The 288,358-nt window shown below is 37.2% G+C and overlaps 5 protein-coding genes across 5 annotated transcripts; 4 read left to right on the forward strand and 1 right to left on the reverse strand.

Annotated features, from left to right (window-relative positions):
- Positions 1-123,976: 123,976 nt before the first annotated feature.
- LOC121313767 (neuropilin and tolloid-like protein 1) lies at positions 123,977-131,467 on the forward strand. Its single transcript, XM_041246563.1, has 5 exons — positions 123,977-124,183; positions 125,022-125,075; positions 125,322-125,450; positions 129,039-129,287; positions 131,406-131,467. The coding sequence occupies exons 1-5, from the start codon at positions 124,156-124,158 to the stop codon at positions 131,465-131,467; spliced, it is 522 nt and encodes a 173-aa protein (XP_041102497.1). The 5' UTR covers positions 123,977-124,155.
- An 18,450-nt stretch (positions 131,468-149,917) lies between these two features.
- On the forward strand, positions 149,918-184,527 carry LOC121313768 (neuropilin and tolloid-like protein 1). Its single transcript, XM_041246565.1, has 8 exons — positions 149,918-150,051; positions 167,415-167,433; positions 169,343-169,387; positions 172,681-172,909; positions 175,687-175,800; positions 176,541-177,099; positions 178,175-178,249; positions 183,500-184,527. Exons 1-7 carry the CDS (start codon positions 149,918-149,920, stop codon positions 178,233-178,235), a joined length of 1,161 nt encoding a protein of 386 aa, XP_041102499.1. The 3' UTR covers positions 178,236-178,249; positions 183,500-184,527.
- Positions 184,528-188,141: 3,614 nt separating this feature from the next.
- On the forward strand, positions 188,142-192,546 carry LOC121314191 (mitochondrial import inner membrane translocase subunit Tim21-like). The gene is made up of 6 exons (XM_041247201.1): positions 188,142-188,662; positions 189,091-189,153; positions 189,872-189,969; positions 191,691-191,764; positions 191,851-191,956; positions 192,298-192,546. Exons 1-6 carry the CDS (start codon positions 188,335-188,337, stop codon positions 192,388-192,390), a joined length of 762 nt encoding a protein of 253 aa, XP_041103135.1. The 5' UTR covers positions 188,142-188,334; the 3' UTR covers positions 192,391-192,546.
- Positions 192,547-192,658: 112 nt separating this feature from the next.
- On the reverse strand, positions 192,659-212,399 carry LOC121314190 (lysine--tRNA ligase-like). Its single transcript, XM_041247199.1, has 14 exons — positions 212,302-212,399; positions 203,564-203,615; positions 201,398-201,563; positions 200,694-200,787; positions 200,151-200,337; positions 199,606-199,731; positions 199,224-199,343; positions 198,688-198,850; positions 198,046-198,219; positions 197,459-197,544; positions 196,670-196,755; positions 195,689-195,815; positions 194,005-194,148; positions 192,659-193,039 (listed from the first exon to the last, which is right to left on the reverse strand). The coding sequence occupies exons 1-14, from the start codon at positions 212,337-212,339 to the stop codon at positions 192,950-192,952; spliced, it is 1,653 nt and encodes a 550-aa protein (XP_041103133.1). The 5' UTR covers positions 212,340-212,399; the 3' UTR covers positions 192,659-192,949.
- A 1,417-nt stretch (positions 212,400-213,816) lies between these two features.
- On the forward strand, positions 213,817-235,330 carry LOC121314192 (NFX1-type zinc finger-containing protein 1-like). Its single transcript, XM_041247202.1, has 19 exons — positions 213,817-213,911; positions 215,042-215,142; positions 217,249-217,416; positions 217,629-217,868; positions 218,948-219,127; positions 219,461-221,152; positions 221,266-221,394; positions 221,945-222,093; positions 222,428-222,571; positions 222,840-222,948; positions 223,091-223,201; positions 226,466-226,579; positions 227,354-227,601; positions 227,738-227,877; positions 228,827-228,981; positions 229,567-229,712; positions 230,307-230,417; positions 231,162-231,257; positions 231,668-235,330. Exons 2-19 carry the CDS (start codon positions 215,118-215,120, stop codon positions 233,990-233,992), a joined length of 6,282 nt encoding a protein of 2,093 aa, XP_041103136.1. The 5' UTR covers positions 213,817-213,911; positions 215,042-215,117; the 3' UTR covers positions 233,993-235,330.
- Positions 235,331-288,358: the final 53,028 nt, after the last annotated feature.

Consider the following 288,358-nt stretch of genomic DNA (forward strand, 5'->3'; position numbering starts at 1 on the left):
TTTCGCAGCTTGTGCACTTTTCTACCTGACCGTGTGAGGCACTGTCCTTCCTTCGCTAGGGATTTGGCCCACTTTACAGTCTCAGTGTCCAGTCCCAGACTAACCTATCTTTCTGTTGCAGATTCCTTGTGGGAGCTTTTTCTCCCGGCTTCGGAGGCCTCACCTCACCTCATGTAAGGGCAGCACCAGACCAGTCAAGGAACCCTTTACTATTCTCCTTTCAGCTGTACGATCGGGCTATTCCTATCACCCTGAGAGGTACCTGTGTCAAGCAGAGTAACTTTTATATATTTTCAGATCCTCAGGAAACAAGCAAAACAAGTGAACATTCTACAAGGAGCTTTCCATCTTCTGGTTTCCACCTACCATCAAGTCAGTTCTTCCAGGGGCCAGCGTACCATTATCTTTACACAACACCCTTTCTGATCAGGAGGGAGATTTACAGCATCAGTCCTTTCACTTGGAAGTTGTGGGGTAGGATGTGTTGATAAATGAAAAAAAATATATATATTTTAATGCAATTTAATTCCAGGCTATAAGGCAACAAAAGGTTAAAATTTTGAAAGGGGGTGTAGACTTTCTATAGTATTGTGGCAGAGTGGCTGGTGAAGGGGAGCAGGTGTAGCAGTGATGTGGTGCAGGAGTGACAGGCAGACAACGGTAATCCAGTGAAAAAGTGTTATTTCTTTTCCAGGTCTGGTGACCGTAAAATAATAAATCCCCGGCAATACACAACAATGTGTAAAGCGCAAGGATAACAAAACAGGACACAGTCCCGAACAAAAACAAACACACGGTCACCAGTCCGGGGTGAGTGCAGTCGTGCTGGTGCTCAGTGCAAACACAGGTAGTGTGGTGTGCAGTGATGCTCTGGATAGTGCTGACACTTGGCGACACGTATTCTTTTTATACACTGAGAGCTCCTCTCTCAATCCTTGTCTCTCCAACCGTTTAACCCAAACGAAGAAAAAAATCAGCGTTACTCAGGCCCCTATGTATAATCCTGCATGACATCTAGGTAAACAGTTGCAGCTGCCTTATTACTTGCAGCTGCCCCTCATTTACCTTTCAGGTTAATACGGTCTTACAACAGAGTCTTGCTTCTTTCCAGGATGACCGACTTCCCGGTCCCAGAAACGAACTGTCAGGCCAGCCCTTCCAGATACTTCTCCTCCCGTTCTTTAGCGCCCTCACAGGTCAGGAGGGAGATTTATCACCAGAACGCATTATCTTTCTGTCACAAGTCTATATTATATATTATATATATATATATATATATATATATATATATATATATAATATATATAGGATTATATAATATATATATCGAGTGAAAGGGTAAGTTTTCACCCAGTGTAAGATGTCCAAAGAAGTAGGACCACAGACGTCACAAAAGAATATTTATTAAACCGAAAATAAAGTTTCCAAAACACAATGGCCGGGCCCTAACGTTAGGCTTCCCAGCTTCCAGTCTCAGTAATTAAAGCAACTAAAAGTTCATCCAAATAATAACAATACATGGTAACTGAGACTGTACTTCCCAGATATGCCACTGGGTTAAACCCTGGGATAACCACACAGGTAAGTAATGTTTTTTGGTTCTTTTAATTTCACTGCTTGTATTCTTGTTAAAGATTAACTGGTTTCCTTCTCTTTTCCATGTTCCATGGAATTCCTCCCAGCTGAGGGTGCTCTGTTGGCAGGTAAGTAGACTCCCCTTGTGGAGAGCTGAGGAATGTAGCTTGAGTGCGATGGCGTCCCTCTGTGGTCGACCTGTGCGTCTGATTATATACAAGTGCTGCCCCCTTTTGGTCAGAGGGAAAAGGTCAGGTAGGTCTTTTCCTCGTACCTGTAATTATGCAACCTGCCCTTTTAGTATTTGTAATCCAGTGTTTTCTTTGTTTCAGGTTGCAGCTCTTTCAATGGAGTTTAAAAACCTCCACCCCTACTGAAATGCTGGTTCCGGAACGTGGTGCCTTGTAGAGTGGTCTCACTACACAGTTCAAAATAAAGCACGCTATTTAAAGCACTGTCTGCGTTGTTCCTTTGACTTGGGTATTTTCCTTTTCCACACCACAACCCATTTTCTTATTTATTCCTCGTGTTTGTTTCTCCACTGAGTTTGTTTTATTTTTGGTTGTGGTTAACAGCAGCCTTCTTATTCAACAACCAATGGTTAAATCCCCTTATATTTAACTGAGTGATTGCTATCATTCGTGCCGTTTGTGTCGGTATAAAGCAACACACGTTTCACTCTGTTAATTGTCCAGGTATGAGACAGCCTGAGTCTTTAACAGCAACAAACATTTGTACATCCAATTGCAACCTATTTTCACTTTAGTATCCCTCTGCACATTATCTTTGGGTTTGTTATTTCCACACACATTCCCGTGTGCATGAAGCTTTCTTTCAAAACCTGTCAGCGTATTTACTTTCCAGGCTTTTAAAATGCTACGGTACAACTTCCATTAAACCTGATTGTTTGTACTTGCCCATGTAATAGTGGATAGAAGGTAACGCTGTGTATTTCTTTCGGCGTCCTGTTTATTTTTAGCAGTTGCTACGCGTACGACTCCTTGCTCTGTCTTACTTTCTCCCCCCCAGACTAGCGCCGCTCCATTTTAAAACTTCCCCCTGGCTATCCCAGTTGTCATTTCACCTCTCTCTGTGCTAGTACTTGTGGGAGATGTAGTCTTTTCTCCTATGCTTGAAGCGACGTTCTTGTAACCCTTTAAATGCCAAATACAACTCTATACCTTTGTTTGTTTCTCATTCCATTTCTTATAACTGTGGCAAATTATTTTTATGCTTTTACAGACAGCAACACTAGAAACACCCCACTTTTCTAGTGTTCTTCTCTGTTTACAAACCTATATATATATATATATATATATATATATATCTATATATATATATATATATATATATATATATATATACTGTGGGGTCATATTGTACAAGGGAGATAATAATGCAGGTAAAATCTTGTTTAAAGCCATCCTTTGTTGTCGAGAGTGCTTTATCCACAAAAGACAGTGTTGGTAACCCAGAACCATATTTAGCTCTGACGTGAATGAAGGAATTTGTGGACAGAAGCCACAGTAGCAAACGCTTTAAAACACCATGCCGGATGCTTTGAGAAATAAAAGTGAAATATATCAATGCAACATTTTCAGTTTTGAGCACTAAACAAAAGGCTTTTTCTTAATAACTGTAATAAACAAGTGACAGTGATGCATGCTGCAATAGAACAGGTGGCAAAACCAGCTATTGAGCAACAAATCTGTGCAAATGCCTCTTGTCCCTTATGTATTCTAGAAAGCATATGGGTCAAAATGAAAATGAGACCTAATCATAAACAACACCAATTACAAATGACACTGCTGCTAAATTAAACCCAGTGTATGAGTGTTTCAGTGATCTCCAGTCTGTATGTAAGAGAGTTTGATTACCATACATTTACTAAATATACCTGAGCTATGGCAAAAGTACTAAAACTAAGAGTTTATTCTCCAAACCTGGTAAATGGATTTTCTTACTTCTTTTAACTTGCATTTAAACATAAAGTTGTTTTTCCCCTGTTATTCATTATTCATTATGGTTTTATAAACCCTGTTTAGAACTTATCTTGAACTAACTGTCTTAGGCACTCAGTGATTAGCGCTAATCAGGGCTCTGTGAAACCTGACCAAAATATATTTTTAGAAATGTATTAATTAGGTGTGTGACAAATTTGTCGAACATACAAGTATCCGTTACAAGAATGAATAATAGATGTGTAAAAAATCTGGTTCTTGTTATTTGTATTCAATAAGGGAGAGGGATTTGTAATTCAGAGATGAATTGCACACAAAGTAAAAAAACAAAACTTGAAGTATAAACTTCTTCACATAGTGGAAACATTTTAGAAAGATATAATACTTTAGGTGGATATTTGCACTGAGGCAGACCTGAAAAGGGTAGTTCATAAAGGGTTAAAGACTTTTCCAGTCTTTTCCATTTACTGCCAATGTGTTTTGACACAATCAGTTTCACATGGCAGATACAAGGCAATCTTTCACTTTTTTTTGGTGGGGGGGTGGGGGGGTGTTGCCTTTACAACCAAAATAAATCAAAATCTATACAAAACATATTTTTGGGGTGTTTATTTACTTTGTACATCAACTTAATAGGGTCTGAGCTATTTTTGCCTGTTTAGCTGTTGTTAGATTGGTGGCTATAACTCTTTATATAAAGGTTACATGAAATGAATGTGCACACACTAGGCTTTTATTAAATAAGTGAAATAGTCTGAAACTTACCTTGTTCAATACAGATAGCAAAAAAAGAGATAGATGCTAATATTTTGGCATGGCCAGCTGAAATCTGACAGTGCAAAATAACATGTAGGTAGCATGGATTTTTATCTATCTATCTATCTATCTATCTATCTATCTAAGAAATAATGACCATGTATACAAAAGGGACCAAAAGCAAACAAAAAAATGGATTGATTGAAAATGTGCAAAAGAAAACAAAAACAATAATAAAAAAAAAAAACATTCAAATTATTCGTCCCAGGCAGGGCAGGTTGCCAGAGGGATATTTAGCATTGTGCGGATCCGAAAAGGTTAATAAAAAAAAAAAACTCTAACTTATAAGTTCTCAAGCGAAATGTTCTGTAACTTTAGTTATATTTTTGGCTACCTTCCTACCTTCTGCCTGAACAATGCTTCAAGGCTGGAAGAGAAGAACATTCTGGTCGTAGCACAAAAAAATAAATGCTCAAGGCTTGTTCTGGTTTAGCTGATATTATAGACAATGGGAAATCACATTTAATGAGTTATTTAGTAGACATTTTTTATCCAAAGGGACCGACAGAGACTAGGATATGAACTATGCATCACCACTGCTGCTGAGTCACTTATAATAGGACCTCGGTTTTACGTCTCATACATCTTGTAAAGGACCCATTATTTCTAGGGAGACCAAATGATGGAAGCAGGAACATGATAGTGTGCATACGTTACCACAAAGTCACCTGCTGTGTATTCAAATTCTTGAGACTGGCTTCAGTTTTGCCGTTAATCTTTTTTAAGTAGGCTTAGCTACAACAGGTGTTTAATTTTGATGGGGTGTTTTTATATGAAACCATTTGCTATAAGGCACTACAATAAGGTGTATTGAGTGTTTTTGGGGTCCTGCTGTGGGGACATGTACTGGTCACAGATGGTATACTTGTTGAGTCTACAGCCCTATGTTAAATCATTCAAAACAAAAATGACTGATTTCAAGTCAGTGCTCTCCCATATATAATAAAGTCTGCCAGCTGGCATCCATGCACAAACACCTTGTAAAGCTGCTGAAGTCTGGTCCTTGGGGACTTTTTAATAAAAGAAACACAATGAATACACTTCTGTTGCACAGCTGGTAAAATTCATTATGCTTTGGAAGAGCTGACCTTACTGTGCAGGAAGATCCCCCTGCATTAATTGATGCTAACATAGACTACTGCCCTGGTCATAAGGTGTTGCTGGCAGTGAAATTGAAAACTGAATTTACGACTGTCTCTTAGTCTACTTCTGGGGTTGTCTTCTGTCTTTGCTTCCTGCAGCTTAATATACTATTTAAACAAAATACATCTGTACCAGTAGATGGCCTGAGGGATGTGCATGGGGTGAGGAATAAGCAAACTGTCTAAACAAAACTAACTGTTCAAAAACAGTCCGGCTTTATTAAAATAAACCAGTCTGCCGGTGGGTTGCAGTCCCAAACAAACAAAACAATCAAACACAATTAATCCAGTGGCGTCCTGTTGTGCAAGTCCAAATCAGGTGCTGTCTGTCTGTGAAGGACTAGTGGTGGCTGTGTACAGGGTAGGTGCTCCTGGAGTGTGTGCTGGCTGCACAAGCTTCAGCTTTCGGGTTCGTCCTTAGCTGAAGCACAGTCAAGCCAAACAAAGTAATAACACAGCAGCGTTCTGGCTGCAATCACAAAGTCAGCGTAAGGGGCCGTACTCATGTACCTGCGTCCCCTTTGTGCTGCACAACTCCTCCCTGGAATCAGCGCTGTGCTCTATTCAATCGCTGCCTGCACCACAGCTGATCACAATGGAGTTGTTCTGCAGTCATACAGCTACGCCCTTTCCCCAAGATGACCGACCTCCGGTCCCATCCCACCATCGGGTTGACCCATATGGAGAAGGCGTACCACAAACCTTACCTAATGCCCTTCCTGGTCGGAAGGTAGACTTGCAGATTCCTTCTCTCCCTGCCACAGGGAGTAAATACTATAGTACAAATCCTAGTGGCTTATAGTGTATCACATGACCAAAAATATTCAACAATCATATAACATCCAATAGTCAAAGAACTGTGGCCCTCAGAAGTCAGACACCAGCTGTTGCAACAAGTACTAAAACCTGCCATCTTTTAAAATACCGGTATACAAAAGACTTGGGTCAAAAAATTGTTCATGAACCTGAGACCAAAACGTGAACAGTGCGGACATAGTGGCATCTCGTGCTATTAAGCTCACACCATAAACATTTTTTTAAAGATGTTTATGAGCAAAAAATAGACAATACATTCTAATACACTTACAGGATGTTGGTACCTTTTATTTGACCAACTTTTTTTTTTTTTAAACTATATGTTATACATTTACAGAAAATGCAATGTCTCCCATATCCAGTATGAAATAGCTGGATGTGGGAAGCATGTCAATAATCGAATACTTCTTTTTCCTGTTTTCTGTTCAGTACTGAGTGTGTGTGTGTGTGTTAACTAGTTTTGCAGCAAAATTATTTAGGCCCACTTTTCTGTAGAACATATAAAAATAGGTATCTGGGAAGAATACATGTAATATTGAGTAAAATAAAAACAGCTGTTGAAAAGAAAATGTAGACATTTTAAAGACATACAAGTGTAACCCATAAATATAATATATAACATGTTGTCCAATAAATAGTAACAACATCCTTAAAGGGGTTGCTAGCCCACACCAAACATGAACTAGAACTGCATAAAAATGTTCCTTGCTAATTGACCACCCTCTGTTTTGGGGCTGGAATCACAGGTTAGAACCATGTTGATTGGTTTCTTCTTCAACCAGTGCAGTTCCAAAAAAAGGTTGTCATGTTCCCATAAAACAAAATGACCTTGGTGAATGGCTGACCTGACTTAGTTTGCAAAAATGTAACCAGCTATGAATGAGCAAGTTTTTAAGAATTCCATAATGGAACCAATGATATTTCTCAATAATATTTATAATAAGAATACAGAATAATTACAAGTTGTGACAATTATGTCATTATGTTTTGAGTGCTGTACCTTTAACACATTACAATGTCTTGTGTGAGAGACTAAAGGGAACACAAGATTCTAATGACAGAGAGAGAGTGAGTTCGGTGTTGATGGAAGAGGTGTGTTGTGTACCTCTTTTATGTTGTGTAGAGTTAACATGTCTTGCGCCTATATAAGCTTGTAACAGGAGAAGTAGCTATGTGTGTGGATTGTTAATGAATAAGAATGAGACAGACACAGAGCACTGGGTGTTCACACAACGCACAGGGGCACAGATTTAATTAAACAATACAGGTGCTGCTACTAAGGTACCAGTAATGGTAGCTCTAGTGTCAGATTGAATAAAGAAAACAAAACAATGCTAAAAATAAAAGTTTGCCACACAAGGCGAGCGCTAGTCCCACTAAAAGGAATGCTCCAGGAACGTACTACACTACACAAACCCCCTCTATTCTATTTGGGATCAACATCCTCTAAACTGACTTACTTCTGGTCTTTCAGAGTCCTGGCATCCTCATGGCGACTCCGGTCTCTTCAAACAGCATTTTCAAACGGCCTCGGCTGGGTAATGCCTTCATGAGCACTGTTCATGAGCAGTGGAAAGGTTTTGTGTAGTAGTTCTCCGTGGAGCAGCAAGCTTTCTCTCAGCACAAGTTTGTATAGCTGTGGCTGTGCAGCAGCCTTGAGCTGTGGCGCAGATGCCTTTTGAGCTCAACGCAGCCTCCCTGGGCACGCTCCCGATTAGCTGGGTGAGCCTACCTACTCAATTAGAGCTCTCTCTGTCACACTGCTACAGAAGGAAACCACCTAGAGGATGTTTCCTGCAGGCTGAGGCACACAATTCAAAACCAGCATCTAAAATAATTTTTTCTTGATCACGTCATTGCTCAGAATGGGGTGGCCACTGACCCTGTTAAAACTAACTCTTTAGATTTATCAAAATTTCAAAATGTACCTTGCACAATCTAATTACTGCCACTATTTAAGTATTAAAATGTGAACCAAACCTAGCATTTTACTATTTCGAATGAAATGCAAAGAGACTCACACCCTCTGTATCAGATGCTTGTTTTCACCACCATTTATATAAACTGAATGGATCCCATCTTGTCCTTGCCCCTTGGAATGGAAGTTTCATGTTGCTAATATATTGCCTCTCTGGAAGGGGTTACAAAGCGTTACAAATCATATTGACTCCATGCTACTAAAAGTTAATGAACTCCTGTTCATAAATGATAATATTATACTTAACGGTACCTATACATTCCCATTATGCAAAACTCTGAGCTATATACATCTAAATTGTGCAAAAATATGTTAGAAAAATAACATGCAAACAAAAACCCCTGACATATCGCATAATGTATTTAAACAAACTGGAGAGTCTACAATTGGACATTTTCAATGTGGAGCTCAAGAGCCTGCAGACCGTGTGACAACTTCAGAAATCCCATCAAGCCAATGCAGACTTTGTTTTTTGTGTATATCGCATTGTCACTAAAACTCATTTCCTAGCCAATATATATATAGATATATATTATATATAATTATATATATGGTATATATATATATATATATATATATATATATATATAATAAAAAAAAAAACAAGTGCTTTAATCATTTCAGTTAAGTATCATTAAAGGTTTTATCGAGTACATAGCTGCACTCAGAAATTTCCCTCACCCACATCAAGAAACAGAAGGTCAGATTAAGTTTAATGAATGCTGGTTTGTGAACATTGACAACACCCACACATTCATATAAATACAAAAAAAAAAACCCAGAAAATATTTGTCACTGTTTTTCAAAAAGAAACTTCTGGTATTTTTTACATCTGTTTTTGAGCAGGCATTTACATAGATCCTTGTGCACAAAATTTTAATTGTAAAGGGTGGCAGCTGAGAATACAATCATTGTTTTGCGTTGGCCGCTGGTAAACCTATAGCATGTGGGAGGAGGAATGTGCCAGTCACCTAGGAGTCCAAGTAAGAGACATTCTGCTTCATAAAAAAAGAGAGATATATATATATATATATATATATATATATATATATATATATATATATATATATATATATATATATATCTTCTGGGATCAACAATATGTTAAGAACTCTGTACATTTGTTTTCAGCTTTTTTACTGCCTATAAGTTTTAATTCCTTTGTTACAATTGTTTCAAGATGGCCCTTCTTTACTTGTGAAAGTGATTCACCTGTGTACACCAGTTGATGGTGGCAATGCTGAAAATCATATCTATCAGATTCCACCACTGGGAGTGTTAAATAAAAGCACAGTTATGTTATCTATAATGGTTTTATTTTGTAATGACAGTAACTATCTATATTACTCCCCCTGGCATCTCTCATTCCACTTCTCATATTGTGAAAAAGTTGGGGGGTTTTTGTATTGTTGTATTCTTGCTTAATGTAAGCTTCACAAATAAAAACATAATAAAATTATTAGGAGCGTAGAGCACACAGAAGAGATTATGGGGTGTACATGTGAACCTCTTCAACTGGGAAAAAGGAAAAAAAAAACTGGGGTGAGTTGATTAAATAATACCCTTTCAGGATAAAATGCAGCTTTATTTTTTATTTATGTATTTTACAGCACTGAGAAATCACCCATGATCAACCAGGATTGTGAGAAAGCTAATTCCCAGTATGTGGTTTAATGGTAATTTTTAACAACACTTATGTTAAGGTAACCAGTATGTTAAGGTAAATGCAGCTGTGTAGTGCATCAAACTATTTGAAGGTATTGGTGCCTGTGACAGAGAGCGAGAGGATCTGAGCTGTAAATCTCCCTCCCTCCCCAAGAGGGCGCTAAGCAGAGGTACTTGCACGCCTGTACTGAGACGGGCCTTGGTAAGTTTTTATAAGGGTGCTGATACAGAAAATAAATTAAACAATCTATTTCAAAATGATCATGTTCTTTACTTAATGACTAATTAGCCTAGTGTTATATTCTAATAAGCAGCTATTCACACCAGAAACATGATAAATTATGAACTGACCTCATAGTAAGCACTAATAACGATTCACTCTGGTAAAGATAGTCATTAAAATTAATTATACTCAATAAATTCTTATTGGTGTAAGGAATATGGTAATTACAAATAGATTAGAGAAGTATGAATAATGCTACAAGACTGACTTGCAACCGGAATGTCTATGACTCATATATTCTTAATTATGAACTATTCTAATGGATGATTTCACAGATCCAGATTAGCACTAATCTTGGTTTATCTTACCTAAATTTACATCAGGTAGTCCTGAACTAGTAATCAGGGTCTGTGAGACCAGCCATATGCTTTCACTCTATTGCCATAGCATCACTAATCTGCCATGAAAGTAAGCGCCTACTATTTAAAAAAATATATTGTGAACTACACTTTGACTTTGTTTTAAATCTGAGTAATATCATATCTGCACATTTTTCAAAGTATACAGCAGTTCTCATTTTAAACTTTGATTTAACATTGAAAATATTATTTACACCAAAAATTGTATACTACTACTACGACTACTACTACTACTACTAATAATAATAATAATAATAATAATAATAATAATAATAATAATAATAATAATAAAAACAAGCTTACCTATTTGTATTTTACTTGAACATGTTCATCCATCTCTCAAGATCATTTTTTTTCTTGTTCAGACTGTAGTTTGTAATATTTGATTTTCTAGGGTTGACAGATCAATGGGATTTTAATTATGTAATGCACTGTATACAGTTTCATCTCTCCACAGAATAATATGACCCTAAATACCTTTGAAATCCCTCAGAATCTATTAGGCACACAACGGGGATTAAACAGTAACTGTTATAAGATATTTCTAAAAAAATGTTTTGTATATGATATTGTTTTATAATTTATTGTGTACAATATCTCAACCCTTGAGCATCATGTCAGGGCATCTGGGAGATAGAAACATTGGATAGTATAGCCTGGTAAACCCCCCTGGGGGAGGGGAGGGGGTGTAATGAAGCCATTTCATGGGACAGGAGCAAGGGCTAGGTGAAGGAAGAAACTTGACAGTTGTAATGGAAGAAATGTGCTTGTGACTTAGAAAACAGGACAGGGTCTCTCACAGGCTTCCACAGACACCAGTGCAAAGCAAAATGAATAGAAAAGAAACATAGGTTACATATTTTTTACATTAATCTGATGAGGAATTCAGGACCAATCTCACTGCTCGGTGGAGAGGGAAAAAAAAAACCCTGTGGGAGGAAACCTCTGGTGGAAAGATGGCCTCCAATATGGGCATATTAGCAAAAGATATATCACGGAGAGAGGAATGAATATAAGACTTCACAACAGTGGAAGACTGGACCAGCAAGTTGAGGAGGAGACGATAGAGGGGGCATTAGTATGGAGAGAGAGATCATGGAGGGCAGAAAAGAAGACATCATAGAACATGGATAAGCCATTCCAATGCTGCGGGAGGGGGCTACAGCAAAATGTTGACACAAGAGTTAAGATTTTTACAGTAGAGGAGAGCTTGATGAAACAGGAGAGAAACATCGAACCGTGGGGGATGATCCGGATGACAAAATTGAAGTGACCAAGGAGGGAAGCAAATCCTGTTTAGAGATGGTGCGTCTGATCTGGAATGAGAGGGGACAGGGGACGGGGGGCTCAAAGCAGAGTTTGTCAAGGGAGAAACTGAGAAGTTGGAGAGGGGGGCACCAACTGTTGGGGAGAGAGGGTATGGAGCTGGAGAGAGGGATTCTGCTTGTGGGGGGGTGGGGGGGGGGGGGGGGGTGTGGTGTGTAAGCTTTGGAGAGAAGCAGGAAGGGGAGAAGCAGGAAGGGGATGCGATGGTGGTTGGGCAGGACCCAGCAGAGGGCTTCTGAGAGTCTAAATCTTGAGCTGCTGCGATCCTTGGGGGGAGAAGACATATTGATCCCTCCAGTAAACACCAGAGACAGGCAGTGTAAAGGGTGCACAAGTATACCTTGAATGTGTTGGAGAAGTTTACCTTGTTTAACCAGGACCCTCAGCCAGCAATGATGAAGGAGAAGAAATGAGAAGAGGTCTGGTCTGTGGAGATGAGGTAGTGGATGATCTATTGAGGTGTATGCCCAAGTAGGAGCAACCTTGTATGCGAGTAAAATGCATTGCAGAAGCAATGTAGAGGGGCTGAATTGACTGCTTTAGCTAATAACAAGAGGACACAGTTAGAAAAGACATAGACACATTTTGTGATAGATTTATATCCTGGGCAACTGCAAGAGAGCCAGAGTGAGTGGGAGCAGAATCATACCATAGACAACATGTGTGGGGGGGAGTGCCAGGTGCAAGTACAGGACTTCCAGTGGCTGGTTTCTGCATTGTGCTGGAGGGGGAGGAGGAGAAGACAATGGCACCGATGGAGTGGCAGAGAATAAACAGGATTCAAATCGCTTCCCACTGGATATTGAATGCCAGATTGCTTTCGGGAGATTGAGGTGGACCAGTCTGACAGATGGTAAGTATTGTAGAGGAAAGCAGCTCGGAGAGGAAAAGGCCCAGAGGCTGGTTTAGATAAAGAGTGCCACTGCAAAATTGCGGGAGATTCAAAACCCTGGACAGCTGGGATGATGATGCTGAGCAAACGAGGGGAGTGGTGGACTCAAGCTTTGATGAGTGGAGAGACTGAGACAATAAGGCCTGGAAGTGCAATTCAGTGGTGGTAGGTTAAATTATTATATAGAAGCTTTTACTGGGCAGCTTAGCTGGAAGGATAATATCAGCGTCAAAGATTTAGGATTGGTGTCAGAGTGAGAGGTAGATATACAAATCAGACAAAACCATTGGGCTGTGAGTATTTGCTACTTTAGGTTTACAGACTAAAAATCTCGCTAAAATCGCATTATTTATCTAACAAACTAAACTCTAAGAAAAACATATTAATAAAATATATAAGATCATTGGTTGTACTCATATAGTTAGAATGTCAAAAGCCCTGTCTTTTTGTAATCTTAACATGAAGTTCATACGTCAAATTGCATTTGACCTTGTTTATCTGTGTGACAATATCCTCCATGACCTAATTTGTTAGCCACAGTAGCCTCTGCATATAGGAACACCTCCTAAGAGAAGACTTCGCCTAAGGTAATACCCTTGTGGTGAAACAAATTTTTCCCATTGTAAATACTCCGGCTAAAGGAACAGGAACTCCGCTTGAAAGAACACCGATAGTGATTAGTTCACAACGGATACAGTACTGTTTTGTAACCTGATAACAAGAGAGTGTCTTGAGGCACACTGATTGGTTTATTAAGTCTTTTCAGAACTGTCATCATATCATTGACCAATTTTGTATTTTGATTTCCATGAGTGCACCTCATCATTACAAAGTGGCATGTGAACAAACGGCAAAATGCCCCGCTGTTTCTCTTGCTACACAAAGTTGGAAATTGTTTGAGCTTTTGAAAAAAACCTGAATCAGACACACGTAGCCAAACAGTTTGGTGTTTCCCATTCTGGTGACTTGCTTCACCATTCTGTTAAATAATGTGCATGCCTTGTATATTGCTGCTGTATTTTGTAATGTTTGCAGGGGTGCTGTGTTAATTTAGTTGACGGTTAGTTTATTAATGTTACTTTGTCTGTTACTTTATTATTATAGTTTATCAACATACACTTGCCTATTGCTTTTCTTTTACTTATTAAGTTCATTTCATGTTGATGCACGTGCGTCATGACAAGTAATACATATTTATTAATTTACTGATTGATTCATAAATATTGTTTCTGATGGCTAACTCTGTCTTAGAGAACACTTTGCTTATAAGAACAATTCACTTCTTTCCCAAGGGGTGTTCTCTTAACCAGAGAGTACTGTACAGAGTTTGTATACAGAGTCTCATTTAGTGCAAAAGACATGTGCTATTGGTGTTTTGATTGTGATGCCAAACCAGTGATTTGTTGATTTAAAATACAGTAACACCATTTAAGTATGACTGTGCTGCTGAACAGTCAAAAGCATACATAATAAATACATTACCTTACATTGTAATTACAAACATTGTCTTCAAGAGACATCTTGATATTCTCTGGCAAAATATAATCATCATTGTTCAATAGAATATTTGTTTGGATTCTTAGGAGCAGTGGGAGTGCAATATTATGCGTGCAGTGTTCTTTGAACTACTGTTTTTTACTGTTCATACAATGGGCTATTTCTTAACCTGTTGTTGCTGGGCATTAATCATGTCACGTCTCTAGGTATCACCTTATAAAACAGGCTGATATGTTTGATAATAAGTTGTTTTGATAGCATGTCTGTCTTTTAAAAAAATGTTTAGGGTGATTTTTAGGCTGATAGTTCCTGAAATAAACCTGTTCTATTTCTGTAACCCAACATTCTTCCAAGTTGATGAACAGTGAGTGGTTCTTAAAATTACACGACCCTGTCAGCCAATAAAAAGGCACATAAGCTGATTTGGGATTTAAATCTAACTCAAGATCATTGCAAGGTGGTATGAAATCAAAATATCTTTGAACTACACTAAAAAATTACCATATGCACTTTGAAGGATTACTCCCTCTTCAGACAAGGATGTGCTTGGCATCAAAATAAAGATAATTAATTAATATTTAATCCCATGTAAGGATATATTAAGATCTTCAAAGTGTTATGAGATATGGCCATTTTTGACACGCCACTCACAAAAGGTTTAGATAGTGAGGCTCCCTGTCTTGATTGTAAGTGTTATCTGCATTTAAAGCCTGAGTAACTTTGTTTGCTGTACTTAAATGATCTCACTTACTACCTGTTCTCTAGAATATCATTATCCTAGCTAGCAGTCTAAATTGCACATTTCTTATAATAATTTGATAATGTAATACAAAACAAAGACTATTGTTTTCATTGTAAAACTGACTCCTGACGCTTGCATTATGAATAAGTGTCTAAACTCATGAATAAACTCCCACTTAATTGCCTAATCAAAGATCTTGTGTTGGAAGCCCCAAGGTATTAAAAGTAGTATAAGGTTAAAGGGCACTTTTTTTAAGCTATTAGGAATTATCTTGGTTGATCATGATATTTGCAAATAGACCCAGAGAGTGTAGTCTTTTGTTTGATTGGGTATATAAAAAGTAAAAACAGTTCCAATAACAGGGAAAATGTATTTGTTTCTCCTTTTTTTTATTTTCTCCCTGCATCTGAGGCCCTTTGACTATCAGATTGAATTGTACACAGGATTTTTCTTTGTTTGAGACACTGTGTGCATGCTAGAGGAGCAGATCTATACAGGGTTGTATAGCAGATGAGTCATGCAGATACCTATGCCACACAAAGCATGTAATTTATGTACCAATACCACACACCCTCAATTGAATATGGGAAAAAAAAAAAAAAAAAAAAAAAAAAGTTTTGTAGTACAATAAATCAATGAGAGCTTTAAAAAATATTCTTACAAAATGTTACGGGTCTCGGGCAGAGAGCCCATCAACAGAAGACAAAGTGTTTAATCTGTTAAAATAGGAAAAGTAAAGACAGGACTAAATCAATTGTTGCTTGCAGTCTCTCGGTTTTACTACTGAAAGTTTTAAAACATAAAACAATCCATCACTTCATTGAAGAAGTGCAGAGAAGAACAATAATAATCATGACAATAAAATAATAGCAATAGAACATAACCAATAACAAGCCTTTTGAGATAGTCTTCATATTGGTATTCAACCGCTATCTCAGCTGTAGTATATTCAAATAAAACATGACAATCACAACAAAGAAGCATTCCACAATGGATAGTCTGTGTCATTTCTATAGTTATGCATTCCCCATATACATGTTATATAACTAGCATCACTATTTTAACACATTCAGACTACTTCCATGGCACTGTTGCACTATTATTAATCATCAGTTCAACTACAAATATCATTCAAGTCTAAGCATCCTGAATGCAGTGTTAATAATAGTACATACAACTCACAATAAGGTATAAATTTTAGTAATTCAAAACATGCATTTACATCACGTTATACCATGCCTAAATTCTACCTTTTATTAATTAGCAAAATGAAACACAGAATAACAAACATCACAGAAATATCAGTTTACACTGATTATTGGCATCAGGATAGTATGGGCTTAAATTTATTATCAGAACACCTTCAACCGTAATATTTCACAAGCATTTTATATATCTTTTAAACCAGTTTGTTTCACTTTGAAAACATAATCACCATCTTGTCTTCACTGACTAACACTATCTGTATTATTATCCCCTCGTGGTGATCTCCACTATAATGGCCGATTCTAAATGTGCACTTTTATATATTAAAAATACATATTTAAACCACCAAAATAATGCACCAAACCCACAGAATAATAATCTACGGCATTTATCCTTGTGATTTATGGCGTTTCAATACTATATTGACTCTTACTAACCTGTTAAAATAGGAAAAGTAAAGACAGGACTAAATCAATTGTTGCCTGCAGTCTCTTGGTTTTACTACTGAAAGAAAGCATGATATCACCACTAACTGATAGCGCTGTCCTGCATTTAGGCTGCTCCACCTAGTGGCTGTATCAAATAGTGCAGTTTACTAGGCTTTTCCTTTAGGTTCAAGGAGGACTTGACGTGTTCCTATTTTAAAGGTACAGGTAAGTAAAAAAAATAAAGTGTCCATACTTTTTCATGTATGAATTCTCACTTTTCGTGTGCGTCACCCGCTCCCTGACAAAAATAAATGGCTTCTGACATTACTGAATAATTTCAACTTATTTACAAATCTTATAGCGAAAAAAGAGAAACTGAAAATTGCTGATGCTTTTAGCTTACTTTAGTATACACTAATAGGAAATGGAACTGATACTAGTGTATTGTAGTAGCGTGTTTGGTATGGTACAGTTCCCCAAACAGGTAGAGGTGGAACAGTGTAGTAAGCTAGACCCATGGCATTAACCATGGTTTGTGGCTGAAATGATGGCTGTCCCAATCGATTGTAAGTGAAGACTTGTCTAGGTCTTCTTTCCATAGTGGATCTTCTTACTTGATCAGTTGGACAATTTCCTTGTGGACATGGCACTGGTCTTCCTGTCTTCTGGGGACGTGGGTCTTCCCTCGTGATCATGGTCACTTCCTGCATTTAACAGTTCAAATTGAGCTGGGAAGTTCTCTCTATCAGACTGTCTTTCCTGTTCGGGTTCTGCCTCTTTCATCTCTGCATTGTACCTTTCTTGTAATGATGCTCTCCTCACCAGGTTTTCTCTGGACATGATGCTTCCATGTTCATTCATTTTCTGAGTCCTATTACCTTGCGGTGCTTGATCTCTTCGAAACCTCAGCCAGTACTGAGTGTTCGTGTCTCCCTCATCATCCGATGTGTCAGTACTCGGTGTCAGTTTTCTCGCTTGATTTCCTCTATCTCTTATTTTCCTTCTCCGTTGTTCAGTTAGTGGTTTCTGTATTTGCTGTGATGGTAACTCTACAGGAAGATCATTCACTAGTAATAACAGGTTCCGATGTAAAATCCGGATCCGGGGTTCACCAGACTCTGGCTGGATTTTATACACTGGGCTGTCATTGATCTGTTCTTTTACTTTGTAAATAGTTTTCTCCCAATAGGATCTTAACTTTCCTGGGCCACCTCTCTCACTCAGATTTCGCACAAGCACTCTGTCTCCAGGCTTAAGAACTACTCCCCTCACCTGCCGGTCATAGTATTTCTTGCCCTTTGCATTTGAGTGTCTGCTATTTTCAGAAGCGATCTGATATGCCTCTGTCATTCTTTTAGCCCACTTTTCTGCATAACCTTGTGCCGAATCCTGTTCTTCTCTTGTCCCTAATCCGAACAGCAGATCAATTGGTAGACGGGGGTGTCGACCATACAACAAGTAAAATGGGGAATAACCAGTTGCCTCATGTCTGGTACAGTTATAGGCATGGACAACCTGTGGGAGATGGTCTTTCCACCGGTCCTTCTCTTTCTGCTCAAGCGTCCTCAGCATCTGTAGCAGCGTTCGGTTGAATCTTTCAGCCGGATTGCCTTGTGGGTGATATGGTGTTGTTCTTGAATGTCCCACACCGGAGAGCTGACGTAAAGTTCGGAATAGTTCATTTTCAAACTCACGTCCCTGGTCGTGGTGTAATTTAGATGGATATCCAAAGCGTGGAATAAGGTCACTGAAAATTCTCTCTGCTGCAGTTTTGCCTGACTTATTTTTAGTAGGATAAGCCTGTGCAAATTGCGTAAAGTGATCCACAACTACCAAGATGTATTCAAACCCTCCTTTGCTAGGTTCTAGGTGGAGGTAATCAATCGAAATGAGCTCGAAAGGTGAAGTGGTGGTGATACTTCTCATTGGTGCTTTCACATGGGTGGTAGGTTTTTTCTGTTTAATACAGGAACATCTTCTTGTCACATACTCTTCAATGTCATTCTTCATGTATGGCCAATAGAACCTGTCCCTGGCCAGACTTATGACCGTTTCTGTCCCGACATGACCCATGTCATTATGAAGATGCTTCAAGACCATCTGTTTGAACCTTCCTGGCAAGACTAGTTGTTTTCTCAGGTTGGTCTTTCGATATAAAAGTCTGTCTTCAATGTGGAGCTTTCCCCACTCATGCAAGAGTTTCTTAGTAGTGCTGCTCACCCCACATCTTGCTTCACCCGTCAGAGTCCTGCTCGTCTCTTTGAGCCGGAGTACTTCTCCAATAGCAGTATCTTCTCTCTGGGCAGTTCTCAGTTCACCTGGATTGATGGCTGACAGTGATCCACTGATACAGGGTCCTTCAGGTTGACTTGGGGATGTCATATTAATAATTGCAACCCAGGGGACTTCCTTCCCTTGTGCCATGTGATGCCCTTGCCATGCTGCATGGATGACTTCAGGTGATAGCTCCTCTGTACATCCGGCCACATACCTGTTTATATCAAGAGGACACCGGGACAGTGTGTCCGCATCCACATTGACTTTTCCAGAGCGATATTTGATGTCAAATCTAAAATCAGCTAACTCCCCTACCCAGCGGTGACCAACGGCATTGAGCTTTGTTGTGCTTTGGATGTAGGTTAAGGGGTTATTATCAGTATAGATAGTGAAGTGGGGAGCATAAAATAAGTAGTCCCTGAATTTCTCACAGACCGCCCACTTCAAAGCTAGGAACTCAAGTTTTCCTGAGTGGAGGTGGTAGTTTTTTTCGGCTGATGTTAGCGTCCGAGACCCATAGGCGATGACCCTCAACTTCCCGTTTTTCCGTTGGTATAGCACGGCTCCCAGATCGTCTTTTGATGCATCGGTGTGCAATACGAAAGGCAAGCTGAAGTCTGGATATGCCAAAATAGGAGAGTCGACCAACATATCTACCAGTCTTTCCACCACACTCTGATGTTCTTCAACCCATCCTACAAGGGCCCTTGATGAGAGTTGGCTTCCTTTCTTCTTTCCTTGGAGAGAGTCTCTTACTGGAGTTTCAGGCTTGGTTGTTTTCACTTGAAGTAGTTCATACAGTGGTTTTGCAATTTTGGAGAAGTCTTGAATATAGGTACGGTAGTAACTCAGAAACCCAAGGAGCTGGCGGACTTCACCTACTGTGCTGGGCCTCTTGTCTTTCAAACTAAGAACTGCTTCCATGTCTTTAGGGTCTATCCGTACTCCCTCCGCTGAGACTAACCGTCCTACATATCGAATTTTTCGCTTGAACAGCTCACATTTTGTTGGCCTCAGCTTGACACCATGGCTCATCAGTGATTTCAGCACCCGACGAACTCCAGCCACGTGATCTTCAAAACTTTTAGCATAACACAGGACATCATCCAGGTAGGGTAAGCAACACTCATCCCGTAAAGTGCTGAGCATCTCCTCCATGCCCCTCTGAAATGCCGCTGGAGCATTAGTCAATCCGAAGGGGATCCTTATCCACTCATACAGCCCCCAAGGAGTGATGAATGCGGTCAGGTGTCGAGAGCCCTCCACCATGAATCCCTGGTGGTAGGCTTTGCCCTGGTCTAAGATAGAAAACCAGCTGTAACCGCCTAAGGTATCTGTAAGGTCCTGAATCCGAGGCAGTGGATGGCGATCTGGCACCGTCTTCTGATTTAGCTGCCTGTAATCAATACATAGCCTCAACGTTCCGTCCTTCTTACGTACGCAGACAACTGGAGATGAATAAGAAGATTTGGACTTGACTATCCACCCTCTTGCCAACAGACCCTGTATGTAATCCTTCACTTCTTTATAAAGGGGTTTTGGTATGGATGCATATGTTCGCTGTACAGGGATGTCATCCTTCAAGTTGATCTCCATCTGTAAGCTTGGTATACATCCAATGTCATCTTCATCACGTGCAAAGGCTGCAGATTCCTCATACAGCATTTGGCGGACCATTTCTTTCTGTTCTTCGTCGAGGTGACTTAGATCTACAGGAGGGTTCCATAGAGCCGTTGCTGAAACAGTGTCATCATCCCCAAAATGTGCTTTTGAGTCCATACCAATGGTATTTACATCAGCTTTGCAATCGTTAACCTGGGCACCGGTCTGAGGCAACATAGAGATAGGCTGGATACTCCCAATTACTGTTCGGCGAGGCAATGTTATATCGTGTCTAGTATAGTTGCCAATTGGCACCTCAATATAGGGGGCCTCTACATTGTGGATTTCAACAAGACCATCAACAATGTCTAATTGTTCTAGATGCACACCCTCGTCTTTAGGCTCAAACAACACGGCAGTCTTGTCGGTCTCTGGCTTAAACGGCACTCTGCATTTAACATAGACAACTTGGCCCTGTGGAATCACAGCATTCTGTCTCCCTATCTTTACCAAAGCGCACTCCTCCTCTACAGTGCACCTGTTCTGTACAACATTTACTATAACACTCGCTTCTTCTTCTTGAATTCCCATAGCTCTGCTCAGGAGGTTGCTAGCATTGTCATGGCTTTCTGTGTTCCCCCTGCATGTCTTCTAATCACTTCCTCGATTACATTGAATCCTAACAGTGGTCTTTCTAGCACCATGCGACTCACTAGAAAAGGTACCCGAATTGACGGATTGGAGTGGCCATCTCCTGGCAGGTCCACTTGCACCTCGATCCAACCGTCAAATGGTATTGCTTCCCCGTTCACAGCAACTACATCAAGGCCTCTCTCAGCTCCCATCAGTTCCACCAATGGTCTTACTTTATGGTTAGGCAGGTATCTCTCCCTCCACGCATGATCCAGAATGCTAACTTGGGCCCCTGTATCAAGTAATACACTTACAGCATAGCCATTCATGTAGCATTTTAGCAGACATTTGCCACCAACAAGTTGAGCTATACGGTCGGGACACACCTGTGCTTCTACTGGGAAGACTTCAGCTACAGTATTACCACAGACTTGGTCGTGTGTCCAAGCATAAGCACGTTCACACTGGAAAGAGCAATAAAGCAAAACCTTACACCTGGGGCACACCTTCAGCCTTGGTTGGGACTGACAGAAAACACACTGCTGGGACTTCTCAACTATTCCGGTCACTGACTGTCCCGCCGCAGTGACCGGCTCCCGTTTCCCGATTTGCTTGGTGATTTGAGGCAACCAACCGCTCTGTGTCCCTCTTCTCCACAGGCGAAACAGTGGTTACAATTAGTGGTGCCTTGTTTCACACAATTTGGACAAACTCCACGGCTCTCCTTCTTCAGGATTTGTAAAGTACTAGCATTACACTGACATGAGTGTCCCGATTGTTGTGAATTTTTCAAGGTGTCTATCATACTTGACAAGGCTGCGACCTGAGCACTCAATTCTTCAATAGTTCTACAAGTCCTTTTGGATTCTACAGCTTCCTTCCCTGCCTTCTCAGCATTACCCTCTAATTGAGCACTATGTGCACATGCCATCTTTTTGCGAGGGACTTGGCCAAGACTCCGCTGCCTTTCACTTTCCTCACTTGTAATCTTAACTACATGCCTCAATAGTGCTTCATCAGAAACGGCAACATCAGACAGAAGAGGTTTTAAATCTCTTCGTATATCATTATGTTTTGTACCCAGCCCCTGGTAGACAGTGTGCAAAAACACGCCCTGGACTGTGGTGTTATCATACCTAATGTCTGTGGCAGCTTGCCTGGAAGCGAAAATGATCTTTTGTTTCAACCCAATCATTCTGTACAGAAATTGTTGGGGAGTTTCATGGTCATACTGCTTAGTGCACATTAGCTCCTGGAAAAGCTCAGTGCTATTCTTTTCTCTTAAGTGTGATAGGAGAAAGCTTTTCAGTTCAGTAAGTGTCATGTCATCTTTGTTTATCAGCATGTCTTTAAAGTTTCCTGGTTTGATAATACGAAAGACACTCCTAATGATCTCACTCTCACTGTAATGCTCTTTAATGCCCTCTCCTATTTGTTTACATAAGTTGCTGAAACTAATATCAGAGGTAGTGTCACCTATTTGACCCCCGTGTATCTTAAATTCCCTACGCTGCAGGAATGGGACCTCTTTTGCATACACAGTATTTTCACTCCTAGTATGTTGGTAATGTTCATTGCTGGGACTACTATCCATACCAGTGTGCTCCCTTGTAGTAGGGCGAACTGTTGTGAGTGTTGCTGTAGTAGTTTTGTACTGCTCCAATTTTCTACCTAGTTGTTCGTAACTAGCCAACATTTGTTGGAGCTCAACACCATGAGATATTTCAGTGGCATCGCCAGCTAGATCAATTGATAAGGATCTCTTTAGTAGGTTGGATAATTTCTGTGCTTTTCTCACGGTTTACGATCAAATCATGTATCAAATCTTTTAGAAAAAGCAATTGTGCCACTCCTTGATCCTCTTGGTCTAGCAATGCTTTGCTACATACATGAACATACACATATTCCAAACAACTTTCCTCATTGTTTTTATCTAGCTCATACAGGTTTCTGTCTGGTACCTGACCAATGTTTTCTGCAAGCTGATAGAGTTCATTGGCAGTTAGTCTGTGTAAGTCCTTCCGGATTGTCCACACCAACTCTTTTCTTTCAGGATTAGCCATGTTGCGGTTCTTCAGCAGCTTGGGTCTAGTAGCAGCGCTGCGTCTCTGGAGCCAGGGTCCCCCTTTCACCTCGACGTTCTGCCAGTCAGGTCCTGATTGGTCCCCCTTTCACCGTCTGGATGCACACTGCTGCCTCCCGCGTTGGTCTCGCTGTCTTGGTTTCTTCAAATCACTGAATCAGTTCCGCCAGGCGTTGGAGACTGATCCCGGATGAGCCCCCATGATTCTGTTCTGGGTCTCGGGCAGAGAGCCCATCAACAGAAGATAAAGTGTTTAATCTGTTAAAATAGGAAAAGTAAAGACAGGACTAAATCAATTGTTGCTTGCAGTCTCTCGGTTTTACTACTGAAAGAAAGCATGATATCACCACTAACTGATAGCGCTGTCCTGCATTTAGGCTGCTCCACCTAGTGGCTGTATCAAATAGTGCAGTTTACTAGGCTTTTCCTTTAGGTTCAAGGAGGACTTGACGTGTTCCTATTTTAAAGGTACAGGTAAGTAAAAAAAATAAAGTGTCCATACTTTTTCATGTATGAATTCTCACTTTTCATGTGCGTCACAAAAACATAAACCCAAACAAACAATATATACACCAGTACCCCTACATGCACACATATAGCACTCATTAGGTTATGGAAATATACTTGCAGGTTCTAAACTAAAACATAAATAACACAATTCACTATATTGAAGCAGCTGGTGAATGAATTACTGAAGTACTTAGAAATTTAAGTTTAAGACTTTAATCTGTGTGGGTTTGGATTACCCACAAAAATAATCATGGCTATTTAATCCTGCAAATAACTGATTTCCTTGTACCTGATTTATAAAAAGAAAAATATTTTTCATAACTTTCAATGGATAGGAAGAAGACTTCAGAAATCTTGACTTTTGACTATTCTTGCCTGCTCAAAGATTGAACCCTTGCTAAGGAAATGAACGTTAGTTCACTTTGAACAATTATATCTTGGGCAAAGGGGACTATCTTCTCTTTGGAAAAGTAGACTTCTACAAAGCATATAACATCTTGCTTTCATTCATTGTTTTTTAAGCATTCTTCATTATCAGCATTTTAAAGTAATGCAGATGGAAAATGTTCACATTGAAACTCCAGCTGAAAGAACCCAAGATCACTAATTTATATCAGTTCTCACCGGACCCCATTTCATTCAGGATGATCTTGCATTAAATAACCATATTTATTATAATACAAAATCTTACAGATTTCCAAAAACATTGAACCCAAACAAAAAAAAAAAAATAAGTAGAGTAAAATCCCATTGCAAAACTAAGGTAAACTATGGTAAATGCATAGTACAGTATAAAATGGAAAACACAAGCAACAACTGCAAGATTACCATGTAAAATGACTGTGGTAAACATTTCTAAGAGGCATTGGTTACATCAAGTCCAGTAAGTAAGTTATCATCAAGGCCTTCCGCTCTCTGAATAGTCTTGTGAGTAATATCTTTCTCAATCTCATACTGAGGCAAGAGTTCTTAAAATAAGAACTCATATATGAGAGTAAAGATTTAAATTGGACAGTTCATTAGATTAGGCAAATTAGTGTAAACATTTCATATCTGGTAAAACATGCTGATATTTATTGTTGCTTCCGTAATGTATGCCTCCTGCCTCTCTCCTGGTTGGTACTGATGAAATGAAAGCTATACCTTATTGAGTGGGTCGTAATAATTGCATCTTGACATTTAAATTATTTTCTCACACTTTCCGATTTCATTATATATTACTAGAGCATCCTGGACAACTTTCAGCCGTGCCACAGGTCAATAGTTTATTTGATCAATTAGCTATTTCTACCTTGCGCATTGTCCTCCTTCTTGTGCTTAAATTTTAATATTGCTGAAACAAGACTTGGCCACTCAGAATGATTGCAAACACCATAAAATATTAAGCAGAATGTAAAAAAAGAAAGAAAATGACATTTCAAGCTACTTACTCTTAAATAAAGTACAAATGAAGCAGAGTCATTTTTAGTGTATCAGATAGTTTTCAGTTTAATGTTTTAAGGGCAATGTTTATATAAACTATGCCCACTGTTTAATACTGCCCAGATTAATGTTAGTTTCACACAACCCACAAGTATATTTTGAACTGGTACCTGCACAGCCCTAATTAAATACAGTTTTTGTCTTTTTAACCCTGAGGGAAACTCCAGCAATGAGCCACTGGTTTATGCAGGTTGAGGAGCTGACTAAGCTGGTCCAACAAAACAATAAGTCAATAAAAAAAAATCCTTTACAGTGAAGTTCTGAAATCCACTGTGTGTTGCTTGCAAAAGACCAGTACATTTTTGTTCCAATTCCTTAGCTGGTCACCAGCAGTGAATGCATTCATCTTCAAAAATCTCTTTAAAATACACCTAAGCACTAACTGACAAAATTGACTGTTTTCTGAAACATCAATTGTGTGCAGTCAATAACAGAATCTCTGGCTTGGGAGCCACAAGGTATTTTTATTTGCTACACCGTTAATCCTGACACCTCTGAATTAATATCCCCAGCTACGAAGATTGATGTCATTTTAAAGTTCCCTAAATTCAACAATTAAACAATTATCTTTGCTGATTTTAAAACAAAAACCTTTTTTTTTTTATTATCAGTCAAGCCATTTTCAGAAATCATTGGGGTGTGTACCTCAGTCAAGTGAGTGGGAGAGCATCTGACAGAATATTTAGGATGAAAAAATACTATCATTTTCATAGCTAAATTCAGAACAAAGGCATTGTACCATGGCAAATGACATATCTAGGTCAAACTTCAGAATAAAGGAAGCTAGGTCTGGTTCACAATTTTAGATTTAACCACAGGTGTTTGACTGTTGGAGGGAATGAGCCTATGGCTTGGGAAATGCAAGAAATTTTAATTGGGATCAGATATAATATCCAGTGCTTAGTGGGAACTGAATTTTTTTTAAGGAAAAGGGATACTGGCTTATATTACTCTGCATCTACTAACTTTTTAATTGAGTAACATTTCAAAATGTCACTTCAGAATCTAAATGTAAGATTCTCATATTGACTCTGCATTCTTCTAAACTGGAATATGACACCAAACAATGGATAACAACATATAAAAAGTGTATGTTTTATTGATTTTATTGTACTAGCTTAAATGGCTTTAGTTTAAAAAATAGTTTTAATTGATTCAAATACTAGCGAGATGCTAACAAGGTGGGATGAAGAAACCACAACCATATACAAGAAAACAAGCATCCTGTTAGTGTGTCTATGCTGTACCCAAGACCTTTCTGAGCCCTGTGCATTACATGTGAGAAGCTGACTCTCCACTGAGACGCTTAAATCAACTGCTCGATGATTGTAACCTGAGTACAGATTTGCTGGAGGCTGGCCACCGATGGGATTCTAAAATCAACTGATGGACAATTCAGCAGGATAGTGTTTATGCTAGAGGCTGGTGCCCATGGGGATCTTGATCGATGCCTAGCCTTTCTTGGCAGACTGCATTTTCAAGCTGGTGCATAAACATTGGAAGATGTCCTAGCTGGAGTGCTAGTATTTGATTTGTGTCTTATATTGTAAGCAATGGTTTGTTTTAATGCTGCATCTCAAATTAAATCGTTTTCAGGTCAGATTATTTATTAACTGCAAGGTCACTGGGTCCTGTTTTAAACATGCATCTGGTTTGAAGAAACCGGAAACTTCTTAATAAAAGAAGCATAATACACTGCTCCAAGCTAATAAGTGATATTCAGAGGTGTGTATATATAGATGCCAAAATCTGGTTGTTGGACATTATTTCAATATAGGATTTGGGAAGGTTTATCATCTCAGAACTCGGAATGCTTTAGAATTTGAGAGAAGTAAGAAATTATTGAAACTAATACAAGCCACATTTGTAATCAGTGGGTGATCCAATCTAACTTGCATTGCTACTTCATGTTTCAAAGTTGTCAGGACAGGCTGTATATCTTTGCCTTCAATCTAGAGCACAGCTTATTACTTGGGGTTTTGCATTTTGACTAACAGAGACAAACGTTTCCCTGCAGATGTTCCATGTGCTTTTTACATAAACAAATAACTGATTAAATAGAATTATTGTTTGGCAAATAAATCAGTAAATGGCATTTAATGACAGACATCTATGGTAACACATGCTCACAGAACCAATACATTACTTTTTTTTTACGTACTAGCATTAAATATAACAACAGATACCCATTAATCACATCTAGCTTAAACCCTGGGAGTTCAAAGGGTTCTTAGATAATTTAATTTCAAACATGCATGATTGATTTTGTACCCGTTGCTGCTGACAAAGTGTTGATAGGGTCAATCTGTTAAAATGATTTTTTAAGGCGCGGGGCTGGTGCTTTCCAATTAGATAATACAGAACTGAAGATTTTCTTTTTAGTTATTAAAGGCACTAAATGTTTAATTAAGAGATTTGCAGTGTTATCTGTTATACAGTGAACCCGCTTGAAAGGGTTAATCATTCGGTTACTTAAAGTTCAACCCCAGATTTTTTTTTTTCATTAAGATATACTCCTTCTGTCAATTTTGTTTTGGAGTCAAAGCTTTACTTTAATCCTGGATTCCAAAACCTTCAAAATTGCTTGAGATTATATTTTTTAATTTCCTTCTACAGACCATGATGAATTTCTTATTTTCTGATCAAAGGGCAGTTTTAAATGAAGGGTGTGAAATATGTACTCAGTTTTTTTTTTTTTTTTTTTTTTTTTTTTTTTTTATAGCTATGTATGTATATTTCCTTATGCAAAAACAAGAAAGGCAATCTCTTTATTTAAATTCTACACGCAAGCGTTTGTTCCTGGAGCCCAGTCCAGAGAATTCTGAAGGCTGTAGTTTAACAGATGCGTGCACGCATAGATATAGCAGTTCTTGCATGACAAATGCACACAATCTTGAATGTATGTCATTGAGTGAGTATCAGATTGCAGCAGGATACAAAAAAAATTAATAAAAAAAATTCAATTGTACAGCAAATAAAAAGCTTTTAGAATAGGATGGTTATACAATCAAAGCAGTATATTTGAGTTTTTTTTTTTTTTTTAAACATGAACAATGAAAAAAAAACTAAACCATTGTAACCTATTATTTATATAAAATAGAAAGAACTAACACCAATGTAACAAAAATGTAATGACTTGAAAAACACTGGATATATATGCAAAGCCTCATGTTACTATTCCACCCATAGTGACCTTAAACAAAAGCACACATAGGGGACAATACTCATCTGGTAAAAACTCCTAATGAAGGTCCCTCTTCTCAGTGTTAGATTCCCAATGACACAATAATGGTAATGCAATCTCTGTCACACTTAACCATAAATGTCCAAAGAAATCATTTTGCAATCAATCAAAATGCGTGACATAACCCAGTTCAGCTAATTATGAGAAGAAAATTAGTTTAAGATGTTTATTTAGTGCACACAAAATCAATATTACTTGCTTTAAATTAATTCAATTCATTTAGTTTTCATGTTCTCCCTACTAGCAGGCTGATCAAGCACTACAGTAAGTAGAGTGTTGAGATTAATCCATTCCTCACTTAGAAATGGAAATGATTCTGTGTGCCCAGATTATAACATTAAAGCGATATATCATATGTTAATTGAATTTGGTGGGAGCAGTTAGCTGAGTAATTATCTAGTTCCACTGGAATAACCAAGTTAAAATAGAAAGTGTTCATGTTTCACTGAGACAGTTAAAATGAAAAAAAAGGACATTAGCTGTACAAACCAGTATAACGTTTTATTCATAAATATATTTTATCAACGAGACTATAATAATACAACAAATATCTTACAAACACACACTCCCCGCTATAAATTAAAATTAGCTAGCGGTATGATAAAAAAATTGATGACCATGACATATATCAACAGTATTTATAGAATACTGTAGAACAGGAAATGGAAACAAATAGTTTATTGAAAATTGGACAAGTGGTATTTTAAGACCTAGAAGTCATTAGGTTAAGCAATTGCGGTGTCAGTATCGTGGTAAAGTATTTTTATTTTTAAATTACTGGTTTACTGTATGTGGAATAGCGTCTAGTGTTCTCAAGATTAAAATAAAAAAGTGTTACATACAGGTGGATGGCCAGAGGGACACCTCTGCATAGCCCCACAATCTGACTCTCCCAAAAAGGTATGTTATATCATCTTAATACCAAGCTTCGGCACCATTTAATGCTGATTTAATAATGATTTATTGCTGTTTTACCTGTGCGAAATAATCCTTACACTACCAGTGCACTACAGTGGAACATTTTGAAAAGAGCTTTCAAACAGACTTTAAAGTTAAAAAGTTATAAGTGTAAAATGTTGTCAGGATGTTAACATTGAAAAGAAAAATCACAGCTACGTTATTTAAACAGTTGTAGCAACACGTGGGGACGTGTAACGTTATATTTTTCGGAACCCTGCTTACTCTTTAAAGCAATCAGCTATCCACTCAAACATGAAAATAGCAAAAGTGTAAAAGATAAAACATATCTTTCTATGCTTTGCAAAGGCTCCATTATTATTATTATTATTATTATTATTATTATTATTATTATTATTATTATTATTATTTTCAATTCAGCAGATCTCAGTTGTTCATAAAGAGTTGCTTGGTACGGCTTTTAATTATAGTTAGTTGTGCAAGGTTATGTCATAAATGTGGTTTTCAGTGCTGATATCTCTTGAACTTATGGTACAGCTTTTGAACTTTTTTTTGCACAGCTTTTCAGCATGAGGAGGTTATTTACCAACCCTTTTCAGCATGAGGAGGTTATTTACCAACCCTTTTCAGCATGAGGAGGTGATTTACCAACCCTTTTTAGTTGTACTATGTTTTAGCTGCATACTTCCAATGGCTTGCAGGATGCTGTTGATATGTGCCCACTGCATCACTTTCTCGCCACAATGGAGAGAGATTTTGGAGTTTCTAAACTGGATGTAAACCATGCCATTGTTAGCGGCAGTGGTTGATAACGAATGAGAACTCATGCCAGCTTTCAACACTCAATTTTCAGGTGCCTCTTTCCCTGTGACAGGTATGATTTTTTCTCAATAAGTTTTTTTCTCTTGTTTTGTCTCAGGGGTAGTCAGTTAGACACTGATTGACGCTTTGTTTTCAGTCCATGTATTTCAGGAAATTGGATTTGTGTAATCAAGACACTGAAAGAAAAGCTGTTAAAGCTGGCCTAGTGTGTTATGTTTTTTGGTCTTTTTATAGATTTTTTTTTTCTTTTTCATACCAGGCCCTTTCTAAGTTAAAGTAACAAAAAAGGTGGACTTTATTTTGGTGCTTCTTTGTTACTTGTGTTTGATTCTATGTAACAGATTCAATGATACAGCTTTTAAAGTTTTTGTGTATTGATATGTTAATGTCAGAGACTCATTAGTAACACATTTAGCACAGAAATAGACAGCCTGCAATTATGGAGTCATCATTACACATTTCCATGAATTAACTTTTTGAAAAGTCACAAAATGTGACTCCATATGGAAATACCATGATAAATCATAAACATGATTTATCCAGTGTTTTATTTTTAATAAATCAAGCCTATATTTTCTGATTTGACAACATTTTTTGTTTGAAATTGGATATGATAAACCCATACAACACTACTACTGAAAATGTCTGTCTGGTGATAAAGTTTACTGTTCATTATTCAATTCATTAAAATATATAGCTATGGTTTAGATTTCCATATTGTTTTGTTCAACTGATTACATTTATTTAGTGGAGTCAATATGAACCTTACAAAATGCCCTTACCTTGTCCAACAGCAGAAGCCAGCGTGATATTTCCACACATAAGATTGCTTATGATATACAAATCTATAAATATCTTTCACAGCTCATTTGTCTTTTGGTTTCATTTTACTCATCAGCAACAGAAGAATCACTTGTACTTTGTAGATGTATCATAGGAAACCCCACTCCATTTCATCAGTCTTCCCATCTTAGCCACCTCCAAGCATTAACATCCTTGAGGGTAGAACAAGTGACATTAAAGGTTAGAGAAATGTACCGGTCAGGGTTGCCAGATTTCTATTGTGTTTATACCCAATGTCATTTCAAAACTAGCTCAAAAGTAGCCCTATAAACATATATATTTTCTTTTTACATTCTTACCTTCAATCTCCTCGTCAATCGTTCATCTCTCACTCCTGAGTCCACTCGCATGGTCATGCGCAGTGGTGGGTGTGGTCATGCGCAACGTGTTATTTTATTGGGAAACACAGTTTTAGTTAATTTGTGTGCACTGCAACAAGTAGTGGTCTGTACTATTAGGAGCTAGGAGCCCTGTACAGGAGAAGGGGGCAGGGCAAAGCCCTGCTCCTATAAAGTATATTTGTTTTGTATTATTGTAATTATTGTTATAATTATTGATAGTTTGGGAGGAGGATCAGACACCAATCTTTTTGTCACAAATTGAATCATTCAATTTACACATTAGCTAATTAAGATTGTTAGCACTATAAATACTCTCTTCACTTTCCTCTCAATTGTGTTTTGATTTTATTGTAAAAGCACGCATCACAGTCAATATTCTGGATTATTCCGTTTCATTGGATGATGATCTGTTTGCAGTTTTCCCGGAGCCGAGATCCACTCAACCAGTTCAACCATCCCTTCCCGGGCCAACTCCATGACAACTGTGGTCGGTGGTATTTACCACTCCAAACTTCTCCCCCCAGATGTCTGCTTCTCCAGTCTGCCGTAGCTCCCGTCTGGCTACTTGGTCCTCCGCAACTCCTGACATCAGAGACTGGACGATCCCCAGGCTCCAGCATTATCTTCGTAGCAACAACATCGCTTTTAAATCTACAGCACGTAAGGAGAATTTGTTTACTTTATTTCTCTCTTCCCGTCGCAGGTGCTATGATGTCAGCACAGATCGTTGCTTTACAGCTCGCTCCAGTGTTGCCAAAACAAGTCCAGCCCATGCCAGCATGGGTGTTTCTACAATTTCCAACCCATGACTCTCAAAAAACAAGCCCAATTCTGCTTATTAAGCGGACTTGAAACATCTCGTCCTGCAACGACTGCATCTCCATGAAGTGCGTCTACATCTAGAAAACTCTGAAGACGGGACCACAGCGCCTGTCAATCAAAAGGCTCATTAAGTAGTTACTGATTATTCTGGTTCCAACTTCCCTCCCCTCACTGCAGGTGTCCAGCAGGCCCCTGCAGTGACCTCTCTGGCCACTATAGGCATCCAGCAGGCCCTCATGGTGGTCCCTTCTCCTTCCTCCGCACTGCAGGCATCCAGCAGGCCCCTGCAGTGACCTCTCTGGCCACTATGGGCATCCAGCAGGCCCTCATGGTGGTCCCTTCTCCTTCCTCCGCCCTGCAGGCATCCAGCAGGCCCCTGCAGTGACCTCTCTGGCCAATAGGGGTGTCCAGCAGGCCCCCATGGTTGTCCCTTCTCCTCCAACTATAACCTTTCAGCTTCTCTCCCCTCAGGCCACATAGTGGCCCCTTCTCTGTGAGATGCTTTTTTTTTCTTTCAGCTCATGAGCAGTTTATTCAAAACACTTAGCATTTTTGAGTTAATTCTAGCTCTTAGTCATTTCAGGAACATCATATGCGAGTTCTATCCCGACCGCCGGGACGAGTTGTTTAATTGTATGGCGGTCATTTTAGAGTTAGATTGGGAGGTTCCCATTTTTTTGACTACTACAAAGTATTTTTCTGCCTAAGCCGCTGCCCATCTTCAACAATGGAACCAGAGCAGCTACTGGGGCGCACTGGACCAATACATATTCTCCTGTTTTTCACAGGTCTTCGGCTTCTAGTATGCTCGGCATGTGGTTCAACTGCTCACCTCGCATCCCGTCCCCTCATGTCCCTCCCTCACAATCCTCCTCATCTTTTCATCCCCTCCAGATCAAAGGACGATCAGGGCTGCAATACTGCTGACACTGGAGGAGTCATTTCCCATCACCATAACTCCACCACACCCAGCATCAACAGTTTTAATCCATCTCGAAGATTTCTCCCTGCAATATGCAAAAGTCGACCACCCCGTATATCAAACACATTTTTTAATCATGCCCATTGAGCCTGCCCTCAGGCACATCTTCTGAACACACTGGCTTTTCAAATTTTATTTTTCACATGACGTTCGGCTGCAAAAGCAGCCCATAGTTATCCAATATCTTGTCATAAGTGCTGTGCTGGATCCTCCTTAATAACTACCGCATTCCTTTTGTGCTGAATCTCCTGGATGATTTTCTTCAATTTGATTTTCCCCACGCTTCCCCTGCCCAGAAAATAATGATCCTGAAAATCATTATTTTCAAATCTCCCTAGCATCAGAAAAGACCTTGGGTCCTCTCACTTCCATCAAGTTTCTAGGCTTCACCCTGGATTCACAATCTTTTTCAGCCTCAGGGAGAAATCGTATTGTTTTTATTTCCACTTTTCTGTCCGGTCGCCCTCCTACCAAACGCAATCTTCTGTCTCTCCTAGGCCATTAAACTATGCAATGAGGATAATTCCTCAAGAAAGAGCTGTCATCTACCTTCTCTTGGTCCCTTCTGTTGATTCCCTTAACAATGTCATACTCATGGATCCTTTTTGCCTCAAGGAACTCTGCCTGTGGGAGCTCCTACAAAAAGTCTGGAATGGCGTTACTTTTACGTCGCGTGTCTCCTGCTGCACGAAGACATTCAACTGTTCACAGATGCAACTCCCTCTCCTGACTTTGGAGGATACTACAAGGGCAAATGCTTTTCTGCTCCCATGGCCTGAAGAATTCATCAGCATTCCTATCCCCGATCACTCCTCGTCATTGTACGAAATGTATCCAGTTGCTGTAGCCTCATTCCTTTTAGGGGTCTTCCTGGGCCCAAAAATCAGATAATTCAGCTACAGTGCAAATTAACAAAGAGATTCAGAGCATTCGCTCCTGAAGACGACCTCCTGTCAACTCAGTTTCATCCTTTTTCAGACCTGATATTCATGTGAGCCAGCCACTGCTTTCCTTAATTCTGCAGGCTCAAGAAACAACTCTTCTCAGAATCACTCCTCCCTCACTGCAAATATACTGGTCATCTTGGAATTGCATTCCGTTCCTTTCATTTTCAATTCCTGTAGTATTATCCTATGTTATGTCCCTTAAGAATGGAGTTTCCTCCATCAATATCTCAATTTTCGGAATCCAGTTGTTCTTCAAACTCATTTTCGGCATCCCAGCTCTACAATTGGCAACACACACATTTTTCTAATCCTGAAAGGGCTTCAACGACCAGAATCTCTTTCTCCCCCTGCTTGATTACCTATCACCATCAACGTACTCTCTTGGTACCTCTCATCCACTTTGGCTTATCCTCCCAGTTTAGATAAACCTTAAAGCCCTTTTCGTCTCCTGTGTTCTGATGACCATTTGTTAAAGGTTGGCTAAACCTTCAAGTGAGCTATATTCAATACTAATCGTGACATTGAGACCGGCTTGTTCTTTCTGGGGGGGTCTTCACCTTATCCATTCGGCAAGGCAGCGAGCCCCCAAACCAAGTTAGGTTTGATGCCAAATGAAAGCGTATATACAACATAATTCTATGTAAAATTGCATACTCCACATTCTCCACAATAAATAGTTGTACTAAAACATTTTGTGATTGATTTTTGTCCCCAACTACTGAATTATGATTTATTATGTATTTAAATGATGCCGAAAGACGTGTTATTGTTTATTTGTATTTATTTAAAAATGTATGTGATGGCGTAGCCATATGGTTTTTGTTTTTGTATAGAGTTGCAGCATGGATGGGAAGCCCCATCCTCATAAAAAAAAAAAAAATAATAATCTTGTGCAGAACGTGGCCATTTCCCAGTTTAATTAATTGTTTAATTTACTGCAAATTGGGGGATGGTCACCTACATAAAAGCCTGCCGCTCTCTGCACTCGGGGTGGGTGTTGAGAGGAGAGAACAGAGACACTTAAAAACTAAACAAAAAATGTAACTAAAAATGTAAAGTACACAGGATCAGTGAAAGCTATCTGCCTGACCCATGTGCTTAGTTTTTGTATTCGTGATTCTGTTCTGTTAAAACTTTTGTGTTTTTTTTGTTCAAACCTTTTATTTTATTTTTGTTATTTAAATAAACGGCGCCACAGCGTCTTTTGCCCTGCATTACTGCCTTGTCTGTTATACTACCTGCTTCTGGCCTGATGTCACCACTCAGCCGTTACAGTTCCTTGTCAAATAAATGTTGTTTTGAAGTGCTGAGCATTTTTTTTTCTATTTAAAACAGAATCATGCTATAAACAGTAAATGTCTTTGAAATGCCACAAACACAAATATAAACTACACAAATAAATATTATGTTGTAGTTGGAAATGTAATATTTACAAAATCTATGAAAAAGAAGTCGCTTTGCTTCTTGTATTGCACATTAAAAAGCAGCTTCAGTCTTTTAATGGGAATAAACAGTGCACAAAGAGAACCTGCGTAAATAATACCCCCCCCCCCCCCCCCCAAAAAGGAAAAAAAAGCCAACCCAAGGGGGCACATTTACTCTAAATTATCTGTCTTCTCTCTCAGGCATCAATTCCACAAGTAAACAGAGGCTGTGCATTAGTGGTAGCCTAGTATATGAAAGGCATGTTTTTTGCAACTTACAGAATAAAATCAGATTTTTTCAATAATGTACTGTGGGAGGAATTAAGCAGGGTACTGTAAATAATGCAGGAATCAAACACGGTGCTGGAAGCTTATGTATTATAGACACGCAGACACTCATTCTAAGATAGGAATTTGACTTCACTGGGATAAAAAAAATGAACCTTAGGTCTAAATCAATCATTTTAGAAGTGGTTCATCTCTTTCTATATCTCCCAGACCCCCTGCAACTCTGAGCACTCTATTCTGCAAGTAAACAAGAGCTGCGTGTGGTGGCCTATACAGTATAGACATGCCTATTCTGCTCCCTAAAGACGTGCAGTTGTTGGGTATGTGACCCCGCGTTATGAACTGCATGACAAAGCCAATACATGGATTTAACTGTAGGTCGTAGCAATGGTGACATTATTGTTTTAGGAAGTGAGATGCAACAGCAGCAAAATACTGTGACCATTTTCTAGTCGTAGATGCCCCTGGAGCATCTACTGGTACTCAGCTTACACCAGCCTTTCTTTTTAGAATAATAATGTAAGAGCTCTCAGTGCAATTATGGGACAATAGAGTTGCAGTTGTACAATTTATAAAGCTTGAATATGTATTAATTTGATTATTCATATTTCTGAATCAATTATCTGCATGAATGGTGCTTTTGTAAAATAAATAAATAAAAAGTCCCCTGACAAAACTATATTCTCTAAAGTGGACCCCACCCAAACATTTCTGTTCAACACTGCATATGAAAGTTTTGCCTGTAATGTACATGTTTTTTTTTTTATGACTGATACAAGGAAAGGAACACATTTTTTGCTCAATTGAACTTCAGATACGCTACATTGTAAAGAGGAAGCAGGCTTTCCTTGGCTCATCAAAGATGATTTAAGCAACTTTTGATAACACAAATCCACAAAAATAAACCCAACAAAACCACTCAAAATAAATTCCAAACCCAAAAGCTTTATCGCTTGTAATGACTCTTTATTGTACAAACATAAAATGTGTATAAATAAATAAATCCATAAAACTAAAACCATGTTTATGATCTTTATATGCAAGTGTTTTGTCATAGGGCTACAAAGGTACTGTAGACCTCTTATTTCTTCTTTGTTGCCATCTTTAAAAATGGATTCTTGCAAAGTTGTGAAACAAACATTCATTGGTTATAGGTGAGCGTTTGAAGGACTTGTGGTGAAATAATTGACTTGGTAATCTGTCTCCTTCACAGTTTAAGAATTCTCCATCCAGGTGGGACACCACCACTATATAAAGACTTTAACCAGTCAACAGAAAGTGACAAGCCATCACAAGACTAATTTAAAAATGTAATAAAACCGATATCTCTTCCATATCATTTTAGGTTGGATTTCAAGAACATTGTGTCACACACAGTTGTACCTGTAATTTAGATGTTTGAAAATTGTATGAAATACCTTTTTCTATACCACTGGAAAAAACAATACTGTACACACCAGAAAACGTTCTAGTGGTTAAAAAGATGTACTTAATAATGACAAATATAATTTTTGAAATTATAATTTATAACTAATTGCTTAACTTTTCTGATTTTGTCTATTTGTTTTCTTTGTCAAAATTTTCTGCAATTGAGAAGTTCCCTATATGAAGGAGATGCTGTGATGAAGGTTGTAATGAACACTGTAATGCCTGAATAAAATATACATAATACTTTATTTTATGCTGCAGAAAACATAGCCCTAAAGACTGCAAGTGTGAAAATCCCTGAAGAGTTGATAGTTGACGGTTTCACAGGTATTAGTGACATAAAGACATGTGCTGTGATTATTTTTATATTCAACATCAATACCAGTTTAACTATAGCTGTCATGTTTTTTTTTTTTTTACAGAAAGGTGCTTGTTAAAAAAAATAATCTATTTGCTGATAGTTGCTTGATGTGTCTGTTGAATGCTATGTTTTCTTGGTTTTGGCAGAGATTGACTATTTGTGTAACAGGGATGCTTTGAAATGTTACAAATGTTGCTACATTTTCAGTCAGAGTTAGTCTGGGATGAAGTCATTCCTCCTGTGAGATCTGAAACCTTATCTTAATTTCTTTTGAGCATTGACAAATTACAAAGGATATAAAACTGTGACACTTAAAGGATGGATTTATGCTATAAATATTAAAACCTTGGTGTGGCAGGCTGGCGAGTGGATAGAGGCCCAGAGACAGACTGCAGTTCAAAAAAATAACTATTTTATTATAAATAAACAAAAATAAAGTGCACACGGGCAAAATAACAAATACTCAAACACAAATAAAGCAAAAACAAAACTCACAAAAATAACAGTTTCCAGGCTGGGCAATGCCTTCACTGGATTCAAACTTTCTACACAACCAAAAAAAAAACAACCTGCTTCCTCAGCTCCCTCTCTCCAAATGAGAAGCTGAGGCCTCCTTTTATATCAGGTGGCTGGGCGCTGATTGATCGTTAATCAACCTAATCAACTAATCAACCCCAGCCACCTGAACATAATAAACCCAGGCAGGCAGGGGAAGTTAACCCCATCCCTGCCAATTTAAAAGGGCAGAGCTTTGCTCTGCCACACTTGGGTTAAAAAAAAAAGTCAGTTTTGGAGAAACTAAATAAAAGAATCAGAATCGCCACATTCAATATTAATTGAATATTGGTGTAAGCAACAGCTGAGGATTTAAGAACCTGAAGGTACCTTGTAGGAGAGATGATGGACACCATGGTCTATACACTCCCCTATGGGAAAAGTGCAGGCAAATTGACCCCTCCATAGTAAATGCATTACTCAGGCAATTCGCCCACAGTGGAAAATCAGACTCCAGGTCATGAGATTAAGAGGTCTGAGATTCATACAATCCAACTGCCTGTCATGAAACAATTGATTTGAATTTACAGAGCAACCAGGAGTAAATGTCAGGACATGGTTTGGAAGTGTTGATGGCAAACAAACTGTGACTGTCTTCTGTGTAAAATTAAATGGTTTTGTGCGATCAGCAATGTTACAATCTAGATGACCAAACGAGCCTTACCATGGCAGGCATTTATGTATCCCAAATGCATGTCAAAGTTATCGAGCAGGAATGTCTGTTGTGAATACTATTATAAAGTAGTGTACTTTATAAGGATCATCTTTTCAATGTGTATTAATTGCGTTTTCAAACTAAGTTGAAACGTCCTAGATCAGATACCGTGGTATAATAATACTTGGATAATGTCATCTGGTTGCAGGTTGCAGTGAACAACAGATTAAGTAGAGATTTTATGTAACAATAGTCATTAACTCTTCATTTAGAATGGATCTATAGTTATATATATATATATTATATATATATATATATATATATATATATATATATATATAATATATATATAGTGAGCAGGGAGAGGGTCAATTTCCTCCGTGCTAGGGAAAAGAAAAAAAACAACAACATGTGGGGTGCACATTTGGGTTTATTTAAGGGTTTAATTAACCATATTTGTGTTAATTGTTTTATTGTTAATTATCCCAGGCACCTGGCTATCACTGTAAATTAGAGCCAGGTGCAGGGTATTTAAGAAAGACAGCCAGTGTCTTCAGGGCTGCTGTGGAGAGAGAAGCAGGTAGGTGTGTACCCTGTTTTTGAGCAGTCACAATGGGTAGGACTCTGTGTTTTTGTGTACCGGTAAACCGCTTAGCTGTCTGATGTGTTAGTTAGGGTGATCCTGACTCCAGTGGGAGCTAGGTGTTTATTTTGTGTTTTGTTTGTTTCCTTTTGTGTTCTGTGTTATTAAAAGTCCACGCAAGCACTTAAACTGCAATTCTGTGTGTCTGAGTCTGCTTTTAAAGGGCAAGGAACCGTGGAGAGTTGCAATCGGTTTACAAATATATATATATATATAATATATATATATATATATATATATATATATATATATATATATATATATATATATATATATATATAAATCGTTGTGTATTTGACTGACGTCACATTGGATACCTATACAATTTTCCGTCTATTTAATTATCTAAAAATTATGGTAAATGTGTGTTGAATACCATACACACAACTGTAACAAAACTCTAAGTCGAAGATTCAGCTTGTATTAGGGAAATCCCGTAAATGCCTTGTTTAGAAAGATACAGGGTATTAATGTTTGTGATAAGGTAGCATCGTCCACATGTGTACTCATGTACGTAAGCGCGACGACTGCGTGACAGGCAGGAGATCGAGACGGAGGTTAAAGTTGATGCACCCCACAGGCAAACACGATTTACAGGGCCTATAGTAAGTATTCATCCCCTTGAATGTTTTCAGTTCGTTGTGTTATGACCTGAAATCTGGATGCATTTAAATGGGATTTTTTCTTTGATTTACACAATCTACTCAACACTTTGAAGAGGCAAGAAAATTATTACTGTGAAATAGTTAATGTAAAATAAAAATAAAAAAAGCTGAAATGTCTTGGTTGGATAAGTATTCACTCCCTGAGTCAATACTTGGTAGAACCTCCTTTAGCAGCAATTACAGTTGTGACTTATTTGGGGTAAGTCTCTACCAGGGTTGCACATCTGGATCGTGCAATATTTGTCCATTCTTCCTGGCAAAAACAAGTTGGGTGTGGCTCGTTGGTGGACAGCAATCTTCAATTCTTGCCCCAGATTCTCAATTGGATTTGTCCGGACTTTGACTGGGCCACTCTAGGACATTCAGTTTCTTGTTTTGAAGCCACTCCAGTGTCTCTTTGGCTGTGTGCTTGGGGTCATTGTCTTGCTGAAAGGTGAATCTCAATCCCAATCTTAGGTCTTTTGCAGACTGAAGCAGGTTTTCCTCAAGGATTTGCCTGTATTTAGCTCCATCCATTTTGCCCTGTATCCACAAGCTTCCCAGTCCCTGCCAATAAAGCATCCTCATAGCATGATGGTGTTATCTGGGTGATGTGTTGTGGTGGATTTGCGCAAGACATAATGCTTTGCATTTAGGCCAAATAGTTCAATTTTTGTTTCATCGGAGCCCCCACAGAATCTTTTGCCACATCTTTTTAGATTCTGTCGCATGCCTTTTTGCAAATCCCAAGTGGGATTTTACATGGGCTTTTTTCAGAAATGGCTTCCTTGCCACTCTTCCATACAGGCCAGATTTGTGGAGTACCTCAGCTATTTTTGATACATGGACAGTTTCTCCCATCTCATCTATGGAATGCTGTAGGTCTTTCAGAGTTGTCATTGGCCTCTTGGTGGCCTCTCTGACCAATGTCCTTGTAACACAACAAACGTAAAAACGTCCAAGGGGGGATGAACACTTCTTATAGGTACTGTATTTACAAATCGACACACTGAACAGCTCACGTGACACTACCAGCAATTGTTGCGCACTGAGCACATACAACACTGTGTACGAAAACTGGTAGGCTCTACAATATCTGAACTAATCTTCTCTGTTCAATAATAAACTAACATTGCTGAAGAGATTGATTATGGCATATAAAAGGTTAGGGTGGATATTTGACGGGCAGATACACAATGGATTACTATATTGCCTTTTCAACATTATTTTTATGTTGTATGTTTACTTCTGGGGCGGCACAGTGGCATGCTGGTTAGCACTGCTGCTTCACAGCTCCAGGGTCCTGGGTTCAATTCTGGCCTTATGTCTTTCTGTGTAGATTTTGCACATTCTCCCCATGTTCACATGGGTTTCCTCTGTGCACTGTGGTTTCCTCCCACAGTCCAAAGACATGCTGGCTAGGTAGACTGGCATCTCTAAATTTTCCCTTGGTTGCCTTGCAATGGACTGGCATCCCATCCAGGGTGTAGTCCCACCTTGCACCCTGTGTCTGCTGGGTTAGGCTCCAGCTCATCATGACCCTCTATAGGATTAAGCAGTTACAGATAATGGATGGATGTTTGCTTTTGTTTTTATTCCAGGTGGCTGTGGCATGTCGATATATTTGCATATTAATGTAGTTTTGTTTGTCCTTTTTTGTAAATATTTATTTTTTTATGTAACTGCTGCCTACTATAATTGTGATCTGCTGAATCTCCATTTCTGCCGTAGTCAATTATTCTGCCATCAGGCTATAGGACTCGTTTCCATGCCGACTGCTGTGTTCTATTGCCTCTCGGTTCATATCTTCTGTGCTGTTGCTGTGTAATTTTGGAGACACCCTCAGAACTCACCACCTTTTGTTTTGTGCTGGCATATATTGAGCAGCTTATCTACACCATTGCACCGTTCTCACTGCTTTCTGCTTGGCTGCTGTTGTGCTGCTGTCTGTGTCCCCTGCCTGTGTATGGCTTTCCTGCTGCTGACTACACAAACAGCAGGCATATTTTAAAATGACCTTGCTTGAGGGACTGTTTGGAAGTTGGGATGTACATTTAAAGGTTTGCTTGCTTTTATCAACCTTTTCTTAGCTTCAGTACAGGCTTTGTTGCTTTATGTGTTCTTAAATTTTAGAGAAACATCCATAACTTCAAACCAATATATACAGTCAGACATTCATTATACGACCACCACTTGGGCTTTTAGTAGGTCCTTTTACTTCTCGTGTAAAAGCATCAGATAAGTGATGGGGTTTTTCAAGGAATCAGGAGGTTATTTATTTAACACAAGGTTTGAAGCACACAACAGGTCATAGTGTCAGTAGAGTTCCTACAAGAGAGTAGTCTCATTGGTTAGTTTTATTAGTGTACCTCCTGGCTGCCACTAGATAAATATTTGAAAGCACGAAAAAGAACAGTTTTTATTTTCTTAAATATGTTTTCAACAACAGAGAACAGAGGTGATTAAGTCCACATTAACTTGTAAAGATGACTTTATATGCAATGCATAGTAAAGTTGTGTTTTTCTTCCCTGTAGCTAGTAAAGAAGTATTTATATTTATTTAAATTACCACGTCTTTGTCACACCTGCAAAGTATTAACACTGCATTATTGTTTAGATCACTGTTTCTTTTGTTGTTTTGTTCACTATCTGAGTTTTTGAAATATTACACTTGTTTTATTGTGATGTGCACTTGTTGATGATCCCTGGACTTTGTTTTGTTTGAGCACTTGGCTTTGCAGGTGGATTAAGACATTAACGAGCTACAGCCGAAACAATTGGAAGGAATGAGAAGACTGGCTGGCCATTTAATTAGAGGCTGAGCTAATGATTATAGCAAAGATATTCCTCAGTCGTCCAGGCAGCAATGACTGTTGGAACTGTACTATCTGAAATGGCTGGGAAAGGTTACATGTAACAAAACACGTGACTGACAGAAATAGTTATGTTTACTGTTACTAGCTGACACATTTGTATTGTCTGCTACTGATGTTAGGTTGCTATGAAGTTTTGACGTAAGAAGAGAAGAGTGATGAAAAGACGCAGATACGGGCGCTTGTAATAAAATCCATTGTGTTGTACTCGAGCTTAGTGTTCCAATAAATGTCCATCTTCTGCCTGATGACATCCAGAAGACATTCATGTTTCCAAAGTGTAACCTCAAAAAAATAATGTTCACAACTCATAGGAACATGAACTTTACATGTGTTATAAATAAATATTACTTACACTGACTCACAATGTGCTTGTCCAAAATATTTTACTCGACTACCCCTTATGAAGTATGTTAAGTACTACATGTACACATAAGATGCACAATTTTTAATGAGTCTGTTATGGGTCTCAAACAGAAACCATGAAACAAAATAGATAGTGTCTGGAAAACAGGAGAATAAATCACAGTACAAAATTATCTATCGTCCGCATTCTTCCTGCATTTACTTCTGTCATAAAAGTACAAAATAATACATTTCTTCATCAGTGAAGTACAAAATATATCAATCAAATCCAAAATTATGTATAATTAGCTATTTTGAGTTACATTGTTAGCTACATATTCGCAATCAGTGGTTTTTATACGGGGAAATAGGCCTTGCATTTTACAGGGTTTGAAATTAGCACCCGCCCCCCCTCCAAATGCGGGTTCATTTGGGCTGTGGCAGGTAAATTTCACATACTTACATGGCAGTAGTGGATTGGTTTATTTATTTATTTATTTATTTATTTTGCTTGGCTTGATTTTAAATTATTTTGCGTCCTCAAGCATCAGTCTTATATACATATACTACACTTTACAATCAAGTGATCCGTGTTAAATACTGTCTGTACACATCATGTGGAGACATTCTGAAGGTATCAAACAGATGGACAAACACCAATTAGCTAAAACCAGACAGAAAAAATAAAAGGGTTCGCAAGTTGAATGAAAAGTGGAGAATTGATGACAATGGACAAACTCGGGAATGGCTTGTTTTTGACAATACCAACCACAACATGTACTGCTTGGAATGCAACTTGTATTCACAAGAGAAAAACTAAAAGATCAATCTGTGGCAGGAACAAGTAACTGGAAGTTGGAGAGTGTCAAAGAGCATGTCAAAGTGCCATCAACATTGCATGGCGATTTCTGCAGAGAAGGCAGCACCCATAGCCTTTATACAAGCAAAGAAGGCCTTACCTTTAGCTTCACTCAGCAGCTAATTTTCAAAAGTTTCAAATAAAGTTTAGGACTGTTCATGCAATTTGAAAGAATAGGAGACCTTTCTCAGAGTTTGTCTAGACGTGAATAAATATTGAATTTTTCTAACATTTGTGTTGTATACAGTTTTTAATTCATATTTTGTTATTCGTACTATACCTATCAACATTAAGTTCGCCCACTGAAAAAAAATAATAAATAGCGTCCCTTCTACAAAAAAAGAAATATGGAATTGTATTTTATTACCCAGTGCCCCCCCAAGAAAAGGAAAATAGAATAAGGTACATGCCTGGAGTACGGCAAGCGCACACCTTTCCGCTGTTGCTGTTTAACAATTATATTTGTGAAACTGATAATGCTTTTTTTTATTTCAGCATGTGTAACCGTCACACAAATGAAAGATTGTCATTTGACAATGACAATAATGAAAGTCATTGTTTTATAAACTCTTAAAAGCAAAGACATTTAATTTTGTTGTTTTGTTATGGTCATTTGACAGTCAAGTCCTCCAAAGGTTGAGTTTAATAGGGAGGAAATTACATTTATCTTATTGACCACTAGAGGGAACTAGGACGTTACTAACAAGGATAGTTGATGCGCACTTCTTGACAGAAGTAAAAGCGGAAAGAATGCGAGCCACAGATAACTTTGTAGTCATCTTCTTCTTCTTCTTGGGATTGTAATTATTGATAGTAAACCATCATGCAACCACAGTATATAAAGTAAACTCTTATTTGGTGTTTATGGTGAATTTTGGTGAATGTTGGAATTTACTATGGCTGGAATCAAATTTATCTTGAACTGACACTTGTTTTAAAGCTTGAAAAAAAAAACAGTTAATGGTTAGCAGATCCTTAGTCAGACAGGGTGGCAATATAAAACAGCAGATCAGTGTGATGGAGCAGTGTCTCTCACTGAAAAACCTCTCTATGCGATATGGACTTTTAAAACAAACTGTCTAATAAATATAAATGCTGAACAAATGCACTGTAATAATGAAACCAACTTACCTTTTGTCTGTAAGGGGGATCCATTTCATCGGGTATAAGGGGTAAACAAAAGTTAATGCTGCTATATAATGTGTTGGTCAGAGTACTATCATCAAAGAAAGGTCACATTTCTTGGGTGATGCACAGATGACGATCACTTAATATTGATTGTACAGTAACAAACACACACAAAACCAAAACTAATAGTGGTGATTCAGGGTCAGTCATGCTTATAGGAAAGTACCATTGTAGGCTGAGTAACAGGGGGGGTTCTATAAGTTTGACTAATGGTGTTACTTGCTGTAAGGTAAACTAAAAATGTAAAGTATCTTTAGAATGTTCATACATATATAGATGCCTTGGTGATATGAAGAATGTAAATATAATTATTGAATTATAAGCACAGTTTAAAAATGCTTGGATTTAGAAAAATTCACCCATCATCTTGGGCTAGTTGGGAGGCAGGGTTACTTGTTGGGTATAAATACGGCACTTTCATTCCGAGTCTGGGGTGGTTACTGTGACTGTAAGATATCATTAATGCCCTGTGTGAGCCTGCAAAAAAGAAACAGACAATTACAGACCTGCATTTAAGATGTTTGTTTATTTGGTTTTTGTTTGTTTGATTTATTTATGTTTCCTGTACATAGTGTGTTCCAGGGTGTGTAGAGTTCCTGTTCACTCGGAACTGTAAACCTCAATCCTCCTGCCTTTGCCTGCTTTTCTGCCGGAACAACATTGCAGACCACTTGACCGCTCTCACACTCAGAGAGTGTGACAATATAAAGTAGCAAATCTTTTAAAAATTATTTTCATTATTTTGGAATGAATTTGATTCTCTCTATAGGGTTGATGAACGCTAAACCTAGGAATTACTTACAAGAATGACAAACAAGCAAGCAAGTATGTATACACTATATTGTTTCCTTGCAAGTAAAGCAGTCGCAGTACTGCACTGGATTTCCGCCTTTTTTTTTGGTGAACACTTGAATTTAAATGCCTGTCAACAGACAAGTTTCAGCAGTGATCTACAGTAATGTTGCAGGACATACAGAAGAGCTTACCTCCATTGCTGTGTACACTCCTGCTGGATACTGCTTTACCTGATGTGCTGCAGACACATTTTGGAGGCATCCATTTCCTTTTTACAGTGTGTATTATTTAAACTTCCCGCCTAGATTGTATGGTGACATGACAATCACTGCACAGAACTGTACATGGCGAATATTACACACAGGCGCACAGGAGAGCTGTACAGTCGCGTTAATGCAATTTTTTTTTTATGACATTTTTTATTTCCTATGAATATTGTGAAAATCGTGGTATTGGGCTAATTTCACGATTTTCGCACAGCTCCTGAAATTGCGATTTTCACAGGGCCTTACACTTACCATCTAATGTAATAGTTTATGAGGTATTTACTAACGGGTTTATTTGTCGCGCAAAGGGTTTATTTGTCACGTTTCTAACCTGGAAAATCTGAGAAAAAAATACAGTACACACAGTACAAAGTTATCTGTGGCTCGCTTTCTTTCCGCTTTTACTTCTGTCAAGAAGTGCGCATCAACTACCCTTGTTAGTAACGTCCTAGTTCCCTCTAGTGGTCAATAAGATAAATGTAATTTCCTCCCTATTAAACTCAACCTTTGGAGGACTTGACTGTCAAATGACCATAACAAAACAACAAAATCAAATGTCTTTGCTTTTAAGAGTTTATAAAACAATGACTTCACACAAATCTTTCATTTGTGTGACGATTACACATGCTGAAATAAAAAAAAAAAGCATTATCAGTTTCACAAATATAATTGTTAAACCACAACAGCGGAAAGGTGTGCGCTTGCCGTACTCCAGGCATGTACCTTATTCTATTTTCCTTTTCTTGTGTCAGATTGGGACATGCAAAGCATAAAAATAAATGTCACGGGGCATATTTTCTCATGCTACACCGGTACAGATTTCTCTTTAAGGATGAAAACTAAAATAATCCAAACCTACCTCTAATTTATATTAACACATTGGCTGTCGTTGTCAAAACCCTCGTAGGATGTTGCTTATTCATCACCCTGCTGGCGTGCAACACTTAGTACATTTTACTATGACACACAGCAGAGCTTTGGCTGCTGGATAGGGAAAGATGATCCTAATATACTCAGACAGTGTCCCCATGCTGTGCCTCAGTCCCTGCACGTTTATTACTGCTACTATTGCCTATTTAAATTGACCATATCATGGCATTGGCAGAAAAGACTAAGCAGCCCCCAAAGGAAACGGTAAGCTGGTTTGTTAACATTTGCTTTATTATATGTGTTTCATTTGTTGTTGGTTTTTTAGTTATTCTTCTCCTTTTAGACTTTTGTTTCTTTGATACTTTGATAATGTTTTTAGATATTTTATTTACTGTTTGTTAACTTAGTAATGAAATATATTTTAACCTATCATGCATGTGCTGTTTGACCCTGGGTAGGTTGCTCTCTGGTCTGACTCCTACTGGTCACATACAAATTGAACATTCTTCTGTTCAAGTTGTAGATCAAGTAGGTATATTGGGTTCTAGTGCCCCATAGTTAGTCATTAGGTGGTGTAGCGGCAGCATCTACAAGTGTGACAATTTAATGTAAAGTTTATTCCTATAAAAAAAAAATAGTACTTGTAAAATTAAACTTAACTGACTAAATCTGTTACTCAACTCCTGTTTATATACATTATTATCCAAAACTATACACAACATCCTAAGATAGTTTGCAAAAAAATAAACAAATAAATAAGTCCCAAGACCTCCATTTACCTTAGCTCAGCATTTTATAAAATGCAGTTCCCGACAAGACTGTCAGATAGGCCAGCAAAACCGGATTTACAGTCGTCAACCCATGAGGTAATAAAGCATTCATTTAAATCTCAAAGGTCTATCTGAGTGAGGAACATCCTCTGTCAAACAATGTTAAACATTTTAAAAATGTGATTTAATGATGATTACCAGGCATGTGTTTACCTAAAATCTGCAAACTTGCTTTCTAGTTAATACAAATTTATTTCAATGACTTTTTTATTAATATCTCCCCCAGCCCATTTACTCCTACACACCAACACAGTCACATATAATAATAATAATAATAATAATAATAATAATAGTAATAATAATCTTTATTTTTATATAGCACCTTTCATAGTGGACCACCATCACAAAAAGCATTACAGAGGTAGGGTGTAAACTGTGCATTATATGCAGAGTCACTTACAATAGGACATTGATTTAACATCTCATCCGCAGGATGGAGCACAAGGAGGTTAAGTGACTTGCTCAGGGTCACACAGTGAATCAGTTAGTAGCAGAGGTGGGATTTGAACCGGTGACCTTCTGGTTACAATCCCTGGACTTTATATTATTTTACATGAGTTAGGGACTGTTACTGTTAGTGTGCTCATAGAACTAATTGCACACATTTGATTATAATTTGTATGGCGCCTTAATATCTCAACCATTCGCTATTATCTCATTACCTCGTGTTAAATAAAACAAAAAGTAGATAGATAAACGGGTAGATTGCATATTTTGTAACACACTTATTTTTGGCATTGTTGAACATTACCATATGCAATTTGAATATGTAATATATCAACAAACTGTACCATTAGCTTTACAGATGTATATTGGTTTTCAGTTATCACTGGCAATACAGAACAGCAAGTGACAACAGAACTTATTTGCATTTAGCTCAGTAGATGCAATGATAAGAGAATGTGGTCCAATGCCACTTGCAGTTTGCTGTGCTGAAACTAGTTTAGCAATGACCGCAGAGAGCTGAACACACACTAAGAAGAGCTTAATTTGGCTGCCTTTCAGTTTTCTGATTGGCAGTAGATCAACAAAACATGTAAATCACTAATAATGACATGAGCAATTTGTTTTCTCCACTAAATCAGTGAGGGGGAAAAATTTGGAGACTCTATCATTAGACCACAGTGCCAAGGCCACTTGCATGGGAAAAGGATAAATGTACAGACTAGCCAATATTGCAATATCAAGGTGGCCACACACAAATACGTTGAATATAACACTGAATACTCAGTTAAATATTATTGAGGGTCTTGAGACAAAAAGTCCAACAAATTGTCTGATACATAAAGCTCTCATAAAATGTGTCTCCTTTTATGTAGATTATAAACAAAGTACAATTAAGAAGGCCTTGTAGGCGCCACAATAAAACAATAAGACCGCATCAGTGTAGTCCGATTAAGCCACTTCTGATTTAAAGGTGGAAGACCAAATTTTAGAATTTCCCACAAGTTATTTGATAGGATCTACCATATTCCTTCAAATTTAAGACATAGCCCAAATTTTCCACTGTCAACTTGAGGAAAACAGAAAAAATCAAATAAAGATGCATTAACAAAGATGCATTTATTCATATAAGAATATGACACAGCCGTCTGCTGTCACACAGAGCATTATAGTTATGCGCTGCTTCTTATTTCCAGCTGTGATTACTTGCACATGTTTTTCTTGGTTTTTGTGAACTGGGGTATTGCTTGGCAAGTAGAAAAATATGGGGTTCTGATTAGAACTGAGCCTAATAATGAAAAGCTGAAATTGTAAAAGCTTCTCTTCGAATTCCTCAGGAAGCTAATGACGCTTTTTGACAGGGAAGACCCTGTTGCTGGTTCGGCTGCAGTGCTGCTGTGGTAAAAAGGAAGGCTTGAGCTGAGCTGACCATGAGGTCCTGATTGGCTGGGGGCGTGCCCAGGGACTCAACGCTTTTTTAAGAACACAGCAGCACCAGTTCGAGGCTACTGCACCATAGCCACAACTACACAGGCGGGCGCTAAGCGAAAGCTTGCTTTGTTTACATTGAGATGGAGTGTCTGCTCCGCAGGATAACTACTACGATACCCTTCAACTGCCAGTCAGTCACATTGCTGTTTGTGTAGTCGGGCAGTCACATCTTTTGTTGGCAATTTTAATACATGCACTACACTATACTGTGCTCAAATTTAAGATGCAGGCAGTTTTTTGGGAAGAAAAAATTGGTTTAAAAAGTGCATCATAAATTCTAAGGAATACTATAACTGTGTCGTTGCTTAAATTCCCCAGAATGCACCAGGCGGGAGACACAAAAATGCATTCATATACAATTTACATACTGGTAATATCCACTCCTTCTAAAATCTACAACCACTATTCAAGTAAAAGCACAATTTAGACAGTTTTCAATAGAGCTTCAAAGGTTCAGTAGAGCTACAAAGGTTCCCAAATACTCCTAACAGTAAAGCATTTACAGGTTACACTATTGTACATCAGTGTGCATTTAAAATGTAACAATCTGTCATAAGTCTATAACAATAAGATAACCCCTATTTAAAATCAAAGAAACAATTCTGGCAGGAGGATCTATAGTAAAAAAGACATCACAAGAAAAAGTGAGCATGCAGGCGACTTCAGTATAGTACCAGTTATCCAAACTGATGTGTGGCAATTACACTGACAAGCTTAGACACTCATACCTCAAAAACCAAGAAGACGCAACAATTTTCCATAAAGTCTCCAAGATCAGAGCTGCAAAACCACCATTCCAGAACAGAAAATAAACACAGCCGCTGCGCCCCCTTGTGCTGTACTGTAAGATCCTCTCTGCCTTCCATGAGTGAGGATGTGTAAGCTTATGTATGCGTGGTACTGGAGTTTGAAACAAAAGGAGATGTAAGACATAATGAGGAACCGATGTTATTCCTTTAGGTTTCCATTATTATCTTGGAAAGGCAGAGGATGCAGCTTTGCTATAACTAAAGGAAATGTGCAAAGAACTCATAAGCGATAATGAATTTAACAAAAGGAAATACAAGTGCACAAATAATAATCAAGGGACATTAAAACTAAATAGTAAAGGAAGTGTGCTCATAAGTAAAATAATAAAGAAAAAAAGGCGTAGGTCCTACTCGTTCCAGAAGTGCTGTACAATAATACAGTATCTTCCGACCAACATCAGTAGCCCCACAGATACCTTCAACCCCTGTGGTATAAGGAACAACTCCATCTCTCAGAATTGTTCTTTTTAAAGGTATTACAATATAGTTGTGGCAGCCTTTGTTTGGCATTGTAAATCTTGTTATAGACTCATTTTGCCTCAAGACATCTATGCAGATTACACACAGGAAACGCCATGCATTGGCAGCTATCTTACATATAAAGCTCCACAAAATCGACATTTTACATGAACAATGCATCTCCAGGATCTGTTCCTGCTACTGTGTATTTACAACCTGTTTAATTTAATTAAAAAACTCCGGCGAAGTGCAAGCAGATTTACTATATCTCGAGCCTTTACCTGGATTGACTGCAGATTTTTTCAATACTTGAATACATTCCCACAGATCAATACAGAAAAGCAGCATCCAGATAAATAAATTTAAATGAAATTAGTTTCCTCTTGGATTTTTTTTTAATCTTTTCTGTTCCATAATGCCAGTGTTTCATTTTAATTTAACTCATGGATTAGTTTAAACAAAGATAAATGTCAAGGATTCATTTTAATGGCTAGTTATGCAGAATTCAAAAACGTTTAACAAACTGTCATAAGAAAAGATAATCTGAGCTGTACATTTGAATTCATGTTTTATTTTTGAGAAGGGTAAAAATGTTTGAATGTTGAAAAATAATGTGTGAAATCCAGTCCAAAAATCTGATGTAAAAAGCACTATGCTGCAATGAAAGCATTTCAAATCCTTTAAGCATAAGGCCCATTTATCCAATATCCCTGTACATGGATTAATTGAAGATGAAGTACCTGCCTTTAACAGAGTTATATAGTATTGATCATGTGGTAACCTTTTAAATTAGAATTCCCAGATCTCTCACCATATTCCCCCTGGTAGTAAATATATGGAACCTACCCTTAACTTAAATTGGGGCACATGTTGATTTAATCCAATGAATTATTGTCAAGGGACAGTATTGGATAAGAATGGTATACCAGCAGTAAATAATTTTCCTGTAAGAATGATTTCCCCCAGGGCTCCTGAGTGACGCATCCAGTAAAGGCGCTCTGCGTGCAGGATGCGCCCTATAGCCTGGATGTCACTGGTTCAAGTCTGGGCTATTCCACAGCCGACCGTGGACGGGAGTTCCCAGGAGGTGCCGTTCAATTGGCTGAGGGGCGGAGGGTCTAGGTAGGCCAGGGTTTCCTTGGCTCGCCGTGCACCAGCGACCCCTGTAGTCTGGACGGTTGCCTGTGGGCTTGCCTGTTAGCTGCCCGGGAGCTGCGTTGTCCTCCTGCACTGTAGCTCCTGGGTGGCTGGATGATGAATCTGCAGTGTGTAAAGAAGCGGGCGGCTGACGGCACACACTTCGGAGGACAGTGTGTGTTCATCTTTGCCGCTCCCGAGTCAGCGCAGGGGTGGTAGTGGTGAGCTGAGCCTAAATAACAACTGGGCATTTAAAATTGGGAAAAAAAAAAAAAAAAAATTGGCCAACTAAATTTAAAAAAAAAAAGATTTCCCAGCAAGCAGTTAAAATCGTCTCCCTTGAGTGGAGGAGTGTGACAGGATGATGTCACAGCCCAGGCTGGTGAAAATCAGGAAGTAGGCCCAGAGACAGTAGTCGCAAGTTTGAATATGCTAATGTGCCTAAGCAGATAAACAAAAACAAAGGGTACAAACACTAACAAAAACACACTGGTCAAAATAAAAGGCACAAGGGCCAAAACAGAAGGTTTGCCCAAAACTCATGAAAATAAACAAACAGACAGCACAGTATGGAACATGGAACAGTAACCTTCACCATGACACCGACATTAATTCTCAAAACTAACCATTTCACCACCCGTGGTCACCTTATTTATACACCTGCGGCTGGAGGCTTAATTAATCATTTAAACATGTATTCAATTCACGGCTCCAGCCACATTCCCACATTCCCTATCACCCAATACACCCCTACACACACATACCTGTACACTGGCAGCGCTTACGCTCTGCCACACTGCCACAAGAAGTAATAGCTGTATATACAGAACTATTAACAGTTTTATATTTCAGAAAAATACACTTATTTTCCATCAGGTATAGTTACTTTCTCAATGCCTTCTCGACAGAAAACAATTCTTTTTGATTAATATGAAGAAAATGGAACCACTTTACTGTACTATAGTGTAGTATAACAAGGCCCTCAATGTATATCTCTATCTTCACAGGCAGTTATACATTTAGCAACATTTGAAGTTATTCAAATGATATGTAGTAGTTGTAAAATAAACTTTGTAAAATTATTTCTCAGTTTCATCAAATGTTTCAAAAGTACATTTTAATGCTGCACAATTTTTTAGGCTTGAAATGTTTCATCTTGGGGCTCCTGAGTGGCACAGCTTGCGAGCGGTGAGCTGAGGATACAGACAATAATTTGGGATACAAAATTAGGGAGAAAAAAATGAGGTAAAAAATTGGCGACTACTACATTTGAAAAAAAATACAAATTCTTACATTTTTTCACCCCCATACCATAGACCACATGGCAAAATCAATCAATCAATCTTTATTTTATATAGCACCATTCATATTGGACCGCCATCACAAAGCACTTTTCAAGATGCAGTAACAAGAAAATCCATAATACATGATACAGTAAAAAAAAAAAAAAAAAAAGCACAATACATTAAATACAGTAGACAGTGCATATTGGTAATACATGATAGTAACATAATATGTGAAATAGTAACATTAATACATCAGCTAATAGCAGATATCATGCTTAAAGAGCATGGAAAGCAAAAGAGAATAGGTGGGTCTTGAGAGTTGATTTAAAGCGAGCGACGGTGGGAGCATCATGCACCAGAGCTGGGAAAGAGTTCAAATATCCTGCTGATCAGGCAAATAGATGATCTTCTTTTCTTTCAGATGTAGCAAGGTTCAGAAAGAGGAGCAACAGCTCCTACGCTTGGCAATGTTAATTGAATTCCCTGTATTATTTCTAGGTCAAGTCTTCCTTCTTGTTTGGCTTTCATTGTTCCTCTACATACCCTCTGCTACCACTGCAATGATGTTTTCACTTTGGGGGCTAGTGACTCTTTACACCAGAGAGCCAGCCCTCCACTGAGACTGTGCCCCAGGCCAAACAACAAAATGCATTTTCTGACCTCAAGCAGACATTGCTCTAGTAAGCATTCATGAAGTTACTAGTTAAGGGCACAGGATAATGTACTCTGTAAAACTGTAAATCAGGATTTAACTCTGCAGTGTAAAAATCAAACCAATTGCCACACGTTTCTACAATGTTTTGCTTTTAACTTTAAGATAGTAGCTGGCCTAAGAAAAGCTGATGGTTAAATCTGTTCTGCCTTTTATTTACTGTATCTACTATCATCTTGTTTTCATATTTAGTAAAATACTAAATACATTTTTTTTTCAGATGAGTACAATCTACATTAAAAATTACATAAGCTTAATAAAATGTTATAAAAATACATGTTGAAATTGACCTCACTTATATTGATGCTTATTTACTTATACTTTTAATGATGAAATTTGTGATGGTAAATTACATTTATCTGCCAAGTGGCAAAAATAGAACTAAGTGATGTCTGTACGATGATATCTTAATTCTGGTGCACAAGGTAAATCTAAAACTCTAATGTAATCATGTGACAGGGTCTTCCTCGGGTCACACGTGTGGGTAGCCGCTGTTCAAGCATACAGAGAGACAGAGGTTGGTGTTGAAACGCCGGCACAGGCGCGCAGGATTTATTAAAAAAACAGAAAACGAAAGTAAAATAAAGGTGGTCATGTGACGTTACCAGCGATGGTAACGCACAGAGGACAAATACAGTAAACCGTACAAAAAGTGCAAAATAAAACACAATACCCCAAACTATAACTCAAAAGGATGCCGTGAAAACGGCAGGCCTTGCAGCAGCCCCGATCACAGCGATCGCCATGCTTTTATATTGACGCTCTGTTGAGACACGCCCACCTGCCTGCTGGAACAGCTGATTGCTTTCAGCTGCTGCTCCACGCAGACGGGTAATCGTCCCCAGCGGAGCGCCACAGCAGCTAAACAATTAAATCAATTGTAACAATTAACACAAAAACATACAATAAACTACATATTTCATTGTGCAAGGCTTACGCTTTGCCACAAATCACTACTTGCTTAAATAGTTATTGTGGACTATGATTTGATTCTGTGTTTTTTTTTTTTTTTTTTTTTTTTTTATCACCATGTGTAATTGAACAGAAAATTATAGTTATTACCTGTTTATTATGGAAACTTAATGTCAAATTGCAAAGGTCATAAACCTGGGCGACTACGACTACAAAATAAAATGACTGCAAATTCAAAATACAAGTGCAGCGCTTTTGTATCATAACCGGTACTGCAGTTTCTCATTCTTGGCTGTATTACTTAAGTCTTGAAAAGCATGGAAAGCAAAAGAGAATAGGTGGGTCTTGAGAGTTGATTTAAAGCGAGCGACGGTGGGAGCATCATGCACCAGAGCTGGGAGAGAGTTCAAACGACTCTGAGCCACGAAGCTAAACGAGCATTTTCCAAGTGTGGTGCACTTTTGCTTGGGAATAATAAGCAGGCCAGAGTCAGAGGACCTCAGCTTGCAGACAGGGACATAGAGGGTCAGCAGGTTGAGGAGGTACTCGGGACCTATGTGATGAAGGACAAGTGATGACTTAACATAGTATTGCATTGGCTTTATCATTTTTTATATTTACTCATATAACTTTTGTATCAAAATCTGTGTTTATAATTCAAGTAAGTTATTACTTCAATCGTGGCCCTCCTAATTCTTCTTTGTTCTTGGCATATTCAGTTCTTTCAGCCTGTCTTCATAGTTCATTCCTTTAAGCCCTGGGATTAGTCTGGTTGCTCTTCGTGGGACTCTCTCCATTGTGTAAGTGGAATTTACCATACGTGAAGGAATGTCTCAATTGAGCAAAGCGGTGTTCAGACAGGGAACTCACTTTTTAAGATAGATTAAAATCGAAAACATTAAGAATATTAGGCACCCCCATTTTCAGGACATCGTCACTTAAATGGCTAGTATTTCTTTCGTCAATCGATAAACATCACATCCAATGATCAGCTAGAAAGGGCTTTATAGCTTACTTAGAACCATTCGTTCCCTGCTGTAGGTCAGAGTTCGCCTCCTCCTCTACAGCCTACACCTACATCCTCCACTATCAGCAAACTAAATTATGGGCAGGAGTACCTCGAAGGGCGAGGCATCGTGTTTTGGCCGCACACTTCCTATTGTGTCAGTGGTATGCAGTATGTGCATTTACAAGGATACAGAAAAATGAAATAAAATATACTATATACATGTCATTCAAAAGTTTGAATGGTTGTTTTGTTAACAGAAGTAATGAAACAACTGCTGTTGTACAGACAATAATATAGTGTGTCATTTAATAAAAAGATACCTTCGCTTAAGTACCGTTCAGAAACATAACATGTTCCTATTTGCACCAATGTCTAAGCTGTTCAAGTAGAAAAAACTAAGAATGCTATCATTCACACAGTTTTGAGAATACAAACCAACCAAACTGCTTGAATGCAAGACAGAGACTTGCAATTATGCTTTTTAAAGTAAACACATTTGAAAAGCCTGTGAAAAGCTGGCAAAGACACTTTTGTGTTCACTAGTCCATAAAGCTTGTACTGTCTATAGAAGAAAATCCAGGCTGATGTGTGTCCATATAGACAACCCTCCTGAAAAGAGATGAATTACAAATTTAAAAATCACAGTCAAATCCAGTGTTATTCTATGTGACATGACGAGACAGCAAACTGTGGCCACCTGATCCCAGTGGGTGAGTAAAAATGTCACCAATGTTACAACAATGCATTTTGATAGTGGAGGAGAGGTTCTTTCTTGATGAGCACAATTCTTTTCCTCAGTGATTTAAAAGCTGTGTACTGGAAGTTTGCCCCACATACTAGTTGCAGAAGTAGAAGATATCAATAATGCTAAAATGACAATCCAAAAACTGAACAAACATACTCCTGATAATACTTCCAGAAAGTAACCAGAGTGGACATCAGATGATGATGAGAAAAGTGGTGAAGATATTGAAATTCTGCTAACAGTAGAAAAAGTGTGGTCAGATCTGATCCTAAAAAGTTGCATTGGATTTTTACCTAAACTTCTAGCAATACTGTGAAAAGTTCAACAAGCCAACCAGCTTAAACAAGGCAATCTTTACTGATAATTGCTTGTCAATCATTCAATCGGGCCCTGGCACATTCTACATGTGAACTGATTTGGCAGGGAAGGCAGTTAATCATTTGCTGCCGACCTATAACACCCATGCACACATACATTTTAAACAATAATAATCCAACACAAAACACACAATATGAGGAAAGCTATAGATGATTATGCAAACTAATTCGCAGATTTTACTGTACAAACTGTGAGACAAAATGGAACTTATTTGTAAAAGTTGGCAACTCTATCTGGATATTAGAGAGAAATCCTCAGAGAGATCAAAACAACACTTGAGACAATGTTTCATGTCCTGTTACAAAGTTGACTGATATTTGGGAATTTCTCCATGGCAACCAGTATCCCTTTAGAGTGACCACTCAGTGACACCATTACCAAAGTGGACCCTCTGCAGTTGGATTTGTTTGAATAATATGTATTGTATCAATTTAGTTTGTGTTATCTAATTTAGAAATACTAAAATAAACTAAAGAAATGTAATTTTCTAATGTCTCATGACATCCTCACTTGATGAAATGAGGAATTAAAAAAAAAAAAAAAACTAAAAGTACTGGCAATAAAACAGAAATTTGAACTATTGAACTGTTGTAAACGTCAAAAAAAAGGTGTAAGGGAAAAAATACATCATTTTTAAATTGTAAACATTAAACACAACACGTATTGTTGGTAATCCTTACACCCGTGATCCAGAAAAGAGACTTACAGTAAATAGTTTTACTAAGCTGTAACTCATATCTTGTAGTATAGCTGCCTTTAAGACAACAAACTACTCATAGCCCTGATCCAATAACATGTTATAATGTTATGATAAAATGAGTAAAAACAGAACAGTATTCATTCCCCAAGGAGCTTTACCTTGGCAACCATCTGGCTGACCTGCACTTTCATGACCATTTATTTCACTGTGGGCATTCAGGGAGCCAATTAATGCTTAAGTAGTAGATGTATTATGATATCGCTATGACCCTCAGCCCCCACAGCTAAAGCTTTGACTTCTCTTTACAAACTCTATTATAACAACTTCTAAACACATTATCTCCCTCATATGTTAGTTTTTTATTTACATTGAAATATATACCACAGAAATTATACTTTTATCCTGGACAAATTTCTATATCCACATGCTATCTGTTGGCCAAACAGTATGCGTCCAAAGATTTGTGCGCTTCTAAACTATTGTAAGATTGTACTAATTGTGACCATTTTACAATTCTCTTGCTATAGCAGGGGGAAATAATAAATCATTAATGATCTCTCTCCCTGTAATCTCAAGATCAGGATGATATGGTTCTTTTGTAGTTCAAAAGAACCCTTTTGATCTCTGGCAGGATGACCCTTGTTTACAACATGTTATTTCCACTGTAAGAACAGAAGGAAGATGGGGTCAGCTTTTATCATGTATATTAACTCGGTAGACTTGTATGTCTGTACTCTTTATCAAACCTCACTGATAGAGAGCCTGTAGGATACTTACAGTATTGGTTTGTTTCAGGATTTGTACGCGCTGTTTGCATGTTGGTTACGTTCTGTACTGTTTGCGTTCTTTTTTTGTTCTAGAATTAAAATGTTTTTATTGAAAATCACCTGCAAGACTGAATTTATTATTTTCGAGAAATAAACAGACCTTACACTATATTACAATACATTCTCAGACGGTAAATCTCACAGTCCTCAGCTGGTGCATTGAAAAAGTGCAATTTAGATAATAACATTTAACAAGGTTGGCCATTGACGCTTCCTAGGAAAATGAAATTGCTCAATCTTTCTTTTTTTACAGGGACACTTTTAGAGCAGTGTTCGTGTACAGCCCTGGCAGCCTGGGTTTAGATCTAGGTGTGAGGGACTTCATTACAAGCCTTACTGGATTGGAGCATCTCAGAGTAAGCCTAGGTATGTAAGCCTAGGTATGTATGTAGGGTGACAATGTGATTTTTTTCTTAGGTACGCATGTACTTTCTGGTGATGGGGTATAAGAAGGAGCCTGTCTCTTTTAGAGAAACAGAAGCACGTTCAGTCCAGGTCCCTGATAGTCTGGGTTGGGTCCATCCTCAGACTCCATGTTGCTGCTTCTGGGCTTCTTTTGAAGTTTTGCCAATTTGTTTCCTCTTACTTATATCTACCGCTTGACCTTCTGATTATTGTTCTTCACAGACTGGTGGGAATTCACTATACTGTGCTTTAACATGTTTGCCAGTGAACCAACACACCTTGTTTAGACTTTTCTTTCAGGCTTGACAACATATTGACCAAAGGGCAACCTTGTCTGTGAATTTGTTGCTCAATCTGAAGCCCTTCAAAGCAGTATGTGGTAGATGCATGTCAATAATACAGGTCAATAAAAAAAAAGTGTGAGAATAGATAGTAAAACAAATAATATCCTGCTGATCAGGCAAATAGATGATCTTCTTTTCTTTCAGATGTAGCAAGGTTCAGAAAGAGGAGCAACAGCTCCTACGCTTGGCAATGTTAATTGAATTCCCTGTATTATTTCTAGGTCAAGTCTTCCTTCTTGTCTGGCTTTCATTGCTCCTCTACATACCCTCTGCTACCACTGCAATGGTGTTTTCACTTTGGGGGCTAGTGACTCTTTACACCAGAGAGCCAGCCCTCCACTGAGACTGTGCCCCAGGCCAAACAACAAAATGCATTTTCTGACCTCAAGCAGACATTGCTCTAGTAAGCATTCATGAAGTTACTAGTTAAGGGCACAGGATAATGTACTCTGTAAAACTGTAAATCAGGATTTAAGTCTGCAATGTTAAAATCAAACCAATTGCCACACGTTTCTATAATGTTTTGCTTTTAACTTTAGGATAGTAGCTGGCCTAAGAAAAGCTGATGGTTAAATCTGTTCTGCCTTTTATTTACTGTATCTACTATCATCTTGTTTTCATATTTAGTAAAATACTAAATACATTTTTTTTTCAGATGAGTACATTCTACATTAAAAATTACATAAGCTTAATGAAATGTTATAAAAATACATGTTGAAATTGACCTCGCTTATATTGATGCTTATTTACTTATACTTTTAATGATGAAATTCGTGATGGTAAATTACATTTATCTGCCAAGTGGCAAAAATAGAACTAAGTGATGTCTGTACGATGATATTTTAATTCTGGTGCCCAAGGTAAATCTAAAACTCTAATGTAATCACTACTTGCTTAAATAGTTATAGTGGACTATGATTTGATTCTGTGTTTTTTTTATTTTTTTATCACCATGTGTAATTGAACAGACCATTACAGTTATTACCTGTTTATTATGGAAACTTGATGTCAGATTGCAAAGGTCATAAACCTGGGCAACTACGACTACAAAATAAAATGAATGCAAATTCAAAATACAAGTGCAGCGCTTTTGTATCATGACCGGTACTGCAGTTTCTCATTCTTGCCTGTATTACTTAAGTCTTGAAAATAAAGGTATCTGAATGAAAGTGATTGCTCCTTTCAAAATGAATCTGAAGCCCTAGATTACTGTTCATTCTATCACTGAATTCTTCATCAACATTAAAGACTGCTCAGATGTGTCTCTAACTGCTCTAATCTGCATCAAAAGAATCAGATAACATCCACTATTGATGTGAACTACTGGGATTACAGAGCCAGCCTTTTGCAGGAATGGTACTCACCCAGGTGGTTTCCTGATACATTCTAGGAAGTGTCCCAGGAGACAAACATTCCAAGCGCTCATGATCCTGAAGATCCCAAAAAATACCAGACCCTCTATGCCTGACGAACTCTTTTCTATGTTATTTAATTTGTGCTAAGATTATTAGTTGCTTGCTACCAATTAAGTAAATCCATAAGAACTTAGAAGAACATAAGAGTTTACAAACGACTATTATAATCCGCGCAATAATGGATGGAGTCCACATGGGGGCTATATTCAAATCCGGTTTTTGAGCCACTGACTCGTTGTGCGACCCCAAGCAAGTCACTTAACCAAGGAACACGAGACAGACCCACTGTGACAAGAACATTCATTGAGCTGTCGACTAAAGATCAAACTGTGTGGCTGATCAGGAGTTCATAGAATACATTCCTATCTTATAAAGCGATTTGTGATTGTGGTCCACTATGAAAGGCGCTATATAAAAATTAAGATTTTTATTATTATGACTGGGTTTTTTTCTTAGTGTGTTTAACCTACATTTTGTTCTTTAAGCATTGAACACAAGTTTTATAATAATGATGGAATAGATGATTATGATGATTACTATTTTGAGGGTGGAAGCAAAGTTATTTAATCTGGGTATGTCGTATAGTGTGTTTATGTAAGGGGTGTGTTATTATTATTATTATTATTATTATTATTATTATTATTATTATTATTATGATGATGATATTGTGTGGTTAATGTTTTATTGGATTATGATTTTTTTTTCGTTTGAATTATTTATTATTTGATTTCCCTTGATGCTTGCGGTGTGAAGTTCACTTGCGTGTATAGTGTTAAGATGGATTTATTTATTTCTCACTTGTCCTTTAAATTGGCCTGCAGCGCTGTGTGAGTCTCCATGGAGACTGTTTAGCTGAATCTCCCAATTAGGACAGATGTATAAAAGGTGCCTATTTTAATTAAATGAGAGCTACCTGTTTCTGGAATTGTGAGCTGAGAGCACATATTCTGGGGAACTGCTGTTTGGATAAGACTGATTTTGTCTGTTTTTCTTGAATATACTTGCTGTGCTGGGAATTGGCTGGGAGTACATGTTTGGAAATGTTAAAGAGTCGCTATTTCTACGAAATAGTCTTTCCCGCTCTGTATTAGAGTGGCTTGGCAATAATTCCCCATGCTCTCAGATTGTGGTAGCAGTTTAAGTGTGAGTGTGTGTGCGAGTGAGACAAAACCATAATCAGGGTTGGATACCGAAGAACGAATAAGCAAGTTGAAACCACCAAGAGGAGGACTAGTAGCCAGAGTTCTTTATTATTGAACAGAAAAGATTAGTTCAGAAACCGTAGATCCCACCAAAGTTTTCATACACTGTGTTGTATGTACTCTGTGCTCTACTTGTAGTGTCAGGTGAACTGTTCTGTGTGTTGATATGTAAATATATCCTGTTCGCCTGCGGGGTGTATCAACTTCAACCTCTGTCTGGATCTCCTGCCTGTCACTCAGCAGTGAGTGCACACACCCACACGGCAGACGGTTACTCTGTCACAAGCATTAATACTCTGTATATTTCTAGACAAGGGATTTAGGGGGGCTCCCTTATAAAAGCTAAATCTCAAAATAATAGCTGTGTGACTCTAGTAATTGTTACAGCTGTGTATAATGGCATTTAAAACAGGATTCGTTTATTTGACTTTTTACATATCCACCCTTACTCTGGTCCCAGCTCAGTCGGATACGCGACGAACTACTGTATATAGTTTATTAATTGCTGCTACATAGTACTATACTGATGTACGTTTAAACCGTTACTATACTTGAAGTCTTTGCTATTTATAGTGGGATTTTGTGAATACCAATTAACGTACTGGACTAAAAGTGTTAAATGTATACTGCCCTTTAAACTATAGGGGGTCATTTTACTGGATGATTTATGTGCTTAATGATTTAAACACCTGTTTTTACTCTTAATTGGTCAAGATAAAATAAATTGTTACTTTTTATTACAAGTTGTTACTGTCTCCTTTATCTCACTTGAACCTGTATTAAATTATTTGGAGTACAACTTACTTCAAATTGGCTTAGTCATTAAATCTACTTAATTGATAAAGTAATTATTTAATTAAATATTACTGAGATTGCTCCCTTAACTGGTTAAAGTTCAGGGTGCTACATTTATACTGGGGAAGAAAATGTTCAAAGATCATGACTGAAATACGATCAATTTCTGGTGTATCATAATGTAAATTGCTACCCATAATCAAGTAAGAAAAATGGATGGTGACAGTGATGTGTCCACTTGACCATATTGAATTGATACTACCATTACTGGTAATGTTTGTTTATTTATGGTTGTTTACCCAGAACAATTTGAGCCTGCTTGTATTAAGCTGTCAGAAAGGCTATGAAAAACCCTGTCAGACGCACAATTAGGTTGTTTACCCTCTTCCGGGTGCCTGTATGTAAGGCTACCATCCGTATACGTGTATTTTAGATATAACAGACAAAGAAGGATTGACTCAGCGAACCATGCTGAGATATGCAAAGCCCAGAGTTTGCTTTACAGCTTTTATTTATTCAGTACCCTCTACCATGGTCCTTTCAAATCTTATCCATGTACTCAACTAACTTTATTATTAAAACACTTATCAAAAAGACACACAATCATGTAAAATTGAGAACGTCATTTATTTCCATGGTTGTCTTTTCTTCATAATTATTAAAGCAATCCACAGGCAGGGAAAACTGCACTTTTTTGCCCTATTAATAACATAGGCAAGTGGTAAGGGTCCAGTTTCACAAAGAACGCATGCGTGAAGCAACCAGTTTAGAGATGCTCAGATTTGTATTTTCAGTGCATTATGCTGCATGTTTTAAAGGAAATAAATGAAGCGCTAAATCAAAAGTGTTTTCACATTCATTTCCATGATTTCACTGACTTTTTTTCAAATTCACAATTTTCACGATTTCCGTGACCCCTGTGGCCCCTGTGACAAAATCGTAGCCTTAATAATGGGTATTCTTATTGAAAGAAAGGGCACACTCATGCTGAGGAGGTACATGCTGAAGAGAACATTTAGCTAACTGCAGTAAAGTAATTAAAAGACCATTAACAATTCAATAAATATCTATGATTGGTAAGCCTTATTTTTGTCGTCACACACCTTCCAAACTCCTCCAACTAAACAAAGGATTTGGCTTCCCTGCATACTATGTGGCTGGAACTTGATTGATTATAAATTATTCAATCAAGACCCAGCCACATTCCATACAAAGATGTGGCGGGGATGGAATTAACCCCATCCCTGCCAAACTTAAATTCAAAATAATCATCCTTTATTTAAACACAAACTCACTATTTAAACACACAACACATCCCAGAGGATACCTCCCACTTGTGTACACAGTTAGACTTCCTGTATAGGGCAGTTTGACTGCAGTAGTCTCCAACTAGTTATTTTGGTTGATTGGTTTTAGCATATGGCAGTCAGTAAGGGAGCACACCAAGACACTGTTTTTTGGAGGGACTGTTGCAAATTTAAGTCTTTATTTTCTGTTATTGTATTGCTTTGAGATGCATCAGTTCAGTGTGTCCATGGGAGTACTGTGTTTTGCAGCAGAGCAAGCTCACAGCCTGTCAGTCTATGGGCGTGGTGCAATAGTGTGCAGAAATGTGTGGCAGCATAGTGGGACAGGGAGAGCATGCATGTCTACAACAGAAGAGTGTAACAGGGTGAGTGTTTTTGGAAAGTATGTCAATAACTAATTCAGTTCTTGACAGTGATATATCTAAAGGAGTTAATTGAAGGAGTACTAAATCATAGTGTTGTTACAGAAGGCAGTCAATATCATGTTTCTTATCTATGGTTAATGATGCAGCAAGGTCTTTTAGTGTATATGGTTTAGTAACATGTTTTTTAAACCTAATTGCATTGCTTTTCATGTCATTGACATTCCATCAAATGTTGAAATGAATTAATTAATCAAATATCTATGAAGTGGCATATCCCAAACAATAACATGTGCTGTGATAGTAAACTGGTTTTATCAGATTAGTTAACTATGAGCAATGTTTCTTTGTCAGAGTAGTATAGGTGCAAACAGTGGAGGAGGAATGTGATTTTTATGTTGGCTTTCTTTTTATTTTGGAATCATTACATTATGTATTCTTTCAACTTATTCCTAATTTTTTTTTCTCCACTGTGCATTGGAATTGTGCTTTCAGCTTGGCGAGCATGTTATCAACCTTTTACATATAATTTAATGATAAACTCAGAACAGATGACTCAACCAGCCTTAAAATAAGATATGATTTGCACCAGTGACGAGTAGAATCTCTGACTGTGCTGGATCTAAAATGTGAAAAGGAATAAAAGGATTTCATTAGTCTAAAATTGCTTCTTGTTAGTTTCATGCAATTAACAAAAATGCTTTGTTGTTTCACACCTAGCACTTGTTGCTAAAGACTCACTTTTCCAACAAGCAGAGACGAATACCAACTGAAAGTAAAAAATCTTTGTATGATCATAGAATACAGTTCATTAGGCCTTCTTTCTTCTTCTTCTTCAGCAACAACATGGACTCACAATCAAATCTCAAAATAAGTAGCAATAATCATTATAAGCACAAATCAATACAGTTGATTGATTTACATTCAACAGTGCAACAGTATAATTTATTTTTAAAGCCTCGTACAGATGATCCCTCTGGGTTGAATTACATTTTAATTGGTATACATTTTGTGAATAATGGAAAGGATTTGAATGTATCTTATGTTGAGTGAGAATTTATAATATAAACATGTGAATGTGAGACAAGGTCCAAATCTCCTAATTCAGTCATGGGAGTTGAGGTGTTTAAATAACGTCTCTGGTTTAAGAGTCTAATTTAATAATGTAATAAGAATTCTGCTCTGACTGTATTTGGGATGATAACAAGGAGATACACCTTCCTCTAGAAAACTTTGGGCAGGATTAATATAAAGTTTAAAGTTAGTATTTAGATATGTTAAACCACTCTTTTGTCATTATTGTAAATGTCTAGTTTAACCAATGCAAGCCTTTTAGGTCAATAAGTAAACTTCAGCCTTGACCTGCAAAGAATTGATCTGTTCAGAGAATTGATATAATTCATATTTGTTTCTTATCTGAACATACGGACAAGCTGTTTTAGAATTATATAGAAATGTTACACGTTGGGGAACAGAATAAACAATTCTCATGGAAGTTTTATTTATGAGCTGAATTAAATAATGGAGTATTAAAAAGCATTTGTCTTGTATTTTTCCTCAAAAGTTCTTGTTTATTATTTATTAGTGATACTCAGGCTGTGACTAATAATAAAAGAAAGTCCAAAGTACACTGTTTTACCTGTGTGCTGTAGCCAACTAAGTGCAGTCTCTGGTTCCTTTTTTGGTTCTCTTAGTCCTGCTGCTCTCTGGATCTATATTGCTGTTTTTTTCTCCAATTCTCTCTCTGTTCTTCTTCCTCTTTTGTCTCACACCACACAGTTCGTCTCAGTAGGCACTACGCATCCCCCATGACAAGAATGTTGCTACCAGGTCCCTCTTGCCTGGCAAGCTGACCTTCTGATTGGTGCCAATTCTCCTGTCTCTGACATCCCTGAGCACTAGGTGCAGTTGAACCTTTGACTCTAAGTCACAGAACCTTCCAGAACACAGTTAGAGCAGACTCAGGGTTGTTACAATGCTTTTAAAGGAATTGCATTTTCAAAAGATAAAAATTGTACAAAGAAATGACATTGACACGTGACTAAACTCATTTAGGTTTGAGAAACCTGGTCAATAGGTGAAATCTATTACCAAAAAAAAAAAAAAAAGTTAAAAATAGTTCTAGTTTCAACTTGAGGCCACAAATGTCAGGAAATTAAATTAACTTCAATGGTGTAACTTGAAACCACAAAAGACAGTAAAAGCCACACCACCCTTAACTCAGCTGCAGTTCGGCTTTTGAGACCACTAGCTCGGCACAGAGTACTGTAGCTATTACAGGCTATTTCTCCTGTAAACATTATAATTCTCATTGTACATGAGATATTTTATCTTTTAACCAATAAAGATTTAAAGAGACAATGTCAGAGTGTTTGCTCCAAAGACATCAGTCTAACCCCCTGCCACTGATAATATATTCATTGTGGAAAACGGTGTAGTTTAACATAGAAACAAAGGGGTGAAAATGCACAAACGCACATTTTCCCAAAAACATTGTATCACTGCTGAAAAAAAACATGTGGCCATTAAACAACACACACAACTTGTGGGAAAAAAAAAAAAAACAACGCATAGAACTCATGTAAAATATTTTTGCCATGGAAATATCTCTTTTTAAAAGCTAATGCAAAACAGACTAACTTGTGTGTGCAAAGCAAATTAAAAGGCAGAGTTATTTACTAATTTACAGGCACCTGTACCACTACTACTAGGACAAAAGTAAATTGTGCACCTAATCTCAAATAGAATAACAAGGAAAATGAAAAAAATGCCAAGTTACCCAAATCTCTGGACATTTCACACAGGGAGTGACTTCATGCAGATTCCTTTTCTTCAATGTTATAGCCCTGTGAGACAAACAGACATGATCCTACTTTTACATTTAGCAACACTGATTGAATTTTTCACATTAAAACGTTGGTTTATATTTATAAGCAATGGGTTGTACATTATATTTTGTAGCATTTTGGCAGTGCAAACCGTTAGGTCCTGTTTTAGGCATGTGAAGTGCTTTATTTAAGGTGTCTCACAAAAAAGGGACGATCAAGACAAGCTTAACACTGGCTCTATGGAGGCAGTGCCCCATGCCAAGGAACTGGCGATGATGGCTGTTAATTAATGGAAAACAGAAATCTCCTCACACAACTCCCACCTTCAACCCAGAGGAGGACCTGATTAGCTCACTGATCAAACCATGCACACACCACCCTGCACTCCTGAGCCCCCCAAACCCCTGCTCATAATGTTTTCTTCCACTCCACCACTGTCCCTGTGGCAGCCAACCAGCATTCCTCCCAATTTTTTTTATGTTGATCACATCTTCAATCTGTAATACATTTAAAAAAAATCTACAACACAGATATGCACGGTGCATTTCACCCACCTTCTGCATTATAGAATACAAACTGCTATGCCATATCAATCTTCAAGTATGATACAGAGAAACCGTATTCATTACATCAGTTGTACCATATTGAGTTTCTACTGTGCTTTATATTTATAGATCAGTATGATTAACGTAACTTGCTTTTAATAATACGGTATGTATATATATACACAAAAAATATTGTTGGATTTAGTGAACAGCCTTACTCTGTTCACTTATAATCCTGTCAAATTTCCCTCATGATCACACATTCTTCATCCTATAACCCTATACTATACACTAATTGTTCAGAATGCAACCTATTATCTCCACAATGAATGTATTAATTGATTAATTGACAGAAATATGGAATACATATAACACATTGCACAGCATATTACATTACAAATAGGGATACCTTCAGTGCAATCTGTAGATTATGATGGAATGAGTATATAGAAAATAACAGAACCAGTGGGTAGGATCTCCCCCAACCTTCTTAAGATAAAATTGGATCCTAGATTTATTAGGGGCAACTGGATGACAACTATTTTTACTATATAACATTTGCCTCTATTTTGAACTACAGAAGTTCTGTTATAGTGAATGTCAGTTCAGCGATGAACGCACTAGACTTTTCATGAGTTTTATAATAATCATCACAAAATGAAATTCAATTTTTTTCTTCTGCATTAACAATCAGCGCAGGCTGTCTGCTATTGTCCATAATGCAGATTTGCTCTGTTTGATTTCTAACTGATGTTCAGTGGACTAGTTTAGTTTTGAATTACTGCACACTGTGTAAAAGTCACTCCGGTGCATTCCATGCACTTTTTGTTATTCCTGTAATAAATTTGTTGTATTACACGTCCCCCAGTGGTGGGGAAACCTGGAATTTTGCCCCAGGCAAATTATTATTATTTTTTTATTTACAGCAGAGAAGAAAAATGTATGCCAGTGGGGTGGAGGCTCTCCTGACTTAAAAATGTGTCCCGGGCCATGACAATTGTGTGGCAATCCAATGGATAACATGTACTGTTTCAGCAGCCCCTGCATCAGTTCTTAACACTACATTCCTCTGTATACTTAATATAAATACAAGCAGTATAGCCTACAGGGCTACTAACTCTACCTACGAGTGTGTTACTTTTTATGCAAAAAACAGCACAAAAAAGAATGAAAATAAAATTGTTATGAGTAATTAGAGGTCGAGTATTCAGGTATTCGAAACTTTTATTCTTGGTATACTTGGATATCTTATTATTCGAAATTCCCATCCATAATGCATGCAGAAACATAACAGCGCTGTTAAACAAAGTCTGTTTACAGAAAATGCTTTGTCTGATTTTTTTTTTTTTTTTTTTTTTAGCATATTACTGTAGCAATACAGAAAACCTTTGAAAATAAATAAAAAAAAAAAAAACCCAGAAAGCATTGACTACCACAGTATAATAACACTGATATCCATTCGAGAATTATGAAGACTAATCTTCTACCAGGACTATCATTGGATAGACTAAAGCATTTCTGCCTAGATATGCATAGAATATTATGTTAATGTTCAATTTCCTGTAGCTATCAATTTAATGATAATTCAATTACATAATTACGGTATAGATTAAAAAATAATAATAATAACAATTGCTGGTTCAACAATTGCTGGACAGCACAGTAACACATTCCAAGATGAGAAGTACTCATTTTGCTTTGCCTCGTGCATCACAGTGCACCCAGGGCATGTGGTAAATATTAAATATTAAACTCACTGTGTTTGTTTAATCTTCCTAGCGACAAACTCCTGGCACAGTACAGCTTGCTACCAACACTACAGAGACAATAATATTTTAATATTTTCACAAGCCATTCTGCTATTACAATAGAATAAACCAACACATGCTGTTAATTCATTCAATTAATTAAACTGGTGATTATTTGTGGTGTGAAAACACTTCTCACCTCAAACAATACCCCTTTCAAGAATTTGGCAACATGAAAATATTAAGCATATGTTTTTTTTTTTTTAAGTTATTTAAAATTAAAGAGCATTTAGGATAATTGATGTTATTTTAATTTCACTCAAACGGTTATCCACAGAAATTCTAGCCATGCAAGACGCATTACAAATCTGAGAGCGACTAAAAACGGACTAGATAGCAAACACATTGCATTATCATAAAACTGAGAATGAATGTCTGCCATGAGTTATTATCAGCTGTAACCATTTTGTTAATTTAGACACTACAGATCTTGTTTTATTGTAATTTATTGTTTTGTCAAACACCACTCACGATCAACTTCTCTGACAATCGTATTTCTTAATCACATTGTAGCTATAGGCTCATAAAATGTAAAACCTCCTCATGGGAAAATGAATATCTGATCTAGGAAACTGAAAACTAATGATATTTCCATCTGGAATGTAAAATATTGATTAGAAATGTGTACATTAATAAAGTATAAAACTGCCTTGGAAAAAAAGACTACATGGCTACAAGCTGTAAAGACTACATGACCAGCAAATTGACATTAGATCAGAATCTTTATCTAAATGAATGCTGTACACTTATGAGGTGATGTGCTAATTAGCAAAAATATTCCACTTATATCTAATCAGCAGGATGATCTTGCAGCACTGCAAGGGGTAAGAGGAGCAGCCTGAAGTTATTCCTGACAGTGCTGAATAGCGCTTGCTCAAAATTCATCATGAGAATGGAAGCTTTTTAAATGATCTCATATCACAGGTGGCCGCAAAACTGTTTTATCCTTTTTTTTTTTTTTTTTTTTTTTTTTAACTTTTCAGAGCACTTAAAGTCTTTATAATTAATGAATTTATAATGCACCGGTATTACAGCCTTTTTTGATATGCTATTTTTGTTCAGAGAGCCTGTTATCCTTGCAGAAAAAAAAAAAATTATTATTGATCAGGGCATAAAAACTTCAAGGCTCTATAGCTTCCATTATCTCAGGTCACATATGAACAACTTTAAATCCATTTGAAATTTACAACAGCAAAACAAGTAGTTTGTTCCCTTACAGTGACAATGTCAGTGTGTGGGGTTGACTGTTTATTTCCAGCCACAGCTATAATGAAATTGCTTATTTCCCAGATGCCTTGCCTTTTTATTTCTACATATCTCTATACATGGTTTTGAAGTGTATTACCAGAAACCTCTTCCAAGGGCATTTGTCCCATTTCCACTTCTGCACACGAATAGTCAGTTTCTTTAACGCTGGCTGTGTCCCAGAACTATCTTCAGTTTAACACTGAAATGTGATCCCTGGGGTATTTAAGATTGTTTCAGGCTTTCTCCCTGTTTGAACCTTTCTGGCCACTCTGTCAGTGAATTAAACAGCCGTCCTCCTGCGACTATTCACACAAGCAGTGGGGGTATGAGTGCCATGTAATCTTTCTTTTAGCTCATGGGAACAAAACTAAAATGGAAACAAATCGACAGCACTATATAAAAACTGTGTTACGGGCATGAGAAACAAATCCGCTGGTTTCCTCAAGTCCATAGAAATACCTCATAAAACACAAGGGAACACTTTTCATCCCAACTGAAATATATTGTATTTAAAAACAATGTATGTATTTTTTTTATATTGTTTTCTAGATATAACATTAAAGCAGTATAATGTTAGGTTACTTACCGTAATCCTGGTTCCCTGAAAGAGAAGACGACCACCAAACATTCTTATGGGAAAGTATACCACAGCAGTTGCAAGGGAGAAGGAACAGCAGCAGAAGAGGGACGCATTAGAACCACATAACCCAAGGTTAGTTCTGCGAGCATGCAAACCCCAAGGACCCTCATGCTTACTGAAGGCAAGGAAGGATCTACCACATTAAGGCGATAGAACCTGGAGAGTATGCGGCATAGCCCATCTCGTCGCAGTACAGATATCAGACAGCGAGGTCCCTCTGGTAGAATGCGCGGCTACCCTACCGAGGAGGGGGTAAGCCAGCACTATCATACGCAGTCGAGACTGTGTCCACAATCCAATGCGACAGTCGCTGCTTCGAGGAGGGCTGTCCTAGGGTCCATATACCATGACAGACAAAGAGCTGGTCAGTATGACGTGGAGCTCTTGTCCTATCCATGTAACACCTCAATGTCCACACCGGGCAGAGGAAGTTCAATCTCCTATCCTCCACTGAAGAAAACAGAGGTGGATGGAAAGACTCAATTTCCACAGACTGGTTCATGTGGAAGGTTGTGATCACCTAAGGGAGGAATGCAGAGTTTTTACGTAGTGACACCCTGCTGCCATCGTCTCAAATACGCATACAGGAGCTGTGCACCGACAGCACCTGTTGCTCACTGACCCGCTTTGCAGAGGTGATAGCCAAGAGGAAGGTTGTCTTCACAGATAGATACTTCAACTCTATGGAGTGTATGGGCTCAAACGGGGCCTTTGTGAGAGCCACCAGTACAATAGCAAGGCTCCATTCGGGGAGAACAACCCTCCATGGTGAGTGTAATCTCTGAGCACTCTTGAGAAACCGGGTTGCCAAGAAATGTGCACCCAGATATACAGAATCAACAGGGCCAATGGCACACAGAAATGGTCGCCAAGTACACCTTCAGTGTAGAAGGTGACCTACCGGCATCAAGCAGTTCTTGCAGAACCTGCAAGATAACTGGCATAGGGCAAGAGACTGGGTCATGACCCTTAGTCAGACACCAGTTCTGAAAATATCTCCATTTGTAGGCATATAATGACCTAATGGAGCCTGCCCTAGTGTTTTGCAACGTACCCACTACTGCATCAGATAGCCCTAGGGTTGAACAGCAGTCCCGTTCAGGGGCCAGACCTATAAACAGAATTGTAAACAGCCTCCAACTCCAGCATGTTTGTGTGCAGGAATATCCAACGGCCCGACCAGGTGCCTTTTTATTGTTTCCACTGTGTAGAAGGCACTGGAAATAGGCCAAGTGATGAAAGTTCTCTAAAAATGTGCCAAATATTTGTAGTGTGATGGAACTGAAACACTGAAAATTAGGATTTGGGTCACAGTCCTGCAAAGTGTTCTATCCATGAGTAATATATAGTAACATAGTAAAAGCATGGTAAAGTAAGCATTATTATTATTATTATTATTATTATTATTATTATTATTATTATTATTATTATTATTATTATTATTATTATTAGTGTTTATTGCTTAGCATACACCCTTACAGTGGAATGAGTGAGTGGAACAGTTGAGTAGTTACTATGGTAAACTATTGTAAGGGATATCCCAACCTGAACTTGGTTTAGGTTCCTTGACGGTGTTCTTCCTGGCTGAATATGAATTCTAGTGTTACCCTTTTTTCATTTGTATTAATGTTTGAATTTACTGTATGTAATATGTAGGTATAGTCCCTAAAATTAATCTTATTTAATCTGTTATAAGAACCAGACTGCAGTAACTTTTTATTCATCTTATCAGACAATGTAAAGGAGAGGTTCGTTTAATTTTGCTAGCTGAATTTGTTCCTGGAGTGATATGGTAATAGACTGTAATGGTAATAGAATGGTAATAGACTCATAGTCAGCTTGCAGAATTGTTTTCCATAGCAACTACATTAGCATAACAAGCTTTCCACCCTCATGAACACTATGGTTATATTACTGTATATCAACATAACTCTAACTAATAATAGCAAATAATATTTCTATCTGTAAAATTATGACATTTCAAAACAAACTTGCATAAATGAAATCATTCAAGCTCAGAAAAATACTCATTATATAAAAACTTTTTTTTTCTTCAAAATAACTAAATATTCACAGTTTATTGGAATTAATGAGGAATTGGAAGGACAGCTGTATTGATTTTTGTCAAATACGTGTTGCATGCAAATACATGTTGCAAAGGTTGAATCAAGAATCCTCAGTTTTGCATCACACACCATTTGTACATCAATGGTGGTAAAGCTTCCTATTACAAAATATGTTCTACATCCTGGGGTGGTGACAGTGCTACATGGGTGCAATCAGCAGCCCCCAATACATTTGGAAAACCAGACACTTCGTGAAAGGATACTTTTATATCCATGGAGAGCATCTGTCTCTCTGGGATAATAGATATAATCCCTGGTGCGTTTCAACAGATGAACTAGATCATATATTAAACAATGATACCAATATATTTTCATTAGCGTTGTGTTTGTTGGATGCTCCATGGATAAAAGTACAGTAATTAACAACTTTTGTCAATTATATTCTGTTGCTTTTTTGGGGGGTGGGGGTTTAATCCCATTTAAACGCAACAGCAATTTTGTACAGTATTATTTTACAGACATGTAATGATGCACAAATTTGCATGCATTAAATCGGGCACACTTTTTAATAAGTGACTGCTTACAGAAACACCAAGAAATTGACTTATTTACTGAAAATGAATTTAACATATAAAGAGCTGAACATCTCAAAATCTCAGAAGAAAATACTGATTAACATGTCCATTAAACCCAGAAGCAGATACATGAGATCTTAAAATAATGTTGACAACAAGAAATAAATCATCAATGAAGGTTCAGGGTAGTTCAATTCTAAGAATACATACTACCCTGATCATTAACAAGCAAATCAACAGACCGGTTTGTTCCCCGTAGACTGTACCATGGATTAGACTTAGCTTTCCAGTTTGCAGTTTCTCTTATGCAGCATGAAATCAAACAATTCCAGAAATGGAAGGCTGTGCAAAACAGGAGGAGAGATATTTGTAGTGTATATCAAAACCTGTCTAATCCAGCATTGCATTAGAAGAGTGTGCCGGATAATATAGCGTGCTTTTTTTGTAGATGTAGCTACTGTAACATCTAATACTGTACCTAGGAAAAAGGTATACATGACAGACTATTACAATATATACAGTAGGAATACAATACAGTTATGCTCTGTAATTCAAGGTCCATATTCCGAGAAAGAAGTATTATGGAAAAAGTAAATGTGAACACACACACAACACACACAACATACACAACACACACACACACACACACACACACACACACACACACACACAGGAAAAAGCCGTTAATTACAAATCAATCTTTGCTTTTACCTTCATATTTTGCCTAAGCTTAATTCTGGTCCCTTTAATTTTATTTCAAACAGAGCTGACAGATGATGTGAATTGTTCATCCTTGATCCTACTTTTAACTCATTTCATTTGGAAATCAAATTAGTTTTTCCATTGAATAGGCACTATGAACAACAAAAAACAGGGTCTGATTCCCTACATACCAGTTTTGATAGTACAGAGTGTATTTTAGTCAAGAGTCACACACAACATTGTGTGATTCAATCCGTGTGATGCAATGAAAATAACATATTAGGGACTTTTATTACAAACTACAGAACTACTTTAAGATGGTTAACAATGTTTTTAGAAAAAATGCAGACGAAAAAAGCAGCAATATGACTTTGGCCATAAACACAGGTTTAAAGCTGCTTTATATATATATATATATATATATATATATATATATATATATATATATATATATATATATATATATATATATATATATACAGCAGAGACCTGGGGTTTGGAATGAACGACTGACCTTGCTTTTAAGATTTAATACATTACAAAAGCATAAATAAGTGCTACACATTTGGTTGAAATTGAAAAAAAAAATAACACTGGTAAGTAATGTTATAAGCTATTTATTTATTGTCTTTTTTTCTCACTACTTACAATACCATAACCGTTTTTTGGGGGGGTGGGGGAGGGGGGGTTGTTTTTTATTTTTTTATTTTTTTTTGATCTGGCTTAGGTCTAGGGGGAAAAAAGGGATATTCAGAATGTATTGTACAATTAGATTGTCCAGAACTGTCGGCAGATAGTCCTTAAAAATAAATGGAAAAAACAATTTAAAGATGCTGCCTGAACTCCAGTTGAGCTGACAGGCTGTGATTGGCTGACTCGGCAGTTGCAGGTAAAGGATTTGTTGCTTTCTTCAGTGCAAAGTATTGATTGGCTGCTTTGGGTGGATAATAAAATAAATGTGGACCAATTGTGTTTAGTATTTGCTGTCCAATAGATGTGAACTAAGCTTTCAATACAGCAAGTCAAAATGAAAAAGACTGTACTTGCACGGATTGATTTTAAATTTGATGTGATGCTGTGATGTAGCAGCAGTATTGTCGTTTATAGATGGAAGCTGATTGGCTGATGATACTGAATCGATTTCTAATGTAATATGTTCAGAATGAAATTCAAATTACATGTAGGCCTAATTCATTGTTTCAAACCAATATGGGAAGTGAAATCCTATTACTATTTTATTGATGCCTGCAGGCCTTGGTACTAAAGTAACTGACTCATCACAGGTTCATGAAAATGACAACTTGAGTATTTGCAGGTCACTGCATTCAATTATACTCCTCAGGAAATAATACCCTTTTCTACCCAAGAGCCACTTCTCAAAGTATTTTAGTCATGATGTATAGCAATACACTGTCCATGTGTTATTGATCTGTAGGTGATAATACATCTCAGTGTCTACATTTTTTTTTTTTTTTTATTTCCTTGAGCCTTCAATGGTATATGTAACATTCTGAATGATATTATTGTTTTCTCAGCTTTTTAAACTATTGTGTCTACAATGAGCGGTTTCTTGTGTTGGCACACAAAGAGAGTCAGTCATCAAATAACCTCAAAAAACACCACCGTGGGAGGACTACGTGCCGCTCCCACCTCCACCAGCAGAGGGAGAATGCCTGCTGGTTTCCCTACTGCCGCCAGAAAGGGAGGAGCCCCGGCCACCTTCGCTGCCAGAGGGAGCTGCCTCTGTCTCCACCACCACCTGTAGCAGAGCAGCAGGAGCTGCCTCTGTCTTCATCACCTGGAGAAGAGCAGCAGGAGCTGCCTCTGTCTCCAACCCCGCTAGAGGGAAAGAAGCAGGAGCTGCTTCTCCCTTCAGCATTGACGGGACCAGGGCAGGATGCTGCCCGACCTCAGCAGCCCCTACATAGGTTGCTAAGGGGGGCATGGGGGAAAAACACCCAGCCACAGTGGCTGCGAAGAGGGCCAATCCCCACACCACAGCTAGGCCTGGCTCTCCTCCAGTCGTCGCCTCCCGAGGGTCCACCACGTAGGGATGCCTGCCTCGCACTGCCCAGGGATGCCTGCCTCGCAACATTCAAGGATGCTAAGTCTGCGTCGCCTGGGGCTGCCTGTTGCTCCGCATCGCCTGGGGCTGCTTGTGTCTCTTTTTTATTCCCTGGGGTTGCCGAGGGTCCTGCTTTGCCTGGGGTTGCCTGTCTCTCCTCAGCTTCGCCTGGGGCCGCTGCTGCCTCTGCTTCACTTGGGTCCGCTGCCTGGTTTGTGCCGCCTGGAGTCTGTACGTCCTGCAGGACCGCAGGAAGCACCGGGGCCGGTGCCTCGGAAAAGGGGGTGGCCTGCTACAAAGAAGGGCGTGTGGGGGGGGGGGGGGGGGTCAGGAGAAGCCCCATCCACATTAAAAACCTGTGCAGGAGGTGGCCATCTCCCGAATTTTTTTTATATATATTTGTTATTTCAAATCTTTTTCAAAGACCTTTCTAAAACATATGATCTCATTCTCTTTGTAAACTTGAGTGTTTTCACTTGGCTCTTACTAAGCAAATTAGTTGCTAACCCACTTGGCATTAACGTATGATTGCAGACACTCAAGGTTAATGGTGATATCTTGCACTGAAGAGCACTCCAATGGATATTGCTTACTGACACAGAAAAATTGCAGCTGACACAATTTTTCTGACCTTTCAAATCTTGGCTACCATGTTAGTGAGGTAATTAAAATTTCTACACACAAAATCTTAAAAAAATGGATAAGAACAGATATTTGATAGAGAATATTAAAAATTTTGGACAAACTCAATAGAAATGAACTACTTAAGTATAATAAAAGAAAAAAGAAGGTTGAAAGAGTACCATTAATAATTACATATTCTAAATTATAAAACAATTGAGTGTGAAGAGCCAATCAGCTTCCAGATCTAGCGGGATTCTATTTTGCATAGATGCCCACTGGAACATTGAACTGTTCGAACACTGATTGGCTGCTGAGGGGTTTTAAACCTTGCATAAATACAGCTAAATGCACGGATGAACTTTTTTTTTGTCTAATTACAGTTCAATTAACAAATTATCAATACACCACATATTAAACTTGCCAAAAGTATTTGTACATTTTTTTTAATAAATTTAGTTGTCGCCAATTATTATTTTCTCCCCAATTTAGTCATGTCCAATTATTTTTAGGCTCAGCTCACCGCTACCACCCCTGTGCTGACTTGGGAGCAGCAAACATGAACACACGCTGTTCTCTGAAGTGTGTGCTGTCAGCCAACTGCTTCTTTACACATTGCAGACTAACCATGCAGCCACCTCAGATCTACAGTGTTGGAGGACAACTCAGCCCTGGGCAGCTTTCATGCAAGCCTGCAGGTGCCTGGCCAGACCATAGGGGTTGCTGGTGCGTGGTGAGCAGAGGACACCCTGGTTGACCTAGCTGCCCACCCAGGTGATGCTCGGCCAATTGAGGGCTGCCCCCTAGGAACTTGCGTTCACGGTCGGCAGTGACATAGCCTGGATGCGAACTTGCGATCTCCAGGCTATAGGGCACATCCACGAGGAGTGCTTTTACTTGATGCACCACTCGGGAGCCCTTTATGAAAGGTCTTTTAAAGCTTTTAAATATGCGTGAGATTCCTTTCATCACATTTGATCTTTTCAGAGGCATGTCAGACAAGTGGCTAGAATTTGAAGAAAAACCTGTGTTGGAAAAAAAAAAAAAAGAGACACAAAGAACTAACAAGTCAACATCTTAAAGAAATTGAAGAAAACAAAAGTGAAACCAACACAAAATAAAAACAACTGCTTGGGCTGCTGGTGTTTTTATTGATTGGATGAAACCAAAAGAAATGGTAATCAACTTAAAAACAGTTTCTTTTGAAATTTTAAACAGTCAGTTCAAAGAATTCTGTGCTTCAGTGTGTAATTCATCTGGTTAAGAAGACTCAGTTTCCAGCTTTATTAGCCTCCATGCTGGTCTCAACAGCTATGTTAACAGCACTGACATAAACAGCTATAATGTATTTTTGTCAATAATAAAAAGATACAGAAAAGCAGACAAAGACACTGCAGTTCACCATCCATGCATTACTACTGCTGACCTGGACCATCTACAAAACTCTGCTGCTCTTTCTAGCAACACACCCTCTGGTCTGGTGCATAAAGTCTGGCTGGATACTCAGTTACACATGGCCAGGCGTGACAGAGAAGGGCAGCGTCTTTTTAAACCTGACAGCTTGGTTGTCACTACAGATGAAAATGGATTGGAATTTGTAATCTTAAACTACAACGAAAAGACAAAAAATCACAAAGCTTTTAATGAAATAAATAAAGAGGGCCATCGTGGGTGTATGTATGCCATACCTGGTAATCCCCTTTGCCCCATTTTTGAGTTTTAAAAAATATATCACTAAAATTCCTCCTGATGCTGGCAGTTTTTTCCTTCACCCTCGCCAAATTATTTTATGCCACTTAAAAGATGAAGCTATCTGGTATACTCTAAAACCAATGGGAGTAAATCATCCTGCTTCATTGATGCCTTGCTCATCACTGGAAGCAGCACTGTTTCCTCGTTATACAAACCACAGCATAAGAAGCACTGCTCTGCACTTGCTTAGCGACGCTAGCATGGAGGTGAGAGCAATAATGTCAGTTACTGGTCACAGAGAAGAATCCAGTTTAAGAAACTATTGGACTGCTTCGGCTGAAAACCTTAGCAGTGGAGTTCAGTTCTTTCCACACCTGATCACCACCGTCTTCATCTGCAGCTCCTCCCACAGAACATAAGGATAAAAAGGAGAAGACAATTTCTACAGCCCTTCCTAGCAGATGTTTAATTAATTCGTCACGTTTTCCTTTTTTAATGGAACATTTTACAATAAATGGAAATGTTGAAAACATCCAGTTTAATGTTTCTTGACTATATTTTTCTCAAAAGCGGAAGAACATATATTCAAATTGTTCATTAAAAAAAAAAGCTTTTCTACGTTTTATTGTGTCCATTTTATAAGCTCCGTGCCTCCAACCCAACCTCAGCCGTATGTTGATGCAACACAATCCCCGCCTTGTCATGTGTTATCCTTTACTTAACCAATAGTTCAACCGAAAAAAATGAACATACAAATTGCAATTTTAGAAGAAATACAATTGGATAATGTACAATACAATAATAGGAAAATAAATGGATAGATAATACCATGGTGCCTGAATATTTGAATAGAAAGGAATAATATGCTAACTAATGTATCACTTCACTGTTTCCGTTAATGATTTTTGTATTTGTTAGATATTGATGGTAAGTGCGACTGTAATTTATGCACACATTTGAGAAAAGTTCTTCATAGGAATATTTATAAACCAGCTAATTTTGAATTATTAATATGTGCAGTAATATGTTAATACTTTCATTACAAAATGGTTAGTTTGGCGATTTCAGGATCAGTAGTCAAAACTTTTATGCAAAAATTAGATGATGTTAAGCATTTTTCAAATCAATGTAATCTCATGCGTACACATCCTGTTAGGTGCTAAATCTACAGGACTGGAAAATAATAAAAAGGTGTATTTCTGATCATGGCATACAACAGTAAGAGACAAATGAACCATGGAAAGTAGTTAATGTCACACAGCAAGTGATGCTCCTTGATTACAGCCTACATTAAAGGAATACAGTTGATCAGGGCTAAGGAGCCACATCTATTATAATTAACCTGAGGTACATTGGCTGAGAAAGCAAGGTCATATTGTTGGACTGCTGCCATAAAATCATTATACCTATAAAAGCAATTACACAAAAGGTTAATAGTTAGTGTCACATAGTGACTGTAGTGAAATCTCCATCACACTTGAGAGTGGGGTCATTGAAGATAACAGGCCAGTTAAGGAGATAGATAGAACTGTGTAGAGTCACAGTGGGTCATAATATCATTCTGTGTATGAAATTAACAGAATTTAAATATATGGGGGGGGGGGTTTGTCCTACGTCATTCTATGTTTCTACTTGGTTTCTGTTCACAAACTCCCCCACTAACAAAGAATGTGAATTACAACGAAAAACAGGTATTGAAAATACAATTGCAAAGTAGACACTTTGTGTAATAAGTATATTAACCATGTATGCTAATGATGTTATGGTCGTTGTAATCGTTTGACTATCATAAAATCAGTGAACTGTATACTATTCATGCATATCTCAAACCAATAGTCTTTCCTTTCTGTAATATTAGATTAGTCGTCCACTCCTTTTTATTTTTAAATTAACTATTGTCTTATATTTCTGACACGTTGTGTGAATGTGGTTATTGTCAAGGGGAATCCGAGTTCTACATGATCCAGAACTTAAATATGGCATGTCTCATTTCTTACATTTTGATGTCCTGAGAGGGCAACTAGAGACTAATTTATATTTAAATAAAGTGTATACCTAATTCCCTACAACGGTTAGTGGATTAATAACATCTGAAGCACCTTTCTTACTTTTATTTGAGCATACAGGCTCCTGTTAGAATAATACATTATATTATATCACTCTTCCCTCACCTGTTGGAAAGGGTGCCCACTTCCAGCGCTCTCTTCTCACTTTACCAGGTGCTCACTGCCAGATTGCATGCAGTCATTCAAAAGGAGCTGAGATGAAATACATAAACATTTTGCATATTTATATTACATATATCAGTACCATATAATACTGTTCATTTTCTATTGTCCCAACTATTTTTCAGTGTACTGCATGTATGGTTGAAACTCACTGGTAACGGTTTTATAATATTTGCTATTTGTGATCATAGTATCAGAGATTCACGTAATTATAACTTCATTATTAAATCACACCTGCAGAATATTCTGTCTTGTTATCAATTCTTGGTACTCAAGTGAAGACAAAGTCATTGTTATTTTGCTTTGCAATAACATATTTTGAAAGGTTTGTTTCTGTTATAATTATTACTTTCATTGTACCTATTTAGCTGGTTAGAATCCTAAGCAAAGTATTTATTTTTTCAGTTTTGCTACTCATAGATTTATTAATTTTTTGTGAGCCAATAAATTATTCAGCATTTGTGACTTATAGGGCCCTATTTAGCAAATATGTGCGCAGCCGCTATCGCTAGGGCAAAAATGACAGCATTAGCGAAGTGCTGTGATAGCGCACAAAAACGTGATTTAGAAGTCGGGTCTCATTCGTGGTCTAACGCACATCAAATAGCAAATCATGCACCCAGCCAATCAAAGCACAGTGGGCGGAGTAAGGTTACAACCAATAAGGATTCAACATTCCCTTTAAGAGCACTGTCTACAATAGCGAATGGAAGATATTTTGAAACCAAAGAAAAAGGAAGAAGACATAAACGCAATTTGTTTTTAAATGTCCAGCAGCCGAAGTGAGGAGGATGACCAAGAACCTTGAGCAAGGCTACCATTTTTTTAGCAGCCTGGAGGGGGAAATTGAATACTTATGAAATAAAAAAGGTAATCTATAAGCAAAATGAAGTTTACATAAATATTTCTTTCAGTTTCACTTGCTGAGCGAGTGAATGAGCGAGGGACGAAGGGGGAGGCAAAACATTTAGAATCAGGAGTTTCTTAAGTTAGGCATGTATAGCTCACCTAGGAACCATGAGCACTGTCGCTGCCTTTATTGTAAATGCTTTCCTATTAAAAAATATACTGATGATACGTATTTGCGTCTTATACAACAATAACTAAGTCCTCATTTTTTAATTTTTTTAATTGGTCCACATGCGTATGTGAACCCCTGTTTATAAGGCTTTGTCTGACCTGCTTGGCAATAGCAGCATCTGCAATCTCCAACCCTGGGGCTTCAAGTTCGGCATCTGCTTCTCTCAAACTCTGTCATCTTTCCTCTAAGTTCAACATCCATTACGGAAAGCTATGTTGTATAAAACACAAGAAGCCAGGATGGTATTGCTATCCTTCTGAGTAGTGTACTGTAGTGTTCCCCCAGAGACATCCAAACATCGGGATCACATTTTGAGGATTCCAAATGTTTGCTTAATTACAGTACTAGCACATTTAAAGGTATGATTATACCTTCGGCAGGGGGTTGAGCAGCACTGTCAGTAGCCATCGCTTCAGTGGATACCCGTTGTCCCCTATCAACCATCCTCTCAGACTGTCGTCCCACTGAAACGCAGCTGCCACCTGCAAATTAGTGAGGATAAACAAGTCATGAGCATAGCAACGATAGTTTGCATACACATTTCCGATGTAGTTGTTGGCGTCACAGATCACACACTACTTGTACGTTCACAGAATAGGTCCCCTTACGATTTATGTAGACGTGCCTATTCTGTGTTGGTGCTACAGGCAAACAGTGTGCACTCCACATGTTTCCTTCCAGGTCAGCCTGAAGCAGTTATTATTATTATTATTATTATTATTATTATTATTATTATTATTATTATTATTATTATTATTATTTATTAGCAGACGCCCTTATCCAGGGTTACTTAAAATTGTTACAAAATCACAGTACAAAGTATCACATTACAAAGTATCAAATTATAAAATACCACATTAATCTTTTTTTCTCTCTCTTTTCTTTGCCTGCTTCGCTGTTAGTTTCATCAGTATTTATAGTCGACTATGTAATTTACACGCAGTTTGGACCTGGTTTTCACATGTCAACTGAAACGCACATGCTAACACTGTTGATGGTTTGCTAAACCGCTACATTTGTATGTCAATGAGAAAAATCTCCCTAAAGTTCAGCCCATGTCAAGCGCTAACGCTGACTTGCCGAGTGGGCACTAAAACGCGGTTGCTATATCACGTAGGTGGGCAGAGTTTGTTTGCCCACGTGCGCCTGATTCTGGTTTGCGATTGCCTTAGGGGTTTGCGAACATTGCTAAATAGGGCCTATGATGTTCAAACACGACTCTTGCCAGCTGTTTACAGTTACGTATCTAAAAACAGTTGTTATTTATATTGGAATATGGCAAAGTGGTAAGTGATTACAGATGTGTGCAGTGCAGAGTGGGTACAAAACAGACAGACAGTGATTTCCAAATGCAAAGTTGTTTGTGGCGTGTATCACTCTGTATTTGTAAATCCCTGGGTTTGACCCATAACCCAAAAGTCCAGTTTTTACACCCAACACTAAACACAAACACAGTCCCTAGTGACATTGAATAAGTGCTAGTGGTGTATTACAGTTCTTCATGAAATGCAGGGGTGAAAGTGATGTCCAGGTTTATGCTGGCTTTCGGATCATGCTACTGGTAGTCTATTAACAAACAGACAACATTTAACAAAACATTAACACACACAAGACAAAACTCACGGTTTCACAATACGCCAACACAGACTCCTTGTAGGTTAAAACACTAACCATTTACCAAGGAAAAGATTACTTACACTGCACCCTCTATTTATACCCTTTGCTCATGACCCCTAGGTTAACAAGTGCATCTGCTCCTCCAATCCTCAGATGCAATGTCGTCTCCCATTGGAGTAATTGAGCTTGGGTGCTGTAGCTCGGCCCCCTTCCTAAATGCCTGACTTCCACCTACCCTAAGGAATAAATTGTCATGTCATTTAGTTAAGGGTACTCTGTTCCTTTTACACAGTGCCCTCACAGGTCGGGAGGGAGGTCTAACATCAAGAATCATTCGATCTCTGTCACATTGAACCATTTATAATTACCCAGAGGAGACGCCAGTGTTCCACAAAATAACTATACATACATTGTATGTCCTATTCCACAGCCATTTTAGCAAGGGCTTGGAAGGTATGAGTGGAAAGGTCAGTAGATGTCTGATCCGTAGATTAATCTCCAACTACATGGGTCAAATAATGCACCCAGCCAGTGATCTGAAATATTTCAGTGTCACCTTGTTTGTCTGCTAATAGGAATTTAGTTGTCACTTGCTTTTTTTCTATCCAGCATATAAATGGAAGGTGACAGGGAGTTTTATAGTTATTAAGACAAGGAAAGGATATATAAAAGGCATTTTCATTGAAGCTGTCAAGATGGGGATCAGGAAAAGTGTTCTAAAACAAGGCATTCATCTTTTTTTCTGTGTTCAGTGAAGTACATTGTCTAAATACCAATTACGTAAAGCTATTATTTAGGCTAGATAGCACAATATTAAAGTTAATTACTGTGAAGCACAATCAACCTAAATGAGGTGGCATTAAAGGATGTTCCATCATGCTTTAGGCTTTTGACTCTTTTTTTCAACCAGAAAGCTCATTGTATCAGCAAGCACTAGTCAGGGTTACCTGGGCTAATCATTGGAAGGCTGACTTATCACTTAATTTTCCCAAAAATTATCCCCCAATGACAGGTCCAATCAATTCCAGCAGAGGTTGGGCAAAAAAGTTTGAGTGTCGAATGAACAGTAGGGCCATGTGTGCGGAGCAGTTGTAGAGCAAAGAACTATAACAAAGTTCTACTGTAGAAAAAAAAAAATGTCATCAACACCTGGAAATTAAAACACTTGTTTTTTTTTATATTTTACTATTTTCAATAGATAAGCCAACTTTTAAAAGCCCAGTTTTAATAACATGAACATGAACACATATCTCCCTGAATGGATCATTAGTTAATTTGCATACCAAAGTTAGAAAAAAACAACTTCTCTAATAATGTTTGTAGGTTTCTAGATAGGTTACACTGTAAAGGTATGATTAGCATAGAAAAGTTTAACATAGTAAAAAAGTAGTAAGCCATAGGAAAAGATAGATAAACAGCATAAAGTCCTGATGAGACGTAAAACTGAGGTCCGATATTGTAAGTGAATCAGCAGCAGTTGTTGATGCACAGTTCACCTCCTAAGTCACTCTGGATAAAAGCGTCTGCTAAATGTTTAATTAATAATGATAGTATATTTAAAAACTATGGTAAATTCATAGTATAACCATGGTAAAAGTATGGTGAAACGACTTAATTACTGTGCCAATTTACAATGGTAAACGTTTATTAGGGCTAGGATGGACCTGAAGCATGTTGGATGGACGTTCTGTTTTTGATAGTACTTTAAAGTCTCTGTAAACCGTCTGTGGAGATTACTGATATTTTTTATACTGGTAAAATATCTTCCATTTTCATCCACTGGAAAGCTGCTGTTTCATTGTTTTATAATTGTCAATTGTAAATTTGATGGTTGTGGCAGTACCTGAACTGAACAGATGTCAATTTTTTCCCATATATTCAAGTAGAGATGCGTACCTGAAACTTGCTCAGAGCCTTCTTTAGCATAAGACTTTACATGTATCATAATCTGGGGTTATAGAGCAGGGGCGCCTTTTCAGTGTGCTGTGAAACTCCTAACAATATACTTTTGACAATGGAGGCAACTTCTCTTGTAGTAAACCTTACTTTCATTGAGATTTGTATCTAGGACTATGCATAATCAGCAATGGCAGTTTTCTGATTATAAAGCCGTTTTCAGTATGAAATGGTGGAAATCACTGATTGTCTCCCCCTTTTTCTATTTTTCAATTTGCAGCAGGTTTAGACTATACTGAGATTCTGCAGTGTAACTGTTTCTATGGTTACAGCGTCTACTGAAGCAGACTGTTGCTCTTGTTTCTGAGCTAATTTGTTTAGTCTGATGATATCAGTGCTTCTTTGCCTTTTACGGTTTAATTTTGCTGTGTTTTTGTTTACTTTAAAAAGGTGCACAAGATTGAAAACACAAATCAATACTGACCAAGGAGACAGTGGCACTGGAACCATTTGTAAAGTGGGGATGCTGGAAGCCATTGAACAAAACTGTAACCTCTGTATATGATGGAAGCCATGCAAAGCCAGGAGCTGCTGCCACACCTGCAGCACCCATGCAAGGAGACTGTGCACATCCACCGGAAAAACAAGCACACCACTGACTTTCAAAATTAGACTAAAGAATGTCCTTAGACAGCTTATTCATAACAATTTTAATTATTATTTTTTGTAATAAAATAATATGTCTATTGATAACAGAGAGATATCTCTATAACAGGGGTAGGGGGGGGGGGGGTTCGGATGTTTGGTGCAAGCCTACAAACCACTTCTAGCTGACCAGGGATGATTACTTTATGGACCAGGCTAAAAAAAATAGGGACTACCCTGATGACTGCTACACAAGGCACACACACACACACACACACACACACACACACACACACACACACACACACATATATATATATATATATATATATATATATATATATATATATATATATATATATATATATATATATTTCAGGCCTGGGAAAGCAAATCCATCACTTCATATAGGACTTGTTGCCACAGAGATGCCATTCATGCAACCCCCGGCCCCAGAAATCAAATATCCAATGAAATGAACGTTACTTTGGTCATACAACCAATAGCAAGACACTGACATACCAACAGATGACTGCAAAAATCTGATACATTCACTTAGGCCATGGCGTATTGGTGTCTTTTTGGCTCAAATCCTTCACCAACCTGTGTAAGTTAATACCTGATTTTACAACATTTTAACTCCGGAAGCCCTACCAGTGATGCAACAAAAATCACAAAAGGCTTCTCTTGTTATTTTCATCTTTTCACCAGGCACCAATTCAGGCCATCTCTATTCTCTCCTCAGTTCTTTAGTTATTTCATATATTTCTTAAGCCTTTGTTACAACTAACTTTGATTCTGGCGCCATAGTCACCCATTGTATAATCTTATTTCCTTTACTCCCTTTATCTTTTGATTGTGCCACTAGTTTCATCTCACTTTACTCTTAACTCTATGAAAGTGTATGGCATGGCGGAAGCCTGGCACATGCAAATAGTGTGGTTTTTGAGTTGTATAAATGAATTTTAATTATTTTTAATTTAAGTTTGGCAGGGATGGGTTAATTCCAACCCTGCTAAATCTATGTGGAGAATGTGGCTTGATTGATAATTGATCATCAATCAAGTCCCAGCCACATGGTATAAAACAGAGGACAAATCCTTTGCTTAGCTGGGTTAGTTAAGGAATGGAACGGGAACAGCAGGTTGTGTGCCCTATGCAACACTGTGATAGTGCTTCTTTGGTTGAACCTTTGTTCCAGTGTTTGGTTTTTTTTGTTTCATGTTAATAAATGTGTGCAAACAGCACTTTAAACTGCAGCTTTCTTCTTCTATGAATAACCAGGGATATGCTAATTCCAATGAGAGAGTTATATTTTTTTAAGTTTTGGAAATACCACAGGAAGGAACAGAATAAACAAAGATGAACCCACAGATTGCATTCCTGTATGTGTGCCATAGTTGTAAATACATTTTATGAGTATTAGTAGCTAGATGGGGTAATATTATCCTATGAGTTGAATAGAGGCTTGTTTAATTCAACATCAATTTGGAAAGGTCTCAGAAGAAGTAAAGAATTAATTACAAGTCCAGAAACTGAGGAAAGTATGAAACTCAGGGGCATGTTAATTCTAAAACTGAAGCTAAAGCTTTGAGAATTGTGAGGCATTCCAGTTTGCTATTTCTTAGAAAACTGCAAAATGGGAGATTTACCACTGGTGTATTTTACTGTTTTGGAGGAAGTGAAGTTACAGTTTTAATCAAAGACCCACTTTAAGTAAATACTGAAAAGAAGCTAGCCTAGTCATAACCACAGCAGAATAATTCTGTCCTTGCCACCCAAGCAAGGCTATCCATTGTGTTTTCTTACAAGCAACCCAGACCTGTCAGTAGCAAAGACTCCAGATATCACTAATGGCAAATCTCCACTTTGTGTTTTTACTTTACTCAACCATAATGCAGTGATTTGGGAAATAAATTGATTAAAAATGGTCTAAAGATGCCCAAGTCATAGGCACCACAACATGCCTTAAATAGGACATTATGACATAAATTTCAGAATTAGGACAACATAATGATAATTGCTTCTGATCATAACTGTCCCTAAAGTTTTCAGAATATCATTTAGATAAGGACACAATAACTAGACATTCCACACCATAATTAGAGCATCAATGCAAAATGGTGTGTCTGTGTGTTCTAATTAGCCTGGAGAGACACACTTGAGGTTTCCTCCTAATTTTTCCTCAGTGCTTTGTGAAAATAATGCATGCTCAATGATAGGTTCTTGTTTAGGTTCGATGAACATCACCTAAACTAGGTGGTTTTGTGTGGGTTTTAAGACAGTTTTAATACCATATACAAAAGAAAATATCTTTAAAAACATTTTTTATTGATAGCACTGAGTTATACATATGTGTTTGTGTGTATAAACATAAGTTAAGGGCAAAACCTAATGGTCTGGTGAGTCTAGTTTTGCCCGGGTGAATCTAGATCGGCCCAGAACTAAGCGAAAAGCGAAACCCGTTTTCACTGAATTTCGGGGCTAGCCCGTGCGAATCTAGTTTCATCCAACGCTTCAACATTCATGCAGGGTGAATGCCATTTATTTTGGCAAGTCTAGTTTTGTTAAAAACATTAAAACATCGATGCTGGTGATTGTTGGTCCTATAAAATAACGCTCTGCTGTTTCCTCAGGTCTGCCCACTTAGACTCACCAAGAGTGCGGAAGCTTTGATTCAGGACCGGGAATCAGCCAGGAGAAAAGAAAGATTCATAGCGAGAAAGAGAGAGTGGGGAACCCTTGGGCAGACCTCGGCATATTGTAAAAGAGCAGGCTAGATAGCCGACAGAATAGGACGGTGATCCGGGTCGTGCGGGTAGCGGCGACCGGGATAACGCTGCCGAGTGCAGCACCTTTTATTTGTAGTTTTATTACTGTTTTATTTTCCCTTGTTCTTTTCGCCTTCTGTTTTCATTATTATTTCTTTGAGCACCTGCGAGTGCATTTGCTGTTCGTGTACCAGCTGTGGTATTTCCGTGGTGCTGTCTATCATCGTTGATAGGCAGCCCACGGTCAACAGTGCCCTCTGCCGGAGAAAAATAAGAACCGGTCTAAAATAAAACTGGGCACCTGTGTGGTGTTTCCAAGTACACCTGTCTGTCTCCTGGTCAGTGAATTACCCACACCCCTTCCACAACCTGATAAAAAATAAATAAAAAATAAAAAATCCATTGACAACAAACTTCTAAGTGCATGCCAGTGGGTGTTATTTATAGCAGTTAAGGAGGAGATATACTAATGTTTCAGAAAGCAGCATCATAAGAATGTACCAATAATTATTAAACCTGCATTGCATTAATATGGTGTTTACAATAACTTTGTAAGATTTCAGAATGATATTACAGAGACGTTCCAATTTTACTTACCTAATCATGGCTATCCAGGTTTACTATAGATGCAACTGGAGCATTCTACTGCTCATCTCTGTTTTTTTATATCTCCATGGGTAGTTTCTATTCAGATTTCCTTATAGCACAAAAGGGATTAAAGTGCTATGCTAAAGTTGTGTCAACTTGCTACAACTACTACTAATTAAATTAAGTTTTTTTTTTTTATAATTTTACATGTGCTTTGTTTTTAGGTTACTCAGCATTGCGACTATTACAATTGCTACACTGTAACATGAACTTCATTAAAATATGTCTGGTAAAAGATGTAAAATTTTTAACTTTAAATCAGTTCATTTTTCAAAGACAGTACTTATAATTATGAGGAGTATTTTGTATTCAAATATTTTTTTCAACAGCAGGATTCAAGTCTTGATCTTATGGACAATAAACTATGGATCTCAGCCACAGTTAGGTATGTATGTCAACTTGTATATTGCATTTATGGTTTATATTTATAATGATGTTACAGTATAAACAGATTGACCTGTTTTGAGATTAGTCAGTGAAATCTGTTGTGAAATTACTAAATGTACTTTTGACTACCGTTGGGAAGCTCTGATGTAGCTCTGTGATCCTTGGCTGACTGGCTTTTTTATTCATTTGTATACACAGTTTTGTTAGTCCTTGCGTTACTTGTTCTGAAGTTGTGTGACAGGCATTTCTTAACACGAGATTTGCAACTGAATTACAGGCGATAAAGAAGTGAATTTTTTTTCTCAGAAACAATTCTTCAATCTGTCCCCTTTAATTTGACCCATTTTGACACAGGGAATGATGTTAATCGTACCAAACTGGCACTGGCCTGCCCCCTTCAGGCGTTCCACACTTGGAACGCATAGTTCCAAAATCTAGAAAAACTAGATGAAATAACATTTCATTCTGGGTGCCAAATGTTGTAAAAGTAGCCAATGATGTCAACACAAAAACAGTCATAGAACATTTTACTTTTTCTGGTGAATTAACTGGAAGTCAGTTTATACAGCATGCGTCTACTAGTCTCTTGCTGGCTTTTACAGGAAAGATTATGAAATGGAATCAAAGCTCTTAACCCTGTCACCCAAGGAGATAAATCATGTTACACAGTGTTTAAATGGTTTACATGCCACCACCAGGATCATTAACACAACGGGCTGTGTTACTAGTAGAGGTTTATAGCATTTGCAATAAATGTCAGTAGCCAAGCTCTAATAACATAGATTCTCACAGACAATGTGTGTTGGTCCATTTAGAGCTACGAGTGTGCTATGGGTAGAACATCCCTCACATTAAAGGCCATATGTTGTGTGACCCCATTAATAAGTGGAAATAAAGAAGACAGAGTGTTGTCCAGGTACAAGAATGGCGTTACATTATAAAAGGCAAAGCTTTCAACTGGTATATTCTGGAGAGAATCCAACAAAGAATAAACATTACAGGAGAAAACAAAACAAAACCAAATAAAGGTTATCACAACTTACATAAAATACAATTTAAGTTTTATTTGTATTGCTTTCAAATCATTCTTGTAAGATAAGAAAATAACAGCTCATGAAATAAAACCAAATCCAAAAACAATTAGAAAACATGCCTCTTAAATTATATAAGTGCTCAGGTATGTTATGTATTTTGTTAGATTTATTGGCCCAGAAACTAGGCAGTGTAAAATCACTTACAAAAACGGGATTGTCACTGTGATACTGCTTATATATTGATTGAACAATCTTCCTGATTTTGTAAAACTGCAATGCAATGCCCATTTATGGCAAAGATCTGTCCAAGGGTAATTCTATGGTCAAATGTCTTTTCCACCTTTCAAACTGGTTTATGTAAATAGAAAATATGTAGCACACATTGTAACTGCATTTAGACAACCATACTGTACATTGTACTCTTGCTAATCCAAACCCTGATGGTTTCAATTTTTTCCATATCGTTATAATGAAATGTAAGTTGAACAAGTTGTAGAAACCAGAGCTTGCTTGTCTGTGACAAAGCGGGGGATTGCTTACCCACTTTCAGGACCTTTATCACTGTCTTCTAGTTTAAATGAAGTACTATACTTCCAGACTACAGCAGTTGTAGTTCAAACAGGACGCTGCCTGTATATTTATTTATATAAGTCATAAGTTTTAACTAACAATCGGACACCAATTTAACAAACAAATTACAAAAGTATCGAATACCTTTTACTGTACATTTCGCAGGTCTGTACACACAAGCTTCCCGACAGACCACTCATGTAGACCTGTTTATATAGATTACAGGAAGGTGTCCTTCATTCTAGCTCCAATTCCACTAGGCTCTCAAGGCCTTCTGAAAAATGTAGTCTGTGACTGTGACTTCTTTTTCCACTCTCTTGTGGGTGGGTACACATTCTAGCAACTTCACTGAGGGATTGAGGACCGGCCACTGGGGACCCAAACAGAGTGGCAGGGGAGACTGGACTGCAAGTCTGTGACCCAGTGGCTGTAGCTGTAGGCAGAGGTGTGACACCTGCAGCCGGCACAGGGATGTCCAGCAACACAAGGTCTAGACCCAACGGCAGGGTATCTAGGAGCGCAGGACAAGGGACCTGACCTACCACCACCAGATTGGTGTGTAAGGGTGGTAATCAGGGCTGTGGTGGAGGTGGTCTCATCACCTCCTCCCCCTTCTCTGTAGCTGGTGGTTCTTCCTTCTCTGGTTCCCATGACAACAGCGGCTCTTCCCCCTCTGATTCTGTGGCTCCTCCTCTGGCTCTGGAGGCAGCAATGTTTCTTCCACTTGCTCTGGAAACAATGGTGCTTCTCCCTCTGGCTCTGGAGACAGTGGTGCTTCTTCCTCGGGCTCTGGAGGCAGCAGTGCTTCTTCCTCTGGCTCTGGAGACAGTGGTGCTTCTTCCTCTGGCTCTGGGAACAGCGATGCTTTTCCATTTGGCTTTGGGAGCAGCGATTCTTCTTCATCTGGCTCTGGGAACAACGATGCTTCTCTATCTGGTTAGTTCTGGCAGCAGGGACTCTGGTTTCAGCAGCAGCCCTTCTTCCCTCAGTCGCTGATTGCTCTCTCTTTGTGCCGCAGTGGCCTGTATCAATGCTCTTAACATTTCTTCCATGGAGTGGTATTTTGACTATAATGATTGAAAAATCTGGAAAAAAGCTGTACTTTAACAAGGAACTGGAGGCTAATTAAAGAACATCTAAACAGAATCCCCATACCTAAAATTTGTTATATCTGTAAATTTTTTATTAATTTAGCAGACATGTGGTTACCTTGGGATTCATGATGGAAGGAGGACCTTGCAGAGTAATGAAAAAAAAAATCTCCAAATGATTCAGTTTAAATGTATTTAATATGAAAAAACAATATGCAGGCATTTTAAGACAAAACTAAGCTGAAGCAATTAAAATAAAGTAGACCATTTTCACAAAATAAGTAATAATACATGAAGTCTGACCTGAAAAACTGCCAGAGAATCAATACATTTTGGGAGTTATAAATTAGGACTTCCTTCTAGAAAAATATCTTAAGACTGATTTACTAATCTTTGCTTAAGTGCATCTGTCCCCTTATTATAATTTGTCATCATTGTTTGGCTGTCTGAAACATCGTGATAAGAATGCATAGTGCTTTACTTAGAAAGAAACTGGTTAGAAATACACTCTTTTGAATCTTGGACTCACAGCTTGGATATATCTCATGGGAATTGACCTTTTTGACCTCAAAGCTTCTTACCCTGGTTTCAAAGGTCTCATATATTGATATTACAACTGGAATGATGAAATAACGTATTGCCTGCATGTCTCAGTTCTACCTTTCTTTGACATTATGGTTATGATGCCTATTTAGCTGAGCTATCAAACATTATGGTCAGATTTGTCGCACCAGAACCAAGCATTTTGATCTTGTTACCACTTTGGAACATTGAGCAGGATATTATGCTCTACCTTTATTAATGCAGGTTCTGTGTGGTAAATGCACATATTGTCATTATCTGTTCACCTCTCTTATTTTGGTGTGGTTTTCCCCTGTGACTGGTTAGTATGTCCGCATGCCGTGCTCGTGCGGGTGTCTCAGGTAACATTGCATAGCCAATGATAACCGAGTACAGTGTAATCACATGATAATAAATGTCATGCTACTGTGGAAATAAAGCTCTTCACTGTGCCTGGTCCCTGCTTCATGCATCAAACATATGCTTTTATTTTCATATTGATTATAGCCTATGATACATTACATTTTTATTTAATTGTCTTATGTATTATATTCATATGAAAAAGTTGGCTTGTATTTTCTTTTCAAGCATCCATTGACTGCAATGTTTGATTAAAACTTTTAAACATATTTAGTTTATATTTAAACCATTGCTGGAGTTTTCATTCAATGTACATTTAAGTCTACTGAGATATATTTGTTTACATATATATTGTATATGTTAAAACAACTATAGTAATAAAGTAACAGACAAACTAATGTTATAGTTATAATGTTATGTTATTATATAAATATATATATATACACACACACACACACACACACACACACACACAGTGGCTCTCAAAAGTATTCACCCCCCTTGGACTTTTCCACATTTTATTGTGTTACAACATGGAATCAAAATTGATTTAATTAGGAGTTTTTGCCACTGATAATATCACATAATGTCAAAGTAAAAAATAAAATCTACACATTGTTCTAAATTAATTACAAATATAAAACAGAAAATAATTGATTGCATAAGTATTCACCCCTTTTGCTATGACACACCTAAATAAGCTCTGGTTCAAAGCAACCCTCAGGAAGCAAACAAAGTGTTTTCTAAGATGGAGTTAGCCACCAGAAGCAATATCAATCAATCAATCAATAAATAATTAAATAAATAAACATGTATTACTTGTCATGACACACATGCATCAACATATAAATGAACTGAATAAGTAAAAGCAAAACAATAGGAAAACATGTTAATAAAACAATAATAATAAAGTAACAGACAAACTAATGTTAATAAAAATGAAGCAAAACAACACGATCACAAAGCTTAAATCGCTATGTACTATGAAATTAGCTGCTAGGTGTATTTCGGGCTATCACAATGGCAGAGGAAAAAATTATGGGCATTACTTAGGGCTAACTTAACGTTAATAAACTAGTTGTCAAACTAAATTAACACAAATTTTTCGGAAAACGCAAGATATTTTCACATGCAAAGTAGTACTGTTGTAGCCTAAGTACGATTTGAACAGACCGCAACAGAACGGAGACAATCCAGTAACTCATGCTTTATCGAAGTGTCAGGTCTTAAATTCAAAGATTACTATACAATATCTATATTCCCCACAATGTGCAATCAGCCTTTCCAACAGCTCATCCTGTTCTATTTTACCAGTTTCTTTTGCAGACATTATTTTAAATGATCATGTCATTTTAAAACTGGAAAACATTTGCTGCTTCACTATGGGCTATTAACAAATACAATACAGAGTTTAACAAATGTGTTACTTTATCCCTAACTAGATGAATGGAAGCATGCAGACTGACTGCAGATTATTATTATTTTCTGTTTTCTAATACCACGCGCAGGAGAAAAGGGTCAAAGTGTATACAAGAGCAGTATGCTATTTCAATAAGTTTTCCGAAAAGTGTGTTTACATGATATACATTTTGTTCGTTTTCAGAATTTAATCGTAAATTTCTTGGTGCTGTTTTCCGAAAACTGACTTTCAGAATATTTCAAACTGCGTTTACATGACATGCGTTCTTATGCTAATGATATGACGGTGGTTCTGGAAAGATTTAATAAAAAACAATCAGTGTTCCTCAAGACACTCTCATAAAAAAGTCACTTTTTTGCGAAACAGTACTGTATGCATTGTGAAAATATCTCTATTGGTGCCAAGAAGGTGTCCTTTTAAGTGAAGTTCCTGTTCCTTTAGCCAGACCATTTACAATGGGAGATGTCCCGGGTTTGCGCCGGCCCTCCGCCTGTATGTGGATTTCCTCACCCTGTGTGATGCAACTGCCTGCGGGAACCAAGATCGCTACATTGGTGCTAGTAGTGGGATGCAGATACCCCAGCACGCATTCGACGGACTGTAGCCTGGTGAGTAAGTCCAGGGAGGACTTGAGGCTGGCAACGGAGACTGTAGCATGCACGGGGGAAGGCAGCAGCAGGGCTGGTAGGTGACGTGACGTAATCACATACAAAGACATAAGCCTGATATATGCTCCTTGCAAAGGAGCCGGCTCTTTTGTACAGCGGTATCGGCGCTATGCTTCAGTGTGAGAGGTCCCAGGTTTGTGCTTGCCCCCCGCCTGTCTGTGTGGATTGCATCGCCCTGTGTGATGCGCCTGTCTGTGGGAACAGAGATCGCTACTATATATATATATATATATATATATATATATATATATATATATATATATATATATATATATATATATAGTGGTTTGCAGAAGTATACACCCTCTACCAATACACATTTTGTTGAATTACAAATAATGTATGCACGGTTTTTCAAACAAACTGTTTTTATTCAAAGCTCTAGTGGTTAAACTGAACACTGTTATATGAAGAGGAGGTTAAATGTCAGCAAAACTTGCAAAGAAAATATACAAAATGAAATGTACTGGTTGCATAAGTATTCAGCCCCTTAAGTCAGTACTTGGTAGAAGCACATTTTGCAGCAATTACTGCTATGAGTCTTTTTGGATAGGTCGCTTTGCACATTCTTCACAGGAAAATTACTCCAGTTCTGATAAGTTTGTTGGGGATCATCAATGGACTGCAATCTTCAAGTCTCGCCATAGATTTAAAATTTGATTCAAGTCAGGGCTTTGACTGGGCCACTCAACAACATTAATTCTCTTCTTGTTCATTCACTTTAGTGTGGCTTTGGCTTTGTGCTTCGGGTTATTGTCCTGCTGAAATGTGAATTTCCTTCCCAGTTTTAGTCTTGGCTGATTCAAGGTTTCAGGATTCGCCTGTACTTTGTACCATCCATTCTCCCCTCTATCCTGACCAGCTTCCCAGTCCCTGCTGAAAAGAAGCATCCCCATAACATGATTCTGCCACCACCATACTTGACAGTTGGGATGGTGTTTAGTGGGTGATGTGCAGTGTTGGGCTTACGCCAATCGTAACACTTGGAATTTAGACAGAAAAGTTCGATTTTTTCCTCATCTGACCACAAAACCTTTTTTCACATGGCTGCAGTATCATCTACACGTTTTTTCGCAAACTCAATACATGCTTTAAGACAAGCCTTTTTGAGTAATGGCTTCTTTCTTCCCACCCGTCCATACAGGCCAGCTTTGTGTAGGGACCGGCTTATTGTTGATGTGTCAACACTGACTCCCATCTCAGACACAGAACTTTGCAGATATCTCAAGGTCATTGCTAGCTTCAGAGTGACATCCTGAACCAGTTTCCTGCTTGCCCGGCTGCTCAGTTTGGGAGGGTGACCTGATTTGGGTAGTGTCTGGGTGGTATGATGCATCTTCCACTTCTTAATGATGGACTTCACTGTGCTGAGAGGGATAATCAGCGCCTTTGAAATTTTCTTGTACCCTTCTCCTGCTCTGTGCCTCTCTACCACTTTATCCCTGACTTGTTTCGAAAGTTCCTTGGTCTTCATGGTTGCTTTGTTGGATCACTATGTGAGTTGCAGCTTGAAAGTATTTATATACCTGAGGGAAATTATTTACAAGTTAAACCACTTTGAGTACACACAGGCTGAAACCATTTCACTATTTTTTTTTTTTTTTTTGATTTCAAACAAATCATTTGCATCTGAGCTGATTTAGAGCTGCAGTAGCAAAAGGTTTGAATTCTTATGCAACTGAAATTAATCTGTGTGATAAGTCAAAGGGGTTTCGGTCTGCAATTCAGCCTACAGTAGAAGGCATCAAACCAACTCGGGACTTCCCTTACCAAGGTCTTGTGACCATGACAAAAGTCATCTTTTTGAGGGGCGGCACCTTGGTGAGGGGCGGAAGTACGAGTATGTAAATTCCAGCCACTGGAGTCAAGTGAAGTTAAGGATATCTGTCAGTCTGGGATTTGTGATCCACTGACTACCGGGGCGGGGTTTGCATACTAAAGGGAACGTGCTACTGTGTTCAGGGTTGGTCCTGAGGAATAGAGGCGGGGAAAAAAAGGCTGGAGGGAAGTACATGCGGGGTGGACTGTGTTATTTACTTTTACTTACGGACAGAGGCCTTACTAACTTAGCTCTTCTCTATTTTTATTACTTTTTGTTTCATTTTGGATTGAGCAGATCACGAAGAGGATTAAGAGGCTTCCGTTCCTTTATTTTTTATTACTCCAGCACTCCCTCCCTCACATCCTTCTTTATTGTTTTTTTTTTTTCTTTTCCGTGTAATATTAAATAAAATTTGTATTTTTTTTACACGTAAATCGCTGTCTGGAAAATCCATTTTTACTCACACGCCTCACAATCTGTTTTTCTCTGTATATCTTACTTATTTATATTTTATATGCATTTTTTAACTTTATCAATGTGGAGTAGTTTGTCTAGATTCTACATGTAAAGCCTGACTTGAAAGCGTAGTGGAGTACGCTCAGGTGCCAACAAAATGTGAAAACTTCGCAGGGGAGTGAATATTTATGCAAACCACTTTGTGTGTGTGTGTGTATATATATATATATATATATATATATATATATATATATATATATATATATATATATATATATATATAATATACGATATGATGTGTAGGAAACAGATGAAAGACAACAAAGTTCACGATCCAAACAGGTTTTATTTTGAAATGGTCCTGATCTGGTGACCACAAAGAATAATCCCAGGCAATACACAGCAATACACACAAAACAACGGGTTGCAGTCCTGAAATAATAATACACAGTTTGAAATGAATAAACACAGTAGGACACACAGGTTGACAAGTCCAGAGTGAGTCCTATAGTGCTCGTGGTGAAACACAATTTATTTGTGTACAATGATGCAGTGTTGTCTGGATTTAATGCTGGCCTGAAGCAACAGCTCTGGATCATGTTAGCCGTCTAATAATAACAAACATGTAGATTTTTAGATACGAGAAAACAAACAAAACACTCACGGTAATTTCACAGTACTCCTTTCCAGTTTCAGCTTAACCATAACAAAGAAACAGATCACTGGGCTACATCACCTTATGTACCGTCAGTCAAGTCCCCTTGGTTAACGAGTGCAACTGTTTCTCCTCCGATCTGAGGTTGCCACATTGCTTCCCTTCTGGGTCGATGACTTGGTATACCATAGTTCCACCCCCTTTTTAGATGGCCGAATTCCACCTAAACCTTTACACAGCGCCCTCACAGGTCGGGAGGGAGATTTATAACCAAGATTCATTCTTTCTCTGTCACAGTGCCATTATAAACCAAACAAATGTTTTTGTGTAGGAAGACACCTAGAAACAAATGTTTTCACTGGATCAGTAGGCTGCTGCTAATTAATGTTGCCATATAAGTTAAAAGTCTAAAATCCTGTTAGCTTCATAGGGCACCGACTTGTAAGATAATGATTGCTGATTGCTGTACTATTTGGCTGTGGAGATACAAGAGGTTTACTTGATTTCAAACTTATTATTTTTACTTTATTGTACTGTATTATCATGTTTATAATATTGTACATACTGTATATACTGGCCATCAAGAAATGTACATCTAAACATGTTGGCCACAAGAATAAGGTTTCTAATCATCCTGATGTTTTAACTTGTTTGTGAATTTTTGTTTAGAGGATTCTGTCGCCATTTCCCTACTATCTTGACAGGTATCTGTTAATAAATGCCCCAGGATAAGACAGCAGTAGTTGTAAGTCATTAATTATACTAGATTAAAATAAAGATGCATTCAGGCAAATACGTATAATCAAACTGCACAAAAGATTAATTCTCAAACTGAACGCAGTTGGGATTCAAGGAAACACATGTACATGGATTAGGGAGTGGTTAACATGTAGAAAACAGAAAGTACTGATTAGAGGAAAAACCTCAGAATGGAGTGTGGTAACCAGCGGTGTACCACAGGGATCAGTATTAGGTCCTCTGCTATTCCTAATCTACATTAATGATTTAGATTCTGGTATAGTAAGCAAACTTGTTAAATTTGCAGACGACACAAAAGTAGGAGGAGTGGCAAACACTGTTGCAGCAGCAAAGGTCATTCAAAATGATCTAGACAAGATTCAGAACTGGGCAGACACATGGCAAATGACATTTAATAGAGAAAAGTGTAAGGTACTGCACGCAGGAAATAAAAATGTACATTATAAATATCATATGGGAGATATTGAAATTGGAGAAGGAATCTATGAAAAAGACCTAGGAGTTTTTGTTGACTCAGAAATGTCTTCATCTAGGCAATGTGGGGAAGCTATAAAAAAGGCTAACAAGATGCTCGGATACATTGTGAAAAGTGTTGAATTTAAATCAAGGGAAGTAATGTTAAAACTGTACAATGCACTAGTAAGACCTCATCTTGAATATTGTGTGCAGTTCTGGTCACCTCGCTATAAAAAAGATATTGCTGCTCTAGAAAGAGTGCAAAGAAGAGCGACCAGAATTATTCCGGGCTTAAAAGGCATGTCATATGCAGACAGGCTAAAAGAATTGAATCTGTTCAGTCTTGAACAAAGAAGACTACGTGGCGACCTAATTCAAGCATTCAAAATTCTAAAAGGTATTGACAGTGTCGACGCAAGGGACTTTTTCAGCCTGAAAAAAGAAACAAGGACCAGGGGTCACAAATGGAGTTTAGAAAAAGGGGCATTCAGAACAGAAAATAGGAGACACTTTTTTACACAGAGAATTGTGAGGGTCTGGAATCAACTCCCCAGTAATGTTGTTGAAGCTGACACCCTGGGATCCTTCAAGAAGCTGCTTGATGAGATTTTGGGATCAATAAGCTACTAACAACCAAACGAGCAAGATGGGCCGAATGGCCTCCTCTCGTTTGTAAACTTTCTTATGTTCTTATGTTCTTAAATGTGCTAAAATTAGCCAAATTCATACATACACATAATTGATAACATCACCCTTCAATGCAAACAAAGATTAAATCAAATTCATCCCCTAATAATAGTTCAGCAAATATTAATAGTTAAGATCTTGCATGCAGTGACTCCTTTTATAATTAGTCTACAATGTTAGCGCTTTGTGCTTTAGTCAGCTATCATTGCTGGTCTCTAAGCTCTTAAAGCAAATTACAAACTATTAAAACTAATTGTATAGATTTAGAGTAAGAACAAATTAAGTTAAATTAACATTTAAAGGTGGCCTTTCAAAAAATGCCGCATGAGTGATCAGTTGACTTAATTTGATCTCAGATAAGTACCAGTAGTATTAAAACTCATTACGGAAGACAACCCATACAAGATCTCTCTCTCTCTCTCTCTCTCTCTCTCTCTCTCTCTCTCTCTCTCTCTCTCTCTCTATATATATATATATATATATATATATATATATATATATATATATATATATATATATATATACAGTCTATATATCTAATATCAGTTAATCTTTACCCTTTTAAAAAAAGCATGGTAATATCGTATACTGTATGATGGGCAAAACATCTACTGTAATAGCAGATCATACAATATGCAATTTTCTTCCATCACTAAACACTCCATATAATGTATTCTGTCATGTAGTGTGAAGCAGTTTCAGTAAGACTGTAATTAAAAATGTCTTGTTTCTAATATTAGTAATACAAATTTATAATTTGATAGAATTTTTCAGTCCATACATCTTCTTTTAGTTTCTCATATGACAACAAGAAGTATGAGTTATAAACTGGAGATGAGGTGGTGAATATAAAAACATTGTACACAATGAGTCTTTTGTGCGTGTGTGTATACTGACAATGTTCTGATGCCAAACTACAACCCTTTATCACAGCAACCCCATGATTGCTTGATGCCGGTTTGTCATTGCGTTGTCATTTAAATGTCAACAGTGACTAAAAAAATTCTAAAATCATATCTATATTTCAACCCAAACATTATGTCAGTGCCAAAAGATCTGTTACTGCCACTGAAGTTACTTCAAGCTCTCTTGATGAAACTAGTAAAATTCTGTTTACTAACACAAACACAGGTCTAAATATGCCTGTCGATTTTTACTTATGCAATACAGTACATAATCCAATAGGAAATGATGTAACTAGTACAGATGAAATGCTTCATTGAAAAGCAAAGCCATGTGAGGATTTTTTGAGAATGAGAGTAATACGAATCTTATAACTGACATAGAGCTAATGCTGTTCTGGTTTCTGGTAGCTGATTGATCCCAGGACTTTGTCTAGTTGGACATTAAATGTTTTCAATAATAATAATCTTTAGGTTTTATATAGCGCCTTTCATAGTGGCCCACCATCACAAAGCACTTTACAAGATACAAGACTGGGGTGTGGGAACTATATATCAGCTGCAGAGACACTTACAACAACGTCTCACACGAAAGACGGAGTACAAGGAGGTTAAGTGACTTGCTCAGGGTCACACAGTGAGTCAGTGGCTGAGCTGGGATTTGAACTGGAGACCTCCTGGTTACTGGTTACAAGCCTGTTTCTTTAACCAGTGGTTAAAGAAATGACTCAGCAGCAAAAATGTGGCTTTGTAACTCAACTGTAAATAAAATGTCACCACCTAATTTCCAACCGTGCCCTGGTCTTTGTGCAATGCTTTAGTAGTGACTTAAAAAATGTACTGGATCAATTTATCTCCTAACTCTCCCCAAACCCTTTTGATCTTGGCTAAATCAATTAAATTCCCCTCAATTTTATCTACGTAAATCATACATTTTTAGAGGTGGGTTTATCTTGTTGCTCTTTTTTAAAAATGTTAAAATGTAAAACAGTATAAGTGCAGTCTCACCAGTGCATTATACAGCCTCATCATAACCTCAACTTATTTGTAATAGCTTTTGACTGTACAGCAAGTCTTTTTTAATTGCCTCCCTACACTGCTGTAGGACCATAAGAGTATTTAACTGGTTAAACTTTGCTATAATGGTCGAGCACCTGGAAATAAAAAAGGGAGTTGAGAAATGTGTAGCATCATAGTTTGGAAAGAAATAGGCCCCTGGTCGCAATGGCAATTTGAGGTTATAAATAATGAAATGGTTTGGCCACGTGGTAAAACCCATTAAGTTTTGGGGGAGACAACTCTCACGAATTCCTAAGCTTGGAAGGCCCCTTTCATAAAAGACATAGCCAAGCCTGGCTGCACTAGGTTATCAAGGTTGAATGTTGCAAAAAGAATACTTTTAATTAAGGGAGAAGCTGTTCCTTTTTCCAGTGAGTTTTACAGAGGGAGCGTGCTATCAAAACCTAACAAGCAGAGTCAGAAGACCAGAGAGCTTCCAAGAATGTTCAACCGCAACACCCCAGAATTAAAATTGTGAGAAACTTTAATAATACAAAAAAGACTTAAAGAGAACTCAACCAGCTGGATTGCCATTGAAGAAAGAGGAAAGGTCAACGAATGTTGAGCCAATAAATTAATGATCTGATTTGGTTTGCTGGCAATGGTCAAATTTACAGCAAGATTTCCTATACACTGAGCGAGACTGGCTTGCCTAACCAGGAGCAATCTTACAACTAGTCAACCTCTGGCTCAAGTGGAGCCACAGATGACTGAATCATACCCTGCATCAACTCTGCAAGACAAACATTGAGTATTCCCAGTACAACTAAAGAGATTTGACAGAATCTACATGGGAGAATGAAATAAATGTATGAGCAGAAAGAGAGAGAGAGTTATAAAGTATAACAGGGTGTGGCCATAAGTCACTGTACAGTATAAACTAGAGGCCAGTGTAATAGCTGGTGGAAACAATTTAACAATTAGACAGTGAAATTAATTGAAGCAATCTACTTAATTGAGTAATTGGTGCCAGACTAAATATAGAATAAATAAGGGCAAATACAATGGGTGTTAATTTTAGGTGCCGTGGATTCTAATTAAGGGATACATAACTAAACAACAGATTGCTAAATAATTGATTATGATTTCATAGTATCCTATTAATTGGAATTTACTGAGTGAATGAAATTGGTTTTATCCAATAAACAAGGGAAACACACTGGAAATGGTTACTCAATTCATGTTGACGACTGCTTTCCCCGTGAATAAATAAATAAATAAATAACCTGCAAAAAAACTTTGTGCAGTGCAGGTCCGCAATGTCCCTCCTTCCTGACGTGTATCTCTCATTGATTCGTTCTAAATATTTTAACCCACCCCAACTACTGAGTGGCAGCAAATTCCTATTTTTTTCCTATTTCTATTGGAGGATTGTAGACGCTCATGGGATTTAAAATAAGATTGCAAGAAATGGAGGACTGTTGTTGCTCGTGAGATTTAAAGCTATATTATAGTTTGATAGGGAATATTTACATGCTCGTGGAATTTTAACCAGAATTGTGGCAAAATGTGGCGAATATGCCTGTGACCATAAGGATTTAGTTGTGGAAAACAGCAAAGGAAAGAAAGTACAATTGAAAAAGTGTGCAAGTATTGTCGAGTTACTATACTTATTGTGACAGAAAAAAACAAAAATAATTTCATACATTATATAAAAACGAAAGAAAAAACATTTACATATAACTTGAAAATAGTTAAAAATGCGCACAGAAAAATGAAATTAATCAAAACAAAAAAAACAGAAACCCTACTATAATTGACATATCACATTTAAGAAGAAGTATTACCTGAATATTATCCATCGCTAAACTTAATGTGCTGATTACAGTGACACTAATTCTTACTTTTGTACCATATTACTAAACTCACTTTGATAAAACTTACAGCCTATGTAATAAGTGTTGTTTTGTTATTGTCCGACTGCATTTCATATTCTGGATCTTCAGCTTGGTTGGAAGTAATTGATAATTAAGAGTGCTAATTAATTAAAACCATTACACATATGAGATAGTTACTGTATTATTGTGTGTCTTATGCACAGGAGAGACTTATGATTAATTAAATAACCTTTATTATTTAGCCATAGTCCATATAACGTGTTTGAATGCCATTGCTACATACAAGCCTCAGCTACTGGTGTCACTCTACTTCCATGTTCTTGTAGTGCACCCTTAACCCTCTTAAGACTTCATACAGGCATTAGCATTCCACAGCTCTAAGTCTGAAGATAGAAAAGGGAGGCAGTGAGGGAATCACTTTTAATTTTAGCAGCACTAGAAAAAATAAAATAAAATACCTGTGTACGCATTTTATTGCATCAGCAAGTTAACCAATTATTCTGTCGTGGGCTTTTGTAGAATTGCTGTGAGACTGTTATAATCAAATAGTGTCATAACTGAGATGGCTATGCCTGTTGCAAAGCCAGTGTATGAAGAGTGATGTTTGAGTCATGGGTATCATTATAAAAAATGAAAAAAAAAAAAAACATCCGTTACCATCTGTAAGGGATGAAATCTGTTGTGAAATAAATGCTCTGTAAGTTCTGAACACCTGTTTAGGTTTATTAGTGATCGTTATGAAAACAGACATTCGGTAAGACGGCAGATGATAACTATAAATTCATAAAGTGAAAAAACATGACATTTAGGTCAGTTATGACGCACACACAGTATTATACCACATTATAGTAACCTAATAAGAGGTTAGAAAAGAGAAACAAGGAAAGGTTATGCTTTAGATTGTGATGCTGCTTTTCAGAAGAAGACTGTTTACTGAGCCACAATTTGGCCATTAATCTGTGTGATTACACTACAGAGGACCTAACCCTTAACCCTTTCAGATTTGGAAAAATAAAATTGAATAGTAATTTAACTATTATAAAAATGTAGCATGGTAAATCTACACATTCTCCCATGCTTTCCCATGGTTATCCTGTGTATTTACCATAGTTTACCGTGGTTTGCCATGTTTTTAAATCTGCATTTCCAGACCTTTCTGGGATTTACAGTGCTAAGAAATGCTTTACCATACCTTTGCTATGCTTTATTATACATCAATACGCTTTTAGTAAACTTCTATAAGGAGGCTAGCCTACATATTAGATAAATTGAACCCTCCTGTCCTACAGAAACATACAGTTGTGAATGAAGCCACCAATAGCCCTCAGATGAGATGAAAATGTTTTGAATGCTGACAGGCTGGACATTTCTGGTACCAATTATATGAACCTACTCTGCACAGTATGCAGTTTGAGTTGTGCAAGATATATCCTACTAAAAACATTTTCCAAACACATGGCCCCCTGACCATGACAAATTGTTTTATGTCACTGAAGTGTGAACTAGTCTGAGGCTGCAGCATGAATCATTCAAGAGATATTCATTATCAATGATATCTTGACAATAACCCGTTAGCTTGTTGGCGAGGGGCATTCATTCTAAAACTAGCATTATACACTTTGCTTTATTGACAATTGCAGACATTCGACTAAATACACTTCAAATTATCAGTTACATTGTGTTACGTAAGAATGATGCCTGGTTAAATTTATATTCAGTATGCAGGGATGGCAGAGCAAGCAAGGGCAGTGCTACCACACACTGGGCATGTGATTTACTGTAAATTGTTAATATGTGTATTTTGAAATGTAAGTTACACCCAGAAGTAACAGCAAAGCATATATAAATTAGAACACAAAGAAATATATCTAACACTTGAAAAGGCTGAACAAAAACATGTTACTGTGCTACAAGACATTATGCTGTCCTAATTTGCAATACCGTAAGTCACAATATCCAAGGAACTAACAGACAACTCAATTTTCTTTGTGAGTTCTTGGTGTAATGAGGATGTTGAAAGTGCTGGATCTGAATAATGAGACTGTTTTCCCACATTCACATTTTCCATATTGAAGCAAATCCTGAACAACAGATGTGGCATTAGCAGTTCTAATCCCCCAAGTTGCTATTAAAAAGGAACAGTACAAACTTTAAGCTGCTTGAGAATCACTGCCTGTGTCAGAATTTACGACAAGCCATTTCCAAGCCATTGTAGTGTGTAGTCAGTGCAGGGGATAGGACATGACAAAAAGACCCAATGTATCTCAATAAAGTGTGTCATGAAGGGTGGGAAGGACAACAAGGATGGTTTTAACATTTAGAAGCGCTGGACAAATAACTTGCAGTGTACATTAGAAACCTCGGTACTGTCATCCAGCATTCACACAGTAACACATAGTAGATTAATGTAATTGAAGCTAAGAAAATGAGTTCAGTAAATGTTATCTACTATTTATGGCCATTATTTTGTAGGTCTCATATTTTCCTATATGAAACACACACACACACACACACACACACACACACACACACACACACACACACACACACACACACACACACACATTATGTGTGGCCTCCTCTCGTTTGTAAACTTTCTTATGTTCTTATGTTCTTATGATAAAGGTGAGACAGATTTTTAAATGACCCCCAGAAGTCAGATATTTAAAACCTGTTACTTGGATCCTTCAGCACAAATTGGATTGAGTTCTGAAATGAACAAGTCTGGTTTCAAACAGGTCAGTATCAGTGACACAAATATATGTGCCATGATGTGTTCTGAAACATCTTTGGTTTCTACATTGTATGCAGCATGTTAGCAGTTGTAGAGCAATATTGTTAGTTAATATCTGAAGTATTTATTTAAATATTGAACTGTAAACTGAATAATAAGTAAACAATATTATGACACTGTGTTTTCTACACTTGAAATCAATTACTATTTCACATATAAACACAAGCTGCATCTCAGAACAACCTTGTGCTCTTCTGGGTATTCTCTTGTTTTCATATGGCACACGTATGTATTGTATAAACATGTAATAAATGTGAATTCCAGGCTAAGAACCCCATGGGATTACGATGACATACACTCACTTCTAAACAAGTCTTACTTATCCACATGTATTTTCACAAGAATGCTGTTTAGGTGAGTTCAAACTGGTTTTCAGTCATCCTGACTTCTTTTTTTTTATTTTCAAACAATAATTGTGTGTTTTGTCAATGTACTTCTTCAAAGGTATTTATCAAGAAAATGCACTTCCCCATATGTATGAGTTTAGGCTGGGACTTGGAGCTGTTACTTGCAGGGTGTTGTTATACTCAGTCAACCTGTTGAATGGCTTTCTGCTGATTAACTACAACACACAGAACAAGCCAAAACATTAGGTTTTTGCATAATGCTCAAAAGTGATGCTTCTATGCATTAATTAAATTCAAACCTTAACGCAGCATCTGGTGAATTCCTTTAGGGAATGCCTGTTAGGCATGTTCATTTTAGACAGCTCTATAGTTGATAATACAATTCTTTGGGACTAGCTAGCATTTGGAAACTGATTGCAGGTGCAACACATGCTCTCTGCTGCGTTGTACATATTCCTGCAACAAAATATCTATATAATATATATATATATATATATATATATATATATATATATATATATATATATATATATATATATATATATATATATATTTTTTCAACATTGTTGCGATTATTTCATATTTTTGGTCCTAAAGCAGTTACATCTTGATTGGTATAGTATTTTAAGAGGTATAGTGACATAAAAAAATGTATTTAAACCATGTTTTTTGGTGTTGAGTGTGGGGCATGTGTTTGCATAAAGCTAACTGTCCCATCTTTAAAATATGCAAACTATTTAATAGGTTTGAAGCTTAATACAAATGGTTATGTTTTATTCAACCCTATCCCTGTTTTAAATATACTGCGCAGTGATGTCTTTAATTGTATTATTACAATGTTAATATAGTTTGGAGAAGGGGCATACTCAAGACAGTTATCATGCTCCCCAATTAGAGTGTGACGGATAGACAGGTGGACATGATCAGTGCATCTCTTGAATGAGAACTGTAAAGAGGGTGCATGAGTGGCGACAACTGCAAGTGCTTTTTTTTAAGGAGAACATGCTAGGTATTTTCAGGAATCTTAGCGGTTGATTTGATCAATCTACCATATACCCTGCCAAGATAAGCCACAAGTGGATTTTACATTTCTAATCTTGTGTGGGTGGTGACTGTTTAATCTAGTGGTCAGATGTTGCTTGTCTCAGGAGGTATACTGGTACACAATCAAGTCCAATTTCATCAGTCGAGGGAATGTATCCTCAATTGCTTTTAAATATACAGCTAAACAGCTATATATTTAGGGGGTTGATACTTTTCGTTTCTTTGGAATACTTCCAGTATACACTAACTGCATTATTTTTAACTGACATCAAATATTGGATCAAAAAGTACTTTCGAGTGGAGTTCTGCATCGGGTCAGGTTCGGGTTGCAATGTAAACTTTTTCAGGTTTCGGGTGTGGGTCAAAAAAATGTAAATTCGGGTCTGAATTAGAATTTGAAACATTAGGTTACTTACCGTGAGTTGGGTATGCCTGCCTTAGGTAGGTATTTGTTGAGCATTTTACGTCAGAGCTGCCGAAAGGCCCCTCCATGGAGTGATGTCCTCGGTCCCTCTTGTTGAGGGAATAAATAGTCACTCCGCAGAGCCCACTTCATCTTTTGCAACGAACCCGCGAACACAAGTGATTTTGGTGGTCGTCTTCTCTTTCAGGGAACCAGGGTTATGGTAAGTAACCTAACGTTCCCTTTCAATTCAAAGACGACCACCAACCAATACTTAGTATACCAAAGCCATAGCGAGGGAGTGTGAGCGAACAGCATACGAGGGATGCCTCGTTACCGTCAACTAGTCTTAGCGGTGTGCGCGTTCAACCTCGAGGACCCTTGCACCTAATGAAGGTGTAGAGGGATCTACCACACATTGATTCGGTAGAACCTGGTAAAAGTATGCAGAGTAGCCCAGCTAGCCACGATACAGATGGCAGTCAATGATGCACCTCTAAAGAGTGCCCATGACGTGGCCACACCTCTGGTAGAGTGCGCAGCCACTCTCCCAGGTAGGGGTAGGCTGGCATTATATAGAAAATACTCCAGTCCCCCAGTTAAAGTGTAGCTATTACAATCAGTCCATGCATCTTACCTGCCATATACTTTGATTCACTGTTTCGATCTTAAATGTGCACTTTTGAAAGAAACACAGCAAACACCTACAGTGTTACCCCATTATAACCCAGTTGTCAGTGTCCATAATTGGAGACACCGTTATTTGTGTTTCGCCTTATAATGAATACCAGTACTGGCATCTGTGTTCCCAAAATGATTTACAACCTCCAAATTAATATTGTATCGTACTGTGGAAAATGAAAGGAGGAGACACACAATTTGCAGGTACTCGAATCCATGGTTTATTGGGATGATTATTCCTGGCCACACCAAAAACAACAAACAGTCTTGCACATTCACACAGCAGCTTGTCTGACTCAGCTGTCAGCTCGGTCCACGTTGATGTGGGCTTTCATGTCCCCGCCTACCCGGACGTCAATCAGCTGAGGCAAGCTTACCGCTTCTCTGCTTACACACACTCACACACACACACACACACACAGGGTCCGCAGACCAGTCGTGTAACAGTATAAATCCTGGGTCATTACAATATAGAAACTGCTATTCCACCAGTTTAAAGCTTACACCACACTTATTTAAATTGTGTATTTTTATAATAAATATTGTAAACTGTAAATAGATTACACAGAATCCAAGGACATTTACACACATTAATTGTATTATGGGGGAAGTGGGAGTCACAACCTTACTGTGTTATAACTGATTCCGCACTGTACTGTATTTTAATTATAAGCATAGGCTGAGATTTGGGGGGAGAACGCCCCTCCTCTGAGCCTATTTAAACCTCAGAGAAACGCATCTAGCTGTTCCTCCACATAGTCCAGCATGCCAACCTGGCCTTGTCAGATCAGTTTTTTCTTCAGAGGGCGGCGGCTTCTTTTGTCCCTTGAGACGAGGGAGCAGCAGCCAAAACTGTAAGCACTGACATCACCCATACCAAAACAAGCAGCCATGATCCTGACATTGGTACCACACCAGATTAAATAAAGTTTTCGGTTTGCCATTTAGGATGTCCAGGAAGTCTGTCACTGCTTTACTTCCTTGGTTATGTTACGCATACAAATCATGTTAGTTATTAAAAGCAAGCAACTGTTTGGTAACTGACAGGAATGAAGGTCCTGGATTTTCACTCTGCAGTATTCTGTGACTTTGACTTTGAGTCAAATATTTTGTAGGAATGTGTGACATTGGCTTCCATGACCAGTTCAGTTTGCGGGATATCCAGTGTAAAGGGCAGAAATGCATGATGTTAATATACCGGTCGTGCTTTGTATGACTACAGATAACAATGCAGTGTAAGATATTTCTTTCCAGTGACATCAAAATCTTTAAAGCTTCGTGTTTCTCCTGCTTTGTTCCGGTTGGTTGTTTTTTATTGTATTCATTTTAGTTTGGTTGAAACTGAATGGTTTATGATTTTTGTGTTACATACCGTATACTGCAGTTTTTTTGTTGTCCAAAAGCACCATTCCTTGTTAATGGTTTAGCAAGATAAATGCCCTTACTGATTTGAAGCTGACTCATCCATCGCATATAGGTGTGCATTGTTGTAAGGCAATTATCTACCACTTGTTATAGGCAAAGACTGGAATAGAGACAGCCGCACAGAGAAGCACATCGATGCAATGTTAGTTGGATTATGTAACACGTTAGTGCCCAATAATGGGAAAAAAATAGGAAAACAAGCTATTTTGTTACCATCTTTGTAGGGAATACCAGAGAAAAAAGATTTCATGATGGCCAGCGATTCTTACAAATAAGCCTCTTCTCACTTATTTAATTGGATGCTGACCGGGGTCTGTTCAACTGATCTTAAAACAATACGTTTGGATCCTTTGTGTATCAATGTTCTGAAAAACAACAACTTCAAAAGTACAGCAGAGTCCCTTTGTGTATTTTTGTTTTTCTGTAATTGCACTAACAGACAAAAATAAAATTGAAAACATATGTGCTAAAAAAAAGTCTGATTGTGAAAGGCATTGGACCTTCAGATGCTTATTTTTGTATACAGTGGATCTTTGAATTTTTTGATGCATATGTAGTTCACCAACAACTACAAAAAAAAAAAAAAAACATTCAGCTGCTGGCATGCACGAAATAATTGGACCTGCATGCTGTATCAGTCAGTTGCACATACCAACAGCCAATTATATAAGTGCTATTGTGTCACCTTAAAAACAACACATTTAGAAATACCAGTGGTTGTAACCTGACAAACAGGGCATGGTGTTATCTTTGACTTCAAGTTCAGACTGCCCACTGCTTAGCCTGTTAATTGTGTTACACAGGGATACAGTGTTAGTCTTGACTCTACAGATCATGTGCAAGAGGGGAATGTTAACCATATAGACACAAAATCCTACCTCTTCAAACATTTAAACTACATAATACTGTGCAAGGCTTTTGCCAGCTCCTGATAATGTTTCTTACAGAAATATTAGTGTCAAGCAGCAGTACTGGCTTTTTTGCGGCATACAGCAGCTTCCTTGCCTTAAATATGTTTTCCTGCTTAAAGTATTATTAACCTGCACTGAAAAACAAAACAAACAACAAAAAAAAAACAACAACTTTGTTAAACTGCTAAAATGACGACCCTTTACCATCTTTCAATAATTGTGTTTTATCTCTATAAGTGGAAATGGCTTAATAATTCAGTTCACTTCTTTGTTTATCACACAGGAACAGTATTTTTTTATTTTGTTGTTTGCTGTGCAATTTGGATCGCTATAGCTGCGTTTTGTTCCTAAACAATTAATTTATTGATTTGGTTTATTCTTGCATTCTTAGCGTCATTGCTCACCCTGTATACAGTCAGTTGTACAGACAGTTTTGTAGAAAATCACTAATTTTCTGGCAATGTGGTTTGGCAGACCAATTGAATAATGTATGTATGCAGCAAAGTTATTTGTGTAATGAAAATGACTATATATAACTCAATGCCAATACATTCGTAAAGAAAAGGACCAATAGGTCCATCCAAGATCAGCTTTTGCACTAGATGTATCTATATCAGTGAACCCTAGCAGTCTTATTATGTCTGTTCACCTTTGAACCTTTGACAGCATTATGGTGTACATGTATAAGTAGGTGGGTTTTTTTTAAAAAAAAAAGGCAATTGCCTATTTTCAATTGCCAAACCTAAGCAATGGATCTTATCAAGCTACTGAACCCCTTGAGGTGGGGCGCAGGCCAGCAAATGTCAGTGTGGATGCTGGACACCTTACCCTGCATGCACATAGGTCATTGCAGCATTAATTGTGAGTCAAAATGGGCAAATTGGTGCGAGCAGTATTCAAACCATGCTCACACAACTTACACTGCATTCCAACCTGCAATGCTTTTGCTGGGTGAGACCCTTGGGACAACCTTCATTTAATGAATATTGATTTTTTTGAAGGTGTCATAGCAGGTAATATAAGGCTGTGACCTTCTCGCTCAAAGATACCTTCATAGAGAGAGAGAGAGAGAGAAAAGCAAGCTCATAAATCTTTTCTTGTGATCCCTAAATTTACATTTATATTATTGCTTTCATATAGATACAGACATTTACCAGCAGGGTAAGCTTTTATTCAATTAAGACTAAAATGCTAATTATTTTCTGAAAGGTATGCCTTGAAAGAAGGCTTTTTCGTAAGGTTAGTTTTCTTAAAATTTAATGTAGATATGTGACTGCTCAGTGCTTTCACCATAACTCTGAGCATGTTAAACAGAAGCCTAATTTCTGAATTAAGGCACATTAATGTAATTGAGTATTTTTCTTAATTTTGTGGATAACTAAATGTAGTAGACTCATACAAACTTTTACTAATAAGGTATACTTTCTTTAAAGAATAAGTAGCAGGGTTCCAAAAAATATGATACGTCCCCACGTGTTTCTACAGCTGTGTAATTAATGTACATGTAATTTCTCTTTTCATTGTTAACGTCCTGACAACTTTTTACAGTTATAAAGTTTGTTTCGCAGCTATTTTCAAAATGGATGCTCTAGTGCATTGGATCTGTCCTCTAAATCACTGCAGGAGGAGCGATTAAAAAAAAAAAAAAAAGCTCTGGCTTTTCTGATCTGTACCACATCACGTTATTGCTGTGCTACCTATTTGACACTGTGTGCAGTAATCCTTACACTATCAGTGCACTGGAGCAACCATTTTAAAAAGTGCTTTGAAATAGACTTTAAAGTTATAAGGGTAAAAAGTTCCCAGGATGTTAACAATGAATGTAAAAATTACAAGTACATTACTCAAACAGTTGTAGCAACACCTGGGGACGTGTAATGCTATATTTTTTCAGAACACCGCTACTTACTCTTTAAGGCAGTCAATTTACAATTTCATTTACCAAATCCAAATAAAAACATTACTGTCACATATGGTTTTGTCTGACTTCAGCTCATTGAATAATAAGGGTAATAATGCCAAACATACATGGTATAAATGCTTATGAAGTGTAGGAAAACAAATGCATTTTAGGCAATCCTAGTAATTATTTCATGACACCAATTTCAAGCAACATTGTACAGTTGCTGAATGAGTGTAATTGAAGCCCTTGTTCAACAATGTATACAAACACAATATAGTCAGTATACATATACAGTAAAACCAGATCTAATTGGGACCAAGGAGTAGTTAGATAATCTAGTTATTTGAATAATCGAACTTCAACTGTTAAATTCTTTATATGACTTTCCCAATCAAGAAACCTACTGAAAACAATATAATATAATCAATTTAAGTTTAAATACATAAAATACAGTCATTTACTTCTTTAAATAGCAAAGATTAAAGGCTGATTGCAAGAGGATTTTCTATGACAACAGGGCAAAAGGGCACTGCATACAATATGACAGGTTACCAAGTAGGCTGTTCGAATAACACCAGTGTTTGGATAATTATAGTTTGGATAACAGGTTTTATTTTATGTAAGTATGTATAATTGTTTGTGATTTGTGCCTAAACTACAATACCCTTTGACAGCCATAATGATAGCTTTAGAAATAGGGGTGCCTTTGCATTTTATAACTGAAATTCATGAAATATGGATGAAGACATACTGACTTACTTCACAAGCAGAACATTGCCTATAAAACACCATAGCGCTAACAATGTAAGTGTGGCCTGTAATAAGACACTTTACAAAACAAAGTTAAATTATTTTGCAACCTGTTACTTAGTTTGTCGCTTTGTTCCCTTATAATGTCATGTTTCAAATGAAATCCATATGGCTCGACTATCAGGCCTGAAGCTCATTTCATTAGAGAGTGCACCCTTTACTCAATTCTTCTCCTAATGGCATTCAGAATAGGTCCAATTGTAAACGTGAGACAAGAACCATTGAAGGCAAAATACATTCAAAGTGTTTTTAGGATATTGAAATTAGGCAATACTGAGAAGGCCATCTTTGTGACAAAAAACTTTATTAAACTGACATCTTGCAACATTTGGGTTTACCTCATTATTCCCAAATATATCCATATGTTACCTTTAAAGTATCTTTAAAGGCCTATTCCGATTCTCAAAATTTTTGTTCAAACATGTTCCTATTATAATTTCAAATATTACAAAGGCTGACTGTAAGACTATGTGACTCATTCTTAACCACCTGAAGGTCACAAGAACAGGGTTACTTCCAAGTGAAAAATTTAATTGAAGGCATTGTAAATCTTGTATCATTACAGCTGTACAGCTCATAGGATAGAGTTCCCTGTGAAATATGAGGTTGTCATCAATTATTCTGTACTTGATAAATAAATAAATATTATATGTATGACAAACTTAATGAAGGATGAAATACTGCATACTTTTACCTTGTATTTGTATTACCTTACTCAAAATGTCCTCTTTTTTAACACAAACTTCAGCTACCGGTACAGCAACATGTCATTATGAACGTAGTTGTATTTATTGTGACTTGTATGATTTATTATATAAATATTTACTGTGAAACTGACTATATATTTAATATGCATAAGAAACAGAACTGGAGCTGGTTCTGTTGTGATTGCATCATTATATTTGTGTTCGTTTAAAAACATGAGCAGCATTATTAACATACCTTTTCATTTCATAAAATAAAACTGCTGCATACAATACAGGTTTTATGGGGTGTTTATTATCATTGTAGTTGTACTTCCAACTGTAAAATAGTAACATAATGCAAATATTTATCTGAAGTGTAAATAAATCACATTTGCTACATGGGTTTATTTTCTAAATGTGCGCTGCTAGTCAATGTACAAAGTGGATTGTACACTTAAATCCCTGAAGGGTTGTGGTTTTTTGTTTTTTTGTTTTTTGTTTTTTTGGGGTTTTTATTTTTTGCAATTTGGTTGCAGCTCCTAATGTTAAATATCCTGGTTCCTGTCAGGTTGTGTACAGTGTTGAGAACTGCCAGTGAGCTCAAATGTTCAGATTCAACAGTAAATTAGCTTTCATTGATTAGGGATGAAAATGAAAACAAAATCCATCCACCCATCTATTTATTTTAAACAAGTCCACCTGTCAATCATACTGAACATAATGGTTTTAAGGGGGGGCCTGTTATAGCTGAAGAGATTTCTTTCTCCAGATTCTGCACAATGTTTTATATGTTATGTGTATATTGTTTAATCTAACTGGCTGCTATCTTGCTGATATTATGTTGTATAATAGTATACACTATACAATTATAAGTATGTTAGCAGAAAGGGAGATTATTTTTGGTTAGAAACATTGTCTATTATTAGAGACTTACAGTGCCATGAAAAAGTATTTGTCCCGTATGATTTGTTGCATTTTTGCATATTTCTGACACTGAATGTTATCAGAGCTTCAATCAAAATTTAATATTAGATAAAAGGGACCCTGAGTGAACAAATAACACAAATTTGTGGCACTTATTTCATTTATTTATTAAAGAAAGTTATGCAACACCCAATGCCCCCGTGTGAAAAAGTAACTGCCCCCTTAGACTCAATAACTGGTTGCGCCACCTTTAGCAGCAACAACTGCAACCAAACGCTTCCTGTAGTTATTGATCAGTCTCTTATAGCGCTGTGGAGGAATTTTGGCTCACTCCTTCGTGTAGAACTGCTTCAACTCTGTGACATTTGTGGGTTTTTGAGCATAAATTGCTCTTTTCAGGTCCTGTCACAACATCTCAATGGGATTTAGGTCTGGACTTTGACTAGACCGTTCTAAAACTTTAAATTTATTGTTCTTCAAATATTCTGATGTAGACTTGCTTGTTTGTTTTGGATTATTGTCTTGCTGCATGACCCAGCTGCACTTCAGCTTCAGCTCAGGAACGGATGGCCTGACATTCTCCTGTAGAATTCTCTGATACAGAGCAGAATTCATGGTTCCTTTAATGATGGCAAGTCACCCAGGTCCTGATGAAGCAAAGCATCCCCAAATCATGACACTACCACCACCATGCTTGACCGTTGGTATGAGGTTCTTACTGTGGAATGCAGTGTTTGGTTTTTCGACAGACATAACGGGGCCCATGTTGGCCAAAAAGTTCCACTTTTGACTAATCTGTCCATAGAACATTGTTCCTGAACTCTTGAGGATCATCCAGGTGCTTTTTGGCAAACTTGAGACAAGCATTCATGTTCACCACTGACCATAGTCGAGGTGAGAGAGGCCTGCAGATCCCTGGATGTTGTTCTAGGGTTCTTTGTGACTTCCTGGACTACTTTATGCCTTGCTCTTGGAGAGATTTTGGCAGGACGGCCACTGCTTGGAAGATTCACTACTGTCCCAAACTTTCTCCATTTGGACAATATGGCTCTGACTGTGGTTTGGTGGATCCCTGGAGCTTTAGAAATGGCTTTGTAACCCTTTCCAGACTGATAGGCATCAACAACTTTTTTTTTTTTTTTTTTCCAGAGGTCTTCAGGAATTGCTTTTGCTCATGGCACCATGTGCCTCTAGAATCCGAGTGCTGACAAGTTTACTCTGATGGTAAGGGCCAAAGTTAGTCAAATTTATATTGGGCAGGGCTGGCCCAAATCAGGCCTGATTGATAACCAAAGTATTCAAACAGCTGACCCTAATTATCCCTATAATTGGGTTAAGTTAAATAGGGGGGTAATAACTTTTTCACACCTGAAGATTGCATGTTTGATTACCTTGTACACCAAACAAAAGAAAGAAGCACCAAACTTTGGTGTCATTTTTTTCTTTCAGACTCCCTCTATATACTACTACAACCCACAAAAAGATCTGACCAAATTTAAAGTGAAAAATGTGCAAAAATGCAGAAAATCAGACAGGGGGCAAATACTTTTTACATGCTGAACTGGATCGTCTCTCAACACAAGGACCCACCCTTGAAAGGACTTTTCTTTTAAGCACACATACTGATAAAGTTGTACCATTAACAAATACTGGTCTTGCTTGCTGAGCTGTCTATTTGGTTGCTTGAAACACCAGGATGTTATGTAATATATCCAAATCCATCTCCTGGTACATTGTAGACCAGGGAGAGAGCCTTTGTATATTTTTACTGAAGAAGAAAATGGTTTGTTGACAAACAGATGGTACTGTTAACAAATTCCTCATTGCAATGCTAATGAGGCTAAACTATTTCCCAGGGGGATACAATGTTGGCATCAATGTTATTTTTGAAAATCCACTCTTTGGGAATTAACTTGGAAATATTGCTACAAACATGAGCTTTGTAAACTTGGGACAAATCTAACATGTATCACTATAATAGTATACAAAACCTCTGAAAATGATATGCAGGTTCTCTATTTGTGCTTATTTGCCTTTATTTCAAATTCAGTAAAGGTGAATTGTTACATTTTTTAAAAACGTGAATTGAATTGAATTGGGATCCTGACACCTTTTTTAAAAAGAAGTGAATGAACAGTTTTGTGAGTGAGGGTAGCTTTGTATTTTTTAAACATCCTTTGGGGTAACATCCTTCTTTCATACTGTACATTATTATATTTGCAGGCTTAGCAAATCTAATATCTCACACTAACAATAGCAGCAGCATCTCATTTGTAAACATTTTTTAATTCAAATGAAAGTTTACTAGGAGCCCCTGAATTAATCATCTATTTGAATTGCTTTACTGTTTCGTTGCCGATCGGTCTGACAGTGGTTTTGTTTTGTTTTGTTTATGCTGAATGGCTAAGCTGGAGCGAGTTCAATTCAGGCAACTTGTGTTGCATGCAGTGAACACGATAAACCCTCATTTAAATAACTGTCATGTACCCACTATTCATCTTAGCTTCAAGGAAATGGCGGACCAGTTGCGTGCATGTGTTCTTTGTAATCATGAACAAAGATGCTTACATTTTGTTGCTATGCCTTTTCCTCCAAAGTTACACATTTGCTTTCAGAAGGGCAGGGCTGTTGACAGGCCATCATGAAATAATAGATCTTTCATGTGTACAAACTGGTCTGGGAGTAATAAAATGAACAAGTTCTCATTTACTTTTTTCATATGACTCTCGCGTGCCATAATGGATATTTTAGAAATGTTTTCTTTATACACTCCTGAAGGAGTATCCTCCAGCAAGCTCACAGAGATGAAGACAACATGATACATTTTAAATAAGCAGCAACCCAGAGCAGAAAGACCTGGCTCATGATGACATACTGTCTTGGTTCAGCAAACACCAGAGCATTGCTATTACACAGTTACAGTATTGTGCGTTTTTTAATGGGGTTTCTTCCAATGTATACAAAACAAACCTCTATATTAGATACATAGAAATGTCAGGAGCATCAAAGCACCCCATAGTACAATGTCCTATGGGCTGTAATCGACTGAATGCATTTATGCCCACCTTAAGTAAAGTATATTAGATACATTTCATATTTAAGTAGCCAAAGGGTATGTCATTAATAATAATAATAAAGTGATGAATACTGATACTGATCTGGAATTTGTGTCTTTTTTCATCTTCATGTGTGCTTTGGTATGAACCATAATAATACAGAGGAATGTAATTTCCATTGCTTTGTTAACGATACTGGATTTTAATTTATAGCAGCCATACTAAATTTTTTTTTTTTTTTTTTAAAACGCATTCATTCCAGACACCTCAACACTGGTTTGCCACAGCTACTGGCTTGTGCTGTAATCCACCGTGTGACCTATGCAGCCTGTACACTGTACATATACATGTCTTCAATGTACAGAGGAGAGCAACACATTTGTAGCACATACTGCTGTTCCTCATACAAATCATGAAGTGTCATTCAAACTGCATCCCTGACATGTACACTATTCTGTAATGTAAAAGCTGCATCTGTTATGACAATAAGGAAGAGCAGATCTGAAAGGTAGAGGGTTGGTATTAGGCACTCAGTTGTCAGATAATGCTGTATACAAAATTGGACAAATTAGTTTCATGAGAGGCAGTTTCAAAATAAATGACTCTTTAGCCAATACTGGAGAACATAATTCGCTGCAGTTTTCCACCTACAAGTTGGTCACGTATAGGAAACCAGAACAATTTAAACTCCTTGCACACTTGTCACTTTAAATCAGCGCAGTCCTGGCTTCCCATTTGAAGTGTGTGTTTTATAATCTCGTTTTATTAAACCCTCAAATAGCAACTCTCTATCTTATCGGTTAATAGTGTAACAGAAATAGTTTGTGCTATGGCTCACAAAACTCCAGCGGTAAACATTAAAATTGCCCTCGAACATCACTGTAGCAGTCAAAGTGAAATACTATTGCCTTCTAACATCACACCATAGACTGTGCTGTATATTCCAGTGGGTTCAAAAAATGGCATCCATTGGGCAAAATGAAATCTGTCAATTTCTCAGCCACCTGAGAAACCCCAGCCAGAATGTGTAATAATATTTCTTTGTTTATTACCTTTTAACACAACCTAAATATTGTACTATGAACAAACTGTCTGTTGAAACCACAGAAAGCCATTCACTTCATTTACAATCGATTGATCATCATATAGACAGCATACATTGGGTATATTTGTATTGTTCTGAATAAACATAAGCAAACAAACAAATAAAAATCGAATCACTGTCTGGACTTTTGTATGAGAGACCAGTGTTGGCCATTTCAGATAAGCTCCCACTACAGTATAAATGTGCAGATCATCATGGCTCCCTAGCTGTAAGGTGAGAAATAAGTCATGCTTATTGTTGTAAGAGGAATAAACCTGTGCCATATGCAGGATATCAACAGTGCTTGGCTCCTTAGGGCTCAGATGAGCTGCACAAAAGCAAGGCAGCCATGCTCGAAAGGCACAGTTCATTATTTTGTGTTTGTGGAAATTATGGAAGGTGGGGGATGCATTCATTGTTACTATGAAAATAGCATGGACATGTCTTCAGGAGGCAGAATGATTGTTTTCACACAGATAAACCAATGGCATCATGACATCACACACACGTACTGTTTCTTTTTATTTAATACACAACAGAAAGTGGAATACATTGTTTTTTCTTTCTTTTGTGTATTCCTGTTACTCTTTATGTAATGTATATATTATATATATATATATATATATATATATATATATATATATATATATATATATATATATATATATATATATATGTGTACATTTATGTGTCTGTGTCAGTATTATGTTAACAATTTATATAGGGTCCTGGAGTGGACACTGGATACTGGAGGGGGCAGTACTGCAGTGGTGATTGTCTGTTATAAATCTTTAAGAGACAAGGTTTTCATTATCTGAGGACACAGTCTGCTGACCTTCAGAGAGAGTATGGTACAATTTAAAGAATGACAAAAAGGAAAATGATATGTAATTATAATACATAATGTTACTTATATTACAATAATGTTACACATAATGTAATAATATAATACAATGGCATTTTAAATTCTGCGTTTGCGTACAACTTACTTAACCACATGTGATTGCATCACGGGCTATTCCACATGTTAATTGCGAAGGAGATCGTTAATATCCTAAATGTTCTACAACATTTTAATAAGTATCTCAAATGGGTGGATATAATTCATTAACGTGCAGGGTATTTTTAAATATATATAGTTTAAGGCAAGACAGCACCACTAGACACTCAACAGCAGTCTACGTGAACTCTCGCCTGATGTAAAGCTAAGGAACGCGTTTACATTGGCACCAGTAGTGCAGGAATTTCAGTTTAATTCGAATATAAAAGGTACGGTTGCGTTTCTGGTGCGTGTTCTTTAACTCAAATGTATAAGGACTATTAAAAAAAAAAAAAAAAAAAAAAAAAAAAAAAAAAAAAAAAAACTGAATTAAAGAAATTAAAAACAGTGTAATCAAGTAATTTGCCAACCCTATCATAAAAAAATGCTTCTATGTCCGTGTATTTTTATATGTATTAAAAAAAAAAAAAGAAATCTACAGTTAAACATAGATTTACATAAATCATACATGGAATACATAAATCATTATATTAATAATACCATACTCGGTAAGGTGCGTATGTCTGACAATCGTTCCTCTCCCGATGACTGGCTGGAATAGTTTAAAAACCTAATTGTATTAGGTATGAATTTACTGTGACTTCATGCTTGAGTACATTTTATTTCATCCCCCTACCCCGCCATGTTAGCAGGCTGCAGATCTCTCTAGTCAATTTCATGCTGCAGGTGCAATTGCTTCGAGTTACTGGTACTCGCCGGCGTCTTTGAAACATCTATCTCCTCTTGCTTACTTCTTCCATTTCCACATAGTGCCTTTTCTGCTTACCTTTACATTTTGGTGTGTACTGTCTGAGGGTGTCTGACCCTGCAGTCCGCCTGCCTTCGCATTGCTTCTTAAAGGAACATTACTTCTGTGGTCTTACTTTTTGATTCTGTTATGTCTGAGTGGATTACATTTTTAACCAAATGGTTCTTTGTACATCGACGCATTTTATATTATGGTCATTAAGATTGTCGTTTAACCCATAGGATTAGGAGATGGACGTATAACTGTTTGAAGAGGGTCGTTGTACAATCCGTTTAACACTTTGAGGCTGGGCACACGACTGACATTGGTTGGAAGATGTTTTTTTTGTTGTTGTTTTTTTCAAAAATATGTAATTCATCACTGCTTGCAAGAAAACTGGACTGAAGAATCTCTACACAATTCTAAGTTTCTAAACCGAAGTTGGAGGTGCTGTAGCTTCTAATAATCGAAAATGGGTTCAAGATGGATTTACACGATTTCAAACGATTGCTCCAGAAATAGGGATTGAACAAGAATTACTAAATCCCCTTTTTTGTAAATCTTTTTCCTCGGAAGATTGCAAAGGTGGAGCGATCAGGGAAGGCTGATGACGGACCTATTAATCCTTTCAGTGCATCAAAAGCACCAAAAGGTCTTGGAAACGTTTGGATGGAAATGTTTGACCTGGTCATAGTTTTATATGAAACTGGTGATTAGTCGGGGTTTTTTTTCCCCTCCTGGGATTCGTTTTTTTTTTTAATTTTAAATTTATTTTTTGTTTTGTTTTTGTTTTTCCTTCTCTAATGTGTATTTTTTAGGTGGTGTAGTAATGATCGTTGTTATCCATTCTTGGATTTTCTAATCTATCAATCCTTTCCATTTGAAGTAGTCCTGTATCTAAATGGAATTAGTTGAGATTGAAGCCCCTTGTAAAAGGAACAGACATGGTACATGGGCACAGTTTGCTTCACGGTGAGTCTCCTTTTTATTAGTTTATAAGGATTATACACGGGTTTAACAGGCGTGTACCGTACTGACAAAAGTAAGGTGGGTTTTTTTTTTTTTTTTTTTGGTTTTTTTTTTTTAGGTTTCTTCTTTGCCATTACTTAATTAGGTAGTATTTGTAATTGCTGCATTTAACTGACTAAGCTATTGCTGTCTTTTTTTTTAGATACAGCATGTAAATTATCAGCACAGACTGCTCTTTCGTCTCCACTTGTATGGGTTCATGTTCCTTACAGGAGAAATGCATGTCCATTTTACACGCAGTGTGCGCTTTGAATGAGATTTGAACCGTATTTCTCATCTGCATATTGTGCAATGGTGGTTACTGGTTTCTATAGGCAGATAAAACACTTTGAGTTTAGATACACAAAAGGGAATGTAGCTACAGCTTGTAGTTATATATATATATATATATATATATATATATCTATATAATATATATATATATACGATCATATATATATAGATGTCTAAAAATAGTTAACATACTGGATTTTTAAGCGAATCTTAACTTTTCCCTGTCACTGATGTATTACTATATAAAACAAAGAAAGAAGTCATGTAATTGATATAATCTAGTTAGTATTGGGGATCTGAAAGCGATCACAGAGAACATAATATCTAATGGCTCCCAGCATTTAGCAAAAATAATATACATTAGATTGGGGGGGGGGGGGGGGGACAAAACACTGCATCATAAATTACTGGTAAGCTACCCATTTTACAATTCCCCTTTTTTAGACCAAAATGAAAACACTCTGAATCAGTTTGGTCTCCACCAAATGAATGTTGCCTTCTGTTTCAGTTGTTGCAAGTCTCATCATACTTGGGTTGTCTGGGGCAACAAAGAAGGGGACAGGTAATACATTTCCACAATTAAATATTTATTTCTCTCATTCTTTAATTTTGAACATTTGTATTGCCATAGTTTGATTTTCACCTAAGACTAGTAACCAGTTATATGCCAGAGCTATGTTAACTTAAGTCTTTAAAAAAAAAAAAGTGTATACTACTGATTGATGCAATGCAATAACTACCCAATCTACACTGTTATAGCTTTTTATAAAGAATATTATTTATAGGTAGATATGAATCTGTGTTTCAGAAAAAGCAAACATCCCAGGAACAGCTCAATGTGGCACCTGGATAAAGAATCCAGAAGGGGGCATTTTCACTTCACCCAACTACCCCAACAAATACCCTCCAGAGAAAGAGTGCATTTACATCATTGAAGGTAAACAATTCTGCCGTTGTGTACTGTACATTGATCTGGTGTTAATTTGTTTTGGAAATGGATACAAACAAACAGCAGATGGTTGAAAGTGCTGTACCGTCCGGTAATAACAGCTTTGAGCCTACAAAAAATAAAATGTCTGATTCTGTGTAAGAAGGTCCATTTTAAGTGACTCAAACATTTAACCAACCATGTCCAGTTGTCTGTCTAGGATGCAATATCACTGCCTGTTCAATGCGTAATTAACAGTAGAAAACGTGACTGAACTCAACTGTATAATATAGTTCCATTCAACATCTGGAGAACATCTTGTTACTGAAACCCAAGGAAGAGAGGAGAGACTGCAAAGCATTTAGAGATAAGGGGAGAGAGGAATACTCTGTGCTATTGGGGATGTATTGCAGTAGGCATCCTCAGTTATACTGCTTCAAATAAAATACATTTGGACAGCACTATTTTTCAGTTGTATTCTAAAATTTGACTAGAGATCTGTCAAACAGAAATCTGTCAATGGCAGTTTAAAGTTGTTATAATTTAGTAATAACTTAAGGCTTCACTAGTGACAGAGCATGTATCATTTATAGATTTATCATGCAGCAGCCTCTCATATAAATCTTAGTGTTCACTGTCGCTGATAACATGGTATTTACTTGACCAACCAATCAGCATCTTCCTGAGCATGTTGTTAAATTACTTCATGTTACATAGCTATAACAAAATATGAATCCCAATGAAGTCTGCACCTCATGTCCACTTGCGCTACCTCCTCCTCCTCTTGCGAATGCTGTCTTTGACACCCAGTTACTCAGTTTGCATGTGGGTTGAGTGGTTGGTGCTGAAGACACTTACTGATGTAGGGTTTGATTGACCCAGAGGAAAGATCAGAGCAGGATCATAAAGCTGCACAATTCATGAATAATAAATCTGTACAGATAAAACAGCACAAACCATTTAAGCTGTGGCGCTGTAGTACTGTTTCCCTGGTGACAAAGGGTATGTCATCAGTTTAGGTAGAACAAGAAGCTCAACTGACTGGATAGACATGGTGGTAACGTGGTATACATTACACAGAAAAAATAATTCAGTGAACATTGGATTTGGACTGTATCATGAAATCAACATGTAATAACAGATATACCGTAAGATTTCCAAAGAGTCCAAGTTACGTCACCAAAATAGCCTGGCACTATCACCTTTAGAAAGGAAGCTGCATTATACTGCTAACAGCATCACTGTTCCCACAACACTCTGATTATTGGTGAACAGCCATGATTGAATAGCAACAGTATAGACAGGAAGCAATATTCACTGGATTGGCTATGAAGTTAATAGATAAAATACAAAATACATCATTGATCATGCAGGCTCAATAGCCCAGTAGCAGTGCTTTTGTTAAATATACTGTCTGGCACTGAAAACAAGGCTGTTTCTTCCTGAATTGATCCTGCATTCGTCCTGCATGGAATGTTGTACAGCGGACAAGCTGCAATGTCTCTTTTGATTGGAAGCAGAATGTAATTCCTCTGTACCAATCATCTCTATCTTGCTGTTTTATGTTTAATACTGTCAGCTGTATTCAAATATATATCCGAGGATCAGCTTATCTGAAAAACAGCAAGTTCATTTCTATCATCTTTTAGTGACAACATCTGCATGTCTAGAAAATGAGATTTGTTTGGAGGTTTGGAATTATTTCTATGTGGAAAACTATTTGTGATTTTGAAAGATGTAGTAGACATGATAACATATTTTCATGGTGCTGCTATACTGTACTGTTGTAAGTAAAAATTCAAATCTCATTACACAATAGTTTGCTTATATATATATATATATACACACACACACACACACGCACGATCATTCAGAAGGTTAAAATTACTTGTGTACACAGATAGTTTATTTTTGGTAATTTGCATTGCATAAACAAGTTAAGTATAACAAGTCAAGGTTTTGATACCAACATTTAATTTACACCATTTTTGTATAAAAAAGGCTGTTATTAACTTAATCACATTTTTAAATTTGCCTTCAGAGTTTATTGTTGTTGTTTTTCTTCCCCCCCCCAAAGAAAATGCAAATTGCATTTCATTATTACGATTAATGATGATCATCCTTAACTGTAAACATCCAATCATAAGAAATATACCTATATAAGAACTATAAAATTAAGTACCGTAATATATTTAATATGTTTCAACATGAAGTCTTTATCTTGAAGTGCTTTTTTAGTTTATGATATATGATGGTTGTGTAAGGCTCCATTAAGTACACTATGCCAATAAAAGTCTGTCCAATAGTATTATAAGTCTCTCCCTAATAACCCCTACGGCCATTACTTTTCAAACAGCCTTGACTGTGAAGGATCCTGCAGACCCTGCACTTACAGTACAATCAGCCCTCTGTCATTGTACAGAATAAGAATCAGGGATGCCATTTGTATAATATATCAGTTGGGGGTACCACTGCAGTGTCTGAGTGATGTAAGAATCTAGATGTCTCAAAATGTTTTGCAGTTAAATTCAGATAAGACAGAGGTTTGGATTTTGGGTTCTCAGCAACAACTGGAATTGGTCAATTCTCTAAAATCAGAGCTGAGTAATTTAACATCAGACCCAAAATCAGAAGACAGGGATTCACATTTGATTCTGATTTATGTTTTGAGGTTCATATCCGTAATGTCACCAAAGTGTTTTTTTTTTTTTTGTTTTTTTTTAATCATTGAAATATTGCTAAGGTTAGGTCTGGTCTTTCATTGCTTGATTCTTGCTTTTATCTCATCTAGACTCGATTACTGCAATGTTTTTTTTTTCGCAGTCCATGCCTTTTCACTGTTTCAGCTTGTTCAAAATGCAGTGCCGCAGGTGCTTAGTAAACAAAAGAAAAGTGACCACACAACTCCCGTGCTGGCTTCTGTACACTGGCTTTCAGTAAGATATAGAGTTGACTATAAGATTGACTTACAAAACACTTCATGGTCTGCCACCTGATTATCTAAAAGAGCTTTTGTCCCTACATGTACCTAGACTTGCTTTAAGGTTGGCTTATTCTGGTCGTCTGTCCTTCCCAAATATTAAGACAAAAAAGAAAGGAGAAAGAGATTTTAGTTACAATGCTTCCAGATTATGGAATAGACAACCATCTGATATTAGAGATGCAGAGTCACGTAATATTTTTTTAATCAAGATTAAAAACTCACTTTTCTTTTACTAGCATTTTATTAAAAATGTTAAGTGTGCTTTCTTCTTCTCATGTTTTTCTCAACTAATATTGATTTTTTTTTGTATTCATTTTACTATACCGATTAACTTTTTCATGGTCATGTTCTTTAATTGAATAAATTAATTGTATTGTAATTTTTGTTTTTATTGACTTGAAAAGTGCTTTGAGATACTGTTGTGTACTTATTTACCTTTTTAAGGGCCTGTCCTATAAAACAAAGTGTGTACCACATATAACTGGTGTTTCAAGCTTTTTTGCAACTTTTTCATAGGAATAGTATTATTGCCTCATTCATCCAAGCTGTGCATAATACATCTCTTCCTGTTCTTCCCACCTGATTCAGTGTTTCTGTTTTTGTCTTTTATCTAGCTGCACCTAGGCAATGCATTGACCTGTTCTTTGCTGAACAATATTCCATTGAGTCTTCATGGGAATGTAAATTTGATCACATTGAGGTTCGAGATGGACCATTTGGCTTTTCTCCGATAGTTGGACGCTTCTGTGGTCAACAAACCCCACCATTTATCAAATCCAGTGGCCGATATCTTTGGATAAAGTTTTTTGCAGACGGAGAATTGGAGGCGATTGGATTTTCTGCAACATACAATTTCGTACCAGGTAAAAACATTTTTTTTAAAAATCAATAAAAGTTTGTTACTTAATGAAATCTGTTCTACTTTTTTTAACACATTACAACATTGTATTGGTTGCACATAACCAGGCTAGATATAGCTTGATCTGCCTCTAAGACTCTTTCAGTTCTAACTATTCAAGCATGCTCTCTGTATCTGTGAAGATTTAGAATTTGGAATACTAAAACAACGCTTGTTGTTTAGCTCCATCACATGGTATTAGCTAGGGCGGGATAAATCTTGATATTAAAACAAAAACTCACAATGCTACACACAAAGGGTATTTTGTGGCTTCTGTAATGTGGCACATTGTATGTCATTTAACATGGTATAAAAACACATTCAAAGGGTTTTAGAACTCACATTTGGTAAGGTCGGTCCTTTTTTAAAGACAGTTTAGATGTTAATGTTATTTGGTGATTCAGCAGCACAACATATAAACACAAATATAGACTATACAATTATAAATGACACAAAACATTTAAGAAAATACTTTTTTTTTTTTTTTGTTGTATTTTAATTATTTAATTGGTAGCCAAATAGAGTAAAAACCTGTTGAATCCTTATAATCTACATCTGTATAAAGTGGCAACATTTTTGGGTCCCAACCAAATCTCTATTGAAATGAATGGTGTGATACACTCTAAATCTGTCTATCCCTTCTCACTAAAATCAGTGTACATGTAGGTGCAGTCCGGTCCCAAGACTTTAAGTTTATAATAAATGATGTTGCATAAATATGCACACGTCTTGTAGTCATAGTCGATTTGCAATAAAATCCTAGTTTACACAGTGTAGAAAGTAAGACATACAATGAATGCAATCCTTGAATACAGGGTGCACCTAAACATTACATTTCTACCTTTCTTTAGTACAGTATTAGATTTGACAGTACCTCTGTAAACCAATACATTGTGTTTCCTGGTCCCAAGCGGTGCTGTGCGAGACAGGTTTTACTATACACTGCTACAAAGTCTGTCATTTGTACAGATGTTATGTTGTTGAGTGACTGCGCGTAGCATTTTTTACAGTTTGTATAAAAAATATTTCATATTAACATATTTAACTCTGGTAATAACTGCTAGTGTTTATATGGATATATTTATTTTATTTCAATATTGTAATTTTACAACTGTAGGCTATATTAAGACTATTATTACTCTAAAATGTAAAAAACAACCTAGCCTGTATCCTACCCACAACTATAAAGGTCTAGTGTAAGTATATAAAATACTTACTTGTTGTTTCGATGCTCCTACCATGGGGGTTTGCAGTTGAAGTCCCTTTTTTTATTTATTTAAAAAAAAAAAAAAAGGTTTGTCGGATTTGATGAAATTGCACGTTATATCCACGTTATATCTCTCAACCAATTTTGCAGTGCCTTTAAGGTTCAGGAATGGTTTGATTTAATTCTGTGTACGAGAAACTGCAAACTGGAGCACTGCACAGTGATTGCTTCAGATTTATCAACCCTTTCGGTCCTTATTTGCTAAATTGAACACGTTTTTTAAAGACCAATGAAAATATCTATAAATTTCTATTCAATAATTTTGGAAATCGTAGGAGCAAGGACTGGAATAAATGAAACACATTTGTACCACTGGGTATAAAAAGAAACAATGAGAAATGAAGTCCCTTTTGTACTAATTAAGCATAAATTGACACCTGTTTTCCATAAAATTGATATTTGTTTCTTCTGTTCCAGATTGACTCTGTTGTCATGACGTTATGATTGATAGGTCAGTCACCCAGTAGTACAGCAATCGCTGAGTGGGAGACTCAGAGGTATTGCTTTTAATTTCCTGAAGCTGGTGACACATTGAGTAAAGTCCTTACACTAACGATTAGATTTGACAAGTATTCTAAAGTTAAGATGTGGTTGTATATATTTCCTTTAAGAAAATGTCATCGAATGCATTGCAATTGAAAAGTTATGTAGTTTGTAAAAATGTTCTTGTTGCAATTCTTTCATATGGCTAAGGGACCTTACAGAGGCATAGCAGCTGGCTAGTTGCTTCAGTTCGTTTCGTGGTTGATTTCAAGCAGTAAAATAATAACAAAGACCCATTTTCAGATCTTTGTTGTGTCTTGTTTCCCGGTTCAGTCTCTCGCAGGGCAGAGAGCAGGACCCTCTTCAGAGCTGATTTCAGCCTTCTCAGGACATGATTTTAGCCATTTTCATATCTGATTCTATTCCCACTTCAGAGCACATTTCAGAACAGATTTCAGACACTTTTTGAACCACATTTCTAGGACCACTTTTAGACCCACTTCTCTCTAATTTTCTGACAATTTTCAGACCTTGTTCTAGTCTTTTTAATTAAACCTCAACCTGTTTTGATTGGATCGTTGAATTCATAGGTGGTGTTTAATGTCACACAACTTGCTTAAACACTGGTTAATTCATCTCCCGCCACTCCTTGGCCTTGCTCACAGCTCATGACTGACAGTTCACTTGAATTTCCTTTGTCCTGTCAAGTGTGATTGATACTGTTCCCCCACTCTCCATGTTGTCAAGGGGGAAAGACCTGTCTGTGGTCAATGTCCAGAGTTTGCCTGTTTGCAGAGATCTCGATTTGTGATTACGCAAAGGAATTTTTACGACTCAGCTTCACAAAGCTGCATTTGTCTTTGACCAAGAGATGGGAGTTAAGAGAAAAAAACATTAACTTGCAAGTTTCTCAAACTAGTTTAAACAGTGTTTAATACACATCCAGCAATAACCTGATTTGACTGCATTCACTGTCTGCTACACCAGAGAGGTGCAGATTGTATTTTGCAAGGACGTGCAAAGGATGAAGTGCTGGTTGAAGGGGGAATGGAGATCCAATTTTGAATGCAGATGATGAAGGCAGACCAGGCAGTCGCGTCAGTGGAGAGTGAGCAGCAGCCATGTAGTCTTGGGCAGTGAGGAGATTGCACAGGGAAGAATTTAATTGACTATCAAATCACTGAACTAAATAATAAGCAGGGGAAAGGTGTGCTGAGGGGAGCAGCAGACGGAACCAGGGAGCCTGGGGTGAGAGCATCATTATTGCTAATGCAGTTTTAGATTATAAAATGATGACAGTAACATAAATCCAGACGAGATGGTGCTGGAGTTGCATAATAAGGAGGGAAGAAGACTGTCTTTTGTTGATGATATTAGCTGTAGCTTGACAGTCGCAAAAAATGTATTTCCACCACCCGCGGGGAAGCTGTGACCATGAAGGGGTAGAGCTTAAGGAAAGCGGTAGATTTTAGTTGTGTTGGAAACTCTTGAATTTCAAGGTACCAGGGACTGGAAAACCATTGGTTGTACAACAGCCCCTTGAAGCTGGTGGAGTAGGCATCAATATGGACGGAGAGAGCCTGGAGGCAGAAATTAAGTCCTCATAGAACATAGGTAGGCCATTCCAATGTTGCAAGAGGGAGATCAAGTGTGATGCCGAGGAAGTTGAGGGAGTGAGCTGTACCATTTTTTCCCCTTCAGAAAGTTTGTGCCAACTGCAGAGAACATTGTGCAGAGCTGCTTGAGGGGTTATGCTGAGGGTTGAGATGTGGTGGAAAATGAAGATAAATTCATTGAGGATAATCAGGAGGAAGGGGACGCAATGATGGTTGAGCAGGATCCAGTGGAGAACTTCAGAGAGGGAGTAAAAAATCGTGGGGTGCTGCAGCAGCCAAAAGAGAGCTGGACGGGAAAAATAATTGACCCAAAAAGAAGAGATATTGCAAATTGATATAGCAAAGAGATATTGGCCCTTCCTGCAGGCTCCAAAGAGATTATGGAGTGAAGGGTGGATAGGCATACCTTGAAGGCATTGGAGAGATTTGTCTTGTATAAGCAGTACCCTTGGCCAGCTGCATTGATGGAATGAAAGCATCAGAGTTGATGACTCCCCTGCTTACAGAGTTAGTCACCGATGCCTATTGAGGAGGTGTCTGTGCGCATGGAAAATTTGTGAGGTGCTGAAAGAGGTCTTAGTTAAACAAGGTGAGACCAGGAGGGAAGGGGGCAGAGGCCCAGCACGTGCAGTAATGCAGTAAGCATGAGCTTGCTCTGAGAGTCTTCCAACGGGAGATAATATGCTGTGCTAGGTGGAGGAGGATAGAATCCCAGCCGGAACCAGGAGGATGGTTACAGGAAGGAACAAACTTGATCTCTGAGAGTCTTCCATTAGAAGATATTGAATGCTTTGCCAGGGGGATAAACGTCCTGCCCAGGGGGAAGATGCAAATTGCTATGTTGAGTGAGTGCAGATCTGGTTCAGGGAATAGGAAGCAGACTCCATCGTAAAGGAGTTCCAAACTCAGCCCAAAATGTTTGCGAATGCGACTAAACATTTTTGGGGGCAACTATCTTTTTTGGGTTTAGTGTGCATGACGTCTTTCTGTAAATACAACATTTAAAATACAAATAATAATAAAAAGGAAAAACCTCAAGTGAAAAGATTAACAAGGTGAAAAGACTTTTCTTTGGAACTCCAATAAACCAGTTGTTGTCTTTCACCAGTCAAATCTTAGGGTGCTTAAATAATGTTTTGAGTCTGTTGCATCTAGCAGACACATCTATCCCAGGTATAATTGATTTGGTTATTGTTTACCGTCAGGAGTCTGCTGATGATTTAATTGTGCAGCAGCTTCCCTGGTTAGACGATGAACTGTTATCTGTTCAGCCAAAAAAGCAGGCATGGCAAATCAAGACATTACCATAATGAAAAACAGTTCCTGTATCGTGAGTTTTGTACTAAAGCATTGTCAGCTGCTGCAGAGAAAAGGGAGTTTATTTCTCAAACTGACCATTTGAAGAATGTTGAAAGCAGAAATACTTGGGACTGACACCAGTAGCCAGGACAGTGTGCTACTGAAGCAACTGCTGAGTAAGACAAGCAAAAATATTGAATGCAGCTTACTTGATTGCAGTAGAAAAGCTGCTATTCACTGCTAATAAAAAATTAGGGTTTCTAAAATATATGACAGTGTGCTTGCAAAATATAAACATGCTGTTTTCATTATAGTCATCAGCTGCATAGATTAACCATTCAGCAGAATGAGGCAATAATATTTTATTGTTTTAGTATCACTATAGTGTGATAACAAATTTGAAGCCGTTGAATCTGGTATCAACCAACTTACTCTTAAAGTGGACCCTAACAATTGGATTTGGGACCAATTTTTTTTTAGGCCTAGGAGACATTTGCTCCTAAGGCAAAAAGTTTGTCTGGAGCCCTGCTGTATCTAAAGGCCATGCTGATAATTAAGAATGAATATGAGACCTGTATGCTTTCATATCGCAGATCCTGGTTGAAGACTGGGAAGAATCGCAGAGGTTGAGTGATTTGAATGGTCTTGGATCCTGGAGCTTCTTTTATGTTGAGGCAGAGGAAGAAGTCAAAGAAAGGTTCTTAAAGTTGTAGAAAGAAGGAGGAGCAGCTGGAAGGGAGGGAAGGAGGGAGGGTCAGAGAAGAGAAGCAGGGTCCAAAAGTAATTGTGTATAAGAATCCAAGCAGTCAGTCACATTGGAGGGATGGAATTATCTGCTTTAAAAAAAGGACTAATTGATTGAGCTTAAGATATCAATGCACAGTTTGCAAAGACAGATTCAGTATCGGTGGAGATGACATGGCAGGGATGAGAAATCAACAGAGTTGGGATTACACGTTACTGTAACATTACTTTTGTCAATAACGAGGTAGTAAAACACATTCGATTTGTAATCAGAGTAATAATTTTACAGTTACTTTCTGCAAAAAATAAACAAGCTTGTCTTGTTACCTTTTCTCTGTTATACACTATGGCAGTGTGTCAGGATGAAAGCCCTGCCAGTACTCTTATGGGGGGGGGGGAGTAGGGGGGGCTTTCTGTCTCTGAGTCTCTCTCCCTGCCATTACCATCTGGGCTAGGACACTACCGCGCCACATACACCTACACTGGTAGTATTTCCTTCTTTTAAAGCCAAAGTACATCTCAGTTCAGTTGTAACCGCAAATGTGAACTGCTCTTTATTGTATTTACAGTCAGCACCACACAGTCAAGTTTGTTTGTTATACTACAGGCATTTTAAAAACCTGTCTGACACATTTAATGCTTAGCGGTTCATTTATTCAGCGCTTGTCAGGCGTGTCAGGTCCAATTTATTGTCACAGTACTGTATCTCTAGCCAAGCCCCAGCCCTTGTTCGCTGTATTTTTAACATACCTCTTTATAGACATGTATACTGATAAATCTTGTCCTGATCACTCATTTTATCACCAAATTTCTCAATAATGCGATCCAAGTCATTATTTTATTACTATAACATCTCAAAAAGCTCTGCAGATTTCTGCGATACTCTTTGAGTGCAGGATGCAGAAGCAGCTATCTCCTTTGTTTATGTCGGTGTTATCTCTGGTGCATGGGGCTATCAGATACACCCTTTTTTCAGCTTCATTCAGCTTCTATTGGTCACACTCATCCATTGAAAGGTTTTCTCAGCTTTTTCCAGAGAAAAAAACAACTAAAGACCTGTGCTTTTCGTCTTTTTGATAATGTCGGACATGGCCCAACATCGGACTGGAAAGGGAAAATTGTAATGTCGAACCTGGTCCGACATAGGACCGCAAAGGGCTAATACATGAATTACCTGATATACAGTTAAGTAGAAAACAATAGTCAGAACAATTGTTTTGCAGGACAAGACAAGAGAAAGCAATATAATAAGTAATATAACGAGTAATGTAACAAGTAATGTAACGAGTAAAATAACAAGTATTATAACGAGTAATACAATGAGTAATATAACAATATAATGAGTATTATAACGAGTAATACAATGAGTAATATAACAATATAATGAGTATTATATTGAGTAATACAATGAATGCACCGTGTAACAATTTATTTTTTTTTGTTCCTGGGTAGTAAGTGTTATTTCCTAATTGCTATTGCCTCAAAAGTATAGAAAATGGCTATTCTTCCCCACAAACTTTGCTTTTGTGACCAGGACAGGCAACTTTTTTATAAGTAGTAAGTAAGGATTTTTTTTTTTTCTGAAGACATGAGTAACACGTTACTTTTTTTTCAGTGACGTTCCCAACACTGGAACTAGCGAATGCTGGGGTTTGAATGCACGAATAATGCTATGCTGAGATTACTAGAAGCCTTTGATAGAAAGTCTGTCCATATTGTGGAGGAAAGCAGCTTGGAGAAAAGCAAAGTCTGTCTGTTTAGATTAAAAGGTCACCCCTGGAACTTGTGGTAGATTCAAAAACGTGGACAGCTGTAGTGATGAGGGCAGGTGGATGGAGGGGAATGCGGTTGAGAGTTGTGGATCTGGATCCTGACAGACTGGAAAAAGCCACAGAGGAGGAGATAGATAGATCAAAATGCAGGGAGACTGAGACTGATTTGAGTAGATTATAGTGATGTGTTGTCCTGGGCTGCTGAGCTGTAGGGATGATATTGGCGTCAGAGTTTTTGGCTCCAGATAAGAAGGGTGACGCAGGTATCCATTTTATTAATTATTGGAGGTTTAGCTGGGTTAGTTAAATAATGTAGTTTTTTAGATAGTGAGATTTTTTGTCTCTAAACCAAAATGGCAAAAATACTCACAGACCAGTGGGTTTGTTTAATTTATTGTCCAAGTTGAATTAAAACTGAAGTTTGGGTCTATACTCTAAACATAACGGAACACAAGCTCAAATGAAAAGCAAGACAGGGAATATAAATTACTAGGGTTACATAGGAAGTTTGACAAATAGATTGACAGGGAGCAGAACAGGGGGGAGGAGCCCTACCTCTTGCCACGAAGCACAGCCAAAGGTTATAATAAAAAATATACAATATGGACAACATGGGGCACTCAGTTTGCAGATAATTTTTGAGTCAATTATGTGCTGTAAATTATGTATGACCTGTATTATTCTTCATAATATGGGAAAACTTACAAGTACACCAGGAGGATTTTGCCAGATAGTTAATGTTTTATAAACTGGAATCTAATCTGTGTACTAGATAACATAGAAAAATTGAATTTAAAACTGGATTGTTTTCTTAACATGCTCATGGGGTTTCACTAAACATGAAAAAAGGGCATTCTTTTCACCTTGATGCATTTCAGTGAATTATATATAATGTGTGTAAACACATTTGTATATTTAAAAAGAAAATAAATAAAAAAAATAATATATTATATATATATATATAGATAGATAGATAGATAGATAGATAGATAGATAGATAGATAGATAGATAGATAGATTTATTAAACAAGTTTATGCAAAAGATATCAGGTATAAAAATGTGACTTCTAAATGTGTTTTTCATAGGGTATAGTATTAAGCATATTTAGAAACAAAACATTTAGCACCACTTTGGTAAATTTAAAAAAGGAACTTAAACTCCATAATAACATTTGATTGATTTGCCACTTTATTTTTGATTAATACGTGTGGTTTGCATATTGTGATGGGGTGTTCCTGTGCTACCACAACTTGGTGGGTTAATTATTATTATTATTAGTGTATTTAGCAGACACCTTTATCCAAGTCAACTTAGACTATGGGGTGTGAACTGCAGAGTCACTTACAACAACGTCTCGTCCGAAAGACGGAGCACAAGGAGGTTAAGTGACTTGCTCAAGGTCACACAGTGAGTCAGTGGGTGAGCAGGGATTTGAACCAGGAGCCATTTTGGATCCCACATGAGAGGTCAGGAGTCAAAATGGATGCCAGTTTCCAAACAAGCAGGGAGAAAATTTTAGAAAATGCCCCCACTTCTGAATACAACCAAACAGCAATCAGTTTTTCAGATACCTTCAGAGCATGAACCACGTCAACTTGCAAGATTAAGTTCAATGGTAGCAAATAGGGTCTTGCTCTGGGCTTATTAGGATTTTCCCAATTAAATCTGATCATTAATCTTACTTGAGAGTTCTTATCTTTGAGTTAATTATATATTCTAGAATGATCCGAGCAAATCTTTTTTAAAACTAAGTGGAGTTATAAAAAAAACATTCAAAATTAATTGGATATAACTCCTTTCCAAAATATTGGAACATGATCTCATGGTTCTCATTTTCAATCTCAATTTTCCTCCAGTCACATGTTTTCTTTCTTCAAATAAACGCTTTACACACAGGATGCCAAGAAACGCTGTAGCGTGTGTTTATATATATATATATAAAAATATAACATATATATATATATATATATATATATATATATATAGTGATGGATTGCAAGGCAGTCTAACGTTTTTCTTTCTTCAAATAAACGCTTTACACACAGGATGCCAAGAAGATACCTGTAGCGTAGTTTATTGTTTACAAAAAAGAAAAATAAAACAAAACCTAACTCCCTAACTAAACAAACGTTTCCCTAACTAATAACAAGGCAGGCTAAACCTGTTACCTTGTCACCAAAACCAAATCGTAATCCAAATCGTTATCCAAATACCTTTCCAATAGTTTATTGTCCTGTTTCAACAATACTCACAATAACCAGCTTACTCTTCAACTCTCCCAACCAAACTCATACACAACCCCCACCCACCCACTCACTCACACTCACACTCACACACACACACACACACACACACACACACACACACACACACACACACACACACACACACACTCCCTTTTGAAACATTATTAATTAGTTAATTGAATTAACCTGTAGTTGGTTCCGACTCCAGTAACCACTACTGGGTCCTAGTGCCCCCAGTGTATTGTCTCTACACAATAAGAACTATTTATTTTAAACCTGATTTAATTATTTTTAATCTCCCTTATTTAACAAACCATTATCAATTCACAGTGTATTAATTAAACCATCTTTAGTTTTGATCCCAAACACTTTATATTAATTACTTTGTTTACCAACCAGTTTGTTTACTTGTATTTTAACCGACTTTAGGGGATGTGGGATACACTGTATATATATATATATATATATATATATATATATATATATATATATATATATATATATATATATATATTAACCTGGGTCTACAATATAATCCCCTCTGAGAAGCATATCATATCACCTTTTCAGATTAGTTTACTTTCATATACAGGTGTGTGTTAAAAGGATTATCTAATAGGAATTGTAGGTTTTGCCATAGGCCTTTATTATGAAGTCATTTAAGTTATCAGTGGAAGGTCCAGTTATTTTCATTTAAAGTCAGGCTGTAATGAACATGTTAAATATAGCAGTCTTATATTAACTGTATCATGCTTGGACTAAGCCTGACCTCTCTCTGTTTCTAAAAAAATCTCCTGCACAAGCAGGTTTCAGACACCCTGTTTACCTTTTCAGGCTACTTTTTAAATGAATGTGTAGGGCCCTATGAAATCTGCGTTGCGGAGAACACGGATGGAATTGTGGAATTCAGAGAAAAAATTGAATTAGGCACCCAAGGACATTACCACAAAATCAGTTTAAACAATATATATATATATATATATATATATATATATATATATATATATATATATATATATATATATATATATGTAACAGGGGACATTTGTGCTGACCGTCTGGCGCATGCGTGGTACTGCAGGATGAGGGCAGCAGCCCCATAAGATCTGGCTGTCAGTCATGGTGATGACACGGAGAGGTGGGGAAGAGGGTGTGTTGGCTTTCCCTCTCTCTGAGTGGCTGAGAGCGAATTTTAGAATTTAAAGGCAAGGTTAAGCGGTCTCCGTTTTCTGTCTGTAAACTTTAATTCAGAAAATTGTTTTACTTTTAAAATATTGTCAGGATCTTTATTAAAGCTAAGTTATAAGTGGTTAAAATTGAAAACAGATTGTTATAATATTAATAACACTTTTTATTGTATCATGTTGTATTTTATTTAATAATAGCGGTTAACTTTAAGCTACATAGTTTACAAAGACGTGCTTGTGCGATGGGCAATTTATTTTTATGTGCAATTATATTTGTGTTAAATCGTTATAATAACACTTTTTAAATAATATGACAATATCTATTATTTAACATTCCCAGCTTAAACCGTCATCAGAGTTGTCATTTTAAGTTTGTTATCAGCGGATATTTTCATTATAGGTTTTCTTTGTACAAATATTACCGAAAGAGAAATAAATACGATATTCTGTATATCAGAAACAGTTAAGCATTAAGATTTATTTTTATGTGCAATTAGATTATTACAGCTGTCAAGTCACAAGTCATTTAGATATTCCCAATCGTACACTTGAAACGTCAAAAATGATATTCTCTGTATCAATAAAAGTGTTTGTACCCACTTCCCCACATTATTACAGCTGTCAAGTCACAAGTCATTTAGATATTCCCAATCGTACACTTGAAACGTCAAAAATGATATTCTCTGTATCAATAAAAGTGTTTGTACCCACTTCCCCATAACATTTATTAAAAAAAAAATGCAAAACAACCAAGCATTTTACTGTGAAAATAATAAGTTAGTTAAACATTAGCCTACATAGAATAAACACCTATATTTGCCACAGTATGTGAAACAACATTTTTGAAAGGAAATAAACATTTGGCAAGAAGTGATTTTAACTCTGCATAAACATAAATTATACTGACAAAATAATGTTTTTAAAATATTTATTTTTGTTAAAAACCACAATGCACATCCAAACACAGCGAGTGCTTTACTTTAAATAAAATGTATTTCTAAAAAAAACTTAAACGTACATTTACACTTCGATAAATAAAAGATGACAAATGTTACTTTTTTAAAGAGAAAAATAATGTCTGCAATACACTTCGAAAATATGATGTCAAATGTCACATTTTTAAACAAAAAAATACGGTCTGCAATACCTGTTTTCATTTCTTAAAAAAATAGAAATGACAACTGTAAAATTTTGGATAAATCTCCACAGAACCTTGCCTTTAAGTTCTAAAATCTGTGCATGCATAGAAAGGCGTAAAAAGGCAAATGCTAACTTATTTCATGGCTAATTTATTTCCTATGACACCTGCATTGGTATTACTGTGGACCTGACTACCATTGTTGGTACTCAGGCAACGGACAACAGCGCCCTGTGATGTGATCTGTTCCTTTGTGAATGGTTTCAATAAATGACCAGAAGGAGAACCTGCTGTGAAATGTGAGTGTTTTGTTTGTTTTTGTTTGTTGTTAATAATACTGTTTGTAATACTAAATCCGGATCAACAGCACTGAGCTTTTGTTGACAGTGTCAGTTAGTTTATTTTTTTTATTTTTTTTTTCCTTTGTTTAACTAGGTAGTCACATTGAGATTAAAACCTCTTTTACGAGTGAGACCTAGCCAAGCAGGTAGCAGCAAGTCAATCGGACAACAAGAACAAAATACACAATAAAATATAATTAAGACCCAGGCAAATCACAGATTGGCAGCTTTAGTTTGGACTGGAACTCATTCCAGAACCATGGGGCATAATAAGCAAAGGAGCCTTTACCAGCCTCAGTATATACATTTTTGGGATTTGAAAATGCAAAAAAGAATGAGATCTGAGGCTATGGTTAAAATAATTGAATCTGTTCAGTCTTGAACAAAGAAGACTACGTGGCGACCTAATTCAAGCATTCAAAATTCTAAAAGGTATTGACAGTGTCGACCCAAGGGACTTTTTCAGCCTGACAAAAGAGACAAGGACCAGGGGTCACAAATGGAGATTAGACAAAGAGCCATTCAGAACAGAAAATAGGAGGCACTTTTTTACACAGAGAATTGTGAGGGTCTGGAATCAACTCCTCAGTAATGTTGTTGAAGCTGACACCCTGGGATCCTTCAAGAAGCTGCTTGATGAGATTCTGGGATCAATAAGCTACTAACAACCAAACGAGCAAGATGGGCCGAATGGCCTCCTCTCGTTTGTAAACTTTCTTATGTTCTTATGTTCTTATGTTACTATGGGAAGCTATAAGGTATTTATTTAAATAAGAGGCTAATTTACATTGAATAGCCTTATATACCAGAATATACCAGTGCTTCAACCTGCGTAAAGCCAAAGAAGTCCAGCCTACCAAATTGTACAATGATGAGTATTAAATCTTGTATTTGTAATATAGCGAGTCCAGTTTACCTAAAGTTGTTGGTGATGCAAACCTATATACTGCATCACCATAGTCAATTTGCAGCAAAAACATACAAGCAATAAGCCTCTTTTTTTGTTTCCATAGAGAAACAAGATTTAAGTCTGTACAAAAAACATAAATTATAGTCTTTCTGCAAGATTTTCAATATGAGCCTTCCAGATTCCTATCCAACCAAATACCCAAATAATTGTAATTTTCAACAAACTCAATGTCATTGTGATCTAAAGTGACTAAAGTTAGAGTCACGGGTCTTGCAGCAGAGAACACCTTAGCTTTAGTCTTACTGGAATTTAAAAGAAGCTTTAAATCAATTAAAGATGTTTGAATGTAAATTACTAACTGCCAAGGTTAAGGACGAATTGCATGAATATAGAATGATACCATCGGCATAGAGATGGTACTTACAGTGTTTAATGTTATCACCAATATTAAAAAATATTATTATGTTATTATTATGTATTAATAATACAAACAATAACGGGCCAAGAATTGATCCTTGAGGAACACCCCTGTTTAACAAAACAGGGTTTGACATCAAATTTTCATATTTAACAATCTGTGATTGATTAGTAAGGTCCATTTGAAACCACCGAGCCACTTGTGATCCAGTACCAGCATTTAGTAACCTTTTGATAAGTAGTAAATGATTAACAGTATCAAAAGCCTTAGACAGATCAATGAATAGAGACACACGAGTTGATTTCTTATCCAAAGCCATTTGTATGTCATTGATCACTTTCAGTATTGCGGATACAGTACTATGACTCTGCCTAAAGCCAGACTGAATATTATCTAACATATTATTTGCCTCCAAGAAACATTTCAATTGACTACTAACCAATAATTCCAGAATTTGTGCCAAAGTTGACAGATTGGAAATTGACCTATAGTTGTCCATATCAGATGGATTCCCTGCTTTTAATAATGGAATAACATAAGCCAGTTTCCAGACATTCGGTATCTCATTAGACTCAATTGAGAGGTTGAAAATAGAAGTTAGTATTGAACTTCTCTCATTTTTAACTGTAATATGTTCTTTCAGCAATAATAATTGTATTTGTATAACAGTTTAACTTTAAATGATTTTATAACATGTATTTCTAATTCAGATACTTCAATATAGCAATCTGTTTTATAAATTGTAATTGTATTTTACATTGATATAAACAGAAGGCAAGAGGTTAATTGGTAATTAGGCACCTGCTTAGCAGCAAATGCAACCTTAAATATTAAAACTTAGGACTGCTATACTTTGATATAACCACATACCTATCCTAGTTCAATTGCTTATGGGATATTAACTGTGCTCCATAGATTCTGCCATTCTGCTCTCCTGGATCAGAATGTTTTGAGGCTCTGAGTCTAATTTTAAAAAGATGCTTTTGCTTGATAAGGGAGGTTTGGAACTTTCAGCAGGCCAGTCTGACCTTCAATGCAATGAACTTCTTCACACAGGACTTACACAGATCTGCTAATAATCTTGTTAGCTGGGCTCCCATCTCTACATTCTCATTCCCATTGTCAGGGGGCAAACACATTTTAACTGTATCTCGGTCCATCAAAGAACCGCACACCCTTGCAACAGAGGCCTTCCATGCAAAAGGATCTACTGACTTGTAGCACAAAAGGGATGTGCCAGAACCATCTGTGACAAGCCACTGCAGTCTGAAAGTGATTACACAGATGGATCAGTCGGTTGTTACGGTCCTGGGCCAGTGTGGTGACCCTCTGCCTTCCAGGACCTGGCCTGTCCCTCACAGAGCCAGTTTCCTGGTTTCTCTGGGCTAGTCTGCTGGTTGTTGAAGCAGAACATCTCATTCTCCGGGCAACTTCTCTCACAGACTGGCCACTTTAAATCATGCCAATAGCAAACAGGCAATCTTCGTTACTCAGGCTGTTCTTGCATTAATTAAAATCATTTATTTTTCAAATGAGTATACAATCAACTAATTTTGGCAATTTTACTCAAGTACCAAACACTGAGCACCTGGCGTTTTTATGAAATCACATGACTTGAGCTCAGTATTTTGTTGTCCTAAGGAACAATACTACTCAAACAATCAACAAACCTATCTGCTCACTATTTAAAATGTAAATAACATTATGTATGTGCCCAATGAGCTATTGATGTAAAACTATTTTATCTTGATTATTTTGAAATCCCTGCTCTCTAAATAATATTCAATACGTTAACTGATTGACAGTAATAATGTTGACAGTGCCATCGGCATTTTAAACCAGTTTGTAATACAGTTATTGAAACAACAAATTAACAGGGAGCCGAGACTTAATTAGATATTTTATCACCAACGGTGTACGTTTTTAAACTGCTTGTCATAGCATTTATCACCTCTGTGGAGTTGAGTTAGCACTTTAATTCTGCATAAAGTAATGCTTTGCAGTTACAATAAGGAAATGTGTTATTCTATGAGTGGGTGGAGACCCACGCTACATTTTTTTTCCTCCAATACTGTATGTGGATGACATAATTTACTTTTATTCTATGCACAATCTCATCGGATTCAGGCTAGGATTCCCAGATCCTCCCTATGTTCTGTGTGTCTTGTGTTGGAATTGGGTTGGAAGGTGTCAGTGGGATTCAAGTGCACACAGGTTCAGAAACATTGGTTCCTCTGAATATGTAGCTGTGGCCCCAGAAGCATCTAATCACCTTCTACACATAAACTTTATTGTACTTTATCAAACTGAATGCAGTAGGGATTCAAGGAAACACATGTACATGGATTAGGGAGTGGTTAACATGTAGAAAACAGAAAGTACTGATTAGAGGAAAAACCTCAGAATGGAGTGTGGTAACCAGCGGTGTACCACAGGGATCAGTATTAGGTCCTCTGCTATTCCTAATCTACATTAATGATTTAGATTCTGGTATAGTAAGCAAACTTGTTAAATTTGCAGACGACACAAAAGTAGGAGGAGTGGCAAACACTGTTGTAGCAGCAAAGGTCATTCAAAATGATCTAGACAAGATTCAGAACTGGGCAGACACATGGCAAATGACATTTAATAGAGAAAAGTGTAAGGTACTGCACGCAGGAAATAAAAATGTACATTATAAATATCATATGGGAGATACTGAAATTGGAGAAGGAATCTATGAAAAAGACCTAGGAGTTTTTGTTGACTCAGAAATGTCTTCATCTAGACAATGTGGGGAAGCTTTAAAAAAGGCTAACAAGATGCTCGGATACATTGTGAAAAGTGTTGAATTTAAATCAAGGGAAGTAATGTTAGAACTGTACAATCCACTAGTAAGACCTCATCTTGAATATTGTGTGCAGTTCTGGTCACCTCGCTATAAAAAAGGTATTGCTGCTCTAGAAAGAGTGCAAAGAAGAGCGACCAGAATTATTCTGGGCTTAAAAGGCATGTCATATGCAGACAGGCTAAAATAATTGAATCTGTTCAGTCTTGAACAAAGAAGACTACATGGCGACCTAATTCAAGCATTCCAAATTCTAAAAGGTGTTGACAGTGTCGACCCAAGGGACTTTTTCAGCCTGAAAAAAGAAACAAGGACCAGGGATCACAAATGGAGATTAGACAAAGGGGCATTCAGAACAGAAAATAGGAGGCACTTTTTTACACAAAGAATTGTGAGGGTCTGGAATCATCTCCCCAGTAATGTTGTTGAAGCTGACACCCTGGGGTCCTTCAAGAAGTTGCTTGATGAGATTCTGGGATCAATAAGATACTAACAACCAAACGAGCAAGATGGGCCAAATGGCCTCCTCTCGTTTGTAAACGTTCTTATGTTCTTATGTTCTTACTGTTGCTGTGTCATTGTTGGGTTATGTTTTCCCTGTCATTCTAGGTTTTCAGAAAAAAATTATATTCAGATTTAGTTTTCTGAAGAAACACACTTTTCTGAACTGTTTAACCCATGTTACACATATAATATAAACAATGGGAAGAAAACTAATATTTTTGAAAATAAATAATGGATACCATTTCTTTGATTATTATTTATTGTAGTTAACTGCAACTGGTAGCAGGCACAAAACTGTGCTGACATTCCTTACCAGACTGGTTTTGCCAAGCACATCTCTAGAAAATGTACTTAAAACAACATAAATCCCCAGCAGCCATGTTAATATTCTGCTTGTTTTTTGTGATAAACAAACAAGCATCCTGTTACTTTGTAAGGATGCACATTTTAGTTGCATGTCCCAGCCCTGCTCTTTCTTACTTTTTTAAATAATATTGAAGATGTGTACAATAGCCAGAATCACATGTGTTAATTGCTAGAGAAGAGGCTAGAGGTAGGGCGCATTTCAAGATCAGATTTTGCTAGTTAAATTATCGATTTAATGTAGTTTTAAATAATGTCGTCAGATGTTTGGAAGTTTTTTTTTTTTACAAAAGAACAAAATGTAAATGTAAAATGCTCTATTTATGGAGATTTAATGATCTTCTGTGGCAATACCACCAACCTGGGGGATCAAGACAGCACATGACAAAATACGACAGAGGGGACACAAGTAAAAAACAAAAGGAAGCAACCCCTTCAGTGACAGCTTATTTTGGAAAGAAAGTTGATCCAGAAAGCATGAGCAAAAGAAATAACAGACCTGACAGTGGATGTTTTCAAGATGTCAGACCTGTTAGTATAGTAGAGGGAGCTGCATTTAAAAATCTGATTGAGAAGCTTGCCCCGAGCTATGAAATGCCCTGTCGAAAGACAATCTCCAGATTCATTATTCTGGATCACAAACATACAAACAAAAAGCTTAGACAGGATTTAAATCAGGAGTGTAATTCAGTGTCCATCTCACAAGAAGCATTTTTAACAGCCACCTACCATTACATTAAGCAAAACTGGGAACTCGAGTCAAAAGTATTAGCGACACGAAAACTACGAGAGACACACAGCTGTGAATTTAGCAGAAGCGTTCAATCAAATAAACACAGAGTTTGAAGTGGCTACAAAAGTAATAGCATGTGTTCATGACAATGTGGCCAACGTGTGCAGAGCAATGTCTTTGCTTTCTGCAAGTGAGCGTGCTGTGTTACTTTTTTGTAGCGTGGCAAGAGTGAGCTGTGCAGGGCACAATATAAATATCTGCATTCAGAAAATCTTGGAGGATGTACGACAAGTCCACACGTTAGTGGCAGAAGTAAGGAGACTGGTTGAACATTTTAAAAAGAGTGAGATGGCAACAAACAGAAATGCTGAACACAGAAAAGGCACCACTCAAGTTAATACAGGACGTACAAACAAGGTGGAACACAGTTTATTATATGCTTGAACGCCTTCTTGAATTAATATGGCCAGTTATGATTGTTTTGTCAAACCCAGATTTGACCTACAAGTCTGATTCAGCTACTTAGATCTCATGACTGAACAGTGGATGCTAATGGCTAAGGTACTACCTCTACTACAGCCATTCGAACTGGCTACAGTACTTTTGAGTGCAGAGAAAAACATTATGGCTAGTTCTTTGTACCCACTTGCAATGGATAAAACACAGACTGAAGTTCCCAATGAAAGGGAGACACCACCTGCTAATTCCAGTTTGAGAGATAAGCTAGTGCATAATTTGTAATGTTTTAATAACTTTTTGTGGGGAACTTCGCCGACAGTGTAACAAGACATAAATCATTAGAAATGTGTAGTTTTAAGTTCCACTGGAGAAACATTTACTTTTTATGATATGTACTTATTTACATGTTTCTTTTGTGTTCTGAAAAAAACAATGCATCGATGCATCTGGTCTTCATGAGAACGATACATCGATAATAAAAAACACTATCGTCCCAGCCCTATTTTTCTTACACTTCCTCTTTGTACTTTCTCTTTTACAAACAAACAGCTCAGCTGTCATGCACTACACTCTAACTGAACAGACTGCTGTGTTCCCAGCTCACCTGAGTGCTCAAGCATATTCATAGGGGTTGACATAATGAAAATACACGTAGCCAATAGCCCTGGTACTATAATATGGTCATAAAAGGATTATGGATGTACATCTACAAACAATATGTGTTTCTATACTAAATGTCATGGAAATTACATCACCCTTTGTTAGTATACATAAACACTGTAGAACATTTTAAATGTAAGATCACATTCACTTGCAAAATGTATGCAATATTAGTTTCTGAGATTTCTGAGGAACATCATCATTTGTTTCAATTAAAATTTCTCAGTTCACTATTTTCTTAACATTTTGAAATGTATTATTGTGGGTATATTGAAATGTATTGTTTGGTGTTTATTTTGTGGTGAATTATTATATAGTCGTCTGGCAGGGGCGATTGTTAACAGCTTGTCTCTGCCGGATGCCGGAAAATGCGTGGTCGACAGCTGGTGATTATTGATAAATTGGCTGTCGGCCACGCAGAGTGAAACTGTCATGTGGAATGTTACCATCTTGGGATTGATTAATTTAATGCTAATCCAGAGATGGTCACATGTAAAAACACACAACTTTTGTTGGTCGGGGTTGGATGTTCAGAGGTGGAAGGAGACATTGAGACAGTAGAAACTGAAATTTTACAAATATAGACAATTGTTACTTGTGCTGGCTTTAAACAAGCATGTTAGTTTTTTGTTTTGTGTGTTTGTTTGTTTTGGCCACCATGCCGTTTTGTTTTGTGGCAAAGTGTTTTGTTTCTGTTTTTGTTTAAACCTTTTATTTACAATAAACACGGGGAGCAGTGCTTCATAACTCGCAACACTATGTCTCTCTTCCTGGTTTATACAGTCTTTCTTCAGTATTTTAGCATTATTGATAGAATGCAAGATTGCAAATCTTTATTGTCCTCATTTGCAACAGCCTGGGGGCCATTTCCTGATATCGCTGGCGCTTTCAAGATCATTCTCATGATTGACCGCAGCTGAGTTCGATCAATCTTCACTTGCGTTTCCCAAAACACCTTGTGAAACTGCCTCTTAAAAATGACCTTAAAGTGCATTTTAGAAGTTGCAGTCACAGCAAGAATGGGGAGTCAATCACAACATAATTGATTTTAATAAGAATAGGTCTACATAAACTCGTTTGGAGTGGAATTGAGAGTTTATATCATACGACTGACTAAAGGAGTAGATTGAAACTTAATTTGCTCATCTTATAAATGTGTGTTTGTGACAACTACAATTAATTGATTTATTCTCACCCCATTAATGTAAGAATTGAACAATGCCTATAAATTACCCTAGTAAACACAACAAAGAATAAGCGAAAAACAGTATGTTACATTTAAGGACAGAGAAGGACACCAAATAAGTGCAGACACATATTCAAGAAATTTTAGGTGGAAACACTTGTCAATGAAGTGGACTCCAACAAAGATGTGTTGTTTAGCAAGCTGAAAACAACAATAACAAATCAAATTAAAATTTAAAAAATGGGAAGAAATAGCAACAAAAATCAGTGCCTCAAGTCCCGGACCACCAAAAGAGGCTAGAATGTCAGAAAAAAGTGGCAGGACTTTGTGAGTCTGGCAAAACATAAAGCTGCTGAAATAAAAAAAATGCACAGAAAAAGGAACAGGGGTGGCCAGATATCGTTGGAACTAACCCCAGAAGAACAAAAAGCTGTCAACATCATGGGACCCACTGGAGTCTCTGGGGGGATAGACATGTTTGCAGGACAAATTCCCACATGTGAGGAGTCTGCCTCTACTAGTGGTCAAGCCAGTCCCCAGCAAAACCTTTCTCTGCAAGATGAAGACCTTTCCCAGTAAGATTCTACCCTGCAAGATGACTGTCCTCAGCAAGACATTCCTCTTGGAAGATAAACACCTTATGGCAGTGAGGAACCAGCAACCAGAGAGAAACAACATGGCAATAGAAAAAGAAAAGAACACATGTGGATGCAGCGAGGAAATGATTACGCTAAGCATTCTTAAAAACATAAATGAAACTTGGAGCGGAGTATTCAGCAGCAGGACCAGCACAACCAAGACGTACTTCCTACTAAAAAGGCAAAATTAGAAGTACTTGGAAAACAAATCATTTTCAACAAAGCAGTTTCATCGACCCACCATCTCTGTGCCAATTATCCTGCCAGGGGGAGAAGGTGTGTGTGTGTGTGTGTGTGTGTGTGTTTTTTTTGGGGGGGTAGACTGACTTCATACACTCCACTCACTTTTTTTCATTGCAGATTCACAGTTGCGACCCACTACCTCTACACTCATCCCTCATGATACAAGCCGATGATTTCCATTCATTTGTTACTGAGGGCTTTATTTTTTGTGTTTGACAACAATTATTTAATTGACACTTGTTAAACATTGTACCTTTTTGTTTGCTATATACAAGAATTAAATAATATATTTCTTAAAACAATTATCTGTGTATACGTTCAATGATGCATCTATTGAGGCGATGCACATTGCTGAATCTTTCCTCAGCAGCATTGGTGTGATGCAGAATAGGGGTGAGGAGATATGGCCGTAATGGTTATCCACTGTCCCCCAATAACCAGCCATTGCCAAATTGCCCGTTTTGTGCTGTCAGGAATATTGCGGAATTGGACCACATGAAGGCATTGTGGGTACCTCCAGGCCACTTTGCCACAATGTCCGTGATGATACCCTCATGGTTGCAGATAACTTGCACATTTATTGCTGAGTAGCCTTTTCTGCAGCTATACAGAGACTCATCTATCCACGGGGTTGTTATGGGAATTAGAGTACCATCAATTGCCCCTGTAACTGCAGGGATGTTTGCAATTGAACGGAATCCTCTGTGATTGTCACAAACTTCTGCCCGTGTTCTTGGGAAAGTAATGTACTCAGGTGCATGCCTAACAAGTGCTGTTGTCACTGCTTGGACGGACCGCAATACAGACGCTTTGCCGAGATCCAGACCATCTCCTACGATTTGGAGAAAGCTTCCTGTGGCATAGTACCCCAGCGAACACAGCAATTGCACAGCTGGATTTAGTGCATACTTGCATTGCGTGCTCGTCCTCAAATCCGATGAGATAAAATCCAGTAAAGTTAGAATTTCATGCCATGGAAGCCAGTATCTTCTAACCATTTCTAGGGTTTAAACGTGTTCTTATGCTGACATTAATTCTAACTAATCTACTGTGCGGGCGGCGTCTGTGACGATTAAGCTCCACAATTCTGTGAATCAAAGCCATACTTCCAGATATAGCAAGAGGGGAGTGTTCTCGCAATGCCTTTATATAGCCTACGTTCACAACTCACATCTCTCCCCACGATTGCCCCAGACAACTCGTGAACCCACGACGCTATTCACAACTACTTGACTAACGACAGTTTTTGGCAAACGCACCAGATTTGACATGTTGCTCTTACGATGATGTTATGATGTTCGTATGGCTCAAGTTGCTTTTGGGAAAAGGCCCCCTGGTTCTGCTCGGGTCCAGATTCAGTTGTGACGCTACATATATTGGATCTGGTGCAGCCTGGCCAAAATGGCCAGTGGAATAGTTATTTTTTTAACCTTATCCACTCAAAAATGTTAGGGTTTATTCACAATATACCCCATGGGGTATATATTTGTTATTGGTTATTTTGTTCATTTCACTGTTGTATTTAACATAAACAGATATTACACAAATTATTTGCTTTTTACAATTTAAATAATTGACAAGTATTTTGCTTTGTATTGGCTACCCTGTACTGCTTCAGTGGAAACATGTATTCCTTCCTTGTGTTCTCTATTGGGAAATCACATATAAAATGACAGTTGTAGAAACAATACAGTTGTGCACCTGTAGGCCTCTTGTTTTACATCTGTGAATTTAATAATTCACAGAATCATTTGTATAACAATATACAGGCACCTCCAAAATTATTGGCACTCTTGATAAAGATGAGAAAAAAAGACTATAAAATAAACAACACAGGTAACAAGCTAAGTTGTAATTTTCCAACGTGGAATATATTGTACTTTATTAATGATTCAAGGGAACCAACCAAAATCACACATTTCTCAAATTCTACATTTATTTCCAAAAAAAATTGTGTCACAATTATTGGCATACTTGTTTTCAGTACTCTGTGCACCCTCCCTTGCAAGGATAACGGCAGTGAGCCTTTTTCTCTACATTTTTTTATGAGATTGGAGATTCCTCCATACAGAATCTTTCCAGATCCTTGATCTCCTTTGCGCTTATGGGCTCCCCTCTTCAATTCAAACCACAGGTTTTCAATGGGATTCAAGTCCAGAGACTGAGATGGCCATTGCAAAATGTTGATTTTGTGGTCAATTAACCATTTCTTTGTGGATTTGAATGTGTGCTTGGGGAGCATTGTCTTGCTGGAAGATCCACTTGCGGCCAAGTTTCAGCCTCCTGGCAGAGGCAACCAGGTTTTTGGCTAAAAGGTCCTGGTACTTGGCAGAGTTAATGATGCCATTGACCTTAACAAGGGCCCCAGGACCAGTGGAAGCAAAACAACCCCATAACATCAAAGATCCACCACCATATTTTACAGTAGGTATGAGGTTCTTTTCTGAATATGCATCCTTCTTTCTATGCCAAACCCACCGTTGGCGTTCGTGGCCAAAGAGCTCTATTTTTGTCTCATCTGACCATAGCACCCGGTTCCAATCCAAGCGCCAATGCCATTTAGCAAACTCCAGGCGCTTACATTTGTTGGTTGCTCTCAATAAAGGCTTTTTTCTGGCAACCCTTCCAGATAGGCTATTGGCATGAAGGTGGTGTCTAATTTTAGATTTGGAAACTTGGTGACCCCAAGATGCAAACAAGTTCTGTAATTCTCCGCCTGTGGCCCTTGGATTTTTCTTTGCCTGCCAAATCATCTTCCTCACTGTGCGTGGGGGCAACATGCACTTGCGTCCTCTACCAGGCAGATTTACCACCGTTCCACTGGTTTTGAACATCTTAATTATTGCCCTAATAGAGGTAAGTGGTATATTTAGGTTTTTAGCTATTTTCTTACCCATTGCCTGATTTATGAAGGTTAACAACCATTTGTCTCTTTTTGTTTGTGAGTTCTTTGTTTTCCCATTAGTGATGGACAACAAATGGATTTTACATGCATGCTACCTCATTTTTATACCCCAGTGAAACAGGAAACCATGGAAGGCCACAATACAATTCCTTAAGACTGAGCTGTACTTAAAAAAGTAGAATGTTAATGCAGATTTCATTTTGTTTAATTTTATTTATAAGAATCTTTAGGGGTGCCAATAATTTTGACACCTATATTTTGAGAACAAAAAATTATTACTTGTTAAAAATAAACGTTTTCTCTTAGCAATTGTATTAGTATAAAAGAATATAGTTTTCCCATATTTTTGAGCATAAAATATAGCTCATTACCTGTGTTGTTTATTTTATACAGTCTTTTTTGCTCCTATTTATAGTGGGTGCCAACATTTTTGGAGGTGCCTGTATGTAATCAATTCAACACCCTAAACACCAGCTCAGCAAGTTCTTTCTATTACATACTGTGCCAAATGACCAATGATTGTGTAATTGACTGCAGTGTAATACAATAATATGTTGTTAGGTTAAAAATGCTCAATTTATATATATATATATTGAAAACAGACAGTATGGTGTCGAAATAGCATGTTCTAAAACATATTGCTATGCTGCTATGTTCAAGTGATTTGGCTTATCTCTTAATATCCTTGATGCTGCTTACTGCATTTGTCAATTTTATGGCATTTTGTAAATACTCCACCAGGATTGAATAGAAATAAAAATGATGAAGGTGAATACATCGTCCCTTTACATGATTAGTAAGGTTATGGCTAAAATGTTGCTACTGTCTTTACACTAGGCTCAAGCTAGACCTGGCTAAGCCTTTAGGCTGGACCCGTAATGTTTTGCCCTCACACCCGAAGCAAATTGATGCAACATTTTTATTGACTTTGGTTGATTGAGATGTAACATTTTTTGATAATTTAAGTTTAATGAGGTAAATGATAACCTCGAATTTCATTCATTTGTTTCAGACTAACTTAAATAAATGCCTGTTAGAATATGCCATATTTTCCAAGAATTGCAGATGAGGGGTCTAACCCATAATGGAGCAACTGCATTAACAATGCAATGTACAAACCGAAAAAGCTAAAACTCCGAATGCAGAACGTGCATTGTAGATAACAGCATTCACATGATAACTAAGTACCTTTTAGTACTCTAAAATTTGAAGCTGCCTGCTGCCTTTGTGTTGTATGTTCTACAGAGAAAGCCATGACCTTCAGTGAAGTCAAGGGACAAGTGTAGCCTGAAGATATAAATCTGTTTACCCCCGGGGCCAAAGGGAAATTTAAAAATATGTTATCGTTATGACCTCATTGGGCCAGGTTGACACTATAATGTATACCATGGGATTGTATTCTTTATAGAGCTTTTGGTTAACTTTGAAATAGGGCATTATTCCCCAGTAGTTCACTTCATTTCCCAGTTCTAACTTCAATAAAAGAGATAGAAATCCAATACTACAAATGTGACTAGAGCCATGAGGATATACTGAGGCTCTAGGTCTTATCTGAACAAAATGTCAAGCTGACCCTGATGGAAATGTGCTCTTCGATAGGACCTAAGTATTTATTTTCTGTTTGACTTAGAAATATCAGACATATTCTTAGTTTTATCTGTGATGAGCAAATGGTTTTCACCAAAGTGACCTACAGAATGCATCTTCTGTTATTTTCCTTAAAAAATAGAAGATTGATGCTTGACATGATATTATGTTTGTTATTAATTACATTTAGCTGTTGTAAACCTTTGTGCCTACTGTAATTCACTGTATAATTCTGTGGACTTTCCACATTTCACTTGACCACGTTTACTTCATCCTGTTTACTTGATCTGCTGAATATTATATATGTCGAGTGTGTGTGTTGAATGTAGGGTGATCAGACGTCCCGATAAAGTCGGGATCGTCCCGCTATTCGGGGCTTTATCCAACTTCCCGATTGAGGTACTTGTTTGTCCTAATTTCTAGAGTAAACTTTGAAAACCAAGGCGTAAAATGTGATTTTTTTTTATCTTGTTAGGAAATTTCATATATTTGGCTGCTGTACTGTCTCGCGGTGCAACAGCATACTTTATGCAGCTATCCAATCACGTTAACCTGCAGTTATATGATGCGGGATGCGCCATTTGTTTTTCTTGGTGCGTGCGCCTGTGCGCCCAGTTTTACTGTCGAAGTGTCATGATAGCTGGTGTTGTTGACAAGCCTGTCACTAAAAAGCAAAAAAGACAAGGATTAGGGTTATAATTAGGATTTCACGGACATTTCGCAGACCCGTTTAAACATTAAATACACCTAATATTTCAGAGCACTGTAAAGCCTAAAAATAGTGGTACTTGCTTCCTTACTACAACAGAGTGCTGTCACTTATTAAAAAGCAAGCGTGCAGGATATCCCAACAGTTGCTGCCGACATTCTTGGTCTGGTGTGGATTTGCCCATACATTGAGACTGCACATCTGCATCCACTGAATTGTCTGGAAGGTATACAGATGTGGACATCAGTTAGAAACAGTTCCAAAACCTGGTTACACAAAGGAATCTGGCATTCTTTAATAAAGTCCATATATGCAACTCATTCGTTGTCGTGTTATTTGTCCCATCCAGGAATTTATTTTAAAACAGTCAGAGCGAGTTAAAACTAAGAAAACATGCCGATTAGGGTTTAAAATTCTAATTGCATTTAAAAATTACACAGCAGGTTGTTTGAACGGAGGTAGCTGTGCTTGATTGTACCTGTAATGCTGATTTAACGTTGGTACAACCAACACAGGAATACTTTTTTTTGTCTGCGCTGATTTTCCAGTTTGTTTTCTGAAAGCTGTTGTTTGTTTTACATTGTGTTCAGTAGTAGCCTTTTGTTTAATGTGTGATTCTGAAGCTATAGTGATCGATTGTGTTTTCTTTAAATCACATTACGAGATGTGCAGAACAATTACCTCCAGTAGATTATTTGGGAAATGTCTCGACACAATCCTCAGCTGAAATATACCTTGCTAGTTTTGCTTTGTCATCCATTTTTGGTAGTTTACGTCTAATGCTGAAAACTGGATTTTAGCAGCCTAAATCAAAACAATGCAGCATTGACTTTGTCTCACCTGCTACGTACGGTACAGCAGGTCACATAAAAGCCAGTACAGATGCACCGATAGGCTGATTAAAACATTGTTGTTATCTGAACAGTAAACAAGAAAGTTAACCTCATTGGAGTATTTTTTTAATTTTATTTTATTTCTTTAAGTTTTATTTTTTGCCGAAGTGCAGTGCATGCAGAAGAAGCCTATTTACTGAAGAAAGATATGTAGTTCACATTGCTTGTGTTGTTTAATAGTTCACAAGGTTTCTTTCCTCCCCTCACCAACTGAAAGTGTGCCGATTTTTCACTCCTGCTATCTGGTCACCCTAGTTGAATGTGTCAATATTTTAATCTGATTTGTTGTCAGGAGGTAAATTTAAATTCTTTATTTTTTAAAGGCCCTTTCTTTGTAAGTCAATGCATATAAATGATTACTCATAAGGGCTCCACCACACTTGTATTAGTTGAAGTTCATTTAAATCTAACTTGGCACCTAAAACCTAATCTAATACTTTAAGTGCAGCACTGAAACCAGGACTAAGTACACAGTTCTTCTTCACACAGTGGTGAGGGTATGGGATGGATTATCTTGTCATGTTGTTGATGCTGAATCATTTGAGAAGTTTTGAGATCAATCAGCTTCTAGAACTCGGATGAGCATTAATGGCCAAGTGGCCTCCTGTTGTTTGTAAATGTCTCTTTATTGTTATGTTTTTTATATGGTGAAGCTCTCTTTTTGACGGATCAGAAACACTTCAAAGAAACAGCCTGTAGTCGTCATAAAATAAAAAAAATTAAATTCTATTGGTCAATCTGCAATGACAGATTGAAACACTCCCTTTCTGGATGACTGTTGATGTTAACCAATCAAAGCTTTACATAAAACCTCTGTCCCCCTGGCAACACATAATGCTTGCTAGATGCTTTTTTGGCTAGTGGTGTATTTGTGCTCATCTGAATAAGCTGCTTTAGTGGCTTCGGGTGTATAAGGGCCCACACAGTGTTATATGGTTAAATGCACTTTCTCTTTGTGTGTCTGAAGCATGTACATGGTTATTTGGAAGACTGACAGGAAAATAAAAAGTGCATATCAAAATATAAAACATGTTGGACTAAATTACTTCCAGAAATTATGAAGTATGAGGTGGAGGCCTATGTATTTAAAATTAATATTTCATACACACATTTATTTTTCACAGCAACATTAAAGATAATGAAACCTTGTTCCAAATCACAGTTCACATATACATTTTAAATAAATTATTTATTCCAAAGTCTAGAAGTATACAAATAATTAATGTTTATGAATATAATGAACCCTGCAGTCACATATGCAAAAAATGTTCCAAGAATGTAAGTATTTCTAAACAACAAATGGTGCTATGGCAGTAAAGAACTGCTTTTTGTTCATCAAAATCACAGCAAAATGCTATCATTTTCTTAAAGGGAATGTCAGTTGTTCCTGACTTGTTGGTAGCTTCTGACTCCCATTTTTTCTTCATTGGTCAAACCTAACGGAATTGTACCAGAGCTCAGCTCAAACTAAATACAAAACCACCAAGGATGTGCCACCATCCAGCACAAACGTGGCCTTACCATTCCTCAAAATCAGACCCAAACTGTTAATCAGTTGTCACAGCTAATAGTTTATTTTAAAAACATGATGTGCCATAATCAATGATTGTCAGGTATAGACACATGCTCATTGTTGATTCAGTATCCCAGGTGGGGGCCAAGCCTCCTTTTTATTTCCCGGGAAATACACAATAATATATTTGTCTGATTTTATAGCAAGGCTCTCCATTTCAAGGTTAATTTGAATAAGGTCTAACAGTGTTGCTTTCACTATGCTTTCCTAGCTCTGCACCACAATGACAGACATAATGTGTGTTGTTTTTTTCTTGCAGAGTTGACAGTATTGTTGCAAAGTGCTGTCCTGAGCAGCATAGCGCCTCAAAATCCGCTGGGATGATAAAAACACAGTGAAGATAAAACTGAGAAAAATTATTCTTATCACAAAGATCATATAGAGTGCCCTGGTAATATGGAAGAAATAGCTAATTAAAGTAAATTAGGTTCCCAAGGCAGCAGTTAAAAGGGTTTTTCTGCATAGAATATAGTGTTGATCAAAGTCCAGGGATTAGCTGTTTTTGTAGCATAGAAATAGTTTCAGGGGGTACATAAATCAATTTTTTTTTTTTTTTTTTTTTTTTAAATCGCATACTCCGTCACCCTACAGCTTAAAGGGTGCACTACATGAAAGATAAAAAAATAAACTTGCTGTTCTGAATGTATTTGGTCACTGTATAATAACCCATATGCGCCCAAACATCTGCATAATGCCACACTGCTATGTCCAAAATCACTGTTCTCGAGCATCTCTTCTGAGCCAAAAAAAAACTTGACTTCCGCATGTACCCTCACATTTGCTCTGAAACGTACCACCGCATATGCCAGACAATTTTTCAACATCAGATTGTTCAGAAACTGATAGGGAGACGGAATTTGTTGACAGTGTCGACCCAAGGGACTTTTTCAGCCTGAAAAAAGAAACAAGGACCAGGGGTCACAAATGGAGTTTAGAAAAAGGGGCATTCAGAACAGAAAATAGGAGACACTTTTTTACACAGAGAATTGTGAGGGTCTGGAATCAACTCCCCAGAAATGTTGTTGAAGCTGACACCCTGGGATCCTTCAAGAAGCTGCTTGATGAGATTTTGGGATCAATAAGCTACTAACAACCAAACGAGCAAGATGGGCCGAATGGCCTCCTCTCGTTTGTAAACTTTCTTATGTTCTTATGTTCTTATGAATTCAGCTTTCCCGCTCGACGGTGTGTAGATGATTGTGAATGTGTTGTGTCAGGAAAGGCAAATGAAAACAAATACTAAGGATGCAAAAAATGCAACATTTTTTTTTTAGATTGGATCATCCTCAAAGACCTCATTCCGAAAAAGGAAATACATCGTTTCCGAATCTCATTTGCTAGTTTATTTGATACGTGTCCATTCTGCAAATATTCTGAATCATCTGGAGCTATATCTAAGACTTTGGGGACGTATATTGAAGTAACACAGTGCTGCTGTAATTTTGGGTAGGTCCATTAATTAGTTGGAAATGAGAACATCTCCGTCTTGGGTTTTCTTTTCCCCACAACCATTTACACAGCACAGACTTTATTTATTTATTTATTTGTGTTTATTGAATGCAACATTAATCATAATAATGATCAAAATACAACATGCGAAGGAAACGTACAGTGTGAAAGATGTCTACTACACAAAACGAAAGCAGGTACAAGTTCCTTGCTTATGGAAAATTAGACGGCGCATGTTTGTCACACATACATATGTGTTTCCACATGGAGGTACTATAGCTTATACAACGCTTCACTGGGCATGCGGCGGTACGTTTCAGAGCACATGTGAGGGTACATGCAGAAGTCATGTTTTGGCTCAGAAGAGATGCTTGAGAACAGTGATTTTGGACATAGCAGTGTGGCATTATGCAGATGTTTGGGCGCATATGGGTTATTATACAGTGACCAAATACATTCAGAGCAGCAAGGTGGGTAGTTTATTTTTTTATCTTTCATGTAGTTGTACTAATGAGATCAAAAAACAGGGTCGGGATCCAGGCTCACTGGAGCCAGATCTTGAGAAGGCGTTGTACTGAACTGATCCGTTTTTTGTTTTTTTTATCTGATTCTGTTGCTGCACATGACATATCTAGGGAAACTGACCAATGAGAAGTGAATATTCGCGGCGCAGCGTTTAATGATTCTGAATGTCAGAATGTCAAGTACATTTAATAAAACTATGTAAATCCTGCCCATATTGACCTTTTTTTAAAATCCCATCCATACTGGAACTGATTAGAATCGACTACTACATTTATAGCTAAAAAAATCCAACACTTCTGTAAACAGATTTTGTACGTTAATATCTGGTTATTTTTTTTTAAACTTCTAAGAAGTTTATAATAAATGTTACGGTTCACGGTAGAGTTTTATTATCTGATGGATACACTCACAATGCTGTATTCTTTACAGCGGTAAGTTAGCCACCAAAAACAAACAGCTAGCAGTAGCGGTGCAGGGCAAATTATCAACACATTTTGAGCAAATTGAATTAACGGCTGAAGATAGCTACCACTAGAAAAAAAGTGTTCAATCTGATTAAATCAATGATTTAATTGTAATCGATAAAATGATAATGGCAGTTTGAGTTTGTCAACACACAAAAACATGTGTAATAATATTTAGTTATAAGGCTTCGTCACTCAGTCAGGTCCATTGTATTAGGCCATGATATATTACAGTCCTGACTGAGTGTTTTCTACACAGTGATGTTTTCTTAATATAGTATTTATAGCTACTTTTAAATGTACGTTACTTAGATAACATTAATGTTTTCTACAACTTTTAAGTATCTCCGTTTTTATATAATAATCTGAGGGAAATATTTTTTGTGAAATCCTGCAAATATTTGAAAAGTTTATTAAGTTGCCATTACTGAGTTTTAAATGGAGGAATTACATTATTTTGTTTATTCCTTAGTTCAAAACTAAAAACATTTAATTTCTCCATTTATAGAAAGTTCAATGAAGCTCTGATCCCACTCTGATCTTGGTGTGAAGCAAGATCAAAATAGGATCAGATTTTGAGCCAAAACTGAGCTCAAGGTCAGCTCTGATCTTTTTAGTGCAACCCAATATGTTATAGGATCAAGATCGGAGCCTGGATCCAGGATCGGATCCGTTTAGTACAACTGGCCACTGGTGTATAAAGGGTATCTTGCTATTCACTGTGGTGCTGTTCAGCTTTTCTGTAGGCAGTTGAATAAAAACATATACTCATGCTGGTGGTGGTGGTTTTGAGATGCTACATTCCATCCCATGCCAAGAATGCTGTAAAAGTTCTCTGCATAACTGCTGATGGAAAGATTCAGATACTGCCTCTATAGCTGTGCTAATAATGCCTACTCTAGGGAGATTTAAGACGTGGAAATTCTAAGTAGATGGAGACGTCATTCTCACAACTCATGTTTAATTTAACCTTCCCAGCAAATCTTCTAATTATTGCACTCATTCAAAATGTGTCATTCTTTAAGCGTCGAAGGTATCCCTTTTGTCAAGGACGGTAATGTCCTACTTGAGTCACTGCAAGATTGAATGCCTTCTACTCCTTCTTCTTCAGTTTGTAATTTACAGAGAATTTAAAGAAATCACTTATGTGCTGTAGTCAGCACTCCAGATAAGGTTTTGGGTCATTGAGTAATTTACTCCAATTTAGGCACTATGTGAGTATAATGTATGTCAGGTGAATACAAATCCCTGATACCTTGAAGTCATGAGTATTTTTAATAAATACTGTACATACTTTAATCTTAATTTACAGGGTATGCGTTAACTACAGCCTTGCATTTTAACTGTAATGTTACTTTGAACTGCTGTACAAAAACAACAATTATTATTATTTGCTTTACTGACCACAAACAATATAGCTGTGCAAATAAACACAGAAACAGTTTTTTTTTTTTCTCTGTAAATCTTCCTTTCTCAATTTCTTGCACTTTCCCTTTCCAGGTTGACAGACACACTCACTAAAAATTTAAAAATAAACAAAAAAAAATGTATTTAAAAATAAGAACTAAAAATGTTGTCTTTAAAACTCGAAATATCTCATTTAAAAACTCAAAATTTCGCCTTTAAAAACTTTCAACATTCTACATACCAGCTGGGTCTGGGGTTGAATTGCTGACAGCATTGCTGTCTGAAGCCTCATATTCACAACCGCCAGGTTTTAATTAAGTCTAAAAACTGTCTTTTCTAGTATAAATTAGTTTTCCCACATATATTATAATCATATCTGTTTGGAAAAGCAACTAAAGTTTGGAGTAATCATTTTTTACATGCAATTGAGCAATAATTAATCTGTTTCCCTTAATTAAGGTTGTTTTATCAATAAAAAAGTGCCTTGCCACATTGATCATTTTTATACTTCATAGACAAATGTCTTTTTTGAAAAAAATATCACCAAAGGTTGACATCACCAATACATTGTTAAAATGCTTTCTCCACTGTGTTAAAATTAGATTGTATTAAAAAATAATTTTAAAAAAGAAAAGAGAGAGAGAGGGGGTAAAATTCAAACCCAGACCTCATCTAGAATACTGTGTTTAGTTGTGGTCACCTCAGTAAAAAATATATTGCTGCTCTAGAATGAGTGCAAAGAAGAGCAGCCAGAATTATTCCTGGTTTAAAAATAATGTCATATGCAGACAGGCTAAAATAATGTAATCTATTCAGTCTTGAAAAAGGAACACTATGCGCCAATCTGACTCAAGCATTCAAAATTCTAAAAGGTATTGACAATGTCGACCCAGAGGAATTTTTCAACCTGAAAAAAGAAACAAGGACCAGGGGTCACAAATGGAGATTAGATAAAGGGGCATTCAGAACAGAAAATAGGAGGCACTGTTTTACACAGAGAATTGTGGGAGTCTGAAACCAACTCCCCAGTAATGTTGTTGAAGCTGACACCCTGGGATCCTTCAAGAAGCTGCTTGATGAGATTCTGGGATCAATAAGCTACTAACAACCAAACGAGCAAGATGGGCCAATTGGCCTCCTCTTGTTTGTAACCTTTGTTATGTTCTTAACTGCATGTTTGTTAAGCAGGTGCCTTACCACTGTATCAAGAATGTTAACTCTTTGTTTGCAGAATGTAAAGGTAAGACACCATAACAGTTTCTAGTTTAGAAGTTTTATGTGTGGGTGTTTACATTGTAAGGCAGTGGCAGATTTCTGTTCATAATTATGAAGAATTTCATAAAGAAATAAAAAAAAAAAACATACTACCTGGAAACACCATACCAGAATATGGATAAGCATTTAAATGATAAATACTTGTATTACCATTCAGGAATTTATTTTATTTTACCCAAAAATGTGTGAGTTTTACACAAGTGGCACAGAACCAAACCAAGCATGCGCAGGATTTGAACATAACACTTTGGCTTGCTGATAATAAAACATACAGTCTTGGATCATAAAACAAACTTTACTGGCACAGGTTAATTCACCAATGTCCAAGCTCTGTAGCTGTCAAGGGGGGCACTGACTCAAATAGGGGGCTATCTAAAAATGCAAAGAAGCATTGACTTGTGCAGCATTGTGCCATTCTCCCATTTATTAAAACCATTTTTTGACATTCTGCCAATAGAACCTACTCACAACAGATCACAGCCTGATTTAGCCCTTAGCAAATTAGAAAACCCTGCGAGGTAACCCATTTGATTACAGCATAAGCCCCCGTACGCACTGTGTATCTGTTTTAGAATAGACCCCTAAAGCAGTGGTGTACAACTCAGGCCATGGAGGGCCGGTGTCCTTTTTGGTTTTTGTTCTAACCATACCCTAAATTAGTTAATTGGACCAATTAAGCTTCTAATAAGGTCCAATAAAGTACTTTAGGGTGCAGTTGGAATAAAAGCCTGGCACCGGCCCTGCAGGACTGAGTTGTGCACCACTGCCCTAAAGCATTATAAGTAGGATACAACAGAAGAGATACAAATTAATTAGTTGAATAATATTATTTTTAATTATAATTTTTTTGCTAACAGCCAGCCAGTGTTATCAAGCAGTTTGGCTAAGTGCCAGTATCATTTTCAAAGCACACTGAGGAAACATAGTCTTTAAATGGCTCAGGTTGAGCAGCAGGGAGTATACGTCGGCTCATTCTTAGACTGGCTCTATTGCTTGATCAAGCAATGCTGGGTGCACGCTGTGTGAGATGCAATAGAGCAGACTGACTCTGGCACATTCCACTGAAACTAACAGAGACAGCAGTGTGTGTAACCGGTACAGCTATTGTGCTCAGTATCGGATCTCATGAAAGAGGGCAGAGTTCCAGAAGAGCATAACTGTTCCTGAGGGCAGTTGATTAATCAGCTGTAATAAAGAGTGATCATTGTAGAAAGCCAGCAGCTTCTGAAATAAACTACACATAATCCTCAGCCTAAGACAGAAATAGAGAGGAAAAATAAGCACTATATATATATATATATATATATATATATATATATATATATATATATATATATATATATATATATATATATAATGGCCACATCATGTGTTCAAAGCGTACAAAAACATATAGTTCTGTTTTGTCGCTGAAATGTGTACTGCAATGTAATGAGCAGTCTATAGCATTAAGAGCTTATGTTAACCAGATCTATACCTATTAGTATTCATAGTGTATTATAGCAAGAAACTGGTTCCCTACAAAGTGTACTTGTTTAAAAATCCAGACAGCAGCCTACTGTACTGTAGATGCATTATTCCAGTGCAGAGCTGAGTGAAATACCTTTATATATACATGCATTTGTTAATGTTAAAAACACCATGTGAATAAAACCTGATTTCCTTTGATGTTTTACTTTTGGTATATATACTATTATTTGTATATCATGGGGAAAAACGCTGATTCATCTTCTGACTTAATATACTTCATTGTTGACTTTAAAAAAGAGAATCACTTTACAAAATGCACTATAGATGGGACAACTTCAGATATGTTTTGCATTTATACTGTACCCCTTCTAGCGTAACAGTGTGTTTATATTTGTATTGTTCATCCCCTGTATGGCAGTGTAATTAAATTAATTGACTGTGGTACTGATGAATAGCTTGAATAGCTGGAAGTAACCGTGTTGATTGTAGCTGTCAGGAAGTATTTATTTATATGGTGCCACTTGCATGTGAGCAACTGCTTGTCAAAATGTGTTGCATGTGAATTATTACGAGTGAATCAAAGGAGCATGCTAAGAAGGGTATTGACCAGTATCAGGATTGGATTAGTTCTCAAATGCATGTGAATGCCAGGACAAGGGTGATTGAGTTGTGCTTGTAGGGATTTAACACCTTAATCATTGACAATGAAGGATAGACCTGTTTTTTATCTCCAAGGACTCTGTGGCTGAACCAATTATAGCCTGTATCTAAAAAAAAGAAGAAAAAAAAAACTGTTGCTACTAAATTTTATCATGCCACATTTAAAAGCTTTACAAAAACGCTAAGATTCCAGGTTCTGTGTATACTGCAGAAGAGGGAAATTCTTCTGAAAAGCCGTTTTGCAAAGCCTGTGGGAAAGTTTTTGGTAAAGAAAAATTAACACATGAAATGGAACCGCACACACACAGCTTTTGATAAGATCGTCTAAGGGATTTGGATGCATAGAAAGTAAGACACTTTCTGTGAGAGTATTTGTCCAAGTGCACGACTGTTTAGCTAGCATTACATCATAATGAAGATTTACTAACTAAGTGCAATTCTGACCAAAAATCCACACTAAATAGTGCCTAGTGTCTTTTTTGTAATGTGGGTATGGCTAACCCTAACAATATAAGCAACATTCAGAATAACTTGTAAGTTGTGTACTGTGTCTGTGCTGAATGGCATGTTTATGCACCTCACAGTTTTTGAGCTGTTGGTGGTTGAAAAAAACAGTCTAAAACACAGACATGTAATTCAAGTCTAGGCAGTCCATTTAACTTGCAAAGTATGCAATGAAGAGTTAAGTCATTTTCTAATGCCACGTGTTTACCAAACGTCACACTTCTAACTGCTTTTAAAATTATGTTTATAATGGGAGCTTCAGTGCTGCCACACCTCTGTAATGAATATCAATACAACGTTATGACTGGCATACACACATTTGTAAAATAAACATAGAGAGGATATATCTCACTAACCTGCCAATGCTGCTTGATGTAGGCCAACATGATTGTGTTACACAGGATTTTTGAAAAAAAAAAAAAAAAATGGCAGTATTTTGCATTTAAACACATTAAAGGGTGGTATCGCTCTATCCCATTTATTCAAAAGGAAACTCAAAGTATGGTTAAAAAAAAAAGTCTTTAGTTTTGACTACATCAATCCATCTACTGTGGGAGGTTTGTCATCTAAAGGCTTTTTTTTATTAACTACTGTAATATGTTTGAAAAGCTTCAGGGAAAACATAAGAACTATTCTAATCAGACTTTTTAAATAAAATGTGTGTTTTTTTTTTTTTTTTTTATAACACTTTAAAACTATCGTAACATTGTTTATTCTCAGATTTTGCTGTAAGGCGACATTGTGTTTTACATCTCTATATGTAAGTTCATACCATATTGTCCTCCTCTCAGTCAAGAGATGTAGCCATTCTAGTCACATACCTTTCCTCCTGATGATTCAGAAGGCAGGAAAGGCTATATAACAAGATGCATAAATGTGCCAGCTGTTATCTGGCTGTAGGACCACCAGGGAAAATGTTTACTTACAGCTTGGATATAGTGCAGGGTGGGAAAAAATACATATTGATGTTTAATATATATATTGATAAGGGATAGCATAACAAAATAAATCATGACAAAAAAACATCTAAAATAATAAACAAAACTAGTGTGCAATCTGATCTGATGGAGGGTATGTGGCTGAAGTCATTTCATACTAAATTTATGAAACTTATTGTCTAAGGTACTTAGATGTTACTCCGCTCTTCCACAAATTCCTGCCAGTCTTCTGCAAATAAATCTTTAAATCTGCAGGGAATTGTTGTTTGTTTTGTTATTGTCTATGTTGTTTTCATGTACTAGTGGAAGAGTTTGTCTTTAAAAACAGGTTAGCAGTTTTGTCATCAACCTTATACACAGGTCTCGCACCACCACCATTTATAATGAGACTGTAAATCACTGAAGTTTATAGGAAAATGAACATTCACCATGTATAATAATAATAATAATAATAATAATAATAATAATAATAATAATAATAATAATAAATAATAATAATCCAGGGCCAGAACAATGCTCTTGCCAGTAGGATGCTATAATATATTTTTGTTCTTGGGAATCCAGTGTTCTGATGGCTTGTATTACATGAGTTCAACAAATTCTTCAGTAGATGCTTATTCCATCCTGTGTATTTTTTTATACTTTGTGAAATTTCGTTCTGTAAGCTGATATTAAGCTCTGTATTTGTCTCTTTGAAGAAATGTGTGGAACGAACAGGTTTGTTTTGTTCTTTTTTCATGTCTTCATTCTTGTGAAACAAATCCTGCCCAATAAATTAGGTTTAAGAGATTTAATTGCAAGTCTATACATGGTTGCTCCAGCCTGGTGCTGGGGCTGGTAGGTCGCAGCAATGCAAGACCACTGGTATGTATTCTCTGTTGTGCTACTTTTATACATTTATGCTGAGGTACTAATGTGACTTTTTATTCTTCGTAGGAACACATGATAGATGCTACTTAAGACTAGTGTAACATGAGCTTCTATGGGACTGAAAAGGAACTTGCATATGGCAATAATTGAATAAAAAGAATACTGAATAAAGAGGTCTCTAAATGCCTCATTTGCTTATTTTTTTTATTTGGTCAAAGAAGCTTGCCTGCTTTCAGCAGAATTGCTTGGAATGGTCTTTGGTTGCTCAAGGTTACATCACAAACAGGATCTTCATTGCTGAAGACATATGGTTCGGCTTTCGAATTTCTTGCCTTGCAATTTGCATGGCATTTTAATGTGAGAAGGCAATTTACCCATTTACAGCGTGAGGAATGTTCCTGATATGTTCGTGCTGTGTCATGTTCTCATGGCAATGGAGAAAGAATTCAGAGTTTCTAAACTGCATGCAAACCAAGCCTAGATGACTACTCTTCTACAAAAGCATTTGAACATTTTGATAACACTTTATTTTGCATGGAATAAGTATTTAATTAATACATAGTTATTGTGTTACATGTTTGTAAATAGTAAATAGACACGATATCATTATTGTTCGAAAATGTAATAACCTAACCAACGTTTTACATAGTTGTCTGTTTCATATGTAAGCTTTTGTTTTTATGTGTTCTAAAATCCTCTTTTATTGGATGACACATCCTGCTCTTGCTGGAAGAAGACTGTTTTTTTTCATTAGCACAGAGCTTTTGCAGGGAACAATGTGTTCTCTTAAACTTTCTGTACATTAAACAACAGTCTGTCTCTGTAAGTGCTGACAGAAAGAACTAATAAAACCAGTTAACAACATAGCACAAGTTATGCAAGTAACATATTGGAAAACCAATTTAATTGGATTTGTTGCAACCTAGAAAAGTCACTGATGTGGATACAAGAGGAACACAAGTTGGTACAGATCAATCTCAGTGCTCTATAAACCAGCTCTATAAACCAGTCCAAACTGATTTAGAAGTCTAGCACAAAGCACAGTAAGACCAATGTTATATTAATGCATTTTCAAGCTTGTAGTTTGTCAGTATAGCAAAAAAATCACAATGTTTTATAATAAGAATATTAAAATAGTGTACAATCGACGACAATTAAATAAATGATGGCAGTAAATTATTATTTACTTATAAATGTATTATTGATTTACTATCTTCTGAAACTGGATATTTCTGTACTAACTTCCAATCTATTTTTTTTTCAGACCCTGACTTCAAAGACCTTGGGGCTCTAAAACCTTTGCCATGTAGGTATAATTAATGAAAAGTAAACATGCTGCAGCCATTCTATCATCCCAGCCTTTTAACCAAACAACTAAAACATTTCAAGTTTTTTCATAATGATTACAAATTGTACATGTATTTATATATACAGTATATTGAATCGAATAATAATTTGTGGTATATATTGTCACAAAACTTATATTATATTATATATATATATATATATATATATATAGATATATTAGATATATATAATATATATATATATGCTTGTAACGTGACGTGGGTATTGTTTGTATAATAATACAAGTATGTTCATAAAAAATTAGTCTCACAAAATAGACGCTTTTTTTTTGGTGTGGTGGTGAGCCTTTAGAGTTTGTGAACACTGAAAACTTTTGACCTCTGCGACGTCCGTATTGTGGCCTTAGAGTGTCTAGTGTTTCTTTCCCTTTCGGAATCGTTGAAATAAGTTGCGAATCTGTAAATGGTATATCCGAGCGCCACCGAGGTCCAAGGTCAGTGCTTTCTATAATTCAACTTTTTTAATGTGTAGATAGTCTGCTGAATAATTTACTGAATTCCACTGCTGAATTATCATTTTACTGTCAACACACGTGCAGCTTCAGCACAGCAGTAGCAGATGGCTATATAAATATTATTGTGTTTAAAAATATTTTGAGGCTATTTGTTAAGTGGGTAAAAGACCTCTGACGGCTGTCTTTCAAAAAATCCAGACATATGTTGATGATATTATGCCAAGAGTGAAATAGAAGAGAAAGGACATTGCGTAGAACCGTTAGCCTGGGGCCAATCTCTTTGTAGCCATGAGTGTTTTTTTTATTAGAAATACCTTGCCATGAAGTAGGTGCAAGACTACTGAGAAAACCTCCCCACTGGTGATCTAGAAGGTTGCTGCTTGACTGCTGATATATTCTTTAGAACCCTTTACTGTGGGATGTGACTGGCTAATCAAAAGCAACAAAGCTATTCCTTTTTGCTAAATATGCCCTCCCCAAAACAGTTAAAACACCTGTCACATCGAATCAGTTGTCCGTGTACCTCTACACCCTATAGATAATGTTTTAGTACACCAGGTGCTTCCAATGTATTTTCCAGCCACTGTAAGTGACTGGAGACCGTAATTGATAGAGCTAAACCTAGTTTGCACAGTAGAACAGTTATTTGAATGTATGGTGGTTTCACATCACCTAGAATTTTAGGATTGAGATAAAAGAAAAAAAAAAAGTAAACTATATGAACATTATTTAGAGCTTGTATTTAACATCATGTAATCAAACAAACTTGTAAATGAAATTGCAAAAGTCTACCAGAAGCCATAATAGTAGTACAGTATTTTATGTTAGATTTCGAAATGTCACATTTTTTAAATTTGTCAGTTTTTCGTTAAGTATATAGAATACTACAAAGTGGTATGCAATTCAATATGATGTAACAGTACATTATTCAGCAGGTTTTATTTGACTTTTTGAAGCACAATGGGTTCATTCTGTACGGTGATGCAAAACCTTTGGCCATAGCTGTGTATTCTGCAGCCTTTTTTATGCAAATTGGATTTAGCAAATAATGATGTAGGTTCATGATATATTCCACATTATTATTACTGATGTTTAATTCATAGTTTAATTCTACTATTTTTTTCATGTTACAAGCATTTAATGCATCTAAAGTTGCATGTAAATATTAGCTGACATTATGAAGAAATACAAAGCACAGAATTATAGTACCAGTCATTTTAGTTTTAACTAGCCAGATGCTTAAGCAAGCCAAGTGCCTAGTGTATGAAATTATGTGCAGAGGAATTTACATAATGTTTGTCTTCAGGAAATATGCAGTTTGAGTATTGTGTCTTGTAAATAATTATTTGTTCTAGCAAAGGTTAACCCACCCACTTGCTGTCTCCAACCTTGTTGATGAAAGGTATAATGGAACACTCTATTAGCAGTGTGCATGTGTGAAACAGTATCTGTTCTTCTCAGTAATACAGTGCTGTTTATGATAAAATGATACAGAGATAGCACTAAGGTATAAGCAGTCTGTTTTGTACTTACATGTATTCCTGCCTAGAATCCTGTTAAAACCAAACTGACATTGTAGGGTCCATTAGTTTCGAGCATCAGTGTCATTTATTTTGAGGAATTAACACATTACATTTCCTTGTCATGATATGGTGCTAAACACTCATTAAGTCTAATGATGGTATCTCATGGGTAGCAGGCCAGAACCAGCACTGGGATTGCTTTCCATCTAAATAGCAACTGACTCAAATCACTATATTTAAACTGAAAACTATGTCAGAATAGTGATAATTACTCCAAATTCAAAACCTGCCATTCTGGTCGCTCTGGTCGATTTCCCTATCCCATTCTGAAAATAAATACTTTAAAAAATAGATCTTAAACTTTCAGCTTTTTAGTAAAGATTTGGGTCACTCTTAAAAGAGACTGGTGGTTAAATGGATGTTTTGTTGCCGCTGCCCCCGGTATGTCAGTTCTTCTTCTCTGGTCGGTTGCATCTCCGCCCTGCCTGCTGTTGCCGGTCCCACTCCCTGCGCATCTGTGAGATCCAATGCAGAATATTTATAAATGCATCTCAACAATTCGTGCCGTACCTTTCTAGCCACATAAATTTGTCCAGGTACGATGGTATCATCTCTTCTGCTGTGCCCTGCTTGGTTTTAAATTGTTTCTTAACACAGGCACTGTTAAATCCGCAGTCGATTATGGAGTTTGGCATGATTTTTAAGTCTTGTCTGTCTAAAACCAATGTAACCCTTACATTGCAGTCAGCCGTTGCGTCCTGTGATTTTTTTTTTTCCTTTCTAAATTTATAATCAGGTATATTGTGTGACAGTGAGTATGTCCCGTGAGTATGGTACATCTGCAGTATAATACGTGTTTACATAATGGAGAGCTTTCTTTTTCTGTTGCCCATCAATGCATTAATCAGAAACACAAAAATGTAGCCTGTAATATAATAATAATAATTAATTAAAAAAAAAAAAAAACACATTACAACCTGCATAGGTCATTTCTTTGCAAACATACATATTGTATTAAAGTCATGTATCACAATCTACAAAATCTACTAGCATTTGATAACTTGCTTATTATCACCACAATTAAACATCCTGGCAGGAATATAATGGGACTCAGCAGAGACACGCTCCTGATAATATCACTTTGGTCTTGTCATACTCTGCTCATGTCCCTCTGCAGTCATAGTAAAAGGGTTTGACTGTACTGAAATGTCGTGGGATGTCACTAATTACTAAACTATATGTTTTTAACATAACATAGTTTTAGGGGTAAATGATGCCCTTGTTCATGGATTCCAGATCATTCCAGTGAAATCCTATATGCACCTGGTTTTAAAGCACATGAAGCACCTCAAACCTCATTACTAGACTACCCTGTAATTAAAATCAAGCACCAACTTATTAAAATTTTACAAAACCATCACCAGAAAACAGTACAATTAAGGCCCCTTAAGCAATACAAGTCAATTGAAGACTGGAGTAACCACTTGACAAATAAAATGAATGTGCACAGCTTATTATTTATTTTATCCAACTAAATCTCACCTCCTTTGTTGTGGTGTCATTTAAGAACAAATAGCTACTGTCTATCATACAACCATGCACAGCAAGTGTTAAGGAGTCTGATTAAAGCAACAAAAAATGACTGGTAAAAAAATACTGTTAAAAGCTAAATACCGTAATTGAGTTCAGCAGTGTTTGCCTTTTGTTATTCAAATTTGAAATGGTTTGTCTGCTGTGTGTATCTTGCAGATCTATTTGCGGTTCTTGGACTATGAGATGCAGAACTCTAATGAGTGCAAGCGGAATTTTGTGGCTGTCTATGATGGGAGCAGCTCTGTGGAAGACCTGAAAGCCAAGTTCTGCAGCACTGTGGCGAATGATGTGATGCTGCTGACAGGGCTGGGGGTTATCCGCATGTGGGCTGACGAAGGCAGCCGCAACAGCCATTTCCAGATTCTTTTCACATCTTTCCAAGAACGTAAGGAATTTAATGAGTCAATTTACTGACAGGGCAATTTAACCCTACACTGGGCATTTTGAGTCTGGTGTTTCAGTTCAGTGTCAATTGTCAGTCATTCCTTCTCTGCAGGTTTAATTTCAGTTTCTAGCAGCAAATACATTGCTGGCCATATAATTATTACAAAGCGTTAAGAAAATCAGGTGCATTAAACCAGCAGTGGATTCTGCAGTAGACTAACTGTCTTGCCTCAATAAGTTATTGTGGTAGCTTGATGTGCATTTTTTAATTAAATAAAGGATGGAAACACACCCATATGTAACCAGTATAATTACAGGTCATATAGAAAGAACAGCGATTTACAGCAGAGATTTGTGTGTGAATAGTCTCTCATTGTAAATTGTGAATGCTGCTGCTACTTGTTCAGTCTGACAGTTTGGTGAAGAACTGATAGTAGATGGTTGGTTGGGCTGAGCAAATTAATTAAAAGCGATGACTCCTATGGGCTGTACTGGAAAAGACACTTTGCTGAATTTTCACGCAATAATTGAGGAACATATCCCTCCAAAACAATTGTAGTATACTGGCAGTCCATGGTGGTCTTACACACTATAGTCAGAGTTATGGCATACCATTTTTTTCAAGGAGCTGTATATGAGTGAACTTCAGAAGAAATGAATACAATAAGGCATTCAAGATGTTACTGTTAGTAGCCTACCTTTAAACAAAAGTTCCAAATAAGCAATCTTAATTCTGCTCTATCTTAATTCAGATTTTTTTTTTTCTTCAATGCCTCTGAACTAATCCGATCTTCAGGTACACGCTGTACATTTATGTGTACGAATGTGCTGCCCGGAGCTTTCCCTTTAAAAGAAAAATGCCTGAATGTTTAAACAGTGGCTGTATAGGAAACAATTCCTGAAAGACAGTTAGATTTAATGTCGTCACTTTTGGTCTCTGGTCCTATCACTCAATTATTATTTAATTGAATGTTCTGGTCTGAACAAAAGGGCAATTATAATGCGACAAAGAATTAGTTTCAGTAGCTCTTGGTCGTTACCTCTTTAAACAAAGTGTGGTTCTCCCCCTAAAATGAGTGGTTATGAGAAAGAGGACACCACCTTGTGGTCAAATAAAGATTATCCTTAGATTGTTATTCTGTAAAGGTTTTGCAACATTGAATTATGAATGATTCATACTCTGCACCATGTATCATCCATTCCGTATATAGAATTAACAAGAATATATTGCAACCTTCAACACAGATATTTTCAGCAGGTAACATGTATATACAGTAGAGGAAGAAATGAATATGGAATTATAAAAAATATATGTATTTGTTGGTAGTGGGTAGTTATTGTCATATACAGTAGTTGTCACATGACAACAGAAAGATATCGTACCTGCTTCCTGTCCTGTAGTTCATAGAAAAAAAATATCTGCGTTCACCAACTTGACCACAGGACAGCTTTATAAATCAACAGGCAGGATCGGCATAGCAACAGTCCAGAGTCCAAATTGTGCCTAATGAGCATTTTTGATTATTATTACTATTTAACAACAACAACAACAAATCTTGATGTAATTAGAATGAATACAGTACACCCACCTGTGCATAATAAGGATGTTGTCATTTTATCTTGGGGTTAAAATAAAATTACAGCCTTATTTAATGTGCATAGTTGGGTGTACTTTACTCCTAATACAGTTACAAATTGAAAAGGAGGTGTCATCCTGCAGATGCATCTTCAGAAAGTCACCTTGATACTTATTTTCCAGGCAGTTCCTGAGTGTTCTACTGATGGGATAAACCAATGGCACTTTAAACACAAAGAGAAGATTGTAATTGAATAATTTCTAGACTCTGAAAATCCACCTTTTATACCCCTAAATCACGTGACTGTCTTGTTTTAGGTCTCATTAGAACAATGCCAGTCACTCTGAGCAGTGGCTCTGCTGCTTGAACTTATTATGTGCTGCTACTCTAGCTATCAACACCTTTCTTTTTGTTCAGCCCCATTGTTTTATGAAAGTAACAAAAAAGAGTAAGAATCAGGGAAATATGCAACTGCACTGAAGACTTTCTAATAATTGTCAAGTGTTTATTTTGTAGTTTTATTATATTTTTAGGTGTAAAGACAGTGCTCCAAATGTTGCACTGGAGTAGATAAGTTTCAGATAGTCCTCTTGTTGATTTGAACCATGAAAATTAAACTCTACTTGTACCACTGAATAACTTCATATTCATGTTGCCAAGTTGTCATTCTCTCAAATGTGTAAACATGAGGAATTCCAAGATTATTAACAAAGTGCCTATGGACATTCTGGTGTCACAGAAACCTGAGATGGAATTGTTTTCCTATAACTGAAGAGGGCCATCTATTATTGGATACATGGATACTTTTGTGATGCTAATATTAAAGAAGACGAGGTTCAGCAGTACAGTTCATTTTTTTTTTTAAACGTGGCGTTTCAGTGCTGTACAGGCGTTCTATGTCGTTACCCGTTTCTCCAGTTTCTCACCTTTATCCAAGGCGGCTAACTATCCAACGTTAACTATGCATCAGCTGCAGAGTCACTTACAGCGTCTTACCCGAAAGACGGAGCACAAGGAGGTGAAGTGACCTTCTGGTTATATACAAGCCCCTTTCTTTAACCACTGGACCACACAGCCTCCTATATATTTAAAGAATAAAGAATGCTTTAAAAAAATGTATTTGTTTTGTTTTCACTTATGATGCTTTCTAATTAATGTTATAAATGTTGTCTGCCAATTTTGCATTTTCTGCCACTTTCAGCTCCCTGTGAAGCCGATGCATTCTTTTGCCACAGTAACATGTGCATCAATAACACCTTGGTTTGTAATGGAGTTCAGAACTGTGTGTACCCGTGGGATGAAAACCATTGCAAAGGTAATGTTAAAAATCTGTGTTGTAAGTGGTCCTCAATTGATCATTCTTTATGTGATCAGGTTGAGACACAAGTATATATTAAATCAATAACAGATGTTGATAGAGTATGAAAATAGAGTTTAGTAATTAATTTGTCATCCGTTTATTCATCACTGTTAAGACATATATTTAAAAAGAAATATGACTGAAAAGAACAGTCCTACGAAAACATAATTAAAGAATTTTAAAAAACTACCTGAATTAAACTTTTAGGGTATTTTTTGTGACTTTCATTTATGGCTTATGGTACTGTGTGGGTCACAATATCATAGAGGTTAAAGCAACATAGCTTACAAATAAAGCTCTATAGTAGGAGACGAGATGATTTTGAAAACCAGTGCGTCTGCTGATTTAGTGCAAAACCTTGGGCAAGCCATTTCAACTCCTTGTACTGCAGTGCTTCCAGGTGTGAAACTGGGGGAAAGAAAGACCTCACTGTAAATAAGTTATTGTATTTCAAGCAATCATTAAAATAAAAATAAGCTACATTTTTTAGATACTGACAATACTGTAACCTGTTGCTAAAGGGCTCATAGTCAATTTAAGTTTTTATTTGTCTTGTAAAATTTTAATTTGTTCTTTTTTGTCTGAAGTGTATGACAACTACAATCTTATGGCTTCTATCATTGTCGTGTGTGTTTAAGTGTGATTGAATGTACAGTATGGGTAGAACTGTAACCATGTATTTTTGTTTCACACAGAAAAGAGAAAAGCTAACCTGTTGGACAACCTCACAAACACCAGCGGGACTATAATAGGAGTAACCTCTTGCATTGTCATTATCCTTCTTGTTGTATCTGTTATAGTTCAAATCAAACAGCCTCGCAAAAAATTCATCCAAAGGAACGAAGACTGTGACCAAACGGTGTTTCAGGAGGTGTTTGAGCCCCCACACTACGAACTCTGCACTCTCAGAGGGACGGGGGCCTCTGCTGATTTGATGGACATTGCCGATGACTTTGAGAACTACCATAAACTGAGACGGTCTTCGTCAAAATGCATTCACGACCACCACTGTGGATCTCTGATTTCCAGCACCAAGGGTAGCCACAGTAACCTCAGCACTCGGGATGCTGCTGTCTTAACTGAAATACAGCCCCAACCTGTAAGGCCTCTTATCCCACCCACTAACAGGAGGAGCATTCTGGTGATGAAGCACAGCTACTCACAGGACACAGCGGATGGATGCGATCTGGATGAAATCCAAGAGGTGCCCACGACAAGTCACAGGCTCTCCAGACACGATAAAGCAGTCCAGCGGTCAGTATCCATTGATTTTTGATGAAGACTATTACATGGGGACTTTTATGCCCAGACATTTTGTTCTCTTTTTTTTCTTTGAGGTTATGACTCTCTTCTTCTTTGTTGCTTTCCCACTTTTTCCATTTAGACCTCTGAGTATTCATAACAAATAGGTTAAAATGTTCAAATATAATTGCTCCCAGGCCAAAGAAAGTTACCATGTTGTTGAAATCTTATAGTTTTATACTAAACCAAAATGAATGTTGCCCCACCTAATGGGGCTCATACCATTAGTGATAAGACATACAATTGTGAGATGCAATTATAGGATATTTGGTGCATGGAAAATATTAAGAATTACTAGTCCAGTGAAACGACTGAACAAGTACGTTTTGGGACTATTTTGTCTTTTTTTTTTTTTTTTTTCAAAAAAGTGAAGTAGAAATGCTTGTTTTGTAATTAAATAACCAAAGCGCCTATAAGTTATATTTAAAAATGTAGCGCTCATAGAATATTCTTATATACTAGGAATATAAATATATATTTACATGTACAAAAAAATGATACTGTAGTCAAAATAACTTTATACACAGTAAATCAGAAAACTTTGGAATGAACCTGTTTTTTACAGTCTAATAAAGAGATTATTTTATTGTATAACTGCAACTTGATTGCTTGTTGACTAAAAGAAGATTAAACGTTTACTAGAGCATGGCAGTTATGAAGCCCTTTTTTACAACCTGTAGAAATGCAAACATATCTTTTATATATATTTGTCATGCATGCACATTGTGTGTGCTCGTGTGTGTGTGTGTGTGTGTGTGTGTGTGTGTGTGTGTGTGTGTGTGTGTGTGTGTGTGTGTGTGTGTTTGGCTTGTATACACACATTACATCCTTGTTTTGTACATTTGTATCACCTAGTGTTTCAGACAATAATTGTAGTATTTCCTTTTCATCTTTGCATGCAAGTGATTCACACTTCACTAAACACTTCAAATCAAATGTACTGCATTTATGTAGCCTATGTATGCATATGTATTTTTTTTCTATGCAAAACATTATTATAGTAAATGAAATGGTCATAACATTCCAGGTTCTGCCTCATTGGGTCTCTAAGCAAACATGAATCTGAATACAACACAACTAGGGTCTAAGAGACAAACTCAAGGTAAGCAAACAAATCTAAACAAAACTAAAATGTCTTCCAGTGGTTTTCCCAGTGTTGAGCATCTGTTCTGAAACTTTAACCTATCAGTGGTTTTTCTTTCCTGCTTTCATTTCCTCCAGTTTTTTTTTGTTTTTTGTTTAACGAGTGACTGATTTTGAATAGTTTTAATCAGTTATAGTTGTTCATTTTTCCATGGTTTCCGTAGATTTTTAATGCTTTTAATGCAGAATGTATATAAATATAAATATATATGTATATATATATATATATATATATATATATATATATATATATATATATATATATATATATATATATATATATATATATATAAAATTAATATCTATCTAGAGATTAAATTTGAACCCTTTGAATATCATTGTGAAATTACATGATCTTATATACTTTTTTTAATACTGTTTCAAGATACAGAAACTCCTAACAATGTTGAATTAGTTATTAAGAATATATAAATATACTATAGTTAGCTTTTTGTGTTTCTTTAGCTGTGTATTTAGATGTTGCAAAATGCTAAAATGTCTACTTTAGTCTTTTTTTCAGTCTTGTAGTTTTAGTGATACTTTTTTTTTTAACAAACTGCACATAGAGTGTATTTTCAATCATTTTAATTTGATGTACTAGTTGATATTCTGTTGTGGTCTGTGTTTTATCACTTTGTGCAATGTGTTTTTCTTACATTCTACATTCTGTTACATGTGCATTGTTTTCATAATATAGACTGCTTGAGAATAATGCATTCGTCCTGGATGATTTCGAGCAAGCTTCAATGAAATATGAAAATATGGACCGGGAATATACACCAGCATGATGTTTTATGGACTTTTCTTAGTGGAATATTTTCATAGTATTATATAATATTTTAACAACATAATTTACTCCAATAAGAATGGCAATAAGAATGATATTTTAAAGCGAGAACTTAAAATTCAGGACAGAAACTTGAATTCAGGTATTTTGCCTTGATTGTCACTTATTTGTTTTTATATACATGTATTATTATGCTGATCACAATGAAGAATGAGTAATATAACGGCTTCATATTTTAATTAGGTAGACAGCTAAATGGAAATGTGTGATAAAGACAACTTTTAATATTTGGAAAAAAGAAAGTATTATTTAATGTTTTATTAGCTAAAAGCATGCAATTTATATTCCTGTTATGTACAGCTAGGTATACATTATAGTTTGTGTCCAATGCCTGCTACCTGTATATTTCTATGAAATATGTTACACTAATAATTAATAATTACTATACCTATTTCTTTCATACATTTTAAGTTACCAGGCAATATAGCATAAACTTGCGATGTAGGGTACTTCACTGAAAGTTTTAATAAGATTCTCACACAACTATTGCTGAACATGCATTGCATTTTAACATCTATACTATTCTACATGAAAGAAGACCGTGTCCATATCAAAATGAAAAAAAAAGTGTGTCTGGTAAGAAAGAAACCATTCAGATGCATGCTAATAGCTAATTCAATAACACACCCTTATCTTCTACCACTATTCAAAGTGACAGTATTTTACTGACAGAGGCAAAACTCAAATCATACTGAATGCAAGATTTTTCTGTAATAAAATGTGAGATTGCTTTAAATTAAATTTGGCTTTGAAGAAAAGTCCTTATTTTGACATTTAATATGTGATTTATAATTCGAAAACACTGTCCTGGTGTTTACTGTCCATGTTGTGCTTTGTGCTTTGTTCATGTCTTATTTGTATACTAATGCAAACTTTGTTTTATTAAAAAAAAAAAAAAAAACAAATCTAAAGCAGATGCATTTAAACATACAAAATGCTTTGTAAATAAAAAAAAAGTAACACAAGATTATTTTAGAATTTTATTTATTTATATTTGTGCTAATTTTAGTTTGTGTTTATTTAGTTTATATATATATATATATATATATATATATATATATATATATATAGAGAGAGAGAGAGAGAGAGAGAGAGAGAGAGGAGAGAGAGAGAGAGAGAGAGGATAAAGTATGCATTGAAATCATGAAGGTGTGATCTGAGATGTCTCCAGACAGTCATGAGAAACTCTTAGTTACAGCAGGGACTCGATTCTCGAATATTGATGCACCTTCATTAGATTGTCTCAGTCACAATCCTGTTCAAGATTGGCCTGTGAGCATCAACATAATATGTAAAATAGACTACAATTATCTATAATTATCTAATTATATTGTATTAAAAGCTTGGGTCCCTCAGTAGTTCAATTCTCATAATGCTAGAACGACCCCCTACTGGCCAGACGCCTGATGAGCTCAAGCACCTACAGGCCAAGCCATTGTCTTCCATGCGCTACTGGCTTCTGGAAATCTGCTCTTGAGTTCCGGGGTGTAAGAAGCAATTGGCTAGAATGTAATTGGACATTCTCAATTATGGAGAAAATCGGTCACTCTAAATTGAACAAAAAAGAAGCTCAGCTGATTATTTTTAATAGCTATTTTATATTATTTGTAAAATGAGACGCATGAGTCCCGATTGGACAAATGTATTGAACTGTTCACCTCGGTTATATTGGTGTGATATTGCAGAAAGAAAATGTATGAATGTAGTTTTATGTTTTCGTATGCTCCTCAAACTCGTCAGTTTATCATTCAGTAGTGAAAACAACTGAAACAGTGCAATAAATCATATTAAGACAAATGTCTATCTGCATCTGGAAACCAGTGCACAACCCAGCCTCATTTCATTCCAATATCACACTGGTGCTGTAGCAAGTTCCATCTGCAGTTTAAAATCTACTGTCCAATCTGCAGCCGGACAAAAAAGTCAAAGATCACCTGTTGGTACCATGGTTTTGTATTACTGCTATTTATTAATTCAGTTAAAAAATGAGTTTCCTACCATTTGTTTGTCAATGGGTATCTCATAGCCTGCTAGCATTTACAGAATGGATGATCAATACTGTAGGTAAGTCAATGTGCATACTTTTAGTAACACCCTAAAAACTCAGCCTGTGTCAAGTGTTTTGCTTGTAGGCATATGAATGGGATGAGAATCCTTCATAATGTTCAATAGAATGGGCTGACAACAAGCAGATTGAGTACAGCAGCTGAGCTGAACACCAGAAAGGTGCAACACATGCTGAATTTACAAATAAAGAAAGAACACAAAAATGAAAGTTAATACATCTCCTTACTATAGGAAAACTATTTTCAAAAAATATTTTCTACAATCTATAATTACGTTCCTGAATTTTAAATAATGCACATTGGTTACAAGAAATAATAATAAATAAAAAATATATTTACAGCTCTGGAAAAAATTAAGAGACCACTGCAAAATTATCAGTTTCTCTGGTTTTACTAGTTATAGGTATGTGTTTGGGTAAAATGAACATTTTTGTTTTATTCTATAAACTACTGACGACATTTCTCCCAAATTCCAAATAAAAATATTGTCATTTAGAGCATTTATTTGCAGAAAATAACAACTGGTTAAAATAACAAAAAAGATTCAGAAATCAATATTTGGTGGAATAACCCTGATTTTCAAGTACAGCTTTCATGCATCTTGGCATGCTCTCCACCAGTCTTTCACATTGATGTTGGGTGACTTTATGCCACTCCTGGCGCAAAAATTCAAGCAGCTCAGCTTTGTTTGATGGCTTGTGACCATCCATCTTCCTCTTGATCACATTCCAGAGGTTTTCAATGGGGTTCAGGTCTGGAGATTGGGCTGGCAATGACAGGGTCTTGATCTGGTGGTCCTCCATCCACACCTTGATTGACCTGGCTGTGTGGCATGGAGCATTGTCCTGCTGGAAAAACCAATCCTCAGAGTTGGGGAACATTGTCAGAGCAGAAGGAAGCAAGTTTTCTTCCAGGACAACCTTGTACTTGGCTTGATTCATGTGTCCTTCACAAAGACAAATCTGCTCGATTCCAGCCTTGCTGAAGCACCCCCAGATGAGTCCAATTTTCAGCTTTGCCCAACACCTGGTCGTCTAATGGTTAGACGGAGACCTGGAGAGGCCTACAAGTCACAGTGTCTCGCACCCACTGTGAAATGTGGTGGAGGATCGGTGATGATCTGGGGGTGCTTCAGCAAGGTGGGAATCGGGCAGCTTTGGCATGAATCAAGCCAAGTATTCTTCCTTCCTGGAAGAAAACTTGCTTCCTTCTGCTCTGACAATGTTTCCCAACTCTGAGGATTGGTTTTTCCAGCAGGACAATGCTCCGTGCCACACAGCCAGGTCAATCAAGGTGTGGATGGAGGACCACCAGATCAAGACCCTGTCATGGCCAGCCCAATCTCCAGACCTGAACCCCATTGAAAACCTCTGGAATGTGATCAAGAGGAAGATGGATGGTCACTAGCCATCAAACAAAGCCGAGCTGCTTGAATTTTTGCGCCAGGAGTGGCATAAAGTCACCCAACATCAATGTGAAAGGCTGGTGGAGACCATGCCAAGACGCATGAAAGCTGTGCTTGAAAATCAGGGTTATTCCACCAAATATTGATTTCTGAACTCTTCCTAAGTTAAAACATTAGTATTGTGTTGTTTAAAAATGAATATGAACTTATTTTCTTTGCATTATTCGAGGTCTGACAACACTGCATCTTTTTTGTTATTTTGACCAGTTGTCATTTTCTGCAAATAAATGCTATAAATTACAATATTTTTATTTGGAATTTGGGAGAAATGTTGTCAGTAGTTTATAGAATAAAACAAAAATATTCATTTTACTCAAACACATACCCATAAATAGTAAAATCAGAGAAACTGATAATTTTGCAGTGGTCTCTTAATTTTTTCCAGAGCTGTATATTAAGAAGTGATGCTTACATTTTGATTCTTACTGCAGATATACTTCATATTAAAATAAAAATGTGCGTACCAATATTACCAACCTGGAACTGAAGCGCAATATCAGCTAATGCTAAACAGGTAGAGGTGCAGAGAATAAGGCCAGTACAGTACTCCCCCTTTGTAAAGGTACAGTCATGGCTCCCATTTGCCCCATAATGCCATTACACTAACAATAGAATTCTCGTTATAAGGCAGAGCACAAATAGCACAGTCTCTTAACTATGGCTCCCAACTAAAGGGGGAACATTTAGTTGTGTGCATACTTAACCAGTAGATACTGTATATATCTACTGTAATAAGCGCTTTGACACAAACCCTGCTCCTGTTTATGATGTTGAGGGCCTGAAGTGACGAAATACAAAAACAGACCTAATAGTGTTTTCATTTCTCTACAGGCAGATATATCAGCCAACTGCTTCTTGCCAAGTATGACATCTAATGGAATGAACTCCATCCTACATGAAAGAGCTGCTGTTCTTAGAAAGTTTCAAAATGTTTTGTGACCAAGAAAAAAAAAAAAAAACTTTTTATTGTGATATGCATTTGATATGTTTTGCTAAACTTAAAGCCAACATGTTGTGATGCAGATGTTTTAAAATGCAAATCTATTTGTGAAAATATGAAGTCCAAATTATAGTTTCTAACACATTTACTGGTAAGGATATTGCTGCCCTCTACATTGGGTTCTGTTCATTTTCTTCCCTTAGCTGTCTGGCTGGTTGAGGCTGACAGATATTTACACTTTTTAAACTTGCAATGCTCAGTTCAATTTGCAGCCCCGTTAAGTCTTTCTTGGTTGCCCAGATTGATTTAAAACTGATGTTTCCATCATTGATGGAGGTAATTTGTAAAGGATTTCTGAGTAATGCCTGGAGTTGAACATTGTCATCTCATGTCATCTCAAGACCAAAGTGATTTATTTTTACTCCAGCCTATGGAAGCATTAATCCAAGACTTAGTGGGCTGACTCCAAAACTCACTTTTCAGTATTCTATAATGTGCTGCATCTGAATGGATTAAAGGTCTTAAATCTATTTTACTACCTTGTATTACAATAAGCAAAATCATCAGTGATGCTCTTTTTTGTGTTGTTGAATATTTTCATTAAAATGATTTTGTAACTCCAAAATTTCACTGATTTGTTACTGATTTGTGCAACTCCACTCCTTGGAATCTGGTTCAGCCGGTATTAGTCTCCCTTCTCCTCTTAAAGGTATTGCAGCTAACAAAATAACTCCATAAATTGTACTTGTTGTGCACTTTCATTCGTTATATACTGTATGTGTCAAATGTGCAGTTTTGAAAGAAACATGTTACAGTAAGCATGTATTTAAAAAAAAAAAAAACATTAGATATTGTACTACACTTGGATTAAGACATTTCTGTTTGCAAGACCAACTTTAAGTTAGTCTTGATCATTGTCCCCGCCCCTTCAATTACTTATTTCCTGTCATAAATCAACTAGCTGCTTCAGAGGTGTAATGTAGGAAGTGGAAGTGACTTTAAAAAAAGCACAGAAGCGGAAAACTTCCATTAACCTAAAAACTGCAGATTTGAGACCAGTGTACAGTAGCTAATGGAAATATATAACAGGTTAGATTCATATCATTGTTTTGTCAGCTACAATTACTTTAACTGTTATGCCAATGTATTTTACTTAAAGCTACACAATTACAGTGCTTATTCATTGCACAATCTGACTTACACATAACAAAATAATACTGAAAAAAGTGAATCAGTGAAGAGTCCTTGTACATGTTAACTCGGCATGTGTAATCTTACATTGTAGCTGTGAGTCAAGAATAGAGGTGAGCTGTTTAGTGTGGCTCTGTAAATTACCTGAATAAATTGAGAAGTGTAAATTGCTTTGAAACACACACACTACACACCTGACATTATACCTGAGTTGCAGATGCTTTTGTTATTGTTACTACACTTACCACTTGTATTATTCAATGTGTTTACTTCATGATATTAATTTAGTGTATATATATATTAGGGCTGTCAAATGATTAAAATAGTTATTCGCGATTAATCGCATGATTTTCTGTAGTTAATCACGAATAATAGCAATTTTTGAATGTGCTCAAATTTGGCCATAAATAAACAAATTTCCATTTAAAAAGCTGAATGTTATGTTAAAGGCACAATGTGCTTTATTGTAAGGGAAAGAAACACAAAATAATCTGTATCAGAAAGTTTTAAAGCATTTATTTTAGAACCAAAGTTCACTGTAATTCACAGCTTTTCATGCCCCCAATGTTAATAGGCCTACTTCCTGAGCGATGAATTTAGAACATGTGTGCTTGTTGTCGTCTACAGTTTAAATCCCCAACATATGTATATTTCCACACACTGGGGTATGCAAACTTTTGGCGACATCGTATCTCTCTTCCTTCAGCAAGTCATTGACCATAGCCCACACCTCACCCCTCTCAGCTCTGGGAAGGCACTTCAGGTCCTTGAACCTTGGGTCGAGTGCTGTGGCGATCTTCAGCCATGTGATGTTGGTGTTTTCCTTGCGTTTTTCCAGGTCTGTTATGTATGTTGTCTTGAATCTTACCACGTAGGCAGGGTCATCATCTGAGCTCTCCATCACCCGAGAGAGGTGGCACAAAGCAGGCAACATCACTGAGCAGGAAACGTACTTCTCTTCCTCCCAGGAGTTCAGTCAAGTACCTGCAGTGGAAGATAATTAAATCACTTCTGTCAATTGTGAGAGGCTTGTTGCACAAGGAAACTCATAAATACTCTTGCACTCTCTCTCTCTCTCTCTCTCTCTCTCTCTATATATATATATATATATATATATATATATATATATATATATATATATATATATATATATAGCATATTTACTGTTGAGGTAGTGTTCAAAGTAAATATCCCATGGGTTCAGTTTAAAACAAAACAGTGGATAGATAACTCAGTGAGTTATCTATGCTTTGTTACCTTACACCAACTGACTGGTGACGTTTTTTTAATATGTAGGGTGGATAATGCTTATTGTTTGGGACTGTAAACCCGTTTAGTTGGCTCTTCACAATTCACATTGTTGTGTATTGCTGGAGCATTTTCTTTTGGTCACCAGACCCGGATTAAAAATAAACCTTTCCAAACCGGATTACAATTGTCTGTGATTACTCCTGCACTTCATCACATCTACAACTCTCTCTCTCTCTCTCTCTCTCTCTCTCTCTCTCTCTCTCTCTCTCTCTCTCTCTCACACTCTCTCACTCACACTCACACACACACACACACACACACACACACACTCTCTCTCTCTCTCTCTCTCTCTCTCTCTCTCTCTCTCTCTCTCACTCACTCACTCACTCACTCACTCTTAGTATAACTGTGTGATAAAAGCTATTACCTGCAGGGCTCCAGTTGTGCCTCCAGCTTCAGCAGTTTCTCCAGTTCGGCTGTGGTTGGCATGGCATCCCTCGGTGGTTGCATTTTTCTTTGCACACGTTTGATCATTTCCAGAGTGGAATTCCATATTGTTGTGACGTCTTGTGCATGTGACTCCTTTTGCCCATTTGCAACTTGCTGTTCTAGCTCTGCAGCGTTTGGTGGACTGTGTTTGAACTGCCGAACTACTTTTCGGCATTTGGCTAGGGTATTGTCAAACCCGCTGTTCTGTAGAGACACTGTGACTGACCTTTGCAGACTGTGCGCGGTGCAAGGCAGGTGTTCAAAGGGCAGGTGTCACACAGCTGCAATCATGTTCCGTGCACTGTCTGTTCCAAGTGTGGTAACTTTCTGTTCAGTGTTCCACTGCTTTGCTACATCCATGAAATGCTCAGCACACGTTTCATCATAGTGCCTCTCTTCTGTTTTCATGACGGTCAAAGCCTATGAATGCAGTTTCCAGTTGTCATCGATGTAGTGCGCTGTAGCCCCGAGGAAGCTGTGGTTACTCATCGATATCCAGTGGTCTCCAGTGAGGGCAGCAGCCTGTGTATTTTTCAACTCCACTTTCTTAGCCCTCTGTGTATTTTTCAACTCCACTTTCTTAGCCCTCTCGTTTTCGTACAGTTCGTGTATCCGCCTAACGATGGTGGCTCTCGATGGTAATTCATATGTTGAGTCGTTCGATGCAATCCGAATGATGTCCCTCAGGCCGTCATCTTCCACAGCGTTGATTAGCCTGCAAACTGCAGCTTTCCACTTCGCTATTGCGTTTGTTAGCTTGCTGCTCGTTGACTTGTCCATTTGCCTCCTGCGCACGAACTCTAAAAGAATAGGCTGCTGCTGCTGTCCAGCATTGCTAGCCCTCTCACTGCTGCTGCCGGCATCAACTCTGTGTTTTGCTTGTAAATGATACTTCAGACTCGATGTACTTCGGTGATAAACAAATCCACCCTTACAGTAGCTGCAGATAACTTTGCTTTTATCCAAAGAGCCACCTGTAAGGGTTTTGTAATAAAACTGGCCGTTTAAAAGCCCTTTAGCAGCTTTCTACATCATTCATGCTTATTTCGTCAGCAAAGCTATATCTAAATTCAAGCAGTCGATTGACAAACAAGCGCGAGAGCGTGTTGTTGTATTTTAACTACAGGTGGTTTTAAGGCTCAAAACCATATAAAACTTTTTAAATCACATTTATGAAACATTTTTTACATGGAACTGGCTGAGGCTTAAATTGAATGAGATGTTTAACAGGTGAGATTGTATCACCGGCAGAAGAAATAATTCCACCATGAAATTAAGGTTAAGGAATAATAACATCCCTTGCACATTTTAATGAATGCATCCTCAAGATTCGAATCATGGTTGTCACTCCCGTCACACTTGCCAAGCTACAGAGCCTCTGTATAGGGTATTTTCATCAGCTATTTACAAAAAAAAAAAAAAAAAAAAAACACTGTACTTAAGTCCCAAGTTTCATCAACTGGAATGCTGGTCCAGACTGTTTGCAGAGGGCAGTGATTAATCTGACCAGATTATTAAAATAACATTCAGAATCAAACAAACACTAGAAAACTCTAAATCCCAGAATTCAGTGACTGGTACGTGCGACGCATGGCTCGTGGCTGTCCGCTCAATGGCAAAACGGAAGTGTCTTTGTTTTTAAACTGTTAGTTAGTCGTAAATTGTGGACAGATTGCCAACGTTAGCATTACTTTAATTAAATCAGAAACATTTGTTAGTTTGAGTACGTGGTTCATAGATAATTTCAGTTTTGAATCCTTAATGTTACAATTGTATTTTTGTTTACAAAAGCAACATGTGTTCGTTAATACTGAGTCTGAAGACAGCTCAGCTAGCAAGATTGCAGCAGGTGAGATTCCGTCAGTGCTGTGTTGTGCAAACATTTAAACAAGCGCACACCAGCAACACGTCCTTACAAAGTGCACTGGAACCAAGGAAACAGAAACCAGAAACTTCCTTCTGCTCGGTTCGACTGAACAGTCTGCAACACGTACCGAGGAAAAGTATTTCAATTGAGAACACACTGCGAAATAAAGGGAATCACGACAGAAAAGACCATGCAACCGGGGAGGTGGCTGTGCACAGACGACAAGGTGACCCTACACTGTCAACTGCGCAGAAAGGTGACTGGCAACATACTATTATCTTATACGATATTAACGTTGTAGACACAAGTTATAAGTGTCTCTTTACCCGTGTTGACCTTGGGTAATGGCAAGAATATGGCCTACACCGCTTGCTGTATAAAGTTGAGCACTGATCTACAGGCATGCAACAAGCAGTACAGCAAAGAGACAATAGCATGTAAAGGGTGCATATACGTTGTGTATAACAGAGCTACTGTGCCATGTTACGGCTCTTCAAAGTTTTCTCATGTATCCCGTATGCAATGCATTTTGCACACTGGACAATAGGGGTATGCTGTATAGTGAATTTCACAACGCAGTAATAATCATCAGTTCGTCAATTATAGTTTTATTTGCAGTTAAATTAAAGGTAATTTTAAGTGTTTGTTACACCGCTGTTTTAATCCTTTGTGTTTGTTCAACAGTTAAAGAGGCTGGGAAGGACTTTACGTATTTAATAGTGGTTCTTGTTGGGATTGGCGTTACAGGTAAAAATAAATAAAATTCCTGTACCTCAATACTGTATAACCTCTGTGTGTTTTTAAATGATCTTTTCGTAATATAAATTGTTAGGTCTTTACTTGAAAACGTAGCTCAAAGCCTTGAAAAACCCTTAAAGGGACAAGAATCCTGACGAGTGGCATTCGCAGTATAAAACATCGAATTTCTTAATGCAGGAAAGAACATCGTATTTTAAGTGCACTGCATTTTAATCAAAATACATTTGGCAGGGTTTTTTATAAATAATTATTTTTATGGTAACGCAAAAAAAAATAAAAATAAAATCCATGCATCAGATATGTAATTATTTGCACATACCAGTGCTTCACAACGTGTTGATTGTGTTCAATAAACTAGCTTTGCATGACTCTTAAAAAAAGAAAAAAAAAAAAAAAAAAAAAACTTAAAATGGTATCCTGCAGTAATGTATGTTGGTTGTAATTTCAGTATTAAATTCCCCTGGAAAGCATCAGCAAATGTTCCTATTATATTCCTGCTCTCTTACTCCAGATGCATTACAAGTCATTAGTGCAGATCAGTTCTAAGTGTTTGTACCTGAGTACCTGCATTTTTTTTTTTTTTTACCAATAATAATATACTTTGTAATTTGGGTCACATTATCCTAGAACCTATAACAGGTTACAATAAAGGGAGACATTACATATTGTCTTTAATTGCACAGTAAATATTTTTTCTTTCTCTTAGGTGGCTTGTTGTATGTTGTTTTTAAGGAGCTTTTTTCATCATCCAGTCCAAGCAAAATCTATGGTGATGCTTTAGAGAAATGCAGATCACATCCAGAGGTATTTCATGAAATACAAAGTAAATTCATTGTTGCTACATTGGGCTATATTCAGAAACAATCACTTCAGGGGTGTGCAATTCACATCGCACATGCCCGGGACAACAAGATTTGTGTGAGGGACAACGAGTTTTGCTGTTATGTAGTTCGTATTTATTTATTTATTTTTCCTATGTTCCTTCTGTTCTGTTGGTTACAAAGAATCCCAGAAATGGCAGCTTGAGAGCCTTTGGCAACGAACAGACTAGTCTTTTAAACCTAAGGTATCGTTTACATTTTTGTAAATGAGCAAATAAGTGATACTGCTTTCTTAATACATGAACCTGACATATAAATGCTGCAATCTGTTAAAGTTTAAAAAACAAAACAAAACCAAAAAAAAAAAAAAACATTAAGTTCACTGTTTTGAAGCATTTCAAGACAAACTTTCCCTGGTAAAAATTGTAATGATTTTTTTTTTTCCTTGCTTGTAAGAATCAAGCAATCCGCTTATAAGAATAATTTCGGAGCAAACTGACTACATGTAATATGGTACTTGATCAAGTGCAGTGACATGTACAGCCAGTAAAGCTGTTTTTGAATTTGAATTTGTTCACATCTCGCGTGATTAGGCACGTATGCAGCGTGGATAGTGCAATGATGCAGGAAACACTGCATTGTTTGTAATCAAACATGACTGCACCACTGCATTGTGCAGGTATGTTTTTTGTGTTCTCTGTTAGTGAAAATGTGTTTCAATAAAGTGAATACATGTTCATTAAATACATACTGAGTACAGTAGTGTTTTTGTGTGATATGTACCTAGCTCTCAGCTGGAGCACTAACTAATAGCACTTTGTGTGGAACAAACACTAGATCTCTTACTCAAGTTTTGGTTTCTTTTTGTTATTTCTGCTTCCTTACACCTCAATACCCCCATCACAAAGCTATCGGCTAAGCCATTTCTGTCGAGGTGTTATTAACTTAAGCAGTTAACCGATTGACTATTATCCATAATTCGTTAAGGAAAGCAGCTGTGGGTTTTTCATGGGCGTGCATACATGCAGGAACTCGTGACATCTAGTGGTCAACCCATTACACTGCAGCCAGGGAACAAGCTCATCATTCTCATACTAAGTTTGATTCTGCACCACTGTAATCGTATCAGTCTGCTTTTAAGAATCATCCGCTTATCAAAACACCTGGACTGTAATAGCATATCCTCTGAAGAAGTCATTCCCCTAGATTAGGACTACTCAACCCTGGTCCTGGAGGGCTGCTGCCCCTCTTGGTTTTTGTTCTAACTACACTAAATTCATTAATTGGACCAATTAAGCTTCTATAGCACTTAATTGGAAGTATACTTAATTAGAGTATAGTTGGAAGTAAAACCAGGCGGGATAGTGGCCCTCCAGGACCAGGGTTGAGTAGCCTTCCTTAGATAATTGACCTTGCCTTTCAGTAAGAAGTGCCCTCAGGACACCTAACTGTCATCACAATAAAATATGTATATGGAATGCTGCAGCATCATACATTAATCCTTAATCCCTAAAGGTACACAAAGAATTGAGCTGTTGTTCAAACGGTTTCTTCTTAAAATACGGTTGAGAATGTATTATGAGTGATAGATTGTATGACCTGATCCAACCTGTCAGTACATTTTAAGTTAGCAGTAAATCAATGTTTGTGCTGTTGTACGTTTGGACCTTTTTTTTTTTTTTGTTTGTTTGTTTAAGGTTGTAGGTTGTCGGAGTCTTTGGAGAGCCTATTAAAGGTTATGGTGAGACAACACGTCGAGGCAGAAGGCAGCATGTCAGGTAAACAAAAGAAAAAGGCAATTCAGTATACTTTTTAATTTGTGTCTATTGCAATCTGTGGAATTGCCAAATTTTCCCTTTTTCAGTCATGTAGAATACGTGAAAGATGGGCTGAAGCACATGCGACTGAAGTTTTACATTGAAGGTTCAGAACCAAGAATACAAGGAACTGTGCATTTGGAAGTTAAAGAGGTGCGTTTGTCATGTGTTTTGTTGCCACATTGGGAATGATTGGCAACCACTGTATTAAAATAATGAAACCCAACAGTGCAGGTATCCTTATTTGGTGCATCATTTTACACCAGGGACCCGGACCTCGTAGGAACAGAATATGGACAAGTTTTAAGCCTGAGATGCCTTTAATTAATTTCTTTATTTCATTTTTTTTTTTTTTTTTTTTTTTTAATATGAATGAATCATACGATTCATTACATTTAATGTAAAAAAAAAAAAAAAAAAAAAAAAAAAAAAAGCTTTATATAACCAATTTAGCAATCAGTGTCTTATTGTTTGTTTTTTCCCTCCGACTACAGAACCCTGAAACTGGAAAATATGAATTTCGCTTTATATTTGTGGACATTGATACATATCCAAGAAGAACAATTGTCATTGAAGACAACAGATGATATTCTGCAGAAAGAAAATCTTTTATTCAGACAAACCATGCTGCCTTTTTAAAGCAGTGCTTGTGGAAAAGTGAGTTTATACTACATTTTGAAGACAATGTTGCTTTACCTTTCATGAGATGTCTAACTTTGCATCTGGAACTGAATACTTTGAGATGTTGTTGAATATACAATAAATAAGATGAATATTTATATTACTCTGAAGATGTGTACTTCTATGACACACAGCGCCACTTACATATTACTGTGCATACATATTTAAAAAATAAACTGAAATGACAATTTTGCAGATAAATAAGGAATTTAATGGCTAATTGCAGTAAGATCAAAAGCAAATTGTAATAATAATGTGTAAATAATTTACACATTGCGCAGAAGACAACAAAGCTTAAAAAAGCATTTTCAAGAATTTAGCATCCATTCGACATGTTCGTTGTGGAGCCTAATATCTGCTGAATTATAATAACATTGATAGATAAAGGAGTTCCCTATCATGAAGCAATATATGTATATGTGTTATCCCAAAACTAATGAAGAAAAACATGCCTCATGATGCACGTCACATCACCACTCGGTTACCCAGATTGTCCCTGTTTCCAGCTTTCAGTTTGGTTTCATCAGGTTTCATGGCTGGAAACAGAAGGACCTCCTAAAAAATGCAAATGAAACATTTCGAATTACCCAGTTAGGTATGCAACGCAAAATAAGAGAGGTTCTCCATAAAACACTTAGTAACAATCAAGTTGGGTGTACATCAATATGCCAGTAACATTCCCCCCACGACTAATAACTTTAATTATATTGTATGTGAAAGTAATACTATTCAGCATGCTTTGGACTGTGTTATAATTTCAAAGAAGATTTAAATATTTATCTTGCTTTAACATATCTATTAAGTGTAATTAAATGTCTCTACTAGTTTAAAAGTGAAGCATTATGGGACAGTAAGCCAGGGTGGTATGAAGTGCTAAGATGTATGTTTGATCTTTTACCAAATAAACTTCTAATTCTGAACAAGGTAAAACAATAATCAGTAATACTTTATATTGCGTGGCATAAATTAATATTAAATAGATATGCAATTGCATATTAAATTAATGTTAAATTAATATTTAGTAAATGTGCAATAGCTGGTTTCTTACTAAATGTTAACCATTTTTGCATATCACATTTATTTGTTACGTTTTGTTACCCTTGCAAATATGTAATAATTTCCCATTGTTTACATGTTTGTAATTGAAAATACAGTTAATCTAACTTAAATGTTCACGGAAAATAACAAGGAATAATTGAACGTAAATTTAATATCAGTTGCATATCTATTAAATATTAATTTAACATGCAATTGCATATCTATTTAATATTAGTTTATGCCACGCAATATAATGTTACCCAGTATTCAACACAGCTAAAATACAGCGACACGCCAGCGATGATCGCCGGTCGCTTTGCTCTTTAACAACGGCCCAGCGTTGGAGTACAAACTGGCCTTTATTGGGCAATATTCAACAAATTTCAATATTTCTGTCAGTTTAACTTATCTAGTAAATCAGTTAAAATACCTCTGGCCCAGTAGTCATGTTAACATATTTACACACAGCACTGCTTACATACCTTTATGTTGTTGGAGTCTGTTAGAAACATAGTGAGACGGTCAATTCCAAGTCCCCAACCTGCTGTTGGGGGGAGGCCATATTCCAGAGCTGTACAGAAATCTTCATCAATCTCCATGGCCTCCAGATCACCAGCTGCCTTTGCCTATTTACAGCCATACAGAATATATGTTAAAGAGCAATTTGCTCATTCATAGACATTAAAATTAAAGCATTTTTTTTTTTTAATAATAGTACAAATTGTAATATTTACAAGAAGAAAGTGTAATTTTATTTTGTTTAATATTTATGTAAGATACTCCTGTTTAGTGAGCATTTCTCCTTTGCCAAGATAATCCATCCACCTGACAGGTGTGGCATATCAAGAAACTGATTAAACAGCATGATCATTACACAGGTGCACCTTGTGCTGGGGACAATAAAAGGCCACTCTAAAATGTGCAGTTTTGTCACACAACACAATGCCACAGCTGTCTCAAGTTTTGAGGGAGCATGCAGTTGGTATGCAGGAATGTCCAACAGAGCTGTTCCAGAGAATTGAATGTTAATTTCTCTACCATAAGCCGCCTCCAATGTCGTTTTAGAGAATTTGGCAGTACGTAGAACCGGCCTCACAACCGCAGACCACTTGTAACCAAGCCAGCCCTGGACCTCCACATCCTGCTTCTTAACCTGCGGGATCTGTGAGACCAGCCACTTGGACAGCTGATGAAACTGGATTTGCACAACCAAAGAATTTCTGCACAAACTGTCAGAAACTGTCTCAGGGAAGCTCATCTGCATGCTCGTCGTCCTCACCAGGGTCTTGACCCGACTGCAGTTCGGTGTCATAACCGACTTCAGTGGGGAAATGCTCACCTTCAATGGCCACTGGCACACTGGAGAAGTGTTCTCTTCATGGATGAATCCCGGTTTCAACTGTACCGGGCAAATGGCAGACAGCATGTATGGTGTCGTGTGGGTGAGCGGTTTGCTGATGTCAACGTTGTGAACAGAGTGCCCCATGGTGGGGTGGGGCATAAGCTATAGACAACGAACACAATTGCATTTTATCGATGGCAATTTGAATTCACAGAGATACCGTGACGAGATCCTGAGGCCCATTGTTGTGCCATTCATCCACCGCCATGTTTCAGCATGATAATGCATGGCCCCATGTCGCTAGGATCTGTACACAATTCCTGGAAGTTGAAAATGTCCCAGTTCTTCCATGGCCTGCATACTCACCAGACATGTCACCCATTGAGCATGTTTGGGATGCTCTGGATCGACGTGTACGACAGTGTGTTCAAGTTCCCGCCAATATCCAGCAACTTCGCACAGCCATTGAAGAGGAGTGGGACAACATTCCACAGGCCACAATCAACAGCCTGATCAACTCTATGCGAAGGAGATGTGTCGTGCTGCATGAGGCAAATGGTGGTCACACCAGATACTGACTGGTTCTGATCCACGCCCCTACCTATTTTTTAAGGTATCTGTGACGAACAGATGCATATCTGTATTCCCAGTCATGTGAAATCCATAGATTAGGGCCTAATCTATTTATTTCAATTGACTGATTTCCTTATATGAACTATAACTCAGTAAAATCTTTGAAATTGTTGCATGTTGCGTTTATATTTTTGTTCAGTGTAGTATATGCCACTGTACTTTGCTTTACTCGGACTATTTCGGACAGGTACCTTGGCTTGTTCTTCAAACAGTTCCCGTTGTTTACGTGGATCGTTCAGCTCGGTATAGGCATTGCACAACTCCTTTTCCATGACAAACAGTTCAAAGCGTTCAGTTAGTCCTTTCTCTGATCGATGCCTAAAACAAACATAGTGGTCTTCAAAATAAATATAAGTCCTACATATTATTATTTTTTTTTTAATTAAAAAAGGTGACTCTTAAGCATCAATGTTAGAAAATTAGACAGATACATATGCTATTGTGTGTAATGTTATTGTAAAATAAACTACATGTGATTATTGAGTCCCAGTCCCAGGAAAATGGTTAGTAACTAGTTGAAGTAATAGTACATTGGGCTGTTAAAATGTCAAGTGTCTATAAGTTGGTGAATTTAGCCTACAAGTGAAATATTTGTTTCACCTGTAATGGAACTACCATAGGATATATATGCAGAAGTGAGAATACTATATTCTTTTTAACATGTGTATCAAATCTTATGAAGGTCCACTTGTGCAGTGTTCTTATTTTAAAGCAATTTTTACCTGCCTTGCATCAGCTTCTAATGTAAGCACCATCTTAAAACAACTTCAATCTTTAGCATGTTGTTTTGCATTATGAGGTGTGATAAATATGAAAAGCTTATATTGTTTCAAGGTGCTGCTCATATATATATATATTATAGACCATATTATATCTTATAGACCATTGTCCTTTGGCCTGCATATATAGTTGATTATTCCTGTCATTTTGTTAAAATCCCATTTCTTTGCAGTAGTTTAAGAAAAATTTGAATGACCAATTTCTTTTGAAAATGAAATATATTTCTTGTAAAGCTATCATTGAAATACCAAAACTGAATTTCCTTAAAATCTCAAGTTCAAATCAGACAAAAAAAATGTGGTATGCTAGTTGTGACAGGGCTGTGTTCTTTTTTTTTTGTTGTTTTTTTTTTTTTTTTTTTTTGTGTACATTTCACATTTTAAATGTCTTACCATTTTGCCAGTGGACACATGACCTGTGGGTGATCACAAATAAAGGTGGGATTGGTGCATGAAACCTCAAGAAAGTCTCCTACCAACTTCAAAGAAAACAAAATCCAGCATTATAACATGCCACAAGCATCCCCTGCATTTTAGAAATGAATAGAAACAACATGCTTCTCATTTGGGTGTCAAAATTAAGTGTTTATTCAACAACAATCTAAATGCTGGTTCAGTAAAAATCCGACAATATATGAAAGGGAGGGTTTGTTCCTTTGTAGTGTTCCAAATTAATTCTAACATAATAGTTTAAAAGTTGTATTTAATTAACTAGAAAATCCATATTTCCAAAATGGTTGACTATTTTCATGTAGATAAGACTTGCATGAATTCTTATATCTGTACATTGTTCTGGAATACTGTACCTGAAAACAGGGACCTATTCCTACAACTCGAAAGTCTGTTTTGAATAATTATTGTTATTATTATTCATGGAGTACCACATTGTAAAAAACAGCTCTTCTTTTTTTTTGTGAATGGTAAATAACTACTTGCTTTATAACATTGCTTGCAGTTTTTAGTTCTTTTTTTTTTTAAGCGTAAACAACTTTGATGAATAGGAACAAAGTCACTAAGTCAGTAGACCCTGTTCTAAAGGCTGTGCTACACCTGAGACAGTCTGTAGATCAATCATACTTGAAAAAAATTAAGGGGACCAGGCTGTGTCTCTGTTTTCCCTTTGCTAAACAGGAAGACAGGCAGACAGAAGTTTATTATAAACAGCTGGTTAAGTGAGAGTACCTTATCTAAAAGTCTTGCTGCAGTCTTTGGTGTACTGCACTCCACTGTTTTCTCCTCACAGAGTTTCTCAAGAAATTGACAAGCCTCTGGAAAAAGCACAAACACTATTCATGTACTTCCTAACATGCACTACTGTAGGACTGAATCTGTCCTCCTGAATGGCCATGGCACTATTTAAAGTGAGAGGTGTTTCTACTTTCTCATACTGCAAACCAGCATAGTAACATTAGTCTAAATGTTTATGACATGAAGTATCCATGTCATTGTATTGTTAGTGTTTTTATAACCACTAATGTGGGTTTCACAGTTCCTGGTTAGCACTGATCAGGATCTAAAGAACGTCAAAAATTCTGTAACGCTCTAATTTCATTCTCCATGAACCCAAGTTATACAGGGTTTGTTCATTAAAAACTCTTCAGGGCGAGTTATTGGAAAAGTGCAGTTTGTAAATCCCAGACCCATTTCCCTGCAATATAAAATCTCAATTACTGTTGATGGTCAGGGATAGAGCAACTGGGGTTGAAAGTGTTTGGCTAAAATGGAGAATAAAACCACAGTGAGAACAAGGGGAAAAAAAGATCACACACCTTTGGTATCCAGAGTATCTGCAGCTGGTAGTTTCACACCCAAGACCTTCTCAAGTTCATCCATCATCCTCATTCTTCTAAAGGGGGGAGTGAAATCAATTTCCACTGCCTCACCTTCAGATCCATTGGGGTGATAAGTGATCTTGTAGCCTCCTGTAATATGCTTAACCATGCCTTGGAAACAAAAAAACACAGTAGAAACCATGGTCATCAATTATAAAGAATCCATGATAACAAATGTGTGTTGTAATTAAAAATGTTTTTTTTTTTTTTTTTTTTAAGTTTATGACATTGCTTGGATATTTCTATAAATTGTTATTTCATTTCCTGATCCTGTCAAAACCATTCCTCTGTTACTGATTGAAAGAAAAGGCATGAGTGCTAACATAACAGATTGCTGTCATAAAATAGAATGTCAGAAAGGTAAAGGAGGCCCATTAAAGATCAGGACTGAAAGAGGTCGCTTCACTGATCAGCCATTCATTGAAGCCACAGAAGGAAAACAAACCCTTAATATCAAACCTTAGGGCCAATTGATAAAGCAACAGCTCTATTTAAGGCATTAATTGTACAGGGACTACAGTAACAGGCAGATCTAATACCTACAGAAAAATGCTACTATTAAATGACTATATGCAATACCTGATAGGAGTTTCTCAGTGATGTCCATCAAGTCATTGTAATCTGCGTAAGCCATGTAAAATTCACAAGTGGTGAATTCCGGATTATGTGTTAGGTCAATGCCTTCATTTCTAAATTGACGGCCCACTTCATACACCCTGTCCAGACCTCCTACAACCAACATCTATGCATAGCATAGTTTATAACAAGTTATTACCATCCAGATACTTTACATATAAAAACAGATGTCTAAAATATAGAAACTATAGAAATTAAATAAAGAAGGAATTCAATGTTAATAAATGTTTGAAGTATTAAACACTTTATCTTTAATGTTTATATTTAATTATAATATATATATAATATTATATATATATATATATAAATAATATATATATATATATATATATATATATATATATATATATATATATATATAATGTTTTAATTATGGAATATACTATAAACGTCATATTGGATATAATCTTGGAGATAAGGCTTTCAAGTTGTGCTATTACTACACAGAAGGGAAACTGTACGGGCCTTGCAGAAACAACCTTTAGGAAGAGTTCAGGAGCAATTCTCATGTATAGGTTCATGTCCAGATCATTGTGATGTGTGATGAATGGTCTGGCAGCAGCACCTCCAGCAATCATGTTCATCATTGGGGTTTCCACCTAGAAATGACAAAAACAGGTCCACTTGTGCAAGTTTTTAACAGCCACTCTGAAACTACAATAGTGAACCTGCTCTGTCACGTACATCTCTCCATTGTATTTGAATTGTATTCAGTGATCTTGCCAATGTACATAAGGGGGTCTATAAATCCCAGCCAGTGCAGTATTAATATAGCATGACTAGGCTTAAAACAGACACTAAATACTTTAAAATAAAATACAAGGAATGTATTAAAATGGTGTAATAGCTTTTCAAATGTACCTCCAGAAACCCCAGATCATCCAAAAAACTCTTCAGATATTTAATAATTGCAGCTCTTGTTATGAATTTCTGCCTCACAGACTCATTCATGGTCAAGTCAAGATAACGCTGGCGGTACCTTTTCTCCTAAAGACAAAATATCAACAGTTTATAAAAAGGTCAGAACAACCGAAATGTACTGTTTGATTTGGCTTACAGAGAACAGTTATAGGCATTCCCTTACTCTGGTCTTTTGGTGTAGCAATATTAGACAATAGAAAATACATCTACTAAATACTACAACAGTGTTGTATATAAATGGCATGCATAGTCTTTATTATATCAAAAGTTATGTGCTTATATATGCTAATTCATAATTGAGTAACAATACATTCTATCCTTTGATTATCCTTACCTCACCTCAAGATACATCATGAAAGGAATACATTTAAAACTGGCCTGTATAAGTTGTATTCTGTTTGCTAACAAAACAAAAAACAGACACTCACACACATCTGTAGACTCCTGTTAACAGCTCTTTATGATACCTAAAAGGTCCTTGGTACCTGGTCTTTGAGGCCAAAGTGAAGGTGTGGGAGCATGTGCAGACAAGGAGATAAAAGCATAATTTTGGTTGGCACAATGCTGAGCTCTCCTTTCTTGGTTTTGGTGGGATTTCCTTCAACTCCAACAATGTCCCCACGATGGAGATCCTTGATGATCTTCACAAACTTCTCCTCAGACTCATAGAATCTGAGAGAGATGCACAGGTTGCAGGCTGCTTTAATTATATTTGTATAAAGTTTGAACATTTAAAACTATAAGCATAAACGCATGTCACCAACACTGTCACCAACAGTATTGCTTATTATAATTCTTGACTGACTAAACAGCACAAGGTCAACTGAAGTTACTAATAGTGCATTAAAAACCCCATCTTATGACTACAGTGCATAGGTGGATGTTTTTTTTTTTTTTTTTTTTTTTTTTTAACAAAATCAGTCAATCTCATTAACGCTGACAATGCAGGTTCTACTGATCCATATGACAAACATTTATATCGGATGTGTTCTATTCAAACAACTAAGCAGTTTAAGTGCTGTACATACTGGACATTTGCCATAATCTGCAGTTTAACTCCTTCCCCTCTCAGGTCATAAAACACTAGTTTTCCACTAGCGTGTCTTTTGGCATGAATTCGGCCTGGGAGACAGAAAAGAAAAACATTTAGGTCAAAGTAATATCTGCATCATCTTACATCACTGTGATTCAAAAAGGTAATCTGTAATAATAGGTTCATCCACGTCAAGACTGGTACAATTCATTGATGGGAAGAGCGTGCTATAAAGAGCTGTTGATTTTGGTGTGATGGGGAAAGTTCAAAACAGGGTTTTTACAATGACACAGTTTATATCAAACAACAGATACAACGTAATGCTGGTGTTATCGAAGCAAGAAGTAACCCAGTATTCACAGAGATAATGCAAGATCTACTTTATTATTTATTTATTTTTAGAATTTATCTGTTTGAATCAGGAAATACAGGTAATCTGTGAAGGTTAATAACATCCTTACAACTTTCTAAATGCAGTACACAAAACAGAAGGCCTAGATCAAACATAGCAGACATTACTTGTGAGCTGTTGCAGTACAGTGTACTAATTCACATACAGGTTGCCCTGCAGTGTTTGTATGTTATCAGACAGTTTGATTGGTTTTGTGCTGAATGTAAAGCACAGACTGTGCTCTTTGTTGGAACGACCAGGCCTCATCTGTTTTTAATATGTGTGATCTGCAGAATATTGGACCTTACCAGCCACAGAGGTCACTGTATCTTTCAGGTGCTCCTCAGGTTTGAGAATGCTGTATGTCTCAATAAACTGAGACAGAGTCATCTTCACGTTGAATTTATGAGGATAAGTTTGTTCTCCATTTTCATTCATCTGCCTGATAGCCTCAGTCCGGAGCTCGGTGTATTTCTATTACAATATTTAAAACAGTCATAGAAAGTTACACAAATCCTAATGGATAACGTATGATTGCAAATGTTGCTTTGATTCTAGAAGTCACCTGGCAACTCTAAGCTTTTGTTATGGTGGAAAAAAAACACATTCATCATAGAGCAATGAAACTTGTCATATTAAGAAGTGCAAGTCAATTCAGTTAGATCATTTTCCACAGTTGCAGATCTGACAGCCAAGTGAAATCTTTCTGAATTTCATCTGTGGGACTACCGAGTGAAGGGCACATACTGTAAAGTCCATGCACATTGTAGCTCAGTGTGGATGATTCTTGTGCAGCATCTAAATTAGTGAAACCTTATTCTGTCAGTGATTTTCTTTGGTATTTCAGTGCATTTGTATTGTCTTCTTAAGCTAATGTCTATTAATGTCTGTTTAGAAAGAGCCTAGAGGGATGTTGCAAAGAGGCTGGTGATTGTGAACAGGTGCAGGAGTAATCACAGACAATTGTAATCCGGTTTGGAAAGGTTTATTTTTAATCTGGGTCTGGTGACCAAAAGAAAATGCTCCAGCAATACACAACAATATGAATTGTGAAGAGCCAACTAAACGGGTTTACAGTCCCAAACAATAAGCATTATCTGTCCAACAATACTAAAAAAACGTCACCAGTCAGTTGGTGTAAGATAACAAAGCATAGATAACTCATTGAGTTATCCACTGTTTTGTTTTAAACTGAACCTATGGGATATTTACTTTGAACACTACCTCAACAGTAAATATGCTATATATATATATATATATATATATATATATATATATATATATATATATATATATTGAGAGAGAGAGAGAGAGAGAGAGAGAGAGAGAGAGAGAGAGAGAGAGATAGTGCAAGATTATTTATGAGTTTCCTTGTGCAACAAGCCTCTCACAATTGACAGAAGTGATTTAATTATCTTCCACTGCAGGTACTTGACTGAACTCCTGGGAGGAAGAGAAGTACGTTTCCTGCTCAGTGATGTTGCCTGCTTTGTGCCACCTCTCTCGGGTGATGGAGAGCTCAGATGATGACCCTGCCTACGTGGTAAGATTCAAGACAACATTCACAACAGACCTGGAAAAACACAAGGAAAACACCAACATCACATGGCTGAAGATCGCCACAGCACTCGAGAGAGAGAGAGAGAGAGAGAGAGAGAGAGAGAGAGAGAGAGAGAGAGAGAGAGAGAGAGAGAGAGAGAGAGACATCGATGACAATTGGATTCTGCATTCATACGCTTTGACCATCATGAAAACAGAAGAGAGGCACTATGCTGAAACGTGTGCTGAGCATTTCATGGATGTAGCAAAGCAGTGGAACATTGAACAGAAAGTTACCACACTTGGAACAGACAGTGCACGGAACATGATTGCAGCTGCGAGACACCTGCCTTTTGAACACCAGCCTTGCACCGCGCACAGTCTGCAAAGGTCAGTCACAGTGTCCCTACACAACAGCGGGTTTGACAATGCCCTAGCCAAATGCCGAAAAGTAGTTGGGCATTTCAAACACAGTCCACCAAACGCTGCAGAGCTAGAACAGCAAGTTGCAAATGGGCAAAAGGAGTCACTTGCACAAGACACCAACAACCACTGAGGGATGCTCTGGCACAACAAAAAACAAACATCGCCATGCTAACCACAGCTGAACTGGAGAAACTGCTGAAGCTGGAGGCACTACTGGAGCCCTGCAGGTAATAGCTTTTATCATAGTTACACTAAGTGTGTGTGTGTGAGAGAGAGAGAGATAGCAAAGTGATTCAATAAGTCATAATGAGGTGCAGGCCATTTACACAACAAAATACAAATGGTTAGCATTTACATTCAGATACTCTTACACTATGAATACAATATATAATTACTGTATATTACAAGAATACCTCCTAAGTAATGTACTAAATACAGATTAATTTTGTAATTATCTCTGTTAAAACTAATCCAAATTCTTGCAATAAGTAGTAAAGGTGTTGACTTACACGGGGTTCTAATTCCATTGTATCTGTGATAGCTCCAGTCCCGTCATTTTCACTGAAAGGAAAAGCACAAACATTACTGGCAGGACAGAGACCCTTGCTGTGGGTGAAGGGGCACCAGTTATCCTTTTGAGAATCCATCCAGTACTTCACAGCACCAGCTCCATTCAGAAGCACACACACTACCATTTTTTTCTTGATTTAGAATATATGAAAATGCCTTTGCTATTTGTAAAACTTAAGTATAAAGTAAAACATAATGAAAGCATTCAATTAAATTAACAAGTATTGCCTTGACCATATGGTCTGTTCTAATGATTGAAACAGCTGCGTCAATGTAAATCCTTTTTGTAAAAGTCCACAATTTCTTTAAACACAAACATTTTACAGCATCCACTTTGACCAGTGAAGCAGCGATGTTCTATGTTTTTTTTATTATTATTATTTAATAAGGACGGAAGCGTCCTAGTGCCAATTTAAAAAAAAAATAGTAGGACTTTATATCTCTTCAGTAGGATTTTGTAACTCCTATGTAGGACTTTTTTTTTTAACAAGACTTTTAAACTCCTACATAAGATATGTTTTTAATTGGCAATAGGACGCTTTTGTAAATAAGCGATGAGCAGTGTTTTTTTAGTTATGTCTTTTTTTAGTTATAGTTATGTTATTTTTATTTTATTTTAGTTATAGTTAGTTATAGTTATTAGTTTAATTTTAGTTATAGTTATTATTACAGTTAACTAAATGTTGTTGTAGTTATTATTTCATTATTATTACAGTTAACAGAGTGGTTATGACCTTGAAAATCTTGGGTAATGCCAGGGTCTACACCTCTTCACAGTACACTCCTTAGGATAGCCAACTACAAACATGTATTGATCAGAGATTGCCATTTACTAGCCAAGCCTTGCTGTACAGCCCTCCACACCCTTTAATGCAAGTCAAATAGATTATGTGTGCTGAAACAAGTAATAAAAATCAGGCTGTTTATTTCAGCTTGATTTTTACTTAATCACTTAGAAAGCTATATTTAGTTTTTTACATTAAATTAGCTTGAGGAAAAATAATTAAACCATTTAATTTGTAAATGTTTATGTAGAACCTCAATGCCTGATGAAAACAAGGCATATAAAGGGTTAAATATATAAGCACCTTACCTGAATCAATGGTACCCATGAAAAAGAATAAACAGTGAATAAAAATAAAACATTTGCCTTTTTCTGTGCAATACACAATGTCCCTGACTCACAGGCTTTCCAAGAGATCTGGAGAAATCATTCCATACATATAATATTGCACTAGTTTTGTTTGATTAACTTTGATTAAAGAATTTACCGAGTTTTTTAGATCTTTATTTTTCTATTCAAGCAGAGAATGGGTGAGACTTTTTATGCCATTGAGAAACGTCTCATTAGCGAAACCTGTTTATCATATTCCACATGCAACAAAACCATGGTTACCAACATTCTAATTGAAATAACGTTTGGTCACAGCGGAGCTGTAGTATAGATAAAGATCCTACACACATTTAAAAATAATCTTAAATAAACCGCAGCATATAGAAGTGTATTACACAGACTTTTAAAGCATACATTTACAGCTAAAAAATAATATGCACAGAACAAAACTGGAGAGAGTTGAACAGAATTAACTTTTACTTACAGTGTCTATAGAAAGTCTATACCCCCTTGAACTTTTTTTTCACATTTTGTTGTGTCAGTGCCTCAGAGTTTCATGCATTTAAATGAGGATTTTTTTTCCTCTTACCTACACACCATACTCCACACTGTTAAGGGGAAAAAAGTTTTTATTGAGAAAAAATGTATACATATTAAAAATACAAAATTGAAAGATCATAATTGGATAAGTCTCCACCCTCCTGAGTTAATACTTGTTAGAAGCACCTTTGGCAGCAATTACAGCTGTGAGTCTACTGGGGTAGATCTCTACCAACCTGGCACACCTAGATTTGGTAATATTTGACCATTCTTCTTTACAAAACTGTTCAAGCTCTGTCAAGTTCCTTGGGGAGCATTGATGGACAGCAATCTTCAATTCATGCCACAAATTTTTGATTGGATTTAGATTGGGGCTCTGACTGGACCACTCAAGGACATTTACCTTTTTGTTCCTTAGCCACTCCAGTGTAGCTTTGGCTGTGTGCTTTGGGTCGCTGTCATGCTGAAAGGTGAACTTCTGTCCTAGTTTCAAGGCCTTTGATATTTTTTTATATCCATCCCCTGTCTGTGCCTTTAACAACTTTGTCCTGGAGTTCTTTTGAAAGTGCCTTGGTCATGGTCGAGTCTTTGCTTTGAAATGCACTACCCAGCAGAGGGAACCAACAGGAACTGCTGAATTTATCCTGAAATCAGGTGAATCACTACAATTTAACACAGGTGAAAGCCACTTAACTTGGTGTGTGATTTTGAAGGCGATTGGTTACACCTGAGCTAATTTAGGATTGCTATTAGGTGGACACTTATCAAGATAGTTCTGTTTTTATTTTTAATTAATTTTCTACAAATTTCTAGAATACTTTTTTCACTTGGAAGTTGTGCAGTAGGATGTGTAGATAAATGAAGAAAAAAAACAATTTTAATGCATTTTAATTCCAGGTTATAAGGCAAAAAAAGGAATTAAATTTTGAAAGAGGGTGTAGACTTTCTATAGGCATTGTATTATTCAGAGTCTGAGGTCCACCCCTACTTCAGCACAGCTGGACTCAAGAGTCACTGGAAGGCAAGGCAGACCAGCCCGCTTTGTCCTTCTGCGGAGACTTCAGCTTCGGTCAGGGTGTTGTGCACAGTATTCATTAAGCAGGGGCATAGCTAGGAATAGATTTTTACTGAGGCAAAAATCAAATTTTTGTCTAAACCCCCCTCCCCCCTATAGGATAACCTATACCAAAGCCGTCGTAAGGGAGAAAGAACAGCAGCAATTGAGAGATGCACAACACTGTCTAACCCAGGTTAGCGGTGTGAACATACACCTTCAAGGACCCGTGTGCCTACAGAAGGCAATGCAGGGTCTGTCACATTGATACGGTAGAACCTGATGATAGTATGCAACGTAGCCCAGCTAGATGCAGTACAAACATCAGACATCGAGGCACCCTTGAAAAGGGACCAAGATACAGCCAACCCTCTAGTGGAGTGTGCGGCTACCCTACCTGGAGGGGTAATTTCTGTAGTTTCTGGCACAATCTGAGGGTGACCTGCGATCCCTGTTGAAACAGGGAGAGGCAACCCTGGATAGCTGCAACTCTGTCATCCGACACGTATGCGCGCATCGTAGAGGAGTCCAGCCGGAGCCCCAGGTACGTGGTGCACTGCACTGGTGTAAGCCAACTCTTTGCATCGTTTATGGTGAGGCCCAGTCTGACCAGATGCTCCGTCACAATTGTTGTGTGGGCCAGTGCTCCGTCTTGCGACTGGGAACAGATCAACCAGTCGTCGAGATAGTTTATTCCTCTGATACCCTGCAGCCGCAGGGGAGCCAGGATAGCACCCATGCACTTTGAAAACGTATGTGGAGCCAGGGAGAGGCCGAATTGCAGCACAACAAACTCATGCATGCTTCCTAGAAAGGAAAAGCACAAGTACTTTCTGTGTTCTGGACGAATGGGAACATGAAAGTATGCATCCAGTAAGACCACTGTGGTGAATTTTGTGTCAGCATTCGGAACCTCCTTTCTTTTAAGAACCTGTTCAGGAGCCTCAAATCTAAGATGGGGCAAAAGCCACTGTCCTTCTTGGGTACCAGAAAGTATCTCGAGTAGTACCCCTCTCCGTGGGAGATGGGATCTACGAGATGAATGACTCACTTGCACAGCAAGGTAGCCACTTCTTTTTGATGTACCGAGGCTTGTAGAGGGTATGTCACTAAAGTATTTGTGACACCTTGAAAGGGAGGAGGTCCCAAGTGGAACCGTTGCGCATAGCTGTTTTGCACAGTAGCGAGCACCCGGGAGTCTGAGGTGCAAGCAAGCCAGTACTGCAGCTGTTGTGCCGAAAATGGGGTCTGAGGCCGCCAGCCTTCAGGGGCCTGGCCGGGCTACTGAAGCTGGGGCTGGGCAGTTTGGAGTGAGTGTTTAGGGCGCTGGCCCTGAAAACGCCTCCTCTGATGCAGTTTGGAGGACTGACAACAACCTACATTCCATCTGCCTGCCAGTTGGGCTCGGTTACCTGCTGAAGTGCCCTGAAGGCGATGCCTTAGGTCACCCAGCGGAGCTGTGGGGACTGGGCCTGGGACTGTTCTAGCGACAGTTTGAGTCTGGGGAGCTCGCCAGCGGCTCGACCCACCCTGTGCAGACACATGGGGAGGGAGTAACACAGCCACCTGATGAGACGCTTCACGTTCCTGGTGAGATCTTTGTAGTATCTCCTCCAGAGCTGACCCAAAAGTGTGTCCTGGGAATATGGGCTCGTCAATTAGTGCAGCCTTATCAGCATCAGGGACCCTGGCTTGTGTCAGCCACAGCTGTCTACGAGCCACCACCAAGCTGGCTAGGCTCTGGCCAAGGGCTCGCCTTTGGAGACCGGAGACCTGCAGAAGCGTGCTGGACAGAAGACTTAACTTGGAGGCCATCAGCTTGGGGAGCTAGGCCTTGCGCAATACACCATCCAAATATGCAGTAAGCACACTCACTGTATTGGTTAATCGAGTAAGCTCACTTCAGATGCATCTCCGTCATCCTACATTGAGGGTTCGGTCACGCCGGGTCTCTAGCCAGACCACCTACCGATGGGGCCTTAACCAGGGCCGTGATGGTGGAGTACCATCACGGCCCTGGTTAAGCTTATCTGTGCCTTCCAAGGAGGCGAGTGGTGCGGCCTGTTTAAATAAACTAGGACCCGAAGCCGGTCGACCCCAGGAGGAGAGTACTTCCTCCACAAAATCTGGGAAGGCCGGGAAACTCTGAGGACGAGGAGCGACGAGGAGCCACTGGCGTCCAGGGGACCTGCAGAAAGGCTGCAGTGCGTCCCATGAGAGCCAAGACCAAGCTGGACAACGGGGTGAAACCGGTCTCTGAGACATTCTCGGAGCCGAGCTCTTGCTCAACAAGGGTCTCACCCACTTGCCTATCAGAGGAGAAAGAAGCTGTATCCCCCGAGGCCACTGTGGAAAGCATATTCTCCTGTTCCAGCTGAGGTGGCTCTCCCCAATCACCCTGCACTCCCAAAGGGGAGGGGGGAGGGGGGGTATGGAAATTGGGGCTGCGGCGGACCCTGGAATGGGGGCTGGGCCGCCGGCACCTGCTTAGTCAAGAGCTCTAGGACCTGCGCCATCTGAGCCTTGAGGTCCATAATATCCCTCGACTGCCTAGAACTGCCTAGTCCTGGGACATGCTGTCTGGAGCACCCAGAGCTGCTGGCGGTCTGGCCATAGTGGATACGGAGCTCGCCCTCCTGACTCTCTACAAACGGGCCTCTTTCAGCCGAGGCTGAAGGGCCGCACAGACACTGCATGCCATGTCTCTTTCAAGAGCAGCGGTGGCATGAGGAACGCCCAAGCACCGCATGCAAAGGGTATGTTTATCCTCCTGTGGGATAACAGCGTTACAGGCCATGCAGGGACAGGACCCCGACATGGGCCTGACTTTTTGCATAGCACCGAAACACTGCTTGCACTGCGTTAAACACAGGAAACGTTAACGTAGTGTAAAAATCACTAGCGTTAGAGCAGTAATACTGCATATCGTGCGTCAAGTACTGTGGGTACCTTGTGCACTGTGTACCATGTTGCACCGTGCGTAATCGCACTACGTGGTAGAGGTACTAGCATGTGTACACTAGGTGCACTGTACGTACCGTGTAGTGTTATTGTGCACTACCGTAGAGTCGCTGGCACCATGTGTTACTACACTAAGCACCTGAGCACCGAAACAGAGGAGGGAGAGAAGTATCCCTTTTGTACAAGGCCCGACTCACCGCAGTGGTGGGTCTGTAGCCGGCAGAACTAATCGACAACGGGGATGCGGCAAGACCCAGCCCCGTGGAAGAGAATGCGGCTGGAAGGGTAACTCAACAACGGGGATACAGCAAAGCCTAGCCCCGAGAAGAACAGGAGGCTGTTGAAAAACAGAAAGTCAATAAAAGACTTGTCTTTTTTAAGTCGTTGATTCCAGGAAACCGGCAAACCAGCACAAATGCAGGGGAAATACAACCGACTCGAATCGACTCCAGAAGCTCTTTTCTATCAATATGATCAGCTCAACACAGAGGTCTTACCGTACCGTCTTGAGAGGGAAAAAGAGGAGGATCTTCCAGTGAGTGACAGTTTTATTCCCTCGGTAGGCAGGGCCGAGTGCATCATCACGGGAAGGGGCCTATCGGCAGCTCTGGTATAGAGAGCTCAGTGATACCTATCCAAAGAACAGGAATATCCCATCCCATATCCTACCTGGTGGTGGTCGTCTTCAAATTGAAAAGGAACTTATAAATATGAATAAGTAGATGGGTTTATACCTTCATTGAGAGTTCACTGCTACTGAAGTTAATGCTGAGACTGGTGACAATGATGCTACAACTGGGACTTGTAAGAATGGTGCTCCCACTGCTGGGACTGGTAAGATTGCTGATAGTAGTGCGGGTGTCATTTATTGAACTTTCGAAGAGCCGTTTAGCCCGGTTAGAAGGAAAATGTGTCTCTCTGCGATACATCGGCAGCATGAAGATGGGTCTAAATGGAGTCCACCAGACTCAAGAACCATCCGCAGCGAACATTTTATTCATGGTAAACATAGTTATACTTACAGTATAAATTACAGTAATACACCATTACAACTTATACATAAAAAAATAATAAGCGCATTATTGTAACACGTTAGTACTGCGAAGATTAATTTTAGTATTAAGAGCATTATGCATTAATTTACTCAATGTCTTAGTACTACCTACTAGTTTAACTACATTAACATCAGGTAGTGCAAGATTAGTGATAATAACGGTCCGTGAAACCATACGAAATCAGCCAGGTTCCTATTTTAACAGACAACAAACAAAATGAAAAGTAAATTGCACATGATACGTTTTCTTTACTTAATATACTATACTAAAATGTGTGTTTTCAAATGTGAATTAATATTTGTATTCCATTTTTAGCAGTTTCAGAATGCTTGAGGTGGTGATATTTTCTGAAAAGGTAGTCTTTAAAGGGGAATAAAGACAATATATACTTAAGTGGGTGTATTGTGATTCATATTTAGTTTGAAAGGAGTATTTAAGATTATAAAAAATGCAGACAGATTGTATTCAATGATTCGTATTCAGTTTTACAGCGAGTTGTAAACGGCAAAGTTGACAATAGCACTTAATGCTCTGCGAAGAACTCTCCATAGGCAGAATGGTGAGAGCAGCGCACCGCCCACCCTAATATATGGCAAAACACAGCCCAAAATCACTTAACTAGGGGGAAGAGCTAAACTACTATCGCTATAGCCAACCCCTCTAGGGTGCGGTGCCGAAGCGGTGTGACTTTAACTAATATTGTAAGATTTAATAAAATTAAATCATTCGATTTTTTTGGACTTTCATAAGTCCGACCTATTATTATTATTATTATTATTATTATTATTATTATTATTATTATTATTATTATTATTATCCACAATGCCGGCCGTCCAACATATTTGGATATTGTCTTTTGTTTGTTGAGTTTTTGTTTGTTTGTTTGTTTGTTTTTTAGTTACTATTTGTTTGTAGTTTTACATTATTTTATAGTTATAGTTACTATTAACAGATAAGAATGTGATTTATGTTCGTTAATAGACATTTTCGTTATCGTTAGTTAACTAAAAAAAACTGGTGATGAAATGGGAAAGAAAAAAAAAAAAAAAAAAAAAAAAAAAAAAAATTTAAAGACCTAAAATAACCGGTCATGAACTTACCCTTACCAAATTGGGCTTATGCATATATTTAGACAAACATATATCCAATTGTCATAAAATTTATGACACATAAGGCTTTTCATCCCTTCAATCTACTCCTCAGCATTGCATTTCCGAACTCAGATTATTCAGAGTGCTGATGGGTTTGAGGTTGTGTTGTAGTGCTGGTGGCACCTGTGTTTTTAGCACTGTTTTATACTATATTGACCATCCTCTTAATTAGGATTTTTTTTTTTTTAATTTCCATTCCTTAAGTTTTTTAAATGGTGGTGTACAGATTTTATAGTGCTAGCTAGCATTTTGCTTGTAGTTTTCATTTTTGAAGAGACCATGTTTTTTTTTTTTTTCACCAGTTACTTCTTTTCTGATCTTTTGAAATGTAAGTAATTAACCATCACAATGGAAGGCATTGTACTGTAAATACATTTAAGTAAAATAACAGTCCTGTATCAGAGCCCTATATCTTGAACTTGAACTTGGGATTTGAATTAATATTTGTTAAAGTCTGTTTATAACATTTAAATTTACATTATCACAGGTGCTTACTCAACAGCACAATTCTTTATAAAAGGAAAAATCTGAAATGAATAAGAAACAACTTAAGACCTTAAATACACTACTGGTTGAGTGTTTTTCTATCTGGAAAACATTGACAATTTTGAGTTAAAAACTACACATGTAGTACTGGTACTGTAATATCAATACAGTATATATACATATAGCAGATACTGCATGGTTCAGCATTATATCAATGATGAGTAACGCATAAGTGGAAAATCAAAAAAGATTCATAGGATGGGTCCTCCAATTTATTTATTTTTTAAAGACAGAAAATAAGTGATAATGAACTTACCTGGGAGTGATTTTAGTTTTTTCTTGAATATTTGCCATAGGTATCTGCTTCAGATTCTCTAAGTTGAGGAGTAAAGTGAATAAATGTTCTGAACTGTAGTTTCCCTGTTTTGTTTGATACAGTGCATGCAGCCCTAATATATATATACAGTGCCTATAGAAAGTCTACACCCCCTTGAACTTTTTTTCACATTTTGTTGCATCATAGTTTATTATTATAACACTTGATTTCATAATTGTCATATATTACATCATGTATGTATTTAGAGAACCGTGTGTCCAATTGTCATGAAACTTGCTTAGGACATTGAGTGTATCTGGGGGTGCAGTATATGGAGGTTGTCTGTCTATTTGTCATGTTTATGTCTTTGAATATTTAAATGAATAATTAAATCTACAGTAGTACCGCATATCCATTACGATGAAACTTGAAATGGACATTCTTTTTTATTAGTTTTTATGATTGTCAGAACCTGGGGGTGTACAGAGGAACCTTGCTTGCCTGTCTGTCTTTGTACATTCAGAAGATATAAGCCATAGTGATCAGCTTTTTCATGTTACAGTGACATCTGGCAACAGCACTTTTGTTAGGTGTTCCGGGCCATATCTATACACTGAAGTTGGGAGGAGGGAACATAGAATAGGGAGCAGGGAGGAATGGGCATGGAGGAGGGAGCATGGAGTAGGGAACAGGGACTGAAGCAGGAAGGAGTGATTTGAGGATGGAGCAGAGAATGACATATAAGTTTGATGTACAAGGCTGTCCTAATAAAGACACCGTAGGTATGGTTTGCGGTTAGCGTCCAGCCTGTGCCTTTCCATTCAATTCAATGGGCTGATGCCAATTAATTACAATATTCAGCCTTTGGTTGTTTTTACCACTAGGTCTCAGGGCTCTCAACAGTGCTGGGTCTAGTGTTATTTATTCTGATAACCCAACTCTGAATTCTAATGATTGGAACCAGGCATTTAATATTTAGTCAGTACCTCAAATGATATTGGATGTGAGGTTTTGACATGCATACAACCACAATGTAGGAAATCCAGTTGGGCTTGTCCAAGATTGCTACCTGCTAAATTCTATGCTCTAATGGTGCATACTTTATCTATATCCATTAACTGGTCACCTATACTAAGCATATTGATATGCTGAATTTAGAAATGCCATACAACAAATCCAACCGGTGACATATATTTTTTATATTGTGATCAGATCCACACCCTGTACAACACACTGTAATTAAAGCGCATTGAAGTCGTTCTCATAAACAGTTTAACAAAACATTCTTATAAAATAAGGTTCAAGGAGAATGAGGGTATTTATCATATTTTGTGAAAGACAAATACAAATCTATAGGCACTCCTTATGTGTTTTTTTTTTTTTTTTTTTTTTTTTTTTTTGCTAGTCTATGACAGTAACAATTTTTTTTTCTACTCGACTAAAACTGATGCAAATTACTCTTCAACTATTTTCATTTCCTCAAAATCGAAACCTAAGTCGGCACACGGAAGACAATGCAATAACAGCTGCAGTATCGCGCAGACGGTATTTAATCGTTTGCTGTAGGATCTTGATTCGGAGCACAAAGCAAGGCGTTTCTTCAGATACTGGTAAATATATTTGTTGTTGTGCATCATTTTAAAAAGTAATAAAGTAAGCTTTTCGTTTAACTATGTTTTTGTAATACAAAGACTGACGTTGCTCGGTTATATCCGTTTTGCTGGCTACAACAGGTGTGTTTGTTTGTTTGTTGTGGTTGGTTCCATCCTCCTAGTCGTTCTGACTAACATTTAATAAAATGTCCGCAGGTGATTGTTTATAATACATGTGATATACTGTACTATTCAATTCATACTGCAATTTAACAGTTCTAGGGACTTCATGATAAAGAATAGACAGAAAAGATTTAGGGAAGTCTAGTGCTTTTGTAACTACTTCAAACATAAATAATTTCACCAATAAATAATTGAAAATGTACTTGGGTACTGTATATACAGAAAGTTTATCTTTACAATGGTGTAAAATGCAGCCGTTATGCCACTACTGTTTTAAATCTGATCCGTCAATATTGTTTTAATGATGGCATTACTGGTCGTGACGAATACAGACAAATAATCCAGTTCACAAACCGGTCACTTATTTGTCTGCTTCAGCTTGCTCAAACAGTAATAATATTTCACCCAGAAGATTAAAATACCTGTAGCATAAAGCTCCTTTTGTCACAATTTGTTGTTTTTGTTCCACCCATTTTAAGACATATTATGAACTTTGACAGTAATAACATGTTTTATTCAACAAATTACATCATTCCCAACCAATTAGAACATGATATACTTGTAAAACATGACTAGTTTGCTGATAATAGGAGAGGCACTACAAATTAACCAATGCGAGTGCAGCTTTCTGATAAAAGACTTTGATAAAGTAAAAGCTGCAGGTAGCAAGAAGTTACCTAGCAACAAACACAATGCATAAACAGGCCACAAGGGGAGGTAAACACATTTTGAATTGAGGAAATCCTGGGAAACAGAAGCAGAGGTGCAGGGGAGTCAGCTGTCAAAAGTTATTTTTAATTATTACCTTCTCACAACAGGAACAAGATTATGTCAGGTACCAGACCAAAAAAGGTTGTAAAACAATTTGTTACTGCTAAACAAGTGGAAGCAACCTAGTTATAATATGCAACCATTTAAAATGTTAAATATATCTTAATTGTACATTTTTCCTCTGAATGTTTTAGGGGCCATTACTATAATGGTCAGCGACCGAAACATTACCGTGAATAACGGTCTCTGACAAGTTGCCATCTAAAGAAAATGGCTTCCAATAGAAATTGGTCTGGTAAGTCTATATCTAATGGCATCTAATCATAAAACTGGTATATTGTAGGAAAATGAAAGTAGCATCTAGCAAACCTGAACTTTGTGAAGAAGAATGTTTTCTTGCCAGGATATACTCGATGATTGTGTTTGTAAGATGCTGCGTACTTGTAATTGTTTATGTCATACAAGAAACATTAACCCTTTTTGTATCCCAGAAACCATTTCAGGAAGTGATTACATAGTTTCAGGGTTACAGTATATAAACCTCTGGCCTAATACAGCTGTGACCTTTTATATTACACAGTGCACTGAGTTATTCTCAATGCCTGCTTTGAATTTATTACTTCCATTGCCAATGTTGTTGAGTAAAAAATAACCGTGCTGGTACACAGTTATATTCTATGATCCTTGCAGTAAAGTAAGGGGGGGTAACCAGTAGAAATTATCCTTTTCACTGCCACATTGTTTTAGCTTCTGAACATATCAATGATACAGCTGTTTTTTTACCTTCATTTTACTTCATGTTTACAAATCATTCAATCTCTCATGTCATGCCCCTTAGATTATGTTTATGTTGACAAAAACACCTTGTGGCAGAACAGAAGCCCTGCTGCTGTAAGTAGTGTGTGTGTGGGAATGTAATGTTGGCAGGGATGGGGTTAAATTTGTCTCTGCCAGCAATCAGAGGTGTGGCGATTCCCCAGTTAGGTAATTGGGGAGTGGCCACTTTATGTAAGGAAGGAGAAAGCCTTTGTCTGATGGAGGGAGTGGTGAGTTTTAATCTGTGGGCTGCAGGTTTTTTTTTTTCTTTTAATATTTGTTCAGTGAAGGTGAACAGCAGTTTTTATGTACATTTGTGTATTTTTAGTTTAAACCTTTTGTTTTCAGCCCTTGTGCCTTTTTCTTTGTTCCTGTGATTGTTTTGTTAATAAATATGTGGAACAGCGGTAAACTGCAGCTTCTTGACTCTGAGTCTCTAGTTCCTGCCGGTAACATCTTGGATCACTGCGCTATCCTGAACAGATCTAAATACACAGATCAAAACTCACCAAACTCCCTCCACCCCACAAAGGCGTTCTCCTGCCGTATATACATGTGGCCACTCCCCAGTTAGCACTCATAACCTAACTGGGGAATGGCCACGTCTGTGATTACTGGCAGGGTTGGGGTTTAACCCCATCGCTACCAACCTTACACCCCCCCCCCCCCCCCACACACACACACACACACACACACACGCACACACACACGCTACCTAAAGCAGCAGGGCATCTGTCCTACCACACTCCTATTACTAGTTTTTAACAAAAAAAATAAAGAAACCAGATGTAATACTTAATGGTATTTTATATGGCACGCCAATTCTATCTATGTAACACAATCACATTCTAAACAAGTCTGATACTTCCTGTGTCACTTTTCAGGATGTCAGTACCTTAGCAGACTGATCGTTTTAGTAACACATCTTAAGGTGAAAATCTTACTTTTTGTGCAGACTAACTGGATCTGGCACTGACAAAGCTGCAATCTGGAAATATATCTTTAAAAAAGGAGTGTTATCCTGGTTTTGCGACGAACTGTTGTTCAGGGGGCTCCCGAGTGGCGCATCCAGTAAAGGCAGAGCATGTGGAGTGCAGGAAGTGCCCTATAGCCTGGACGTCACATGTTTGAGTCCAGGCTATTCCATTGCCGACCGTGGACGGGAACTCCCAAGGGGCAGCACACAATTGGCTGGGGGGGAGCTTAGGTCGGTCAGCGTGCCCTCGGCTCACCCCTGTCGTCTGGCTGAGCGCCTGCGGGCTTGCCTGTAAGCTGCTTATAGCTGCGTTTTCCTCCAACGCTGTAGCTCTAAGGTAGCTGCATGGTGAGCCTGCAGTGAGTAAAGAAGCAGGCGGCTGACAGTACACGCTTCGGAGGACCGCTTGTGTTTGTGTTCGCCCCTTCCGAATCAGCGCAGGGGTGGTAGTGGTAACCTGAGCCTAAAAATAATTGGACATTCTAAATTGGGAGAAAATAATAAAATATTTGGCGACTACTAAATATAAATAAATAAATAAATACATACATTAAAAAAAAAAAAACTGTTGTTCTGAGATTGTTTATGAAAGTTGCACTTTCTTTGCAGGAGTACATTCTAGGGGGCGTGAAGATCATTCTAAACAGGGACAGAGTAGTGGCTCCCCAAAAGGTTCAGGAAGTGGATTCAGGCAGTCCCGGCAAAAGGGAAGAGAAAGGTGTCAGTCAGAGAACAGGAGAAGTGACCATTCCTCCTGGAAACCCAGGAACCAAAAGGGTAATTGTTAAAAACACTTTATTTTCAATCTCCTATAATATTGGTAATTCCATAATTGTTTCCTGTAATGTACACTGTTTAACTTTTGTTATATATAGATATATATATATATATATATATATATATATATATATATATATATATATATATATATATATATATATATATATAATATATTTCTGAAGTTATTAGCACAAGGTTTTCATTTACAGAAAGCACTACTGGAGAGGGCAATGAAAGCAGCCAGACTCAAGAGCGATGGGGAATCAGACCTCCTTCACGCGGAAGAGGATTTGGTGGTGGACCCGATAGACCTCCATTTAGACGTGATCAGAGTGCAAGTAGGGAACGTTCCTGTGGCAGACCACTTTCTGTCGCAAAGAATTTTCAAGATTTTCCTTGCCAAGGAGCTTCAGGTGAACATCATGAAGGGAGAAGCAGATTTAGGCAAGGTAAAAAATCCAGAGATTATACTTATTTTTCCTGTTAATATATTGTTTGGCTGAAGCCTATAGGGAAAATATGTCATGCCATTTGGTCCACCTGAATTTTACATATTAGCTAATCAGATCTTATTTGCATCTTTAAGAAGTTATGGGTAATGTAGTGTGTGTGGCAAAGTGGTTAAGTTGGTGATAAAACAGATAATGGGAGTTATAATCCAGCTGGAAAGGAATTTTATTCTATCCAGGTCTGGTGACCAAATAATGAGACCCCGACAATACACAACAATGTATCTTGCGCAGTGTAAATAACAGCGGGTTGCAATCCCAAACAGTAAACACAAATATCAGCCCCACAATAGTACTAACAGGGTCACCAGTCCTGGGTGCGTGCAGCAGTGCTCGTGGTGGCCTATTAGTTTATTAATGACAATCATGCAGTTCTGTTACGGGTTTGTCCTGGCCCTTGGCGACGGCTCCAGAATCGTGTTTAGCCATCTAGTAATTTGCAAAACAAGACAGTTACAGACAAACAAACAAAAACACAAACATTGTTTCTCACGGGGTCTCTCACAGTCCTTACAGGTTCAATGCGCAAACCAAATGAAGGAACATATTACGATTATCCGTCCCTTTTTATGCTGTCACACACATTACCCCTTGGTAAACAAGTGCAACCACCTCTCCAGTCTGCGGCTGCCATGTAATTTCCCTTACGGGTCAATGCGTTATTGCAAGGGAGTCTCGCCCCCTTCCAGGCTGGCCGACTTCCCTTGAATCCTGGGAAAGAACTGTCAGACCAGCCTGTCGAAGGAACTCTGTTCTCTCTGTTTAGCACCCTCACAGGTCGAGATGGAAATTTACAACGAAGAATCATTGTATTTCTGTCACATGTAGTTACCTTGATTATCCTAACCCAGACAGTCTCTTGGTAAATTGTCTTGTGTGCTGTGCTGCTCAGTTGTCACAGAGTGTATAAACAATTTCACAATTGTAATTCGATTATCTGAACAATTTGACTCTCTGAACACACTCTGGTCCCATATAGTTTGGAAAAACTGTAATCTCTTATAAATGTTAAATTGCAGATAATTATTTTGGCCGAAGAGACTCTGAAGACAGACAAGGAAACCGTCATCACTCACGAGGAAGGAGTGCTACAGGGTTTCCTGATCAACCTGACAGCAGGCGCAATGCTGAGTCTGGGCAAGCTCACACAAGGGACCCAAATCACAGTGTCACCAGTTGGAATAACATGAAGCCAAAAGGTGTGGAAACAAAATGATTAACGTTAAAATAATTAATAATTACTTTTAGGTCCCCATATTCTATGCCTCCAGTGCAACTTACTTACAAAAGGCATTTGCTTTACCTTATATAACCATAGAAATAAATTTTAAAAAGTATTGACTAATGACAAATCTTTTGACTATAAGTTTTTCTTAATGCGATCAACATGTTTAATAGTTATGGATCATTTCTAATTTTGTCAAAAATGTTTTTCTAACCCTTTTCCTAAATTATGGATAATAAATGAAATCTGGTTCAAATATGTAAGCCTGCTAAAATGCTTTATGAGTTTTTTTTGTTAATCTTTCCAGATTACAGCAGAAACAATGACAAAGGTGACTTTCGGAAGCTAGCAGGAAAAAGGGCAGGAAGTCACCCCAACCTTTTAGACATCTCCAGAGGCTGGGATTCAGATCAACGTGGCCGGAGTAATGAGAAGTTCCAAAATCAAAGCCGGACTCCCAGGGTCAATAATTTAGACTACAGAGCTCTAAAAAAGATTTTCGAAATGGAGCCTTCAGAAGTTGTCATGAAACTGGCCTCTCCAGGAAGCGGTTTAAAAGAATTTTTAAGCCATGAAGATATGACTGATGAACTTATTGCCATTGCTCTTGAGGTCCTCGGTAAAGCATGCAGCAGCAAGTCTAACCGTGAGAATCTACAGCATCTTTTAATTGACGTGAAAGAATCTCGCTTTTTGAAGAGACTCCTCCCTATGTATGTCATGAGAGTGAGCCGGCACAGTGATTCAGTGAAAAGAGAGCAGAGCATTGAGCAGGTTGACCAAATACTGGCTCTGCACCAGACATTAATTAGTGTCTTCCCTGCCAGCACTATCCTTGATGTGTCTCTTATTGTAGCTCTTTTGCAGACTGAAATCACTTACCTGCAGTCAACTGGACTTACTATTCCCAAGGAAACAGAAAACAGCATAGCAAGCCTTCAGAGAGTCATTACCCATTTGCAAGAGAAGAAACGAGAGGGAACGCTTCGATCAGACAATTACACATACATAACAGGGAATCTGGAAGAACTAGACGTTGAGGACTTCAGATACATGTCAATCTTTCCGACACATGAAGACATACACTTGACTGCGAAACCCTTCATGCGACCGAATATTATCGGCCAAAGATTTGAAGACACAAAAACGTACCTTGATACTCATTTCCGCCTCCTAAGGGAAGACTTCATTAGACCTCTGAGAGATGGGATCAATCAGGTTCTGAAGTTTGATGGGAAGGACCTAAGAAAGGGAAGGTTTGATGACATTAGAATTTATTTGAATGCTTATATTCTCTCCCCCATCTGCACACACAAAGGGATCCTGTACAGAGTTCAGTTCGATATTGATAATTTGAAATCTGTGAACTGGGAAAGCTCAAAACGACTGTTGTATGGAGCTCTGGTATGCCTGTCCAGAGACAACTTTGAGACTATGATTTTTGCCACAGTGGCAAACCGGGATGTAAAGGATCTCCAGAACGGCATTACAACTCTAGATTTCACCGAAGAAAGCAGACTAAAATTATCAGAATTCCAGGAAAATGATTATTTTCTAATGGTTGAAACAACTGCCTTTTTTGAAGCCTACCGACATGTACTTGGAGGCCTGAAAGAAATGGCTTTGGGTGAACTTCCTATGCAGAAATATATTGTCAGCTGTGACACTAACATTTCAGCTCCTCAGTATTTAATGAATCATCGTTATACTTACAGCCTTCAGTCACTGACGACAGAGGGCCCTGTCAGAATACAGGAGCTTGAAAAATCTGTCGGTACTGAGGAATCTGACAGTGGTGACACATCTGACACTAATGATATTCTTGGCAGACAGGATTTCAAAGAATTATTAGGCCTGCCTTGGAGAGATAGGCATGATGTGCTTAATTTTGCTGATTGGCCCAGTAAGCAATGGTTAAAGCTGGATGACTCCCAATTGCAAGCAGTGCAAATGGCCTTGACTAAAGAACTGGCTATTATTCAAGGCCCACCCGGCACAGGTAATTTCTTTCTTTCTTTCTTTCTTTCTTTCTTTCTTTCTTTCTTTCTTTCTTTTTTCTTTATGTTTTACACTCATGTTTATGCTAACCCTCTTATACTTTGTTTCTTCTAGGCAAAACATATATTGGTCTGAAAATTGTCAAGACTATCCTTTCTAACTCAAATACTTGGCGCTCAGCAGGGGGTTGCCCCATCTTGGTTGTATGCTACACAAACCATGCACTGGATCAGTTTTTGGAAGGTAGTCTAATTGTTATCTTCTATAGATGGCATTATACCATTGTTCTACACAATGCATATGTTAGGAAATAGGAACCATAGACATGAGAATTCTACAGTAAAAGATCAATAATTGTAAATGAATGAACTTGAAATAAAACATTTTACAATCTCAAAGTAACACTAAAATAACAGAATTAAGGTTTTTAAGCACTCAGCGTTGTATGATTAAGTCATGTTTGATTATGGGCATTGTCAAACACAAAATATAAAGCGTGTTATTTCTGGACAAATCTTAGAATACATTTGTGATACAGACTTTGTATATGTAACATTATAAAAATACCTCTGCCAGTCACCTTTGGTTTCACATATGTGACCAAATAAATTGTAATTTTCAGAACAATAAAAAACACACTTCTTGTTCACAAAAGACACTACTGTTAGTTTCTTCAGATTGATAAAAAATAATAATAATAATTTCCAGAAATTATATTGTTATAGTTCCTGTATACTCTATGCATATCTTTCAAGGTACCTTGGATTAAGAAAAATGTCTCTTTGTTTTTAAGGCATTCACAAGTTTTTAAGGACAGGATTGGTCAGAGTAGGAGGACGATGTGCCAGTGAGGTCCTCCAGAAGTTTTCTCTGAACAATTTAAGAAAAGATAATATGTTTAAACAGAATCTGCCTGGACATCTGCGAGCAATGTATTCAGTGGTAAGCTAACAGTATCAAAAAATCTTCATTGTAACATGGTAACAGTCATGGAAATACTGCTTTTACAATGTTATCATATTTTCTTCCAACTCTTGCATAATTGTTTAGTAACAAGTTTTATTTATTGACTGACATGCTTTCAGACAGTAAAATGCTTTGACCCAGAAGACAGAAGTGAAATGACCCAGGAAGTGCACATGTAACAGATATTCGGAGAAAAACACTTAGAAAGTTCAATCAAAATTAAAAAGCAAGTAAAATCCAGTAACAATTTTATCAGGAAAGAAGGCTTGTCCTTTTAATGGATAGCTCACTTTTGTTTAATCCTAAACAGCTTACAGAAAACCGAAAAAGCATTGAAGAGAAAATTCAAAAGAAAGCAGCTCTTTTTGAAAGTGCTGCGAAAGGAGTTCTTCATGAGAATGTCCTGGAAGATATTATTATTTCACTTCATCGGACTAATCTAGTGGACATACAGGTCAGCAGCACAGTGTTTTACTAAACATTGAACTAAAAATTTAGGTTTTAGGAAGAGTAATTTTTTTTACAGTAACTTTCATCATTTATAATCTTGATGCATTGTAAGCCACTTTGATAAAACACTGTAATCTGTTAATCTGTTGCAGCATTAATTACTGTGTTTGGTTGTACCTACTGCACAATAGTACATAGTGATACAATTTAACTGCACTGCTTATTTAAAATAGAGCACTGTAAATGTAATACATTTTTATATTTCTTTTTAGGCTGTGGAAAATTCCCGCAGAAAGCAAGCCTCGCTAATGTTAGAATGGCTGGGAATTTCACTCCTGAGCCATATATCGAGGCAAATTGGTGATGAAGACACCAATCAAAGTAAGAACAAAGTATATTTTAGAGACCTATAATAATAATAATAATAATAATAATAATAATAATAATAATAATAATAAAATGACTACATAACATTTAACCAATGTTTTTTCTTATTTTTTTTCTTTTCTTTTTTTTATTAAAGGGGGTAGTGATACTGCAGAATGTGATGATACAGATTTAGCTCAAGCGACTCATGAGGAGGAAAGCTATGATAGCAAGGAGTCTCCAGACCCTGAAAATTGCTCTGAAAATGGTAAGGGTGGCAATGAGTTTTAGGAGCATATTTATTTTTTTGGTGGGGGATTATTTAGAACATATACTTAACAGGGTCTGTGTCGACATAAAGGTTGCAGCTGGTCCTTGTGTTATATATTCATTTAATTTGTCATTGAATATTATATTATTATTATATTATTATTATTAAAATGTAAAGACTTTTGAGTAAGATATATATATATATATATATATATATATATATATATATATATATATATATATATATAAAATCAGGGCTCTACTTTTAGATTTTTAACTACCGGCGCCTTGGGCCACTGAGCTAGTGTTTTTACTGGCCCGGATGTAATTTTATCTGGCACAATAAAGTTATATATTTTTTCAGGGTGGTTTTTATTTTCAGTATGTTTCTAACTGTGTATGGTAACCAAAGAGAGCCCATATCTCAAAAGAAAGTGGCTAAACAAAGCCTTTCAATATGTTTCTTTAGCCATTAAGCATGTATATGGCAAGTGCTAAAATAAGTACAGTAATCCAAACTTGGGTAACATTGAAATTAAAAAGGTAATTTAACAAATATAAAGACATAATAAATTTTAAGCACAACAACGCAGTGACTGTAAGAAAAGGCAAGATACTTGGAGTTGGAAAGGAGTTATTTTTTAACTCTGGTCTGCAGTTCAATGTAAAACATTTAATGTTGACTATCTCTGAATGGATGGAGTAACGGCAACATTTGCACTGACCATTAAAAGTACCACCAGGTATCCTTGTTTTGAATTATTTACAGGTTATTGAATAAACAAAGTAACCTGACTTCAATTCCTCTGATGACAGCACTTGGCTAGTTGAATTAGTAATGTTAAACTATTGTAAAGTTGGAATGTATTTTCTATTTTGGGGAGGTTACAATATTTACACTAAGATTATTTTATAAATATTATTAGTTAGAATTAAACACATGTACAATGTTTAGGTTGCTATATGATAGGTGTTATTTTATTCTGAATACACTACAGCAAAAATGATTATTTGGTGGTTTGCGCAATATTATGCTACTGTTGCTTTAATTGGAAGAGATACGCGCTGTGACATTGCTGCTCATTGAGTTCTGTATTTCAATTCAGTAAACAAAAGAAAAAAAAAAACTTGTGCCTAAGGAAATAGGGTGCAGAGCGAAGAAATCTCGTCTTGGGCATTGTTTGTACACTTTGTGAACCCGGCTAAACTTTACCGGCTTACACTATTATGCCTGCTTATGCTTGTGCACATGCATTTGCCTTGTTGATAGCGTAGGGGACCAGAGTTCGGGTAATCGAATACACAAAAATGTTGCACCCTACATATACAAATTGGAAACTATTCGAAATTTCCATCCCTATTCCTAATAATAAACAATATTAAAACAATATTCGTAATACTAAATAATAACAATCATATTAGAGCATTGTCGCTTTTGTAGCCTCTCCCAAGTCGGCACCAATCTTGCTGAGTGATACCAGCGAGTCCTGGAAAGATTGTGAATGGCATTTTTGACCTGAACACATCGGATCCAAAATCAGAAAGTTAGACAATGTGATTGCATACCTGGGTATCCATCGGGACATCTTGCTGACTGGATATGATGTAAATGAAATGTTGACTTCACAACAAATAAAGCTGCTGTTTTATCTGCAAGTCTGGGAAACTGACGCCAAACAAGGCAAAACGTGACTTTTTTCTATCATAATGAAGCCTCCATTCTAAATGTTCATCTTCATTTTTTTTATAATTACATTCTTTATGATTTATTGATTTCAGCACTTTCCTTTTGGCTTATTGGTTGCTTAGTTGTAGAAAATCTGATTTGTAAAAAATTTGCCGTGGGAATGAGTACCAACACAGCACTTCAGTACGCAGTCTCTGATTCTGACTGTACAACAAATATGACGTGCGGCGGGAAAGTTAGGATTAGTTCGTAATTATGTTTTAAAAAAAAATCGTTTGTATATTAATTTTCAGCTTTTTGACACACTGGCCCATTTTCCTGGATTCATGAAACGGAAGTCATATGCACTATATTCTAGATAAATGTAACTGGCCCAGTTGGGCTTGTGGTGTTTCATAACTACCAGCCAAACTGCACTCTCTTCAGGCCTCGGGCCACCGGGCCATGGTTAATGTCGAAGTGTGTGTGTGTGTGTGTGTGTGTGTGTGTGTGTGTGTGTGTGTGTGTGTGTGTGTGTGTGTGTGTGTGTGTGTGTGTGTGTGTGTGTGTGTGTGTGTGTGTGTGTGTGTGTGTGTGTGTGTGTGTGTGTGTGTGTGTGTGTGTGTGTGTGTGTGTGTGTGTGTGTGTGTGTGTCAACATAATGTTTTACATATTTAAAGTCATAAAGTCAGTTCTCGGCTCCTCCTTAAACTTTCCTATATAGTGCACCTTTAGTTCTTAGAAGTAGTAATATTCCAAATATTCACACAGATATTCTCACCCGCATCTTTTCTTGCTCTATAACCAGCAGTTTAAGATGTGCATCTATTAAAGAAAAATAATTTCCTGTCCTGGCAGTTTTTCTTTGCAAAGCTGCTGTCGTCACAGTTTCAAAGTCTTGTATTTTAACATGTTTTTTATATCAGCTTGATAGAAAAAGACAACAAGTGTGGTAACAAGTGGGTTCAGTAGCTGGATATTCAAAGATATATCATGACCAAACCAAAAAAAAAAATCAACTCTGTAAAATGTAAATAGTCCTAGAGAAGTAACTAGTAACTTATCCAACACTGCCTGTGCAATATGTGCAATACCTATGCTTTTATTTTATTTTATTGTCCAAACTCCCAATATCTATGTCAATCTGCTGTTTTGTTTTATATTATAGATCACAATGTGCCTTGCAGCCAGTTAAAATGCCTTATTCATAAGTTTCTTCCTTTTGTCAGTTTCATTTTGAGGAGTTCACAAAATACCATGTTAAAATATTTCACCTTTTGAAATTAGTATTTTAACTGATTTGTGTTCTTCATTGTGAAATTGTTTAAATGTCAGGTTTTGCCATTTAATGCAGTAACAGGCAGATCTATCCAGGTGACACAATACCAGACGAGCTGAATGGAAAAAAAAAACTGTCTATCAGCTTCAAATCTAACACTTATATATTCTTTTAAAGTAAATGTTTTTCACCTTGTCTTAAACTGAGGCAAACCTGCTCTGGTGTACACATTCCCATTAGCACATATGTGCCTTTAAACTGTTTGTTGGCTGGATGAACAGTCACTGTTCAGAATAAACACTGCTTGTGCCTTTCAGAGGGCAGAGCTGATGAAAACTTAAACAAGCTGGAGACTGGAAAGTGGAAGTCATATGAAGACGATGTAGCCAAAGCAGCTGAATTACTGAAGTTTGCAGACACTCAGGAAGAAGGTACATTTCAGCCCTGAATATCTGCAATGTTGTCTCCAAAAGAGACTCTTAGGGGCACACTACTGTTTTGGTTACAGCTCAGAAGGGTAACACACAAGACGACATCTTTTTCAATTAAACTGCTCAATTAAAAGCCATTTCACAATGTAATCTTCACTTGTATATAACACTAATCTAGCATAATCATTTTAAGCAACTCATCATTAATGATAATCACTTATAGTTACTATTAGTTTTTAAGCTTACATTTATGAATTCCGATTGACAGTATTCTGAATAGAATCTGGAAGTGAATTCCAAAGTAAAGAAGCTTCTGACTAAATGCCCTTTAATCAAGTTCTTGGAATTACCAAGAGACCGTTACTGGTGGTATGAGTGGTTTGTAAGGAATAAGTAACTCACACAAGTAGGCAGAACCAAAGCCGTGGATTGCCTTGTGAATGAGGAGCGAAGTTATAAAATCAATTTGATGCTTCATTGGTAACCAATTTATTAGGAGTATTCTGGCTGCGGCATATTGAACTAGCTGCAGCCTATTCAATAACGCTTCGTGAGGCCAGGAAATGAAGGCACTAGCTGAATCTTTAGTTTTTTTACAGAATATATTATTGAGTGTTCAAAGTTATGAATGAATTAGCCTGGAAGACAAACAAGATGAATTAGTGTCCTTTTCAATGTCCAGGAAATACATATATATATTAATATATATATATATATATAATATCTATATATATATAATAGATATTTTTTTTTTTGTTTTGTTTCACCTTATAGAAGATGCTTCTGAGATAGCAAGTGTGACTACAGAAGGCGATGAGGATGCAGCTGATTTACTCTCAGTCACTGAAGAAGCTGACCTTGTTCAGGCTGAGAGGATGATAGAAGATGATGATGTGCAAAAGCAGATCCAACAAGCTAAGAGGAGAATTGATCGAACAAAGAGGGTGGTTCTGGCTTATGTACCTGGAGAAGAAAAAGAGGAGGTGCAAAGCAAGACTGAACCTTACGATGAAGGGTGGGAGGTAAGCTTCCATCCCACTTGTGTATAGACCTTCTTCAGGGGATGAATATCTCCAGTAACTGGGAAATATACAGTAGTTGAATCTGAATCTCAAAAGTTGCTTTATAAATAGTAAAACAGTCCTGTTTTGTGTTTAGATAACAAAAGATATGAAGAAAAAACTGAAGCGCATTGTCAAGGTGGAACTTCTAAAAACTGACCACATGCCAGAGGAAGAAGCTGAACAAATCACCAACCTCTGGGCTCTGCCTTACACACAACGCTGGCATCTTTACAGGTGAGTTGCTTGTGCTTGAAGATGTGACCCATCATTCTAAAATCAATCAGATTTCACAATAATGCGACCTGAAAATGCAGACTGAAAACAAATTGGTTGAGAAAATCAATGAACAAATGTTTAAATTGCAAAACCAATGACATCCTTCTAGGAATTTCACAGGGATGGTGGAGAGTTTGAGAGAGCTCTTCAATGTTTGCCCACTGGGTTTCTGTAATCATGTTTAAAAATAACGAACCACTAAATGAAATAACTAAATTAAAACTGATACCTAGAACTGATAAAAGTTTGCTACTGTATGAACTAAAGCATTGCAATTTAGCAAAATGCTGCCACCCGCCATTCTTTATTACTGTTTTCAAATAGCCATTAGAAAGCACCCTTTGTAAAGCTTTATCACAGTAAGGGGGAATCTTGGCATGCTGTATACGCTTGATGTAATTGAGGATAATTTTGGACGACCCCTAAACATACTCCAAAATGTTGCAGTTTTCCTTCTGCTTTTCCCATTCATTTTATATTATGCATTTACCATAGTTTGCAATGGTTTGCCCAGTGATGCCAACTCTTCTGATCTGGGGGGAATCTTTATTAAACAAGGAGGTAATTACTCCATTACACATTTTTGTGTGCTGGTTCCAACTGTCAGACCCAAATGAAAATGGGACTGTAAAAATATGGCCTTAATTGGGGGTAGCTTTTGTACCGAAATGGCCTTAGGCAAGTTTTTGCAGTATAATCATTTCACATGGATGATGACCCTTTTCATCTGTACTGCTTTTTAGACCCATTTTAAGGCAGGTATTGGTGGTTTTAACTGCTAAAACTGTAAAGATTAATTTTGCAGTATTTTACAATGATAAGCATTGGCATACCTATTTGTAAATTGAAATTGTGTCAAGGGAACATTATTTATTTATGTATCTATTTATTAATCATGTAATCTTAGGCTGTGGCTTTTGAAATATCGGAATGACATCAGACGGCAGATTCTGGAATATGAGAATGAGTATCAGAGAACGGTTAACAGGATCACTGAACTGCGAAACCAGGAGGATCAGACTATCCTGAAAATGGCATACGTTATTGGAATGACAACAACATGTAAGGAGTAATGTATAACGCTTTTAATTTCCCATCATTTTAAATGTATTATGCTGCAGTCCCAGACTGAGAAGCATATTTACTAAAATGAGGAGATAGTGGAGGCAGTCGAGATTTGAGACCCATTTGTCCAGTTGTCTTCAAACCTGCTTTTGGATCTCCTTTAAAAAAAAAAAAAAAGAAAAACTGTGTCATAATCTAGGGGGAAATGTATACATCTAAAGAAGCGCTTACTGATTTGTAATTAATCTTCGTTAGCACTGATTGAGAATATCACAGTGTATACATGGGCATTTGTCCATCTGTCTGTATCTCAGACCTGTATTTTCAGACCTCACGTTCTTCTTCACACACATCTAATCCAACATGATTACTATTTAGATCACTAAATAGGACATTGTGACACATGCTTGCTGGTTTCACACAACCACATCCAGTACCTAGGTGTCCCCAAGTGACAGGTTTACATTCAACAGGCACAATTTCATTGGTCCTGTGGTTAGAGAGGCCATTTGTAATTGCCAATTTGCTAATTGTTGGACTTCCAGACGAAATGTAATAATAAAATAAGCTCCTTTCCTGTAGGTGCAGCCAGATATAGGAAGGTCTTGCAGGATGTTCAGCCCAAGATTGTGGTGGTTGAAGAAGCAGCTGAAGTGCTGGAGGCTCACATAGTGACAACTCTGACCTCCGGATGCGAGCATCTTATCTTAATAGGAGACCACCAGCAGGTGAGTGCTGTAAAATGTAGCAGTTGTGTATGAAGTAAAAAGAAAGGACACATTAAACACAGTCCAGATTATAAAATGAATTTTCACTGCAGACACTTACTTTTACACAAAGAGTGCTGAGAATATAGAATGGGTTACCTCGCTATGTTGTTGATGCTGAATCATTCGTTTGACAAAGTTTTTCGATCAATCTGCTCCTGGCATCCGGACAAACGTTCATGGCCCAAATGGCCTCCTGTTGTTTGTAAAATTTCTCGTCTTCTTATGTTCTTTTTTTTATTTTTATTACTGTACTCTTTGGCTTTGGTCTGCCTAGATGTTACCACTATTGTTCACATACATATCAGCACTTAAGGTGCACAATACAATATACATTGTATTCAGGTTTAATGCACATAACAATTAGAGTTTAAATTCTGATGAGTATTTCTTTAAAATAATATTAGTTTCAATATGTGAAATCTGAAGTGCAAATAAAATAAAGCAGAGTGTGTTTTCTGCTCTACTGTACATGCCACCTTTCTGGTGTCATTGGGTCATTAAATTCTACTTTCTTCGCCGCAAACGTGCACATTTTGTAATATTTCATTTCAGCTTCGTCCAAGTGCCACAGTGTATGAGCTGGCAAAAAATTTCAACCTGGAGGTATCATTGTTTGAGAGGCTTATAAGAATGAATCTCCCGTACGTCTGCCTTGATTATCAGGTAAAGCAGACATCTTCCATTTCAAACATTAGGAGAAGCAGTTGGTTGGTTAGTGACAGGTAGGAGAGAACGTTACTTTCACTTGGTGAAAGTGTGACATACATAGACTACCTGAAAGTATGACATACATAGACTACCTGAAATTATGACATACATAGACTGCCTGAAAGTAACACATGCAAACCAGTGGGCTAGAATGGTCCCAGATATATATATATATATATATATATATTTTAATTTTTTTATAATTTTTAAAAAAAATAAAAACATGTTTCATGTAAAATTTTTAAAACTGCAAAAGTTAGACCTATATAGTGAATGAGAGTGCACCACTGGTAAGAGTTATTGAATTATTTCAGTGGCTCAGCATCACTAAATACAAAAAAATACTTTAAAAAAAGTCTGCTTCTGATGCAAAAATTGCTTCTGAAAAGTGCGCTCAAAACCAATGAGGAGGAGGTTGGATGAGGAATCATATTAGTGTTGCACAGGTTTCAGGCTTCCCCTATGGGCTTCAGTGCACAGCGCAAAGTTAATATGCTACCCCACTTCAGAAAAATCAGTCTGGAGAATTTTTTTTCAGAAACAATTATTGCTGGAATACAGCAAAAGAGAATCATACATAGCACACATAACAGGGTTATAAATCAGGTAAGAAATGAAATATTATCAACCTGTATATGTCATACAATATTGATTTACGTTCTGATGTAGATTAACTTTTACAAGTGTTTTCTTCTGTAGCATCGCATGCGTCCTGAAATTGCTCGATTGCTAACACCACACATCTATGACAAGCTCGAGAACCATGACTCTGTCAATCTGTATGATAACATTAAGGTACAACTTTTATTAAATTTTATAATTTTCTCATTGTCCTTGTCTGGTAGAATTGTGTTTACTTCGACAAAACACAATGAAAAACATGTTTAACAAGCCTGTTAAAATACTTACATCTGAAGATATGTTGAAAAGTTGAAGCTATTTCTGACTGATTTTATAGTGGTTAGAAAACGTTGTTTATTTTTTAAAGTGAATTATTAAAATGCCTAATTATATATAGTGATGTTATGTAATGAATGAATGAATGTATATAATAATGTGTGTGTATGTATATATATATATATATATATATATATATATATATATATATATATATATATATATACACACACACACACACACACACATATATATAATTTTGAAAGTATGCTGGAAGTAATATTGTTTGTTATTGTTTTTTCTAACAGGGAGTTACTACAAATGTCTTCTTTGTGGAACACAAGCACCTTGAAGAAAGCATCCAAGAAGGACGAAGCCACAAGAACCTACATGAGGCTAACTTTGTCAAGTCCCTCTGCCATTACTTTATCTGTCAGGGATATGAACCCTCTCAGATAACGGTTCTTACCACGTACACAGGACAGCTCCATTGCTTAAAGAAAGCCATGCCCAAGAGTAAATTTGAAGGAGTCAAACTGTGTGTGGTTGATAGGTACCAAGGGGAGGAGAATGATATTATAATCCTTTCTTTAGTTAGGAGTAATCGAGAAGGGAAGGTGGGTTTTTTGCAGATTCCAAACCGAGTTTGTGTTGCTTTGTCCAGGGCAAAGAAAGGTTTGTTCTGTATTGGCAACATGGGTATGCTCTCAACTGTCCCGCTGTGGAGTAAAATTATGAATGTGTTACGCAGCAATGGGCAGATAGGAGAGGCTCTAATGGTTCGCTGTGAAAATCACCCCGAAACTGCTAACTTTGTTTCTGCAGCAGAAGATTTCCTCAAAGTGCCACAGGGGGGATGCTTAGAGCTCTGTGAATATCGGCTGAATTGTGGCCATGTCTGCACCAGGTTTTGCCATCCATATGACTCGGAACATAAGGATTTCATCTGCACCAAGCCCTGTTCTAAAACACTGTGTGACGATGGGCACACATGTCCAAAGCAGTGCTCTGCTAAATGTGGCGAGTGTAAGGTGATTGTCACCAAAACATTACCCAAGTGTGGTCATGAGCAGAAGGTGCCCTGTTCAGAGCCTCCGGAAACTTTTTCGTGCCACATGCAGTGCAACAAACCCTTATCTTGTGGTCACTTGTGTGTTCGTGAATGTGGTGACACGTGTACCCTCAAATGCCCGCAGAATATGAAGGTTAACCTAGACTGCGGTCACCAAAGGAGCATTTCATGCTACGAAAAGCAAGAAGCTGAAAAAAAAAATGAGAAGATACTTTGTTTTGTAAAATGTGAGGCCAGGCTGCAGTGTGGACATAAGTGTTCTGGTAGCTGTAGTGAATGTTCTAATGGAATGTCACATGTTGCATGTCGTTCTAAATGCAAGGAAGTGCTAATTTGTTCCCACCAATGTCAAAATAAATGTTCTGAGGAATGCGTTCCTTGTTCTCTTCCTTGTGACCGCAAATGTTTCCATCAAAAGTGTAATCAAATGTGCTGCATGCCCTGTCGCCCCTGCACAGAGCCATGTGGCTGGGGTTGCAAGCATCACCAGTGCACAAAGTTATGCTTTGAACTTTGTGACAGAAAGCCTTGTGAACAGCCTTGCTTTCGAAAGCTTAAATGTAAACATCAATGCATTGGTATGTGTGGGGAACCATGTCCAAACAAGTGTCGCATATGTCATGCAGATGAAGTTCAAGAACAGTTTTTTGGGAAAGAGGCTGATCCGGAAGCCAGGTTTGTCCAACTTCAGGACTGCGATCATATCTTTGAGGTGACTGGGTTTGACACGTGGATGATGCCTCCTGAAAACAATGGCCCGATCAAACTGAATGTGTGCCCCAAGTGCCACACTCCTATCCAGAGAAGTGTGCGCTATGGTTCTGTCATCAAGAGAACACTGATTGAAATGGAGCAGGTGAAAAGGAAGACAGTTGAGATGTGCTCAACGCAACTTGTAATCTCAGTAACTGAACGAGATGAAATTAAAACATATTTCCCTTTCGTTCTTGAAATGCTTCTGTCAAAGTTGGATAAAGATGATTTGACAATGCCCAAGCTGCTCCTCATTAAAGATCAGATTACCATTCTCTCAAAGCTGGCAGAAATTAAAAAGAATGTTCAGCTGCTTTTGCCAGTCACCTTCCTCCAAGACAAAATCATCAAGGAAATAGACATTTGCAGTTCAAACATAACAACGCCAAAATACATTAATTTCCACCTTGAAAAAGAAGTCATTAGGATTTCACTCTTAGCTGAGGCCTACGTCATGTCCTACATGCATAACAAACCTATACTATCCTCTGCAATCATGTTGGCCCATATTAGGTGTCCACGATCACTTGATAAGCCAAAAGAACTTGAACACATAATTCATCGTCTGGAAAGTAGTGTGATGGCACTTAAAGAAGACAAGGAAATAAAAAATATTCGGCAAATAATTGACAGCCTCCAGGAGAGGCTCAAGTTGAACTTGTTTAAGATTTTGGAAGAGAAGAATCACAAACTGCTTGACGGTGGCATTTTCAGACAGGGCCAGTGGTACAAGTGCAGTCAGGGACATGTTTACTGGAACCAGGGAACTGGAAGTGAACAAAAGGTCGGCCAGTGTCCAGATTGTTAACAAAAAAAATAATAAAACCATCACGTACGACACAGATAGAATATATCTAAATGTGTCATTATTTTAGCGATAACTAGTTGGGTTGGTTCAGTGTACAAAGTAGTGTTGGCCGATATACCAAAATGTTCCGACATCAATATTAGGACATTGACTGCGCCACGATAATATTGTGGAGATGGTTCTACAGTGCAGTTTGTTTTTAAGAATCACATCCATTACAGATAATTTGATTCTTATAAGCGGTTGATTGTTAAAAGCGGACCGATATGATTACAATTAGCAAAAGCGTGCTTCTATGCATCGGCAGTTTAAACGCAGTATACAGATATCAATGATGCTCAATCACTGAGGACAATACATCAAAACAATCAAAACAAGTCCTCCTGGGTAAGCAACTTGTTATATGATCACGATTATGTTTACTCAAAGCTGCAGAATCCTATTTTACTACAGTATACTTGAGAAGTGATATCTATGGGGGAGATATTTCAGTAGCTGTAACCCCTTTAACGGTTCTTGACTTTGGCCAGGGGAAAAAAAGGAAAAGTTAATTTCAATTAAACTGATACATAATTATTTATTTTTTATTGCCTGGTCTTAATTGAATCTATGTCTTGTTCTTAAATCCATGGAGCTTATTCAATAATTGGTTTGTGCAGTGTTATGACATATGATCCTTGTTGTAAACTTGTTGGCTGATTTGACCAGTGCAGGTGTTTTGAAAAAAAAAAATCACAAAAAGCTGTTAATGTTGCCAATCAATAACCAAATTCTAGTTCTGATTCATTAAAAAGATTATATTGTTTTATTTTCAGAAAAAAATATGAGACTAATATCTTATATACAGCCCGTAACATGATCGTTCAAGTGTATGGTTACCTGATACTGAATTTCTGCATTGAGGTGTATAATCTTAAATATTAAAATGCATCATTAAAAAAAACAAAAATTACCAGTAAGTATCGAAGTGTTGCAGGTACAGTAGACATACAATCAGACCAACTTAAAATCACTCCTGTTAATGTCACCCTCTGCCTATTATCACCACATTGAAATGCCCCAACTTGAATGTAACAGAGAGTCAATGGGGACAAGGTCCTGATTTCACTTTGGTTAAGATCACTCACATTTATTAGACATACAACTGATTTCCACCCAACTTATTATGTGGTAAATAAAAGCAAAAGATTAGAAGCATTAAGTGTAAGAAATTGCTGTGCAATATTGAAATGTGCTGATATGTAAAGTAGAAAAATATAGCATACAGAACCCCGAAATGTGTGTTTACTGTACTTGGAAAATAAAGTATATTAATGAATAATATTGTAATCAATAAAATAACTGCATGTATCAGTACCTGCTTTGTGTCTTAAGAATGATTTGCCAGATTACTGGTGTACTCGTAGTAAAGTACTTATTGTAACGGTTTTTGAAAACCATGGATAGATAAATTACACTTATGTAACACAATTTTTGTGAGAAAAAGATTTAGAAGTGAGTAGTTTTTCGAGATTTACGATTATACCGCAAATACAGTATAATCGTAAATCTCGAAAAACTACTCACTTCTAAATCTTTTGTAGGCATTTTTGTATTACTTTAGTATAAATACATGTTAATTTGGATTCATATGTTGTTTTTTTCTGACTTTATGTGAACGAAAAGACACACATTTGCCCGTTTTCCCATTGGAAATAGTGATATTTTGAAATATCACTGTCCTGGTCACAAAAGCAAAGTTTGTGGGGAATAATAGCCATTTTCTATACTTTTGAGGCATAAGCAATTAGGAAATAACACTTACTACCCAGGAACAAAAAAAAATTACACAGTGTTATTTATTGTTTGAACCAATGACAGATATGTGGAATAGTACAGTATTTATCTGAAAAGAATTGTCCATGCAATACTGTATGCTTCCCTTTAGATGGCACAAAAAGCTTATATCTGAAGGTAAATATTGTGCCTATTTCTACCATGGTTACTGGGGGTGTACGTATGTGTGTTTGTGGTTTGTATAGTGTTATTAAAATTGACAATAATGTACTAACTGTGTTTTATACTAAATTGAGCTGAAGGTGGACTTACTGACATGACTGTGTTTTTTCCCCAGTTCATATTTGTTCCAATTCCCAATGCTTGTTAGTATTACTGCTCACCAGTAGTTGCTGGAGTTTTCAGGGAGGGTTTATACTGGAAGAAACCAAGTGATACTGTCCACTTCTCAGCTATGTTCATAAATGCTGCCTTGCACATTTTCTTCAGCTTTAACAGTTTGGAGACCACAATGGTAACATTTAAAACTGGCCATAGTAAATAGTATAACAATGTAAGAATCCAACACACTGCTAATCAATTGCAGTACCATTGAGCTCCAAGTGTGTTGATTTATACCTAATCTGCTTTCCATGAATCAAGAAAAAAATATTAAATTTACTAAACATATGTGCTGGTTCAGCCTATTGAGTCTATGTATCTATATTTTAACATGGGCAATGAACAATCCAGGATGACAACGCTTAACCACACAATTGTATATGTTACCAGGGCCAGATTAAGAACTCACAGGGCCCTGGGCACAGACTACATAAATTGACCTTTTGTTGAGCAGCTTTGAATGTAGTTAAGAGGCTGTTGCATTTCTACCACATTTTCTTTTGCCTGCAGTTTCTCAGCATTACCAGCTCCACGGGCCAACTTGCTCCTCTACGTTTTCTTCAGCCACTTTACAGCTGTCTTGTAGGGGCTTGTCTCTTTTTTTTTGTTGTTGTAAAAACAAACTGAACTTTGGATTTTGTTGTACTAAAGTTGCTTCTTTTAAACCTTTTCGTTTTTTTTTATTGTTTGTGTTTGTTGCCGTCTACTTGACTAGCGACGGTTGGTAGCCATGATTTGCTAATTAACATACCAGCGGCAGTTAAAATATGCAAGCACACAGTGGTAGTACATTAATTTAAACAGCTCCACTAAAAACAGGCAGGTTGCGTATCATAAAAACACTTAAGCCATTTTCATGAGAGGTGGGTGTCAAGTGTTATTAAATAAAAATTATGATACATATGCATTCTAAGGCTCTGTAAATAAAACAAATGGAAGATGAAGTATGTAAGATCATAATTATGGGCCTGGGCCATGTAGGCCCACTCCTTAAAACAACCCTGTATGTTACAAACATAATTGTATTTAAAATAACTATTGATTCCATAGCTTATACAAGTTTTTTAAAATTATTTTTACCATAAGTAAACAATTGTATTTGTATACGTCTTTATTGTTTGTAGAGATGATTTAATTTGAGTGGTGTTTGGCTTTATGTAAATTCTACAAAACCCAAACAGCGTTTGCTCTCCAGGCCAGGGGGGGCAGTGTTCTCAATTTGTACGCTTAACATTGTGTGTTTTTATCTCCACTCTTTTTTTCTTTAGTTTGTTGTGTGCACTGTTACAAAAGCAAACGTAAAGTTACATTAATAACTGGGTACAAATGGTGATTCTGGTAGGCAGTTGTCATTGTATAATTATCTTCAAAGGGGAGGACTAAAGCAGTCGAGAAGACGCTTGGTCTGAAGAGAGAACATGATCGGGAAAATATAAATCATTACCAGAAGTGAATACATACATCTGTGGATTTTACAGTAAGTTACGAAAAATACGTTCAGGCTCTTGTGTTGATTTTTATGTTCAGTTTATGGCGATGCTGTTGTATATTGAGGTGGTATGCAGTTTTTTGATGTTTGTGAGTATTGTGTTTTTAATCATTTATGGGTTTGTTTTTTTGCGATTGGTAATTATTTACATTCAGATTTTCTACTTATTCAATTCTTTAACGATTACCTTGAGAAACTACTGAACTGATAGTTTCTATAGAAAGTCAGATAATGAAGCAAAACTACGTAGAGATTTTTTTTTTTTGGGGGGGGGGACGCCCATTTTATTTCATCATGATTGAAGTGTTTCTAGCCTACTGTACTTTTTACTTTACTGAATTCGAGGGATGGTTAAAGATATTGTATATAAACCTTTGACAAAAATGCCTGGTCACAACATTATTACATATTATTTCATTGTTATTTTTTCAATTTTAAAGTAGATCGGAACTTTTGTTATGATTTTCTAAGTACTGTATTCGATCTGAAATACTGGCTTTACACATGGCTAATGCTTCACAACAAATTATACTGCAGTAGTAATTTCATGTTACTGAAGTGGCCCAAAGAAAGGCGGGGGCTAGAAACAGTTCATATGTCAAGTTTAATTTTTTTTTCTTTCTTTTTCTAGGTTCATTATTTAGTGTAAAACATATATTGACCTAATTCAAGTAAATGTTTTGACTTGCATTTTGCGCACCTTAAACAACTTGGCGGTTTAAAAATATGTATTGAGGATTAGTCCACTGCAAAAACATTCTGATACCAACAGCAAAAAAAAAAAAAAAAAAAAAAAAAACAGATCAAATATGAATCGAAATATTTTAACCCATACTTTAAGAAAAAAGAAAATCTTAGCTTTGATTCGTTTACTGAAAGACACAGTATTTAGGGGTTACGTTTTGGTCAGTGCTGACCTTTTTCTTGCAAATCGGGAATTCTTACTTTTAACTTATTTTGAATAGCAGCTAAAAGCAGAGACGTTTATTAAGATGTTTGTGTGTGGTGTTTGGCATTACAGTATATATTCATTACGCATACATACAATGTTAAAGCAGTGATTAAACAGTGCTTTGTAAAATGTTTAGACATAATAAGTGCCACATGGAACCTAAGTGTAAACAAGATGATGAGACAAAAAAGAAAAAGCACTACACCAGTATTGTTCATGCAGTAACCTCCATTGTTCCATTCACCCAGATATAATCCAGTACAAGCTATTAACATAGCCATGTGGATATTTCCTTGGGCCTATTTCATTTGGCTTGTGTTCTGTATGGCCTTAAAGATGGGGGTTGTCTATGTGGGGTGCTATAAAACAAGCCACCATCGCATGTTCACACAGTGTGTCACTAAACAAGTCACCTCAAACTGTAAATAACATGACTTTCCCTAAAACGGTTTGCTATTTACTACCTGACCGCAAGTTGCTGTAAGTTTGTCACAGTTAGTACTTAATACAATTCCAAGGGCCATCTGGTTAAAAGCAAGAATGACTTATAAGAAACTAAGCAGTAGTTATGTTTTAATTTTGTCCCCGGTGAGAGCAGTTTGCTTTGTCTTTGATGTTCCCTTCTCATGTGAAGAAAAGTGTTTGTGTTCTTGAAAGCTAATGTACATATTCTGATGGCGGCTTGCCGTGGGTTCAGCGGAAAGAAAAGAGACACTCCAACAAGAGATTTCTTTGGCGCTTGTAAGTGCCGTTTATTGCACTATATGGCTAGCGCTTAAAAGTGTCGTTGGTTTGAAAAGCAGGTAATGAATTGGATTGCAAAATATAGCTCTACTAGCTGCCACACTCCCAGGACACACACTCTAAACAGCACGCAGGCTGCACCTTATATAGGAGTCAGCAGGCAGGAAAAAGCGGATCTAGTTGGAACCAGGCTGCAGCAGCTACACAACACATACTGACAGTGAACACAGCATACAACTATTAACAACACATCCTGCCCCCCCCAGCAGTTCAATACAGCACCAGAAAATTCCACTTGGCAGTCCTGCTACAATATCTTTTTTTTTTTTTAGCTGATCGCGTGTAAAAGATATTCAAATTTAGTAATACTAAAAGAAACACAGTCCTAAAAGTGCTTCACAGTGTTTTCAATTAGATTAATCTAAATCAAGTTTTACCTTATGATTTAGAACTGTTTTTGATGTTCTGGAGGGATTCAAAGTTGTGTCCAAACTATCTCTGATAAAATAACAGTACAGTGTATTTTTATAAGGGAGTTGCATTGGTTATAGTTGAATGGGTTCTGGAATGTCTGTTTAAGATTTTGCCTCGAAAGTAGGCTAAATACCTGTAAACAGAACTTGAAAATCTCTTGAAGTTCTTGTCTCAGCTCTTGCTGTGATCAAAGGGTCGTTAGCTAGCCAGGAATTTGAAGGTAGTTTTAAACCTTCAAAGGTTTGTCAGGTGGCATTCACGCACTGGATGTTTTTTTTGTTCTTTTTTCTTTTCTTTTTCTGTTAACAGAAACCATTTGACAGTGTGTGAATTGGTAAATCACACATTAAATATCAATATTCAATCTATTGATTTATGTAATACTATTACGGAAACAAAAGTTTCATTAAAATCCACTACCAAATCATTTTTACATAGCAACTCTATATGGTGCCGGTGCCGTGTATGGAGCAGTGTGTAGTATGCCAAAGCACTGGGGAGAGGGGCACTATCGCTGTAGTGCTTCAGTAAAATATGTACTGAGTACCAAGTGTGCAAGACTGTAAGAGAAGTGCTATGGTAGAATATGTTTGTAACATACAAAATATCTGCTGGCACTTTTAATTTTGGAAACTGCACACTGTCCGCCCCTCCCCTCAAGCTCGTGTTATCCAGAGACAAACCTTTAATTTCTTCATTCCCCGTCTCCACAGTAAAGCGTTGTATAGTGTAAGCTGTATTGAAACAAATGTCTCGAAACCCCTCTGCTGTTTTGGGATTTTTTTGTTAAATGCCCAGACGACAAAAAAAAAAAAAAAAAAAGAAAAATTGAATGCAAGCGACTGTTGATGTATTATGGAGGCACAACCAATCTTCGGGGTCACTTGACAAGTGTAGGTTCATATTATTAGTAGTAGTATTATTAATATTTTCAGTAGTAGTAAAATATGACTGTTGCTGACAACCTGCTGGGAATGGTGTGTCGTGGAAATTCTAATAAAAGGAAGAGAGACTGCGAGTTCCAAACCCACAAGCCTTTATTTCTTAAGTTTGCAAACTGAGAACACTCTCAACACACAGCGTGCTAGATAATCATCGAGTAGTGTTCTAACATACAGAGTTAGATCAGTTTCTTATATACCTTAAAACTGTCAGCAAGGCAGAGGGTTAGCCAATGATGATTCAGATGTTAGCATGTAAGGGAAACCATTTATAACTATGCATACGTGGCATATAGCTAAGTAAACAGATAATAGACTTGCTGCTTTGGGTGTATGCAAAGAGACACATCTGGCTCATCCTATTATCCATTGTCTCACAGCTGCAGCTGCAGTGTAGGCAAAACTTTATCTTAAGCAAAGCATACAAGGTTATGCAAGCAAGGTTATAGGAGTGCAAGATGCCAGTACTCTTCTATGTCGAGCCAATCATATTTTCTATAACATTTCTATTACATTCCCTCCCTTTTGAGAGTATGTCTCAACCTTATTCAGAAAATGGATTCAAACACACACAATAGTACAAGTTAAAGCGAGATTTACAAAGTTTAACATATAGTATAACATAAACACGTTGATCGTTCGGCGACTTTCACTGCTGTCAGCATTGTCAGGAGCACCTGGAATGGACCTGTCCAGCGTTGTTGATGCCAGTGCTTCTGGCAGAGGTCTTTGATCACCCAGTCCCCTGGCAGGAGCTTGTGGAGCACCCCTTCCTTCGGTTTGGGTAGGGCGGCTTTTACCCTGGGAAAAATAGACTTTGTTAAGAGAAGGACGATATTTTACCATTTCATCCTCACATCCCATTAGGGTGAGCCTATCTTGAGGAAAAGGTGTGTTCAGCATCCTCATTGGGCGTACCGTCAATACTTCATGGGGTGCTAGCCCTGTAAATCAGGGCCAATGGCAATACTGTAACCCAGGAAAGCCCTGTTTCAGCCATGATCTTAGTTTAGTTTTTATTGTTTGATTCGCTTTCTCCACCAAGCCTCCGCTTGCGGGGTGGTAGCTACAGTGTGTGCATAAATCAATTTGTAGAACCATTGTCAGATGTATATTTAGATGGCAGACCCCACCGGTGTATAATCTCTCTCATCAGGCTTTTTGCTACTGCCATAGCTGTGTGATTGTTAGAGGCTCTGCCCCTTTCATAAGGCCAGTATCATACTTATCTTTTGCCCATAGAGAATCGGGGAGGCCGATCAGCAAGGGTGAAAACGTGTCTCCCAGTGCCTCCCCGGGGGACGCATCTTTGTTCTCTGCCCCATGGATTCCCCGTTGGACAGGCGCGACCCAAAAGAAAGGAGCACAAACAGTGCAAGCACTGGGGGAGAATTTGAACCCGTCTTCACTTTGCCAGTCAGTCACCTGCAACACAGACTTAAGCCAGACGCCAGTATCTTTCCACTCTACATCATCGGTTTTTGCTACGCTTATATGTGGCACGGAGTCAGTTGTGTGGTAAAGTTAGGGGCAGTCCCTTTCCTCATCGCAATCTCTATTTCTCTGTCTTTGTTTTTTTCTCTTCCTCAGTACTATCTTTCTGACTTGCTTTTACCATTATGCCTTTAGCCTGCAATGCTGTTTGTCTTTCTGCTTCTCGTTCCCATTTCCTGTAACTATCACAGTCAACTTTATTTTTCTTTTTCTCTTTCTTTGGCTTCTCAAACTCTTCTAACTTTTCTCTACATTGTTGTCATTTTCTTTCTCTCAGGGTCCCTTTTAGTGGAAAATCAGCTATTTTGTGCCACAAAACAACCTGGTCTACAACACCGCAACCCCATTTATCAACCATTGTTCCTCCCAGTCCAACCAGCGGGTCCGGGAGACAGACCTCCTTTTTGCTATTATTCGACCCCATTGTAATCAAACCCACATCCACACACACACTCACACACACGATTATTAGATAACACTCGTTCACTCACTCATTCATGCGGTTATCTGTCATCCACACTATATCGCTGCCTATTTTTATTTGTACCACTTGCACAGAAAAATGACTTTTCTTAATTGACCATCCGACAGTGCGCTTAGTATATTGATCAACTACACTAGTAGTATGACTTTTTAAAACTGCACTTAATTTTTTCGATTGTTATTTTTGGTTCAGTATTCGGTATTTCATACAATGTCTTTTTAACTAATTTCATTTGTAATTATTTATTAGTATTATTCATAGATCAATTGAATCAATTTATTTACCTGTTTCCGGATCAGGATTTCTATGTCTATTAGACAACAAAGTTCCCAGAACTTTTCCGCGCAGCCTGTTCGCAGAACGGATTTTATCAGGTTCCCAGAACCTGAACCCCGTGGTCTATCTTAATTTTGTCTTCTAGACAATAGAGTTCCCAGAACTCTTTCTGCGCAGCCCGTTCCCAGAACAGGGTTTATCAGGTTCCCAGAACCTGAACTAATTGGTCTATTTTATGTATGAGGAAAAGCAGTCTCACCCTTTTTCTTTGTTCGGGATGGCGTGTCCATCCACCGATACTCCCAGCCGGGTTCAAGGCGGGTCCTTGTCCTCCGAAATTATTTCAGAGTGTGGTCCCCGTCAACGGTTAACCTTGAAGTCCCTGGGAACAATTAGCAAACGGAGCTAGCCATCCCATCCTCGTCGCCAAGAGTTGTCGTGGAAATTCTAATAAAAGGAAGAGAGACTGCGAGTTCCAAACCCACAAGCCTTTATTTCTTAAGTTTGCAAACTGAGAACACTCTCAACACACAGGGTGCTAGATAATCATCGAGTAGAGGTCCAACATACAGAGTTAGATCAGTTTCTTATGTACCTTAAAACTGTCAGCAAGGCAGAGGGTTAGCCAATGATGATTCAGATATTAGCATATAAGGGAAACAATTTATAACTATGCATACGTGGCATATAGCTAAGCAAGCAGATAACGGAATGGCTGTGTGGCAGGAAATGGCATTGCATTGACTCTGACCAGAAGAAAGCACAACAAAAACAAAAGGTATAGTGCAGTGGCACATGCGCCGTTTTATTAAAGATAACAAAAATAAATAAAATATTTAAACAAAAATAAACACTTGCTCGCAGAGCAGAAATAAAACAATTAAACAAACTAAATCTCGAACACAAATAATGAATTAAGGTCCGGCTGGGCAGTAGGCTTTTTACATTCTTTTAAATTTAGTTTCTCCTCTCTCACTCCTCTCTCACTCTCGTTCCTCCTCTGAACACCCACACCCAGAGCAGGGAGAGCTGCAGGCTTAAATACCATGGCCGAAGAGTTGAACTAGTTTGTAATTATTCTGTTACCCCTCGGCCACAATCTGCATGAGTTCATTAATTTGTGTGACTGCCAGCTAGTTTAACAACACACTAGCCTACAGCCACACATTAACACAAGGTTTTTAATGTGGATGGGGCTTCCCATCCACGCTACAAAACAATAACACCTGGCATTCGCCGACATCTATAAACAAATATAAAACAATAAACAAATACAAAATAACACAGGGGTGAAGGGGGAGACCCCGTTCTAAAATAAACACTGTACAGGGCTGCTCGCCCTGTTACAGGCTGCTCGCCCTGTTACAGGCTGCTCGCCCTGTTACAGGCTGCTTTGGGTGTATATGCAAAGAGACACGTCTGGCTCATCTTATTATCCATAGTCTCACAGCTGCAGCTGCAATGTAGGCAAAATGTTATCTTAAGCAAAGCATACAAGGTTATACAAGCAAGGTTATAGGTGTGCAAGATGCCAGTACTTTTCTATGTCGAGCCAATCCTATTTTCTATAACATTTCTATTACAGGTGACTGTTTAAATAAAGCTTTGTTTTGTCTGTCCGCTCTAGTTGGTGCTGCTGCAATGCAAGCAGCATCAATTACTGTGTAAATAAACAACATTTAGGCCTATTTGTTTTTATTTAAATTATCAAAACATGATTACTATTCTATATAATGTATTTTTAAACTGCTGTAAAATAATAGGATTTCCAATCAAGTATAAACAAGTAGTTACAGTGACATCACCAGTAAAATATGCAAATTAGTACAATTGAATGTTCAAACTGTCCTTAGATAATGTGTTGCGAACCTTCTGAAGGTCAAAATGTACCCTTCGTTGCAGCCCTAGTCATTTCTGGCACTCTGTAAAGCAGATGGGAGCAGTTTGGTAAAAGTTCAATTTTAATGTACTGCCTTGTTAGTTAAGAAAAGAAATAAGAGCAATGTCCTATTGCACTGTGAAGGTAAAACTAGGTAATGGACGAGTGGATTGAAAGAGCCACAAGTGAGTACCACTACTGTATAGGCCTACATGTTGTGCAGGGTAATGTGGGTTGTAACACAGCAAAAGTACTCCGATTTGATGGTTGTGTTTAAGCTTATGGATTATTTACAATGTTGTACCATGTGCATTTCATCAGCCTCCTCCCCCATACTGGTGATTAGAGAAGAAACTCAAACGTCTCTGGTTCTGAATTGAGGTAACTTGAGACTTGTGCCAGGAGTGGTAAAACAATTTGGTAAAACAAACTACTGTAAGAATGTAGTTTTTTTTTTTTTTTTTTTTATTTTCTGATCCTAAACACAGGAGGACTGCCATGTGTACTATACATGTATAATAAAGTACCACATGTATAATTAGATGTATTGTACATCACCAAGTTTTCATAAATCACATAATCTGAGCCTTAACCTGCGCTCAGCATTCTCAGTGTAACGATGTCAACCTAATTCTCTAATGTCCCCAGGGATACACATGCACCAGCCATGGGGAGGTATGTGATGTACAAAAGCAAAAAACACATGACAGGGTGTACAGATATTGGTTGAATGAACTGCTCTCTTCAGTTAAATTAAATTTTGCATCAATGTTTCTTTCACGACAGTGTTCCATAAAATGTAGGACTGGTGACCATCTGTCACAGTAGCAGTTAATCCTGTCTTTGGAATCACTGATCTTAATTTGATGCATGGACAGTCCACATTTTTCATACTTTAATACATTTTATTGTACTAACATGTTACAAACCATTAATGGCAAATCGGTACATAGTTGTCTGTTTTCTTTTTAAACAACCCTTCTATTTGAATAAAAAGCCATCTGGATGTAATTTGCACTCAGCTATGTTAGCAGCACATAACATTTTTTGAATATAAGTGCCAGTTTTCCTTTGTGGGTTGTGGTATTTTGCATGTTGGCTTAAAGTTTGTACAGTACCATCATATGAAATGAGCATAGTTCAAACGTAGCCTAGAACTTGACATAGGGCCGTCCCATATTTGGGTCTGCAACCCAGTCACATTTGTGTTTTTAAGGCACCTTGGGTTGCGAGTTGAAAAGCCTGAACTGTCCCACTGAACACGGAGCAGTATGGTCAGCTTACATGGAGCTTGCGGACGGGAAAATCACGCAGTGAACACATGTGATTGAAAATTCCTGGAAGCACGGTCATATTGAGCTCAGTCTGACATAAGTGCCTCCCTCTGTTTGCCCGTTATTAACCAATGGTACAGTACAGTCTTTCTCATTACACAGTTACACAGACCACACCCTTTCAGATAGTGTTTGCAGTTGGGACACATTTTTAGTTGTAATGTTATATTTTGACAACACTGTAATGTTGTCAAAATACAAGACAAAGGCTTATTTTTATTTTCTTTTGAGTTTTGACTTTTGTATGTTTTAGTAAGTTTGGGTTGTATAGATTTGTGGGGGGGAAATGTGATGTAATTACCATCTGAAATCACATCTATATTGAGAGGCGAAAACTGGCTTGTATCTACTGCTTGCTAAAATCAATTAACATCACTGATGTCTCACTTTAGATGTAACCTTTTTAAATAATTTATTTCACCTGTTTTATTGTGTGTGGTTGCATACTACCATGTCTTTAAACATAAACAAATTATTATTTATGTAAAGTACTTTTAATATGAACTTTATGAATCCAAAAAATGTACAAATCTTCTGATCTGTTTTTATAGTGGTATTAAGGCAAAGCTAAATTTAGTAAAGCAGAGGCAAGCAAGGTACCGAAGGATGTTAATGATACAAGCATGATAAGCAATGGTAAATGCATACTGTAGTGAAAGCATGAAAACTCAAAAATGATATGCAAATTTACCACACTAATATTTATATGGTTTTGTGCAGATTTTACCCTCTGCTACTGAAAAATGCTTTTGACTACCCATCGTAAAACTGAGACCATGTTTATGGATACAGTACGCCTACAGTATCCTGTAACCAAGGTAATGAGATCAGTGGTAGCATTTACAGTAGACAACATTCTAAACTAGCACAGACACACAGACATATTCAGGGCATTTGAATTTTTAAATTTTTTTTTAGTGATTAAGCCACAAGGACAGCGAGACCTTTAGTCCAAATCAAAGAAAGGGATAACCTGATATTTTATTTATTTATTTTTTTGTGTGTGTGGATGTCGCTTGACCTATTGGTGTATACTCAGCGAGATCACTTTGACCTTGTTGTCTTTGCTCTTGTTAGTATTTTATTCCTGTCCAATGCCAGTAGTCTTTGTGAGGCTCTAGAGTCTAGGAGGTGGTCTGAACACAGCCAAAGCTGATTACACAGGGACAATTTTTTAAATGTGTTTGATGTTTGTGTGTGTGTGACAGTGTTATTTGTCAACTTACAATAAATCTAACAAACTCATGTCCAGGGTTGGAAGGTATTAATGTACTGCCACTAACAAAGCAGATTGATATTTGTTATCTTCAAAACCCAGTTCAGGAAAAAAAAAAAAAAAAACTCTCATGGTTTAGGCACAGACTGAATTGTTAGAGCAATGGGCTTGGAGTTGGAGTTTAAATGGAGTTTTCATTTAAACAACATCAACATCAAGATCATGATTAATATTGAATTGTATTTTTCTTTTTTTTTTTTTAGTTGTCAGATTTCCATTACTTGTGTTTGCAGTATTATAATAAGTTCGGTACTAGTCATAAACATTGCTCATCAAAGTGTTCTAACACAGTGTTTAAAATAAAAAAGGTGTATATATACTAAAAGGCACATTGAGGATCACTTTTGCTTTTTGCTTCGTGGTAGCAGCTAATCCAAAACAAGAGCAGGTCTTACTAAATGACATTTATTAAATACAGGAGTATTCGCCAGCTTAATGGCTGCACGTGTGGGCCTTGAATGTTAACCTGTAAATAACAACCTGTTTTGGTGCAGGGGACACATTCTAGGATACACAAAAATGAACACAGCATTTGTTAAAGGTACATCAATAATTATTTCTGTTCAGTTTTCAAGTTGGATGAAATTACATCTAGATGAAAAATCACTATTCTAGGTGTTTAAAAACAAATAAAAAATAGCTTGGAGGCTTATAACCTCTGAATGACTTTGATTGGTCTGAAAATCTGTCTTCAGAATGGTGGGGAAATTAAGCAGACACAGTTACACACATGCACATGCTATATTTTAACAAAGTTCCCCAGCGTTTGTAGGCTGTTAAAAGATCTATGCGCATAACCATTTGTGATTGCATGTTGGTGTGATATGTCGAAACAAACAACCTTCTAGTTGACTTGCCACTCTGGCATAATAAACTGTTTGGGTTTTTGTGTGTTTCAACCTCAAATAAACTTTGTATTACTTATGAATCATTATTAATAATGATACAGTCTGCATCAGTATCAGTATGTGCAGATTATGCATGGTTTAATAGGCGTACTTTTAAAATAAGACAGTTTTAGAGCTTTCCAGTGTTGTTCCTATGCAGTCCTGAATTCTTTCTTTGCAAATTCCTTCAATGCTTGGTGGAAACGAGGAAAATTGGCCCCAATTTTCTATCCTTTTTAAGTTTGGTCACAACTGTAGAAGTAAAACAAGAGGTGGTTAAGGTGACCAACACTGATGTGTTTTATTTGGACAAAAATTGAAAAATCAATTTGCGGATTCTCCTAAAATAGTACATTTTTTATATTTTTGTTTAAATGTTAACGTTTTTTAGTACTAATAATAATATTTCAGATGGCTTAAATTGAAGGAATATTCAAATATTCTTTAGATTTTTAAAGAATATTTGAACATAAAAAAATCTGTTTGTTTCAGCACTTATTGTATGTCCCTTTTTTGACAGATTTATTTGTTATGCACATAAATGTGAAGCTGCACATCCCTGTTGAATGCCAGTTTTAGTTCACATGGACATAACTGCAGATCTGTGTGATTTATTTTAAACAGTGGGCAGGTAGTAGGCACTCAGAGTGATGACTGTGCTGTTCTGAAGGACAGGTTTTGCAGCAGATTTCCACCCCCACTTACTATTTTTGTACTTTGCAACACATTTTTTTAAAAAAAAAACTTCTTTAATGTATGATCTTGATGATTTGCTATCTGTAGCCTACATAAAATATGCTGCGTGCCTAAAGTGGAATATCACAAGTCACTCCCACTAGTGAAATTGAAGGGAGACAAAAAAGGAGATTATAAGAACATGAGAGTTTAGAAACGAGAGGAGGCCATTCGGCGCATCTTGCTCGTTTTGTTGTTTAGTAGCTTGTTGATCCCAGAATCTCATCGAGCAGCTTCTTGAATGATTCCAAGGTGTCAGCTTCAACATTATTACTGGGGAGTTGGTTCCATTGCACCTACCATGAAGAATATAATCGGGTAGATCGCCTACCATGAAGAATATAATCGGTTAGATCACGTACCAGGAAGAATATAATCGGATAGATCACGTACCATGAAGAATATAATCGGATAGATCGCCTACCATGAAGAATATAATCGGATAGATCACCTACCAGGAAGACTACAATCAGATTGATCACCTACTATGAAGAATGCAATCAGATTTTAAACAAAACAGACAACCCATTAAAAATATCAAAGTGAATGATGACTTTCACTTTTACTTTAAAACCATGAATACAATTTTTACATTGTTTCAAACGTGATCATAACAGTATCGGTAGGCAATTATTTTTTCACAATCGCTTGTTTTGAAAATGTTACAATCATGTTGGGAGGCGGAGAGTATGGCAAATGTTTTGTATAGATTGGTGCAAAAGCAAGGCAGTTATTGTGTTCACCCGGTAGTGTGACAGACTCGTGGAAAGACTGATGTAAGGGTCCATGTTTTTTGAATGAGGACACTTAAAAACTAAGAATGAAAAATGAAGCAATTTACTCTTTAAATTTGTGCTTTTGAAACGTTCTCTAAATTGCAGTCCGATTGAGTAAAATGTTCCTCGTAGGGTTAATTTGATGATGAGGGAGAGTGGGTGTACTGCAGCAGATAGTACAGTGGAGAGGACTTTTCTTTTCAGTGTGCAGTTTGTGGTATTGAAATAGCATGGAGACATTTAGTGCTGTTAACCACTTTGGTTTACAACATTGGTGTTTCTTTGGTTTTTAAATAATTGGGAGGTTTTGTTTGTGGGTGAAGTAACTGGTATTTCAGCCAATTTGTTAAGAACTGTGCAGTGGCAGAAAAATTCAGCATACCAATTGAGATTGTTAAATTAGCCAGCTGTTTGTAAAGCACGCCATAAATAACATGTGCAGAAATAACATTTTGGTCTTTTAAACATTGAATGTTTTCTTACTTACTTGTTGCTTGTAGGATAAATGCATTGTGAATAAATTAAATGCTTGGTGAAGCTGTGTGTGTGTGTGTTTTACTTTTGAGGAGCTTATTTTATGTAATTTAGTTATTGTCTTAAAAATTGTTGGATTTCTGTTCTTTTTTTTTGTGGAACAACTTTTGAAGTCTGTGTCTGGCTAGGCTTTCAGTTTTTATTTTTGGTATATTTTTTGGTGTTATTGTAGGTATACAATATGCATTATTTTGGAACATTTCATTAAAATGTGTTTAATTCACAGTGGGCCCATTCATAAAGCTTTAACTTGTGAGCTATTGAAATTAATTGGCGCTAACAAAATAATTTAATAAATATGACTTGTTTTCCACTTCCATTACAGTAGCTGTGTCTCAAATGGGCAGTTTTTTAACAAAACACGCGTTACCGGTATAGCAATCATTAATTTTCAGTGTAAAAGATGATATCTGGTACTTTCAGTTCTTGGTTTCTGTCATATTTCCATGTGCACTTCCAAGGTCATTTAACATCAGCATGTTACTGGCTGCAAACCATGTCATTCATTAGCTGAAGCACCTGGTTGGTTAGACAGGAAATAAGCCATTGAAGGGGTGGAGACTATTTCTTTCTCAAGGTGAAATGACCAAACAGGTACAATACTAGCTAAAAGCATGGCTTACAGACATAGATTTATCGAACTAAGTGAAGTGCAGTATCATATATCATGTTTTAAAATACAAATGTTTATTCTAATGTGTTTCATTCAAAACTGGACATTTCTGAGACTTGCAGTGACTTGACAAATGGAAGTGCACAACAGGGAAGAATTAAAAATCCATTCTTAGGTACTGTCATATTAAAGACTGTTTTGTGTGTGTGTGTGTGTGTGTATTTGAGTACAATGCTGTTTGAGTTAAAGCTTTGTGAATAAGGTCCAATTCAGAGAATTACAGTTTTTTTCCTTTCCTTTTTCTTTTTTATAGCTTTTTATAGCTGTAATATCATATACAGTTTTTATCATTGTGACCATGCATTTACATTACGTGGCATGCTTTTCATTTTCCTGACCACGGTTCCAGAGTTGTATCCTCATGGCTTCAATTGTTTCTTTTTTAAACAGCACAACGGCATTGTGTTTAGTAATGAGAAGCAATTGCGTTTGAACCTACAATGGAGCTGTACTGGTACATGTAAGTATTGCACTGGTTTGCTGATTAGGATGGCCATAAAATAGGAGAATCCCAAATAATTAAGACAGTAAAGCATGTTATAAATTTGGAGGTAGCAGTTAGATTATTCTCGGTTGTAATCTGCCCGTGCCTGCTTCTCGTTTGGCAATATGTGGAGCACAAACCAGTGAGGTCAATATCAAACCTTGCTTGCCAACCATGGTGCAGCTTGCTTTCCCATCACTATGACAACTTAGGCCATTACAAAACACTGAGCACACAGCCTTTTGGAAAATTGCCTTTCAGTTTTAACTATTGGAAAGATTTTGATGGTATACAAAGAATGTCCCCCTTAATAACCTTCAGAAATTACTTTCCCATCAGTAGTGATCTGGTTAAGGTCACATCCTTGCAGTGTAATTCCAGCACTTTCCATTTTTAGCTTGATATTTAGCTTCATCTAACAGTTTTGTACTCTTAAATGGATATAATGCTTAATGCTAATATCCTGACATGCAAAATCAAATCAATCATAACACAACTCAAACTATTACCCTCTGCATTGTGAAAGAACCATACCATTATATAAACATAATCACCATTTTAAGCCCTGTGTTTACCTGTCTGATATATTTCTGGTTGAAAAAGGAAACAAGATAATGGTACTGTAAATACTGAAGACTATTGGATGAAATACACTTCTTAACGTTCTCCTTTTTATCTTAAATTGTATTCCTTTTTTAAAGTTTATTACAGATGTGTTTTGAACATGTGTTAACCATTTTTGACACTAACTTTACCTTGTCTCTGTCTATCTATTGTTTTGATATAGAATAGTGATAATATTTATTATTATCAAAATCTTCTTCTACATTTGCTGGTATCGATCCCGGCAGAGACAGCTGGATGCATACCTTAGTAACCCACGCAATGCACAGATTGTGATCGTTGGTGGAAGAGCCTATCTACACCAGATGTGTGAGCGACAAAATGTAGGTTTTTTTCCTAGATTCAGTCATGTTTTCTTAACAGTCTCCATACAATTGCACCACTTGATTGTTTTTATGGATGTTGTTCCTGTGTTTTGTGCCTTCCCTTTTGGAGACATCTCCCAGGAGAGTCAGAACGTGTGCAGCTGTGGGTTTAACCCTGTATAGCTGTATGCCAATTTCTGTCCCTGTTTCAGAAGCATAACTGGGGTTTCTACTGTGCTGGGAAGCCACCCTCCCTGTCGACAAAGATCAGAATGGCAAGATCAGGAAACATTCTTTTTCTACTAGATCTGGGACAAGCATGTTTTTTGCATGTTCTGTCAAAGAGGTTGCAGTAACCTTTAGTAACACTGGGTTGTTTGTACATTCCTGCCACAAAAGTCCTGTTAATGGAAACTATGATCTAATAATGAAGGGAAATGCTACGTCTGTAGCCAAATACAGTATTGTGAACTCCAAAACAGTTACTCCTGGGAGCTTTTATCCTTGCAATTTGCTAGGAAGTCACTGTATATAATTATATATCTGTTTCTAGAAGTTTATTCTTGCTAGTTACATGTATGTTTATGTCAATTATTGAAAAGTCCATTTCTGTTTTGATCAGTTCATAATTATTTCTGTCCAGTACATGCAATCAGCTTTAGCTGGAAATCAGTCCAATGTGTTGATTTGCCCTGTTGTGGGTGGACAGGCACATAATGTAATAATATTTGTATGTTGTATTGCTGTAGATCCTAAATGCTATTGATACAGATTTTGTTCAATTTATAGACTTCAATCTGGCCCAGTTGGTATGGTGTTCAGGATGACATTTCTGTTGAGGAGCCCTCTGGATCAATGCCTCCAGCCCCTGCATATAGTCATGTAGATGTGCCACCTCCCTATGAAGCCGTGTCAGGTAAAATTCAATGATTTCTCCATTTGTTTAACTGTAAGTCTAATTTATTTGTTGTTAATTTGCTGTAAATTCCATATTACAATAAGAAGGGATCCAAATATATAATTCTAGTCTTGATTCAACTTTTGAATTTATTTACTTCAAGTTGTGTATTTGCATGCAGGTGTTGCAAATGCTGTACATGGACAAAAGCCTTTACCTGCTATGGGCTCGACTTATGGATTTCAAATGTTTGTTTGGCTTGAAATTAAGTATTGCAAAAACAAAATGGCTTTGGACCTTTTTGGTCATGTTTTTTTGCTGCTATCCGGTTGAAAATTAACATGCACTAGGGTTTGGCTGTCAGCCCTGGTTTTGATGCATATTTGTTGTAGGCTACCACAGCGTGTCACTTCATATCCAGTAATAAAAAGATCCTCTACTCCCTCCCATTGAAGCTTTTGACGTCAGCATGTCTGTTTGTGTAGTGTGTTTAATCTGCAGCCCAGGGAGTTCTCCAGTTGTTTACCACTCAGCAGCTCCACTTTGCAGTAACCAAAGTGTGGTTTACTCTGCTTATCCATGTTCTGAACCAATTTGTATGCACAATGCAGATTTGGGTATGACATTGACTGTGATTTAAAAGTGGTTGGCTAAAGACGCTAGTACCATATGCAAATGTTTTACTTGGTAGTCCAAAAGATATTCACACAGAGCATATTTAGCTGAGTCCCTAATACTATTGGGTATCTGTTTTTCTTTTCTCTACAGATGATTTGAAGCCTCCTCCGTACAGTGAATACAGCCCAAGAGAGGAAGTTGCAGACTCTCGGGCAATTCATATACCAGAAAACTACGATGCCTGCAGTATCAGTGACGCACCTCCTCCATATACTCTGAGCTCGTTGACTGAGGAACTACAGCAGGACATTGCAGTGCCACCTTCTTCCCAGACAGCAGGAAGTACCACTTCACCTGCCTGCCAAAACCAAGCCTAAATATCCATGGGACCATCTAGAACTAAGGACTACAACTTCTTCTCAAACTATTCTCAAATTCACCTCTTGTTTTAGACCGACGTATAAAAATGATAAAAATCGCAAAAAAGATTAATCTATATATTAGTGTTGCTATGTATTTGTTTACAATACTTTCACACTGCACAAATTGGAAATTAAAATACATTGTTTAGTGTTAGCACTTTGGCTATTTAGTTTTGGAACAGTTGCCAAAAAAGACGATCATTAGAGGTTGTTGAAAGTTTTTAGAACAGGATATGCCCAATTGTACGACCTTCCTGCAAGGAACAACGATTACAGCATTTGTATTTTGGCAATGATGAACAATGGTCTACAAATTTCATAAGTGACTTAGTAATGCATGTTCCCTTACATGAATCGTCTTAAATTTGAATGAATTTTGGTGCCAAGACTTTTGAAATAAATTTAAACCGGTGGAAACTGATCAGCTGGTAAAGTGACCAAGAAGACCCGTTACCCTTAGTTGGATACAAAAACTGAAACTGAAGGACAAGCACTGTATGTATTTGTTTTTCCCCCAGAATAGTTGCCTTAACTGGCTAATTCTACATTGTCTTATTTTCTTTGATAGGTAAATATTACTTATGGCATCCATTCAGTGTTGCATTGTGGCAACAGGTTTTTCAGTTGTAGGATTACAGTACTAGTACTAGGTGAAGTAATATCATTAGCAGTGGCAAATGGGTGATTAGAGGGGTGCTTATATGTGAGGGGTTGGGGCAAATTGTATCTAAAATGTTCCCCAACGACTTCTATGTCCTCTTAAAGTTATGGGAATCACTTTTAAAGAATGTGACATACGTTAACAGAGCAAAATCACTCTGGCTTGCTTGTGAACCTGCCTGACCATACCTAACAAAATAATGATTTTAAATACAGGATAATGGACAATTGAGAGTTCATCGTGGGATTAGTGGCACACAGGAGTCTCAGGAGTTTAGGCAAAGTAATTATAGTAATTATAGGCGAGGGAGTGGTGATAACATTTTGTTTTTCTTCACGTGTGGTAAGAATTACTTTCCAAACTTGTGTGGCATACCTGTACAAGTCAGTGTGTGACAGGTTTCGTGTGCATTATAATCAGGTCAGACTGTTAGCACTTGTATCAACGATGATATGTATAATATGTTTTTTGTTCTGTTAAAGAAAAAAAAAATGTAATCCTAGTTTTTATATCTTAAGTAAATCAATACCTTTTACTGTAGGTTGTACAAAAAATCTTGTAACTAAAGGGTTTTTGAACTAAGAAGCATGTGACTGACTCATTTTTACACTTCAAAACAACCAAATAGGTATTTATCTAATTTAAATATTTAACTAATTAATAAACAATGCTGTTGGAATGGTTTTAATTGAACAACAATTGTCAAACTGTGTAAGCCCTGAAAATCTTGCATTGTTTGGCCTTGTTTGAGCATTAATTTAAAATTATTATAAATCATGAAGCCACTCTCAACCATGTAAAATGCTGTTTCATAACATTCCAAAATTATATACACACACACACACACACATACATACACACACACACACATACATATATATTTATTTATTTATTTATTTATTTATATAACCAACTGACAAATTTGAAGGGCATGGATGACGGCTTTACAGTCCTCTGGCACACCCAGAGTGCTCATAAGACACTTAAAGTATAACATAAGAAACAGAGTCAGCTGTACATAGTGCCTTAAACAGTGGTATAATGTAGATTTTTAAAGTTCAACTAAAACAGTCCTGTAAATGTGCAGTATCTCCTATAGTAATATTTAATTTCTAACATATTTAATATCTTGCCGTATGTGTGTTCTGTAGACCATTATTTGCCTATTTCAGTAAAAGCGACAGAAAAAATTCTCAAGGTTGACAATGAACATAGAAAATAGAAACACATGCCAAAACACTGTCCCTAAATATCACGCATGGCCCCTGCTGGAGAAATTCAGATCAGTCCTTGCATAAGAACATAAGAAAGTTGGATGTTAGTAGCTTATTGATTCCAGAATCTCATCAAGCTTCTTCAAGGTTCCCAGGGTATCGGCTTCAATAACATTACTGGGGAGTTGGTTCCAGACCCTCGCAATTTTCTGTGTAAAAAAAAAAAAAAAAAAAAAAAAAAAAAAAGTGCCTCCTATTTTCTGTTCTGAATGCCCCATTATCTAATCTCCATTTGTGACCCCTGGTCCTTGTTTTCTTTTAGCCTGTTTACATATGACATGCCTTTTAAACACGGAATAATTATGCTCATTCTTTTTTGCACTCTTTCTAGAGCAGCAATATCTTTTTTGTAGTGAGGTGACCAGAACTGAACATAATATTCTAGATGATGTCTTACTAATTGCATTGTACAGTTTTAACATTACTTTCTTTGATTTAAATTCAACACTTTTCACAATATATCCGAGCATCTTGTTGGCCCTTTTTTATTTTTTAGCTTCTCCGCATTATCTAGATGAAGACATTTCTGAGTCAACATAAACTCCTTGGTCTTTTTCATAGATTCCTTCTTCAATTTCAGTATCTCCCACATGATATTTATAATGCACATTTTATTGCCTACATGCAGTACCTTACACTTTTCTCTATTAAATGTCATTTGCCATGTGTCTGCCCAGTTTTGAATGTTCTCTAAATCATTTTGAATGACTTGCTGTTGCAACAGTGTTTGCCACTCCTATTTTTGTGTCATCTGCACATTTAACAAGTTTACTTACTATATCAGAATCTAAGTCATTAATGTAAATTAGGAAGAGCAGAGGACCTAATACTGATCCCTGTGGTACTCCACTGGTTACCTTGCTACATTTTGAGGTTTCTTCTCTAATCAGTACTTCCTGTTTTCTACATGTTAACCACTCCCTAATCCATATGCATGCATTTCCTTGAATCCCCACTGCATTCAGTTTCAGAATTAATATTTTATGTGGGACTTTGTCAAAAGCTTTGTGGAAATCTAAATAAACCATGTCATATGCTTTGCATATGTTAGACACAATCTCCCTTTCCCAAAACCATGGTGACTGTCTCCCAGGATATTGTTAGCATATAGATAATTTTCCATTTTTGATCTTACTATAGTTTCCATAAGTTTGCATATAAGAGAAGTCAGGCTTATTGATCTGTCGTTACCTGGTTCGGTTTTGTTTCCCTTTTTGTGGATCGTTATTACGTTTGCAATTCTCCAGGCTGTCGGTACAACCCCTGTGTCAAGAGACTGTTGCATGATCTTGGTTAGTGGTTTGTAAATAACTTTTATTGGAAGGTGCTATTGGGAGGATCTCATCTGGCCCAGGGGATTTGTTTATTTTAAGAGCTCCTAGTACCTTTAACACATCTGCTTCGGTTATGCTAAAGTTATTTAAAACTGGATAGGAACTGGATGACATGTGGGGCATGTTGTCCGTATCCTCCTTTGTAAAAACTTGTGAAAAGTAATCATTTAATATATTTGCTATTTTTTTTTCTTCGTCTATGATTTTGCCATTTGTATCTGTTAGACATTTAACCTCCTCTTTGAATGTTCTCTTGCTGTTTATAATATTGGAAAAACATTTTGGAATTGGTTTTAGCCCCCTTAACAATGTTCATTTCTATCTCTCTCTTGGCCTTTCTAACTTGTGTTTGCAGTTCTGTGTACTCTTTCAGTGTACTTTGTTTTTGGTCCCTTTTTAAATGCTCTGTAAAGTGCCTTTTTACGCTGAATATTTTTTTCTTTTAATTGATCTATTAAACCATTTTGGCAATTTTGTTTTAGATTTGTCTACTTTTGGGATGTGATTGTTTTGCGCCTCTCATACTAAATAAAAAAAAAAAAAAAAAAAACAGCCTTTATTTTTCTATGGATGTTTTCTCTATTTCAGTCCAGTCCTACTTCTGTTAGTCTCTGTTTCATACCTTCATAGTTTGCCTTTCTAAAATTGTAAACCCTAGCTTTAGCCATTACTTTTTGGGTTTTAAAAATCACTTCAAATGAGATCATGTTGTGGTCTGAGTTTGCCAGTGGTTCTCTGTTTTAGTTATTCTGTTTTCGTTATTTGAAAAGACTAAATCAAGGCATGCCTCTCCTCTAGTCAGTGCCTTGACAAATTGCGTTAGGAAGCAGTCATTTGTCATTTCCACCATTTCAATTTCGTCCATTGTGCTCCCCTCCGGGTTTTCCCATTTTACATGGGGGAAGTTGAAATCCTCCATTAGTATGCCTTCTCCTCATCTCTAAAGTTATTGTATAACAGGTTATTTTGCTCGGCGTCTGAATTTGGCAGTCTATAGCATGCTCCTATTATTATGTCCTTTGAATTTTTGTCCATTATTCTGACCCATATTGATTTGGCATTGTTTTCCTCATCCAGATTTAACACCTGGGCTTCAAGACTGTTTCTTATGTATAGTGCTACCCCTCCATCTCATCTGTCCTGCCTGTCTTTCCTATACAGTGTATACCAACAAATATTATATTTGTTCCCATCACTCTCAGACAACCAAGTTTCTGTAACACCTATCACATAGTTACTTGTTAGTGCAGTAGCTTCAAGTTCTAACATTTTGTTTCTGATACTTCTAGCATTTAGATAAATACATTTAATGGCTGGGCTGTCTTACCTGAGGTTTTTCCATTGAACATAGTGTTCTATGTGGAGCAAGTGTCTAAATTGGAATGAAGCCAGTCAGCTACATTTTCCTGCTACAATGTTTTATTTCTTACCTTGGTTAATACTATCTTACTGTGTGTTCTGTAAGATTCTCTCATTGTATTTCCTTCTTATTTGTCATTCCACCAAAAATGACATACAGTATTAAAAAAAAATTCCTTGGTTGATTGTGGGGAAGAATATCCGCATTACAGCACAATCTGTTGGTAAGGTTCTGGTATTGAACATGTGGAGAAGTTGGGCCAATAGCAAGTTTAAAAAAATAAATAAATAAATAAAAAAGAAAAAGAAAGCATTATATGTACCAGTACAGTTAAATGGCACTACCTTTGACCTTTCCACTGAATACCAAACCTCCATCCACAAACTTTCCACTGCTAATGAGCAATGTTATTTTCAGTCTTTCTTTTGTTTCCAGTTCATACCCAAACTTGCATGGTGTACACAAATTGGTTCCTATGATTTTCTAATCACTATATGTCTGTTTGTGTGTTCTTGAACTTCCCATTATGCATGGACTCATAAGGGGATCATTGTAAAAGTACATTTCAGCTACAATTAGACAAAAAAAAAAAAAAAAAAAAAACTGAAAGAATTCAACTTAGAACCCATGTTTGTTTTGTACTGTATAAACCAATGAGTAGTAAATCATTTGAATAGAGTTATGATTACTTTGTGTTGTATGTAGTACAGAATGTAAAGCACAACATGAAGTTTTGTATTCATAGTATATGCTTTCTGGCCACTTTTAAATTGTTTTAAACCCAAGTGCCGCTATCATTTAGATGTAAAGATGTGTTCACTTGCCTAAAGCCAACAATTCTTGATGGTCAACGCAATATAATAATTTGAATGCTTGTTCAGAACTGTAAATTGGTAAACGTGAATGGAATTCCAATTCTACATTAAAAAAGCAAAGTTTTCTTCTATTTAAATATAACATTAAGAAAATAAATGATGTAACATTCCAGATGAGCACTGTGTTAGTGTTTGAGGCTGTGCGGGTCACATTGTGTTCTTTCAAATTACACATATACAGCAGTTCTAATAGATGTTTGTATGCACTGCTATTAGAATGAATGTGTTGGCATGATCTTTCTGGAGAGTGTATATACATGTGTGTTTTACAAACAAATTCTTAATTACATAAGATTTCTTCCTCTCAGATGTTTCAGTCCTTTACATTTAAATAAACCTCTTCCTGTTTTGTATTTTTCTTGCGCACCTATAACATTGCTTTTTGATATGAAAATGAAAACCATCTGCAAATAACTCCTGAGTTCAACTTTTGTGAATAGGGTCAACTGTGCAAAGAATAGTCAAATATGCAGACATACACATCTGTATTGTTGGAAGTCACAGTAGTTACTCTGCCAAGGAAACCATTAAATATAAAAATATAAATGGAAAATTACATCAAGTCAAGTTTGGAGAAGAATTTAGATCACATAAGATGTATGGATTAAATAATTTGTTGAAAACTTATTTGTTTTATATTAAGCACATATCCAGTTTCTGATGGGTTTAATATGTGTGGACATTCTGAGAAATAGGACATTAAAATAATAACTGCATTAACACATATGTGTATTTGTGTCTAAAACAAAAATATTTTGTATCATACACAGCTATATATTTTACTTCAACAATAATGTTCATTACATTCCTTATTGGACAGATAGAATTTCTGCACTCTACACAATATAAGCTCAAGTGGTGGGATATTAATAGATTTTTTAAAAAATCACAGAAAACACATGCACAGTAAGATGTATTCCACATTAAAGGGGAAGTCATTTTCTCTTGATGTGCTAACAACCTTTTCTGACTCCCACTTTCCATAGATTAGCCAAAAGCTAACCAAATAGCACCAGCGTCCCGCCTTTGCTCTGTTGAAAAGCACAACATGGGGATGTGGCAGGACTCCCCACAAGCCCTCTTCAGCTCGCACAATGCCTTTTCTTTTTCTTTTTTTTTTTATTTTTAGCATTCATCAAAACTGGGCCCAGTTTTTAGATGGTACTACACCTGGGTAAAGAAATATCTGGTTGAAAGCCAAGTTTTCAGTTAGTGTTACACTTGCTCAGGTATTTCACCTGGAGGGTGAAATTGTCCCCACCCCTTAAATGTTTTTGTCCTGTTGTTAGCCAACCAGCTGCTTCCCCTATTGGCTGACATACTTTTGGCCCTTAATGCTTTGACCCAGGTAGTGCAAGTGCAAACAAATAACCTGTGTATAAGGCATAGAAACGGAGAGCTTCCTTTAACCTAAAGTAGTATCTGATATTATATTTTAAAATGAAAATATTATACCATGTGTTTCTTTCAAAACTGCACATGTGTTACATATTTAGCTAGTGGAAGTTTAAAAGACTTATATCCAAGTTGATAAGACACTGACAGCTGTAACCTGCACAACACTGGCAAATAGAAGGAACAGTTGACAGTAAGGGTACATTATTCCCCTCTAAATACAGCATTGTGTTATAAAAGATGCCCAACCTTTGATCAACCTATTAATTTTGAATGTACTGTATTCATATTTACTGCAAAATTATGGGCTCTAGTCTGCCATCTGGTGGCGTTTTTCAGTCAAACTATGTTGGCAGTTGGATAATAGCAGGCAATGCAGGTACATACAGTACGTTAACTTTTTAAACTATCTATCAATTGAAATATATTTTGGAATAACTATTCCTTAAATCATTTACAAATTAAAAGATTCTATTTACCAATACACCTTCATTTCTGAATACACCTATTGTTCAGCAAGCTGGGTATACCCATGTTTAGCATCAAGAATGACTTGGGAATTTCCAACTACAGACTAAACGTTTGCCTTGTAAGGAAATCAAAACCCTCCAAAACAGTTGCGTGTTTCAATACATCACAAAATATATTTCAAACTTCATGAGAAAGAACACACATCTCCAAAAAGAGACGACTTTCATAAGAAACTTTAAAAAAAAAATGTCAACGAAAGGTAGGCCTCCAACTGTCTACTGTGTTTACAGTTTACTAGATACATTACATAAAATGATACATCCAGTAGCCTATAACATTTTATATATATAAACAATAATACACCTATAAATCCATTGGCAAAGTAATATATCTGTATGTTCGATAGAGGGATCTCCAACCCAAGTCCTGAAGAGCCCCAATCCTGCAGGTTGTATCTTTAGGTGTCTTTAAATCATGAATAGCTAAAGAGCTGAGGATGACCTGTTAATCTTGACTAATTAAGCCAATAATTGGTGCAATTAAGTAACAGTGAGCTCGGTTGAAAAGAAAACCAGAAGACCCTGTAGCTCCAGGACAAGGGTTGGAAGTCCCTGAGAGGGTATGTAAGCTATTTACTGTATACAATGAAATTATGTTAACAATGTATTAATAATATATTATGTTCAGGTATTTATTTATTATATCTTTGTTGTTACAGATCAAGAAACTGCCACAGAATGTGCTCCGGAGATGCAGAAAATAGGCGATCTCTTCAACTTGAAACACAAATTTGCTAATGTTTTTGCTAAACTTCAATATATGGCATTTATTAAAAGCAAATGAAAGAACTGAATGCCAATGCCAGTTGAACCTGAATAACACACGTTTTGGGGAATCCAATGATGTTTGGAATTGCTTTTCTGTATCTAGTATTGAGGGATGCTGAAGTAATTTACAAAAAATAGATGGTGATTAAGTAGATTCAAGAAAATGCACAGAGTCCTTTTCTTCAATCAGTTGTTAGGTTTATTGAAATATGCAGGGAGTCTGGTCCCAGGTACAGGACAAACAATACTCAACATTACAATGTTTGCATGACATTAAATACCCTTCTGTATAGATGGTCCACCTCCCCTTTCTCTGACACTTAACCAATGGTCAAGGTACAACACATTATTCTGTTAATTTAGTGTGTGTGTGTGTAGTCTAGTGTGACAACCTCTGAACTCAGTGCATTCTTCACACTCCTGGAGAAAAAAGGTCCATAAATCTGCCCCTTTGATCCCAGTGGCATTATCTCTTTCGATCTCTCTGAGAACCTCTGGGTCCAATGCCAGTCCCTGGGAGCCTTTTAGCCCCTTTATGCTTTGCATTCCAAAGTCTTAGAGCCTGGCCCCTTCTGGTCCACAACATTGTTATCTTTTTAGCTTGCAGTCAATGCTTGGCAAGAAACTTGTAGACGCAATGTCTCTATCAATTGTAAGCAGTACATGCAATTTGAACCAAACAGTCTGCTATCTGCAACATTAGTCTCTTTTCAGAAAAAAAACACCAGTATAGCTCTGTCAGTCCACATGCGTAGCAAACTGCTAATCAATTCTCAATCCATGTTTTCCAACATACCCTACTTTTAGAATATAAGATGGAGGGGGGTGACCCGCTACAACCAAGTTGCTCACGTGATCCCGAGCCCTCAGATGTCCTCTTCGCTGGTTCTGAGTAGTCACATCAAGTAACGTGTTTGTATAATATATTATAGTGAAGCATGTTCCTTTATTCTAAGTCTCTCCATTATGTGTAGGTATCTACCTTGCCTTCGCCTCTTTGTAATCTTTTATTGTACTACCTATTTCCCTTTGAAGCCAATTCTGGATATTGGTATGTTGCTCTGACCTTACAAATTTAGGTGAATCATTGTTATTTTTAACTTGCATATGTAAAATTCCATCATTCTAGAATCCAATATTCTAGCTCGACCATCTCAATCTTAAAATGCACGTAAGATTGATTACAAACTAAAACTATGACTTAAAAATGATCACTATACATTGAACAAGTACTAAAATAGCGTGTGAATGCTTAACTATCTATATGTAACACATTAGTAGGTAAGTGTTTCTTTTCTCATACAGTTATAAAAAACCTTAATTATATCTCGTGATATTCTCTATACAATACCCCCACAAATATAATCATTTTGCACAACACTTCTACTGCTAACCTATTACAAATAATGTTAACATGAATTTCCCTTCATTCATTTTAGACATATACAACACTGAATCATTCAAATGTCACGTTCTTTTGAAAATGAATGTCCAGTATAGCTGACAATATTCTTCAGTAGCACAGCAGTTTTCAATGGTCTCATCCCATTCACAGCCCCTGCTGTATGATCAGTTGTTTCACCGTTGTCTCCACCTGTGTCCCAATACTTGAATCTCCATCAGAATTATTTATTTTCCAAACCTAGAAGAAAAATCAAGTGCAATATTAATTCTTTTGATAACATCTGATTTCATTTAAACCTTCAATGGGGTTATTCTCTCCTTGAATTTTCTTTATTTCATCTGGGAATGTATAGGCTATTAAAGCAGTTTGTAACAGAGAAATATAATACTCGCTTCTTAAATCCAGTGATCTGTTTAAGCCTTTGTAAGCTTATTTATTTACAAGATCTCTACTGGTATTTAAGTGCAAAGTCTTTTTATTTTTGTCTTATCACAAAACAGCTATTTCTGAGCACATCACCCAGAATCGAAAAAAAAAAAAAACTTGATGTTAATATCTTTTATACAGTCTTTATTGATTTGCACAAGTTTGTCCATAGTTTCATATGGAACTTTCCCAATTGGCACCCTAGCCATCCCCCATTTTTTTTTTTTTTTCATAAGCAACATTTGTTCCCCAATTTGAAATTGTAACCCTTTAGGTAGGGGCTTAGTCCTATGCTAATTGTGCACTACTTCGATTTGTGCTTATAATTGACAGAGAAACCCCTGTAGGGTGATAGTATACTAACACAGACAGCCTAATGTCAACCAAAGATTTTACACGTAGTTGCTGGTCCATTTAGTATACATTATCCCTCAGTGATATCTTGTATATGTAATATTGGCTTATTCAATTTTCAATTTAATAACCCACCCTCTTGCAGCTGATAAAACAGTAGCCTATTAGGTAAGTTATTTAGTGTCTCTGTGTTAGTTTATGTGCCTGTAGCAAACAGATTGCTTTCTCTGTTTTTATTGTTTTTTAAATCAAGTTATAAAACCCTTTTCAAAAACGTGTTAGTTTTCAAGAATTAATATCACGCCATGCATTTTCAAGAATTTACAAATAAATCTGTTAATTCTTGAAAAATAAGTTTCTAAAAACTTTCCATAATCAGTACTGCTGATTATCCAGTACCACTATCCACCAAGCCTACAGTCCTATACTGCACTGTAAAATCCCTTGCGCCAACATTCCTATTTCATTCTCATGTGATCTGTGGTTTCAAATATGTATTCATAGGTGATTCATAAAATTCACCCGTGTCTTAAACATAAAATTCACAAACAAACAAACAAACAAACACTTAACTTGCTTCATGAAAATATTTTTAATAAAATATTTCAAGGTTGATTTACTTAATTAGTTTCAGATTTATTGATCTCCAGAAACATTTGTTTTCTTCCTAAGTGTTTTTTCAAGCAGTCAATGTAGCAGCAATCTCTACATTATCTCTCTCTCTCTCCCTCTCTGCACTTTCTTTTCTAGTTAACCCTTAGAAAAACAAAAAGCTCTGTGTATATCAATATAATCCAACACAAACTTTTTCATTGTTCCTTTGTATATTTGTGTTACTGTTTCAGTCCAAAGGTTGGCCATTCTTTTGCAGTCAAACAATTCATCCATTAACCTGGGTCTCTTTCCCTTATCAAACCCTCTTATGATCGGGGCAAGACAATAAGTATTCGTGCTGGTTCTTAGTACGTAGTTTTACTAAGAAGTTACTTTATCTCCACGCTTAAGCAAAATCAGAATTACTCAAACAATCATTAATAAACAACTTATTAGTACGTAGTTTTACTAAGAAGTTACTTTATCTCCACTCTTGAGCAAAATCAGAATTAAAATCAGTAATTTTACTAAGAAGTTACATCTCCAACAAAATCATTAATAAACACATTAATAAACAACTTCGTTTTTAATTACATTTTAATGTGACCTTTTAATTTTTTAATTTTTTACAACATGTATTCCTCAAAGTTGATATAGAATCTTTAGCATTACAGTTTTTTTTTTTGTTTTGTTTTGTTTTTTTTTGTGGCTACCAGTCTTGAATTGCCTTTGTCTTTTTCTTCTTGCGAGACACACACTCCTGATCTGTTACATGAACATGTACATTACTGTTCTGTACATAGCTTCCCTTTTTGCCATGTTTTAAAACATAGTCTATGTTCCATATTCTCCAGTCATCCATTCGATGACCGTCAATATTATATTTTAACATATTTGGAGTTGATCAGACTCCCAACAAAACAACAAAAAAACACCAGTTTTTAGTTTTGTCTTGTTGTTACCAATGTTCCGTGTTTAAAGTTATGCTTAAGGAAGTGTAACATTTTATATTGGTTTATTGCACATTTAATTTACACTTTTGTATGTGCTATTTGGCTTAACTGGAACTTATTGTCTGATTGTTCCTTATTTGTACCACCTAATGTGGACAGTTAAATAAGAGGCTTATCCTATTGCCCCCTTATCGTGACTTATAAACCAAACAGTACAAACAAAGACAAAACAAGTGTAACAAATCTTCTCAAAAACAAACATAAAACATAAATCCGAGTATGCCCGTACCTGTTGAGCAATACAAGTCCGTGTAACTAGTCCAATAAACTCTACTGGCACGTCATAACACTACACGATTTACTCATGACTTTTTTTAGGATTCCAGAGGTCCTCTTTCATACATAAAGTCCTAATAGTCAATACACTTTTAATTAAGCAGTCTTAACTAATTGTGTCCTCAATGTACATGAATTATCAAGTAGTCAAAAGTCCTCTTTCATACTTTACCCTTGATTCTCACTACATTCTAAAAACTGCATATAAAACAAAAAACCAGTAACTACTCACCAATGTACGTGGTTATATGTTCGATCTGAAGTCCTGATTCAAAGATTCTCCACACCGTCTGAGCTGAAAGTAGAAACAGTCTCCTTCTGTCTGCTTTGTCCTGGTCCTCTTCATGGGATACAGGCTTGCAAAAAAGGTTTCTCCGTAATCAAGTATCAATCCCCCGGTATTTGGGAAAAAAAAGGATCAAGAAACAGTCCACAGGTGGCTCGCCAATGAAGTAACTTAAAAAAAAAGATGGGTGATTAAGTAGATTCAAGAAAATGCACAGAGTCCTTTTCTTCAATCAGTTGCCAGGTTTATTGAAATATGCAGGGAGTCTGGTCCCAGGTACAGGACAAACAGAATACTCAACATTACAATGTTTGCATGACATTAAATACCCTTCTGTATAGATGGTCCACCTCCCCTTTCTCTGACACTTAGCCAATGGTCAAGGTACAACACATTATTCTGTTAATTTAGTGTGTGTGTGTGTGTGTGTGTGTGTGTGTGTGTGTGTGTGTGTGTGTGTGTGTGTGTGTGTGTGTGTGTGTGTGTGTGTGTGTGTGTGTGTGTGTGTGTAGTGTGTATCAATCTGAACTCAGTGCATTCTTCACACTCCTGGAGACAAAAGGCCATAAATCTGCCCCTTTGATCCCAGTGGCATTATCTCTTTCGATCTCTCTGAGAACCTCTGGGTCCAACGCCAGTCCCTGGGAGCCTTTTAGCCCCTTTATGCTTTGCATTCCAAAGTCTTAGAGCCTGGCCCCTTCTGGTCCACAGCATTGTTATCTTTTTAGCTTGCAGTCAATGCTGGGCAAGAAGCTTGTAGACGCAATGTCTCTATCAATTGTAAGCAGTACATGCAATTTGAACCAAACAGTCTGCTATCTGCAATATTAGTCTCTTTTCAGAAAAAAAACACCAGTATAGCTCTGCCAGTCCACATGCGTAGCAAACTGCTAATCAATTCTCAATCCATGTTTTCCAACAGATGCATTTTTGGAAGTGCAGATGTCAGCTGAGCACCGCACGGAGGAACAAAATCATTGTTGTGAGGTTACTGCTTTTGGAGATTGTTTAATGCTGCTGGGCTACTGCAAAAATGGCTTGCACTGCTGAAAGCAATACTTTCGTAGTGAGAGTCTTACAAAAACAAACTGAAAACCGCTCTGGACTATCTACAGTAAGCCGTAGTCACTGTCACTATGCTTTTCTGTTAAATAAATAAATTTACTATAACAATTAACATCTAGAATAGCGTCTTTTTATTTTATGGTTATGAAATCAAGAAGTAACACTGTTGGATGTGTTCTAAATAAAAACAGACTTAAAATCTACAGTCTACTTGCTTTTTCTAGGCTAAGGATGCTGCAGTGCTCTAGTTACAGTAGATTAGTAGTGTTTGCATTATTTCAGTTTTTCCAACAGTACAACTATTTTGATTTAATTGTTTATAAACTGCCATATAAGGTGGCTTTGTTTGCATATTTAGTGACTGGAGATGCAACACTTTCTTTGACTTCAGATTTTGCAATATACACTTGATCTGTTTTGCAGGCACGCAAGGCCCGCCTTCCACTCAAATATATATATACAATTAAGAGTTAAAATACTGTATTATTATTTCAGAGTCCAACATGGTAGAGTTATGATTGAAAAAATGAGACACATACCCCACTGCAGTAAGTCATTATTTTTCCTACCTTTTACAATATTGTTATGGGGTGATGTGACACGCTTCTGGACTGCTCGACATGCCATGTCCCAATGCTTCTTGGAAGGTATGGATTTTATTTTTTGTGATTTTTAGGGGATTCATTAAAAACGTGGGGAGTCCTATGATCGAATCCGTCCTTCTGTCACACTCTAAATGGTGAACATAACTGCCTTCATTTTGCGCTGTGATGTTCAGCAAACCCTTTATCATACACTCTTAGCCCCATAAACGTTTTGGATTGCATCAGGCAATAATTTGATAACCTCTTAATTTTATACAAATATTTGTTGCCTTCTAGTTATTACATGATTGACCCTATTACCTCTGTACAGTGTGTGATGTCTGTGTCCTTCTAGTTGTATGATTAGGTTATTACCTCTACAGTGTGTGATATCTATACCTATCCAGTTATTACGTGATTAACCTGATTACTTCTACATTACCTGTCCATTACAATGTGTGCTGGGTTATGTTTGCTTTTGATATTGTTATGCCTGACACTTTTTCTTGGTCTCAGGGACACCACAATGTATACATTTCTGCAAGATGTAAGCTTTGCAAAGGATTCTAACCCTGGTAGCGTTGGAAGAAAGCAATGGGGATTATGGGTAACTGGAGTAGTAGGAGGGACATAGATAGCATTAATTACACTAATGGGGCCACCCCTTTTGCAATCCCAGCCCTCAGGAAGATCTGCTTGCCCTTTGTTCATGCAGCTCTTGCTCAGATTGAAAATGTTGTAAAGAAGCTACAGTCAAGAACAAGATTGCTTGTTGACACTGGAAGTGGTGATGGGTGAATAGCAGGTTCGGAAGCATTTAAACTAGAAAGGAAGGGGGGAGAAATCAACAAAAAAACAGAAGGGAGACCGCATCAAAACAAGAACAACAACTCAGGTAAGACAACCATTAAATGTATTTATCTAAATGCTAGAAGTATCAGAAACAAAATTCTAGAACTTGAAGCTACTGCACTAACAGGTAACTATGATGTGATAGGTGTTACAGAAACGTGGTTATCTGAGAGTGATGGGGACGAATATAATATTTGTGGGTATACACTGTATAGGAAAGACAGGCAGGACAGACGAGGAGGAGGGGTAGCGCTATACATAAGAAACAGTCTTGAAGCCCAGGTGTTAAACCTGGACAAAGAAAATAAAACCGAATCAATATGGGTCAGAATAACAGACAAAAATTCAAAAGGCATAATAATAGGAGCATGCTATAGACCGCCAGATTCAGACGGTGAGCACAATAATCTGTTATACAATGACATTAGAAATGTGTGTAGCAAAGGAGAAGCCATACTAATGGGGGATTTCAACTTCCCCCAAATAAAATGGGAAAACCCGGTGGGTAGCGCGAAGGATGAAATAGAAATGGTGGAAATGACAAATGACTGCTTCCTAACACAATTTGTGAAGGCACCCACTAGAGGGGAGGCATGCCTTGATTTAGTCTTTTCAAATAACGAAGATAGAATAACTAAAACAGAGGTCAGAGAACCACTGGCAAACTCAGACCACAACATGGTCTCATTTGAAGTGTTTTTTAAATCCTCAAAAGTAAAGACTAAAGCTAAGGTTTACAATTTTAGAAAAGCAAACTATGAAGGCATGAAACAGAGACTAACAGAAGTAGATTGGAGTAAAATAGAGAAAACACCCACAGAAGAAGGATGGTTGTTCTTCAAAAACGTAGTACTAGAGGCGCAAAACAATTATATCCCTAAAGTAGACAAATCTAAATGTAAAACTAAATTGCCAAAATGGTTTAATAGATCAATTAAAAAAAATATTCAGCGAAAAAAGGCACTTTACAGAGCATTAAAAAAGGACCAAAAAGAAAGTACACAGAAAGAGTACACAGAACTGCAAATGCAAGTCAAAAAGGAAGTTAGAAAGGCCAAGAGAGAAATAGAAATGAACATTGCTAAGGGAGCTAAAACCAATTCCAAAATGTTTTTCCAATATTACAACAGCAAGAGAACATTCAAAGAGGAGATTAAATGTTTAAGAGATACAAATGGCAAAATCGTAGAGGAAGAAAAAAAAATAGCAAATATGTTAAATGATTACTTTTCACAAGTTTTTACAAAGGAAGATACTGACAACATGCCCCACATGTCATCCAGTTCCTATCCAGTTTTAAATAACTTTAGCATAACTGAGGCAGAAGTGTTAAAGGGACTAGGAGCTCTTAAAATAAACAAATCCCCTGGGCCGGATGAGATCCTCCCAGTAGTACTCAAAGAAATGAAAGAAGTAATTTACAAACCGCTAACCAAGATCATGCAGCAGTCTCTTGACACAGGGGTGGTACCGACAGACTGGAAAATTGCAAACGTAATACCGATCCACAAAAAGGGAAACAAAACTGAACCAGGTAACTACAGACCAGTAAGCCTGACTTCTATTATATGCAAACTTATGGAAACTATAATAAGATCCAAAATGGAAAATTACCTATATGGTAACAGGGTACTGGGAGACAGTCAACATGGTTTTAGGAAAGGGAGATCGTGCCTAACTAACTTGCTTGATTTTTTTGAGGATGCAACATCGATAATGGATAATTGCAAAGCATATGACATGGTTTATTTAGATTTCCAGAAAGCTTTTGACAAAGTCCCGCACAAAAGATTAATTCTCAAACTGAACGCAGTTGGGATTCAAGGAAACACATGTACATGGATTAGGGAGTGGTTAACATGTAGAAAACAGAAAGTACTGATTAGAGGAAAAACCTCAGAATGGAGTGTGGTAACCAGCGGTGTACCACAGGGATCAGTATTAGGTCCTCTGCTATTCCTAATCTACATTAATGATTTAGATTCTGGTATAGTAAGCAAACTTGTTAAATTTGCAGACGACACAAAAGTAGGAGGAGTGGCAAACACTGTTGCAGCAGCAAAGGTCATTCAAAATGATCTAGACAAGATTCAGAACTGGGCAGATACATGGCAAATGACATTTAATAGAGAAAAGTGTAAGGTACTGCACGCAGGAAATAAAAATGTACATTATAAATATCATATGGGAGATATTGAAATTGGAGAAGGAATCTATGAAAAAGACCTAGGAGTTTTTGTTGACTCAGAAATGTCTTCATCTAGGCAATGTGGGGAAGCTATAAAAAAGGCTAACAAGATACTCGGATACATTGTGAAAAGTGTTGAATTTAAATCAAGAGAAGTAATGTTAAAACTGTACAATGCACTTGTAAGACCTCATCTTGAATATTGTGTGCAGTTCTGGTCACCTCGCTATAAAAAAGATATTGCTGCTCTAGAAAGAGTGCAAAGAAGAGCGACCAGAATTATTCCGGGCTTAAAAGGCATGTCATATGCAGACAGGCTAAAAGAATTGAATCTGTTCAGTCTTGAACAAAGAAGACTACGTGGCGACCTAATTCAAGCATTCAAAATTCTAAAAGGTATTGACAGTGTCGACGCAAGGGACTTTTTCAGCCTGAAAAAAGAAACAAGGACCAGGGGTCACAAATGGAGTTTAGAAAAAGGGGCATTCAGAACAGAAAATAGGAGACACTTTTTTACACAGAGAATTGTGAGGGTCTGGAATCAACTCCCCAGTAATGTTGTTGAAGCTGACACCCTGGGATCCTTCAAGAAGCTGCTTGATGAGATTTTGGGATCAATAAGCTACTAACAACCAAACGAGCAAGATGGGCCGAATGGCCTCCTCTCGTTTGTAAACTTTCTTATGTTCTTATGTTCTTATGTTCTAATAGTGAGTTGGCAAATTGAAACCTAACATATTTCAAACATGACTGAACATTGAGCTATATTTTCCCAATTTCTCACAGCCTTGTCAATTTGTATAAAAGAGGATGATGTTTTACAACAAATTGCAGCAAAGCTTACTTTTTGCAGTGGAGAATGAAGGTACACTAACATCAGGAGTTCGGTGTAGTAGCCACAGAATGCTTTCTATTAAGCAGCAACACAGAAGCACACAGACAGCAATCAGCCATATGCAGTAATTACAGCAGCACACAATACTCCACAAAACCCCCTCGCCCCTCACAGTGCGCAAGCTGTCATTTTTTATAACTCTGAGAGACACACAATGTTGCAGAGTCCCCATGTCCTCAGCCAATCGAGAGCTGCACAAGTCCCACTGACTCCTGCCTGAGCTGGAGAGAGGTCAACCCAGGTGCAAATTTGCACCAATAGGACATGATGTAAACCATTTCTAACAGCAATTCCAGGTGTGCTTGTGCATCAGTACCAGAATAGTTCCAGTGAAGCCCCAAGCACTATCCCAGCACTGTTTTACACAGTGCAATAGTCCAGCTCCTGGTGGCTCGGAGTCCTGCAGCATTGTGTGCACCCCCACCCCCTACCTGTCGGCTCCAGAACAACAGCACAGAGACTCCAGCACCGTCTGCACTCGTCGTTACAATATGTTTTATTAAAAAATATTCAGGGGTATCCAAGACAAAAAAGGTTAAGGTTGTCAGAGAACAGAAGGAATACCTATAGGAATTATTGAGGCACCCTTACTGATTTGTGGTGCGTAGGGTGGGGGATGTATTGCCCATTCTTTATTTTACCCACAAAATGTGTGTCTATTCTAGTATGGGATTTGATGTGATGCCAGACTTGTCAGTTACTACTTCAGAACCCCATTTCTGAGTGGGAAAATAAATGTCCCACATTAAGTTGTTCAGTGTTCCTAGAAAATACAATTACAAACTGAGGAAGAGTACTCGTTAATAGAAACAACATGTTTTTGAAGAGTGGATGATTTATTCAGGTATACCAAGATATTAAGCATGCAATTGGTCTTTAATGTGCAAAATCTGCACAACAGCATAGTTGTCGCAGTGCTTTTATATCACTGTGTTTATATTGTTTTGTGTTCTTTTCCTCATCATAAAGCTATTTAGTTTTCTACAGCAACGCAACTGGTAATTTTGCCCAAATGGATATTGCAAGAATTTGTATTGTGATTAAATACATCAATTTTAAATGTCTAAAAACCATTGTTTGTTTTTTGCTGTAGGTGATTGCAGCAGCAAAGCAAGGCTACAGGGCTGTTGGTATGAGCTGAACCCATGGCTGGTGTGGTATTCTAGATATAGGTCCTGGAGGGAGGGAGTGCATCACAACACAAGATTTAATATTGCAGATTTATGGAAGGTTTGTTATTCATTAATTAGATGTAATCGAGTTGTAATAAATTAAACAAGACCAAAAAAGTGATTTTTTTTTTTTTTTTTTTAAGTTTCAGTAGACCAGTGTTGAAATGTCTCATCATTATAAGAATTCCCAGATGTTTTTGTCAATTTGTCTAGGTAATACTGTAGTCCTTATAATCAACTCTTATTTTTTGTGATTGTATTGAGTTCCATGTCTCGTGCTGTACAAAGGGCCATCTTTCTCTAGTACTGGTTATCCTATTTTTATTTGGTAATTCTCATTTTCACCACTGGGTGGAAGTGTTGTATAACTGTTTTTGTATTATGACCTTGGGAGTTGTTCTCCTTGTTATAAAGGCTTGATTCTACCTCTGCCAGTACTGTTACCTAGGAGAGGATATTTTCAGAGTTTAACTTGCGTCTCCTCTCTCATGTGTGGTTATACACTCCACTGTTAGATGTATTACAACATGTTGCTGTTAAGTGTATAAAAAGGTGGTTGTGTCTTCGTATGAACCTGAGGCCAAAGCTGAGCTAACTAGTGTTAGTTTTAAATCCTTCACTTCCTTGAACTGAAGAATTCCTTGGATTTAAAAAATCCAGCTCATACGATTAGTCACAGTACAGTAACTAACACTTCTCCTGTCAATTTCAATTTAAAATGTATTTTCTGATTTGTTTGTTTTTTTAGGTCAAGTTTTCTCAGTATGCTAATGTTGTTGTCTTTGGAGTTCCACAGATGGTAAGTTTAATTTCAGTGAAAATGTGAACTACAAGGAGCCTTTAAAATTAACTGGCATCAAGCTCAACACGTAAATATTTGTTTGACGTTTTGTCCTTGTAACTGGATCTGAGTCTTCACAAACCTTTTATACAAAACAAAGTGACGAGATGTGCAAAGTCTTTACTCTGCTTTTAAATCAAAGTGTGCCCTGACAATCAAAAAGGCATTTTTAAATAAAATAGAAGGTATGGCAATTGATAATTTTGCACCGAAAGACAAGCAGCGCTCCTCTTTATAACGTGGCCCTTTATACTGTAAGAACAGAAAGCTGTATATGGGGCTACTCACTGGTGTAACAAAGAATGGAGAACAGTAAGTGCTGTTTTGGCATTTGGTGTTCTTGAAGTCGTTAAATAAAGGTTTTTCAAAACTGCAAATGTGTGAAATATTTATTTTGTCCAAAGCTTTCTATTATTTTTCAGGGCTGGTAAAACTAAACTTTTATGTTTTTTGATTAATCATTTCAATCTGAAGAACCACTTATTGGTGTGTGAAGTGGCAATATTAATACTTCTTACTTGGTTGTAAAGTGTTTAATAGAAATAATAATATTTTCTCAAATGTTAGTACGTTGGCATATGTAGAAGTGAGGTTATTGTCTGTATCCAGATAACTATTCTTTTAAGATGAAGCAAGATAGGAAAGGTACATCGTATGTCAGATGATGGTGTTCTCGTAAAAGAAAATCGCAAATTCTTTTAAGTGTTTATGGTAATTGAAGACATTTCTGATGCATCACCTGTGTTGCAGCCACCTTCCTCATTCATCGATCCAACCAAGTTGCAGGTTCTTCAATGTACAAGTTATTCCCACAGCCACATCATAAACATGGGTACTGCTGAAAAGCCTCTTAATGCTATACTGTTCTGTTGAAAATCAGACAAATGCCAAGTTGTTTAAATGAAAATATGAGAAATGAAAAAACAGAGTTCCTGTGCAGTCCAGGTAAAGTGACTTTGCAATCTAACCTCATTCAGCCAGTTAGGAAACCCTGATCTATATTTCAAAAATACATGTTGATACCTGATGTCTTTATTTTTAACACTGCAAAAAACAAACAAACCAAAAAAAAAATATCTAAATCATGCAGAACTTGTGTTTTTTACATGCCTTGTGAATCTGTGGTTAAATGTGTGCCACTGGTTAGTAATTGAAAGAAAATGCTATGGCAGCAGATTGAGAGTTTGATCCCTAGCTTCTGCATTTAATTGATGTATTGACCCCTATCTGTGTTCAGCTTAGCTGTCTGACAGCGTGTTCCATCTCTACAGAAACAAGCATCTTTTCTGTAATAGTTCCTGCTCAATGATGAACCTTCTTGGGTGCAAGAAACAACGCAGACGTGAACAAAGCTCTTATATTTGTAGGTCACCTTGCCTGTTACTTAACTGCTGGTTTTAATTCGGGAAACACTAAGTATGCTGCACACAAGCAGAAAATAAAATAATCCTAAAAACTGATTACAGCATTTCTGCTTGTCAGTTTATGCTGCAGGCTGCTGACTTGCCAAGAGAGAATTCAAGTAAAACATGTTTGGTTTTTTTAAAAAAAATTAAGCTATTTAGCAGTTATTAATTAAATGTTTATCTTTTCATCTTGTCTTTTGTGCAAGGTGATGTGTAAAGCAATAAATAATAATAATAAAATGGAATATAACAGTGACAAACTAAACCTGATTCATTCTCATTGCTGGGCACAGAACAATTACTGAAGAATTACACACCAGTCTTATGAGCATAGATCTTCTACAGTTGATTTCACAGACAAATTTTCCTAATGTTACCTTATGGTAACATTAATGAGGAAATATTACAACATGTTAGAATTTATATATATATATAGATAGATAGATAGATAGATAGATAGATAGATAGATAGATAGATAGATAGATAGATAGATAGATAGATAGATAGATATAGTATTTTTACAATGGCATTGTGAATTTTAATATTACTTCAGATATGCACAATCACAGATTTTTTTTTTTTTTAAACAATGTAGGGTAAGATTCACAGCCAACAGCAACTGTCATTCATAATAGGTACCATCAGGGGGTGCTGTGGCCTGTGATTTGCAAAGCAATTTATATGGGAGAAAGACATTTGGGTTCATTCAGGGCAACTCCTCAGTTGACAGGAAGACGGTTCAGTTGCCAACTCCCAGGTTAAAATGTCGGGGGAGACTGCAAAGAGGGGTGGGTTTCAATAATCGGGCTTGATTATTATTGGTACAGTAGCCGACACTGAAGAGGAAGGTACCTCCTTAATCCAGTGCTTGAATTTTGGTGATACTGTATTGCAAAGATTTTCCTGTCAACTGGATAATCATGTTTGTAAGTGGAGTTTCCTGCTGATTTACGTTGTTTTATTTTTTAAGATTATCGAAGCAGTCTTTTTGTTAGAGACTGGATAAAGCTACTGATCCTTTGAAGCTTTCTGTCTTCTTTATGAGGGGAAATATTATCAAAGCAATATGTAGTGTAGTGTAGGCTATGAATATCAGCATCTCAAGCTGTAAATACAAGTTTATATAAAACAGTTTTGTTACAATTGATTCCTTGTAAGTTATTATACTCACCTCTTTGGTGTTCTACTTTTCTAAAAAAAAAAAAAAAAGCTTCTGCACATACATTGCTCACACAAAGCTGGTAAAATATCGTACATTTATCAAATAAAGCATCAAACTTTATTTGGTAATATAACATGGATAAAAAAATAATGTTGACTCAGCAGAATTTCAGCCTTTTATGATGGTTGTTAAATTACATTTAATTAGTATAATTCAACAAAGCATTCCACTGTTCATAGTGAAAAACAACAAGGCATAATTAAATGGATCCATGTGTTATGAAAATAAAGATCTATTCAGTACCAACACAAATTATGGAGACAACTATTGATTTACAGCAACAGTAGGGATTTTGTTACCCATTTTTCATCACTCAGACCCTTATTTATTACATACCCCGGTATCTGAACAGATAATCATCTCAGTGCAGTGGGCGTTGTGGACTTCAACTGGATGTATTTATTTAGCTCTTACTACATAACTTAGTGTGTGAAAAAAACTATGCTTCACAACTGCTGCTGCAGAGTCACTTACAATTGGACCTCGGTTACACGTCTCATCCGAAAGATGACAAAAATAATATTATTAACTAGTATGTAGAAGAGGGGTATGAAACTCATTTTGCATGGCGGGCCAGATCTGATATCCTGGCGATTGACGCGGACCATGTGACAGTCATAAAAAAACAACAATTATCATACATAGCACATTTACATTTCCCCTAAATATCACATATTTTGATCCACTCACTAACCTCTTAGAACACTCGTTCACAATCATGCCTCTGAGTGACTTCCTTTTGCAGGAACACAAATTGTCATGCTGCTGTGATTGATGTTAGTCGGTGACCACGTAGGTGAGACGGCAGTGCATCAGATGGTTTGAGTTAAGACACAAGTGACACCAGAAACAAGTTCTGATTTGTAGATTTCTACTAAGATTTGTAATGACAAGTGTTAATATGTCTTTATCCGTGAAGAGAAAGGTCACCAAGAGTGCTGTGTGTTTCAAGAGAAATGGGGAATTTGTGGGCATGAATGGAAACCCAACATGCTTAATTTGTAAGCAACATTTGCTGTTGTGAAAGAATACAACATTAAGAAGACACTATGACGCAAACCATGGCAAGAAATATGATAAATATACAGGAACGGTACGTGAAGATAAATACTCTGAATTAGCACAGTCATTGAAAAAGCAGCAATTGATGTTTACTAATGCTTGTAGCATAACTTCATAGGTAATGCTGCTGTTAAAGCAATGCATGATTGCCCACAAAATAGCTGTTTGTCCAAAACCATTTTCTGATGGAGTTTTTGAAGAAATGTTTCTAAAAGCTGCTGAAGTAGTGACTTCAGAGAAGCAGCCATTTTTCTCCATCATGAATATCAAATCTAAATGTTGTAGTCAACTAACTGAAACATACCTTAACTTGATACGCAAGATATCCTCAGCCCAGTCATTTGCTCCAGATGTTGCTGTGCTTGTTCCAGCAAAGCGGTCCCAGGTATCAGGAAGCAACAGTAGCAGTCACTAATATTCTTTGTATTTATCTTTTGGTGAGTGTTAAATAAAATATTGACCCATATCTATTTTATATTACGTGATTTTTTTTTTTTGCAGTTTTATTTACCTGCATCCCATACATATCAATATTGAGTTTTCAAAATAAGGGAAAGAAAACTATCAAAACAGACAAACAACCATGACGTGCTTCACAATCCAATCCCCTCTGGGCCCCTGTGGTTCTTATTGTACTGTGGTTGTAGGTGGCTGATTTGGCAGCAGCCACAATACTTTGTAAACAGGTCCATTGTGGATGATTTTGCACCACAGCAAAGCACATAGCTGGTGTTGTTACTTTCATCACACAACAAACCTAAAGGACTCCTACATTATAACAAGAAAAAAAAACCCTCTAAATTCAATGTCAATTTAAATAATAAAAAGCCAAAATACACAACTGTCAGTAACATTTCATTGTCAACTATCTTTTATTTCAAATGAACACACTAGCACGGTTTATAAACACATACACGTAATCAATCTGAATTTCTGAAGCAATGTTGATACTGAAATTGTAATAGAAACACCTTTCACTGTTCATGTGAATTTTAGACTTTCCTGCAGAATATTTTGCAGTATGTGAGTCTGGGAGCATGTCTACTACAGATTTGTTGAATGAGTCACAACATGTAAAGGTCCTTGCATGTGTAACTTTCTTGATCGCTGTTTTTTTCTCTGGCAATAAAAGTGATTAATTCTTGCTCCCATCATTAAAATCAGTCCTGCATAGTTTACAGAAAATATGCTTTTTTTCAGCATTGCATGAATTTGCATCACTATTTTTGTTTCTTTACCGGGATGGCTTGTTATTCCACGCGAAGCCATTGTAGATGGTCAAAGTATGTGAGCTTGCCTCGTGTCTGTCAAGGGGCTCCCATGGGTTCTAATCACTGCTAGGTACAGATGAGAATTGCAGTAACCACAGACTGTACATTACTTTTACAGAAATTAAAGATTTGCTGACATAAAGGGGTTGAACAGTAGAGTTTTGAGCAAAATACGAGAACAAATCTGTCCCAGGAGTTGTCCGGTAGAATTGTTCAAAAAACGGGAGACTCCTAGCAAATAAAGGAGAGTTGACAGGTCTGGTATCCGATTGAATAAAAAAAAAAAGATATTCCATGGGCCGGATGACATCACTCCAGGGGTCAAATCTGGCCAGCAGGCCATATGTTTGACACCCCTAATACAGAATAAGCATGTTTCAAATCCTGTTTGCATGAATTGCTGCTCTTGGACAGAGGGCCCAAAGCGAGCACTAAAATGGCCTTTGCTCTCCCGTGAGTCAGGGAGGTAATCGAGTGGGAATAGGTCATGTCACTGTGCTGCAGTGACACTTTCTGGATAAACTAGGTTAGACTGGGTAAAAGCTGGTTAGACTGGCTAAAGGCTGGCTATCCTGGGTAAAGACTAGCTAGGCTGGTCCTAGCCTACAGGATTCAGTCTTATGAACCAGGGCACTACACCTTGTGGGATTTTCAGCAGCATCTGTTCTGGTGCTTTTGGGATTTATTTAAAGCAAAATACTTGCATTTGAATCTATAGCATTCCTATAATCCTTGATTTCTATGCATTTAAAATGTATATATTTATTCCTAACACAACACAGTTGCATAAATATTTTAACATGTAATGTACATTATTTGATCTATGCATTCAATGTGCTATAAATTCTTTTGAAGGATGCTGCACTGGCAAAAAATTCATCATCATATTTATTGCCAACATGCATCCAATTCATTTCAAATTATTGTTTACAGTCATATAAGGATACAAAAATGCGACTTCACCCTTGACAATGGGGAATTGGATTTTTTGGTGCATAACCCTGAAGAAACCATAGCAGTGAGTAGGGGCTGTACAAAGACAGGATTAGCTTTTTACTTTCTGGGCTAGCTTTTAACAAAAGCATATTGGAGTTACACAGTAAACACCATGTAACTACAGTGCTTATAAAGTCATGTAATGTAACTGTTGTAACAGATGATGCTGACCCTTTCAGGTGAGCAGAGGCAATGCAATCTGAGATTGAGGCACTCATTCAGGGGAGTCCATCATTTTGTACAGTGGTTTAAACACTAGCTTTGGAACTGTGAGGTTGACAGTTTGGATTTAACCCCTACCTTGTACATTAGTGATGGACCCAGATTTTCACAGCTCAGGTCTCAGAGGAGAAGAGGGTGTGACACAGTGTAGCTACAAACAATGCTGAGCACTCCAACAACATGAGGCAGCGTAATTGTTATAAAGCACAAAAATCCGTTCTCGGAATAAATAAATGAGTACAATATTGAAAAAGAACAGCATATTGTCAGACAAATAATTGTGAACATCAGACATGTTGACATATGTGCAAAGGTAGAATGACAAAGATATAGCACTTGGTACTAATGGCAAAGATAGAGTATTTGGTACTAAAGTACACTAAAATTGTAAAAATGTTTATTTGAGAAACAGAACTATGGTATTTTGTATTTCCGTGTTAGCACAGTAGGAGCAAGTAGCATGTACATATTTTAGTCTGAAGTTAATTATCCACTACAGTTCCCAATTCTAACCAACATAAACTTTACCAAAGAGTATTTATTTTATGTGAACTCTTTTGACTTATATTGTGGCAGCGTTTGAGACCTTGGAGGAGAGTATTTCCTGTGCACTGCTGGGATTTAACACCTCAGGTGCTTATGGCCACCATCCATGTATTAATCCGTGATCATAAATATTCAAATAAGTGTTAATTGACAGCTTTCCATTCCAGTATAATTAAGGAGTAATCAAATTTCACAGCAAATACCATGTGCTTCCTTAGTTATTCTTAATAAAGTAACATTGCTTATTGTATTACCAAGAGACATTACATTTCCTGTGGCATTCTCTGGACCATGTTTGTATTAAAGCTTTTAAACACCTCAATACAGCTTGCAAATGTGCAAACAGATGCACCCCCCAAGCAGCTGTTATATCCCTGACAGACTGAAATGCTGCATTTGCTAGTATTGGCATTCTGAAGTGATATCATATAAGATGAGTACTAAAACGACCTGACCTATGTTTTAGGTAAATAGTGCTATACAGTTTTAAACCTGTGAACAATTATTCTTATTACTTTCTGATACAATGCATTTGCAGCACAAGGCGGAACAGAGTTTACGAATAGTGAGTCTGTGATGCACCTAGTAAATGATTGAGAGATATCTGGTTTAGGTCAATCTGACAATACATTGATTACCCCCATTCAACTGACATGCTTTGTTATATAAAGATAGCCAAGTATAGACTAATAACACCCGAAACCATGACACATAATTACAACTCCAATGAAAGAAAATATACAGGAAAAACTAAAACTATCACAACCAGTGAATAGCGAGTGGGGACTCTACACTAAAAACCACAACTACAGGATTTGCCAGATTTTTTTTTGTTTTGTTTTCTTCTTGAAAGTTATATTTGTGCATTAAAATGCTAAATTGATTTCCATAGCTATTGTTATAATCGGCACACAACCTGGGGAAATCTATTGCAGTAACTGATTTGTTTACAGAAACAAGACAGTTGACAGCTTTGAAGTAATGATTTCATTTCCTTCACTCTAGTTTTTTTTTGCCAAACTCAAATCCCATCCCAGTTTAATCACAGACCTGTCTGTAAAAGCAGTTATTAGTTTATTTTAAGGGCTGAACAACATTTGTAAGACGAGGATATTGGCTTTTTCTACAAACATCTCTTGTTGTGAGCAAATATATAAATGCATTCTCCATTGCCATTCAGCAATTGTCAAAAATAAATAAATAAATAAAAAAGAACAGGGCACTGAAAAACAAAGTTTTAAAAACTTAAATCAAGCTGACAATTCCTTCTTATTTTTTTGTTTAGTATCCCATTTACTATAGGCAGAGAATCATTAGAAACCCCTGTGTTTCTCAATTTTGCATTGCTTGGTAATTTCACCTGGAGTGTGAAATTCCCTAAACATACTTTCTTTTCCATACATTACACTTGTTATATAAACAGAATATTATGAACGTTCATTGGGTGCTGTGGTTTTTCCCTAGTGAACACTGCTGTTTATAAGCAGCTGTTCAAACCTGATTCACCCATTTTTTGTTCTAAACAAAAACAGGAATGAACAATTTTAATGATATAATCATATTTAAAGTGTGATTCTGAAGAATAAACAACCTTTACTGCTTTGCATTATCTAATAGTTTCATGTATTAGTGTGACAGAGACAGAAATATTCTTGGCGATAAATCTCCCTCCCGATATGTGAGGGTGCTAGGTAAAGGGAACAGACTGCCCTGGACTGGATGGCCAGACAATTCCCAGGGTTAGGCGGGAGTCGGTCATCTAGAAAGTGGGTGTAGTTACAATACACTAAATCATTGATCTGGAAAGGAAACAACGTGGTAGCCGCGAATTGGAGGAGCGGTTTCACTAGTTAAATAAGGGGTCATGATTGACGGTACAAAAGGAGACATAGCAAAGTGATCTGTTCCTTGTTATGGTTAAACTCTAAACCAGAAGGAGACCTGTATTGTAATTGTGAGTGTTTTGTTGTTTTTGTCATTTCTAAAAACTGTTTGTTTGTTGTTATTAGATGGCTAACACAACCTGGAGCTGTCACTAAAGGACAGCACTAAACCCTGACAACACTATTGTTTCACAAATAACTGTATTTACACTATGAGAACTATCACACTCAGTGTAGACTTGTGTTAGTGTTTTGTGTAGCGTGTGGGTGTTTAGGAATGGGACTGTTATTATTTTGGGACCAACCCATGGATTAAACAGAGCAATACACACCCCTGTATTGCCTGTTAGCATTGTTATTGTTTGCTGTATTTGTTTCATCAGACCATTAGATTTACAAATAATATCATTGCACCTGGATTATCATTGTCTGTCAGTTCATTGATCACTGCTGCATTCCTGCACCTGCACACTACTTTGCCACTAGGGGCCACAGGTTACACATACCCAACTTCACTGGTTACTTAAAAACTCTCATCTGATATTCTTTACTTTTACTACACCAGTGAGCAATTATAATTAGCTAAGCTGACTGGTGTCAACTTGTGTCCCAATTACCTGCAAGGACATAAAAGGATTCCTGTACAGAAATACAAGATGCTTGTTAATGTTGTAAAAAAATACTCCCAAAACTATTAATAAGATACTGCATACCTTAGAGCAGTCGTTGCTCCTGAGGGGGCAGTGGGATCAACGACATTCAATGTAATATATATATATATATATATATATATATATATATATATATATATATATATATATATATATATATATATATATATATATATATAATGACTATTAAAATAACAACTTGAGATTTATTAACTTTAAAACTGTTAAAAAAGTTTTAATTTTGTAAATTTTTTAAAAAGTGGGATTGTATTTTTCTTAAGAAGTGCTAATAGTGGGCCACAATGCCTAATGCAACTAGTTTTGGGAACCCCTGCCTTGGAGTGGTTTCATAACAACTGTTTTCCTTAATCTTTGCTCTACCAATGTCATAATGTCAATACTGTAATGGAGATTAGACTTACATTAGATAACATTATAATAGCAGAATATTATCCTGTAGCCCCTAATACAATGGCAAACCATGGTTACCATTGTTTTAAAATGCTGTCCCATACCTCACTATGCTTTACCAAGCTTTCACTATGATTTATGTACACAAACTACCAGTGTGGACTGTAATATCACTGGTATGAAGATATATAGCAAGGTTCATCATTGTATCTGCAATTGCAGTGCCACTGGGTTCCCATTGAAGATCATTTGGTATATTTTGGTAGCCAACGGAGATGACATGCTGCATAACAGTTTAACAATTCAAGACCTCTGCTTTGGCATCTTTGAAGACAGGAAACACATATCTGGCAAAATATTTGCATCAGAGTGCTGCGTTTTTCCCTATTCCCTGTATCTTTGCCCAGTGTTGGCTATTTTAGACTCTTGGTACCCAATTTCAGCAGTCATTTCTAAAACCTAGAACACAAAAAATACTAATTCTATTTTAATAACTGGTATTCACTCAGGCATGTAACTGCCTTAAATTTGCACTTCAAATTACACTGAATCGCCTGTAATTAATTAAGTTCAGAGCAGAAACCTTTAATAGAACGATATGCTCACTGCTCTCTGTCCAATGGTAGGGTTAGGGTTAGGGTTATATGATTGATTACTTCTCTTTTCTGATTCAAAGTACTTATTGAATCCAAATTGTAATTGAAGGAAGTAATTTTGCTTAATGTATTCCACTTCTAAAGCCGTGGTTATTTTAGTATAACCACCATTTTAGCAATGTTAGCATCAGGCTAATATGTTAGTACAGCCAATTTTAGTTAAAACAAACTCGGATTAGAAGAATTTCCTGATAGTCCGAATTTTCTAAAAGGTCCCGGCAGAAGTTAGCAACCGCTTACTGTAAATGAGTCCTCCCAGGAAAGAAAAATTTAAATAAAATGAAACACACTAGTTCGAACCACTGAGTGCCAAGGATACTACGGAATGTATTTGAATCTAAATGAGTGCCTTTGTACTGCAATTTAGTGCTGTTTGGGGATTAGAGATCCTATGATGCATGTCATAAGAACATAAGAACATAAGAAAGTGTACAAATGAGAGGAGGCCATTCGGCCCATCTTGGTTGTTTGGTTGTTAGTAGCTTATTGTTCCCAAAATCTCATCAAGCAGCTTCTTGAAGGATCCCAGGGTGTCAGCTTCAACAAGTTACTCCCACAATTCTCTGTGTAAAAAAGTGCCTCCTATTTCTGAATTTCCGAATGCCTCTTTATCTAATCTCCACTTGTGACTCCTGGTCTTTGTTTGCTTTTTAAAGTTGAAAAAGTCCCCTGGGTCAGCATTGTCAATACCTTTTAGAATTTTGAATGTTTGAATCAGATTGCCTGTCTCCATATGACATGCCTTTTAAACCTGGGGTCATTCTGGTCGTGCTTCTTTGCACTCTTTCTAGAGCAGCAATATTCTTTTTGACCAGTGACCATAACTGAACACAATATTCTAGATGAGGTCTTACTAATGCATTGTAAAGTTTTAACATTACTTCCCTTAATTTAATTTCAACACTTTTCATTATATATCTGAGTATTTCCCCATGTTGTCTAGATGAAGCCATTTCCGACTCCAATGTCTAATTCATAAATTCCTTATTCAATTTCAGTATCTCCCATGTGGTATTTATAATGCACATTTGTATTGCCTGCCTGCAGTACCTTACACTTTTCTCTATTAAATGTAATTTGCCATATATCTGCCCGGTTCTGAATGACCTTTGCTGCTGCAACAGTGTTTGTCACTCCTCCTATTTTTGTGAGTTGCCATAGTGCAAACGAAAGTGGGGATGTTGAAAGTGGTGGATGATACACCAACATACAAAAAAAGAAAGATGTAGCTACAGATTTCAACATCCCCACAAACACCATTCTAAAAAACCTTGACATGACAGTATAGGCTTATCAACAGAAAACTGATGTTGAGGACAACTTGCTTTTGTGGTATAAATATTGATCAGAATGGGACATGCAGGTTTCAAGGGCAGTTTATTTGCAATGCATACTTTTTACAACTTCACTTACAGGCATATTTGCAATAAAATGCACAGTTCTTTTAAATGTATAATACTTTTCACTGTTCTACAATTTAAATTTTATTTCAGTGTTACTGTAACTTCAATAAAAACTGACAGTATGCATTTGGCTTTAAACCCCTGATAATACGAATTACTGATAAAGAACCTAAGATGGCTATCATGAGCCCTAGCACATATTGGACTCGTACTTTATTTATGGGTGTCGTACAATACAAATAAACCATCTTGTCCAGAAATGTTAAAAAGCTGTCAAGGTCTTATATCTCAAAAGCCATTGCAGATGTGACTTCATAGTTTCAGCTATATAAACCCTGAAAATATGTGTTGTTGTAACAATGATATAGCTCTGACTTTATATTGATGCCATACTAAGGTCAGGAAAATTTTAAGTTGCTGCTGTATATAGACTCTACACCCTGAATTGTTTTCTGAATGTTTGGTACACAGCTGTATTCTAGGATTCTCCCAATAAAGTTCCATTGTGTTCCAGGTGTTCAGTGCCACATTGTTTTAACCTCTTGCAATATCAATGATAGGGAGCACTCCATTCAGGTGTATTTAAATGTGATAGGCAACTGTTTTCTATGATTCTCTCAATACAAGTCCATTACAGGTGGTGTCCAGTAAAAATTTCACTAGCACATTGTTTTATAACCTCTTAATATATATCAATGATACAAATCTTTTCAGACTTCCAGTACTTCATGTTTACAAACCATTCGATCTGATATGACATTTCTATTACAATATGCCCCTGGTGATAGTTTGCTTTTGTTCACAAAACCTCCTATTTCGAGCTTTGTTTTGTGTTAACAATCTGAATTTTGTATTCACTGGGGCTGATGTAAGGATGCAAATTACTGAACACACACAAGTAATGAGCCGCAATCATGATAATGAGGGTCTCAATGAGTGCCTGTGCATCAGCGTATTTAGCGGCTGTACCTACAGCCCAGAAGTGAGGGGAGTTAGGAGTACAGAGAGCAGTAGGTGCTGTATGAGATTTGTGGAGCATGAAAATCAAACCAAAGAAACAAATATGTCAGAGGAAGGGCAGCAAAGTCCTTTTGGCGCACAGAAAAGAAAATAGGAGAGTCCTTACAGCATTAGTTATTTGGAAAAGCCTCAACCAACATCAGTTATGCTACCAAAAAGGCCGTAGGGTCCTCTATCGGGGAGAAGGTGTCGGTTTTACCAGGAGGACAGTCAACCTGGTGATGAAAAGGTAGCAGGACCTGCGGCTGCAAACAAAAGCGAAACTCACAACACAGCACAGACCAGCAGCAGGAACAGGAGGGCTGGCATCCACATCACAGCTGACACTGCTGGAGCGGCAAGCAGAGAGGACATTCCATCCCAAACAAAGTGACCCTGGGCTTGAATATGCAGAGTCTTCTCCAGCTTGCCCTTCTCCTCCAAAGGTTTTCCTACCTGCCCTCAATAATAGCCAAGGGTCGCTGCATCAGGACGTGTAACACAGCAGCCATTCTGAGGCCAATGACAGGTCTCTGAAGGTGGGTGGTTTTATACAGCTCTTAATTACTCGCTTCTACAATGGTTTGCAATTACCCAAGTCCTTACATCTCAAAATCCTTACATCTCATAGTGTTTGTGCCCGCTTAGTATTCCAGATCCCCATCCAATTCCATGCTCTTTTCTTCATTTGAATACATTTCAATATCATTTAAATTGATCAATGATGGCAAAGTGCTATTTTGATAGTGGGTGCAGAATGGCAGGTGAAAGCCATTCTTTATGTACTCTGCATTTTTAATGACCGCTAAAGTCCCAGTGGTTTTTGGCAGCAATACGGGTGTTTTCCAGCTGCAGATCACTTTGCACATATCCTTACATCAGCCCCAATGTGTTTACTCCTATTTGAATTAGCTCCTATTTTTTTTTTTTTTTTTAAAGGAGACCATTCCACACCCCACTGATGGCCTCACATTACATAAGAACATAAAAAAGGTTACAAACAAAAGGAGACC

This window comes from Polyodon spathula, chromosome 4, assembly GCF_017654505.1.
Source record: "Polyodon spathula isolate WHYD16114869_AA chromosome 4, ASM1765450v1, whole genome shotgun sequence".
Taxonomy (NCBI): Eukaryota; Metazoa; Chordata; class Actinopteri; order Acipenseriformes; family Polyodontidae; genus Polyodon; species Polyodon spathula.

Bases quoted from the DNA above. Each gene is read 5' to 3' on its own strand.
- LOC121314192 (XM_041247202.1), top strand. From the start codon at position 215,118: ATGGCTTCCAATAGAAATTGGTCTG. The intron at 227,602-227,737 runs GTAAGCTTCCAT...TTTTGTGTTTAG, and splicing joins CTTACGATGAAGGGTGGGAG to ATAACAAAAGATATGAAGAA. The intron at 228,982-229,566 runs GTAAGGAGTAAT...CCTTTCCTGTAG, and splicing joins TATTGGAATGACAACAACAT to GTGCAGCCAGATATAGGAAG.
- LOC121314190 (XM_041247199.1), bottom strand. From the start codon at position 212,339: ATGGCAAATATTCAAGAAAAAACTAAAATCACTCCCAG. The intron at 199,732-200,150 runs GTACCAAGGACC...TTTTGTCTTTAG, and splicing joins ACTTTGGCCTCAAAGACCAG to GAGAAAAGGTACCGCCAGCG. The intron at 193,040-194,004 runs GTATGTAAGCAG...TGCATTTTTTAG, and splicing joins CAGACTCCAACAACATAAAG to GAGGTCCTTCTGTTTCCAGC.
- LOC121313767 (XM_041246563.1), top strand. From the start codon at position 124,156: ATGGTACATGGGCACAGTTTGCTTCACG. The intron at 125,451-129,038 runs GTAAACAATTCT...TCTTTTATCTAG, and splicing joins GTGCATTTACATCATTGAAG to CTGCACCTAGGCAATGCATT. The intron at 129,288-131,405 runs GTAAAAACATTT...TTCCCGGTTCAG, and splicing joins AACATACAATTTCGTACCAG to TCTCTCGCAGGGCAGAGAGC.
- LOC121313768 (XM_041246565.1), top strand. From the start codon at position 149,918: ATGGGACCCACTGGAGTCTCTGGGGGGATAGACATGTTTGCAGGACAA. The intron at 175,801-176,540 runs GTAATGTTAAAA...TGTTTCACACAG, and splicing joins GGATGAAAACCATTGCAAAG to AAAAGAGAAAAGCTAACCTG. The intron at 177,100-178,174 runs GTCAGTATCCAT...ATAACATTCCAG, and splicing joins CACGATAAAGCAGTCCAGCG to GTTCTGCCTCATTGGGTCTC.
- LOC121314191 (XM_041247201.1), top strand. From the start codon at position 188,335: ATGTGTTCGTTAATACTGAGTCTGAAGACAGCTCAGCTAGCAAGATTG. The intron at 188,663-189,090 runs GTGACTGGCAAC...TTTGTTCAACAG, and splicing joins ACTGTCAACTGCGCAGAAAG to TTAAAGAGGCTGGGAAGGAC. The intron at 191,957-192,297 runs GTGCGTTTGTCA...CTCCGACTACAG, and splicing joins TGCATTTGGAAGTTAAAGAG to AACCCTGAAACTGGAAAATA.